The sequence below is a fragment of the Sciurus carolinensis genome, chromosome 11 (genome assembly GCF_902686445.1).
Source record: "Sciurus carolinensis chromosome 11, mSciCar1.2, whole genome shotgun sequence".
In the NCBI taxonomy this organism is placed as follows: Eukaryota; Metazoa; Chordata; class Mammalia; order Rodentia; family Sciuridae; genus Sciurus; species Sciurus carolinensis.
In genome coordinates, this window is record NC_062223.1 from 58,968,246 (window position 1) to 59,242,108 (window position 273,863).

At 39.4% G+C, this 273,863-nt stretch overlaps 9 protein-coding genes, 2 long non-coding RNA genes, 2 other non-coding genes and 4 pseudogenes across 15 annotated transcripts; 8 read left to right on the forward strand and 9 right to left on the reverse strand.

The window, feature by feature from the left end:
• Positions 1-1,209: 1,209 nt before the first annotated feature.
• Positions 1,210-3,236, reverse strand: LOC124959486 (beta-citrylglutamate synthase B-like; annotated as a pseudogene).
• A 3,641-nt stretch (positions 3,237-6,877) lies between these two features.
• Positions 6,878-40,903, reverse strand: LOC124960020 (L-lactate dehydrogenase C chain-like). Its single transcript, XM_047518542.1, is given in 9 exon segments — positions 6,878-9,017; positions 13,494-13,546; positions 13,549-13,616; positions 20,296-20,413; positions 24,641-24,814; positions 27,632-27,805; positions 35,038-35,155; positions 40,355-40,489; positions 40,762-40,903. Coding segments are annotated over 8 exon segments (996 nt in total). The 5' UTR covers positions 40,481-40,489; positions 40,762-40,903; the 3' UTR covers positions 6,878-8,852.
• On the reverse strand, positions 25,010-25,085 carry Trnaa-agc (transfer RNA alanine (anticodon AGC)). The gene has a single exon. It is a non-coding gene; the product is annotated as a tRNA-Ala (tRNA).
• Positions 32,248-33,827, reverse strand: LOC124960019 (glycosaminoglycan xylosylkinase-like; annotated as a pseudogene).
• A 3,212-nt stretch (positions 40,904-44,115) lies between the features above and the next one.
• Positions 44,116-55,993, reverse strand: Ldha (lactate dehydrogenase A). Its single transcript, XM_047517396.1, has 8 exons — positions 55,836-55,993; positions 53,561-53,710; positions 51,852-51,969; positions 50,010-50,183; positions 49,399-49,572; positions 48,472-48,589; positions 45,444-45,567; positions 44,116-44,826 (listed from the first exon to the last, which is right to left on the reverse strand). Exons 2-8 carry the CDS (start codon positions 53,684-53,686, stop codon positions 44,662-44,664), a joined length of 999 nt encoding a protein of 332 aa, XP_047373352.1. The 5' UTR covers positions 53,687-53,710; positions 55,836-55,993; the 3' UTR covers positions 44,116-44,661.
• LOC124960854 (small nucleolar RNA U13) lies at positions 50,414-50,514 on the reverse strand. The gene has a single exon (XR_007104174.1). It is a non-coding gene; the product is annotated as a small nucleolar RNA U13 (small nucleolar RNA).
• Positions 55,994-76,792: 20,799 nt separating the features above from the next.
• Gtf2h1 (general transcription factor IIH subunit 1) lies at positions 76,793-111,543 on the reverse strand. The gene is made up of 15 exons (XM_047516294.1): positions 111,376-111,543; positions 102,871-103,039; positions 99,086-99,278; positions 98,097-98,262; positions 96,836-96,929; positions 94,332-94,481; positions 93,963-94,042; positions 88,992-89,119; positions 88,797-88,884; positions 86,967-87,055; positions 86,246-86,363; positions 82,934-83,024; positions 82,536-82,651; positions 80,484-80,576; positions 76,793-78,041 (listed from the first exon to the last, which is right to left on the reverse strand). The coding sequence occupies exons 2-15, from the start codon at positions 103,022-103,024 to the stop codon at positions 77,955-77,957; spliced, it is 1,647 nt and encodes a 548-aa protein (XP_047372250.1). The 5' UTR covers positions 103,025-103,039; positions 111,376-111,543; the 3' UTR covers positions 76,793-77,954.
• Positions 77,288-83,640, forward strand: LOC124958318 (uncharacterized). Its single transcript, XR_007103874.1, has 3 exons — positions 77,288-77,388; positions 81,733-81,822; positions 82,548-83,640. It is a non-coding gene; the product is annotated as an uncharacterized LOC124958318 (long non-coding RNA).
• A 370-nt stretch (positions 111,544-111,913) lies between the features above and the next one.
• Hps5 (HPS5 biogenesis of lysosomal organelles complex 2 subunit 2) lies at positions 111,914-150,949 on the forward strand. Its single transcript, XM_047516296.1, has 24 exons — positions 111,914-112,281; positions 112,399-112,635; positions 114,701-114,862; positions 116,685-116,795; positions 116,936-117,000; positions 117,638-117,830; positions 119,047-119,180; positions 122,503-122,715; positions 123,016-123,087; positions 129,101-129,189; positions 130,610-130,788; positions 131,202-131,360; positions 132,441-132,627; positions 133,634-133,756; positions 134,968-135,139; positions 136,232-136,309; positions 136,553-137,130; positions 140,438-140,558; positions 140,744-140,899; positions 141,853-141,972; positions 143,426-143,539; positions 145,179-145,285; positions 147,361-147,631; positions 149,822-150,949. Exons 3-24 carry the CDS (start codon positions 114,755-114,757, stop codon positions 149,880-149,882), a joined length of 3,411 nt encoding a protein of 1,136 aa, XP_047372252.1. The 5' UTR covers positions 111,914-112,281; positions 112,399-112,635; positions 114,701-114,754; the 3' UTR covers positions 149,883-150,949.
• On the forward strand, positions 135,153-136,225 carry LOC124958315 (small EDRK-rich factor 1-like). Its single transcript, XM_047516295.1, has one exon. It carries the CDS (start codon positions 135,749-135,751, stop codon positions 136,019-136,021), a length of 273 nt encoding a protein of 90 aa, XP_047372251.1. The 5' UTR covers positions 135,153-135,748; the 3' UTR covers positions 136,022-136,225.
• A 16,645-nt stretch (positions 150,950-167,594) lies between the features above and the next one.
• On the reverse strand, positions 167,595-168,389 carry LOC124959487 (ferritin heavy chain-like; annotated as a pseudogene).
• A 10,576-nt stretch (positions 168,390-178,965) lies between these two features.
• Positions 178,966-181,502, forward strand: LOC124958388 (serum amyloid A-1 protein-like). The gene is made up of 4 exons (XM_047516353.1): positions 178,966-179,035; positions 179,438-179,529; positions 180,649-180,787; positions 181,231-181,502. Exons 2-4 carry the CDS (start codon positions 179,442-179,444, stop codon positions 181,367-181,369), a joined length of 366 nt encoding a protein of 121 aa, XP_047372309.1. The 5' UTR covers positions 178,966-179,035; positions 179,438-179,441; the 3' UTR covers positions 181,370-181,502.
• A 21,287-nt stretch (positions 181,503-202,789) lies between these two features.
• On the forward strand, positions 202,790-206,882 carry LOC124958392 (uncharacterized). The gene is made up of 3 exons (XR_007103884.1): positions 202,790-202,849; positions 203,386-203,492; positions 206,754-206,882. It is a non-coding gene; the product is annotated as an uncharacterized LOC124958392 (long non-coding RNA).
• A 113-nt stretch (positions 206,883-206,995) lies between these two features.
• On the forward strand, positions 206,996-209,509 carry LOC124958391 (serum amyloid A-1 protein-like). Of its 2 annotated transcripts, none has more exons than XM_047516359.1 (4): positions 206,996-207,055; positions 207,452-207,543; positions 208,664-208,802; positions 209,246-209,509. In XM_047516359.1, the coding sequence occupies exons 2-4, from the start codon at positions 207,456-207,458 to the stop codon at positions 209,382-209,384; spliced, it is 366 nt and encodes a 121-aa protein (XP_047372315.1). In that variant the 5' UTR covers positions 206,996-207,055; positions 207,452-207,455; the 3' UTR covers positions 209,385-209,509. The 2 variants fall into 2 exon arrangements, with proteins under 2 accessions (XP_047372315.1, XP_047372314.1); XM_047516358.1 differs by having other exon boundaries at positions 207,001-207,068.
• An 11,069-nt stretch (positions 209,510-220,578) lies between these two features.
• Positions 220,579-227,698, forward strand: LOC124958389 (serum amyloid A-4 protein-like). The gene is made up of 4 exons (XM_047516355.1): positions 220,579-220,727; positions 221,123-221,217; positions 225,856-225,994; positions 226,379-227,698. The coding sequence occupies exons 2-4, from the start codon at positions 221,127-221,129 to the stop codon at positions 226,539-226,541; spliced, it is 393 nt and encodes a 130-aa protein (XP_047372311.1). The 5' UTR covers positions 220,579-220,727; positions 221,123-221,126; the 3' UTR covers positions 226,542-227,698.
• Positions 227,699-263,065: 35,367 nt separating this feature from the next.
• Positions 263,066-266,655, forward strand: LOC124958390 (serum amyloid A-3 protein-like). 2 transcript variants are annotated; one of them, XM_047516356.1, is made up of 4 exons: positions 263,066-263,169; positions 264,005-264,099; positions 265,845-265,983; positions 266,388-266,655. In XM_047516356.1, exons 2-4 carry the CDS (start codon positions 264,009-264,011, stop codon positions 266,524-266,526), a joined length of 369 nt encoding a protein of 122 aa, XP_047372312.1. In that variant the 5' UTR covers positions 263,066-263,169; positions 264,005-264,008; the 3' UTR covers positions 266,527-266,655. The 2 variants fall into 2 exon arrangements, with proteins under 2 accessions (XP_047372312.1, XP_047372313.1); XM_047516357.1 differs by having other exon boundaries at positions 263,135-263,174.
• A 2,270-nt stretch (positions 266,656-268,925) lies between these two features.
• On the reverse strand, positions 268,926-269,945 carry LOC124960162 (mortality factor 4-like protein 1; annotated as a pseudogene).
• Positions 269,946-273,863: the final 3,918 nt, after the last annotated feature.

Sequence of the window (273,863 nt, forward strand, 5' to 3'; positions counted from 1 at the left end):
TGGTAAGCAGCTTAGGATCCACAAGGCTAAACCAAGAGGAGGAGGACAGTGAGTGCAGTTGGTGAGAGAAGGAAAAGGACTGCTCCATCACACATGAGCATATGGGACGCCCCTACCTTACCCCCACCACCCTTTTCCCTCGTCCCTTCCTTCCTTCCTTCCTCCCTCTCTCCTGCCACCCCTATCTCTCAGCTCTAGGACCAAGGCTCCAGCCTGCACAACCAGGTACGTGGTACTTCCCTCCACATTCCCAGAGGTGAATGGTCAGCTGCCCCAGACAGATGCATATATTGCCGGGGGGAAACTTCAGACCAAAAGAGAAAAAAACTCCTAGTCTCTGGCTGGTCTGCAGGACTCTCGCAGTCAAGCTCAAAGCAGTTTGGTCAATTAGTGGAGAGAATGCGAGGAAACAGCTGGCAAGTTCACAGAGAGGCAAGGAACCTAAACGAGTCGACCTTTTGAGGCCCGTCATCACTGTCACTGCAGCTGAGCAGGACTGCCTCAAGCTCTAGCAGACCTCACAGGACCACGTGGGTTATCCAGCACACCTGGCACACAGGCGCCAGCCTGAGAGGCGGCTCTGAAGCCCCACACCTGCGTCTGGGCTTCAGCTGCCTAGCCCCTGCAAAGGGCGTGCTGAGCTTCAGGAAGGTTTTGAAGGCTCAAGGTCCAAGGGCTCAAGGTGCGGCAAGCACAATGAACAGGAGGGTGTCAGCTACAGAAGCCTCCCTGCCCAGAACTCGTTCCCTGGAGCTCCCCAATTTAACTTTTAAACAAACTTTGTCCAGATGTATCCAGTACAGGTTTTAACTTTCCTTAGGGAATTTTTCACTAGCAGTATAAAAGGAACCTCGGGGGTATTTTTCACCACTTCAGGCTTAAAGAAGATACGAAATCCTTATCAATGCAATGCTGATAACTGTTTCTACATGTGGAAGGAAAAATGTAATTCATTATTTGTGAAGTAGTTAAATGGAGAATCCAAAATGTCATCCTAGTCCCTTAATCTGTAATAAACCAAGGTTTCTACTTTTTTTTTAATTTTTTATTTGTTCTAATTATTAGGTTTCTACCCATGTCTTACCTAATTAACTTTTTAAATTTGTGAATCACAATACATAATACACATCTAAAAACTTCTTTTTAAAATTTAAAGCAGTGTTTCTCAGGCTTTTTTCATTATTAGTTCTTTTTTTTTTTTTTTTTCAGTTCATGGTGTTTTTATTTTAGAAAACACATGGAATCAAATAGGTTAGAGCTACTGCTTTTCTTCTGTGTATTTCTACTCTTCACTTGAAAAAAGAGTGAAAATCTATCTTCATCCATTCTGCTAATGAAATAATCAAAGGATCACTGGTGACTTCAAGAGAACCATTTAGAGTCAAAATCCAGTAATCTTAAGTCTTGTTTCCTTTTTTGCCCCCCTTACTTCACTTGGTATGTCATACTCTATCTCTCCTCCTACGCAGATTTTGTCAGTAGTCATCACTCTGAAGAATTCCTTCCTCTGCTGCCACCTACCAGTTTATTTCTCTGCTGCAAGCAGGCTGGGGCTGTGCCTGAATCCAAACCGCTGCATTTAGCATTCATTATACAGCTGCATTATTGGGGGAAGGGGAGTTTAGAAGGGCACTGACCCCGAAAGTTCTCAATACTTCTCACTCATCATCAGGAAGGGGGAAGAAGGAAAGTTTTTTCTCTGGGTATTTTTTTGTTTGTTTGTATTTGTTTTTTTGGCTCCTGAAAAGGCTAGTGAACAGTTGCTTTGCATTCTCCCATCTGTTGAACAACGTAACATGGTGCCAACAACACGACCTCCTACAACAATGACTCGCACATCCCGTCCATGAGACTCTTTAACATACTTCTGGAACAGGTATGGAGCTTCATGACGAATAAGATGGCTTAGATCAGCCAAATGATGCTTATCTCGAGCTAAGAAAACAGCTTTACCTCTATGACCCCGTGTATTCTTCACTACCATTGGGAACTCCAGTACTTCTGCTTCATCAATCATTTTAGCAAAATTTTCATGGCCACCATAAGAGAAAGTATCTGGCAGAGGAACACCATGACCAGCTAATTCCTGAAATGTCCAGAACTTATTAACACAGTTCAGGATGGCTTGGGGTCGGTTCATCAATCGGCATCCCATCTTCTCTAGATGGCGCAAAACAGTGATGTCGCTATCACTTTGCACCCAAGGGGTTGGAACTCTCACCACCACCACCTGGGGGTAGGCAGAGATTAGTTCTCCATTGATCCGTAGACCTCATCCTGTTTGTCCCCTGAAGTGAATTTCTGGTCCTTAATGTATTCTGTGCTTAGCTGAGATGAAGTCTCATGAAAGAACTCCAAAGAACTCCAAAGGCTAGGTTTCCTTGCTCAATTGTCAGCACCACCTCATCCATCACCACAGCCCTGAAGTCCAATTCCTCTTCACCACATTTTGACTTCAAAGCACGTAATATCTCTTTCTGGGGATAGTCTTCCCTGATGCGACGATCTGGCTTGGGCGGATCCTCCTTCGCTCACGGCCGGCGGAGCCGGGCTGGGGCCTCTGAGGCAGCGCGGGCCGCGGGTCGGGCTGGAAGTCGTGCGAGGAGAGGAGGGGGAGGGGGAGGGATGCCGGGAGCCGCCTCCTTTCTCCTCCGCCGACCGCGGCTCCCGCAGCCAGGCCGGGCGTCCTCGCACACTCGCCCACTTTCTCACGGCCTCGCGGTCGGTCAGCCTCTCCCTCACCCCCTACTCCCACACACACACTCCCACACGCTCACACCCGGCCGCTCCTCGTTCCCTCACTCGCTTGTCGCTCGCGCGCGCGCGACCCCGGCTCACACACACAGCGCGCGCGACGCCGGCGGAGGCCGCCCCGCGCTCCCCCAGACCGAGGCGCCGCGCGCCCCCCGCCCGCGAACAGAGAACCGGCGCGCGCCCGGCCCCGCCCTCCCGGCGCCGCAGCTCGGCGGGCTGGGGGCGGCGGCCTGCAAGAGGGGCGGGCCTGCGGGCCAGCCGGGCCGAGCGGACCTGACACCTGCGTTGCCACCGGCCCTGTCAGCTCCGCGTCGGCGCCCGCAGCCATCGCTGTCCTGGGCAGCCAAGGAGCGAGGGAGTGCGCGTGCTGCGAAGAAGGGAGCACGAGAGCGCTCCGAGGACGCGCTTTCCCACCCGCCCCCAAACCGTTCTCGCTGAGAAGAGAAACGGGTGGGGGGCGAGGTTGGTTCCCAGCTCCTCATTATTAGTTCTTTAAAAACTTTTTTTGATATTTTCCCTCATTCTTCTGTCTCATGATGAAATTAAATATTGAGGAATAAGATTCTGTCTGAGACTTCTTTAACAAGACTCCTAAAGCACAAGAATTAAAATCAGTAATCAATAAATGGGATGGAATCAAACTAAAAAGTTTCTTCATAGCAAAGGAAACAATAACGTGAATAGAGAGTCTACAGAATGGGAGAAAATCTTTACCACATTTCCTCAGATAGAGCATTATTCTTCAGGATATATTTTAAGAACTCAAAAAAACTTGACCAATGTGTGGAGAGAATTCAAGATGGTGGAATAGAGGAAGTCCCATTCCTGGCTGCTTCATGGTGTGAAACCAAGAAAGCAGACAGGCAACTTCTCAACAAGAGAGGTACTGGAAACCTTCAGGGATACTATAAATCTACAGTGTAGACACTCTGCTGCCTCAGATTCATACTGTTAGATGGGTAGACACACAAACAACATGAAAAAAACAAGATACTCCAATAACAGAATCCATTGATACCACAGTGGAAGAAATGTCACAGAAGGAGTTTAGAATGTATACAGTTAAACGGCTCTTCAAAGTAAAGGATGATATAAGACAGCAAATGCAGGTAGCAATAAAGAGGCAGAGAGTAAACCAAATTAAAAATTCAAAAGAAAGCATCACCAACAGACTAGACCACTTGGAAGACAGAATCTCAGGCAATGAAGACAAAATATATAATCTTGAAAATATAGTCGACCACGGAGAGAAGATGTTAAGAAACAATGAACAGAACTTCCAAAAATTATGGAATGACATGAAAAAAAAAAAACAAATTTAAGATTTATTGGGATAGATGAAGGCATGGAGATACAAACCAAGGGAATGCACAATCTTTTCAATGAAATAATATCAGAAAGTTTTCCGAAGCTAAAGACTGTAATGGAAAATCAAATAAGAGATGCTTACAGGCCCAAAATGTGCAAAATTACAACAGACCCACATCAAGGCACATTTTGATGAAAATGTCTAGCATACAGAATAAGGATAAAATTTTAAAGGCTGCAAGAGAAAAACATATTACATATAGAGGGAAACTAATTTGGATCTCAGCTGATTTCTCAACCCAGACCCTCTAAGCTAAGAGGTCCTGGAATAACATATACCAAGCTCTGAAAGAAAATGAATGCCAACCAAAAATCCTATATTCAGCAATTAAGCTTCAGATTTGAACATGAAATAAAAACCTTCCATGATAAAAAGTAAAAGAATTCAAAACCAGAAAGCCTGCACTTAAGAATATTCTCAACAAAATATTCCATGAAGATGAAATGAAAAAAAAAAAGTGAAAACCAGTGAAGGGAGGAACTACGCTAAAGGAATAGTCAATCAAAGGAGAAACTAATTCAAATTAAAAACTAGAAATAAACCAAAATGAACAGGAACACAAATCATATCTCAATAATAACCTTCAAGGCCTAAATTCATCAATCAAAAGACATAGACTGTCAGAGTGGAATAAAAAACAATACTCAACAATGTGCTGTCTCCAAGAGACTCACCTCATAGGCAAAGACATCCATGGACTGAAGGTGAAATGATGGGAAAAAAACAAATCACTCACATGGATCACATAAACAATAAACTCACATAAACAAATCACTCACATGGATCACATAAACACATAAATCCTCTAAATATACCAAGTTATGTAAGCTATATATTGTAATCATACAATTGTAATAGTACCTTAATACATTTTTATCATCTGTAGGGTTGTTTTGATAGCTCCCTATCCATTAATTTTTTCTTGCTTTTTTCTTGATTAGATTTTTATAAACTTTAGCTTTATTATTTTTCTACTTCTCATATTTCTGCTCCTAATCATATTTTTTCCTTCCTATTAGTTATTTGAAAATAATTTGCTAATCTAACTTCTTTCTGATACAAATACTTTTAGTTATAAGCATTCATCTGATTATTATTTTGTACTACAGATGCTGATATTTTAAGCTTTTATTATCACTTAGTTCAAAGTACCTTTTATTTACTTTTCTTGTGATTTCTTCTTTGATCTGTGAGATATTTGTAAGTGTGCTATTTAATTTTGAAGTAGTTGAGATGTGGAGGTGGGGTTCTATATATCTTAAGGTGATTGATTTTTAATGTAATAAATCAGGAAACAGGCTGCATGATTTCACATTTTTAAAAATTCTCAAAGCTTATTTTATGACAGAATATTGTCTATCCTTGTCATTTTTGTGTATAGTTCTCTATAAATAACAAGTTGATCAAGGTGACTGGTAATGTCATTAAGCCTTCTATATCATTACTCCTTCCAGCAAAGTGAGGGGGCTTGAAATCTCCAAATATGATTGTGGATTTGTCTTTCTACTTTTATTAATTTTTACTTCATGTATTTTGAAATTTTGTTATTACGTACATACATATTTAGGATTGTTATACTTTCTTGAAGAAGTTACCCTGTTATTATGGTTATGAAATGTTCCCCTTTATCTCTGAAAATATTTTTTCTTGAAATTTATTTTATATTAATAACTCCACTTCTGATTTCTCATGCTCATTTTCCCCTTCTTTTGGTTTTAACCTATTGGTATATTGATATTTAAAGTGTGACATATGTATAAAAAAAAAAAAGAACTCAAAAAACTTAACACCAAAAAAAAAAAACAAACCCCAATCAATAAATGGGCAAAGGAACTGAAAAGAGACTTCACAGAAGAAATACACTCAATCAACAAATATGTGAAAAAATGTTCAACATCTCTGGCAATTAGAAAAATGCAAATCAAAATTACATTGAGATTCTATCTCACTTCAGTCAGAATGGCAATTATCAAGAATACAAGCAACAATAAATGTTGGCGAGGATGTGGAGGAAAAGGTATGCTCATACACTGCTGGTTGAACTGCAAATTGGTGCAATCACTATGGAAAGCAGTGTGGAGGAGATTCCTCAAAAAACTTGGAATGGAACGAACCACTATGTGACCCAGTTATCCCACTCCTAGGATTATATCCAAAAGAATTAAAATCAGCATACTACAGTGATGCAGCCACATCAATATTTATAGCAGCTCAGTTCATAATAGAACTCTGGAACCAAACTAGCTGCCCTTCAACAGATGAATGGATAAATAATTGTGGTGTGTGTATATATATATATATATATATATATATAATGGAATATTACTCAGCCTTGAAGAAGAATGAGATTTTTGCATTTGCCAGTAAATGGATGGAACTGAAAACTATCGTGCTAAGTGAAATAAGTCAATCATAAGGAATGTTTTCTCTGATATGTAGATGCTAATTCATAATAAGGGAGGGGGAGAATAGAGGTCCTTTGGATTAGACAGAGGGAAGTGAAGGAGGGGGAGGGTGTAGTAATGATAGTAGAATGAATCAGATATTACAACTCTATGTCCATATATGATTGCACAACCTGTGTAACTCTACATCATGTACAACCGGAAGAATGAGAAGTTATACTCCATTTATGTATGATATGTCAAAATGCGTAACTGTCATGTATAACTAATTAGAACAAACAGAAAACTGATAGTAATTTAAGAAAAGATTCTGTCAAAGATAGTCAAACCCTTGTATTATTGAAGATTTTATTCATCTTCCTCCCCACAAACCAAATATCATTCCCTTGGGTGAGAATACATGATGTAGAGAAGTTTTACTTCCTAGAATATTCCCTGTAGACTATAGGTTTTTTTTCAGCATTTCAATTTCTATAAAAATTTCCTAAAATTATGTTTTAATTGGCATACATCAGGAATTTTTTTAAAAAATATGTTTTAATTGTTTATGTGGTGCTGAGATCGAACCCGGTGCCTCCCACATGCTAGGCAAGCACTCTTCCACTGAGCTACCACCTCAGGCCATAACAGGAACTTTTTAAAAAGGCAAAATCCACAAAACAGTCCTCCTTACCCCCTATTGAAACTAAATTATAACCATACTTTATGCATTCAAAGAAAGAACTGAAAAAAGGAAAAAGGACAAAATAATGAGAACTTAATCATATCCAACAGTAGATGACTTAGAATAAAGATAGCAAGAATCACAGACTATGAGGAAGAACCATGAATCCCTGATCAAATGGGTATACTCTTCAGAATCACCTAAGTCCTCAGGGTCTATATATTTGCCTTCTAATTTTTTCTACTGCTCCTGTCCTAATCTCAAATTTTTCAGTTACCTTGGTGTTGTGGTTAGAATCTGATGCCCACAAAGTCTTATGTGTTGAAGTTTTGGTCCCAGATACAGCCATGTTCAGAGGTGGGGCTTTTGGGAAAGAGATTAATCCACTGATGGTTGAATATACTGCAGGGGAGGTGGTGGAAACTATAAGTAGATGGGTCATGGTTGGAGGAAGCAGGTCACTAAGGGGGTGTACTTGGAGATTCTATCTTGTTCCTGGCCCCACCCCTCTTTCTTTCTGCTTTCTGGTTGCCATAAGTGAGCAGCTCTTTTCTGTCATGCCCTTCCATCATGATGTTCTGCCTCACCTCAGGCTCAGAGCAATGGAACTAGCTGATTGTGGACAAAAATCTTTGAAACCATAATCCAAAATAAATCTTTCCTCCTGAACAACTTAAGTTGTTTGTATCAGGTATTTTGGTCATTGCAATGAAAAACTAACAAAACTGGTCTTGATTTCTTCATTCTTATTTCACTGTATATTTCCTACAGCTGCCTTAAATTCTTTTAGGAATCGAGGCAATGTTTCACATACATATTTGGGTATGTATGTGTGTATATGCATATATAAATCAGGAAAAGCACATGCACTCCTACCTTGGACATCAAAGAACCTACAGATTAACTATTACCTACCATTAGTCAATAATCAGTTAGTTGAGATACCCTAAGTACTGTGGCTACTTGAGGGCAGAGATCATAACCTCATACCCACAATACAGAAAACACAGTAGAAGTTTGCTGAACAAATGACCCAGAAGATAGTCTAAGCTACCCATGTGGTATTTCAATAGAGACACAAAATCAACTATTTGAATTTATATAAATTGGTATAATATTTTGCAGAGTTGAATGTATCATCTTGCTTAAATTTTTCACATCATAAAATTATAGTTCTATTTTCCTTCTGATATATATGGTCTTAAAAATACATAACAAAGATCATCATAAATAGATTCATGAGTTAATGAAGGACTATTAAGTGAATGTGCTGGTACCATAATAGAAGAAAGCACAGGATAAAATTTCAGTACTAGAAAAAATACTTCCTGTTTGTGAAAAGAATCTTAAGCTCTGTATTATAAAGAGTTGTTACACATCTTCTACTAAACTTGAAGGCAACTCCTACATATATGACATACTTCAGAAGCATAACTTATACCTGTAAAGACTGGGTCTCATTAGAATAGAGCCATAAGGGAGTCATAAAGAGGAAAAAAATCTCTTCACCATTTCTTCTTTCTAACCTTGAGACTTGAATTATGTGAAAGATCTCCAATATTTTTTTATTTCTTTACAGATCAGATAAAAACACTCTCCAAATGTAAAATATACAGTCTTCTATCTTCTGTTTTATGACACAATGGAACATTAAAAGTCTTTAAAATACCAGATCCTTTTGAATATCCCAAAGTGTATTTGCACTCTTCTTGAGAAGGACCTCCTCCTGAGAATTCAAGTTAACCTTCACAATATCCGAGATGCCATTCCGTCCCAAGATACAAGGGATACTGAGAAAGATTTCTTCCTTTATTCCATATAAGCCCTGAAAGACAAGGTTAGATTAATATTTAGTAACCTAATATGGGAAAACAACTGTATAAGAGATTATGACACTCAGCAAGAATTACTGAGAGCAGCAGGGACTGTCAACAAATCCAAGTTCATCCTGGAACTTCAATGACATGAAGGATGTGCCAGAAACCTTTAAAAGAAAGTTATAATTTTCTTTATCCCATACCAGGTCATCTTTATGTCCAAGGGGAAGGCTGCTGTGCTGTCCTTCATGAGGCCATTTTATTTAATGAATAACTAAAATTGAGCAGCCTGTGTTGGTACATAGGATATGGACTAACAGTCTGGCAGGACAGGGACCTTCCACAGATAGGCACAGACCAGAGTTGGGGGGAGATGAATGAAAAAACTGAAGCAGAAGGTGACTGGGAAGGCTCTGCTTTGTACCTTTTCAGGAAATGGCACCAGTAAGTTTGGACAACAGATGCTACAGGTGGCATCTCAAGCCTCCAGAGGCAAAGCCCCTGATGGAACCTGTAGGTAATCTTACAGGACCAGCAGAACCTGTCTCCCCTCAACAACTACAATGAAAATACTCCTGCTCTTCTACACCCTTAATCACCATTTTTTGTCCTGTGTCCACTTAGAACCTCCCATGACGGACAGGACCATGAAATAGATGCAGTGCCATACCACTGCTGGGTCCATGGCACCTCTGGTCAGTTGCTGCAATGTTCCTTCTACTCCTGCACCAAAGCCAAGGCTACAGAGGCAGCTGGGAATGCTATTACAACCTAGGCAACCCACATATGTACCTGGTATGCAAACTAGCTCGGTCACCTCCATACTACCTGCCCACCGCACTCCTGGAAGATAAGACCCAATAGACCCCCTCACATCTCTCTCCCCCACTACCATCACCTCTCCTGTCTTGGAGCTGGGGCTGTGTTTATGGAAGATGATGGGAAAGCCCTGGCCAGGAGGCCCTTTCACATTCCCCCTACTCTGGTCTATGCTAGCTGTGGAAGGCCACTGTCCTGCCAGACTGCCAGCCCACATTCCATTCAGCCAGGTTCCAGCCATGGTCACACTTGCCTTTCAATCCCTTGGTCATTCTGTTTACTCCTGTGACTTTTAAAGCTTTCACATGAGCTCCCAGAGTCTGGGTGCCATCAGGGTCAAAGCCCTCTGCTTTTCATAATGTATTCATGTGTGTACAGATCACATTCAAGGACCAAGGTCCGGAATTTGTCTGTGACCCTTCAGAAAAAAGGTCAAACACATATATAATATGTGTGTCAGTCAAAGTTGCACACATCTCTGCCTCCCCCTCTTCCTCTCCCGCTAGGTCTGTGTCTCTGTCTCTCCCATTCCTTTCACACTTCATAAGTAAAACTCAAACCTGGATGAATTTAGCTATCATTTCTTCATTTATGCTGGAAATAACTATACCAGTTGATCTTTAATTTACACTACAAATTTAATAGTACAAATTAATGCTTACCAACCTCAAACAAATATATGCCTTAGCCAGGTGCAGTGGTGCACACCAGTAACTGCAGCAGCTCAGGAGACTGAGACACAAGGATCATGAGTTCAAAGCCAACCTCAGCAATTTAGTGAGGCTCTAAGCAATTTAGTGAGACCCTGTCTCAAAATAAAATACATATATAAAAAAATCTACCCTGGTAATAATTCTATGATTTTTAAAAAACAGGTATTTATTTGTTTATTTTTGAGTTGGGATCTTGCTATATTACATAGGCTGGTCTCCAACCCATAAGCTCAAGTGAATCCACCCACCTCAGCCTCCCAAGTAGCTGGAACTATAATCATGTATTGCCCATGACTTTTTAAACATTGAATTGTATTTCCTATTATCCCCAAAGACTATTTCAGATATTCTCAAATCTCTGACTTCCTTGTATCTTTCCTAATCAGGAATTTTTGTCTCCTTTCTCCAAAGAGGTAGAAGTTACTGAATGCTTCCAATGACAAATTTACAGATGTACATGCATCAGACCCATCCTCTCCTTGCTACCTCCTATTACAACAGCTAGCTTCCCTCTTCCCTTCTAGGGCTAAAACCCCCACCAATGCTCTGGGTCCCCCCAGACTCCTCTGCTTACTACTTCTATCTTTGACCTCTCCCTTGGTCTTCACCTGATCTTTAGCATGAGCACCTTATCCTGAAAAACAAAACAACGCCATCTGAAATCCCAGTGATTCAGAAGGCTAAGGCAGGAAGATGGCAAGTTTAAGGTCACCCTCAGCAATCTTGTGAGACCCTCAGCAGCTAAGCAAAACCCTGTCTCAAAATTTAAAAATAGGCCAGGCACAGTGGTGGTGCACATCTGTTATCCCAGTGGCTCGGGAGGCTGAGGCAGGAAGATCACAAGTCAAAGGCAGTCTCAGCACTTAGTGAGACCCTAAGCGACTCAACAAGACTCTTTCTCTAAATAAAATATAAAAAAGGGCTGGGGATGTGGCTCAGTGGTTAAGAACCCCTGGATTCAATCCCTGGTACCAATAAATAAATAGATAGATGATAGATAGATAGATAGATAGATAGATAGATAGATAGATAGATAGAACAGACAGATGAACTGGGGATGTAGCACAGGGGTAGAGCACCACTGGGTTCAGTCCCCAGTGCCAAAACGAACAAACAAACTTCTCATTACTGCTCTCTCTCTCTTTATCTTTACTGCCAAACACCTCAAAATAGCTCCCATGGCTCTCAACCAGTAGTGATTTTTGCCTATCAAGGGACATTTAGCAATATCTAGAGTTGTTTATTTGTTTGTTTTTTGTTTTAGTGCTAGGGATGGAACTCAGGACATCACACATGCTAAGCTATCCCTGCATCCCTGGAGACACTTGTTTTCACAACTAGGGAAGGAGGTATGCTACTGGCATCAGAATGGGGGAGAAGTTTCCTGCCCTGATGGCTTGTGAAAAAGAAAGTAAAATGAAGGGGAACATAAATAAATGGGATGCTGCTAACATCTCACACTTCACAGAACAGATTCCCAAAATGAAAAAATTATCTAGCCCAAATGGCAATAATGCCAAGGCTGAATACACCCTGGTGTCCTTCAGTCAGGCCTTCATCTCAAAAAGTACTTCATGAAACAGCTCCTGCAAAGACTTTCAATGACCTCTGTTACTTTAGCTTGCCAGAATTTTTAATCTTCTTTTTATATAACTTCATAATATCAATCGACAACAGAAGTATCATCTTAAAGTATCTTATTTTCCCTTGGTTACCTTGATTCCATGTTCTCTTGGTTTAATTTTCTGTTTACCATTTCTTAGATACCGCTGTAGACTAACAGTACAAACTCAACTTTTAATACTTGAATTTCTCAAGACTCAATCTATTTCTTCTTACTTTATATATCATTAAAATGTACAGCATTAAGCAGGGTGTGATGGTGCACCCATCTCAGCTACTTAGGAGCCTAAGACAGGAGGATTACAAGTTCAAGACCAGTAGTGCAACATAGCAAGACCCCTGTCTCAAAGAAAAATAAAATTCATAGCTTCAGTCACCATGTGTAAGGGATATCTATCATCTTCATCTGTCTAACACCTCTTCCTCTTTTTTTTTTTGTTGACAGAAAGTCACTTTTCCTTTTGGGAACTGCCTTCCTCCTGATTGACAGGTACCACAGGAATGGGTGTATAATTCCAGAAAGTCCAATTATCTGGAAATGAATATAGGCAAAAAGAGCAGTCTAGATTATGGGCTTTAAAGCCACAGCTGCTGAGAGCTATTTTTGTTTTACCACAGAAAAAGTCACATGTTGTGCTGAGAATCAAACCCAGTGTACCACATATAAACAAATAAAGAAAATAAAGGTCCATCAACATCTAAAAAAATTATTTAAAAAAAAATCTATTCTCTCCATCACAGCAACACCAATATTTTTTAAACAAAATTTCAGGCCCTTGCACTACATTGCTCTTAAGGTGAAGACCCAAACCCTTTATGTGAGCTTTTGATGGCCTGACCCTGCTGACTTCTCCAGTTTCACCATGCACTTTTCCATTGCTCCCCACACTTCAGTAACTGAACTTCTTTTCAGACCCCAAGTTCCCCTCACTTACATCTACCTCAGATCTTCTGTATAAGTTTTCCTCCTGCTTGGAATAGTAGGTCTTGTCTTCCAAATTAATTCTAGCTCATTATTATGATCAGGTCACATTTTATTTCCTTAGGAAGTCTTTCCTAATACCAACCATGCCCCTTCACCAGAGTAGTTAAAACTCCTTTGTATATGCTTAGCATTTAGTAGCTTTCAATATGACACTTATCACAATTTGTTATTATATGTTTACTTTTTAAATTATTTATTAAGTACATTATATTTAATGAGGTCAGGGTCCTCTGTCTTTTTCATTCATCATTATATCCTCAACATCCTGTACAATGTCTGGAATATAATGGGATTCAATAAATATTTAAGGAATAATGATAAATGAATTTTTAACTTAAGCCTACCTTAACCATAGTGGAAACTGGATGCACTCTCCTAAGATTCTTCAAAATGATCCTGCCAGATCTGTCACAGACAATCCAATAGCCCAAGAGGTATACCCCTTTAGCTTAAGGACCTCATAGGCACTGCAGTCGTAGAAAGGAAGCAAATCAATTCAGCGAACACATAATATCCTTTCAGCATCTACTCTAAAGCAATACATGGCCACTCTATTAAAACTTTCTTAGAGGTTTCTAGAAATTATGAATTACTATTCTACTAGAATATTTACAAATATTCTCATAAATTCATTATCACTTTAGATTCACTTACCCTTCTTTATCATAAAGGCAGAATACTAGGACATATGTGCCACATGTTTTTAATATTTTCATATTGTTGCTTAAATATCCAAACAAAGAATCTGATCACCTTGAAAGTTTCTGACCAGTTAAAATTGGTACTGGTATGCCAATGAAGTTTATATAGTTGTAAGTCAATTATACATCTTTTTTCTTAAGACTATATATTAAGTCAAGACTAAACAGATCATGGGAAATGTTCATATTATATTTTCACAATAACAGTCTTTTTAAACATTATGTACTATCTTATCTCTAGCTTATGAAAAACAAATTTTTATCAGAACTTTAGAATGGCATCAATGCACCAAATTATTAATAATGATTATTTTCAAATAAAAGTTTACAGGTGAGCCTTCTGAATTTTTTACAATAAACATGTATTATATTTTTGCATTGCCACCAACAGTGGTCCCAGATTTGGACTGACAAAATACAGAACAAAGAGGTTTAAACTTAACACTGATTTTAGTTAGCTTTAAGAATGATATAGGAAACACAATGTATAGCATCATCATTTATCTCAGAAGGTCTTATAACCATTCAGGCAATTTTAAAGCTCCAGGACTGCACATAATACACTTGGTTGCATAAAGCTGGTGGTACGTACAGACCAACGCAGCACAAGGAAGTTGAAGCTGGATGTGCCATTGTGTTGCCTTGTAATTTTACTATCAATCCAAACCAGGGCCACTATTAGTGGCCACGCTGATTTTTGTCAAAAGTACTTTTAGACCCTCAATTCAACATGAATAATACTCTGTAAAGGAAAAGGAAAGAAGTTCTGCCTAGTAATTTGTTAGCTAAAGGCATGCTGTCTGTGACTTAAAATGGAAAAGTAATACACTAGATAACTAGGGACAACTCTTACCAGTGAGAGCTGGATGACAGCTATCTCTCAGGATAACTAAGATGGGTTGAAAAAGAGAAGAAAATTGATAAAGAAAATGGCTAAAAATGTAATTCTTTAGTTACTATTAATTATTCTGATGAAAATAAAACTGTTGATAAAAATACAGAAGATTGAAACATGACTCCTGTCTCTTTTTCCTGCATAAAACAACTCAAAAGGATCAAAAGACCTGAATTTAAAACCTGAAGCTATGAAACTACTAGAAGAAAACATAGAGGAAACACTTTAAGACATGGTGTAGGCAATGGCTTTTTAGATATGACCCCCAAAGAACAGGAAACAAATAAAAATAGACAAATGGGATTATATCAAAAAAGCTTATGTTTAGCAAAAGAAAAAAATCAACAAAGTGAGGAGACAAATACAGAATGGGAGAAAATACCCATCTAAGGAAGAAAGAATATTTAGAATATATGTGGTACTCAAAAAGTTAAACAACAACAACAAAAACAAGTAATCAATTAAAAATGGGAAAATGATCTGAATAGACATTTTATCAAAGGAAGAAATACGAGCCAGGTGTGGTGACATACATCTGTAATCCTAGAGACTTGGGAGGCTGAGGCAGGAGAATTACAAGTTCAAGGCCAGCCTCATCAACTTAGTGAGGCCCTATCTCAAAATTAAAAACATAAAGGACTGGGGATGTAGCTCAGTGGCAAAATGCCCCTGGGTTTGATCCCCAGTGCTGAGAGGAAAAAAAAAAAAAAAAAAAAAAGAAGAGGAGAAGTAGAAATATAAGGGGAAAAATGCTCAGTATTACTATCCATCACCGAACTGCAAATCAAAACAATTAGATATCATTTCACCCTAGTCAGAATGGGCTATTATCAATCAATAAATAACAAATGCTGGCAGGATATACAGAAAAAGGAATTCTCATACACTGTTGGTAGGAATGTAAATTATGGAGGACATCATTAAGGCAACTCAAAAAACTAAAAATAGATCTACCACATGATTTATATATCCCACTTCTGGGTATATATCCAAAGGAAACTGAATCAGCATACAAGAGAGATATCTGCACACCATGTTTATTGTGAAATTATTCACAATAGCTAAGATGGAATCTACCTAAGTGCCCATCAATGGATGATTGATAAAGAATATGAAGAAAATTATTCAGCCATAAGAAGATTGTAATGCTGTCATTTGCAGCAAATTGTGTAGAACGGAGACATGATGTTAAGTGAAACAAGGCAGACACAGAAAGACAAGCACCATGTTTTCTTTCACAGATGAAAGACAGAAAAAAAAAGTCAATCTGAATGTAGAATAGTGATTACTATAGGTTGGGAGAGGGAGGATAGGTAAAGGGAGGCTGAATTTGATCAGTGCATGTCATATGCATGTACTGAAATATCACACTGAACCTCATTAATATGTATTAATACAGTTTATACATTTTAATCAAAATAAAAGAAAAAAACATGAAAAACTTAAATTTGTATATTTTAAAAAGTACTGGTATAAGAGCAAGGATAAAGAAAATAGAAGAACAAGTGAAGAAGACATGTTTGGGTAACCCTAAGATGGCGACTGGCGATGAGCCAAGAGGTGGCACATAGTTAGTGTTAACACGGCGTGATGTACTTTTGCCTGATTAGTTGATGTCTCCCTTTGTGCTAGTGGTCAACAGATATTCCTCATTCTTTCTTGATTTGTACCATGGCGTATGCTCCAACCGTGCTACTTAATCCTAAACTGATTGGCTGCCTTAGGTATATAAGACACACCTATAAGAAGCACCACGGATAACCAGATAAGATCGTATAAGCAGCACCTCTGATAGATCGCAGAAGGCAAATGGCAGATGGCAGATCACAGATCGCAGTATGTGGGATGCACCATAGACACGCCTTTAGCACACACTTCTAGCACACACCTTTAGGACAAAGGATGTAGGATGCACCTTTAAGAAGAAGCAGCAGGACTCTAAGAAGATACAGATCTCTGAAAGTGTAGTGTCTCAAAGAATCTTTCTCTCTTAAGCAAAGCCTTTTTCTTCCTCTCTCTCTCTTTTCTACAACTTCCTCTATAAGCTAGGGAACAAACAAGCAAGAAAGCAGCCCACTAAAGTAAGATGGTAGAAGTAGTTAGTTTCCAGTCCACCTCCGATAAATACCCGTGCAATTGTTGCTGCAGGTGGTAACAATATCCGCGCGACTGTTGCCACGGGCAGCGACAAACAAGTAGTATCAAGTCTGGTATTTAAGACCAAGATCAATCCATATTGTAAACTGAATGCTCTATTAGGATTGAAAGAATAGTCTATTAAGTCATGATATCTCTCCCCTGCAGTTATGGGTTAGGACTGGCAAATCAGATGCTAATAATGTAATTTTTTTTAAAAGTTGAGTAGATTTTAGACAAATACTATACTGAGGATTTTTTTTTTTTTTTTTTTTTTTTTGTGCTGGGAATTGAACCTAGGGGCACATAACCTCTGAGCCACATCCTCAGCCCTTTTTTAGATTTTTTTTTAAGAGACAGGATCTTGCTAAGTTGCTTAGGGCCTCATTAAATTGCTGAGGCTATCTTTGAACTCGAGGTTCTCCTGCCTCAGCCTCCTGAGTCCTGGAATTACAGGAGAGAGCCACTGCACCTGATTCTGAAGGTTCATTGTAAGTATAGATTCCTTGCTAATTGGTCAAGCAAATAATTCAATTTTGGACATGGCAAAATTAAGAAGATTAATTAGAAAGAGTTACGATCTGTAAAGTGTTGCACTAGCTGATATTCACATCACATGGGACTTCAGTGAGAAATGTGAACTTAATCATTGTTACCTTATAGAAACAGTGTCACAGCCATGCATGATGGCCCATACCTGTAATCCCAGTGGCTCAGGAGGCTGGGGCAGGAGGATCCTCGAAAGTTCAAAGCCAGCCCTAAAGAACTTCAGCGAGGCCCTAAATAACTTAGTGAGACCCTGTCTCTAAATAAAATGCAAAAAAAGGCTGGGGGTGATTCTCAGTGGTTAAGTGCCCCTGGATTCACTCCCCAGTACCAAGAGAAAAAGAACTGAAATAGTGTTTCAACTAAAAAGGAACTAACATTTCTTGTACTATAATTATTAGGGATTGGGAAGATAAAAAGTCCAACACTATGACATCCCTATGGAAAGTAAATGGCTGTTTCATGACACTTAGCAACCAGTATTGGTTAAAACATGTTCCTTAGTGGTTGGAGTCAGGTTATGACTTCAGATCACATAGATTCCTGAATTTACTGGGAAATGGTCTCCAATGGCCCTTATGACTGAAAATATACAGTAAAGGGACCTTGTTGTTGAGAATGATAGGAAACAACAATTAATGTTCTGTTTGCTAGACATTAATCTCTCATTCAAAGCTATGTGGTTTACCAGAGTTTGTAGTTCCCTTAAGGAAATTTTAAAAAATTAAACATACTGGTAATGACTACCAAAGTGAAAAGATATTTGGGAAATTGATCAAAAAGTTCTGATTAAAGTGATCAACTAAGGAAAAATTTTGGCCAGAAGCCAGACATAGTAGTACATATAATCCTAGCTAGGGTGAGGCAGGAGAATCACAAGTCAAGTTCAGTCTGGGCAACTTAGTGAGACCCTGTCTCAAAATAAATAAAATAAATAAAATAAATAAAAAGGGTTGGGGAAGCAGTTCAGTAGTAAAGTGCCCCTGGGTTCAATCCCCAGTACCAAAAATAGTAAATAAATAATAATAAGGTTCAAGTGACACAAAGAGGCAGAACAAGTTCAACTGGTTAAGCATTATCAAACACTTGTGAGGGATTCTGGTTACCTATTGGATCTTATAGATCTGATGGCTGGTAGTGTACTAACTTGTCTTTTTTCTATGTATAAAAATTGCATAGGTTTGTCAAAGGAATTTGAGGAATATATACTAACCCAAGCTCATGACAGTAGCTGTGCATAAATGGTTAATAGCTGAGATGAACCAAAAAAGCCTTTCCAAGCTAGGAGTAACTGAGAAGATGATCTTGAGTTTACTTTCGTAACATAGTTTTCTGGGTATAAAAATTAGTTAAGATAAATGTGGAATATTAACCATAATAGAACTAGGCTATCTTCACTGAATACTATGAATCTCTTGCAATTAAGTGTGCCCATGCAGTCATAAAGCCTGGAAGCTACACCTAAGCATTTGTAATATCTTCTAAAGAAAATGTGATATGGGGTTGGGGATATGGCTCAGTTGGTAGAGTGCTTGCCTAGCATGCACAAGGCCCTGGGTTCAATTCCCAGCACCAAAAAAAAAAAAAAAAAAAAAAAAAAAGTTATACTCTCTACTGTTTTCTCTCTGGAATCCTTTCAATATACTACATAAATTTAATATAGGTAAATCCTATTATGTCCTATGAGTTTGAACTTCAGACCACTATGGTGACCATGTATTTTTTTTTAACTGTGGTTAAATTTACTGTTTTTTTTGTTTGTTTGTTTTTGTTTTTTTAAGTGATTGGAATTGAGCCCAGGACCTCCTGCATGGTAAACATGCACTCTACCACTGAGCTACATCCCAGCCCTAAATTCTCCATTTTAACCACTAAACATGCAGCTCAGTGGTTAAATATATTTACATTGTTGTGCAATCATTATCACCATCTTCTCTGCTTTCATCTTCTCAAATTGAAACTCTGTACATTTAGGTAGCAACATTAAGTTTTAAATCAGAAAATATAAAAATTGTAACTTTTATAGTAAAAGGCATTTAGAGCATAAAAACTCACTTATAATTGCTTTTTGTCATATTGACTTTTTAGTCTCTGCCTCAATTCTTACTCATTTTTGTAGGGTTGTTATCCTAAGTATACATAGAAGACTTGCGGGTTTTATAGACTTAATATTCCAAATTGTGAATATTCCAGAGTGAATTTTAAGTTCTATAACTTCTACTAATATGTAACTTGGCTAAAGCATAACAGAGAATCACATGTGCCATTAAGGCACAGAACCAGACACTTCATTCATGAGAACACTTGTCGATTTCTGATCATCTGTATTAATTTCATGTTTCTTTTTATTAAGTCATATGATGAACATATAATAAGTTCCCGACACTGTGCTAGCATCTTGCATATACCAATTTACTCTTCCTAGTAGCTCTCTAAGGTAGGTCCTATAATTATCCCCATTTTTAAAATGAGTAAACTGAACTTTTGACATTTTAAGTAATTTCCTAATATCACACCACTAACAAATGGTGAAGTGAGATTCAAACTTGAGTAATCTGACTCCAAAGTCTATATCCTTAATCACTATGACGTTTTATTACCCCTCAAATATAAACTCCCATGAAATGGTAAGTATTTTTAAAAAATTTTTATTTGTTCTAATTAGTTATACATGAGTGATAAGTACTTTTTAAGAAAAAAATGCCCCAAAGTAACAATATGTATAATGTGTCTGAATTTAGGAATTTTTCAGAAGCCTAGAGTTACTTACCTAATAAAAAACAAAAAGTCTATAGTGTATAGACTTTTTGTCTGTGAAATTTTTTAATGTTGATTATTAAGAGAAAAAAAATGAAGGAGTACTGTTACCTTTCAACAACTTGTTTATGAATTGTTTTCCACTGTTCCTTGTCTGAGTCAGTTCCTAAGTCAGGGTGCAGAGACTTCAGCGGAACACCAGCAACATTCACCCCACTCCACAAGGGCACTAAAAAAATGTATTTCAGAATAAACTCTTCTTGCCAAAATTGCATGAGTTGTTTTAGTTCAGTGTTTTTTAAGTTCAATTACTATCTTATACCATATATTAAAAAATACATTTCAAATGGACAAAAGAGGGAATTAAAAGAAATAACAGTATAAAGTATTAGGAAAAATGTAGAATTGATTTATAACTATGTGAGAGAGGAGGCATTTTTAAGAAATATACAAAATGCAGATTCCACAAAGAAAAGGACCAATAAGAAAGATACAATATTATAAGAAATTAAAAAAAAAGAATAACAAATTAACACCATGCTTTTCAACAGTAACAAAGAACAAAGGGGAAATAACCGTCAATCTAGCATCTCATATCTACTTACACCATCATTCTGGAATGAGGTAAAACTAAAACACCTTAATATAAACAAAATTGACAGGACAGGATATAGTTCAGGAATTAAAATGGAAACCAGAGTAGTTAAATGCAGGACATAAAGATAAGCAATAAAATCAGCAAATGTACATAAATTGAACCAAACATTGATTATTTAAATAAAATAATTACAACTAATTTAGAGGATACAAAAATAGGATGTAACCACATAAAAAATTAATAACTACATATATAAAGAAAAATGGTAATCAAACCTAAAGTTTTCTAAGGTTTTTGTATTGTTATAAATAAAAGTAAATACCCTAATTATACATTTTTAAAATTTATTTTAAATTTGAAAATCACTCCAAATAAATACTAAATATACTGAAATCAATGCCAGTCAAAAATGTTTTTATAAAAATATTGTTTTTCTAAAACTGAAATCATGGAATATTAAATTAAGGAACTGGACTAAGAAATATCTGTCCAAGTTGAATAAAAAGTATTTACTATAACTCTTGGAGTAGAAAGAAAAGAGAAGGGCACATTAATTTTTTTTTTTTTTTGAGATAGGGTCTCACTATATTGTCTAAGCTGGCATCAAACTTGTAGGCTCAAGTGATCTTTCTGCTCAGCCTCCCAGGTGGTTGGGACTAGGTACATTAAATGTTTTGACTAAATAAATGAATGAACAAATGATCCCTATTTTTAATGGATTTGCTGTCAATATGAAAAAAAGAGTTTTATACATATGACACAATTAGAGACTACTATAAGAAGTATAATGTTCTAACTATGTTGCAGAGATTAAAAGTTTAAATTCAGAAAAGAGGTTGGTGATGCCTTAAGTAATAAAGTCACATATTATTTCAATTATAATGAAAAATCCAGAACAAACAAATCTAGAGTCAGAAAACAGATTGGTGCTTTAGCCTGGGGCTGAAGTAAGAGTAAGAATAAGGGCTTCTTTTCCTAATAATGAAAATATTCTGCAATTATATTGTAGTGATGGTTATATAACTGTAAATATACTAATAATCAGTGAATTATACATTTTAAATGAGTAACTTTTATAATATGTGAATTATATCTTAATAAAGTTGTTGAAAACTCACAATAAATTAAAATCCTCCAGGGAAGACAAATATTCAGATTGATTTTAAAAATAGCTATATGTTTCATGGACTATTTTGTGAGCAGTAAAACAACAAAACAAAATATGAAAAGAAAAGGAACAGGAGAAAGATGGCTGACTAGAAGAATATAATGCTTGCCCCCACCCTGCCTGCACTCAAAGAACAAAACAATGAATAAACAACTATATTCTGAGGGTCTGTGGGGAGCACTGGAGTACAGCAAAGAGTAGTGGGGCACACAGACTCAGGATGGTGACATAAAAACGGGATCTCCCACTTCTAAAGTTCTGTCTCCCTAGTCATGGATAGCTCAGAACCAAGAGAAACTTCCTCTGGAGGGGAAAAGGCAAGCAAGAGGCACCCAAGGACACCTATAATCTCTGCTGCTGGAGAATCCTGCAATCTCACAATCCCTGAACCCAGTGGAAAGATCTGCCTATGGCAGACACAGTTACACTGTTCTTACAAAGAAGCACACACTGCCACCTCCAGCCCCTACCCTCACCTCTGGGACCAAGGCTACTGCTATATGGTGTCATTTTAAGACTAGAGCCATTGCTACAGGACATCTTGCACTGGGAGCCACAGTTCACCATATCACCCCATCCTCAAGGCTCCAATGCCACTGTACTATGCTCACACTGGTAGGTATAGCACCCTGATCCCAGTTGTAGAGAACCTAGGTCCAGCAGAACAGCCACGTTTCCTGTATTAGAGCCCAGACGGCCCCTCACACCCACAATCCTGGAGTGATCTCATTCCCAGTACAGACTAAGCCACAGGCCACCTGGTAGAGACCAGTCAGACTCCAACCCAGTCCCCAAAACAGAGGTCATTCTTGAACAGCCCTTGTGTACACACATGGTGTAGTGCCCCACCCCAATCCCTAGTGGGGAGGCCATACTCAACCTAGAAGAGTAGCTGCACAGCCTCCGGCAGCCGTGGACACCAAGACAATCACAGGCATCAGTGATATTGATTAGAGCTGAAGAAACTGTTCAGAAACTATACTGCTGTGCCTACCCAGAACCAAACACAACATACCCTAACCAACTGACGCATTAGGACAGGTAAAAATATTTCCCTAGAAAAGTCATTCCATAAAATCTAAAAAGATGACCACTCCACCAGGATGTACAGGTACCAATGCAGGGACACAGCAAGCACAAAAACAAACAAACAAAAAAAAAATACAAGGAAACATGACACTGCCAAAGAATCACAATAACTCTCAGTAACTAATCCCAAAAGAAACGTCAATAGAGAATGGGCTAAAAGAGGAAAATTGTAAGCCAAGAATACTATTATCTACCAAAGCTCTTCTTTGGAAATAAAGAAGACAGAAAGTCTTTCCCAGATAAGCAATAGCTGAGGGAACTCTAGACTAGCCTTACAAGAAATGCTGAAGGACTTGCTTCTACTAGAAGCAAAAGGATAATTACTATCATGAAAATATAAAACTCACTTGTAGAGGTGAATTCATGATCAAATTCAGAATATGTCATTACTGTAATGGTAATACATAAACTTTCAAATCTCTACTAGGAAGATTAAAAGTCAAAATGGACAATGATAACCATAGCTATAAAATGTTAAGGAAAATACATATATAAAGAAGGAAATTGAGGGGCTGGGGTTGTGGCTCAGTGGTGGAGTGCTTGCCTCACATGTGTGAGGCAGTGGTTGCGATCTTCAGCACCACATAAAAATAATTAATAAAGGTATTGTGTCCTATTTACAACTAATATATGTAATATATATAATACATATGTAATATATATATTATAAAGATATTGTGTCCATTTACAACTAAAAAATATTTTTAAAAAAGAATGAAATTGAGGTAATCAAATATAAATTAGTACATCTATGATGAAAAACTACCTGGAGGTGCCTCAAAAACTTAAAATTATAATTGGCATACAATCCAGCAATCCCACTATTGGGCCTATAGAAATGAATCACCAGCATGCTCAAGAAATATCTGCATACTTATGTTTACTGCAGTACTGTTCACAGTAGCCAAGATTTGGAAATATCCAACAAATGATGAATAGATATTTTAAAAAATGAGAGACACACATGGACACACACACTAGAATATTATTTACCCATAAAAAAGATGAAGTTCTGTCATTTACAAAAAACATGGATGGAACTAGAGGATATCACATTAAGCAAAATAAGCTAACACAGGAAGACAAAGGCAGTATGATCGCAATTAAATATGGAATATAAAAATGTTAACAGCATGGAAGTGAAGTATAGAACAGTTGTTACCAGAGACTGAAGAGGAGAGGAGGAAAAGAGGATTAATGGATATAAAGTTATGATAGAATTAAGTACTAGTGTTCTATTGCATAGTGGGGCAATTATAGTTAACAATAATGAACTGTCGATTCCAATAGCCAAAAAAGAGGTTTTGGAATGCTATCATCATAAAGAAATTATAAATTTATAGATGATATATAATGCTAATGATTTGATCATTACATAACGAATATATGTATCAATTCATCTCATTGCACCCTCTAAATATGTATAATTGTTTCAATTAAAATTTTTTAAAATAAAGGAATAGAAAAAGATACACCAGGGAAATAGCAATAAAATAAAATTTATGCAGCTGTATTAACATCAGAAAAAATAGGTTTTGAAGAAAATAAGCATTATTAGAGATAAGAAAGGTAGTTATAGAATAACAACAGGCTATACCCACCACTAGAATCACCATGTTCTCCAATAATCCAACCATGACAGCTTGTGGGATGGACACCCAATTTTTCTCCAATAAGGTAACGAAAACGGGCAGAGTCTAGATTGCAACCACTTCCAATTACACGACTTGCAGGTAAGCCACTTATCTTCCAGACCACATATGTCAAAATATCCACTAGGAAGAACAATTCACGTTAGAGAAAGAGTCATAGTAATTTCTTCGTACAATTTGCTTTTCTGAATAGACAGATGCATTATCTTGGAGTCAAATACAGTCATTAGAGTTCAAAGTGAAGAAAATCAACAAAGGAAGACAGATAATCACATAGTTTTTAAAATGATAAATTGTTTACTACTAGATTTTTTTTTTTGCTGGTACTGGGGATTGAACCCAGGACCTTGTGCATGCTAGGCAAGCACTCTACCAACTGAGTTATATTCCTAGCCCACTACTAGAATTTTAAAATGAAAAAAAATTATCTTTTGAGATACCAAATATGTCTATCTGGGGCTGGAGAGATAGCTCAGTTGGTAGAGTGCTTGTCTTGCAAGCACAAGGCCCTGGGTTTGATCCTAGCACCACAAAAACAAAACAAAAACAAAAACAAATATATATATATATATATATATAAATCAATAGATCTAGGCACAATGGCACACACCTATAACCCCAGAGACTTGAAAGACTTAGGTAGGAAGATCACAAATTTGAGGCTAGCCTCATCAATTTAGAGAGAACTTGTCTCAAAAAAAAAAAAAAAAAAGGGTGGGGGCTGGGGAAATATAGTGGTAGCATATACCTGGATTCATCCCCAGTATTACAAAAAAAATCTGTACATCTAATTCTTCCTCCTTAATTAAGCTCCTAGATTTCTCCATTACCACATCCCCATCTAAGTTATCGACCTGTTACCTACAATAATGCCACAGACATATCCAGGGCTATGTACAGGTGTGCAAGCTCAAGAAAAATATGAGAAGTTTCCAAGCTTTGCTCTGACATCTAGGTTCTGTGCAAGTAGGCACAGTTGTAAAATACCTAGCTGGATATTGAAGATATGACCCAGGCACACACATAGCCCTCCAGCAAATACTAGGAAATAAGTTTTGGTTCCACACATTTAAGGGAAATTGTCCAATCATTAAATGAACACTAAGCAAATGGAACGAAAGCTGTTGTGGCCATGCACAACAAAAAATATCATCTTTATAGAATTAGTTCATTAAAGTCATGAAACAAAAAAACCACTACAAGAAGTAGCAATGACAACAAACCTTGAAAAGGGGAGAATTTGATTTATGGAGTTTTCATATAATTTTCAAAATGTCCAGTTTTCAACAAAAAATTGTGAGGCACACAAAGAAACAGGGGAAAAGAGTAATCTATAGAAACTGTCCCAGAAGAAATCCAAACAAAGATTTACTAGGCAAATACTTTAAAATGTGCTTAAAGGATTAAAGGAAAGCATGTTTAAAGATTGAAAGGAAAAAATCTAAAGGAAATATGAGAACATTTTCTCGCCAAATAGAGAATATCAATAAATAGAAATTATGAAAATGAAAGGGAACAAATGAAAATTCACATGAACAGGTCAACAGCATATTGAGAAATCAGAAGAGAAATCAGTGACTCAAAGATGGGTAAATTGAAATGTTACAGTCTGAGGAACAGAAAGAAAAAAGAACAAAGAATCCAAGTTGCACAACACTGTGCACATACTATATGCCTTTGAATTGTATACACTTTAATTAATTGCATGTTTTGTGGATTTCACTTCAATTTTTAAAAAATGAAGAAAAATGAACAGCACTAAGAGATTTCTGGGATACTAGCAAGAGCACCAACATATACATTATCTGGCAGAACTTATCCTTCAAAATGAAGATGGTGAGACTAAAATTAAAAAGACAGACAATACCCAAAATTGGCAAGGATGTAAAGCAATTAGAACTCTCTTACTGTACTGGTTGGAATATAAAAAGGTACAACCATTTTGAAAGACTCTTTGATGGTTTCTTTTTTTTATATTTTACAGACTGTATTTTGATTCCTTGTACACAAATGGGGTACAACTTTTCATTTCTATGGATGAACACAATGTAGATTTACACCATTCATGTAATCATACATGTACATAGGGTAATAATGTCTGTCTCAGTCCACTATCTTTCCTTCCACCACCCCCTAACTCCCATTTCCCTATACATAATCCAAAGTTCCTCCATTCTTCCCTTGCCCCTGCCAAGTCACCCCCTCCTTGTTATATATCATCATCCACTTATCTTTGATGGCTTCTAATAGTTAAACTTAACACCAACCACATAATCCACCCATGATTGTCCCAGATATTTACCCAAAAGAAATGAAGGCATATGACCATGTACATACTTGCATACAAATGTTCATATTAGTTTTATTAATAGTAGCTCCAAACTGGAAATAGCCTAAATATCTATCAACAGCTAAAAAGAATATTTAAAATGTATAAACAAAAGAATATTTTTCAGCAATAAAGAGGAAACAAATCACTGATGTACGTGATAACACGAATGAGTCCCAAAATAGTTCTGCTGCGTGAAAGGAGAAAAGATTTAAGTCACTATGATTCATTTTATATAAAATTCCAGGAAATGAAGACAGACATGGAATGAGAGATGAAATGCAAAGGAGAACAACAGAATTTTCAGAGGTAACAGAAATGTTCTGAATCTTGATTACAGTGGTGCATAACTGATTATATTTGTCAAAATTCCCTGCACTGGCTGGGGATGTAACTCAGTGATAGAGTGCTTGCTTAGCATATGCCAAACCCTGGGTTCTATCCCCAGTACCTAAAAACAAAACAAAACAAAACCACCCTCATTGTGCTGTATACTTTCATTGCATGAGTGCAGTTTTTTATACATAAATGTTACCTCAATGAAGTTTAAAGAAAGAAAGAATGGTATGAACAATCATCGTTATCAGTAAAAGAAATGAGAAGATACTCACCTGGGTTTGAAACAATAAGCATTTTACAGTCAGGACTATAACGGACTATGCAAGGAATGATTGATTTCATGATAGCCACATTACGCTGGACCAGGTCAAGGCGACTTTCTCCCTCATTCTGCCTTGCACCTGCTGTGACAATAACTAATTTGGAGTTTTCAGATACCTTGTAATCTAAAACAGAAAGAACAGTAGTTGGACTAAGATTGCCATAATTATTGTGACTTAACTCTTCAAAAGTCTATTATATACTCTTGATATTAAAGTACCAATCTACCTTCATGTCTGTCATTTGCAAATTGATAATTTCTATGCAGTAATATCTTGTATAAACTGAAGGAAGTCTTGTCATTACTGCTTGCCAATTTTCACAGACACCTCCAAATATTTTATAATAAAAGAACCTACCATCCCCTTTAACCTACATTCTCAAATGATATTAAGGTCCAAGGCAATGTCAGCTTTCTGACTTCTTAAATAGACACCATAATGAGCCGGGCGTGGTGGCACATGCCTATAATCTCAGCAACTGGGGAGGCCGAGAGAGGATAGGATTGAGTTCAAAGTCAGTCTCAGCAATTTAGCAAGGCCCTAAGCAACTCAGCCAGACCATGTCACTAAAGAAAATATAAAAAAGGGTTGCGGATGTGGCTCAGTGCTTAAGTGTCCCTGGGTTCAATACTCAGTACTCCCCCCCAAAAAAAGCCCCAAAACAAAGAAACACCATGATGAATTAGAAGGTTAGAACTCTGAGAATTTTTGTGTATGCTTTAGAATTCTAAAGGCCAGAATATATTTACATCAAAATATTTGTATGGAACTTTATTTCAGACCATGAACAAGTACATAAAACAATCTTACAAATGTTTCACTTATAATGATATAATTGTGATATAATGATAATTATGATATAATGCTTATTTATTATAATAGTCAAGGACTTTTTCAATTACCAATTTCTCTGCTAAGCATCTCTTAATTATATCATTTACAATCTCTTTAAAGAATTTTTATAGCACTGCCTACAGTTTTCAAATAGGTATTATAACATGTTATCTTCCAACAGCTATGTCTTAAACCCCTAACTTGATCATAATCTCTATAATAGGTTCTGAGCTCATATTTTACCCTTCCTTCCACAAATATCTTGGCACCTTCTGTTTCCAGCACATGAACTCATTGTACATATAATTAAAAACAACTGAAATAATCAATGGTATTCCACTGCTCTCTTCCATTAGAGCTCACAAAATATGTTTCCAAAATGTTCTATTATAAACAAAATCATTCATATAGAAGAGTGTACAAGAAATGTTAATTTTTTTAAATATTAAAGCTAACTGTTAAAACCACAAGAATTGATAGAACATTGCCAATCCCTTGAAAGCCACTGTGTACCCCTAATAGATTTCATCTACATCCTTCACATTTGAAAGTTATCAACTCTTCTGACTGTTGGAAATCATAACCTTACCTTTTAAAAAGTAACTTTACTCACCTATGCATATCTAAATATTAGTTTTAGCAGTTTTTGAACCATACACATTCCTTTAGCTAAGTATTATGTATCTGATATTTATCCACGTTAATGTCACTGCATTTTAACAGTTATGTAATCTTACACAGCAAGATATAAATTGAACCATAATACATTCTTGTATATGTATCCTAATGTAAATGTGCACCTAGGAGTGTAATTTCTGGGTTGTAGGTTCAGCTTCACCAGGTAATGAGGAACTTTTTAAAAAAATGGTTATACTATGACACACTTCAACATGCCATGCTTGAAAGTACCTCTTGTTCTACCTTGTGTTATCATTTTTGTCAATCTAATGGGTATATAATCATATATTGATATGGTTTTTATCCTTCTTTCCTTGGTTACTAATTAGATTGCCATTTCCTAGATTTATAAGTCATTTGAGTTTCTTCTTTTCTAAAATAGTCAAGTAATTCCCTGCTTTTTCTATTGTGGTATGTGTATTTATCTTTTTTTCCTTTTTTTTGGTGCATTATAATTATACATAACATTGGGATTTGTCTTTACATACTTGTACATTCATGCAACATAACAGTATATGTGTGTTTATTTTATGATGCAAGTATTTTTTATTCCGAACACTATTCCTTTGTCAGTTATGCTGCAAATATCTTCTCTCAGTTTATAGCTTCACTCTTTCACAGTGTCTTTTTGTAAACACAAACTCTTTTCTTCATTGTTTATGCTTTTTGCATCTTTATGTTTAAGAAATTCTTTCCTACTCTGAGGTCATAAAGGTATTGCTATCTTCTAAGCAGAAGGTTTGCTTTTCATGTTTAACTGGATTTGATTTTTGTGGGAGGTATCAGATCAGGTATGGGGGTTCAATTTTATTTCTTTCCATAAAGATAAGTATTACCATAACTAAAAATATCACTAATAAATTTCTTATTTACTTACAATATTATCAGTATAATAGCCAATATTTTGTCTATGCATTTAATTAGTGTAGTTTTATAACGAGTACTAATATACAGTAAAGCAGTTTCTATGACCTTGTTTTTCAAGAGTGTTTTTTTGTTGAGTTTGTTTTCTCCAGAGTTAGGGCCTTGCTATGTTACCCAGGCTTGTCTCAAATTCCTAGCCTCAAGTGATCCTCCTGCCTCAGCTTCCCAAGTGAGTAGCTAGGACTACAGAAGTGCAGCACTGTGCTTAATTTCTCTGTCAATTTTTACAATCCTCTCTTTTCCTTTAGTATTGTCTAATTTCTCAAGAATGTGTCCACATAGGGATTTCTTCAAGTTTTTCCTTTGTTCCATTCACTTTTCTAATTAGACATATATTACATTTATCATTCTATCCTCCATGATTTGTGTGTTTGAGTTGCTGAGAATTGAATCAAGGGTTTCAAGCATGCTAGTTTATCACTCTACCAAATAAGCTACATCCCCAGTCCCTCTATCCTCCATGATTCTTAACCTGTCATATTTTCTAGTTCTTTCTGACTTTTGAGTAATTGCTTTAGATTCATGATTTCTCTCTTCAAGTGTGTCTATTATTAAATCCATTGAGTTTTAAATTTCATTATATTTCGCACTTAGAAGTTATATTAGGTTATTTTTTAAATCTGTTTTTATAGTTTCTTGTATCATGCTATCTTCAAGTTGGTCCTTCATTTCTTTAAATAAAATAATCATATTTTATACTTAATAATTTTGAAATCTATGGTAACCTATTCTTGTCACCTCTGATGGTTCTTGCTCATGCATTTTCTTATAGATTTTAATTATTCCTACTGTAAGATTTTCATTTTTCTTAGAATTTTATTTGTGGAGGACCTGAAATAAAGTGAGTTTCCCCAAGGCACCATCTGAATAAGATATTTTAGAACCCAGATAAAAGCTGGCTTGTTCCAAATTCTTAACAGTCATTTCCCCCTACCAAAGTGTCTGAGAAACTCAATTTCACTTCCATGATTCCCATAGATAGGGAGAGGGGAATTCTTTCTGGGTCATCCTTACATTAAGGATACATACAGAGCAGAAATTGGGAAATGATGATGGCTACCAGTCACTCATATCTGACCCATAACTTGTTTTGCATGTACATTTTCATTAGAACATAGCAATAGGGGCTGGGGTTGTAGCTCAGTTGTAGAACATTTGCCTGGCATGTGTGGAGGCACTGGGTTCAATCCTCAGTACCACATAAAAATCAATAAATAAAGGTATTGTGTCCATCTACAACTAAAAAAATTTTTTTCTTAAAAAGAACATAGCGATAGACACTTGCTTATGTATTATCTATGATTGTTTTTCCATTAGAACAGCAGAGCTGAATAGTTGAGACAGGGACCATATAGCTGGCAAAGCCTAAACTGTTTGTTGTCTGGTTCTTTACATAAAAAATTACTGACTGGATGTGGTGGTGCATACCTATAATTCCAGCTAATCAGGAGGCTGAGATAGGAGGATTGCACCTTTGAGGCCAATATCAGCAACTTAGACCCTGTCTCAAAATAAAAAACAAAAAGGAATGGGGGTGTAGCTCAGTGGCAAAGTTTCCCTGGGTTCAATCCCAGCATTAAAAAAAAAGAAGAAGAAGAAAGAAAAGAAAAAGAAAAAAGTTTGCAGATCCATGGTGTAGTCCACTGGGGTCCCAGACTTTTGGGGTGATCTCCTATGCAACTCCCTATATTGGGTTTTCCCTTTGACCTCCTCTATCCTGCATCAAAATTGATGTTTACTAGGTTTAGCTATTGCTATCAGGGTGAAAACCAGCTATCGTGCTCTGCTCAACTCTCTGGTTTCCATATTTCATTCAGTGCCTATTCTGAAAGCATGTCACTTTGTTAGCAGTGTATTATTTTTTTAAGGATTGATAACTTTTTCTCTCATATTTTATGCATACGTTTTGTCATTTTCAGCAAGATTAATCCAGGTACTTATCCTGCTATATTATTAGAAATTAAAGGTTAAATGATACTTTAAAAAAGTATTTTAATATGGTAGTATCTCTTTTTTTTCCAGTAGAATACAAAATTTTATTTGCCACTACTCTTTCAAATTGGACTAGTTTTGTTTAAAAAAAAAAAAAAGAGATCATAAAATGTTTCTACAAAATTCACAGGTGGAGAAGACTACAAGGTTCACCTCAAAATACACACTCTGGAACCAATCCCAGCATTCACTTATCAAAATGTCACACCTCTTTGTCCTTTGCTATGGGAATATAGACTGACCAACACTGATAACCATTGCTAGAAATGGGCAATTGCAGGGGAGACTGGAAGGTGTTTCCACTGGAACATCCCATGCTCTGACACTTGTGGTCTTTCCTTTAGCTTCCACTACAGAAAAAAACAAAGACACCCAAGGCCACCCTGTCCTCCACCACCAGAACTTGCTGCTGGCCACTTCTAAGCCATTTCATACTATTTGGAATTGATTGTGCTGTTTCTCTATCTTTGTAAAAATAAGTTTCACTTATTTTGTGTTGTGAGTTACAAGTGGGAGAGAGGCTTCCTGTCTTTTACCAGCACAGTGTCCATCCCAACCTGGTTGGTGCACTGCTTCAGAGTGACCAGAACACTCAGGAGCTGCTGGTCCACAGCATCCAGGTGAGGATCAGAGAGCACGATGGGAAGGTAGGATCATGAGCCACAGCAAATTTTAAGAAAGACTTTAGCATTCCATTCTTTAGTCTGTTCCAGATAGAAACCCTAATGATGAAGCATTGATGGAGAGGGGCAAGGATGCTTCTTTCATTCAGTGAGGGGTTCCCAAAACTTTTGACATTATCAAGTAAGATGAGCAAACTAGTGCCTTCATCATCCTAAAAGCTCTCATAGTGGTGGTGGTCAGCACTGCCAATCAGGTAATCAAAGACAGAGGTGTCAATGATGTCCAAGAGGCATGGGACTGAGTCACATGGGGACATTTTCTTCACAGCATCACAGTAGCTCTCATCATACTCCCACCTGACCAATTTGCCTTTTTGGTAAGTCCAGCCAAAGCCATGTCAGTGTTTCTGCAGAGGCCACACATCTGGAAGCCAAAGTGTGACAGATTCCTCCATTGTGTCTCCATCCGCACAAGCTGGTTATTTCTCAGCAGTAATAGCATTTCCCAAAGAAATAAGTATTGTTTCCTATAGCTAGGAAGGTGCTCAACAGCTGCTCCATATCAACAGGCTTGATATCTGTCTGTAGATTAACAAATCTGCCAGCCACCAAGGGGGCTCATCAGAAACTCAGAATCCTGTCCAAATGAAAGGCTGTTACTTTTGCATTGTGTCATAACCAGCATATGGCTCCCCTTCCATCACATAGTCTCAGCTATACGGCTTAGGTTGGAGACAACTTTCTGTCCTCCTTCAAGTATCAGTAAGGCTTTCCACTGCATCCTTTTATCACCACATCAGCTTTAATGATTTTCTTGATGGCCATGGTGTGCATGATTGCCCTCAGCTCCGGTGTTTCTTCAAGGTACATTTCTCAGGCCCCACCCACTGGACTGCACTCTCCCATAGAGACTGTAAGGTGTGGTTCAGCTTGGGTGCCAACTCCACCTGCAAGCCAGTCATCATTCAGTGAAAATCCCTCTGCTCCTCCTGGATGGCAGCTGATGTATCTAAGTTGTCAATCAGGAAAACTTTGATGAAGATAAAGATGACAAGGAGTACTGCTAACAGCATGACTCGCTGCTTAATCTTCATGGTGACCTCTTTTCCTCCTCCCCAACCCACTCTCTTGCTTATTAAGAAAATCAGCAAATGAACTTCTAAGTAAATTTACATATTTTCAGTCAACATAATAAAATGATTATGACAGTTCTTTCTAACATTTTTAAATTAAATTGCTAGTAGAGAGTAATTTGTTAAATCACATTACCAAGGAATGTACTACTCATTCTGGTGTAATTTTTTCCCCAGTACTCAAATTTTTTAGTAGGTCAACACGTGATGCTAATGGTAATAGAACCAAGTTCTCCACTGCTGTGTGCTATGTCCTGATGCTATACCTTCAAATTTGGTACAGTATAAACACAGAAAGAAAACCAGATGAGAATATGTAACAACAAATCCCATCATTATGTACTATAATGCAACAATAAAAAATGTGGAAAGATGGGGCTGGGGTTGTGGCTCAATGGTAGAGCGCTCACCTGGCAAGTGTGAGGCCCTGGGTTCAATCTTCAGCAACGCATATAAATAAATAAAATAAAAGTTCATTGACAACTAAAAAAATATTTTTAAAAAATATGGAAAGAAAAAAAAAAACCTCAGTTTATTCTGGGCTTCAGCCTACTTAAGAAAAAAAAGAAAAAAGAAAACCAGGTGAAAGAGTTTGGAGAAGTATATCAATAATATTACAAAATCTGCTCAAAACTGCATTATCTTACTGGGTGCACTGGCAAACACTTATCATTCCAGCAGCTCAGCAGGCTGAAACAGGAGGATCAAGAATTCAAAGTCAGTTTCAGCAAAAGCAAGGCACTAAGCAATTCAGTGAGCCCCTGTCTCCAAATCAAATACAAAATTGGACTGGGGATGTGGCTCAGTGGTTGAGTGCCCCTGAGTTCAATCCCCAGTTTCTACCCTCGCTAAAAAAGACTGCATTATCTTGACAAAATATATAGGGCAAAATTACAAGTGTAAAAAGTGTATAATAGTTGGTTAAGTAAAAAGCAATTGCATAGAAAAGAGAAATAAGTAACTAAACCACTAATGTAAGATTCAAATATTCTTTATACTTTAAATATTTTCCAAATTTCCTACAATTATAATTATTCTTTTCAAAAAACTTTTAAATTATATGTTCTAATAACATGGAGATATTTTAAAGTTTGTATTTATTGACATCAATTTGATAAAAATTCATTACTTTTTAAAACTCTGAAAATAACTTTATAAAACTAAAATTAACCTTTTCCAGAGACAATCTTTGAAGTACTAAAGAAAAGACTGCCATGCTGAAGATCCATCGTTTCTCCCTTCAATTTGTCCACTGCGACATCAACAAGGGCAAGTTCATCAGCCAAATCCTAAAATACATGAAAGTTCTGAATAATATGTTCCTACTTAAGTTCTATGAGAATAAAAAGAATTTTCATATGGCTACTTTATAATCAAAGGAGTCTGATATTTTTAATTGGAAAAAATGACAGTAAAATAGTTGCTGGATGTGTTCTTAGAGTAACCACAAGTCAAAGTAAATAACAGGATGTAGGAAAAATTGTTTTGCCTTCACATAATTATTAGAATTTTTTAGGAAGGTTATTTTTTTTAACCCCTTCGTGTATCAGTGTAAACCCAGTGAAAAGTTATAAAATTCTTTGAAAGGGTTTTATGACATTTAACTTTAAGCCTAATTCTTGAATTGGCTATACATGCTTTTAGTATGCATCCTTATGGTCAAACAGGAAACCACTTCTGGTGAACATCTATTATTTTTTTATACTTTACCCAGTATACCTTTTTCTTTTCTCTTTCCTTCTTTCTCTCTTTCCTTCCTTTTTTCCTTTTTTTGTCCTGAACCCAGAGAAACTCTACCACTGAGCTACATCCCCAACCCTTTTTATTTTTTATTTTGAGATAGAGTCTCACTTGGTTTCCAAGGCTGATATTGAGCTTGCAATCCTCCTGCCCCAGTCTTCTGAGTAGCTGAGATTATAGACATATGCCACCGTACCTCACCAGTATCCCTTTCTCTGGTAATAGAATTCCTCTTTTTGATGGGAACTCATTGCATGTGGTTATGTGCAGTATAAGTGACATTGGACCTCAAAATAAAACCAGGCCCAGATCACTGTTTCTTTCCTTTTGGCCATAGCAACCTGTTTATAAATGGCCTATGGCCCAGGTATAAATAATGAAAACAATGTCTATGTGATTTGAATATGGCAGATGGGAGACTGAGTCCCACTTTTCTTTGGAATCAGGCTCAAGGAATGACATTAAGACTCTAAGAACAAACTGTAGCCATCTTTACAACTAGACAGAATGACCTGGCCTAAGAATTAATAGAGAAAATCTAAATCAATGTATACAGAGACTGTCTTGGATATGTCTGAATTCCAGGATCCAGTGATACCTTAAGTTAAGGTTTGCTCTTAGATTTTCAATTATACAAATAATATATAAAGGGAATATATTCAGTGATAACCCAGAAATAGCAAATGAGTTAGAACCTACCATCCCTAAAGCCAAAGGAACAGAGAAAGAAAGCAAAGGAGGTGATTCATGAAGCCAAGCTCAGACCTCCCTGGGACAAAACCTTACTGCTGCTGATCCTGCTGAAGGAGAAAGATGAGGACAATGCTGGGACTTCCAAAGAACTGAAGCTAGAGCCAACCTCTAGTACTTGGGCAAAGGACAGTTTCTGGGATATCAGTGACCAGAACAATAAGCAAACAAGGAGGTCACTTCTCCCCTCCTCTCTTTCAATTTCCACACAGTGCCCCTTATTGGCAGACACAAACTGCAAAAGGAAGAAAATATACAGAGACTCAAAACCCACATCACAAAGCAGAATATAGAAAGTTTGGGAGCTAAGTTTGGGAGCTAATTTAATAATCAGGACTATTTTCTTTTAAATTATTTTAAAACTTGATTTCTGTCCCTTCTGATAAGAGACAATTCTCTTATCAACTCCATTTGTCTTTGCTGTTAAAGACAATGTTGAAATAATCCCTAAAAGTTTTGTGTGTTTGCTTGTTTGTTTTTTATTAGCTACAGGTTTGGGTGTATAGCTCAGTGGTAAAGTGCTTTCCTAGCATGTGTGAGACCTTGGGTTTGATCCTCAGCCCTGAAAAAAAAAGTGAACTACATGTTTGTGAGTCATTTTTCAAAAATAATTTCAAAGAAAGAACCTGGGCTTGCTTAGCCTGGCAGAATTTTATAAGAATAGTTATTTTGTGCAGTGGCACACACCAGTAGTCCCAGTTACTTGGAAGACTGAGGCTGGAAGATTTCAAGTTCAAGGCCAGCCTGGGTCAATTAGTAAGACCCTGTCTTAAAGTAAAGATTTTAAAAGGGGTGGGAAGGTAGCTCAGTGGTAGAGCACTTGCCTAGCAAGTATGAAACCCTGGGTTCAAGCCCATGTACCAGGGGGAAAAATAGTTATGACAGTCTCAGAATCTTTTCTCCAGGAAGTACCAGAGTAACCCATGGTAAGATAAAAAAACAAGAGGACCAGAGGATTAAAATCAGTCGAAGGAAAAATACTGTGATTACTTTAAACAGGATGCAGAAATAGAATGTACTGTTACTCACTCCTAAAAACTTTAACTGTTTTGTTTTGTTTTGTTTTTCCTGGCGGTACTGGGGATCAAACTCAGGGCCTCACACATGTCAGACAAGGGTTCTACCACTGAGCCACATCCCCAACTACTGCATGACCTTAAAAATACTTTATAGCCCACCTCTCAATGTCATGAAGATGTCATGATACTCATTACAGTCCATGTCCCTTCATATCAATATGAATATGTATATTTTAATACATTTAATACATACAAATATGTGTGTTTTAATATCCTTCATCATTTTCCATTTGTCCCAAGCACAATACATCAATATGACCAGAAGAAAAGGTCTTGAACTATTCTGCTCTATTTTATACTACCTGCTACAATACAGTGAATTCTAGTTAAGAAAAAAGGGGCGGAGCTCCAAAAATTGCTCTTCTCTCACAATTGGAGTTCTGAAATTTCATGATTATATGTATTGGAGTAGGCGTTTTTGAATCCATAATAATGGTAGCACTCAGTGAATTCTTTGTATCTATAAATCCATATCCTTCAGTTTTAGAATTTTTTATCTCTTTAATTATTTTCTTAACCTAAACATCAATTAATCACCTCCTGACTGATCCTCTAATTTCTTTTCTTTTCTATATTCATTTTCCTGACAGTCATCTTTCTAGTATCTTTTCTTGGGAGTAAAATCTTTTTACCTCACTCTTAAACATACAAACTTTCACTTAATCCTATGGTTTTCAATAATATACATGTCCTTTACTGTTCTTGATGTCTTCAGTGCACAGCATGATTCAATTTCTCCAAATAACCTTCTTTCCCTTGTCTGCTACAATGTGAGAAGTGGGTGCATGGTTGATTAAGCTTGGGAAGAGAATCTGGTGGCTTTCCTCCTCCTCATATAAACTATCAACCAATCCTCCTGTTTTTAGCCCCATCCCTTACCTCTACCTTATGAGGTATCTGGTACTTCCAATTCCTAAGCCTTTCTAGAATTCTGGAATTAAATAGGTTTTGCTGTTTCTTGTCATCCCCTTCTACAAGTTTCCAAAAATTGTCTAAAATAGTAAAGGACTTAAGAACATTAGGATCTGTGTTCAGATTGCCATGATTCAATCGCAGCCCTTCTACCTACTAGTTACTTCAATATTGCCAAGTTACTTAACATCTGAGCTTTAATATCCTTATTTATAAATAGAAAAAGAGTACCTACCTCTAAAAGTTATTATAAAGATTAAATAGTACTTTTAATATACTTAGGAGGTAAAAGATTGTACACTTAAAAATTATAGCCAGGCACAGTGGCACATGCCTATAATTCCAATGACTTAAGAGGCTGAGGCAAGAGGATCACAAGTTCAAAGCCAGCCTCAACTGGCCCTAAGTAACTTAGCAAGACCCTGGCTCAAAATATAACAAGGGCTGGGGATGTAGCTCAGTGGTTAATCACCCCTGGGTTCAATCCCTGGTAACAAAAAGAAAAAAGAAAAAAAAAAAAAAAACTATAAGATGTTGCTGAAAAAATTAAAGAAGGTAGAAATAAATAGAAAGACATCCCGTGTTCATGGATTGGAAGACAATATTATTAAGATGTCACTATTACCCTACAGATTCAATGCTATTCTATGAAAATTCCAATGATGTATCTTGCAGAAATCAAAAAACTCATCCCAAAATTCATTTGCAATCTGAAGGGACCCCAAAAGTCAAAGTAATCTTGAAAAAGAAACAAAATCAAAGGTGTCATACCTCCTGATTTCAAGCCTTATTACAAAGTTACAGCACTCAAAATAGTGTGCCATAGCATAAAGGCAGATATAATATAGACTAGAAGAATATAATGAGATCCAGAAATTTTCAACAAGGGTGTCAAGTCCAAGAAGAAAGAATAGTCTTTTCAACAAATGGTTTTGAAAGAATTGGATATTTACACATAAACAAAAAGATATGGACCTTAACCTTATATCATATACAAAGTTAATTCAAAATGGATCAAAAACCTAAATCTAACATCTAAAACTATAAAACTCTTCGAAGAAAACATGGAGGAAACGCTTCCTGATGTTTAATTTGGCAATGCTCTTTTTGGATATAACAAAAGCACAGGCAATGAAAGTAAAAATTTAGACATTACATTTTAAAACTTCTGTATATCAAAGGACACAGGCAACAGGGTGGGAGGGAAACTCATGGAATGAATGAAAGTATTTGCAAACCATCTATGATAAGTGGTTAATACCTGAATACATAAAGAACTCCAACAATTCAACAATATGAAGGAAAAAAAGCCCTGCCAGGAGTGGTGGCACAGGCCTGTAATCCCTCAGCAACGCTGAGGCAAGAGGATCATGAGTTTAAAGCCAGCCTCAGCAATTTAGCAAGGCCCTAAGCAACCCAGCTAGACCCTGTCTCAAAATAGAAAGGACCGGGTTCAGAGGGTAAACAATCCTGGGTTCAGTTCCCCATACAAAAAAAATAAAAATAAAAATAAAAATAAATTTTTAAAAAAGCAAGCCCCGAGTTTTCTCAATGGACAAAGGACTTGAGTAGATATTTATCCAAAGATTGTATACATATGGCCAATAAGCGCAAGATGCTCTGAACAGAAAAGACAAAAGAAAAAGACCTTCCATTGTCATTTTACCAAATTTGGTATTTTGTTTTACAATTAGCATGTAATATTTATAGAATTTTTAAACATGAAGTATAAGCCCTTTGAACGATTTTCATTGATTTATCTTCAAGGTACTGAGTCATTTCCACAGAAATTGTTTAATGACAGAATAATCCTATAAGTAAATTTAAATAGTCTAGCAAGGCCTGACACACATTTACCTCAAAGTAAATGATTCTTAAATTGTGTCAAAATCATATATGAGAGGATACATATTTGCTGTCAAGGGAATAGTCCTGAAACCCTGAACTCAACGTCTACAAATCCCAAAAGTGCTTGATTTTCAATAGCACGATGGGCTTATCACTTACCTTCAGTAAGATACAAATAGCACAAGCCATGCCTACAGCACCAGACCCAATAATGGTGATCTTCCTCTGGGAGACTGCATCTTCCGCAACTAGATTCTCAATAAGCTGCTCCTTGACAGTTGACATTTTGAGAACCTAACAGGAATAATGCAATTTCTGTGAAATCAAACTCCCTAAATCGATCACTTTCACAGTTACGATTAGGAACCACTGAGAATATCTAAGGAACTGCCCCTTGAGTTCGCAGAATGTAGGGCACTGGGGTGGAGGGAAACCCAAGAATTTCCCGGTCAGAGTGTGGGGTAATGCAAGGACCATTCAACCACGGTTAGGGAATGGGGCACCAACACGGTTTCTAATCTCTCCCCGCTCCCAGCCACTATTTTCACTCAGCACCAGACGCTCACAAACGCTCTTCTTGGCGCAGTTCTGTAAAGACGGCTCCAAAGCACAACGCGCCGCCTTTAAGAAAGTAAAAAGTGACACCATTAAAATACACCAACGACAGTTCAGGTGCAAAGCCCAGCGACCGTTACAGTTGGCCGCCACGCACGGCCCTTAACGTCAGCACGCAAGCCCCACCCACGGCCGGCCCGCGCGCAGGCGCGTTGGCAAAGCGCTGGGCGTCCTTGGTCTGGGAAATGCCTCCCAACCTTTAGCAGGTCACCAAGCTACTGCTGGTTGCGGCCAGACTTCTGAAGATGGACAGACAACTTGGAAACTGCCTGGGCCGCGGAGTTCACGGCCTGAACCAGTCTAAAATTTACTGTTTTTTGAGAGGACATGCAGAACGAATCTGGGCCCCTGGGATGAAAGGAATTTAAAGGTGGGCTTGGGAATTACCATCCCGAGGTTTGAGAAACATACTTTATGATGGTGCATTCATCACACCCTTATCTACGCACTTACCTGCAGTCATTTTATAAAATATTAACCTCTGTAACTTTAGGACCACATGCTGAAACAAAGTTTGGATTTCTCTTGAGAGAACAGAAGGCATTAATGACATAGGCCATTATCTAGTTTTCTAAGAGTGCTGTAATGTACCAACAATTTATAACTCAAAGAAGGAGACACAACCTCCTCCATCATCTTTTGTCCAGTATTTGCATTTGAACCCATTAGTATATAAATAATCTATTTTCCATGTAATAACCTGTGGGATGTGTGTGTAACGTAGTTCAGAACATGCAATACTCTGCTTAAAACACTTCCTTGGCTTTCCATTATACGTAGAATTACCAAAAAGACCTTCAAGATTTGACCTCCTTCTACCCCTCCAACTTTAAAACACTCACTCACCAAACTCTCTCCAACCAGACTTTGGACAGTTTTGTTTGTTTGTTTGTTTGTTTTGTTTTGTTTTTGGCTCAGACAACATTTTGCTGTTCTCTATATCTGGAAAGTTCTTTGCCAATCCTTTGAGGTTAATTCCTCCTTTTCAGCTTCGGCATGCTAAATTGCACTTCTAGCGTTCCTTGACAACTGTGTCAACTACAACTTCCAGTATCTCTTTTGTTTCTCTCTCACAAGACCAAAATTAGAAGCCCCCATAGCAGACACCTGCACATTGGTACCAACAATTGCTTGTGTGCTTCCACAGCAAAGTCACTTACAGAACAGGGCTGAGGAGCACTGCTGACATGGATGGCCTGCAATTTCAAACTGTGGTCAGGCCTGATGGCACAATACCTGCAATCCCAGTTACTTCGGAGGCCAAAACTGGATTGAAAGTTTCAGGCCAGCCTTGCAATTTAACTAGATCCACCCAAAAATAAAAATTTGCAAAACAGGCTAGGGATATAGCTTAGTGGTACAGCACTTGTCTAGCATGCACAAGTCTCTGTGTCCAATTTCCTAGTATCACACACAAAAAATTAAGCTGTAGCCAGGCATGGTGGTACATGTCTGTAATCCCAGAAACTCAGAAAGCTAAGGAAGGAGGACCACAAGTTCAAGGCCAGCCTCAGCAATTGAGACTGTCTCAAAAATAAAAAAGAACTAGGGATGTGATTCAATGGTTAATTCCCCTGGGTTCAATCACCAGTACCTACATGAATAAGCTATGTACTTGCCACAGGCCCCTGGTGGCCAAAGGAGATAACCTCTTGGTAATAGTGAAGGGGTATCATTACCCTATGTACATGTATGATTACACAAATGATAGGAATCTACGTTGTGCACAATCATAGAAACGAAAAGATGTACCCCATTTGTGTACAATGAATCAAAATGCAGTCTGTAAAAATAAAAAATAATTAAAAAATAAAGAGAAGCCAAAAAAAAATAGTGAAGGGAAATATCTCTTAATATCTCTCCAAGCACTCCAAGCTTGACATATTGATTGCAGTCATTTCAAAATAAGGAGTCCAGATTTTGTATTTACTCTTGCATATTGCAACATACACCATATTATATAGTAGGCACTCAGTAAAGAATCTTGAGAGAACATGGCTTTTATGTCCTAATGGTGTCATCTGGGAGGACTAAGTTCTGAACATCTCATTTTCTTCTCCACTGACAAAGTGTGTGAGACAGGGCTGAGACCGGCTTAATTCACTTCATAAAGATATGAAAACAAAAAAAGTTCTTGCAGAGTTGCCTATTCCTTGCTGGGGCAGGAAGGTACATGGTGAACCCAGAACACTTATTGTTGCAGAAAATAATAAAATTTTACAAAATGAAATCTGAATTCATGACTGAGTAAATCTATTTCACTTATTTTCAATCATGTTCATATTATCTATCAATAATATGAAATTAAAATAAGTACTTTTTAAAAATGAAATTGAAGTTACCTCAAAGTTTACAAAGCCCATGGGAATAGATTCTGGTTTCTTTGGGGGGATAATAAAATCCAAATAATTGTACACTGTAAGAGTAAATTCTATGGTACATAAAATTTACCTTAGCAAAGCTGTAATTTTTTTATGTGTACAGGATAGCAAATCAAATTATAATAGCATTATCAAGACTACCTTGACCAAGTTTTTCATTTTATATTTGAGAGGGAAAAAAGCCATAATTTTCTTTAACTAGACCTCAAGAAGAAAAATTCTGGAGGCAGGAATGATGACAATATTCAGTCCTGAATAAGGGTCAGTTACAAAAACATTTTAAGGGAAAATTCAAGAAGACATTTGAGTAGAGAACCACCAAGACTACTTAGTTTAGAATTGTTAAGTGTCATTAGGTTACTGGCTTCCAGAGAACAAAAGATCTACAAAAACCTATGTCCTCTATAGTGACATATTGCTTATGTTCAGTTGTCAAGTATTTCTCACATTCACATATAGAATAGTACCTATGAATTGTAGGGTACCAAGTAAGATTAGTGCTAATAGTAACAAATATATAATACCTTGGGCTTAATATACTAAAACTATGGATTATAATGGAAATGGTACCAAGATGACCCAATCTAGTTACACCCTTAACATACAAATTCATATTAAACTCATCTACTCATTAGTAAATACCCCATGAAAGAAAATTATTTCAGGGTTTTCCAAGAGCCTATTATTTCCAAGTAATAGAAAAAAAAAAAAAAAAGAAAGCACCTTTATATCTCAAATTGGTGAGAAGTGGTGGTATACGCCTGTAATCCCAATGAGGGCAGGCTCCCAAGTTGAAGACCAGCCTTAGCAATTTAGCAAAACCCTGTATTAAAATTAAAAATAAAAAGGGATGGGGATGCAGTTTAGTGGTAAAGCACCCTGGATTCAATCCCCAGTACCAAAACAAGAAATTAATAGAATGGCCACTGTTCAAGGTTTATTTGATATTTCAGTTGGTATGACACGTGGATAGCTGGTTGCATTGTTCATTTGTAGATATTTCTTTTTACATTATGTGGAAATGTACACTACGAATACATATAATACACAAAATAAAATCTTTTAGAACAGTTATACGCAAGACATGCAATATTGGATTTAACATTAGATTCCAGGATGTGACTGAATGAAAAAAATAAAAAGTTGGACTAGGATGGTTGATGAAGTTATATATCACACATCTGGTTTGAAGGGCAACTGGAGCCTGTGCAACATTGGCAGTGGAATCTCAGAGATGGTGGAACTATTTTACTATTTTACACTATTTTAAGACTACACAAGTTAAGTACCATCCAGTGTCAGGATATCTGTAGGGTTTTATAAGCCATTCCTATTTCTAACTTTAGGAAATTGATGTTTTTCCCAGGCTATCTGCTTTAATCACAGATCAGATAAAAGGACAACATGCACAATCTCCAACTAAAATCCTATTGTATCCTAGACAGTGAAGTGGTATGACATTAGAAGCCTTTAAAATTGTAGTTCTTTTTGGATCCCCCAAAGCGTATCTGCACTCTTCTTCAAACGAGCCTCTTCCTCAGGAGTCAAATTCACCTTCACAACATCTGAGATTCCATTTTGTCCCAAGATGCAAGGCACACTTAGAAAAACATCATCCTTTATTCCATAGAGACCCTGAAGACAAAAAGAAAACATTTTACATTTTGTCTATACATTCTGGGGTTTCCCAAGATTTACACTCTTTACAATTATGAAGCTTATTTACTTCAACTTGATAAGCAGAAATTTCCAGATGTTCACTTATATAATGACAAGTGTAAAAGAAAATCACTAAACCACCAACAAGATGTATATACGAAAAGACTATCACGGTTACACATAGTACTTTCTGATATTTATTATGTAAATTTATTATTACTGTGGTAACTTGATTTCTATTTTTCCCAATGGCAAAATCTGTCTTCTATAGATTTCCACCTACCTAAATATAACTCAGTGAGTTTTTCAGTCAAGTGATCAAATATATATGTGCTAAACAGTATAAATGGACATTTATACTACATGTCAACCATTTCTTTCAAAAAAAAAAAAAATTCTGAGTGCATTAAGTAATTTCATTTTCAGTAAACAGGACTTCCATTAATCTAACTGCTTTCTCAGAAGAAATCTGTTCTAAAAAACCAGGGGATATAGCTCAGTGGCAGGGCACTTTCCTCATCCTCACCACAACAGCAACAACAACAAAATGGAAATGAAGCACTCAAACACAATGTATCACTACATGGACCTACCTTAATCATGGTGGAAATTGGATGCACCCGCCTAAGATTCTTCATTATACTTTCTGCCAAATCTGCCACAGACAGTCCAATGGCCCAGGATGTATAGCCTTTTAGTTTGATCACCTCATAAGCGCTATAGAATAGGGAAGGGAAGGAAGGATAGGGAAGGGCAGAGAAAAGTAGAAGGGAGAAACAAAGAAACAAAGCTTTCACTGAACACATACTTCATAGTTAACAATGCCACAAAGTGCATTATAATCTAAGGGTAACCCTTTGCATATACACCAGGACATCAAGAATAGGAATGTTCATAGCAGTACTATTGGAATGGCCAACCAAAAAAAAAAAAAAAGCAAGAAGTACACTGCCACCCAACAGAATGAACAAATTTTGGTATAGACACAAAGGAACATTATATAACTGTCAAAAGTAATCAACTATAGCTACCAACAAAAAAGTTGGTAATTGTTAGAAGTATAATATTGAGCCAGGAAGAGTGGTGTACTTGTGTAATCTCAGCAACCTGGGAATCTTAGGATCACAAGTTAAAGGCCAGCCACAACCACCTTAGCAATATCCTACCTCAAAAAACAAAAAGGATTGGGGATGAAGTTCAGCAGTAGAGCATCCTTGGATTCAATCCCTAGTACCAAGTGGGTGGGGGGAAAAATGTAGTATTGAGAATGGTGGCAACAAAGCAAAGAAAAAATAAGTGTAATACTAGATTTTAAAAAGTAAATCCAGGGCCCAGGAATGGTGGCACATGCTTATAATTCCAATGACTCAGGAAGTTGAGGCAGGAGGATATCAAGTTGGAGGTCAATCTGGGAAATTTAGCAAGATCCTGTCTCAAAATAAAAAAAGGGCTAAAGATGTAACTCAGTTGTAAAGAATCCCTGGGTTCAATCCCTATTGCTGGAAAAAAGAAAAAAAAAAAAGGTAAATCCAGGGTCTGGGGATGTAGCTCAGTGGTAGTGTTTGCCTAGCATGCTCAAAGACCAGGATTCAATTACCAGCATTTCAAATGGAAAAGGTAAATCTAGAAAGATTAGAAGATTACACACAGCATATTGATTATAAGCTTATCTCAACTGGGAGTGTCAGGGAGACAGGTGGATGAGGAGTAGGGCAAAAATTCACTTAAACAATTTTCAAACACCAGCAGACTAGTAATTCTGACCCAAGATATAGTAAGTCAGTTGACAGCTAATGATAATGTCTCTTTGCTGGGTGGTAGGTTCACAGGTTTTATTTAATTACACAAAAACAAATGAGCCTTGCCTAGACCAATTATGAAAATATAAGGAGCTCCAGTGGTTCAAGCAGCACATAGTGCTTGTATAAACATATATTATGAACCAAGGACTATGATTTATTATTCAATTCTATAGGTCCACACATAACCATAGTTTAAAAGTAAATAATGCCAAGTGGAAAACTTTCCTATTTCAACAACTTGTTAGTAAATACTTCTTACTAGTACCATGTTGAATCTAGACCTGGCTTGTAACGATTATCATCTGAATAAAGAAGCCAGCTATTTCTGTGTGTGTATATATGTGTGTGTTTTCCTGGGAATGGAACCTAGGGCCGTGCACATACTAGGCAAGTGCTCTACCACTGAGCTACATCGCCAGTTCTTTTTTCTATTTTATTTTGAGACAAGGTCTTGCTAAGTTGCCTAGACCTTGCCATTCTTCTACCTCAGCCACCTGGATTATAGGTGTATACCAACACAACCAGCTGGTAGCTGTGTTTATATTTTCAAAGAGTATAATAAGAACTTGGATTTCAAAGGTTTTCCTGCCAGGCACAGCAGAACATGCCTGTAATCCTAGCTACTCAGGAGCTGAGGCAGAAGGATCACAAGTTCAAAGTCAGCCTTAGTGAGGCCCTAGGCAACTTAGTGACACCCTATCTCAAAATAAAAAAAGGGTTGGGGATGTGATTCAGTGACTAAGTACCCCTGGTTCAATCCCCAGTACCAAAAAAATTTTAAGAATAAAAAAGATATTCCTAAGTGAATAAATCATACATGTTGAAGACTCATATTCCAGTAGGGTGGACAAGCTAATTTATTTCATTTTAATAGTTTAAAATATAAGCAGGGGTTGGGGTGGTGGCTCAGTGGTAGAGGACTTGCCTGCAATGTGTGAGGCACTGGGTTCAATTCTCAGCACCACATATAAATAAATGAATAAAATAAAGGTCTATCGACATTTAAAAAAAATATTAAAAAAATAAAATATAAGCAAAGATTTATCAGGTTACAGAGAAATTATTGCATTTTAAAAGGGTATTTTAGCATTAATAAAATGCCTGTAATTTTTAATATTTTTACCTGTTTGTGTTTTATTTCTTTGGGATTCATTATATGAAGTTGCTGGGTTGTATAGAAAATCCATTTTTAATTTTAAAGGATCTGTCAGACTGTTTTCCAGAGTGGTGGTACCATTTACATTCCAACCAACAATGTATGAGGAATCCAATATCTGCATATCCTTGACAGCATTTGGTACTATCTCTTAATTTTTATTTTAGCTATTCTTTTTTGTTGTTGTTCCCTGTCTTTATTGTATGACCTTTAATAAAGCTTAAGGAAAGTATTGCCAGGCTCCATGGTGCATGCCTTTAATCTCAGCTACTTAGGAGGCCAAGGCAGGAGGATGGCAAGTTCAAGACCAGCCTGGACACTTTAGTGAGACCATTTCAAAATAAAAAGGTCTTAAAAAATTACTAGGATGTAACTCAGCAGTAGAACACTTGTTTAGCATGTGCAAGGCCCTGGCTATTCCCAGTACCATGAAAAAAAAAAAAAAAAAAAGAAAGAAAAAGGAAACAAGTTCTCTCTATAACAAAAGTATTTGGATGTAAGTGCTATTAAAATAACAGGGCGTGGTGGCATGCATCTTAGAGGCCGAGGGAAAATATTAAAGAGTACCCCTGGATTCAATCTCTAGTACCACAAAAAATTAATCTTTTATATAAAAACAATAAATTTTAAGCTCCCATATTGCCAGATTATGAAACTTATTACCTGTCAACCACCTGCTTATGAACCTCTTTCCAATGTTCTTTATCTGCATCAGTGCCTAAATCTGGGTGCAGATTCTTCAAGGCGACACCAGCAACATTCACTCCACTCCATACAGGTACTAAAAGAAATTGCATAGCACACAATTATTTTTATGCATCAAGATGCTATTTTCAATTCTACTATCTGCCGAGGGAAGTTACACATAAGTGGTCAAAACCAATGTCCTTACTCTTAGATTTTCATTTAGATTATATAAAACTAAGAATTATATATTTTAACCTGTTTCCCCCTCATTTGTTGGAATGTTTAGTTCATATATTTGAAATATGAAGATAGCACACTAACATAAGGAGAATTTTCTTAACATAAGGAATTTAGAACTCTGCACGGTACCAGAATGTTTCTTTTCTTTTTTTCCTAAAAAAAAATTTTTTTTTTTTTTGTAGTTGTAGATGGACAGAATGCCTTTATTTTATGTGGTGCTAAGGATTGAACCCACACGTCTCATATGTGCCACTGAGCTACAGGCCCAGCCTCCCAGAATGTTTTCTTGGACTGCATTTGGGGTAGCTGACCTTTTCAGGGCCAACTAAAGTTATCGTAAGAACTGTGGCTTTCACATATCTAAGGGTGAGGGGATATACAGGGGTAAAGTATGTGCTAAGTATACATGAAAACCTAGGTTCAATTCTGAAGAAATATGTCCATAGTTATTTACATCCATAGAAGCTAAATTTCACTCTGTTCTTGCCATAAAATGGCTAAAATATTAATTCTTAGCATACAATTATACAAATGGTAGATTCCAGGAAACTAGTCTACCCTAGTTAATGGATATCTGATTTAGGGTCTAATTTAATAATAAAATGCCTGGATTTTCTAATGCAATCTTTTTGTAAACAAAAGCAGAAAATAACTTATGCTTACCACTAGAGTCTCCATGTTCCCCAAGGACCCACCCATGACAGCTTAATGGGTGAACTCCCAGTCTTTCCCCCATGAGGTAACGGAACCGGGCTGAATCCAGATTGCAACCACTTCCAATAACACGGTTTTTAGGAAAGCCACTTATCTTCCAAGCCACATAGGTCAAGATATCCACTATGAAAACAACATTTGGGCAGATATTAGGTGATTCATTAGATAATGATTAGCCACTACAGATACATGGTTCTGTACAGATCTTGATACTGCTCCTGATGAATTGTTATTTTTGTTAATATTTTTAAGTCTCTGTACTACATATCAAGCCCACCAAATATTCAAATATTGTTTTATGAAAATAAACTGCATTAATTAAGAGAATACAATCAGTTAAACTTATTTCTTATCTAAGATCTTGGGCAAAGAACTAAGTTTAGTTTCCAACTATGTTCAGGTTTTCTATTCATTTAATCTTCCATAATTAACTATTTTACAAAAACACTCTCAGGAGGGACATGAAATGAGCAATAAATGAAATATATTCATGCATATAGAATATAACATACTCCATCAATCTTACTATAGATCATCAGTTTTACACAGTTAAGTCTTACCTGGATTGGAAACAACAAGCAACTTGCAGTGTGGGCTGTATTTTACAACATTAGGAATGATGAATTTAAAGATGTTCACATTACGCTGGACTAAATTGAGACGGCTTTCTCCCTCTTGCTGACGTGCCCCAGCTGTGATAATAACGAGCTTGGAGTTTGCAGTCACACTATAGTCTAGAGAAAAATGAAACCACCATATTAATGCCTTTAAGAGAACTGTTAACTACCCAGCAAAAATTTGTTCCCTTTTTTTAGTACTGAGGATTGGACCCAGGGCCTCACATATACCAGACAAGCACTCTACTGATAAACTGCACCCCTACTCCCTCTTTTTTTTTTTTTTTTTTCAGTTTTGAAGCAGAGTCTTCATTTCCTTTAGTTTTCAGAGTTTTTTTAATTTTTTATGTCAGATGGGCACTGATGTCATGACTAACAAGACTTAGAGGGAGACATTTCACACAAGAACATAAACACGCAATCATCACACTTACAAATTGAAAAGGACCGGTGTTTTTCAGTTTTATAATTGTGGCTTCTTAAATGGAAGTCAATACCTTCCTTGTAGTGTAGTTTTAATTACATTATAACTTGATATAACTATCACCGGGAGAACTGGAGGGAACCAAGTTTATGAGTCTTAAATCAATTTCTTAGACATCCCCAATTCTTTCCCTAATTTCAATGTTCATACTCTTCCTTAATCCTGAATTTATTTAACTACTTAATTACTACTAAGAGACAAGCAATCTCCTCCCTCTAAAGCAGAGATGCCTTTACATTTAACAAGCATGATTTGCTTCTACATGCCCTAAAGCACAGGATACTTGATACTGGGAGTTGCCAAGGACTTTCAAGTACCAAAAGACACTATTTGGGCCCATATCCCACATTCCAGGCTGGTGCTAGTTGAGTGTGAAAGGGTCAAGTCAAAAATATCTGCTGAACAGGCTCACTTACCCTATTCTCAAGTTTGTGTTACTGTGTGAAAGTTACTGGGGGAAAAAGAACACTTAAATATCTGAAGGCTGGGGGTGTAGCTCAGAGGTAGAGTACTTGCCAAGCATGTGCAAGGCCTGGGTTAAATGCTCCAACAACACAAAAGAAAAAAAAAGTACTTGAATCAATGTGGTTAAATATGGACCTAAAGTTTGAGGCTTCACTCATTACTTTCTAGTTCAGATGGTTTCCACATAATGCACTAATTGGATTTCCATTTTAAACCATCTAGTATAGATTGAACTTTGATATCCATAGGTACCAATGAAAAATTATTTTAAGACTTTTCTATCCTGTATGAAAAAAAAAAAAAAAATCTTCCAAGAGCTAGGACTTTGAGGTGGATAAAAAAATTTACATCTAGTTTTTTCTGACTTGCCCGAGGTTGGCTGCTCTTGAAGAGTGGCAAGCCAGTGGGACTGAAACGTGCAACTAAAACCTCACAGGCATTTCCAAGGTCCTTGTGATGGCTGCAGATGCTGAAGCCCTGGAGGTCTCCTGCACCTCCCACTGCTATTATTAAGACAAAATGTGCTCTCTGTGTTTGTGTACTCCAAGCAGGCCCTGAGGCAGGCCTGTGGTGTCTCCAGGACTGTCATTGCCTGTTCTGTCACCATCAAAGAAGGCTCTCACTGAAGCAGCAGATCCAACCCATTCAGCAGTCTGCTGAAAGGCTCCTAGTCTAAGCCTGTGGTCTCTGCCCTACTCTCCTCAACCTCTCCGCCCCCAGGTTTTGGGTCATATTGTCTGCCTTAGCATGTAGTCAATGGCTTTCTATTATAAAATACTGCACTAAAAAAAGTTTACATCTAATGTGGACTATAATATAAACTTGTTGAAATCAACCTTTGCCAGAGACAATTTTTGGTGTTCTAAGGAAAAGGCTGCCATGCTGGAGATCCATCATTTCTCCCTTCAATTTATCTTCCATGACATCAACAAGAGCAAGTTCATCTGCCAAGTCCTAAAAGACATAAAATTTTTAGTTAAATGGGACACTGCCATTGCAAGATTTTTAGAATGCAAAATTTTCCTATTTTTGGCATAGGGGAGTTCTGCTACTTTAGTATCGCAGCAGCTTGGGAGGCTGAGGCAGGAGGATCCCAAGTTCAAAGCCAGCCTCAGCAACAGTGAGGCACTAAGTAACTCAGTGAGACCCTGTCTCTAAATAAAATACAAAAAAGGGGTGGGGATGTGGTTCAGTGGTTGAGTGTCCCTGAGTTCAATCCCTGGTACCCACCCCCACCCACCAAAAAAAAGAAAAAAAAAAAAAAAAAAAAAAAAAAAAAAGAGTTGGTGTGTTATATGGCTTCTTCTAAGAACACAAAGTGAGCTGTGCTATTACAAGATCTCTGCATAGCTCATTTCTGCCTTCGGTCCCTCTTACTTCAGTACATTTATGTTCAGAATGCAGAAGTCATCATTCTACTTTCATAAAGAATTTTCAAATCTGAACTTCAAATCTTTTTTTAATACATTTTTAATTTTAGATGTTGACAGACCTTTATTTTATTCATTTAATTATATGTGGTGCTGAGAATTGAACCCAGTGCCTCACACATGCTAGGCAACTGCTCTGCCCCTCAGACCCAGACCCCTGAACTTCAATATTTTAATATTAAAAACTGCTTCAATTACTTTTTGATATAAATCAGTTTTAAACACTGTAAAACGTATTCTTTACTCACAAGCTCTCTTTTCTAATTGTTAGTCCTATAATTGATAATAACATTGTTATACAAAGGTGGCAATATGGGGTTTGGAGCAGAGGAGGATTTAAGATTTCCCACACGACTCTCCTTTGCTAGCAAAGCAATAAACCTTTTTTCTTTTCTTCAAAACTGTGTCCTTGTTATCAGACTGGTATCAGGGACAAGGATTGAGTTTTCAGCAACACACTGTCTCTCTTAAGAGTGTCCCCTTGGGCTGGGGCTGTTGCTCAGTGGCCGAGCACTTGCCTACCACGTGTGAGGCACTGGGTTCGATCCTCAGCACCACATAAAAATAAACAAATAAAATAAAGGCATGCTGTTTTTAAAAAGTGTCCCTTTTCCCTTTCCTATCCCTTCTAATAAACTCATGCCTGTATTTAAAAAAAAAAAAAATCCCACATGATGATTTTAATTTTACCATATGTACAGGTTATTCCTTTAAGAGAGTCTGACTCATTTAAAGGCATGAACTCTTCCTTCTCATTGGTAGGCAATACAGGGAATTACAAGGTTTCCATCTCTGTAAACTTTGATACTTTTTAATTGTAGGTGGACACATACCTTTATTTTTTTAATATGGTGCTAAGGATCGAACCCAGTACCTCACACCTGCTAGGTGAGTGCTCTAGAGCTGAGCCACAACCCCAGCCCACCTTTGAAACTTTATTTCAGATAACCCTGTTGGTATATCACCATGTTTCAAAGCGTTTCACATTAAGTTCTTTGAATGAGTGCATGAACCTTCCTATTTTTATGTACGATGTGACAATGCAACTATTGGGGAAGGTTGAAGAGAGGATGGAGCCAAGGCATCGGCTTTAGGAGTGATGGACTCTCACTTACCTTCATTAAGATACTGATGGCACAAGCCATGCCAACAGCACCAACCCCAACAACTGTAATCTTATTCTGGGGAACCTGTTCTTCCTTAAGAAGATTCACAATCAGCTGATCCTTGAGACTTGCCATCTTGGACTTGGAACCAAAAGGAATCTATAGGGGAGAAACACTGTCACTACATCCTCTTGAAATATTGTTTACTTACCAAGAGCTGTTCTTTTAAAACGCTTACTTTACTTTCTTTGGGAAATTGTCACTAAAAGTCACAAGAGATGACTAAAAGTGGACAGAGAAAAACCTAAAGGTGGCAAACAAGGTTTAAAAGCCTAATGCCAGGGTTTGGCCTGGCCAGGATGTGATGTGAAGGACCTCACCTTGGCATGAAAAAACAGTATCGATGTTTGGGTGTAAGTATAGCCTCCTGACGGCTCACTCATCTTGGCTTATTAGCCCCTAGAAGGGCAGGCCTCTCTTCAGACAAAAATCACTAAGCCGCCCACACACTGAGAAGCTCTCCTTTGGCCACTCAGTAACCTAAAGCAAGTACAGTGCAAAGCCCTAAGGGCCAAAAGTACAAGCAGAAAGCGCCACCAACGGCTACAAGGTACCACCCAAAAGCAAAGGAACGTGCTGTGAGGTTGGCGCCTGCGCACATTGCACACTTGCTTGCTTTCCTCCCCATCTGGCCCCAGGTTTTACGCCCCGCCCAGATCCGGAACATCCAGACCCAGGAAACTTGAGCAAGTGCGCGTGCGCAATACAGAGGTTGGAGGAGGGTAGAGAAGCAGCTTGGTGGCTGCATGCCACTAAGAGGCCTAATAGGCTGGACCATGCTGGGTGGGGTTAAGGGGTAAGCCCCGTTCGCCAGGAACCATCCACTTGTGTGGGTCAGGTGGAGCATGCTCAGAGTCAGACTTTAGACTTTACTAGTACTCTGAAGCACACGTGAGCAAAGTGAAGCCTGGTTGGCAGCCTCCCTGGCCTGGTAGAGAGCCATGCAGACTTCAAATCGCAATATCAAGGGTTGTTAACCAAGCAGGAGGGAGGGGTCACGTGTAGCTCCTGTGGTGGTCTTTGTTGCAAGGCGGGAGACCCAGTATTAGGAAATTTTGTCAGTACAGGAGGTGCGGAAATGGCTGAAGCCCTAAGGTTAAGAGGTACTTGGTGGAACCCTCGAATTCCAGAGCCTGAGGAGGGATCTTCCACTCCGCCCATCCAACCCTGCACCGCACTCACCAGAGGGAATCACATGTTGCATCCCCCAAACACCACGTCTAGTTTTGACAGAGTTCCAAGGGGCAAAAATATCAGAGAGGATCTCTAGGCAGGCAGCCCAGAGTAACCAAGCTGGAATCGGGTCTCTCCTTACAAATCACTGCTATTTCTAGATAGCCTTGCAAGGTTTCTGCAACTTGTCAGGGGAAAGGGAGGAATTCTCCTGCGATGAACCGGCTTCACTAAAACCTCCAGCCCTGTGCTCCACGGTTCCCTTCCATGGTAGGGGCGAGGGTGCGTCTTGTGGCAAGAGCCTTGCAGAACGAGCGTCTACCCTCCCCACCTCTGCCACTCACTGCGACCTTAGAGATTCCCTCTCTCCCAGCTTTAGGTTTTCCTCTTTGCCAAAAAGGGATGGTACACGCGGATACTATTCTCGATATACCGTCTGAGGTGCGGGAGGACTGCAACTCTGCCTGCTTCATCTTTGCACGCACCGCACTTAGTACAGCCTCTGAATACCCCAGCAGCTTAATAAATGCCACTTATACAAAGAGCACCCTATAATCTAAAGGCAACAGAAACCCCCATGGAGCCCACCTCTCCAGAGTCCCAGGGCAAAAATACAAATCGCGCAGACTCGGCGCCTCTCCGGCTTCCAGGAACCCGTCTCCAGACGTACTCAGGTTTTGGGGATAACATGAGCTCCCCAAACCGGACCAAAGTTTTGCGCTGTTCGCCAATTTTGAGCCCAGAGGCATGCCCCACCCTCAGATCTGTTATTCTTTTCCTTCCTCATCCACCCGCAATATCAACCCTGGGTTGGGTGGGGTCACTCGCCTCCCGCGAGGCCAGAGACGCGGCTTAGGGCAAAAGCTGAGAGAGCGGTGGGCGCCAAGCCCACGCTTGGTAGGCCACCTCCCAAGTCTCCGAAATCAGCTTCTGGGAAGCGGTGCCTCTCCCAGTGAGCAGGGACCCCTTCGCCGGCAGCGCGGGCCAGCGGAGGCATAAGCAGCTCGCTCTCCCTCCCCTCTGGGTGCAGTGCGCTCGGGGTTGACCGTACCGGGAGTGCACGTTGAGAAGGCGTCGGGGGCGCGCAGCAATGGAATCCGCACTCAGCAGCAGCGTCTCCAGCACTCAGGGCTGGGCGCGGGAGGGGCCTTAAATGGAACCTCGAAGCTGACGTCAGGAGGGGAGCCAGGCGGACGTGCGGGAACCCACGTGTGGGTTGGGCTGGGGGCGGGCGCCCAGCCGGGCGGGGCAACGGAGAGGCCCCGGCGGCGCGCGCAGCCGGACGGGCGACCCGCCGGCCAACCCACGTGTGCCGGGACATCTAAGGGAATGCCCAAAGCCCCACGCTGCCCCTCGGCCGCAGAAGCCCGGCGATATCCGTGAGCCAGAGTCAGGCAGACCCTCGACTTCCTCTTCCGTAAAATGTGCACGTTACTGTCAAGGAAACCCCGATCTGTTTCTTCATCGCTGTTTCCCAAGGCCTGGAACTGCCTCTGACGCTCTATTAATATTTGTTGAATGAAAGAAGGAAAATACCTAGCGTAGTGTCAGGTTGTCCGACTGACGCTCCTTTCCCCGCTGCTGCCAAACCTTTTAAGTCCCAAACTCACAAGGGAGACTTGGCCTCCCAGGTCTTAAGGGGTGATTACATTCGTGTCTGCACTTCCCACTGCCCCACCCCTCGGGCATGAGTTCCAGCCTGACCCAAGAACTGTTGGTGCTGCGTTTTATTTGAATATCTCTCCACCACCCCTCTCCATCCCCCTTAACCACTATTCTACCCTCTACTTCTATGAGTTCCGTTTTTTGCTTTTAAAACATTTTTTACCTCTGTGCCTTTATTCATGCTAGTTCCTCTATCTGCCTTGGCTTCCCCATTCATCTCTTCTTTACAGGGTACCCATCTTCTAGTGCTTCCCCACTACGGTATATTATGAAATATATTTGGTAAAGCCTTGGAATTTCCTTAGTGATAAGAAAGCCAAGTGAATAAAGGATTAGGACTTTTAGACCTACCCGCTAACCTCCAGGAAAGTGGGTGGTGGCTGGAGATTAAGCTCAATAAAAACTTAAAAATTCTTCCGGGGACCAAACCATGGCTTGCAGGCTTGCAGGCTTTCCGGCATGCTAGGCAAATGGTTTACCACTGAGCCACACCCCCACCTCCAAGGTTTCTAAAAATTTTTGAACACTGGAGGTGCTGGGAGGGTAGAGTGCACAGAGACTGCAGAGAAGCTGAGTACTCACATCACCATGACCTTGCCCTGTACTTCTCTTCCATCTAGTTTGTCATGTGCGTCCTTTGTAATATCTTTTATACTAAACCAGTAGTTTGAGGATATGGCCACTGGTAGAGTGCTTTTGCCTAGCATGCACAGAGCCCTGAGATCAATCCCCAAAACCACTAAAATAAAATAAAATAAAATTTAAAAACTTAAAAAGTAAATTAAAAAACCAGTAAAGGTGTTTCTCTAGGTTCTGGGAACTGTCCAAGCAAATTATCAACCTGAAGTAGGGATATAGAGGATTCCTATTTTATAGCCGGCTGGTCAGAAGTACAGGTCACAAACTACTACTTGCAAGTAGGTTCAGAAGTGGAGGGGACTCTTGTGGGATCAGATGCTATCTCTAGGTAATGTCAGAATGAATTGAATTATCAAACACGTAGTTGGTATAGAATTATAGAACACCAGAGAATTGCTCAGTGTGGAAAAAAAAAGTGCACATATCTGGTCACAGAAGTGTTCTGAGTTGAGTGTGAGTAGAGGAGAAAAAAGTCTTTCTTTATACCCACCCACCCGTGCACCCATGGAGTTGTTACCTCCCTTCCCTCAGCTCCCCCAACACTGGTTTTGCATCCTTCAAAAAGACTCACAATAGAGAGGAATGGGGCTCTGTCCTACCAGGCAGTGAGCCCCATGAATGGATCTGCTTCCTTCCTGTACTCTGTGGCACCAACAAGAAGCTCTATGCCAACTCTAAGAAAAAGCCATAGTTACAGGTTTCTTGGTTTTGAAAGTAAATTACCCCAGCTCCAGGAAAGCAGGGTATCTCTCTAGGATGTTCCGGCGGTTTTCCCATCACTCTAGGAGGCCCCAAGACCTGGGCTTCCTCGGTTGCTTGAGGACAAGAGAGATTGCAAGAGTATCTTTGGCTCCTCAGTCTTTGCAACAATGTCCTAATTCAGTCAGAGGCTGTGCCCTGCCTGCCTGTAAACTATGGCTACAGCTGCTGGGAGGAGACTGGAAGGAGGAAGAGTGTGGAATTAGACGGAAAGACCTGAGAAAACACACTAGGCTGAGACTTCATTCCCCTAAATTAAGATACCTGACAGCATCAATACAAGCACAGCTCCCCTCTTCTTATGCAAACAATTGCTATTTGAACTCCACAAACATGGATAAAACAAATACCATTTGCTGAGCACCTCTTTGTGTGTCAGGAAGCAAGCTAGGCAATCTCCATATTCCACTTTAATTCTTTGAAGTAGCCACAACTATTCTCATTTTCCAGATAAGGAAACCAAGGCTCAGAGAAAGTCCTGACTTTGCCAACACTGTGCCAAGAGTACTAAGTGACTTGGGCTGGAACTTTAAACCAGGGCTGACTGCCTTCAAAGCCTATCACTTAGGGGTGAGGATTTTTGTTTGTTTACATGTTAGTGTTTGTTGTTGTTGTTGTGTTTTGTTTTATGGTCAGTGGAAGTCCCTGAAGTTTTTGGAAATGGGAGAGATAGGATGAAAGCAGGGTGATTGAGAGGTCATGGAAAGTAGGACATCTTTTTTGTGATAATACCCAGCAGATATATACATGATGTACCGAATCTATACTGGTCCAGCTGCACCTGTACAGAACATGCACTGTTCTGACACAGTGCTCCCTGGTCCCATAGCCGCTCTGAACACTCACTGTCAGCCTGGACTTGTTCACCTTTTTTTTGACTGCAAAGTCGATGGTTTTTCTGAGTTGCAAGGTCCAAGATGCAGATCCTCATTCGTTTCTGTCCTTGACAGATCAGGGTGTGCTGTGTACATGCCAAAGTAGAGGTTCCTCTCTCTGGCAACAGAGTGCACCTGTTCCTGGAAAACAACTTCTTGTCACCTCTACCCCCTGCCCCATGCACCTCCAGCTCATCCATCCCTCAGATGATGGGTATGAGGCCAGAAAACTCCACCCAAACTACTTGAGATCTCCTGGTGACGTCTCCTGGTACCCTGCCATCTTCCTCCCCTCTGCTCCTCCAGGCAGGGCACATCCTCAGGTGCTCCATACTGCCTGCTTTCCTTTTGGTCTAGGACTTTCTGTTCTTCCTCTAGAGTTCATTCCTCACCTGATTTCCTAAGAGAATTCATCTCAGATTCTCTCGCAGAAGCTTCCTATCCCAGGAAAGAAATAATCACTTGCCCTTTTCTCTCCATCCTTCCCAGGGGGACTGGATCTCAAACGTTCCATCCCATTGACAGGTTTCCCAGGCAAAGACTATTACCAGAACATAGTGACTTCCAAACTGAGGGCCTATGAAATCAGTGCTGCAGAGGGAGTTCCTTTCAATCCTTAGTGTGGACACCCATAGCAAAGTGTCCCTTGTCTGATTACAGCGGGGGAGGACCATGGAAAACTGAACAGCCTTTTTTTTCTAACACTGGGTGGCAAGACACTGATGGACATGGTTTAACAAAGAAGAGTGACCAGCTTGGTGGGGAAGTGACACTGACCCAGGTGTCTGGAGACCTAGGATCTTGCCCCAGCTTTGTCATGGATCCCTGGGTAACGTTGTGGCAGTCACATTGCCCGTGTAGCCTCAGCATCCTCAGTTGTACACATAAAGGGGTCTCTTCTCTTCTAGTTCTAACACACAAAAAGGCTCCAAGCCCATAAGTCAAGCCTTCACACTCATCTTCATTTTTAAATTTGCTCAGGTCTTAAAGGAAAAATTGTTCCCGTTTTGGAAAATGATTAGGGGTGCTCCTGGGAGAGAAATAATCAAGTGACTGTCCCCATCCACAGCCACTCATCCTATCATCTTCTGGTCCCTGGCATTAGTTCTAAAACAAGGTCCTAAGACAAAATCCCAAAGACATTGTGGGGTGTTAAATTTGTAAATATAAATGATCTCACAGTGGCCTGGGGTTGTGGCTCAGTGGTAGGGCCCTTGCTTAGCACATGTGAGGCATTGGGTTTGATCCCCAGCATCACACCAAAAGAAAGAGAGAAGAAAAGAAGCATATGCCTGTAATCTCACTAACTCAGAAGGCTGAAGCAAGAGGATCACAAGTTCAAAGCCAGCCTCAGCAACTTATGGAGCAAGGCCCTAACCAACTTAGTGAGACACTGTCTCAAAATAAAAAATAAAAGGGGGTGGGGATGTGGCCCAGTGAGTCAATCCCTGGTACCCCCTCCCCCCCCAAAAAAAAAGAAAGAAAGAAAGAAAGTCTCACAGGGCTTTGAAAGCAATGTTCCCCAAGAAAGGATTACAATTTTTTGTACAGATTGAGTTGGTGTAGTGTATTCTTTTATAAAAAAATTTTCTACATATATATACGTGTATGTGTATATATATATGACAGTAGAGTGTATTTTCACATATTATACATACATGCTGTACCACTTATTCTAATTAGGATCCCATTCTTGTGGTTGAACATTGATGTGAAGTTACATTAGTTGTGTATTCATATACGAATACAGGAAAGTTTTGTCTGATTCATTCTCTTTCTTATTCCCCTTCCTCCTCCCCTCCCTTCATTCCCCTTTGTGTAATCCAATGACTTTCTATTCTTCCCTTCCCCCAACCCTTGTTATGTGTTAGCATCTACATAAGAGAAAAAAACATTTGACCTTTGATTTTTGGGGGGATGGCCTATTTCACTTAACATGATAGTCTCCAGTTCTATCCATTTACCAGTAAATGCCATAATTCCATTCTTCTTTATGGCTAAATAATATTCCATTGTGTAGATATACTACATTTTCTTTATCCATTCATTTATTGAAGGGCACTTAGGTTGGTTCCATAGCTCAGCTATTGTGAGTTGAGCTGCTATAAATATCCATGTGGCTGTGTCACTGTAGTATGCTGTTTTTAAGTCCTTTGGATATATGATGAGGAGTGGGATAATTGAGTAAAATGGTTCCATTCCAAGTTTTCTGAAGAATCTCCATACTGCTTTCCAGAGTGGTTGCACCAATTTGCAGTCCCACCAGTAATGTATGGTGTAGTGTATTCTTGATTATCAAAAATACTTCTGTAGCTTTGGGATTTTGAATTTGTGAATATTCATAAAGTGTTGAAATGCATGATATACACTACACTATGATCTTTATCACACAAAATGGGATGTTGTGTGCGTGTATGCGTGACGGGGGGGGGCACATCCAACTTATATGCTTGTGACTGGATGACTTTGTTTTTTGTTTTTCTTTTTCCTGTAACACACATATTAACTTTTAAAAATAAAAACTATTTTAAAAACCTGAAAAAAATGAAAAAGAAAGCAGATTTCCATTTCAATTGACGCAGAAAAAGTGTTCGACAAAATACAACACCCCTTCATGCTCAAAACACTAGAAAAAATAGGGATAGTAGGAACATACCTGAACATTGTAAAGGCTATTTATGCCAAGCCCATGGCCAACATCATTCTTAATGGAGAAAACTGAAACCATTCCCTTTAAAAATGGGAACAAGACAGGGATGTCCTCTTTCACCACTTCTATTCAACATTGTCCTCGAAACTCTAGTCAGAGCAATTAGGCAGACCAAAGAAATTAAAGGGATACAAATAGGAAAAGAGGAACTTAAGCTGTCACTATTTGCTGATGACATGGTTCTATATTTAGAGGATCCAAAAATCTCCTCCAGAAAACTTCTAGACCTCATCAATGAATTCAGCAAAATAGCAGGCTATAAAATCAACACGCGTAAGTCTAAAGCATTTTTATATGCAAGCAACGAAACAGCTGAAAGGGAAATGAGGAAAACAACTCCATTTGCAATAGCCTCAAAATAAATAAATAAATAAAATACTTGGGAAGCAATCTAACCAAAGAGGTAAAAGATTTCTACAATGAAAACTATAAAACATTGAAGAAAGAAATTGAGGAAGACCTTAGAAGATGGAAAGATCTCCCATGTTCTTGGATAGGCAGAATTAATATTGTCAAAATGGCCATACTATCAAAAGTGCTATACAGATTCAATGCAATTCCAATTAAAATCCCAATGATGTACCTTACAGAAATAGAGCAAGCAATCATGAAATTCATCTGGAAGAATAAGAAACCCAGAATAGCTAAAGTAATCCTTAGCAGGAAGAATGCTAAGATTCCCCCTGTATCACAATACCAGAACTTCAACTATACTACAAAGCCATAGTAACAAAAACGGCATGGTATTGGCACCAAAATAGACAGGTAGATCAATGGTACAGAATAGAGGACATGGACACAAACCCAAATAAATACAATTTTCTCATACTAGACAAAGGGGCCAAAAATATGCAATGGAGAAAAGAGAGCCTGTTCAACAAATGGTGCTGGGAAAACTGGAAATCCATATGCAACAGAATGAAACTAAACCCCTATCTCTCACCCTGCACAAAAATCAACTCAAAATGGATCAAGGACCTTGAAATCAGACCAGAGACCCTGCATCTTATAGAAGAAAAAGTAGGTTCAAATCTTCAACTTGTTGGTTTAGGATCAGACTTCCTTAACAGGACTCCCATAGCACAAGAAATAAAAGCAAGAATCAATAACTGGGACAGATTCAAACTAAATAGCTTTCTCTCAGCAAAGAAAACTATCAGCAATGCGAAGAGAGAGCCTACAGAGTGGGAGAAAATCTTTGCCACTCATACTTCAGATAGAGCACTAATTTCCAGAATATATAAAGAACTCAAAAACTCTACACGAAGAATACAAATAACCCAATCAACAAATGGGCTAAGGATATGTACAGATGCTTCACAGAAGAAGATCTATAAGCAATCAACAGATATATGAAAAAATGTTCAACGTCTCTAGTAATAAGAGAAATGCAAATCAAAACTACCCTAAGATTCCATCTCACCCCAATTAGAATGGCAATTATCAAGAACACAAGCAACAATAAGTGTTGGTGAGGATGTGGGGAAAAAGGTACACTCATACATTGCTGGTGGGGCTGCAAATTAGTGCAGCCACTCTGGAAAGCAGTATGGAGATTCCTCAGAAAGCTTGGAATGGACCCACCATTTGACCCAGCTATCCCATTCCTTGGCCTATACCCAAAGGACTTAAAATCAGCATACTACAGAGATACAGCCACATCAATGTTCATAGCTGCTTAATTCACAATAACCAGATTGTGGAACCAACCTGGATGTCCTTCAATTGATGAATGAATAAAGAAACTGTGGTATATATATACAATGGAATATTACTCAGCCATAAAGAATAATAAAATTATGGCATTTGCAGGCAAATGTATGAAATTGGATAATATCATGCTAAGTGAGATAAGCCAATCTCAAAAATCCAAAAGACAAATGATCTGACTGATAAGCGGATGATGGTACATAATGAGGGGTGGGAGGGGGGCAAAAATGGAGGAAGGAGAGACTGTATAGAGGGAAAAGAGGGGTGGGAGGGGTAGGGGGAAGGAAAAAATAACAGAATGAATCAAACATCATTACCCTATGTAAATGTATGATTACACAAATGGTATGCTGTTACTCCATGTACAAACAGAAACAACATGTATCCCATTTGTTTACAATAAAAATAAATTAAAAAAAAAATAAATAAAAGACAGGCTGAGGATGTGGAAAACAAAAAGACAATTTGTATTTCGTGTTGTCTTCTACTGGGTCTTTGCTTATTAACAAAGGGGAGTCTTCTTAGTATTTTAAATGAGCTAAGTTTTTGCTCACAATTATGTAAACTTTTGTACTTACCTTTAAAATCATTTGTTGTAAAAAAAGATGATGAAATAAATAAAAGTAAAAAAGAAAAAAAGAAAAAAAAAGAAAGCAGATTTCCAATAACAAAGCCCATCAGTCTTTGAATCCTATGTAGATTCCTTAAAACCTTTCCTACCAAATGGAGAATTATAGCCCAAGCCCTAGCTCAAAGAAAGGAGGGCAATTTCCTGAGAAATTCTGAGAAGATCAAAGCCAATTTAAGTATGAATACAGTCATAGAGGTCTGTTTGTCATTTCCTGGGGCTGCAAAGGGAAGGTCTGAGCTGTGTGTATGCTGGCTGCAGGTCTGTGGGCCCTGGATTTCCTTTAGACTGTTTACACAACACTCATCGCTAACACTCATCAGAAAGCAGGTCCTGCTGAACCCGGAGGCTCTCCCAGTTACTTGAGCCTCCTCAGAGCCCTGCCTTTTTCTCTTGGGACCAGAGGGGCTCTGGTTCCAGAAGCCTGAAATTCTGCTGAGAGGAGCAAAGGGAAGACCACCACCCCAGCGGGCACCTCAGGTTGTGGGGCTGGTGAAGACCTGGAGAAGACTCTTCCTGCAGCCACATAAAGCTCACTGAGTCCTTCTTTTGTGCATGGTTTATGGTGGCATCCATTCTTTCATGGCATTTTTACCTCAGCCAGGGTAGGAAAGCAGAGCAGGAATTTTTTCATTTTACTGGTAAAACTACCAATTTCATTTCCCTCGACCACACAGCTGGAAAGCAGCCAGGTGGATTTCAGGTTCCCAGGCTTGCTTTTCTTCCCATAAACCACTCTGCTAGTCTTTCCTGCTTCACAGACTGGGAGAACAGTAAGAAAGCTGTTCACCCTTTGCTCCCAGGATATCCGAGGGCAAAGGTGACCAAACCTCCCCAGCAGGTCACCCAGGGCAGCAAGATCCAGGCAGCTCACCTGGCCACAAGAGTGCTTCAGAGCCCTGTCTGGTCAGCCTCCCTGTCCCTGGCGTGGCCTTAGCCTGATATGACCTATGTGTGTGCAAGGCCGAACTCTGCCTTTTGGACAAACTCACTGGCAGCATCAGGTTGTCTCAACTTGGCCGGGTCTTGAGTTTTAGTCACAGAAGGGATGGAAGCCTTGAAGGTTCTCACAACCTATGCCCTTTACTCACCAAATCAGAGGGAGACTGCCAGCCTTATACCTGCCCCTGCTTCACTTACCCAAAGGCCCATAGGGAAGATACTACACATGGGTGGGACCCCAGAGCTCAGAGAGGGCAGTGTTCTTGAGTCCTTTAGTCTTCAGTAGTGTGACTAAGGGTTCAGACCCTCTCACCCAGCCTCACGCTTCCTCCTCTGCACCTTGTTCCATGCACCTTCTCAACATGTCTGGGCTCTTCCCTGGCCCTTAGGGTGTGGCTCTTCTGTCAGTTTCTGACTGCTGGGTTTTTCCACTGTACCAGGGCCTTTTCCAGCAGCTCTTGCTTGGGGTTGGTGGCTTGGCAGTGAGTCTTCGCTCTGACTGAGGCCACACCCCGGTCATTAAAGCTGCAGTATCAGCAAGAGCCAAAGGCCACCTCAGTGGAGAGCTGCCAGAATCAGCTTCCTTACTAGTCCTCAGGGTTGTAAGTTCATGATGTTCCAGACTGCCCCCCTCCTCAGGCTAAGCTGATTCTCAAGCACCCAAATTCCACCTCCCTCTTTCCCAAAGGAAGCTGCCTGTCAACCACAGATGGGTGCAGGCTGTGCCAGCATCTCTATGGTAACGGGGGCCACAGTTTCCTGACTTCCTGCTTTGATCCACAGCTTGCAGGGCTCCCTTGCAGACCCCAGGAAGGCTGCAAAAGACCCAAGGTACCCTATTGGCCTGCCACATGCTTAAGGAGCTAGCCCAGCTGGGTTGCCCTGCAAGCCAATGGGAGCTCTTGAGGGAGGTCTGAAATGGGGAAGGCCAGGAAGATCCTCCTTTGGCACTTGCCCTCTCCCCACAGTGTGGAATTGATCCCTGGGGATAGGCTGCGGGGCTCCAGTGTTAAAACCTTTTCAGGTAAAGGGGTGAAAGTTGAAAATTCCACTTTGTTAGTTGGCTTTAGACTTTGATCTCTCAGGCTGGTGGGAGAGGGGGTAGGGTGCAGAAAAAAGATTACAATCAATAGACATCAATCCCAGTTTTTTGCTACCTCCACCATATAATGGCTCCTGGGGTAGTGGAACTGGCAGGCTCTCAACTAGGGGGACTATTTATCAATGTCCACGTGGCATTGAAGAGCGGCAGGGTGATTAGCAAAAGCCAAAGAGAACACCCAAGTCAAACTGTATGCACCCTTGTCGGTTCTTCAAAGGGAGAAGGAGGAGTGGGACAGTGTTGGGGGGATAGAGAGATCTGTTCTTCTGAGATATTCTGTTTCCTGAAGAAAAACCAGTTCAGGTATAAATTGGCCCTGGTGGCAGCACCCGCTGCTCCTCTTAGTCCTCCATGCCATCTCCTTTGTTTCCAGTGACTGGACTGAGCCTAAAATTCAATTGTGTAAATCCCATAGCAGGGGAGCGTTCACGGCCTCCCTGTTCCCTGGGTGTTCCTCTTTTCCCATTCAACTTCCTTTCTCTGTCTCTTCAGAAGGGATTTGGTCTTTGTTCAACTTGTTTTTTGTTCTTCTGTGATGCTGAATCAAGAGTATAAAATTGGGGAAGACTATTTAAGACAGTAGTAGGGAGAAGGATTTTTGTCTACAGAATGGTAACTTTCATAATAAAAACAAAGAGAGAAAAAAGTCTCAAATGAATTTGGGGAGCTGTGAGAGTGGGAGATTGGAAACAATGCCTTAACTTCTGTGAACTATTGTCACAGTATAATACCAGCAACTCAGGAGGCTGAGGCAGGAGGATTCAAGTTTGAGGCCAACCTCAGCAATTTAGTAAGCCTGTAAGCAACTCAGAGAGATGACATTTCAAATTTAAAAATAAAAAGGGCTGGGGATGTAACTCGCTGATAGAGCAACAAACCAAACAAACAATAAACACCACACACACACACAAAGACGTGAAATTTAGGTGGCAGGTTGACCGGCTCCCTTTGTGGAGACTACTGCCTCTATTAATAGCAAGAACAATGCTTCTCAGTAGTTTCCCAAGAAAACTGCCAGGCCTTGCTGAAGAGGGCTCTCACAAATCTAACCAAGCAGAAAATCAATGAGGTTTACACGAAGTATCGCTGTTTGGAGGCTGCTCTCTCACTGAACTGAGCACCAGGAATGCGTCAGGGACCAAGTGACCATCTGGAACAGCTCCTGCAGGCTTGTTTCTCTGCAGCCTTGTCAAGTCTCAGTTGCAAGGTTGGGAGGACACAGAGCTTAGAGTGATTCCTTTGTGGAGGCCCTATCTTTCTGTCTTTTGTCCAGGCCTTTCAGAATATAGACATTCCCTCCTTCTTCTCACACCATTTGGAGGAATGTTCACCCCATCTCCAAGGGACAAGGAGGAACAGACAGCAAGACCTCCAGCTCTGCTGCCTTGTCCTCCAGGAACAGAGTTCCAGGCAATAACCAACACACAGTGGGAGCCTTAGATTTGGGAACCATACAGACTTTAACCATTTTCATTTAACCATTAAAAACCTTACATATCTGTGAAATAGGAAAAATAATAGTCTCCACCTAATAGGTTATATTTAATGCAAACAAGAATTTGGCATAAAGTAATTACTCAATGAACCATATTTGTACTGCAGGAAATGAGTTGGAGAAAAGAGGCATTTATGGTCACTGTCCTGTCAGTTTATTTAATCTATTTTGGACTATAATTGATGGCAGAATTCTTTGCCCTGTACCCAGGTGTAGCCCTGACTTGTTCCTCAGGGAGGTCTGCTTTAGAACCTACACACACAGACATACACACACACACATAATTTTTTTTTTTTTAATTTTTGCGGTGCTGGGGATTGAACCCAGGGCCTAGTGCTTGCCTTGCAAGCACTCTACCAATTGAGCTATATCCCCAGCCCATTTTTTTAAATACCTTCATTTTATTTATTTATTTTCACGTGGTGCTGAGGTTGAACCCAGTGCCTCACACATGATAGGCAAGTGCTCTACCACTGAGCCACAACCCCAGCCCCACACACAATTTTTTTAAAACACTTTTAAAAAGAGGAATGCCTTATTACTTAGTACTGTGGTCAGTTATATACATATACAGGGTTAGGCTGGTCAGGGAGTGGCTACCAGTTTCTGTTCCTTCTGGTGATTTCAGTCTACAATGTAAAATACATGGGTGCTGCCTGATGTGCTGGAGCATGCCTGTAATCCTAGCTACTCAGGAGGCTGAGAGAGCAGGATCTCAAGTTCAACACCAGTGTGGGCAATTTAGCTAGACCCTGTCTCAAAATAAAAACTATTAGGGCTGGGGATGTAGCTCAGTGGTAAAGTGCCTCTGGGTTCAATCCTCAGTATGGAGTTGGGGGAGAGGACCCAAAAAAGAAACAAAAAAATACATGGATGTTACATAATGACTGGTCTCTGTCCCTTGCATGGATTCAGAAAGGCTGATCCTGTCCAGGAGGCTTAGGAATAGGCCTGCTATTGTCTTTCTCTCACCACAGTTCATTTCTTTGGCCTCACATTGCCCTTAGTGTGATTCCTGGCTCTGCCACTCACTGGGAGAATTTGAACAAGTTGCTTGATCTTAAAGGGTCTCTGTAGAATGGGGATAGTTTATAGGTTGTTGTCAGATTTAAATGTGAAGGCCAGGGCTCCCAGTAGGTGCTCAGTAAATGTTCCCTCTTTTTAAAGAGCCAAGAGAGACCTTTGACTTCTCCTGCTTTCCAGCCTGCAGCTGCCTTGTCAGGGCAGTTCTGTGTCAGGAGAGGAACCAGCTGCTGTCCCTGAGGCTAAGAAGTGAACACTCCAGGCAACCGTTAATTACCAGCCCCACCCATATCCTCAACCTGCTTCTCAGGGCAGCTGAGCAAGGTACAAAGGAAGGGAGATCCCTGGAAGTGAGCATGCACCATTAAGAAAGGTGGTACTGGGCTGGGGTTGTAGCCAGTGGTAGAGCACTTGCCTAGCATGTGTGAGGCACTAGGTTCGATTCTCAGCACCACATATAAATAAAATAAAATAAAGGTCTATTGAGAACTAAAAAAAAAAAAAAAAAAAAAATTAAAAAAAAAGAAAAGTGGCTTTGCTTTCTCTCTAGTCCACACCATCTGCAAGTAACCTCTTGCCACCATCTAGCTCAAGCAAGAGCAGAAGCGTTTCTACATTCACTCCACAGAAACAGTGACTTCTGGTGGAGGGGGGACCACACTGTTCAATCCTTATAGGTTCCATTCTGGCTAAGGGACCAGGAGGCAGGAAGAGCACAAATCCCTTGGGTGTACGGAAAGAAATGTGCTTCTAAAGTCTCTTTTCTGGGTCATGTAGCTGCTTCTCAGCAGAATTAGTGTTTGCCAAAGTGTAGGCATTTTTACAATGTTTGCCATTCCTGAATAGTACCAATACTATTATTCATTTAACACCTAAAAAATTACTTAGATTCTCAGTCAATATGATCCTGATATTCATTATGTTTAAAGTATACATTGAAACATATATATATATATATATATATATATATATATATTTTTTTTTTTTTTTTTTTTTTTTTTTTTTTTTTGGTGCTGGGGATCAAACCTAGGGTCTTGCTCTTGCTAGGAATGCTTTCTACCCAGAACTGTACCCTGGCCAAGATATATAAATTTTACAATTAAAAAACGTATCTACATTTGACTTTTATACTTTCAACCCCATGAAGGTGTGCCAACAACCACACTTAGAGAAATACTGGACTAGTGAATAACTTAGTAGTGGAATCATAGTGCCATGCTTAGGTTAGGGGAAGAAGCAGGAGCTAGCTAAGGGTTTGGGTAACATCAGTTTAGACCAACCTTCCTATGGGGTTTTCAGTTGTGAAATGATGAGCATTCACCTAAATACTAAAATAAAACATCACCAAAGTTTAATGCTAATACATGTCTGGTGAATATGCTGAATTGAACTCATGTTTAAATTAGCTCCTTCCCCAAACTTCACTAAAGTGACTGGAAAAGAACATACAGTAATATAATCACATAAAGGTGAAGAAACAGGAAGAGGAGGAAACAGCAGATGAGTTCTGCCAACCACACTTTACAAAGTTGCAGTCAGTGGTGACTGATACCAGAGTGAAATTCAAGGACCTGCAGAAGGAGGCAGGGAGGAGATGCCCACTGATTTGCCCTGCAGAACACTGTGCAGCTCAGGAATTGGAGGGACCAGGTGCTATGGAAGGTAAGATGTAAGTATGGGTCTGAAACAAGGAATATTAGGAAATGCCAGGCTCACATATCCTATCCCCACTCGGAAACAAAATGACTACCTTCTGTCCCCGCCTCAGAGAAAATAGGTTTATTCTCTGGGGAAATGCAACCAGGGCACAGGTACAATGGTGACAGGTGCTGACCAAAGGCAGGGGCCATGAGAATGTCTACATACAGAGAGCCCCCTCCCCAGGCAACTACTAGAAAGCTAGCATCAGGCTTTCATTCCCAGATAGAAACTTAGGGGCTTCTTTTCTGAATGGTCTCAGAGAAAAGTCCCATAAATACTGACATATTAAAGTCTGGGCAAAACTGATTTTCCACCCAGTCATGCTCCAGTGAAGCCCTCTAACTGACAGACCCACCTGTGGACATTGAGCTCCTCATTAACCTTAAAGGATCCCATTCAAACCAGGGCCAGTTTAGGGGTTGACACTACACCCTGACTGGTTTTAGTACCTTGTAGGTCCCTTTCCTCTCCACACTGCTCTGGGCTATGGGGGCCCAACCTTAATGAACCACACAGCAATCATGTTAAATGCCCTCCACCTTCATAAGTGGAGACAGAGGGGTAGGGAGGCGAGTGCGATGGTGCCCTCCCTATGGGACCATGGCAGACTGAGTCCATTAACTTCCCAGGAGTCTTCTCTCTTGGTAACACTTTCTACCACTGCTTTATGGACCTAGGCTTGGGAACTTGGGTTATGCACTGTCCTTTATGGTTTCTTTATATACTGGCCACACCTTTGCAAATAGTTCCTTTAATAATCTCTTCAAATTAGGCAATTTGCAGGTGCCAGGACCCTGTCCAAAATGCTTAATGATATTCACATAATCAAAGTGTAAAACACTGACTGCTAATTAAAAACAAAAAAACAAAAAAAACCTGCAGGCTGGGTTGTGGCTCAGCAGTAGAGCTGCTCACCTGGCATGTGAGACCCTGGGTTTGATCCTTAGCACTACATAAAAGTAAATAAATAAAATAAAGGTATTGGGTTCACCTACAACTAAAAATAATAAAATGAAATAAAAAAAAAACTCTGAAATTACTGTATTGGGAGGCTGAAGAGAGGGAAGGGAGAGTGATGGGTCTTAGTAAATTGCCAAGGCTGACCTTGAACTTTGGTTCTCCTGCCTCAGCCTCCTGAGTTGCAGGAATTACAGGGGTGTACCACCATACCTGGTACCCTTTAATGCTTTCGTCTTTTTAAAATTATGAGCATGCATAACTTTGCTAAAAAAAATTAATGTTAAAAAAGTGAAATGCCAACAGAAAACAGACAGTAAAGGCCTCAATTCTTTCAAGGGTCTAGCACATAATGGATGCTTAGTGGTACCAACAGCAGAATTAGAACCCATGTGTGACCTCTCTAGCAGTTTTAGATCCAAGTATCCTTGTATTGCTCTTCAGAATGAAGCAGTCTCCCAGTCTCAGCTGTCTGTGCTTGTCGGTATGTGGCCTGATAGAAATAAAATAGCTCTCTAGTTCTCCATTATTTATAAGTAGGTAGAAGAAAAGGTTCTCGCCTGCATAAGAAGGGTAGTGAAGTAGTGAGGAGGGTAGGGAGAGGTCAATAGGTCAATAGTCTCTCCAGCTGCATGAATTTTGCTTTCAAGAGCTAAGTTTGAATCTTGGCTTTGTACTCCCAAATTGGAGTCAGGGCCATTAGGCAAATTGTTTCACCTTTCTAAGTCTCACTTTATTTTTCTGGGTCCTGGGTGACCGACTCCAGGGTTACATGCACACTATGCAAGCCCTGTACCAGAGAACTATCTCCCCAACCTTTTTTTTTTTTTTTTTTTTTTTAAAGACAAGGTTTTTTTTTTAAATGGCCTACACTGGCCTCAAACTTGCAACCCACCTACCTCAGCCTCCCAAGTAACTGGCATGTGCCACCATGCCTAGTTTGGTTTATTCTTAAGAACGCTTCATGAGGGCACAGACTGTCTATTCTACCTATCATCTCAGTGCTTTTTAATAACCTGAAGCTTTATAAGGTGAGGGCTATAAACTGGCACATAGTAGCTTAATAATTATTGAATATTTGCCAAACAGATCTAATAGATGTTAAATTTCTTTCCCTTACTGCCTCAGTTTTCTACCATTTTGATATTATATGCCAGCCTGAGTCAGTAAGCTTCGAGCCGAAGCCTGGTAATGGTAAATAATAATAAGTGTCAGAACATTCATTGAATTCTCATTTCAGGTCGGGCATTATTTGAAGCACATCAGCTCGTTTAATTTTTATAATCAAGCTCGTAAGTATTTATAAGTATCATGCCCATTTTATAAATTAAGAAACTGAAGCATGGATAGATTAAGTAATCACACAACAGGTGGTAGGGTTGGGATTTGAACCCAGGCAGCTCCACTGTAGACTTCGAGGACTTTAACGTGTTACTTACTATTCATGTGACACATAAAATGGATCACTATTTTGTTTTAAAAGAAATTCCTTTTTTTTTTTTTTTTTTTTTTTGCGGTGCTGGGGATTGAACTCAGGGCCTTAGTGCTTGTGAGGCGAGCACTCTACCAACTGAGCTATCTCCCCAGCCCAAGAAATTCCTTCTTGTCCATTTTAATTGTGATATTACAATTGTGCCTGTGTGTGCAAGCGCATGTACTGGGGATGGAACTTGGGCCTCACACATGCTAGGTGTTCACTCTACCCCTGGAACTACGTCCCCAGCATGGCAGGTATTCTGATGTCAAACCTCCATATTTAGGTCTAGGGAGATGCTAGCTGAGCAAAGTTAGTTACTTTGTTAGAAGATAAAACCTTTTGTGCTTATCGAATCAAGTTTCAAAGTTGCTTTCCTGCCAACTCAGCATATTCTTTTTTTTTTTTTTCCCTCTAAGAAATTGAATCCAGGGTCTTGTGCATGCTAGGCAAGCACTCTACCATTTTCTTCCATTAGGTTTCTCAGGTTAAACAATGAGCAATCAAGAAGATGCTGCAACCTTTCTCTGTGTGGTTCAGGGGAGCCCATGCCAGCATTAATTACAGCGAACATGCCTCTAGCCCTGTGCAGGACTCTGCTCCAGAGTGCCTATTGGCTCATCTGTTAGCCTCATAATAGTCCTCAGTTAAACACTACTACTACTAGGCCCATTTTGTAGATGAAGAAACACAGGCAGACAGATTGAGTAAATTGCTCAAGGTCACATGGCTAGTGAGCTACGCAAATAGGATCTGAACCCAAACAGCCTAAGTCCAGAGTCTGTGCTGTGTTGGATAGCTCTGCTGTACTGTCTCTGCTGCTGCCAAGGTGTCAACAAACCTTGGGAAGGTCAGTTGGAACACTCTACTTTCTCTCTGCTCCCTATTTTGTGAATCTAAACATTCTAGGGCAGTAAGGATCTGGTTGACAGGTAAAATTCCAAGGATTTGTATTTGGCCTAGGCATAACCTGCTTTCAGGATAATCAGGTGCCAGAAATTGGATACTAATGGATAGGACTAAAATGCACAAGGATTTGGCTTAGAGAAATAGGACCAATAATAGATCCTTCTCTTAGGAGACAAGCCCCTTCATCAAGGATTATTTTAAGGAGCATGGCCATGTTCTTAGGTACTTCTTTGTCAAAAAATTTCAGATTACTGGTTAGAAAAACTTTAAGTGCATGGAAAAATACCTGTTCCTCCCAAATACACTGTTACCCTAAGAGTGAGATGTGGGCAAAAGGTACAAAGATACCTTGTATTTCATATCTCAGTATTCCTCAAATGTTAAAAAAGTCATGTATTATGCTTTTTTTAATAGTTTTAATTTTTTTTTTTTTTTTTTTTTGCAGGAATGGGTACGAAACCCAGGGCCTCATGCATGCTAGGCAAGTACTCTAACACTGAGCTATATCCCTAGTCCTTTCAACTTTAAGACAGGGTCTAAGTTACCTGGAACTTGGGATCCTCCTGTCTCACTATCAAGTAGCTGGCATTACGGGAGTGTGCTGTTGTACCAGCTCTTTTGTTTTTTTAAATGGACATTATCTGGCAGTAATATTGTATTTGCTGCTGTTCCCTACTTAGCCAACAGGGTCAGGGGGAAAAAAACTTAAGACTAATTAAAGGTCTTTGAACTCTAGTGACACCTACAAACCTGAATTTGACACCTAATGGGAGGGTAAGTCCAGCGAGGTCAGTATAGATGTTTCTGTAACAAGCATATAGTTGGAGTCTTGTTTTCTGATCCAACTGTTCAGTCTGTTTATATTTAATGTACTTGACAATAGAGTAGGGTTTAAGTCTATCATTTTGCTATTTATTTCTGAGGACAAATCAGTAAAATTTAAGCCAGAAACTATCTTATATTTCAACTTTGCACACTCCTAGTTGTCAGCCTCCTAGGTGGTCAGACAGGGTATTGGTTTTTCATGTTGTATTCTTTTAGGGAGATGGGAAGAGCTGGATCTCAACAGGTACCAGCCCATGTGTGCTACATGTATTGGGGATCTGTAAAAGACAACAAAAACAAGGTTCTGTGGTTACAAAGTTTGAAAACCACCAGATGCCAAGATTTCAAAGTCTTTTCTGTTTGACTAACACACACCCAAACAAGGAGATGGACTACAAGCTAAGGCTGATCACTCCTTACCCAGGTTCTCGGCAATGGTCCAGCTTTGGACAACTCAAGAGCTGAAAATAACTAAGACTCCCCTGGCCTTGAGAACTGGGAGAACAGCTGAGTCTTGAACAAGCTAAACTGGGAAAGGGCAGAGGTAATCCTGGAGGAATCCCATACAAGTCTGCACACTGGAGACAGCAAATCTAAGTTTAAAATTGGCAGCTTTCCATCCCAGGGCACTGTCAGCTTGAGAATGATGGCATATATACCAATAGGAATTCACTTTCTGGATTAAACCCTCTGTCTGGATGAGAAGGTATCGACAAACATTATTTTGTTCCAGACTTAAGCAAATATCAAGGTACTTACTTATTCTGTAATTTAAGTTCAAGCAGACTTACACTACTGACTTTATACTTCTTTCTAAAAGAACTTTTTTTTGGTGGTGCTGGAAATTGAGCCTAAGGCCTCATGCATGCCAGGGAAGCACTCTACCACTGAGCCACCTCCCCAGCCCAAGAAACTCATTCCCCTAAGGCAAGACATACTTTCATTATGTTTTGTAGCTAATTAGGCCAATGAGATCTACTAGGCAGACTAACCTCATAATGTGATTTGCACTGAGTAGAATCAGGCAGGAATGGCCAAGTGGTCAAAGGAGACATAAGGCAATAAAGTCTGGGCTCCAGAATATAAGCTCCAACTTCACAGACTTCTCAACTATGAACGGAGAAGCCTTAGCAGTTTAGGGCAAATTCCTGCTCTGCAACTTGCTGGGTGTGAATCTGGGTAAATTATTTAACCTTCAAACCATTCCTAATCTATAAAATAATCTGTATATCTACCAGTCTCATTGGTTGTGAGATACAGGAGGAAGTGTCTGGCACGAGCTGAGTGTGGAGGCATGTACCTTTAATCCCAGCCATTTTAGAGGCTGAGGCAGGAGGATCACAAGTTCAAGATCAGCCTTGGCGATTTAGCAAGAGCTTGTCTCAAAATAAAAAATAAAAAGGTCTGGGGATGTAGGTCAGTGGTCAATCCCCAAACACACACACACACACACATACACACACAAAATAAAAATAAAAAAAAAGAAAGAAAAGAAATTAACAGCTATCTTCTGGTGAAACCATCATTGATTCCTTCATTCTCCATGAGACCTGGTCACATACACCTTAGGAGTAGTCTTTACTCATCCCTCTCAGTGTACCCTCTGTTTACTGGGACTCTACTTAAATTACTGGACTGGATCCTTCAGAAGCATTCTAGGTTCTGGTTTCACTAAATGCCAGAATCTTTTATTTAAACAAAAGCAGCAGCAAAACAAAAATTAAAAAGCAACTTATAAGCTGTAATTTGTATCCCAAGTCTCCCATGCCTAATTGGTCTGAATTTCTTCTCTTGGCATACAAAAATATTTACAACCTGAATTAAAGCCATTTTCCCAGTGTCTCACAATCAAACCTCTGATCTAAAATTTTGCTTCTCTAACACACTGGGATCTTTCAAACCTTCACAAAGCTCTTCCCTTATCTAGAACAAATTTACTTTCTTCTCTATCTTGCAAAATCCTATTTAACTTCCAAGGTTTAGCTACATTTGTCTTTTTAAATGAAGCCTACCCAATTTCTCAAAAAATTTTTTTCCCTTCGTTTTGGTACTGGGGATTACCACTGAGCAACAACCCCAGTGTTTAAATTTTTTTTTTATCTTGACACAAGGTCTCGGTAAGTTGCTGAGGCTGGACTCAAACTTTTGATACTTCTGTAATATTCAGTGCAATACTTATTGTTTCTTCTAAGCTGCTGGGATTATAGGCATGTGCCACTACATCCAGGACCAAATTTTTCTTCTTCCTCAGGCTCCATGTGTCATTTAATCTTTATATAGAGTACTTCATTTATGCCTGTCTTTCCCAAAAGATACACATTTAATTTAAATGTTTTTCTATTTGCTCCATTATTACTCAGAGTAACTGGTAATAACATACTTGAAAAGTGCTCTGTGAAATACTGTAAGGCAATGTGGCCTATCTTTTCCAGTTCAAGTTACGAGTAAGTTTTGACCTAGTCTAGCCATTATATTAATGATAAACAGCTTGTATTACAGCTTTAAAAAGAATGGGTAGTCCCTGAGCAGTCCACTCAAGTAAGTACCACACGTAACAAGCAATCACAAGATATGTTCCAGTTAAGAGAGTATCTGTAAAAACTTTAACTTTTTGTCTAACTTTTAATACAAGCATCTGAAGTCTTAAACAGTGAGTTAATCCTCTTAGGAACAAAATATGGCATGAATTCCAGAAGCAAGGAAAAAAATATATTTTTGCATTTAGGCTTTTCAGTCACTATGCAATGATTATCGATTCGCCAAGGACAGTAACATATATCGAAGAAAAGGAGATATGAGAAACATCTTTTATTTCTTCTAAATAGGTGAAAATAAGATTTCTTATATTTCTCACTCATAAGATTTTTAAACTCTTAAAAATGCAATTTCCTCTTTTCAATGCACATGCCATCTTTAAAAAAAAATCTTAGCAATATACATTTGCACTCAAAGAAAAACATGCAGCGCCATTGTCTTCTGACAAAATCTGCATTAAAACCCCACGGGACTTTCTGCAAATATGTTCCCCCTTTATTTAGGAACTCCAAACCACAAATATTCAGTGCAATATTTATTGTTTCTTATTTCCGTAGGAAACACAGGACCAATGATGTCTTCTGACTATAACTGTTTCCTGATGGTTGAGCAACAGTCTCCTTCTGCTTTAAAGTACTCCCTTTAACTGGCTGATGTAGGTACAACTAGAATTCAGTAAAACTTGAAAATCCAGGTGGAGGATGGAGGAGAAATACTTAAGGTCTACCCTGTGCCATAAACTTAGGGAAAAAATTTACACAGAACAAAACAAAACCAAAACAAACAAAAAAACAAAAACAAAAACCCCCTTAGATTTTATCAATGCACCCTTTAAAAAAGTGTTTGTTTTTTTTTTTTAATTTCTGAAAGCAGCTTAATGTGAATCAAAAGCAGTTCCTGAGTAACTGCAGTAAACAGTCTTTATAAATACATATATATGAACACATATATATGTACATACATATACATATATATTTGCAACTTAGCTCATTTTGGTTCTGCCTTAATTTACCTCCCTAGAGTCTAGCTGAATCACAGTCCCTTCCTTCCTTTCAGTTCCCAATGTGCAAATACAATGGAATCTGCTCTGGGAGTTGGCATGGTGCAGATGTTTCCTGTTACTCCTTGTGTTCATCTGCATGTCTGTTAGGCCAGGTTTCCAGAGACACTGCAGGTCACAGTTTTCTCAATCTCACAAAACCTGCGAATGCCATGGACACCTCACGTCTTCTTCATCAAGCGCCGTGACTGCCACGAGTGCAGCTTGTTGTAGGCTGTTTGAAGCATCTCTTCTATGTGACTTACCAACTGAAAGACACAGCAAGACACTTAACCACAAGGCAAGGGCAGGGGAAGTTAATGCTCCCAACCCAAATCTGGCACACACTTGTATTTTCCTAGTGTATCAGTACTTCCATAATGAATGAGGTAATGTGCAAGGAGTTAAGAGAGATTTTTGTTGTTTTTATGGTTTGGGGTTGAACTCAAGGCCTCCCACATGCTAGGCAAGTACTCCACCAGAGTTACATCCCCAGCTCATCTGACACATTCTGCATGGAAAAGTAGGGGAGAGAGAGTGGTACAGTGCAGAGGCCAGAATTGACCCTGTTTTGTCATGTCTGCCCTGTCATTAACCAAAGAAAGGATACTGTGAAAGTTTTAACTCTCCTAAGTTGGTGATTTCTAGTTTTAGACACTGGTCTGTTGACCAAAGTCATGATGGTGGTATCAACATTATCTTTACAGAACATTTGAAAAATGCCTTACTCTCTTCATGAGATTCTGACTTAACAGACTGGGAAGAAATCTCTCTTTCTTTTTTTTCTTTTGCAGTGCTTGGGATCAAACTGAGGGCCTCATGCACACTAAACAGGCATTTTATCACCACGTTATAGTCACGGCCCATAGGAATCTTTGATTTTAGAAGCTCCTGCAGTTAATTCTTCTGCACAATTTTGTGATGCACTTAAAAAAATGTTTTTAAGGGTCTTTTCTAGTTTCAACATTTCAGGACTGCAAAAGAATAGGTTACAGAAAACTTAAATGGTTTCAATGCTTCAAGTAATGTATAATGTCACATCTCAGGTTAGGACTGTAGATCTTTGAGTGGAGAATCTTGCTCTTATATGTGTAACTAGATGTTAACTAGATCACACTGACTTGAGGTAGAATGAATTGGAATTTTTATTAGAAGTGGACAGTGTTTATGTGGTTGGAAGTAAAATCTATAAGTCAATTCTGGGAGGATAGGGATGGGGACAGGGAGGTTCTAAAATTTTTTTTAGGGTGTCAATGATTTAGCTCTAAGAGCTATAAAAACCAAAAAACAAAAAGCCCAGGCTGGGGATATAGCTCAGTGATAGAATGCTTCATGCGTAGGCCCTGGTTTCAATCCCCAGCATACTCCCCACTAGTCCCCCTTATTTGAGGCACCTTTTATCATTACTGGGGGGTGGCAAGGTTATGGTATTTGGCTGTCTGGAAACTATAAAAATCACTTATTCCACTTGATAGGGAGCAGTACCAATTAGATGAACACCATATCCTCCTGTAAGGCTACAGGACCCTTTTCAGTACAGTTCCAGACAATTAAAATCAACTGAGAAGGCACAAGACTTCAAATTTATTTGCCATGCTTGACCTACTGTTGGGAGACATTCCAAGCTTCTTTTATGATTACAAATAGGCAGTTTTATATTTTGAGAAAATGCACTTAGAATGTTTAAGGAATAAACATTTGGAACAGGCTTAACTAATGATTTTTCAGTTTTTTAATTTTATTTTTTTCTTGTTTGTGGAACTGGGGACTGAACTGAGTTGTGCTCTACCACTGACCTATCTCCCCACCCTTTTTTATTTTTTAAGATGGGGTCTCCTTAAGTTGCTGAGGCTGGCCTTGAACCTGCAACCTTCCTACCTCAGCCTACTGAGTTGCTGGGATTACAGGGCATGTGCCACCATGCCCACCTCAGCTCAGTTTTCAACTGTAAAACACCCTTTCTGATTATTCTAGTTATTTAAATACTAGGTGTTACATTTGTATATACTATTCTTAGGTTGTCTCTGGAAGGAATTGTTAACACACATACTTTGTCTTGTGTGGTTGATCTGGCCTTGTTTTACAAACAATGCTAAGGGTTGGGGTATAGCCCTTCACATGCATAAGGCCCTGCATTCAATCTGTAGCACTGCAAAAACAAACAAAAGACAATGCTAAAAATTCTGGACACAAGTGACACTTTTCACTCACTCATTTTTCCCTGTTGTAAACAATCAGGGAAACAAGCTAAGAACTGTTCAGTTTATTGTCGGATGGTAGTAATTTTGCCTTTCCTTATATTGCTAGGTTTGTGCATGCTACTTATGTCCTTATAAATTAGTAATAGATTTTTAGGAACAAATACACGTGTATATATGTTTATACAAATTATATGTATAAAGTAAAACAGGGAGAGATGATTATTAAAAATGCATGGTGAATCATGACCTCTGGAAGGTAGGAGGCAGTGGTATGTAACTGGACAGGGCACTCACAATATCTGAGTGATGATAATATCCCACTACTTTTCCTGATTGGTGAGTTCGTGCACTTTTTTATACAGTCTTGTGAATGCATGACATTTTACAACTAAAAAAAAGTACACTGAGCAACAGAAAAGAATGAAGTATCTGCTTATTTACATGAAAGAAAGTTCAGCAGTGTACTACAAAGAAAAAGAAAATTAGGCCAAAATCAGATTGGTGCCTTACATTTGTGCTTAAATACTGTCTTCGAATTTTTTCTTGGAATGGGCAGAGCTTTGTAACTTGGAATCGTTCCAAATTACTTTTCATTTTCACTACCTAAAAAAGATGGAAAACAATAAATTACAAAGAAATCTTTTTTTTTTTTTTTTTTTTTTTTTTTTACAAAGAAATCTTAAAAGAAAATAAAAATATAACTATTATACTCTACCACTCAGGTTATCTTTTGACATTTTGGTTAATAATTCATATCCTTCTGGATATTTTGCTTATGTGTACAAATGAATACATGTATAAAAAACAGTACATGCTCTTATAAAATTTGACTTGGCTTAATGTGAACATCTTTGAGCCAGTAAATACATATATAAGTCAATATTTTAAATAAATATATAATGTTTCAATGTATGAACATTTCAGATGTTTCTTTTTTTTGGTACCAGGGATTGAACCCAGGGGCGCTTAACCACTGAGCCACATCCCCAGCCCATTTTATATTAATTGATTAATTTGGTATGGGATCGAACACAGGAGTGATTAAACTCTGAGTCACATCCCCAGCTCTTTTTATATTTTATTTGAGACAGGGTCTTGCTAAATGCTAAGGTTGGCTTTGAACTCCCAATCCTCCTGCCTCAGCCTCCCGAATCACTGGAATTACAGGTGTGTGCCACAGTGCCTGGTTATACTAGATGTTTCTTTAACCAATTCCCTCTGGCAGATACTTACGATATTTCCACTTTTTCTGTCTTACACAGTGATCAAGAAACATTTCTGAGGCTATATGTTTACATACATTATTATTTCCACAGGGCAAATTTCTAACTGTTGAATTCTAAGTCAAAGAACTCTGGAAATGGAAAAAAGGTCTATTCTCCTAGCAAGTAGGCCAACACTGATCATTTTATTCCTTTGCAAATTAATGGGTGAAAAAATCTTTCACTGTTGCTTTGAGTACTAGCAAGTCTGGAAATTTCCTAGGCTTACTGGCCACTTGCATTTTTTAGTGAGTTGCATCTGCTGAGTCTTCTGCCTTATTTTATTTATTTATTTTCTTTTAAAGATACTGGAGATTGAATGGGCACTTTACCACTGAGTTATCACCTCCAGCCTTCTTACTTTTTACTATGAGACAGTAAATTGCCCAGGCTAGCCTCAATTTGCAATTCTCCTGCCTCAGTCTTCTGAATACCTAGGGTTATAGGTGTGACTGCACCTGGATTGTCTATTGTTCTCCTTTCTTATTTTCCCCCAGTACTAGGGATCCAACCCAGGGTCCAAGCATGCTAAGCAAATGTGCTACCACTAAGCTTGCCTCCAGCCCTTGACTGCTGTTCTTACTGAGGTATTTACCTTTTTCTTTTGTTTTCTGTCCAGCCCCCGCCCCCCTTCTAGGTGCTGGGGATTGAACCAGGGTCTCCAGCATGCTAACTGCTCTACCACTGAACTACATTCCCAACTCCCTATTCTTAACAACTGTTTAAAGAGCAAACTTATGGACAGCTATTATTATTATTAATGCTATAAATATTTTCTTGCTTGTTAACTGTCCTTTACTTGGAGATATAGCTCAGTGGCAGAGCACTTGTCTAGCATCTGTGAAGCACTGGATTCAATTCCCAGTATGGAAGGAAAAAACGAACAAAAACAAAAACAAAAACAAACCAAAACAATAAAAATAAGGCAAGTGCTATGTTTGTTGTTAGTTCTCATTTTGGATTCTGCTATCAATGAAAAATGTATCAAATAAGTAATTTTACATATCTGATTTGTTCTGGGTCTCTGTTCTTCCATTATTTATTATGGCTTGGAGTTATGCTTAAGTTTGATATTATATGATCATAAGTTATAGAACTGATCTAGATCTGAGTTTCGTAATCTATGAAACAGGTAAAATCAATAGCATGAAGACATGGTGGGGAATAAATCAAGTAATATATGCAAAATAATTTTAACACTGTTTGGCAAATGGTAAACAATAAAATTTTCTAATTTCAAAATAACATCTTATGAACTCACTACCACAATTAACTGGCTAGGTTTAAAATTGGTTCCAACCTTTTCTTCTAGGAATGGTGTATTAACAGGAAAGCAGGACCAGAAATGCCGCAGAAGTTCTCCAACAGCCACATACAAATGTTTCAATTCAGACTGAATATCATTTGGCACCATCTCTGCAAGAGAAGGAAGAGGTTCATGGGATATAAAAGTTATTTTCACACATGTACAGTCTCTGACAAAATGACCACTCAAGGCACTAGGGGTGTAGCCCAGTGGCAGAGCACATGCTTAGCATGCATGAGGCACTAGGTTTACTTCCCAGCACCACACACACCACTCAGCAAAGATCCCAGAAGTACCCTGATGAAAAAACAATTCAACTGTAGCACTCCCCTGGGCTTGTTCTTTAGCACTTATTTAACCAAAGGGATAGCAGAAAGTGACCCAGCACATACGGTTTATGGCTTGCTGTGTTCCTCCCTGCATAAGTGCTCCTCCAGGTGACAGTGCTGTGATGGTACTACTAGCGGCACTACTTGAGAGAACCTGAAAGAAAGGAGACATAGAAACTGGTTTTCTTTCTTTTTGCTGTATCTTAACATTTCCATTTTAAGCCAGAAGGTCAAGTAAAGTGTTTATTTCTGTATAAATATAGCAGCTAGAGTGAACTATTTCCCCTAAGGCCAGAAATGGTCTCTGCAGAAAGAGAAAACCTGTCTTCCAGAAATAAGAGTTGTTTCCCTTATTAGTGGTTTTATTTTCTTTGGTTTTATTTACCTGCAGTCAACCAAGGCCTGAAAATGTTAAATGGGAAACTCCAGAAATAAACAATGTTTTAAGTTTTATCTTGTGCCCAGTTTTGAGCAGCATAATAAAATCTTGCTCTGTCCTGCCTAAAACATGAATCTTCCATTTGTACAGTGCATCTTTGCTATATATACTATCTGCCTGTTATCAATTAGTAGCCATCCAGGTTACCAGATCTACTTATGTGGAACTGCAGGGCTTGTGTAACCCTTATTTTATTGAATAGTTGCTCCACATGCAAAAGTAGTAATGTTTGTAATTTGGACATGTCAAAAGAGAAGTCAGGAAGTGCTTTCTTTAGATGAAAAGGTGAAAGTTCTGGATTTAAGGAAAGAAAAAATATGTTGTGCTTACTAAGCTCTATGATAAGAATAAATCTATGAATTATGAAGGAAAAAGAAATTCATACTAATTTTTCTGCTGTACCTCAAGCTGTAAAAGTTATGGCCATAGTGTTTGGTGAGTGCTTAGTTAAGGCAGAAATGGCATTAAATTAAAAGTATTGTGCACAACTTTGGGCATCCACTGGGGGCCTTGAAAGGTATCCCCTGTGGATAAGGAGGGACTACTGTAACTGGTAAGTTCATAGGAACTCGAAACTCACAAGCTTTTGCCTAGCTAAGCCCTTTCATGAACACTAATTCGACTCTTACCACTGAAGGTAAAATTGAGTTTAAGGAAAGTAAACACACCAAGTAAAACATGTCAATGGAGTCTGGGAATGCAGTTTGACGGCAGAGTGCACAACTGGCATGAATGGGCTGTCAACAGCACAAAACAAAAAACCCTCACACCCCCACCTAGTCCCAAATATGTTAACATGTATTCTTGATAAATGCTTGGGGGTGGGGGTGGATAGAACAGAAAAATTATCATTTGTTTTTCATTTTCTTTCTTTTTTATTTTGCTGGGGATTGAACTCAGGACTTCATGCATGCTTGGCAAATGCTCTAGCCCTGAGCTATATCCCTAAGCCCTTTTTATTTTCAAGGAAATGAATAAACAAAGCCAACAGGGAGAAAATATATCCCCCTCCCCAGTGTCAATATTAACATTTAGGGACATAATTAATCTATTTATTCAATGAGTGCCAGTGACTGTGGCTCTAGGAAGAACAAATCATCTGTGGGACAACTCAAATCAGGGCTACTGTGTCTAAGAGTTTTGCAATGCAGTTTTTACATGTAGAAATTCATGTGTATGGATTGGATTAAAAAACAGAAGATGTATTAATTACAAAAGGAAAAAAAATTGGTGAAGAAACCAGGCATATCCTACCTTAAACAAATGATCAAAGTTAACATTACAAGTTAGAACATGTGAGTTCTGATATGACATACTGAGGGGGATACAACATCATTTCTGTAGTATCAGTGCCAAAAATGTGTATCATGGGAAACATTAGAGAAATTAAGTTGAGGATATTCTACAAAACACTAGCCTGTACTCCTTAAATGTCAAGGTCATGAAAGACAAGGAAGATTGAAAAATTGTTCCAACTCAAAGGAGATTAAAGAGACAAGAGCCAAATATCATTCACAAACCAGGTTTGGTTGCTAGATCAAGAAAAGTTTTTATTATAAATGACAGTAGTATAAATGGTATGATTTTATTAAGAACTATTAGGTTAGATAATACTACTTTAACAATGTTTGTCTATTTACTTAGCAGTGCTGGGGACTGAACTCAGGACCTTGTGCATGCTAGGTAAGTGTTCTATCACTGAGTTATATCCCCAGCCAACAACATTAACTTATTAATTCTGTAGTTGTACTTTGCTATTTAAAATAATTTCTCAGTTTTTTGGAAATATACACTGAAACACATAGGAGTAAAGGGAGATTACACCATTAATTTACTTTCAAAAATAGGGGGGGATCTAAAAACATTTTTTGCAACTTTCTGTAAATCAGATTACTTCAAAATAAAGTTAAAAAAAAATCCCAATGTGGGATAAAAGTATAAGGAAAAGCATGGGAAGTATGAAGATGATGATGTGATCAAAAAACTCTAGATACCACAGCATGTTAGGGAGTAATACAGAACTCAGGTTGTGTGTAGAAGGAAGTGGTGGAGACTGAAGAAGGAACTGGAGAAGTGGGTTAGGGTCAGATTATACAAGGTCTTTAAAAAAATTATCAAAAAATTATCAACACATTAATTGTACAAATTAACGGAACTCACTCTGATATTTTATTCATCCACCCTTCTACCCTCACTCTTTTGTCACCCCCTTCCAAGTGCCTAGTAATTACTCTTCTAACTTTTTTTTTGGTACTAGGGATTGAACTCAGAGGCACTCAACAAATGAGCCCCACATCCCCTGCCCTTTTTTATATTTTATTTAGAGACAGGGTCTCCCTGAGTTGCTTAGTGCCTTGGTAAGCTGCTGAGGCTGGCTTTGAACTCATGATCCTTCTGTTATCAACCTCCTGAGCTGCTGGGATTACATGCATGTGCCACTGTGCCCAGATACTCTTCTAATTTTTAACAAAAATAATTTTCAGTAATGTCGAGGAAAACTGATCAAGTTTGCCTAAACCAAGTTGATAGAGTCAAGAAATACTGAAAGAAGAACTGACAGGACTTGCTGATTAATCAAAGTGATTAATCAAAGTGTGAAGGGTGAGAAAAATGAAGAGAATTTGAGGTCATGCAGACTATCCAGAGAGCAAAGGCCCAAAGTAGTTTGGCAATTTGGGCAATTTTCCCAATAAAACTGAGTATGTGGAAATAAGAAACTAGCAATCACAAAATTCACTGTTTTCATTATCTTCAGATACCTCCCAAATATGCCAAATACCTATTCTCCAACTCTCTCTCTCTCTCTTTTTTTTTTTTAGTTTATTTTTCAGGAATAGATCTCTAAACCCAATTAAAATATTAGTTGTATAGTTAAGCTGGCTGTGCTCATAAACTGAGGAAGGATCCATGGGAACTAAACAGTATTAGTCACCTACCTGAGTTAACTTGGGTGTATAAGCTTCCATTTCTTGCCTAATACTTTGAAAAGAATTAATAATGTCCTGACTCGTGGCATACTGTAGTGATTGAATTGGAGTTGGACCATGATAATACCTAAAAATTAGCACAGAAGAAGAAACCAATCACACAGAGTAAAAGTACTTAATTTCTGTCTTTCAAACATTTTAATGGTCAATGCAACATTCCCTCTCCAAGGCAAAAATGATGTTACAGTTAAAGGGATTTCAATAAAACAATTTAATTCCCATAAGGGTAACACTAGAAACAGCATGAAGAATCAAAATTTATTTTCTTGATTTTGATCATTTAGGATGTTTTTATAAGCTGCATGAAGTGAGAAAAAGTTTTGGGGAGGATACTGAGGATTGAGACCAGAGTCTTGAGTATGCTAGGCAAGTGCTCTACTACTGAGCTATATTATCCTCAGCAATTTTTATTTTCAGACAGGGTCTCAAAAGTTGCCAAGGCTGGTCTCAAACTTTGGCTCCTCCTGCCTGAGCCTCCTAAATAGCTGGGATTATAGGTATATTCCTCTCTATAAGGCAACAGAATAAATCTAAAGAATAAAAAGATACTGTACTTTAATGGTAATAAAGTGACTAAAAAAATGAATGCCATACTTGCACAATATATTTTGCAGTGAACTGTGCTACATAACTACTCTACTTCAAGTTATTAACCAGTGATAAAACTTACCTATCTGACTTCTTGAGGTTTAGTGCAATCGTTTTTATGGAATTATTTTTTCCCAAGTCTTCATATTCAATGGATTCTTGTAACTTCGCCTATAATTATTAACAGTCTTTTTTATTTTGTGAGTAACTTTCTCTTATACCAATAATGAATTTGACCGAAAAATTAAAACTGCACAGAGGGTAAAAAATTGAAATCTTCCCACTATGAACTTTACTTTCTAGTGATTACTATCTTATAAATGGTAGAACCAATTTTCTGAGAAAGCAATTACAAAAAGTACCTATTTTCCTACACTCTGATGACACTATTTACTGAACTTTTAATTTTTGCCAATTTGGTATATGAAAGTTTTATTTTTTACTATATTTTCCCCCAAATGAATTATCTATTTATGCTTTTAGATTTTTTTAGGTACTTAAAATAGGATTTCTATTTTAGCGTTGGAAAAAAATTAGTCTTTGTTGTTGTTTTGTGGTGCTGGTAATCAAATCCTGGGCATTGCACAAATTAGGCAAGTACTATACCACTGAGCTATATCCCCACTTCTCAAGAAAACCACTTAAAGAGTATTTATTTTGGAGCCTTTTTAAAGTCCATAAACTCCTTTTGTTATAAAAAAGATGTACCATATAGTCTTTCTATGAACTCTTTTGATGCAATACAGATGTTCCTTGATTTTAAATGGATATGTCCTGATAAACCCACTGCAAGCTGAAAATATCATTAAGTTGAAAATGCATTCAATACCCTGATAAACCCATTTTAAAACAAGTTGAGGACTATCTGTAGTTCATTATTATTCTTAAAAAAAAATTTTTTTTTTAAGTTCTGGAGATTGAACCCAGTACCTCATGCATGCTGCAAGCACTCTACTACGGACCCATTAATCCTTTTAAAGTCAATAATGATTGTATCCATCAATCTCCATTGTACTGGATGTATTACAAATATCAGGATATTGTTACTGTCTCTATTATAATATTACAATGAATATATCCAAATCTTATACATATCATTGTTTCCTTAAAATAAATGTCCAGAAATGGAACTGAGAGCATAGTTTTAAAATTTTTTTATATTGCCTGACTGCTCTTTTTTTTTTTGGTACCAGAGATTGAACCCAAGGGCACTTAACCACTAAGTCACATCCCTAGCCCTTTTTAAATTTTTATTTTCAAAAAATAAAAAGTTGCTTCAGGCCTTGCTAAGTTTCTGAGGCTGGTTTTAAACATGCAATCTTCCTGCCTCAGTCTCCTAAGTTTCTGGGATTATGGGTGTGTGTTACTGTGCCCAGCACCCAATTGCTAAGAAAGCTTTATCTTAATTTATTTTTATAATTGGGGTTTAAAAAACAGAGGGATAGAGTAGCTTAATCAAGTTGCAGAAATAAGTAGCCAACTCTATCCATAGTCCCCATATTCTCAAATGACTTCTGGAATATTTAATAAGAAGATACTTTCAGCTCCAAAATGCTAGGTTTAAAAGGAAGGTAAATTCACCTTTTAAAGTCCTATATGTGAACTTTTTAAAATTTCTATTGCCTTTGCTGAATACTCTTTCCACGAAAATAACACATACACATAAAATTGTGTATACGTATTTATGTGAAGGAAATAAAACCCCAATAAAAACAGTAATAGATATGACTCAAGGAAAAGTTGGCTGAAGAGTCAAAGCTGAGGAGCTTTAAAATGTCCTACACTTGAAGTCAAATACTTAATGTCTCAATCAGAGAAAGTCATTTGTAATAAGCAACATGAAGTGCTCCTCCCAGATACTTTATATCTGGAGAAACCCAAGGCCTAAGTGGCCCTAGTTTTTTGCCCATACCCTTTTGACTGCTGGCTGAAAGCTGTCTGCATCTCCGAAATTTCGATCCATGCTGCTGGGCTCACTATTCTGTTCATTTTGTGCTTCTCTTAAAACAAAGGGGAAAAAATTAATGTTATAAACTATAAGTAGAATACTACCACAACTGGATATCCTGAAAAGCTCAATAAGTGCACCTTTGCAGGTATACTTAACTGTTTCCTGAGACCTGCTGCCAGAACCATGGCACTGTGATGGTTAAACCTCTTGATGATGGCAGCATTACTATTCTCCTTGATGGATTTGGAATTGGAAGTAGACGGCACAGAGGAAATGCCATAGCCCTATGAAAACAATTTAGTACATTAAAAATCAAGGTAAGGTTCTGATCTTATCTAATAGGAAAGACAAGCTTAGTTGAAAAATGTGCTGGATTACAGAACAATGAATTCTCATGAATTTTAAATAGTTACATGTAAACATTTATAAGTGACACTACACACATAAAAATTATCATTAACTCCTTTTAGCTTTTTGCAAACCCCCCTTTTAATCTTCAACTCTGTACTGTTTTTTCTGAAGGTGTTGGGGATTGAACCCAGGCCCTGAAGCCTGTTAGGAGAGTGCTCTACCACTGAGCTACCCCAGAAGCCCTCTCTGCATTTCTTTTAAAAAGCAATTCTTGCTGGGCATGGTGTCATATGCCTGTAATCCTAGTAACTCTGGAAGCACAGGCAGGAGGATTGTAAGTTTGAGGCCAGTCTCAGCAACTTAATGAGATCCTAAGCAACTCAGTGAGGCCCTGTTTCAAAATAAAACATTAAAAGGGCAGGGGATGTGGCTCAGTGGTAAAGTACCCCTGGGGTTAAATCCCAGTACCTCCATCCAAAAACAAACAACAACAACAACGAAAAACAATTTTTGATGTAGTTACCAAAATAGCAAAAGTAGTAACAGAATAAAATGGAGGAAAAACATGGGACTGTGGAGTCAGACAGAAATTTTAATTCTGGTTTTATTACTTTTTCCAGCCATTATCCTACGCAGGGTAATCAACTTTTTCAAGCTCTATAAAACGTGATATTGGAGAATTAAATAATATTTTCAAATAAAGACTGAATTCATGTCAAATGCTAGGTCTTGAAGATAATTAGACTTCTGTTTTAAGGTCACTTGTTCAGTTAGACTTTCCCTAACCATCCTAAAGTAGCTCTCCACAAACCAGTCATTCCATCATGTCACCCTGTTTTCTCCCTTTCTCCCTTCCCTTCTTTCTTAACACTGGGGAATGAAACCAGGGGTGCTTTCCCACTAAGCTATATCCCTAGGTTTTTTCATTTTATATTTTGAGACAGGGTCCCACCAAATCGCTTAGGGCCTAAAACTCACGATCCTCCTGCCTTAGTCTCAAGTCACTGGGATTATAGGCATGTGCCACTATGCCCTGTTTCCTTCATAATACTTGTAGCATTAAAAAAAAAAAAAAAAAAAAAATCGTATTTTCCGTGATATGTGCCAGTCACTTTTGTCTTGGTAGAGTACATGTTCCATGAGGCTGACTTTATTCTTGTTTACCGGCCTATCCCCAGCACATGGCATATATTAAGAATTTAGTAATTACTTGATAAATGGTGAGACCATGAGCCACAGAAGCTTGAATACTAGGTTAGCAGGAAGTTGGGCTATAAGCCAGTATCTGTAGGTAAGAGTTACTTATGAGAGAGTAGTGGTTAATCCTACGGAAGAGAAGAGGTCTGAAAAAGCTTCAAGGAGCACCACGGGATAAACAGATGCTTATTAGACAGACATGGTTAACATTCTGCTGAAAGGAAACTGCCTAATGAAAGTATAAAAAGAAAAGTAGTATATATTGTGTCATGAGTTTATATGCAATTTAGTATACCTAGAATAAAGGGTAAGTCAGGGACTGGTGAGACATACTCTGAGACATAAGACCAAAGAAGCGCAAGAAATGCATGCCCACGAGGCCCTAAATTCAACCAATCCCCAACAATTTCAGGAAAAAAAGAAAAAAGTTCCAGAGAGATAACAGAAGACTTCCTATGCCATTTATGCATCGATTCAATAATTACTATGTTCTTCATATATGCCATTTGATGGGGATACATCAAGAACAAGAACGTCAGTCTTATGAAATATACTCTACTGAGAAAAGGACTAAAAGTTATCAAGCAAAAATAGATGTTTTTCGGAAGTAACAAATAATAGAAAACAGAGAAGGTAACATAGAATGAGTTGGGGAGAATTACTTTAGATGGGATGGTTTCTCTGAAAAAGTGATACTACAACAGACATCTAGAAATGGGTAAAAAAAATTAGGGGAAGAGTAGTTAGAAGACCAGCAAGTGCAAAGAGCTCCGTGGTAAACTTGGTGTGGAACTGAAAGGGTCATTATATCTGGGGCTTGTGGGAGTGAAAGAGGCCAAAACTGAGGTAAAAGTAGGTAAGGGTCAAATGAAGCAGAGTCTTAGGGGAGGGCTATTTTTTCGGGGGTGGGGAGTTAACTGGGAATTGAACCCAGAGGAACTCTACCACTGAGTTTCATCCCTAGCCCTTTTTATTTCTTATTCTGGGTCTCACTAAGTTACTGAGACTTGAGATCCTACTTCTTCAGCTTCTCAAGTTGCTGGGATTACAGGTGTGCCTCACCACGCCCAACTAGTAGTTAGAATTTTTATTCTAACTTCAATGAGAAGTCACTGAAGAGCTTCACACAGGGGAGCACTATGACCTGATTTATAACTCTTCCTGCTAGAGGAAGATGGACTATATGGGTCAAAAGTACAAACAGGAAGATCAATTAGAGAACTAATGCAAGCAATCAAACCGAAGACAGGGGCAACTTACAAGTCAAAGGGTGCAGAGATAGAGATGTAGGCAGATCAGAGATGTAGAAATCCGTTGATGAACTGAATAGATGGATGTGAACCAAGGGGAGGAATCAAGGAGACTCCAAGGTTTTATTTTGGGCTCGAGTAAATGTTAATAGTTTTTACTGAGATACAGATGAGTCAGAAGAAATAGTTTATCAGGCTGGGAATCAAGAGTTCCATTTTGGACATGATCAGCTGAGATGGATATAAAACATGTAAATGGAGGTATCAAGCAGGTAACTTCATATAAGATTTTTGTGCTTTCAAGTTAGATCAGGGACATTTGGGATTTGTCATCATGTAATTAGTATTTAAAACGGTGAAACAAAATTTGTTCATAAAGAGGCTTGACAATATCCTGTGACAGTTAAAACAATTGTAAGTTAATGAAAAAAAAAAGGCACTAAAGGAAAATGGAATTAACCACTGTTTCTGTTAGAGATGGGTTAGAGGCTGGGGATACAACTCAGTGGCAGAGTGCTTGGCCTGGCATGAGTTCCTGAGTTCAATGCCCAGTACTGTTAAAAAAAAAAAAAAAAAATTGCTTATACAAATGTTGAAATAGCCATACCATGCAGGCATTTAAAAATGTAGGTAATAGGGCTGAGGCTGTAGTTCAGTGGCAGAGTGCTTGCTTAGCATATGTGAGGCACGGGGCTTGATCCTTATTTATTTAAAAATAAACAAATAAAGGCATTCTGTCCATCTACAGATATTAAAAAAAATTTTTTTAAATGTAGGTAATAACAATAACAACATATTACTTATTGAGCACTTACCACATATCAGGTTCTATTAACTTTTACTGGGGTGCTAAATGCTAGAGATTGAACCCAGGGTCTCACATGTATTAAGCATGTTCTCTACCACTGAGCCGCACCATTAGCTCCCTCTTTAACTCTTAAAATGACCCTATAAGGCCAGTACAATTAGTTTCATTTTATTAAAAAAAGTAAAAAAACCAAAAACCAAAAACAATTGAATTTAGAAATTTTAAAAGAAGGTCAGCATTAAGTTAGGTAGTTTGGTTTTAAAGTCTATGTATTTCACAATTATGGTATTTACATTGATAATTAGCAAGGTGAAAAAAAAAGTGTATGTAAAATATGCAATTATTTTTATTAGGGGAAAAACATTCATTTTTAAAATCATACTAATTTGCATCTTTAAACTTACTAAGTATTTTATCAGGATGATTAAGAGAAGGCTATGTTTACAATGTGTTGAAATTCACCAAGGAAATAACTTATTTCAGAGAACTACCAAGAAAATGACTGAATATCATCAAGGAAATGACTCACGTGAGCACCAAAGATTATTTTCTGTTAGTGTGAAATTAGATTGTAGCACAAAATTTTAATACTGTTTTTTTCTCAACTGGTGAGTACATGTACTAAACTAAAGGGAAACATCAGAAAGGAGGAAAAAAAGGGCAGGGGCTGTCTATGTTTATGCGGTCAGCACAAAATAAGGCAAGGACAAGAAAATGAAAAACAGTGATGGGAATAATTGAGGAAGGCAAGTTCATGGAACAGAGATGGAGACAGGGTGGAATTAAGACTAGATCAGAAAGAAATATTTTCTTTCTCTGTGAATGCATAAATTTGTACACCTGGAGTCAGGATACTGATGTAGGTAGCTTACTCTCAATGGTCTAACTGTTGGAACAGATTAGGGCAGGTGTGGGGTAAAGGACATCAGAATACTGGAGGCTGGACAGATAGTATGCAATCATCAACAAATGTTTGTGATGTTATTTTCCTTGTCTACTAATATTTATCCACATTTCTTTGGATTAAATGTTAACTAGGGGCTGGGGATATAGCTCAGTGATAGTGTGCTTGTCTATAGAGGGCCTGAGTCTCTCTCTGGGTTCGATCCTCAGCATCACAAAAATAAGTAAACACAGGAAGAAGAAAAAAGTTAGCTACTAAGGTATAATGCTGAACTTATCATGTTAAGCCTTCATGATTACCTGGATAATTGTTTATGGAAAAGCTAAAAAATTTTTTCTAAAAAGTTTTAGCAACTCATACAAGGTTTTCAGTTCATCAAGGTAACTTTAATGGCAAACAACACTACTGAAAGACCACCCCCACTTTTTAAAAGGTGCTGAGGATCAAAAATCCAGGATCTCAGGCATGCTGAAAAATAATTTCAATAAATCATTTCTGATAACACTATTTTGCTTCTTTTACAATCTCTTAAGTGGAACATCCACACTTAGACAATTTAAAAACTATAAAAATATTAAGTTAGGAAAAGACTGCTAACTCCTTTTATTGTTTCTTACCTCATCTAATGGTTTATCTTCCAAAGCTGTCAAATCAAGTAGTGGGTTTTTCACTCCTAATGAAACCATTGTTTTTAAACCTAGAAAACAAATGAAATAGAAAATTCATCAAAGCTTATCGTTTTTAGATATCAAAAAAAAAAAAAAAAAAATCAGGGTGAGGGTTGAGGCTCAGTAGTAGAGTCTTTGTCTAGTGTGTGTGAGGCCCTGGGTTTGAACGTCAGCACCACATAAAGATAAACAAAATAAAGGTATTGTGTCCATCTACAACTACAAAAAAAATTTATTTTTTAAAAAAATTCATTCATAGCTCTAATAACTAGAGAGTGAAAAGCTGAATACTAGAGTGTATCAAGGATAAACAGTTACCTTTTTCATCTATTTTGGCACATTCTGCAAAGAGATCCTTTGATCCTGTATTCAGCCGGTCCCTATGGAAATAATGAGACTGGAAAAAACGTGTCCAGAATTCCTTTTCTGTCATGTTATGGGGAACATTTTCTGCATATTTCATTTTTACTGTGGGGGGGTAAAACACAAAAAATAGTTACTAAATTTTCATTTCTTAAAACCTCTCAGATTAGATAATAGAAATACAGACTAAAGACAAAAACTAATATAAAGATCTCATTGCTAGATATCATAATCTGATTATAAATATGAGATGATTTGAAAGTTTAGGTGAGGCACTATAAATCTTTTTCTAAAAATTTTAAATTTGTTATGATTAGTTGTACATGACAGTAGAATGCATTTATACATTTTGATAAATCATACACAAATGGAGTATAGTTTCTCCTTTTTCTGACTGTGCATATTGTAGGAACACATTGGTCATGCAGTCATATATGTAGATATCTGTTTCACTCTACTATCCTTCTTACCCCCATGACCTCCCCTCCACCCCCCTCTACCTAATATAAAGTAACTATTCTTCCCTAACCCACCCCCACATTGTGAATTAGCATCCACATGTCAGAGAAAACATTTGGTCTTTGGTTTTGGCTTATTTCACTTAGCATGATATTCTCCAACTTCATCCATTTACCAACAAATGCCATAACTTCATTCTTCTTTAAAGCTGAGTAATATTCCATCATACATACACACACACACACACACACATTTTATCTATTCATCTGTTGAAGGGCATCTAGCTTGGTTCCATAGTTTAGCTATTTTGAGTCAAGTTGCCATAAACATTGATGTGGTTGCGTCACTGCAGTATGCTGATTTTAAGTCCTTTGGATATAGGTCAAGGAGTGGGATAATTGGGTCAAATGGTGGTTCCTTTCCAAGTTTTCTGAGGAATCTCCATACTGCTTTCCATAATGGTTGAACCAGTTTGCAGTCCAACCAGCAATGTATGAGTGGACCTTTTCCCCCACATCTTCACCAGCATTTATTGTTGCTTGTATTCTTGAAAATTGCCATTTTGGTTGGAGTGAGAAGAAATCTTAGAGTAGTTTTGATTTGCATTTCTCTAATTGCTAGAAATGCTGAACGTTTTTTCATGTATTTGTTGATCAATTGTATATCTTCTGTGAAGTGTCTGTTCAGTTTTTTAACACATTTATTGATTGGGTTATTTGTGTTTTTTTTTTTTTTGGTGTTAAGTTTTTAGAGTTTTTTATATAGCCCAGAGATTAATGCTTTATCTGAGGTGCATATGGTAAAGATTTTCTCCCAATCTGTAGGTTCTCTCTTCACATTATTGTTTCTTTTGCTGACAAGCTTTTTAGTTTGAAGAGGCACTATAAATTTTAACAAATTATTAAAAAAAACTGCATTATGCACCAAGGAAATAAAGTTCTTAAGCTTTAACAGAATAACCAAGAGCCTTGGAGTCAGACCTAAGTCTGCTTGTTTGTTCACAATTATAAATGTGTGCTCTCAATCCCAGGTATTCTTTTAGGTGATAGGAAAATAAAGATTTCATTACCCATAGGACTATCAGCTCAGTTTTCTAGAAATTTATAGTCTGGAGAGTATAGAGTTCGAAAGTATTTTCTTCAGCCAGAATCTGAGTTCAAAATTCTAAGCCTGCCCCTTACTGTGTGACCTTGTGCATATTACTTATACTCTCTATGCCTTGTTTTTCTCATCTGTAAAATGAAGGTCACAATAGTACCCACTTCACATGATATTTGTCATCAAATGAATATAAAAGAGGTCTTAGTGTCTGGCAAATAGACTACGTAGTAAATGTGTTATCAGAAACATAAGGAAATAATTACATAATATGGTTAGAACTCTTTGAGGGCAGACAAGATACTAGGAGAGGAGAGGAGAATAGATTTGCCTAAACAAATCAGGATTTTATGCAGGTGGCAAGGAGGCAATCAATGCTTGAGCTGAGTCCTGAGGGAGAAGCGTTTCTTAAAGACTAAAGGGGCAGGGGTAGGGAAGTGAGAACAGTATATGGCTTAAAGAAGCACTAACTAGGAGAATGACTAAAGCTGTGGCTTTCGTTCTTGGGTGCATATCATAAAACATTAGGATGCTTTCTGCATAAGAAATGATTTGTGAATTAGAAAGATCACTCTGGATATAGTATGAGGGATGATCTGAAGTAGTGATGTGGAGTAATTAATTTATAGATGCCTCTGTGGTAAGTCATTTCACTTAGGTGTGTTCAGGGCTAAAGTTTAAGAACCACTGACGGAAAGAATGGCAATTATCATTACCAACGAATTAATAAGTGCACGTTAATTACTAAACCCTTAGAATCTACTGCATGTTAAGCAATGGGTAAAATATTTTATGTATTTTACTGCACTTGGTCAGGAATACAGGAGGTTTTCTGTTTTTTCATTGATATAGAATTCATCCAACTAAATATTTTAACCATCTGAAAAACTAATTCTTCTTACCTGCTGGATAGGTCCTAAATATGGACTCAATGATATCAGAAGTTAAATTATATCTTAAACCATTACAGCCATCTGTCTGGGGCCGGACATCAGCCTAAAACAAAGAGCACATACACACACACACACACACACACAGGAATTTAAATATATATTAGAACAAAAGGGAATATGTCTAAGTACTGAACAGACACTCCACAAAGGAGGGAAACAGGCTTTCTAAATGAACTATGGACAAAGTAAGTCCTATACTTTTACTTTTAGCAGGGAGGCAGGGCTCAAAAAATCAGACTTGTTTCTCATACTCCTAGTGACTTGTAAAATCTGCATCCCTGAAAGCCTGTTATGGGCAAACAGTCTTGTTTAAGAGTGACAAAAGGCAGAGAGCTAGTGGAGCTTTAACATAAAACTTGTACAGATGCCCAAATCACTATAAATCCAGGTTATGAATTAAACTAACATAAAGATAACAAACATACAATTGATATTCAAATTTTTGTTGAATGTAAATATGGTTCTAGTTCCTCTGGAGAGCACAATCTTATTCTCTAAGGCGGTAAGGTAAGGAACAGGTAAAGTATTCCCAATTTTTCTAGATTTACTTTATAAATCTTTTTCTATGATTGTCATTTTACATTTAACTTTGTATTGTAAGTTAAAATACAGCAATCATTTAAAAAAGTTACCAGAAAGCCCTAAAATTAAAGATATTAGAAATAAGTATTAGTCCCATTTTTTTCCCTCTTCTTTTTGGTGGTACAGGGCATTGAACCCAGGGCCTCACACATGCTAGAGAAGTGCTCTACTACTATGCTACATACCAGGTCCAGTATTAGTACAATTTCTAACAATCACTTTCAAAGTACCTTTGACTTTCACTAGCTTAGGTTCAAGTCCCAAAACCAAGGAAATATAACTGATAAGAAGAAATATGGGGGCTGTGGTTGTATCTTAGTGGTGGAGTATTTGATTAGCACGTGTGAGGTACTGGGTTCAATCCTCAGCACCACATAAAAATAAATAAATAAATAAATAAAATAAAGGTATGGGGGGGAAGCAAAACAGCTTTAAAAAAAACCAAGAAATATAAATGTAAAAAATACTACTTGTATTTAAAAAATATTTTAGAAGAATATCACGAATACTGAATTTTCTAATTTACTTCAAGGAAATGTTAAATTTTGAAAAAAAAAAAAAAAGGCATTATTAAGACACACACAGGGGTTTTCACTGTTTTTTTCAGAAATTTAGAAGAGTCACATACCAGAAATGCTGCAGAAATGCCAACATCCTGCTTATGATTGGATGTAGAAAAACTATCTGTTGCATTCACATTTAAACGATTGGCCCAGAATTCCTCAGCGCTGATCACTTGACTTACAACAAGGTCTTTATAAAGTTGAAACAAAACAGGATCTTCTTGCAGCATTCTGGTGACAGAATATATTAAACATAATTAATTCTAGAATAAAACAACATTTATATAACATTTTAAAAAGACTTTAGTGGCACAAAAGATTAAAACAGCTTTTATTTTATGATGACTGAGCAGCAGAGGTCATTGAGAGTTCATTTTTTAAGCAATCAGGAGCAAAAAAATTTTTTAGAGAAATAAATGAAGATAAATCTGAAGAAACAGACTAAAGTCTTGAAGGGCATGGATTTGGCCTTATTCACCTTTGTACCCTTGTTAATACAATCAACAATGTCTGTATTTGTTTACTGAATTCTCTTATATAGAAAGGTGAATGGGGAATAGAAGAGGTATGCTTGAGATTTTTCAGCAATTAATCTGCCATTGTGACAAGTACTGGGAGCTGTACAACTGATAACCTGACAGATACTGGTGATAAAATAATTAACCAGAAATTCTCATTATTTTACATTCTGTCCCATGTTTTCAAAGAATGGATCCTTTCAGGTTTCTTGTTCATAAACACATTTCTAACAGTTCAGTACATTCTCTGAAAGAACTGGGAAAAGAAATTAAGGAACCTTAGTACCTTCTAATCTCAGTTCTGCTCTTAATCAGATATTAGGCTTGAGGCAGTTAATTTACCTTCTGGGTTTGCATATTCTCATTTCCCCAAAGTTACAGAGCAAGTAAATGCTAAAGCTGAGAACCAAAAATAGAGGTAAAGATAACAAAGCCCATTTTTTCCTGCACAAGAGGAGAAAAGTAACAAAGTTATTACCATACTAGGAGAATAAAATCTAGTATCTCTGCAAAGGCTAAATTTTTTTGTCCTTTACCTGTTTTTCTCTTCCAGTTCTTTGTTTGCTTTCCTCTTGAATTTGGGCAGTAGCTGCTGAAGAAGGTCCTTTACTGCATCTCGCTCTTTCACTGCTGTGCTTTCATTGGAAAAATGGAAGTTAGTTGTGTCCCCTGCATGTAGGACCAGCTGAAGCTGAATTTTAGCTTTTCCTTCTGGACTGATTTTCTGGCCTAAAAAGAAGCATGAAGCTAGTTAGATGAGACTATTCATATGGGGGAAATTGCTTTATACTAAGTTACTTTTCCTGCCAAGAAGACTGAAGAATCCTTTAGGTTTTAATTGCCCTGTTCCAATATGAATGCTCTGCAGAAATGCACTACTCTTCTCAAATAATCTCGTGTAACCACAGTATGGATCAACATTTCACTGGTAATACTACTTCCCTCTTTGGTATTCTTTTGGTGTCAGACTTCTCATTCACTATACCTACACTTCCATATACCAATGGGTTTGTTTCCATTCAACTAGTGCAGACCTAAATCTTTAAAGCTTTCTAACCATGGTTGGGGTGATAGCTCAGCGGTGAGCACATGTGTGAGGCCCTGGGGAGAAGCAACAGCATCGAAAAGCAAAATGAAATAAAAAGCAAAAGCTTTCTAATCAGCTAACCAAGAGTCCTTAAACCACTGCCTCAAATCAGCACTAAGGGCTGGGGGCTGTAGCTTAGTGGCAGAGTGCTTGCCTAGCAAGTGTGAGATACTGGGTTTAATTCTTAGCACTGCATTAAAAAAAATAATAATAAAAATGACTTGTCATAATCAAAAAAGACTGCTAAACAAACACAAGGTTTGCTAACTAACTGCGAAGGAAAATATGCAATGCTTGCCTGGTGCATAGAAGACTCCCAGGTTTGATCCCCAGTACCAAGCAAAACAACAAACCACAGGAATAAATGATTCAGGATGTGTGACAGTCTACAAAACTATCTCTGAAAGAGGTAAAGACCACAACTACATGTACTTAGACTGGATCCTGTTTAAAAAAAACAAAAAACAAACAAACAAAAAAACCCAGCAATTAACATATTGGGACAACTAAGAAAATTTAACAATGATCTGGATATTAACAAATAATAAAGCAAATATGGCGAAATACAATTGCAGTATATATGTGGGATTTATTACATAGGTTTTCCATGTACTATTTGGATTTTTCTGTAATTTTCATAATAAAACAAAAAAATAAGGGCTGGGAGTACCAAAATATACCTGTATAATGGAGAACTGTGTTTTTAAAGAGCAGTCTTCATTGGCAATAGTAGTCCTTCTCTTTTTCATAGAGGAAAGAAACAGAGGGCTTTGTCCCATTACGTGGGTGACTCATGATAGTGTGACATATTGCCTACAAAGCTCATTTTGGGCTATACAGATCTCTAAACCTTAAATAAATAGAAACTTTAACTATGAAGATGATGCTTCCAGTCCAATAGTTTAGATGCAACACCTTACTGCTAAAAGCATCAATAATGAAGCATTTACATGGCCAGTTGGGATGTTCATTATGCCATTCCTCCAAAACAATTACTTCTTTCCAGGGATCTTTTTTTTTTGGGTACTTGGGATTGAACTCAGGGGCACTTGGCCACTGAATCACAACCCCAACCCTACTTTGTATTTTATTTAGAGACAGGGTCTCACTGAGTTGCTTGGAGTCTTGCTTTTGCAAGTATGCTGGGATTACAGGCATGTTCCACTGCACCCAGCTCTTTCTAAGGATCTCAGTCTCTGCTTTATCATTGTTTTATTTTAGCGCCTGTCTCTGAGAGTCCATGTTTTAAAGTTTTTAAACTAACTTCAGCTCTGGTAAGAATTACTGCTAATTTCCACTTGAGCAATTTGTTATTGATAATTTTCACTGACTACTTTCAGAAGTAGACATTCTTTTAAATATTCAACTGAAAATGAAAACTGTTCTGGTACAGATCTAGATTTGGGTAAGCGCTACCCTCCTCAATAGCTGATATTCTTTAGTGTACACTGTGGGTATTACAATGAGTGTGTGTTTGCAAAGCCACAGGGCTTGCTTCCCATTTACAAGAAATGCTAATACAGGCAGATCCTAGTTTACAAGTCTCTTTGTACACACGTTAGTTGGCAAGACTTTTCAGGAACTGTGGCAGTTTTCCAAAAGTTTTAAAAGAAGGTACTCTTATCAGGAGAATGGACAAAAAACCATATAGCTTGGGCAGTACTGTGTGATGAATTTTAAGAGTACTTCCTTTTGAAAATTAACAAAATTATTGCAATGGAGAAAGATAGGGATCTTGGTCATTTCCAGCAACAAAACAGAGGTAAATCCTGTTCCCTAACAGGGTTAGGGAACCTGTTACACACAAAGACATTTGTAAACTGAGCACATGCAAGTTGACAGTTGTCTGGTTTTGGAGGTATCATGTTGCCTGAAATCTACACAGAATTTTATCTAGAAGAATCTTATGTTCAGGGAAATAAACAAATCCATATTAATAGTTTGAGTGAAAGTACCACAATTTGTAGAGGGGTAGTCTGTCCAGCCTCTCCTTGGTTTCTCCTATTCAAGATCGTAGGTCAACTGTAGAAATCCTTTCCATACTAAAAGTTCTAAGGGGCTTTTAAACCCAATTTTTATTGAACCACAGAGTACCATGGCTTCTAGGTAATAAATTCCAAGTTAGTCTTGTTAATTTGGAAAGAAAAGTTATTTTGATGTTAGCCTTCAAAGTTGGAAATTATAAAGGAAAATAAAAGATGGGCATGGTGATGCATGCCTATAGTTCCAGCTACTCAGGAGGCTGAGGGAAAAGGACTGCAACTTAGCAGAACCCTATCTCAAAATTTTAAAAATGAGCCAGGTATATGACTTACTGGTAGAGTTGCCCTGGACAACTTAGCATAACCCCCAAAATATAAACAAACAAACAAACAAACAAACATACTCCCGGGCCGAGGTAGCACGTATCAGGCCCTAGTTTGATCCCCAGCACTCACCACCAAAAAAACTATCTCCCATTCATGTTCAGTATAAAGGTAAGTGTATTTTCCTAACAGATGATGGCCACATAACTAAAGATTAGTTAGACAATTTGCCTAAATGGTACAAGTTTATTACAGGACAACCTGTCATCAACCATTAATTTTTTTAATTTTTTAAATTTTTTTTTTTGTAGATGGACACAATACCTTTATTTTATTTATTTATCTTTATGTGGTGCTGAGGATTGAACCCAGGGCCTCACACATGCTAGGCAAGTGCTTTACCAATGAGCTACAACTACAGCCTCATCTATTAAATTTAAAATTCACAAACAATTTGAAACAGTTAATCCTTGGAAGGGATGTATTCTACCTACACGATTTGAAAAAGATATTAGTGCACAGTTCTACACTGTGAAAGTATTTGCAACAACAAAATTCTGGAAACTTCCATTCATAACTGTCCTCCAACGTTCAGTGGAATATTACATAATTCTTAAAAGTACATATAAATCTTTACCTGAGGCAGATTTACATTACATTAACAGTGAAAAGATCAGGTTGATCCCATTTTGTAATTTCCACATAAATTTTTTTTAAGAAATGCAAAAGATTTATTCAAAAAATGACAACAGAGGAAAAAGATGAGAGAAAGCAGGAGGTAGGAGAAAGAGCTTGGGAAAAGGAGAAGAGGAAGGCTTGGAAGATTTTCTGATATAAAAACCCCCAAAAGATTCATAAGCAACATTTTTATAAAATTATTAGCAAATGTATCATACATATATATTAGACCTTAGTATAGCTGACTTACATTTAATATCTGCATACATATGGCTGATTGTAAACCTATCTTTGCCTTCTGGTGCCCAAGCAATTCTTTCTGCCATGAGGTATAGCGCTCCATCCTGCTTCTTTTGACGTACTTTCTTTACAATCAGTAAAACTTCTTCAGATGAAGTTGCCATGATGGCTATAAGGTGCTAGGAGAGAAAAAAAGATGATGAAAAAATATTTCACACATCAATTAGGGATGGGTTTGCTGCTTTTTAGAGACCCTTCAAGATATAAAATGTAAATTGTAAGAAAATGAAGAGGGAAAAAAGGCTCATCTCATTCAAAGTTGAAGACAGAGTTGCCTGACATCATTCCTTCTACAAATTTCACCCTGCTCATGGTACAATCCGTGTGAATTTACACAACACTCAGTTTATAACACCTGGCAGTTTTCAAACCATTTACACATATTTCAATTTTCAATTTATTTTTTATTTTCCTCTGGAATAGTCTTAAACCACAAACATACAATTTGACTACAAATATGTGGTCTTATATATAATATATATTTAAAACTAGAATTTTAGAACTATGCAGGACCCTCTTGGATATTTAAGTCAAAGTTGTTTCAACTGAAATAGCTAGGTCACAGAATTTGTGTGACCTTCTCAGAAATACTCCCATATGAAACCCTACCCGAGTTTCCTGATTCTTTTTTTTTTTTTTTTTGGTGCTGGGGATCAAACCCAGGGCCTTGTACATGCAAGGCAAGCACTCTACCGACTGAGCTATCTCCCCAGTCCGAGTTTCCTGATTCTTGGTCTGATTCTTCTGTGTATAAAGCTAAGAAATAACATCACATACTTGTTTTCCATCTTTTATCAATAAAATGTCTTTAATTGCTTTTTCTTGATTCATTTGTGCATGGCTAATCAGCTACATAGAAAACTGCCTGAGCATCTTCCTTTTGAGAATATTAAATGCTTACTCCAAATCCTTGAAGCTTGGTGTGGCTATGTGGAATATATAGTGAGAATAACTTAAAGGTTGTCTGGGCTCAAGAGGAGAGATACCAAACTAATAGTTGTCTGCCATAGTTTGGGATAGGGAGAGTTGTGGCACAAATGCCACATGTATGCCATTTTTTGTAAAGTTATAACTTTAGTTTTCATTCACAAAGGAATGGTTTAAAAATATTTTTTTTGAAATTTATTCTTTCAGGCACAGTTTAAAGTATAATTTTGGAGAAGTCAGTTTATCTAGGTATTATAAAAATTTGGTTTGGAATGTGGCTCAGTGGTAAAGTACTTACTTAGCAAGTGTGAGGCCTTGCATTTGATCCTGACACCAAAAAAGTGAGATCTGATTTCTAATTTTTCTGAAGTTGACTATATGAATTATGAGTAGTCAGCTCTCCCTTTTTATAGTCTTTGTGTGTGTATGTGGTGGGAGGTTGCTGGGGAATGAACCCACAGCCTTGTGAATGCCGGGCAAGCACTCTACTAGTGGGCTACATTCCCAGCCTCAGGTTCCTTTTTATAAGAGAAGGGTTCTGCTGTGTTGTCCAGGCTGGTCTCAACCATCTGAACTCAAGTGTTCCTTCCATCTCAGACTTCAAAGTGCTTATGACAAGCATGAACCATCTTCTAGGTGGGAAAAGAGCGAAGAGTGAATATATTTATTTAGGAAATTTGTACTGAGCCAAAAAGTCTAGGAGTTACCCAAAGATGTCTGTCAAGAGCAAGGTTTGTTTTCAAAGAGCTTCAAGTCCAGTGAGTAAAATGTGTTTATGTGTGTTATTTGTTTGTACATACACATTAGAATGTGTGAAATTCCCAAAGGGACACAGAACATTTTGAGTTAGGACTCAGGCAATATTTTTTTACCTGGGAAGCCTCAGGAAAGGTCTGCCATACAATTTTTAAAAAATTAAGTCTAAAAATTGAGCTCTAATTAAACCAACAAAATATGTAGCTTTTTAAGTGTTCTGTTTGATGCGTTTTGCCCATTGCATACACCCACATATCATTACCAAAGACAAGAGACAGAACATCTCCATCACCCCTGAAAAGTTCCCTTATGTTTCTTTGTAGTTAATTCTCTTCTCCTTAATCTCTAGCAACTATTTTATTTCTATCACCTCATATTAGTTTTTGTTCTAGGAATCATATAGTAAGTACTCTTATGTCTCTGGATTTTCACTTAACGTGTTTTGAAATTCACCATACTGTTGCATGTGTCAGTAGTTTCTTTTTTATACATAGGATAGTTATGAACTGGATCCTTTTTGGGGCAGTATTGGGTGCTGAACTCAGGGGTGCTTTATTGCTGAGCTACATCCCTAAGACAGGTTCTTGCTAAGTTGCTGAGGTTGGCCTTGAACTTGCAATCCTCTGGCCTTAGCCTCCTGAGTCACTAGGATTACAGGCATGTGCCACCATGTCTAGCATGAGTGTTAGAGGGAGAATTTGGATGGAGAAAGTAAAGGGAAACAGGCATTGCAGGCAAAGGGAATGGTTTGAGCAAAGGCCTGAAACTCTCTAAGAATGGTAAGGAATCTGGATGCAGTATGAGGCTCATGTCAGGGACCAGTGGGATACGAAGTTAGATGGTTAAAATGGAAGCCAAATGGAGAATGCCACCCTAAGTGCTAAGCAAAACAAAACAACAAAATACAAAAAAACCCAAAACTTCTAAATACTTTTAGAAGTTATTTGTATAGCATGCAGTATAGTTTTACGTTCTCAGTCAGGGTGGGCTTTTTAAAATCTATTTTAATAGATTTTTAAAAAATTATTTTTAAAAAGGTTTCTAAAATCTATCTTTGAATAATGGAGTAATTTATATTTTTGCAAATTAATCTGTGGTAGCATGAGACAGACTAGAGAGAGATCAGAACAGGTCTCTGAACCAGGCTGGGGCAGTAAAAGTGGAGAGGAAGGGATCAAGGACAACCAAGGAAGCAGATTAATAGACATTATAAAGAGCTGAAAGAAGTGTCACAGTTATTTGCTAATGTCCCATTTCTAAGTCTTTCTGACTTAGGTGCCATTTACAGAAATAAACAAAAAGGAAGGGCAGGACTAAAAGTGAACACAAGGAATTCAGTTCTGGACATGGCGAATGTCAAGCAATGTTGAGTCACATGGGTGGAGATAGTCTGCATTGTGTGAGCATTATAATTTGTTAGGATAAAGTCTAAGTAGATAAATGCTTTTATTAAACTCAACAACAAAAAGGAACTTTAAATATTCCAAAATTCCCAAACCCTAACATCAATATTCTTCATTTAAAATTGCATTGATAGGTTGGGGTTGTAGCTGAGTGGTAGAGTGCTTGCCTAGCAGGTGTGAGGCACTGGATTCAATTCTCAGCAATGTTCATCGACAACTTAAAAAATATTAACAGTTCATAAAATTGCACTGATATCAACTGTATCTACTTTACAGATATTATAAAGTAAATCCAGGTTAATTATCTTGTGTTTCCATTTGCCACTGAAAATATTTCCCCATGTTGTTCTACAATCTCCAGTTTGGATATGCCAAATTTAACAAAGGGTTAAAATTCTTACTATATGATACCATCTTTTAACTGACTAGCCTTTTGATGTTCTCCTAAGATTTTGATTAAAGGTACAGTTGCTCAAAAAGTTTGAAATCCTCTATTTTAGGACTATTTAATGACGTGAAAAGATACACTGTTAAGTGATCAAAGTTAAGGGAGAGAAAGTGTGTAGTTTTATTATTATATTAAAAAACATTATTACATTTAAAAAAATCTAAAATTTATTTAAGACTAAGTTCTTTCAGGTACTATCTCAGTCTACAGTTAATAATCATATGAAGCAGATCCTAAAATTCCTCCATTTTGTAGATAAGGAAAAGAGGTCTGAGAAATCAATACACTTTCCAAAATTATCAAGACAGTAGAACTGGGTTCAGACCTGAATCAGGCTGACCTCAGAGTTGCATTATGCTATTATTCAAAAATACATGACTGGAAGGATAGACAACAATCTAATAAGAGTTATTTAAGAGCAACAGAAACATAAATGATTTCAATGTTGTTTTTCCTTCTGGATTATCCACAATAATTAAGTATTTTGTAATGAGAAAAGCAGATATTAAAAATGTCTTCCCAAGATTTATTCCCTATCAAATTTGGTATTTAAAAGGTAAAATGTGGGTAGGAATTAAAAGCACCCTCTATTTGCAGTTTCTACAATATGTGTAAATTTAAAAATTTAATTTACAAAAGAAAATTTTATAACATTTATGGAACTGTTAAATATTTTATATCAATTTTATAATACTCATAATAAACACATAACAATGGATTTGAAAAAGCCCACCCTCACTGAGAACGTAAAATCATACTGCGTGCTATACAAATAACATTTTAGGAAACATGAATTAAAATCTGAGAATGGTGGGAGAGAAGAGTTGGTGGGGGTCACCACATAATTATTAAATAATTTAAAGCAAGTCAATAGAAGAAAAGCAGTGAACAGGGACAGCTGACGGAGCAAGTCCCCAATTAACTGAGCTTACAGGCACAAATGCAAAGCTTTGAAAAAGAACAGAAAAATTTCCGGGTTGAGAAGATGATAAAGAAAGTATAGGTGAAGACGGAAACTGTGAAGAGAAGAATTCATGGGTCTGTATCAACTGACTCTTTTTTTTTTCAATTGTCCATGGACAATTAATTAATTAATTTATTTATACATGGTGCTGAGACTTGAACCTAGTGCCCCACACATTCCAGGCAGGAGCTCTACCACTGAGCCATGACCCCAGCCCATCAACTGACTTTTGAATCAGCTACTTCAGATCAACTGGGGAAAATATAACCCCTTATATAACATAACATGTGAAACCATTCATATTGAAATTCATTAGGGGGAGGGTTGGGAATGTAGCTACTTTGTAGACTGTTTGCCTGGCATGCATGAGGTCCTGGGTTCCAATGTCCAGCACCACAAAAAAAAAGGAGGGTAGGGGAACACCTTAAAAAATAAATCAGAGATAAATTATTGCACGCTGGGCAAAATGATCAACTGTCTCAGTTAATTTGCTTGGCAAGTTTTCCCAATCACCTGTAGCACCTCTGTTACTTGTTCAAGGACCAATGGACCAATTTTAGGAGGGTTAATAGAACCACTGAGACTATTCTACATGGCTTCTGTGATTTTATGATTATTCTTGAAGGGGATTCCTTGGGTGGCAAACTGGTCTTCCCAGTAGAACTCGGTAAGAGTCACAAAATATTGTTTATGAAAATACTGCTCTAGGCTATATTTAAACAAATCTGGTCAATGAAAATTAGCTTTACTTAATAGATTACTTTATGATAATACTGTCATAACTTTTTAATAGCAAGATCCTCTCAATCCTCTGTATTGATATGCAGTTAAAAATTTATTTCCCTGAAGAAAATAAATTTATTTGCCCATTAACAAGCTAACTTTTACTCATATTTTTCAGTATAGCACTCTAAACTTCAAAATTACTAACTTTTGCCTAGCATATGCTGGGTCCTGGATTAGACCCCCAGGACCACCAAAACCAAAACCAAAACCAACAACAAAACCCCCAAATTACTAGCTAACATCTAATATTATTTTCTTCATAGAACTTACTATATTTTTTCCCCCAGTGCTGTGGGTCAAACTCAGGGTCTAATGCATACTAGGTAAGCCATCTACCACTGAGGTACATCCTCAGTCCCTGTAATTCATTTAATGTATGTCTCCCTTGACAAACTATAAACTTCACAAAGGAAGGCAGAGGCTACTAGTGTTCACAACATAGTGTTTGGCTCCTAGGAAGAATCCAACAAGTATCTGTGATAATCTGTGTAAATCTTTGTCCTTAAAAGAATTCAGTCTCAGCAAGACACAAGAAATCTTTGCACACAAGTCCTAGGCTCAACTCCAGGAAGCACTACAGTTCTCAATTCACATGAGCACCATTTCTCAGGTAGATTACATCAACTGGATCCTGCCCTATAAGGAAACAGGGACAGGAAGAATTTGAAATGGTTGAACAGAAATCTTTTATTACTGCATCTCTGCATTTCCATTGCCTACATCCCCTTTTTAAAAGTGCAGAGATAAATGGTGGAGAAAAAAGGCAACACGTGAACTATAAACTCCTTATCATGCTTGTCCTTATCCTTTTAGATAGGAGAGCTGTGAGAGAAAGTTGCTTTATCTAACATAAAAAAACAGGAGATCTGGAATACTATTTGCCATCAAGAAATCAAAATATGTTTTAAGAATTCAACAATACAGGGACTAACAACTTATAAGTATGTGAAAAGTAACCAAAACGTACTGTTTTAAGGATATTTTCAAAAACAAGGAAGATATTAAGGAGAATAACTAATGTGGCAATTTTAGGATCAAAATTTTAGTACCTTTTCACTTTACAGCAGTGCAGGGATAGTCTAGAGGCATATGCAACATGGAGATGCACAATAGAGGGAAATGGGCTGATGTCCACTAGTAAATACTGCATGTTGACAAGAGTACCAAAACTGAAGGAAGAAAAATGCTGGTAATCAAAGTGGGGAAAAGAGGGGCTATTATATTAATGGCTGAAACAGCCAAATTAAAGGTAGGAAAAGAGAAAGGAGGAAGAGTACAAAAACATCTCTGACAGTAGTATCCATAAGGTAGAAATGGTGGTCAAAGTGTTAAGGAATCTCAAATATGCCATACAACACACACACACACACACACACACAGAAGAAAGCTTTAAAATGAAATGTTACACCAGAAGGGAGAAGATACAAGTCTTGTGAGCAGTACACACACAAAGCATTCACAACCTACTGAAGTCAGATTATTTGCTTCACTACTTTTAACTGATTCTTCCCTGTTGGATTGCACCAATTTTTCTACTAAAAAGAATTCTCTGCATTCACTTTTTTTTTTTTTTTTACATTTGCACTGCAATGTGTATTTAATATTACTTAGGAGAGACTCAAATCTATCATTGTGTCACACTGCTAAATGTCAACTGGGTTAAGGGTAGCAGACCATCTCCCCCTTTAAAGATTAAGGATTTAAGCTTGCTTATAGCTTCAAAGTTCTTCCTAGAGCCCAGTCCTTCTGAAAGTCTTAGGCCTGCTCCTAGAGGTTATTTTCCCTTCTGTTATGACCTCTCCACCTCAATGGCTCTGATTTTGGCTTTTAAAAATTTTAGAATTGGCAACTTTGTCTTAATAACCAAAGACCAGCCTCTAGGAAAAAGGGAGGCTGAGTTGGTGGAGCCCTCCATCAAGCATGCTGCTTTTACATACTGGGGTTCCAGGTAAAAGTTTATGGGGAGAAATTGTTTCACTCCTTTAAAAGTTTGAAAATCACAACTCTGAAAATGAGAATATTGGTTTGTATGGAGCCAGTACAGCAAGGTGTGTTTTAAACCACTCTTGGTGGTCTTTTTTTGTTTGTTTCTTAGGCTATTCTAGGGATTAAAACCACAGCCTCTGGCATAATAGGCAAGTGTCCTACCTCTGAGCTACATCCCCAGTGCATTTTCATGTTTTTTAAAAATTGGATCTTCTGATGAATAAAAGTTTTCCTACCTCCTTCCACCCCTATTTTACAGACATTAAAATAGGCATTTAAAAACCAATCAGCGGGCAGAGTATGATGGTACATCCCAGCAGTTTGGGAGGTTGAGGCAGTAGGATCAAAAACTGGAGGCTAGCCTTAACAATTTGGCAAAGCTCTAAGCAATTTAGTAAGACTCTTTCAAAGTTTAAAAAAAGAAAAGTCAATCAGCAGGGTGTGTTGGCACGGTCCTGTAATACCACCGACTTGGTGGCTGAGGGAGGAGGATTGCCAAATTCGAGACAATTGGCCAGACCCTGTCTCAAAAAATTAAAAGGCCTGGGGATGTAGCTGGGTGGTAGAGTGTCCATGGGTTCAATCCATAGCACCACAATAAATAAGTAAATAAGCCAATCAGATAAACCATCTTACTCAATTTAGCCTCTGTTAACATTGGAGAATTTATGAAATAATTATACATTTCCATTTTTTCATTACACGATAATCACATCGGGCATGACTGAAACTGGGAGTGTGTAGGTTGGCTCACGTGTAAATACAATTTTAAAAGCGGCCAGGACTGACAGGTGGAAGAAAAAGCCCTTTCAGCCACCAAGGTGAGAGCTTCCCTTACAGAAACGGAAAGACTCTCAACTGTACGTTTTCTAACGGGAAGGACCTCTTTGCCCGGGAAGTGCCTCCACTTCAATCTAATGAGGCAAGTCAGATCCCGGCGTTGGATGAACCTTCGAGTCCCTGCTCTCAGTGGAAGGGCAGGACTTCCTTAGGCAAGTAGATTAAGAGTCGGGTCACCTCTTTCCTACTTCGGGAAAATAAGGGCAAATGAGACGGCAATCTTAGACGGTGTAGAGACCGCAACAGAGACTCAGGAAAAAGGGGCAGAATCCGCGCCGTCCCGCGACCCCCGGGCCTGTCAGCTACTCACCGCCCACCTACCCCCATTCTTCGGTCTAAACTTACCAGGTGGAAGACACAGCCTCCGGCAAGAAGTAAGTAACTGAGTTGGATCGGGTCGATTTCCGCTGAGCTTACAGCTGCTGCTGGGAAGAGGCTGAAACCCAGTGGCCGCAGCCGTCGCCACCGCCTCTGTTACTGGGGGGTCTCGCCTCCATCGCTGGCTGCGAGGTCTCTGAGGGCACGTGACCGGAAGCACGAAGGCGGGCCTGAGAGGCACGTGACCCGGGAGCGCGGCCGCCATGACACCTTCCGTTAGTTCCCTCCCTCCCCCACCGGTTCCCGCCTGTTTCATTTCCTCTCTCCGGTTTCGAGCGGCGAAGAGCTCCGAAATCCTATCTGTCACACCCATTTGGCTTAGAGCTCCTCCGGTCCCGGTTAGCAGCGTGTCTTCAGCTTGCGGCGACCCGCCGACTGCAGGTGGTAGAGAGCGTAATTGCAACCGCGGCTTGAGGGGGTGGGACCACGCGCGGGGAGGGGCGTAACCGTCACGTGACGAGGAAGTGCCGTTAATAGCGTTGTCCCCGCGTCCCCGGCGCGCTTGGGTGACGTAAGTCAGGTCAGGGAGGAGCGAGAGGGGAGACAAGTTCAAGATCCGCTGTCAGTGCGCAGCGAGTGGGTGCCGAGTTCAGAGAGAGGTTCCGGACCACCAAAAATTGGGAGCTGCTGACCTGAATGTGGTGTGGCGGGGCTGGGACCTTCGGGCTGCTGTGAGCCTGGCTTTGAAAAGTTGGTTATTGGGACTTATCAAGAGAGCGTAATACATTATTAATGTTACCGCAGTTAAATGGTTGGAGACTGTATTTTGTTTATTCTAGTATATCCAGAGGTGCGTGAAGACCGAGAACATAGTAGATACTCAGAAGGTCGAATGAATGAATGCAGTGACAAATGTGTTGCAATTTCTCTGAGGTGAGAGTTCTCTGATTATTATTTCTTGAATACAAAGATCCCTTTATGGAAATAAATTTTACTTCCTTTTCGCATTATTTCTTTAGTTTTTTGTTTCCTCCTTTGTCTCTTTCGCAGCTGTTTCCTCCCATCCAACTAATGGGCTAAAAAAGAACGCTATGATTTGTATTTGATGTGTGAACAGGAAACATCGAGTACCATTCTTCACATTATCATTGAATAATCAGAGAAATGGAAAAATAATTAGATCTGGATTCATCAGATGTGTATTCTAGTCTCAACTCTACCTTCCGTTAACCCTGTGACCTTTGAACTAGCCAACCTTTTAAGAATTTGTTTTACTGATTGTTTTCGGTAAGCATTTTTCACCATCTCTTATGGGCTTAATTTATTGTTTGTTAGGACGGAGCTGTGACAGATTTCACAGAAGTAATATTTTAAACTCAGTTTTGCAGAAAGATAAGGTTTTGTTGGAAGGTGTAAGATTCAGTGAACTGCATATACTAAATCATAGAGGCACAACAAATTTATAGATTGAAGGAGGACCACAGGATAGTCCAGTATAGTTGGAGAATAAGAGAGAAGTAAGATGGGAGATGAAGCTGGAAATAAGTAGAGATGAGATCACATTATATAGGACCCAGCCTTATATTAAATTATTCCATTGCTTGTATTCTGTGTTTCAACCAAAGACTAAACTTGTATTCTCCAAATATGTTTTCATTTTTCCACCTTTATATCATTGCTTATTGTTGCCCTATATTCTACTCTTTTCTTTTGATAAAACCTACCTGGTGCTGGTGCTACTTCCCTTAGGAAGTTTTCTGTGGTTCCTTTTAATTCAGTGTGACCCCTCTAATCTCTTAAGTTCTAAAAAGCAAATTGCTTTTTTATGTTACATTTCTATATGGTATTTGTATGTTTCTCCCTATTTGATTGTGAACCGATTTCTGGAATTGTTTTACTTACCTTGTTCCCACAACTATGCCTGGTGTTGTACTACCTACACAGTGATAAAATGTGAGAGAAGAATCTTTTTAGATCAGGAGTTCTCAAGTATATTGAGTATAGGTGTATTAAATTTTTTGTTGGTTGTCTTTAGAACACCATTCTCCTTACACATGTTGACCTGAATAAGAGAAAATTAGTAGCAGAAAGTAAGACTATAAAATGTGTGTATAATAAAAAATATCACAAGGACTGGGGATGTACCTCAGTGGTAGAGCAAAACCACAAACAAAACTAGGTCTCAGTGGTAGACCTCTTGCCCTAGGTTTGATTCCTATTGCCACAAAACCCAAACAAAAACCAAACCCCATAAGCGTCCATAAGCTTCTGTGTTTTACAACTTGAAGGTATGCTTCATGAACGTTAGAACTTTGTTTTGTCTTCTGCCATTATCTCCAGGATCTAGAACAAAGCCTAGATGGTGCTCAGCATATATTTGTTCAATAAATGGATGAATAATAAATATGTTTCTAAAAAGAGTCAAAAACAAAGTGTAAGCAATTAAAAAGCAAATATAAAAGTTATTTCTGACCTGTCTGTGGTATTTGTTTACTTTTTAGTCTTAATTTGGTGGGCAGCAAAAGACTGAGAAAAGTTAAAATTTAACAGATACAGTTTTCTTAAAATTATTTTTTTTCCTGGAAATTGGTGCCATTTGACTAAAAAAAAAAAAAAAAAAAAAGCACCTGAGAATGGTTGACTTAGAGAGTAGTTGTTAAACAGATAGGAATTTCTGTTAGTTTACAAAGTTCTCATTGGGTATTTGACATTTGCTACCTAATATTCTTATCCCTATTCATTCCTATCTTGTTTCTTTTATTGAAGCTGTTATTCTTTGTGTTCCAATTGCCTGTACCTTCTCATTTAATAGATACATTTGTTCAATCAACATAAATATCAGGCCCCTGCTAGATTGAATGGAGAGATCTAAAGACTTGTTCTTAATTAAGCAGTGTTAAATTGTTGGTTGATAACTTTAGTGTTTGCTGATAAGGCTTTGTTATTTGAGGCCTTTACAAAAGGTTTGCATTTTAATGAGAGACTCTTGAAGACATAAGATTTACAACTCAAATACATCAGGGTTGCTGTTTTAGTTCAAGGAACTTGACCAATTTTTCTTTTAAGACCTACTGTGTCAATTTTATCTACTCACACTGTTTGATAATGCAGTGGGATAGGTTGATGGAGGGCCTTGAAAATCTGGACCTGATACTCGAGGAATTTGAGAGTCAGGGAATGAACACAGTGTGACCACACTATTACATGCAATGGTACCTATATGTTTTTTTGTTTTGTTGTTTACCAGCATGTCCAAAGTAGGACTGGTTGTTCCTTTCTTGTGTTTTTCCCTGTGTTCCCCACACATTTCTTGAATGTATGCTGAATGAATGGTGATCTTATATTTTTGCAGATTTTATTCAGGCAAGGAATACTGTGCCTGAACAAGTTTCACCTTTTTGACTAAATGACTTTTGTGCCAGTGATACCAGAGCCCTACAGCCATGTTCTTGCAGAGTTTGAGTCACTGGATCCATTACTTTCAGCCCTGCGTTTGGACTCCAGTCGTTTAAAGGTGAACTTCTTAATCCTTGTATTGGTTTCGTTTTCATATTCATGTTTTTATGTACTTTGTTATATTTGCCCCTGTCCTCTAGTTCTGTTTTGTGGAATTGTCGGGTATTCTTACCTGCCCTCATGATACCTCATGTAGGAGTAGCATAGTCATAGCCTTGCCTCTCTCCCTTCCTTTCTTCTTGGGATGGAACTCAGAGGTCCCTTATGATTGAGCCATACCCCAAGCCCTTTTTACTTTATTGTGACCCTATTTCACTTTATTGTGTCTTGCTAAACTGCCCAGTCTGGCCTGGAACTTGAGATCCTCCTGTTTCAGCCTTCCAAGATCCTGGAATTACAGGTGTGCACCACCATGTCTGACATCATAGCTCTTCTGTGATATATATATTTTAAACCATCATTTGAATTCTCTCCAAGCCCTGGAAACCATCATTCTGCTAATTTTTTCCCTTCTCAATAATCTTTCTTTCTTCTCTCAGAAAGTAATGTATGTTATTAAAATTAATGTTATAAATGAGTATGCCCCACATTACATTTTGAACAGCATAAACCACTGCAGTTATTCCAGAACAACGAGTTTGATATAACCAATTTTAGGGAGTAAAAATTAGCTCTGTGGGAAGTGTGTAGTTCCTCAATATGAATTCTTTTGATTAAAGGCAGGAATGATCTGGTAAATAACAGAGTATCATAATCAATTCCAAAAAACTTGATTCTTGCACTTTTGTTGCTCCAAAGCACTTTTCTAGCCTCTGAGGAAAGAGAAAATGGGAAGTAATAGGCAAAGCAATATGAGCAACAATGGTGAGGGGTGTTATCAGTTAAACATTTTTCAGCTGCAAGTTAGAGAATACTTTACCTCAATGACTTACACAATAAAGATGTTTATAATCTCATTGGAGGCTGGTGATGCTGGGTTTTGTATGGTGGCCCAACAATGTCACTGAGGACTTAGGCTCTCCATCGTTCTGTCATCATCTGTATGCTGGCTTTTATTCATAATTGCAATATTCATATCCTGGCTCCAGTCTTAATGCCCCTATTGTATCTCAAGCAAGAATGAGGAGGCCAAGAGCAGAGGGTTTGTTTTCTTGAGATTCTGCCTTTCATCTGGGAAGGTAAAGCAGGCTTTGCCTTATTAGCTAGAATTGAGCCATATGGCTACCCTGGCAACAAGGGAAAATGAGAAAGTGACTATTTACATTTTTCAGCTTCTGTGGTGAAAAGCAACAAATTTGAAGCGGGTCGGTAAGTCTCATAGTAAGCCAACTAATAACTTTGGCATAGCATGGCCACTGCTTGCTTTGGTGGATCAAGAGAGAAATCAGCAGACTGGTGGTTTAGGGAAACATGGTAGTATAGCAACTTGCATATATGCCCTCCACAGTCTCACTTGCTCTAAGGACTATGGTGTTTTGTGATGATTATGCAGATTAGAAATTATTTAAATGAACAAATGATTAAAGTGCTTGCTTTAACCCCTGGTACTTACTTTGTCTTCCCCCATTGTGGTCAGCATTAGAATGACCTTAGCCAAATTACACAAAATATGAATGGTCTAATAACTGGCTTTTGCCCAGAAAAGATTACTCATTTATACAATTGAGCCTATTCAGCCTTTTGATATAAGTGTTCTTTGTTTGATATTTTTTAGTATTCTAGAATCAGAGAGTGAGTGCCATTATGTTGTATCCATCTGGTCAGAGGGTGGACTGAGGGGAGAAACTTGAACACAAATCCTCATTATTCATTTCCAGTGGATAGTTTATTTGTTTAAGTGGCTATGAGTATCTCATGCATGTCTCCTCACATGATTTTAGTGCACAAGCATAGCTGTGTCTCGGAAATGGTTGGCTTTGGGAAGCTCAGGAGGAGGACTCAATCTCATTCAGAAAGAAGGCTGGAAACACAGGCTTTTTCTTTCACACCGGGTAAGATCAAGGGTAGCCTGTCACATACCATTAAGAGTATCTTTCATAAATGTGAATTTCTCCAATATGATTAATCATTTAGAATAAAAGAAGGATGTAAAACTTGGGATTTAAATAATATTTTTCCTTTTGTGCCCTAGGAGGGTGCAATTTCTCAGGTTGCTTGTTGTTTACATGATGATGATTATGTTGCTGTAGCTACCAGGTAAGAAACTGTTTTAAAACTATCTGATCTTTTCCAAGTGCATTTTAAACTGACAAGTGTGCTAGGGTGGCCAGCCATCTCAGTTTGCCTACTATTGTCCCAGTGTTGACACTGAAAGGCCTGTGTCCTGGAAACCTTTCAGTACCAGCCACCCAGGATGGACCATTAGTTATTCTATGATTTGTAAAAAAAAAAAAAAAAAAAAAAGCTAATTTGAGGCAACAACATTTTAAAGGCCATAAAAGAGGAAGGGAACAGATATAATTTAGAACATTTAGATTCTTCTGTTATGTTGGGTTTGGTGACTAAAACAAAGAAATGAATACATTGACTCTTTACTTCCTTTTTTCTTCTTATTTTTCCATATTTTTATTTATGCATTTTAGTCATACATATGATAGGATTTTTTGTTATGTATTTGTACATGCACACAATATAAAAATATAATTTGGCCAATATCATTCTCCAACATTTCTCCTTTCTCTCCCCTACTCCCTTCCTCTGGTCTTTAACTTCCTTTTTTTCTGAAGAACTTGAGTTTGCATGTGTGTTTAATATAATTGATGTTATAATGCAGTTAAATTTTTATCTTTCTCACCACTGCCAAAAATTTCCTTCTGTGACTCAATTCTTTCAGTCAGGGTCTTGTAGTTGTTTGGGAATTAAATCAAGAGCGTCGTGGGAAACCAGAACGAATTTACGTGTCTTCAGAACACAAAGGCCGAAAAATTACAGCTCTCTGTTGGGATACAGCTGTTCTTAGAGTTTTTGTAGGTGATCATGTGGGGAAAGTTTCAGCCATCAAACTCAACACATCTAAACAAGCAAAGGTAAGAACAACTCCAGTTCTTTGTGTATGAGATGAGAGATACAATGTGTGATCTTATAGAACTTTGAGTTAAAGGATGCAATTTTATCCAGTGTATATCTTGTGGGACTGATTGAAAACAAAGACTTAAGATGTTTTGAGAATTATTTGTAGTACATATGGCAGACTGGTTTAGATGGATGATACTGTTGTAGAATGGCTCCTGTGAACTGTTTCAATAATTTGCACTTTGTCTATTGCAGTACTTCCTAACTCACCTGTCTGGTTCATTTTAATAATAATATTATTATTATTTAATATTAGGCCATTGAGAAAGAAAAGATCCCTAATTACTAGTTAATAATGAAATGGCAAATACAGAAATGGCACCAATTGTTCAGGCTCCTGTTCTCCTGGCCCCCGTCTAGAACAAACTCATGGGTATAGGAATATTTTGTCTCAGGATAGATGTAACTTAATGTAAATGGAATCATAAAGGAACTTATGCTTAGATGTGCAAGTCCCCAAGCTTCCTGCCATAGTTATTGCTTGAAGGGATGGAACTCAAGTTATTTTAACAGAATTTTCCAGTCTGATTTTGAGACAGTGCATATCAGTTTCTTGGTCTTGCTTCTCCAAGGCCATTATATCACAGGTGGGGAAATTTTCCCTTATTGGCTTATTTCTGTGGATAATTCTGACAGAAAAAACGAGCTAAGTACTGTTGACTAAATTTTGTATTTTAGTGAACACATCAGAATATTCTGGCTTGGTCATCATGTCCCATCAAAGATTGGTACTGGGGATTGCACCCCAGGCCTTATGAGTGGTAGGCGAGTGCTCTACCACTGAGCTTCATCACCAGCCACTAAATTATTGTTTGATTCAAAATCCAGTTGAAACCCTTTACATAGTGTAGACTTAATTTGTCTCATTCCCAAAGGGAGAAATATATCTATAGATGAAAATTCTTTCACATATTTCAAAACTTGCTTCATCTTTTTTTATTCCAACCTGTAAGGTTAGCTAATCACATACTGCTCTTAATTTACGTATCAAATTATTTCATAAACTTTTAAGTGAGTTAAATTTTCATATCCCTATAGGCAAATTAAATTTTTGCCTATTTAAAAATTGTATTTTGTCATCCAAGTAATTTTTATTTACAAGGTTAAGAGGAAGAGATTATGTGTAAATGTTATAATGAAATGCTTTATTTTCTTCTCATGTCCCTTTAGGGAGCTGCTGCCTTTGTGATGTTTCCTGTTCAGACAATAACAACAGTTGACTCTTGTGTTGTCCAGTTAGATTATTTGGATGGAAGACTGCTTATATCTTCACTTACTCGATCCTTCTTGTGTGACACTGAGAGGTGAGTCATCAGATATATAGAATTTTAGAACTCAGAGAGTCTCAGAAGTCATCTAGCCCAAACCCCTTAATTAATTACATAGATATTAATAAGGAATGGTTGAATACAAGCTAATATTGGAAAGTAGGTAGGAGGTAGAGGAGATCGAGAAATGTGGGTGATCAAGACAAGTATTTAAAGAACCCTACTATGAAGCATAATCTAAGTACCATGAGAGAAGCCTAAAGTCTTATTTCAATAAGGAGAATCAGGAAGTCTTCCCTGATTGAGTTTTTTTGTTGCTATTTTTAAAATTTGTTGTGTATTATAATAGAATTTTACTCAAGAATAAAAATGACTGAAGGATTAATGGTGACATATATTTCACCAAAATCTTAAGGGTGGAAACACATGTATGATGAATGGCAAAGGAGTGTATTAGAGGTGGCCATGCAATATCAGAAAAGAATGGAGGACAACTGGAAATGAATATTATATATCATTGTGCCAAAGTTCCTCAGCTGTTTTCATTGCAGGGAAATTTTCACTGGCCAGTTTTTTTCCCTACTGGCCCTAACTGGTTTGCTTGCCACCATATTTATCATGATCATTCCTTCTTTTTAAAATTTATTATAGAGAATTTTGAGCACACACAAAAATGAGATTGTACAATGAACCCTCATACACCCATTTCAAAGAGTTGTAAGTTTGAGTTTCATTACAGCAATGTAGAACTTGCTGCAAAAGTAACAAGCCTTAGAAATGTGCACTTTCTGTTAGGTACAGTTCTGTTTTCAAGGATACGAATAGCACAATAATTTAAAAATTTATTTATGTTAATATTTTTTAGTTTCAACTATGTCCCCACTCAACAAACAGTATTTAAAAAGAAAACAATAACTAGGACTCTTAATGAGTAACCGAAGTGATAGTTATGAATTTGCTTCTCCTGTCAGACACTATTTTCTAACAGTTGCTAGAACAAGGTGAATATGAGAAGGGAATGAACAAACAGAAACAAAGAGTACTGATAGAGGAGAAAGAACATTGGATAATGGAACCTGACAACATGATTTCCAGGCTTAGTTCTGCCCCTATTTAAATCTTGCCAAATGTCAGTTTCCTCATCCAGAATATAGAGATAGTTTTAAGGATATGAAAGTATTAACCTCATGCTGTACTCTGGATCTTTAGCACTGTGTTAGACATACAATATATCAAGTAAAAAATATATCTTATTTCCCAAATGAGGAATTTAAGAAATAAAACTATAATTTCTTATATTACCTCAAGTCCATATCAAAGCACTTTCACATCCATGTTCTTATAGTAAAACATATTTTATGCATGGTGCAAATAAGTACAGGAATTTTTATTCAATTATTAGAGGTCATGTAGTAAATTTATGGTAGAGAGCATAAATAGATCATTCCCCAGTAAAAGATATTGAGTTTATGGAACTCTACAGTATACTGAGTGGTTTCTGTGGGTTAGACACGGTGCTGTATAATTGGTATTCAACTAAGGAGAGATAAGACACTCCTCATTATATACCCAAAGGACTTAAAATCAGCATACTGTAGTGACACAGCCATATCAATATTTACAGCAGCTCAGTTCACAATAGCTAAGCTATGCAATCAGCCTAGGTGCCCTTCAGTGGATGAATGGATAAAGAAATTGTGGTATATGTACACAATAGAATATTACTCAGCTACAAAAAAGGACTTTATGAATTCTGGTAAATGGGTAGACCTAGAGACTATCATGCTAAGTGAAATAAACCAATCCCAAAAAACCAAAGGCCGAATGTTCTCTCTGATATGTAAATGCTAACACATAACAAGGGGTAGAGGGTAGGGAAGAATAGAAATTCATTTGATTAGACAAAGGGGAATGAAGGGAAGGGAGGGGGCATGGGAATAGGAAAGACAGTAGAATGAATCAGACATAACTTTCCTATGTTCATAAGTGAATACACCACCTTGAAACTTCACATCAGGTACAACCACAAGAATGGGATCCTAATTAGAATAGGTTATACTCCATCTATGTGTAATATGTCAAAATAAACTCTACTGTCATGTGTATCTAAAAAGAATGAATTAAAAGTAAAAATAAAAGCATAGCAATACCAGTAAAGGAATTAAATTTCTTAATTAAAAAAAAAGGGATAAGAAATGACTTTTGTCCTGAAAAGTAATAATCTATTCAAATAGATATAATTGCCACATATAATGTGGTCAGTACTATGAAAGCATAGTATAGGAAGCATGTAATTTAGCATGTGAGAGTCAAGGAAGTTTCTCAGAGGAAGAATGATGGAACTAAGTCATGAAGAATACGTAACAGGAGGTTTTAGGAAAAGGCAAACTCATCATTTATCAACTTCCATGTTTCTAGGCAGTGCACTAAACTTTTTTTTTTTCCTTGCAGTGCTGGGGATTTATCTCAAGTTCTTTCGTATGCTAGTCTAGCATTCTACCACTTGGCTACCTCCCCAGCCCTTTTTAAAATTTTTATTTAGAGTCAGGGTTTCATTAAATTTCCCAGTCTTGATAAGTTGCCCAGTCTGGCCTTGAACTTTTTATTTTATTTTTTTGGTACTGGAGATTGAACCCCCAGGGTTATTTAGCCAGGAAGAAACATCCCCAGCCCTTTTTAAAATGTTTTATTTTGAGGCAGAATCTCATTAAGTCCTTAGGACCTTGCTAAGTTGCTTAGGTTGGTCTGGAACTTGGAATCCTCCTTTGTAAGCCTTCCAAGTCAGTGAGTACAGCTGTGTAGCACCACGCCCAGCTCAAATGCTTTTATATATCTAACTCACATAATCCTACATGGACAGGATGTTCCAAGATATGTTTCAGGAACTAACCTTTTGGGGAAAGAGGAGTTTATTGGATGTTTGTGGGGACGGAGTATCTTAGAGACAGAGATGGAAAGGAGATTCATAGTTTCCATTCAATGTCCAGAGTGCATTGTATTGTGTGAGGACTGAGAAGCAGTAAGTAGGGTTCAAGGATGTATGATGAAGTGCTTTGGTAGAACTCACCTTTTAGATTTGAAACAGGTTTTCCCACCAATTCTGAGCTCTCATTCTGTGGATAATAAACTGAGTACAAATGTTAAGAAGTTTGCTTCCTATCGCAGAAATAGTTAATGACAAATTAGAACTAGAACTCTATTTTAACCTTTCTACTACATTGTTCCTTCCAGCATAATACTAATATGAATAAGGAGAGAACACTGTGGGTAGGGTTATCAGAGCTATGCTGATTTATAGAGCCATTGTCTTCAACTTTTTTGTAAGTAAACATACTTTCTCTTCCTTTCTGGATACTAGAGAAAAGTTTTGGAAAATTGGAAACAAGGAAAGAGATGGAGAATATGGAGCTTGTTTCTTCCCTGGAAGGTGTTCTGGGGGCCAGCAACCTCTGATATATTGTGCTCGCCCTGGCTCCAGGATGTGGGAAGTGAACTTTGATGGGGAAGTTATAAGTACACATCAGTTCAAGAAACTCCTCTCATTGCCACCTCTCCCTGTGATTACTCCGAGGTGATGATTTGTGTCTGGTTGGGATTATTTGAGAAATTTACATGGAGGTTGGGTTAAAATCTCTGATATTCTCTAATATGTTGAAGATTTTGTTACACTTTTTAAGAACTAAGTAGAATTTTTATCAGAAGATTAAAAAAACCCTTTAATCAGCTCTCTTTCCTATGATTAGAATGAATTGAATAAAGGAAAATGCATTTAGGCTCTTGAAATTGTTTTGGAGGTGAAAATTGCAGAATATTAAGAAAACTATAATTTTATGTTGTGAGTAAATCATTAACATATGTGTTTGCTTCCTAGATCAGAGCCTCAGTATGATCATACAATTGGATGCTCCCAGTCTTTGTCTTTCCCCAAACTCTTGCATCTTAGGTAAGTTTGTCCCTTGACTTTTCCTCTTATTCAAAGGCAGTCTGTTTTTATTTATCTGTTTTTGGTGCTGGAATTAAACCCAGACTCTTGTGTCTACTAAGACTATGAAGTATACTGAACTATACCCTAGCCAGTTAACTTTTGCGGGACAGGGAGCGTTTTTGTTGTTTCCATCATTGTTTTGTTTTTCTGCAGTGCTGGCAATTGAAGTCAAGCCTCTTGCATGTTGTCAAGTGTTCTCCCACTGAGCTATACCCCTGGTTCTCCCCTGACCTTTTTCTTCGGGACAGGTTCTCACTGTGTTACCCAGGCTGCCCTTGAGCTTCTGGACTCAAGCACTCTTCCTGCATCAACCTCCCAAGTAGATGAGACTACATATTACCACACCTAGCCCTCCAAATTAGCTTTTATTTATTTATTTTGTGATGTTAGGACCAAACCCAAGGCCTCACCCAAAACAGTATAGCTGAGTTATAACCCCAGTCCCCAGGAGCTTTTTTAAATTGTTTTTACCCTAAATTATTTTTGGAAAGTTAGGAAATGATTATGTGAAGTGCCCTGTATATAAGAGGAATGGAGGAATGAGACTGGGGATATAGCTCAAGACAAGAGTGCTTGTAACTAGCATACCCAGGGCCTCGGTTTGATCTCCAGCACCACCAAAAAAAAAAAAAGGAAAATGAATGAGAAAATACATTTCTACATTATGTACAACTGTGAAGTACCAATTTATAAAAATGTGGGAAAACAAAAGAAAATCCCTTTCCAAACCAACTGGAGTGTTTATAATTGTCAGGGAATGTCTCATAATCAGAGCTAATAGCTATTGGTATTCATTCTCTTACAACATCTCCTACCTGTTGGGATGATATAATGAAAGCAAGTCCCTGACTAAAATCTGCCATACAGATGTATGTTTATTAACAAGCAGGCACAAATATAGTTATAGACCTTGTTCAATGTTTTAATTTCAACTCTCTGCTTTTTAGGTACTCTGACAAATACTTTGTATGAAAGATCTGTTCAAGGCAGACTCAGCCCTATTCTAACTACAGGTTCAACTAGCCTTTAGTTGCATTAGATGCAAAATCCATATTAAGTGGCAGCACAGAGTGCCACTGTAGAGGTTGTCAACTGTTTTGTTTGCCAATTTCTATACCTTATTCTTCAAGGGTATGGGTGTCAACGTATGATTTTCTGCTAATCTCTGTGCTTGAACTCTACTTATTTCATCAGTGAAAAATTGTATCTCATGTCCTTAGGCTAATTAATAATATCTCTAATGCTGATTTAGAAAATGTTATTTAGAGTTTATTTAGAGTTAGGATTGGGTTCTTTTAAAGGGTAACTAATTACTGTAGAATGAGACTTTTTTTTTTTTGGGTGTTACTGGGGTTTAAACCCAGGGTCACTTTACCATTTAATTACATCTCCAGCTCTTTCTATTTTTTTATTTTTATTTATTTATTTATTTTTGGGTACCAGAGTTTGAACTCGGGGGTACTCGACCACTGAGCCACATCCCCAGCCCTATTTTGCATTTTCATGTAGAGACAGGGTCTCACTGAGTTGCTTAATGCCTTACTTTTACTGAGGCTGGCTTTGAACTCACGATCTTCCTGTCTCAGCCTCCTGAACTGCTAGAATTACAGGTGTGCGCCACTGCACCCAGCCCTTTTTATTTTTTATATTAAGACAGAGTCTTGCTAAATTGCTGAGACTAACCTCGAACTTGGAATTCTCCTGCTTCAGCCTTCTCAGTGACTGAGATTATAGTTGTGTGCCACCACACAAACTCAGAATGTGATTTAATAAAAATAATAAAAAAAATAGTTTATTTGTGAGGCCCTAAGCAATTTAGTGAGACTGTCTCAAATTAAAAAATGAAAAGGACTAGTGGTGTACCCTCTCCTCTTCCCACAAAAAAGAAAAAAGAAAAATTGAGTAGGACATGGTGGCATTCTCCTGTAATCCCAAGGACTCAGGAAGCTGAGTTGGAAGGATCACAAACTTAAGGGCACATTCAGCAACATAAAGACTCTGACTCAAAATAAAACAAAAAAAAAGCTGTATGCAGTGGGGCTTGCCTATAATCCTAGCTACTTGGGATGCTGAGGCAGGAAGATCACAAGTTTGAGGTCAGCCTCAGCAACTTAACAAGAACCTGTCTCAAAATGGGGAAAAAAAAAAAAGGGAGGTGGGGCTGGGGATGTAGTTTAGTGGTAAAGCACCCTAGGTTCAATCCTGTGTACTACAAAAGTAAATAAATAAATAATAAATATAAAAGAAATAAAAGCACTGGGAACGTAGCTCAGTGGAAAAGTGCCCTTGGGTTCAATCCCCAGTACTGTAATTCAGTAAATCAATAAAATAAAAATAAAAAACAGTCAATGTTAACTAGTTGCCACCAAGGGCAAAATAAAAATTAACTCATGTATATCCATTCACTAAACCAAAGTATTTAAAAAAGAATTGTAGACCTTTTAACATTTAATAAACCCATAATTCATCCTGAAAGTTATTGGAGAAATACAGCTAATTATTTGCCCATACTTCATAAAGTATATTAAAACCTCTTTCTCCATTAGAAGTCTTCCTTTATGACACTTATCAGTTTATAATTACATATTAATAAAATATTTATAAGGCCATCTTACAGTAAGCTCTGTGAGGGCTTCATGGCTATTTTGTTCACTGTTGTATTCTCAGTGTTTGACTTAGTGCCTAACACATGATAAGACACTTAGTTGACTGTAATGTGATGTGGAGTGATAAGTTGGGTGATATATGGCATAGCTGTAGAAAACACTTCCTCAGGAGTATGCTTGGTTTCCTGGTAGTTGTTCCTTTGAGTTTGGTTGTTTTTTTTGTTGTTGTTGTTTCTCTGTACATGGAGTAAAGGCGTACCATTTGTGTAATCATAAATTTACATAGGGTAATGTTGTTTGATTCATTCTGTTATTTTTTCCCTTCCCCCGACCCCTCCCACCCTTCTCCCTCTGTACAGTTCTTCCTTCCTCCATTCTTGCCCCCCACCCTAACGCTAACTCTAACCCTAACACTAACCCCTCCCACCCCCCATTTTGTGTCATCATCCACTTATCAGCGAGAACATTTGTCGTTTGGTTTTTTGAGATTGGCTTATCTCACTTAGCATGATATTCTCCAATTTCATCCATTTGCCTGCAAATGCCATAATTTTATCATTCTTTTTGGCTGAGTAATATTCCATTGTATATATATACCACAGTTTCTTTATCCATTCATCAATTGAAGGACATCTAGGTTGGTTCCACAATCTGGCTATTGTGAATTGAGCAGCTGTGAACATTGATGTGGCTGTATCTCTGTAGTATGCTGATTGTAAGTCCTCTGGGTATAGGCCAAGGAGTGGGTCAAATGGTGGGTCCATTCCAAGTTTTCTAAGGAGTCTCCACACTGCTTTCCAGAGTGGCTGCACTAATTTGCAGCCCCACCAGCAATGTATGAGTGTACCTTTCTCCCCACATCCTCGCCAACACCTGTTGTTGCTTGTATTCTTGATAATCGCCATTCTAATTGGGGTGAGATGGAATCCTAGGGTGGTTTTGATTTGCATTTCTCTTATTACTAGAGATGTTGAACATTTTTCCATATGTTTGTTGATTGCTTGTAGATCTTCTTCTGTGAAGTGTCTGTTCATTTCCTTAGCCCATTTGTTGATTGGGTGATTTGCATTCTTGGTGTAGTTTTTTGAGTTCTTTATAGATTCTGGAGATTAGTTCTCTATCTGAAGTATGAGTGGCAAAGATTTTCTCCCACTCTGTAGGCTCTTTCTTCGCATTGCTGATAGTTTCCTTTGCTGAGAGAAAGTTTTTTAGTTTGAACCTATCCCAGTTATTGATTCTTGCTTTTATTTCTTGTGCTATGGGAGTCCTGTTGAGGAAGTCTGGTCCTAAGCTGACATATTGAAGCTCTGGACCTACTTTTTCTTCTATAAGATGCAGGGTCTCTGGTCTGATTCCGAGGTCCTTAATCCATTTTGAGTTGAGTTTCGTGCATGGTGAGAGATATGGGTTTAGTTTCATTCTGTTGCATATGGATTTCCAATTCTCCCAGCACCATTTGTTGAAGAGGCTATCTTTTCTCCATTGCATATTTTTGGCCCCTTTGTGTAGTATGAGAAAATTGTATTTATTTGGGTTTGTGTCTGTGTCCTCTATTCTGTACCATTGATCCATCTTTCTATTTTGGTACCAATACCATGCTGTTTTTGTTACTATTGCTTTGTAGTAGAGTGGAAGATCTGGTATTGCGATACCCCCTGCTTCACTCTTTCTGCTAAGGATTGCTTTAGCTATTCTGGGTTTCTTATTCTTCCAGATGAATTTCATAATTGCTTGCTCTATTTCTGTAAGGTACATCATTGGGATTTTAATTGGAATTGCATTGAATCTGTATAGCACTTTTAGTAGTATGGTCATTTTTGACAGTATTAATTCTTCCTATCCAAGAACATGGGAGATCTTTCCATCTTCTAAGGTTTTCTTTAATTTCTTTCTTTAGTGTTCTGTAGTTCTTATTGTAGAGGTCTTTCGCCTCTTTTGTGAGATTGATTCCCAAGTATTTTATTTTTTTCAAGGCTATTGTGAATGGGGTAGTTTTCCTAATTTCTCTTTCTGAAGATTCATCACTTATGTATAAAAATGCATTAGATTTATGTGCATTGATCTTATATCCCACTACTTTACTGAATTCACTTATGAGTTCTAAAAGTTTTCTGGTGGAATTTCCTGGTTCCTCTAAGTATATAATCATATCATCAGCAAATAGGGATAGTTTGAGTTCTTTCCTATTCGTATCCCTTTAATTTCTTTGGTCTGTCTAATTGCTCTGGCTAGAGTTTCAAGGATGATATTGAATAGAAGTGGTGAAAGAGGGCATCCCTGTCTTGTTCCAGTTTTTAAAGGGGTTAAGGAAAGGAAATTATCAATGGTATGTATAAATTAGTAGCAACCTTGAGAAAGTAAATGAGATTTATGAAATACACTCATATTTATATCAGTAAATAGTATGAAACAAAAAAAAAAAAAAAGAAAAGAAAAGGCAAAATGGAGAGAACCAGACTCCTGGAGAGGCAGGCAGAAAACCAAGAAAGAAATGTATCCAAGAGTCTGGGGAAGTGGAACTCAGGAAAGAAGGAACAGTCTTCTGTCTGGGATTATTGAAGGATTAGTAGGTTTGGCAGTTAGGAAATCTGTTACTTTTGGATAAGTCAATAAAATGAAATAATTACCACCCCAGAAAACAGGGTGGATTACTGAGGATAAATGAGGGACAAAATAGATTCTGTGAGGTACAGAGAAAAAAAAAGTCCAGGTTTGGGAGCTAGACCATCCTTAGTATCATTTCTGACTCTTCTCTTTTCATGCTGAATGGCCTTGGGCATATTATGTCATCTTTCTCAGACTTGGTTTTCTTTTTTGTAAATAAGTAGAACACTTATACCTTCATGGGCTATGAAATTAGATAATATAGGTAGAGCCCTTGATAAATCTTGTGGCATGTATTCGACCAGGTGTTCTCAGTCTTTTGTCACGTACACACAACTAACAAAATTAGAATATTATCATTCCTAAAAGTGGCTAACTAGAGCAGTGATTTATTGTCATAAGATGTTAATCTTTAAATGAGTCCCTGTAATATATAATACAGGAAGCTTAACTACTTTAATAAATTTCAGGTAAGTCTTCTTTAAGCTTTTCTTTTTCCACATACCAGCCTTTTCTTTTTCTAGATGGTCTTTTGTGTACATGTCTGGCATCATTTTATGCTTTTTTTTTTTTTTGATGTGCCATTATAGACAGAAAGGAGGGTGTTAAGATATGATTAGTTAGATCCCTATTGTATTTTCTTTGTACAGTCTGATTTTACTTCAGTAGATAATGTGAGGATCAGAATTCAGGGAACTATATCAAACTTCTATATCATAGCGAATTTTAATTCTTTTGCCTTCTTCCATTTTCTCTTGCAGTGAGCTTTGTGTACTGACCTGGACAGAGAAAGGAATTTATATTTTCATTCCTCAAAATGTTCAAGTTCTTCTTTGGAGTGAAGTCAAAGGTATTTATTTATTTTTTCCTTTTAATTTTGTACTGGGGATTGAACCTAGAGGTTTTTTTTACCATTGAGCTACACCTCTATGATTCCAGCCCTTTAAAGTTTTTCATTTTTTATTTTGAGACAGGATCTTGCAGAGTTTCTGAGGCTGGCCTGAAACTCATGGTCCTCCTGCCTTAGCCTTCTAAGTCTCTAAGGATGTAGGCATGCAACACCATGCCTGGCTTATATTTTTCTTTCTTATGTGATTTTTAGTCTCATAAATGCTTGTGAAATTTAGTATGAGGATTCTTTTGCAGTGTAAGAAGTTGAAAATAGAATGGGGTAACATTTCTATTTAAGATTAAGATCATAGATATTTCCCATTATAAGATACTTTCCAACCATACATCTTTGAATTTATATTCAGGTATTCATTTTTAAGGATAATTTTAAATACAGTTTTTATTTATTCTTAAATATTTGTAGCCATTACTAAAGAATAAATGGGTTAATTTTCCCCTCTATTTGCCCTTAGTTTTTAGCCCTTCTGGAAGTGCTACTTTCACTCCTATTTTGTATCTTAACAGTTTAGGACTCAAGAAGTCCTTGAGGGGGCTGGGATGTAGTTCAGTAGTAGAGTGCTTGCCTATATGTGTCAAGCCCTGGGTTCAATCCCAGCACTGAATAAAAAAAAGTTCCTGAGGGAACAGTAGACACTGTCCTGTCACTAAAACAAAGACAGTCTTTATATTCTTTTGGTTAAACCCAGAAATGGGTTAAATGTAACTGGTTTAGCACCGCTGCTTAGCAGAGAGTATGTTGACTTTTGGGTCTTTTTCTACCTTGTAAAAAAAGAGAGAGAGAGAAAGCATTACTTACTGGTCTGATCAACACTGATTTCTTGTAGATTAAGTTCTTTTAGTATGTCCTTTTGAAAACTAGTTCACTGAGTCTTTTTTTTTTTTTTTCTTTTTTTGTGGTGCTGGGGATTGAACTCAGGGCTTGTGCTTGAGAGGCAAGCACTCTTTACTGACTGAGCTATCTCCCCAGCCCGAGTCTTTTTAAGATGTTCTGCCAAGACAGTACTTGAATTCATTCATTGATCATCAGTTTGTAATTCTCAGGAAAACTATAGTTCTGACTCTAATATAGATTACCCTCTTTCACAATCCCATTCCTTTTCACAGAAAATAGCATTTTAACCATAGGATTTTAAATCAGAGATGTGGTTCTTTCTCCATACCTTTTATTCTGGATCTTTAGAGAATAGTGTCTAAAATATTGTTTCTTCATTGAAATACAAGTATAAAAATAGAGATGGAGTTTAGTCAAGCCTAACCTTATTTGGAAGTGAATTTATTAGTCTAATTTCAGCCATTGCAGAAACAGAAAAAGAGTGTTGGGTTAACATCCTATGCATTCACCCCTGTGATTTGTGTAGATATTCAGGATTTGGCTGTCTGCAAAAATGAGCTGTTCTGTTTGCACCTAAATGGGAAAGTCTCACATCTCTCCCTATTGTCTGTGGAGCGCTGTGTGGAACGCCTGCTAAGGAGAAGCCAATGGGACCTGGCTGCTCGCACGTGTTGTCTTTTCCAAAATTCTATCATTGCCAGTAAAGTGAGTCAGAGCTCATCTAGATAAGTTGATCATGGGTTGGTAAGACCATGCTAGCTTTCCGGATTGTCTTGTAAAGTTGCTTATTTTTATTAGCCTTTCTATATGACCTATAGATACAGCAGTAATTCCCCAAAGAAAGCATAGCAGATATATCTAGGGGTGGTAGAGGGTAAGAAGGAGGGTATGCTTTCCATTTAAAAAAATATCAAGTTTATTTGAATTTTAGAACTTATTTTTAAGGGAGTATGTGGTAATTCTTAAAATCTGGTTAAGTTTTTCATTAGCTTCCTAAGCCTTTATAAAACACCTGTGAAGTTCTTTACTAGACTTCTTTCAATATATTGTGCATATGAATATAGACTTAATTACAGATAGTAAGCAGTTCTATTGGGTTTTACTTTTCCTTTTATTAGGCAAGAAAAACTTTGACTATTGATAAATTGGAGCATTTGAAATCTCAACTGGAACTTGGAACCTGTAGTGATCTAATTTCTCAACTGGATGAATTGATCTTAAAATTTGAACCTTTGGATTCAGCTTGCAGCAGTAGAAGAAGCTCCATTTCATCACATGTAAGTATTCTCACTTTTTTTTTTTTTTTTTTTTGGTGCTGGGGATCGAACTCAGGGCCTTGTGCTTACAAGGCAAGCACTCTACCGACTGAGCTATCTCCCCAGCCCCAGTATTCTCACTTTTTAAAGGGTTTTGTTGTAAAGTAATATTGCTTTACACTGTCCTCATTTACCCCTGGGATTCCAACACTTGTGTTCCTTTCCATGTAGTTCCTTATTTTTCCTTGTTTCTTTCAATGATTTTTTTTGGAGATAGGGTGTGTTAGCTTTCATCACTGTGATAAAATACCTGAGATGAACAGCTTATAAGGAGGAAAGATTTGTTTTGACTCACAATTTCCAAGGTTTCAGTTCATGGTTGTTGATGGCTAGGCAGAACATCAAGTCAGGGAGCACCTGATGGAGCAAAGCTGCTTACCTCGTGGCAGCTAGGGAACAAAAAGAGAAACTGAAAGGGACCGTAGTCTCAATATCCCCTTCAAAGACACACTCTGAATGACCTAACTTCCTTCCACTATATCCCACCTCCTACAGGCTCTTCTGCCTCCCGGTAGTGCCATAGGCTGGGGACCAAGGCTTCAACACATGGACCTTTGGGGGACACTCAAGATACAAGCTGTAGAAAAAGGGCTTTCTTTCACCTGTTGGGCATCTGTATGAAACTTAGCTGATCTTGAAGCCATACTTTGTTTTTGTCATTGTTTATTATTTTCTTTTCCCAAATATACCTACTATAGCCTTCAGCACAAATTAGGTTGCTCCTAATTTGTGATTTCAGATGCTTCATGCTAATATGAGTCTCACTGCAGCTCAGGATTGTCTCATTTACTCCTCATTCTCACTGCCATGCTTTATGAAGACAAGCTAGAGAAATATGGCAGCATGATGTCACTAGCACATGTGAAATACTCAGTGGCCAGGCACCTAAATTTTTTCACCAATGTGTTCTAATAAATCATAGTTGTTATTGAGTTTTCATTTTAGTTTTGGCATTTCTGTGAAAAAGCTACTTTGTGTTACAAAGGAAGTTTTTACTTTGATTTCTTTCTTTCTTTTTTTCTTTTTTTACCTCATTTTTAGGAAAGTTTTAGCATCTTGGACTCTGGTATTTATCGTATCATAAGTAGTAGAAGAGGCAGTCAGTCAGATGAAGACTCTTGCTCTCTTCACAGCCAAACCTTATCAGAAGATGAGAGACTTAAAGAATTTACCTTACATCAGGAAGAAGACCAGCCAGATCAGGGTTGTGGCTCACAGGGAAATGAAGGTGATGAATATATTTCCTGTTGGTTGCTGATAACAAGCAATTACTTTCTGTAATTTTGTTCCCAAAATTGAGTAGTTTTTAGCATGTTGATAGACTTTCCATCCAACCTATAGACTGCTTACCATTAGGAAAATAGGTTTATTTTTAGTTGTTTTTTAAAATTTTGATACCCAAGATTGAACTCAGGGGCACCTAACCATTAAGCCATATCCCCAGCCCTTTTCATTTTTTATTTCGAGACAGGACCTCTCTTAGTTTCTAAGACTGGTCTTGAATTTGTGATCCTCTTGCCTCAGCCTCCCAAGTTGCTGGGACTATAGCTGTGCATCATCACATCTAGCTTATTTTTAGTTTTTTTTTTTTTTTTAACGTCATGTTTGAACTAACATTGGTAAAGTGCCTAATTAAAAAAAAAAAATTGTACTTGTAGATGGATAGCATGCGTTTATTTTATTTGTTTATTTTTATGTGGTGCTGAGGATTGAACCCAGTGCCTCACATGTGCTAGGTGAGCTCTCTGCCACTGAGCTACAGCCCAGTCCCAAAAGTGCCTAATTTTAATCATATATCAGAATGCTGCAGAAGGATGAGAAAGATTATTAACCAAAATAGTGGAAAGATTTTATCCTTACTAACAAAATTATTTTCCATCAGGAATGAGAAATTGCTACAATTTTGGGAGCCGTTACCTTCCCTTTTCAGTGTTCACATATTCCTGTGATTGAACTGTTGAGAAGATACTAATAGAGGCCCCAAACTTCCTTTTTGACTTATGGGGATTCAGGGTTAGTAGGCAAATGCAGGTACCTGCCTAAGTGTTTTATGTAGACCATCCCATGCATCTTGTAAACCTGTGGTTCCACACTCATTTGTATCTGGGTCAGTTGTGATTTGATATTGAATCCTTTATTTCATTGGTTTATTCATCTTAGAATTTCTTTAAAGTTTAAAGAAAAAATTCCATGTAATTCGATTTTATTTCTTTTCCCCCAATTCCATTCATTAGACAATGTTTCTCATGTTCCAGTGACGTTTGAGACAGATAAGAATGAAACTTTTCTCCCCTTCGGCATTCCATTATCATTTCGTTCTCCATCTCCTCTTATGTCTCTTCAGCTGTCAAAGAAAGGTAAAACAATTAGTTTGGTCATTTAATTCCATTTCTGACTTTACTTCACAAAAAATGACAGTACTACCAAGAATGAAAAATTCAATACTCAAGTTTTCTATGTTCCTGTTAGTCCTAGGAAGTTGGTTTGGACTTAATTAAAAAACCGACTCTTTTTAAAGTGAAATGATATGTGTCACGTAAGGTCCATGTAAACTTAAAATATGATTACTTAATTTAGGAAACTTCCCTGAGAAACAGTGATTCAGTGCTAAAGATGAAGGTCACATTAGGTATTTGGTGCTGAGATGGGAAAAGCATTTATTTTATTTTTTTTATTTAAAAAAAAATTTTTTTTTAATTGTCAATGGACCTTTACTTTATTTGTATATATATGGTGTTGAGGATGGAACCCAGTGCCTCACATATGCTAGGCAAGTGCTCTACCACTGAGCCACAACCCCAGTCCCGGAAAAGCATTTTAAATGAGAAAAAGAAGTCTCTAAATTATTTCTAATATAACCTATTATGTGAATAGTTATCTTTTCATTCCAGTCTTGGGAAATTTAACTTCCTTCTTTGTTAGAGAAGCTGAATATTCGATTTGTTATAGATCTGTCTCTCCTCTCCCAGACAGAGCAAAAATGTAAAAATTTGCTTTTTCCTCATCCCTGGTAGGAACACTTACCATGTATTAGTCATTTCTTGATCCTTTCTCAGTTTGGGTCAGAATTGGAGACTTCAGAATTCTTTCTGTCCATTTAATGGAACTAGTATTGGCATTTGAGTTTCAGAGGGGAGAATTTGTGTAGCTACTTAACTGTTAAACTGAGTCTTACTGAATACAAATTTGATTGTCTATACTGTGAATAGTTAGCAGCTGAGTTTCATGAAGAAATTCTTTGTTATTCTCTGACCAGGATGAGCTGATGATCACATGGCTTATGTTGCCTAAGTTGGCATCAACATTACAGACATAACTAAAGTTAAAGACCTTTAACATTGAATCATTGTTTTTCTGGGCAGTTTCCTAAATGAAGTGAATCATTATATTGTATGTTTTACATGAGGTTTTTGTGAAATGTATTGTTCATTAGAGCAGTTGCTATAAACAGTCTTTTTATTAAGTTCAAACTGACTTCCTAGGACTAATAGGAACATATAAAACTCAGATACTGAATTTTTAATTTTTGTCAGTAACAAAAGTAAAGTGACATTTCTTTTCATATTAGTTTTTTGTTATTTGACTTCTAGTGTTTCTAGCTTTGTGCGTAAAACTACTGAGAAGATTGGAACCCTTCATACAAGTCCTGAACTGAAAATGAGACCAGACTCCAGGGATGATGATCAGTCTTGTGAAGAGGAAGTGAGTTCGGTTACCTGCCCACAGGAGGAAGACACTGAGTAAGCCCTTACATATAAATCTGTGTAAATGCCAGGGGAACCAACTGTTAGTTTGAAGAAAGCCATAAACTCCTGTTGGAGAAAGCACAGTTTGACCCTGTTCATTGAAGATTATGTAGCTTATAAATATTGTGAATTCCATAAAGTGTTGAATAATTATATCAACCCATAGCAAATTTATTGAGATTTTTAATTTAGACCTCTTTCATCTTTCCCCTGCATGACCCACCTTTCTCCCCCATAATCATGCCAAATTTCTGGGATGTCAGAATCGCATTTGATTAAGAGTAAGAAGACTAAGGAAGAGTTAGGCCTTGTCCTAGCTCTGTTTCTGACTAGCACGTAACTTTGAGCAAGTTATTCATGCTTTCTGGCCTATAAGATCTAGGATGTGCTATTGCTTGAGGAGTCAAGGGAATATTAGGTGAAGATAATGAAAAAGAAAAAAAGTACTATTTAGGCAATGTAACATAACATGAACAATAGCTGCCACTTAGCACATAGAAATATTTCCTAAGGAACCTTCTTGGTCTGCGGGTGGCAATAGTAGCTGAGCGTGCGAGGGAGCCGTTTCTTCTCCTAGTAGCTCTCTTCCAGGCTCGGTCCGGCATGGTCGGCATGGACCGTGGAAATCAGCGAGAACTTGCCCACCAGAAAAATATGAAGAAAACCCAGGAAATTAGTAAGGGAAAAAGAAAAGAGGATAGCTTGACTACCTCTCAAAGAAAGCAGAGGGACTCTGAGATCATGCAGCAAATGCAGAAGGCAGCTAATGAGAAGAAGTCTATGCAGACAAGAGAGAAACAACGAATGGCCTTTTGGAAGACCTGTGTGCTACAGCCAATTGGGTGCATCATAAGCTCTAAGACCAAGATTTCTTAAGAGTGAACATTCGTTACATATATTATAACTTATCTTTATAAAACTATTTTAAACTTTACTTTTCAGCCTTAGTGTGATATTTTAGGACTGTTCTTCAAAGAATAAAGTACTAACCTTGCATGTGAAAAAAAATAAAGGAATATTTCCTAAGAAAGCTCTGATCCCCTTTAACTCTTGTGAATGTTATTTTTATTTTCCATACTTTACTAGGGGGGAAAAAGAGATAACTAGTGAACCACCAGAAGAAGACGGGTTTCAAGAGCTCACAGTAGCAACAGCAGAAGCAATGTGAGTGTGAATGAACATTTTATAGTTAATGGGGTGGCTTTTGGAGATCATCCTAGTGGACCTGCAACAGTCTGGGGCAGAGAGGTAACCTCATTTGCAATTGAAATTTAAGAATTAGTCTATATATACTATATAGTCAGTGTTCTCTTGGTAAGATAATTGTTACTTAGAGTTCATAAAAAACATTTATTCCAGATGAGTATGTTTTATCATACTCATTTCACACTTAAATGTTTTGTATAGGACCAAGCTGCTGGATCCTCTGGTTTTATTTGAACCCAAGTCTCTAAGAATGGTTTTACAGGAGTGGCTTTCACAATTAGAAAAAACATTTGCCATGAAGAATTTTGCAGGCATTTCAGATACTGGCAACTCACCCATGAAATTGAACCAGAATGTACTATTACTTAATGAGTCAAAAAAGGGAATATTGGATGAAGATAATGAAAAAAAAAAAAGGGACTCTTTAGATAATGAAGAAACTGTTGCTCAAACAACATGTGAATCTGTAAGTAGTCTGAGGAAACCCTTGGATGACCTTTTTCGAGTATGTTCTCCATGCACCATAGCAAACAGTCTTCGAAAGGACTTGGCTGAATTGACAACTTTGTGTTTGGAATTGAATGTACTGAATTCTGCTATCAAGAGCACCGGTGAACATGTGGACCACACTTTGCAACGATGCTCTCCTGAAATTCTGGCTTGTCAATTCCTAAAGAAGTACTTTTTTCTTTTGGACTTGAAAAGAGCAAAAGAGAGTATTAAACTTAGTTATTCTAACAGCCTTTGTGTTTGGGATACTTTTATTGAAGGATTGAAAGGTAATTATCAAATTACTTTATCAAAAATAAAGAACTTAATATGGAGGGCCTTAACATTCTAGAATTTTGGAGTTTAAATAATGATTTAAGTAGAAGAATCACCTCTGTTGTGGTTAGCCCTCCATTCTGTTTCCCACTCCTTTTATTTTTTTTCAGGTCTGGGGATTGAACCCAGGGCCTTCCACATGCTAGGCAAGTGCTCTACCACTAAGCTATATCCCCAGACCTCATTTTAATATTTAATTAACACTGGTTTAATTTACAACTCTGTTATGAGAAATTAGTTTTATTTTTCTTAAGTCACATACAGAAAATGATACCACAGAGCAGTTGGGACTAAAGTAAATATTTGTAAATATAAGTATAAAAAAACAAAATGTCATATAACACTAATATAGAAATAATATATACCATATATTGAGTATCCTATATGTAATATATGATAAACAGTGTTCAGGCATCATCTTGTTTGATCTTAACAGCAATCTTTAGAGTATATGGTGTTATTCCATTTTATAGATGAGGAAACTTAGGCACAGAGATAGTATTAGTTGGCTAAGTTAAACTGTTATAATAAATATCTCATAATAGAAGTTATATCACATAATAAGAAGTTTATTTCTTGCTTATATAATAGTCCAGGGCATGTGTTCCAGGTCATTGGGAAGCAATCTTGTGGTCATTCAGCATTTCAGATTCTTCCATTGTTTTAAGCTCTGTCCTCCCTTGGGGCTTGTTTGAGGTTGGCTTACTATATCCAGGGGAAAGCATGTGGAACATGCTCTCTGAAAGGCCTGACCTGGTAATGGCTAGCACCTGTCTTTTATTCACAATCTGTTGGTGAGAATTCTTTCAAATGGTCCTTCCTAATTGCAGAGGATACCAGGAAATGTAATTTCTATGTGAGTTCAGAAGGAAGAGAATAAATATGAGTAAAGAGCTTGCATGTCTGCCTCAAAGACTTTGGCCCATAGCCATCAATGCCTACCTCAGACTTGAGTTTTGGCAACCCGACATAGAAACCTGCTCTCATACCTTAGAGACGATGTGTTGATTGCCTTTTAAAAAAAAAAAAAAAAATTTTTAGTTGTAGATGTTCACAACACCTTTATTTTATTTGTTTTTCTGTGGTGCTGAGGATGGAACCCAGTGCCTCACACTTGCAAGGCAATCACTCCACCACTGAGCTACAACCACCAGCCCTCACTGCCTTTTTTTGAAGAGGAAATTTTTTTAAATGTATTTTCTTAGTTGTCAACGAATCTTTATTTTATTTATTCACATGTGGTGCTGAGAATCAAACCCAGTGCCGAGAATCAAACCCAGTGCTCCTACACGTGCTAGGCAAGTGCTCTACCACTGAGCCACAATCCTAGCCCCAGGAACATTTTCTTAATGAGAATTCTACTTGAATAACAGATGCCACATTTCCAGTAATTGATTTAGACTTAAGCAAACCTTTCCTTCATTTCAAAAGTGAATTGCACCAGGCATGGTAGGCAAGTGCTCTACTCTTGAGCTACATCCCCAGCCCAAGATACAGTTTTATATTATCTGACTTAAATAACTTGACTTTTTAGAAACATGCATCTATAGTAATAATTCTGTTTTAGTTCACATAGAGCAGTTACTAGCACAAGAAATGGTTTTGGATTCTTTTCCTGAGTTGTAGTAGATTGTCTTTTTTTTTTTTTTTTTTTTTCCTACCCAGGGATTGAACTCAGGGGTGCTTAACCACTGAGCCACATCCATAGCCCTTTGTTATTTTTTGAGACAAGGTATTGCCAAGTTGCTAAGGGCCTCACTAAGCTACTGAGTCTGGCTTGAACTTCTGATCCTTCTGCTGAGCTTTTGGGAATACAGGTGTGCGCCACTATGCCCAACCGGAGATTGTCTTCTTTGCAAAATAAGAAACAAATTATTTCTCTTCAACTAAGTTGAAATGTGTGAGGGTATTGCTGAAAATTTGTTGTTTCTGTCTTTATTATGTGATCATACCCAACCCTGGTCACAGGAGAATAGCAGAAAAGAGTCTGCATCAGCTGGAGTGGTGGTGGTTGCTTACCTCTGTGCCTGGTAGGCAGTTTGAGATGAGGCAGCTGCTTACTTGAATTGAGGTGAAATAAGTTTGGCTTAGCTTCCACCCAGTCCTAAAGCTTTCCCTCACTTCTCCAGCTCTTAATGATGGCCTCCTTTAAATTCTTCTTAAGAATTTATTGCCTGACATAGTCAAATGGGGAGCAATTTGTGAAACAAAGAAAAGACTTTAAAAAAATCATATATCAGAAACTGGAGGTTGGCTTTTTAGAAATTGTCTGCTGAACCTGACCCTATAGGGCAATTGATTGCACATTGGATTTCTAGAAATAGTCTGTTGAACAGGCCCCACATTTTTAAGGATGTTATAATTATAGAAGACAGCATTTGGAACTGTTCTTTGAGATTTGTCTTCAGAACTAATTGAAAACTTCTTGAAAAAAACTAATTTTACTTTAGATTCATACGTATATAATATGTACCTTTTTTTTTTTTTAATTCACAAATTGTTTTAACTAGATTTTCACTCACCTCATTCACCAGACTTGGCTTTAAATGACTTTTGCTATTCCAAAAAGTCAGATCTTACTTCAAAAGATGAATATTTGCTATACCGATATTTTAAAAAGCAGGCCAAATATTTTAAAATTATTTAATTGAATTTAATTCTGAGATAAATAGAGATACTAGTCCTAGAAAAAATTGTGTAGTTTGGTACTGATGGTAGATATTTATGTTTGGAATAGTAGACGTAAATAACCCCAGATACTCATTTTTTCTTCAAGAGTAATGGTCACGTATATATTCATTATCCATTCCTTTACAAACTGTTTGAAATTTCAATATTCTTTATCTCCCAATTCAGTTTTTAATGTTCTTAAAAGTAGAGATTACATCTTGTTCTATTTTTTGGTACTAGGGATTGAACCCAGGGTGCTTTACCACCAAGCCACATTCCCAGCCCTTTTTTATATTTTAATAGAGACAGGGCCTCACTGAGTTGCTTAGGGCCTTGCTAAGTTGCTGAGGCTGATTTTGAACTTGCAATCCTCCTGCCTCAGCCTCCTGAGTTCCTGGAATTAGAGGCATGCACCACTACTCCTGACTTGTTCTTTTGTTTGTTTTTTAATCTCCCCTAAAATGGTTAATAATCACTGGGCCTTATATGTAGTAGGTGCACACAGTAGGTGTGTGACCAGTGCTTGTTGAATGAATATGTTAATATTTGCAGCTGTAAGTTGAAGGAAAATGGATGTGCTTTGTTTTTCAGAAATGGCAAGTTCTACTTCTACATACATGGAGATGGAAGAAGGAGACTTACCAGCAAGATTAAAGTTACTAGATGACTCTGTTCCTTTTGATAGTCCTTTGCTGATTGCTTATGCTGCCAGGTGGGTTGTACGGTATAATGTTTATAGGAACTGAAGTACATGCATTTTTTTATTAAAGTTTTACTCATTTGCACATTGGGCAGATTCTTATTAGTATATTCATTCTCATCTCTAATAAGTATTTAATGTAATCAAGTTGTATTCTCTCTGAAGTTGGAGACTGATGGTTCTGTTTTTAAATGCAGGTTGTATGAGAAGTTTGGGGAATCTGCCCTTCGATCCTTAATCAGGTTTTATCCATACATTTTGCCTTCAGATGTCATGCAACTTTGTCATCAAAATCCTGCTCAGTTTTTGGCCTATTTAGATAGTCTGGTGAAATCAAGGCCTGAAGATCAACGGTGAGGGGTAGCACATTTGTAGACTCCCCTTTCTTTTGATAGAGCATTGTTTCTTTTTTATTGTGTGTGTAACATTTTTACTATTAACTACACAAAGTTGAGGAACCTACTGTGAAAGATGAGGATTTGGTCAGTTTTGTCTTCTGCTACACTTCATACTGCACACCACAAATGTATATGTATACATTCCTCTATCCTCCCTTCCTCTTGGGGATTCTCAGATCATCATTATAAAATTATATCCTTCATTCAGAGCCTAGGCTAAAACAGATGAGCTTATTGTTTTCTGTACCAGTGATTAGATCTACTGCTACCTTTTCTTTCTTTCTTTCTTTCTTTTTTTTTCTTTTTCAGTACTAAGAATTGAACCCAGAACCTTGCAAATGCTAGGCAAGTGCTCTACCACTGGACACGTTCCCACCCCTTTTTAAATTTTATTTTTAGACAGGTTCTTGAAAATTTCTCCAACTGGCCTCAAATTTGTGATCCTCTTGCCTTCCAAGTGGCTGGGATCACAGGTGTGTGCTACCATGTCTGGCCACTGCCACCTTTTCATTGACAATATCCCGACTTTTTGTGGATGGCTCTCTATTCCAGCTTTTTCTCTTTTCAGGCTGATTCATCATTTCCTGTCTTTCCATACCTATAAATTCTCATCTGGTTATTAAACTGGCAAACTACTTCTTTTTCCCTCTGATCAGTTCACATTTGTCACACTGGTTTTTATTATTTACTCATTGGCCCTTTGATTTTTTTCCCTTGTAATCTAGAGAAAGTTATTTATTTAGAAAGCTATTAAATTTTCACCAGTATTTCTAGACATTCTGTAGTAGAAGAATTTTTATGTTATTTCATCTACTATATTGATCTCTTGAGCCAAATTTTAAATAGCCCCATAGTTTGTTTTCTCTCATTATGAAGATTGGTGATTCTTCCACCCAACTTTCTCTCAGGTCATACTTCCTTGAGTCCCTTCTACAACCGGAATCTTTAAGATTGGATTGGCTGCTTTTGGCAGTATCCTATGATGCGCCACCAAGCACAAGCACTGTGGATGATGAAGGATACCCCAGGTATGGAAGTTCTCTTTCTAAGAACTAAGCTCTGATGTTCCTTTGGGATGGAACTGATTTATTCACAATATAGCATTCTGGGCTCACTTTAGGATTAGCTATAGAAGAGACTGACCCAAGTCATGGTAGTAATAACTGGGAGTGTACTTTGTAATGGTTCTGAACACTTTTAGGGACACAGACCCTATTCTTACAGGGTGCTGATTCCTTTCAGAATTTGATGATTCCTTTCAGAAAAATGCACATTAAAAGTTTTACACATGACTTCAGAGAATTAAATGATCTCCCTGAAACTCTTTTATGGACCCACATTAAGAGTCCTTGATGATTAAACCTGTTAGAGAAAACTGTGTGTGGGGGTTGTTTTTTGTTTCTTTCTTTCTAAAAATTTGTCAAGGAATTTCTAGACATAATCTGATTGAGGATATTTTTTCTTCTTTTTTTTCTTTTTCTTTTTTTTTTTTTTTTTTCAGTATTTGGAATTGGACCCAGGGGCACTTTACCACTGAGCCATATCCCCAGCCTTTTTTATTTTCTATTTTGAGACAGGGTCTTGGCAAGTTGTGGAGACTGACCTTGAACTTGCCATCCTCCTACCTCAGCCTGTCTCAATTTTGAGATCCTGTCTCAAAATTTAGAAAATTAAAAAAGGGACTAGAGATGCAGGTCAGCGGTTAAGTACCTTTGCGTTCAATCCTCAGTACCAAGGGTGAGAAAAAACAAAATGAAACAAAACAAAAAAACCCTAATGCCTATATTATTTGTCTTATGTCCAGCCAAAAGACTAGAAGAATATGCAGTGACTGTGAACAGTGAAATTATAGGCTTCCTTTTTTGCTTTTTTGTACTAGGGATTGAATCCAGGTGTACCTCACCGCTGAGTTACATCCCCGGTCCTTTTTTTTTTTTTTTTTTTTTGAGACAGGTTTTGCTAAGTCACTGGAATTACAGGTGTTTACCACCATGCCCAGTGATTTTTCTTTGTTTGGTTTTGATTACTTAAAATATCTAGTTGTTTTATTGTGGTACTGGGCTGAGGATTGAACCCAGGGCCTCCTGCATGCTAGGTAAGTACTCTTGTACTGGGCCACACACCTGACCCCTAAATTTCTAGTTTTTAAAAATGAACAGATTATAGGAAAAGTAGCTATTTAAAATTTTTCAAAAGCCAAATGGAAAAGTTTGAAAATAAAATAATACTGGCTTTTTTTTTTGGTAGGGTCACTCTACATTTAAATTACATCCCTAACCCTTTTAAAATTTATTTTGAGACAATGCCTTGCTAAGTTGCCTAGGCTAGCCTTCCTTGAACTTCAGATCTTCCTGCCTCAACCTCCTGAGTTACTGAAATTACAGGTGGCCCTGACATAAACTATTCTTTCCTACTAGACAACAGGACTTCTCAGAGTTTATTTCCTTTCTAATTACTGACTTTTTTTTTCCCATTTCACAGGCCTCATTCACACTTGTTTTCCTGGGGTTATAGTCAGCTGATCCTTCAGTTAATTAAACTTCCTGCAGATTTTACAACCAAAGAGAAAATGACTGACATCTGTAGGTCTTGTGGGTAAGTAAGGATTTTCATAGAAACTGAGGTTAATCACTTCAGTGAGTAACCTTGTAGTTTAGGGCCTAAATTGATATGCATTATCACTTGGGAACCTAGTTTTGCTTCCTAAAGGTAACTGTATGTTTTTAAGTGGCAGTAAACAATTTTCTACTTTTAAATTGTGTGTGTGTGTGTGTGTGTGTATGTATGTATGTGTAGGAGAGACTGGCTCTTGCTAATTCCTCTCAGTTCCCTCTGTTCAGTTGTTAGCCCCAGTTCTCAGTCATGTAGATAGTATTTAATTAAACATCCATTTGTGTGATACCAGTTACAATGGATAAAGGATTTCCAAGAAGAGAGATCAGAATAGGCTCAATAAAATTGTGGGTGAAGGACTCTAGGAAAAGGTGAGATTCTGGAGGGAAGTCCTGAAGCCTGGGTAAGATTTGTATTTGTAAAGGTGCCAGAAGACTGGCTGATCTGGTGAGTGAACGAGTAAGGACAAGGCATGAAAAACTGCCACTGCTTATTATCCACATCACTCATGAGTGGGTTATTTATTGCCTGGTGATGTTGTCTTATGGCTTCATCTGGGTAATATTCTTTTGGAGGAACCTGTAGCTTTCTTTTCCTCCATATTGTCTAATTCATACAGTGGTAAGTACTTGATACATATTTGTTCACTGATAATGAGGGATGAGACTGGTGGGTGATTGTAGCATGGAGCATGGGGTTGGATTCTTTGTCCCATGAATTTGTAGAATAAAATCCACAGACACAAGGTTGATGAGGGCAAAGTAACAGGATTTTTTAGGGTAATAGAAAGATAGCAGCTCCCAGAGAGGGAGGGGTCCTGAGAGAGATTAAAAAAAAAGTGGCTATTGTCTAGGGGTTTATACAGATCTATATGTAGGTTGAAGGAAGTTAGCCCCTTGCCCAATCCTGAGTAAGGCATTCAGTGTCCACGAGATATTTATGCAGTCTTTAGTCCAATCAAAATATCAAGAATTTTTCCTTTGGAAAGGCATGGAGGTCCTGATTTAAAAATAGTTGTTTGTAAATTTCTTAGCAAATATCTGCAATACATTGGGAGAAGAAATATGATGATTTTGAATTGAATCTTAAGGTTTATAAAGTTATATAAAGCTTAAATGCCTCATAATGGGTCTGACCTTATATGTCACCAGCTTTTTTTTTTTTCTTTTTACTTTTTTTTTTTTTTTTTTCCTTTTTCTATTTTGCAGTACTTGGGGTTGAACTACATCCTCAGCTATTTTTACCTTTTATTTTGAAACAATGTCTCACTGAGTAGACGAGACTGGCCTTGAGTTTGCATTCCTTCTGCCTCAGCCTGCTGGGTAACTTTTATTACAGACATGTGCCACTGGGCCTGGCTTTTGTTTTTTCTCTTAAAGCTATAGAATTTGCTGTCATAATAAAAATGTTCTATTTCACTGTCTCCATTATGGTAGCCACTAGTCACATGTGACCGTCAAATGTTTGAAAGATGGACAGGTCAACTGAAAAACTAACTTATAAATTTTGTTTACTTCTAATTAAATTTAAATAGCCACATGTGGCTGTTGTCTGCTATTAGCACAGTTTTGGATAAATTCACTGCTTCTTATTCCTTTCTTCAACTTCGATCTCTTTAAAGTTTCTGGCCTGGATATCTTACTCTCTGTTTGGAACTGGAGAGAAGAAAAGAGGCCTTCACCAACATTGTGTATCTGGATGATAAGAGCCTGATGGAAGGGGATAATGGTGTGTACTTGCAAACCTGTTACTTTATTTTAGATGTCTCTTCAGACTTTTAAATAAGGAAATTTGGTAAACATTTAATGGCCAGATAGGAAATTTAGCTAATTGTCAGATTTGTAGGGTTTTTAAATTTGTATACTTTGATATATTATACATATATTTTATCTGTATCTTTTTCTATTTGATGAGCACCTAGTATATGTCAGGCACTATGCTGTGTTCTCCATATGCTATTTTAAATGAGGTAACAAACTCTTGGGATAGTTACTATTTTTTCTATCTTCCAGATGTTATAACTGAAGCCAAGAAATGATAATTAAATGACCCAAAGTCACACAACTAGTAAAGTCTAGAACTGGTGTTCAGACCCAAGCCTCTCCAAAATTTGGGCTTGGGTTCTTTTTACTGCATCATGTTGTCTTACTAGACAGTTAAAAGTTTGAACTCATTAAGATGAACTTAACTAACATTCACAGGCATTTTAATAATTCGCATTTTAAAATTTTTTATCAGTTCACACTGGTAAGATGATAGAAGGCCAGGACTTTGAAACACTGATAGCTGAAGTCTGAGAGTCCATCCTGCCCCCAGAGAGGTGGTCTTGATCAGTTTTGTAGTGCTGCTGTATTCATCTCAGTGCACAGATGCTGACAGCATGGCTTCAGGTCCTTCAGTCCACATGGAAGGACCTGTGATCCTTTTCTATAACCTTTTTCAGCCCTGCTGGTGTGGGACAGGGAAAGTTAGAGCAGAGGCAAGAAGCTAGTTGACTGGCAAGGGTCAGCTCTGGACATCCAGCTATAATTACTGAAGTCATCTTTGTTTCAGAAATGAAATAGGAAGGCCAGCTATTTTTGTAGGACTGGAATTATAGATATACATATACTCCTGAAGTATAACCAGAAAAGATAAAAATGGTTTGTGTTTTTAAAGTTACAACATGTCTGTGATAGAAGAAAGTTAACAATTCAAGAAACATAAAGAAAATAATCACCTAGTCTTCCCCACTCAGATGAAAGTACTCCCCAAATTTTATTCATATAATTATACTAATGTTAAGAATTCTTACCCATGATGTATTAAATAGGGTCCTTTCTTGACACTTCTCTCTCTTTGTGATTTATATTGGTCACTATCCAAGGCAGTTGATTTTTTTGCCAAATATATATCTCATATCTATCCATTTCCATTTATTCTGTCACCATCATTCTTATCCTGGCTACGTGCCTAGACTATTGCAACAACTTCATAACTGGTTATTTGGGTTCCACATTTACTCACTTTTAACCCATTTTTCTTTCAGCAGTCAGAATGATTTTTTTAAATGAAAATTGAATTATGTGACTTTCCTCCCTGAAACTCCTTGTGCTGAACTCAGAATAAAATCCAGATTCTGGATTCTTAAGCTGGTCTTTAAGACCTGGCCTTATCATCTTATTCACACTACTACCTTTGTACAGTATAGGCTCGTTAAAAAGTTCCTTGAATCTACCTGTATCTTTCCTGTGTCATATGGTTTTCCATGTTTCCTGCATCAGAAATGCATTTGTGATACCCATTTCTCCAAGTTTGCACATTCTGTAGGCTACATAAGGATGCCCTCTGATCTTGTTTCAGCTTTCAGGTTTTGCTTGAATGTCACTTCCTCATAGAGTATTTCTCAAAAAAAATTAGCTATTGTCTCTAGTGATTCCTTGTTCTTCATAGTACTTAGCACAGTTTATGATATTTATTTTTGTTTAATTCTATCTCTTTTGTTACACTGTCAGATCTGCAAGAGTATATGGATTGCTTCTGTTTTGTTCATCATTGTATATCCCGTGCCTAGCCTAGTATATGACAGGGCATTTAGTAAGTGATTGAATGAATTCTGAAGCTAATTTTGGACTTCTCTATATCCTGAACTGTTTATTCAACAGATGATCAGAAAACTTTGTGTTACGGTGATGAAATTATGTTCCTGAATATTTTTCTGTTTTGATATTAAATGTTTTTGCAGTTTCCACCATCTCGTCTATGCAGGCAAGTGTGCTAGGAGTCGAGTGGTCAGAGCCAACATTGTTTCTCTGTGTGTGCAGGTTGGATTCCAGAGACTGTGGAGGAATGGAAGCTTCTCCTACATCTGGTACAGAAGAAGAGTTCAAGGCCAGTTCCCCAGAAGTCACTAAATGGGAACCTCAATGATGGGCCTTCCCCCATCAACACAGAGAATGTGGCACTCCTGTTAGCTAAGACCGTGGGCCCAGATCGGGCCTGGTCATTGCTACAGGAGTGTGGTCTGGCCCGTGAGTTGTCCGAGAAGTTTACCAGAACCTGTGATATCCTGAGGATTGCTGAGAAAAGGCAGAGGTAATGCCAGTTTGCTGTAGAAAGCCCCTGGACTTCCAGAGGTAGATGAGATTATAGAGATCATCTAGCCCTGACCCCTCATTAACAATCAGGAGACTGAGACTCATCTGGTGGCCAAGGTGATTAAGAGAAGAGGCTAAAGTAAAATTTCATTCATGATCATGACCAAGACATTATTTGGCTTAATATGAGTGCCCAAATATAATGTGTACTCAATTCTTTAAGAATATTGTTGGGAGCCCATTTGTAGAGCATTTGCCTGCTATGCTTGAGGCTATCAGTTTGATGCCCAGCACCCCAAAAAGATAAATAAATAAAAGTTAAAAAATAAGTTAAAAGAAGAATATTATTGGTACCAAGTAACTACTAATTGTCTCAGGCAAGGATTTTTTTTTTTTCTTTTTGTAATTCTGGTATAATACCTATAACAAAAAGAAAGATACACATAACACGAAAATTACCAACTAAACCATTTTTAAGTGTTCAGTTCAGTAGTGTTAAGTATATCCACATTGTCATGCAACCAATCTCTGGAACTTTCTTACCTTTTTTGTTTTGTTTTATCTTTGGCAGTGCTGGGGATCAAACCCAGGGCCTCATGTGTGCTAGGCAAGCACTCTGCCACTGAGTTACACCCCCAATCCTGAACTTTTTCATTGTGCAAACTGAAATGCCATACCAATTAAGTAAGAGCTCTTTATTCCCCCTTCCCTGGCCCAGTTCCTGGCAATCAAAATTCTACTTTTTTATTTGTACCAGAGATTAAATACAGGGGTGCTTAACTACTAAGCTACATCCTCAGCCTTTTTTTTTTTTTTTTTTTTTTTTTTTAAATTTAGAGACAGGGTCTTGCTGAGTTGCTGAGGATGACTCAATCCTGCCTCAGCCTCCCAAGCTGCTGGGATGATAGGCATGTGCCACTGAACTGGCCCCATAATTCTATTTTCTGTTTCTATGAATTTAACTATTCTAACTACCTCCTCTAAGTAGCATTATATAGTACAGATTGAATATATTGTATTCCAAATGCTTGGAATCAGAAGTATTCCAGGTTTCAGAACTTTTTGGATTTTGAAATATTTGCATAGACTATTAGTTGAGCATTTCTAATCCAAAAACCCAAAATCTGAAATGTTGCAAAATCCAAGGCTCTTGGGGTTTTTTTGTTGTTGTTGTTTGGTTGGTTGGTTTTAGTACTGGACATTGAACCCAGGGGCACTCTACCACTGAGCTACATCCCCACCCCTTTTTAAATTTTATTTTGAAACAGGGTCTTGCTAAGTTGCCCACTCTGGCTTTGAATTTGCAGTCCTCCTGCCATAGCCTACTAAATACTGGGATTATAAGCATGGTCTACTATGTACAGCAAAAGTTTGGGAATTTTGGATTAGAGATACTCAACCTGTATTTTTCTTTCTGTGACTGATTTATTTCACTTAATGTAGTGTCCTCAGGGTTCTTCTTAGTTGTAGTATGTTTCAGAATTTTTGCCTTTTTAAGACTGAATAATACTCCATTGTACATATATACCACATTTTGTTTATCCATTCATCTGTCATAGGACACTTGGGTTGCTTCCACTTTCTAGCTCTTTGTGTAGTGCTGCAGTGAACATGGGTGCACAAATACGCCTCCAGCACCTTGCTTTCATTTCTTGTAGATGAATATCCAGAAATGGAATTTCCACACTATTTTCCATAGTGGCTATACTATTTATATTTTTACTAACAGTATATTATGGTTCAAATTTCTTCTTGTCTTAGCTAGCTCTATTTTCTTGGTTTTTGTTTGTTTGTTTAAATAATAGCCTAGTGAACGTGAGGTTTGATTTGCATTTTCATATTGATTAGTGATGTTGAGCATCTTTTCACATGCTTACTGGACATTCGTATATCATCATTAGAGAAATAACTATTTAAGCCCTTTGCCTATTTTAAAATCAGGTTGCTTGTTATTTTTGTTGTTGTAGGTGTTCTCCCATATTCTGAATGTTAACCCTTATTGCATATGATTTGCAAATATTTTCTCTCATTCCATAGGTTGCCTTTCACTCTTGATTTCAGTCTCGATCTTTTGATTCACTGGGTCAATCAACTTTTTTAATTCTCAAAGTCTCTGTAGGTTTTAATGTTTCTGTAGAGAATAACCAGTTACAACTAAATGTGCTGTTTCTTTTCTTTGGGATTTCAGAGCCTTGATACAAAGCATGCTTGAAAAATGTGATCGGTTTCTGTGGTCTCAGCAGCCCTAATGGAAGAAGATTTGGCAGGATATCATCACATTTTTGGAAGAAAAATAATAAAAAACTAACAAACAAAAAACGACAATGAATCATGCTCCTAAACCTTTGGTATGCATTTGTTTCTTAAAGAAAGGCACTAACCAAGACCCTGTCAGCCTTGTCAGGGTTACTGTTGTTAGAGTCTATACTCTTGGCATTTGTGGCTCTGTGAACTCAGCAATTCTCAGCCATAGTTGGATTTTGAAAGGAATCTGTCCTTGCTTTCCTAGATTCAGAATGTGAATGTCCACATGTGTGTAGTATTTATTCTGAACTACAGTATGTTTGCTTGTCACTGGTGGATTGGGGGAAATTTTTTCTACTGTGGCTCCTGTGTTGGGAGCAGAAGTTTTTTGTCACATGGAGATAAATGATATTATTAACTGGAGTTTAAGTCTTTTTAAATTTTGTCTGGGACAGTCTAGAATTTTTTTTTTTTTTTTTTTTTTTTTTTGCGGTACTGGGGATCGAACCCAGGGCCTTGTGCTTGCAAGGCAAGCACTCTACCACCTGAGCCATCTCCCCAGCCCTCTGGGACAGTCTGGAAGCTACTGAAATAGAACATGGGATAATGAATTGACATATAAAACAAATGAAATACTGAAGATTCAAATTAGATATTTAAAAAATTGCCCATATCTAAAATTGAGTTAATATACAGTATTTTCCCAATATTTATTTGACATTTTCTAACATGAACATATATGTAGTTGACTAATTCATTACTGGAACTATGTTGTCTCTAATTTTTTCCTAAACAGAGTAGCCCAAGAAAAATCATGCACTTTTCAGAATTATTTTTAAAAAGCCATAAGAGAAAACTGAGTACTAATAAAGACTGCAGCAAGAGCTCTGTATTATGTAAGTTATGTAAGTAGATTGTCATGTGTTGGGCTTCTGAAAATTTACATAGCATGTTATATTACCAATAAATGTAAAAGCTGATGCAAGTTTTCATTTTAACAATATTGACATGAGGTTTATTTTTGAAGCCATTTGCAGGAAAATGTGGAGAATAAAGTGATTGATACACTGAATGTCCATTCCTTATATTTCCCCACTTATAACACAAAGAACACAGATACAAATTGCTGTTGTATATACACATGACACCTGGACATGATGTAGCCAGATGGATTGAAGAGTTTGTTGGGAAAGGAGGCTTCACAGAGTTGGGAAGTGTGAGGAACCTCCTTACTAGCATCACCTGGGTTCTGGCTACATTGACCTAAGTTGAATGTATGTCTGTACGGAGACCTAACGTTTAGGAAAGTGAAAGCCTTCCCTTTGCTGTCAGCTTTAGTCAATATCATTGCTTGGCTGAGAGAGAGTCCAGCAGCATAAACTGGCAACACTGCAGTCATTTCCTGACAGCCCTTGCCAGGGCATATTATAGCAATCCTTTACCAGAAGGGTACAGAGTGAATTTTCTAGCATACAAACACAACTCACATCTCCTAAATTTTATCTTCCAAGGCAAACAGGAAAAAAAATCCCCTTCAGTTAAACATTTAAATTTCAACAGTTTGTTTGGTTATGAGGTAATATTTTCAAATATGACTTACATCTATCTCTTGCTTAAAAATTCTAAACAGATTGCTTCCTCCCTCACATCCCTTACCAAAACAAACAAACAACAACAACAAAAAACTAGACAGACTGTGTAATCCTTGGTGCCTCACTTTCACTTTTGTTTCCAGATCTGACCACTGTTTAACAGCTACAAGGTAACATAGCCAGTAGATTGTCTGCCAAGGCAGACTGCTTGCCCAAACATCTGGTTTTCAACTCAGTGATCTTGGGGAAGTTACTTCATTTCTTAGAAGTTTTAGTTTCCTCATCTGTAAAATGGGAATGATAGCAGCACTCATTCAGGGTGGTTTGTGGGTTAAATGACATGATGGAATGTGAAGCATACAGCACAGTACCTGACATGGAATGATATTTGAGCTACCTGTTAGAATTAAAAGAGGGTAATGTGTGCAGATGGTGCCTGTGACATAATGAATAGGTAATAATGTCAGTTGTTTGAAAGGTTTAGATCATTATTTTCTCCTGTTAGTGGTCAGACCCATAGAAGCTGGATTTATATGAATTAGAGTGAGAATACCAGAATTGAAATTAATAATTTATTTGTTAAATTTGTCACTGTTCTGGTCAAGGCTCACAACCTTGTAGTTATCCTTGCTTCTCCCATCTCCTTTTCCCTCACTTCTAATTACTAGGCAAATCCTTTCAATTTTGTGTAGATGGTGTTTTCCATTAGTCATTTTCCCCATTCTCTATTGCCACCAACACACTCTCATTACTTTCTGCCTAGGCTCCAGTGACCTTCAAAGGTTATCCCCAAGGATTGCTGCCAATCAGTTATACATGTTAAAAGGTAGGTGACCTTGGTGGTGGTTTAGTCAACTGTTCTGCTGCTGTGACTAAAAGATCTGACCAGAACAACTGTAGAGGAGGAAAAGTTTTATTTGAGGGCTCATGACTTCAGAGGTCTTAGTCCATAGAAAGCCAGCTCCATTCCTCTGGGCTCTAGGTGTGGCTGAATATCATGGCAGGAGAGGGTGGCAGAGGGCAGCAGCTCACATCTTGGTGATCAGGAAGCAGAGAGAGAGACAAATATATACCCAAAGCCATGCCCCAGTTCCCACCTCCTCCAGCCACATCCTACCACTTCAGTTACCTCTCAATTAATCCCTATCAGGGAATTAAATCACTGACTGGGTTAAGACTCTTATAACCCAATCATTTCTCCTCTGAACCTTCTTGCACTGTCTCACACATGAGCTTTTGGGGGACATCTCACATCTAAATCACGACAGATGGTTACATGAGCTTGTTAAGACAAATGTCAGGATCCTGCCCAGACCTAGAATCTTTAGGTCTGCAGACTAGTCTAACCTCCCTCAACTTGCCACCATACCCCATATTCCTAGATTTAGAATCAGCATTGTTCTAGTTTGTAGTAAATCTAGGCCCCTGAGAAAGAGTGATTGTCTTGATCTCCTGGGAAGTTAATTGCAGATCCATTGTCAGAAACCTTTTCCTCTTGAGGCTCAGCCTTGGTCTTGCCACTTCCCAATTAGAAACTTGGCAATTCCCCTCTGCTTTCAGAGTAAAGCCCAAAACCTTGAGCTCCACAATCTATGACATTGTTCCCAAGCTGTTTTTCTCAGTTTTAGGACCCAATTTTGTTCCTCATCCTGGTCCTCTGATTCTTGGATGCTTTGTGCACATTGCCTCTCTGGCGGTGTTCCCGCTCAAGCCTGACAAGGCCTTGCACTGTTTGCCCACCAGCTGAAATTCCACCAGGGTTTTATCCCTTCAGACTTTATGTGGCATGAGGCAGAAGTTTCTTCTCATGTCAGGAAAAGTAGTTTTAGATTGAGGTCACAGCTCAAAACAACTTTCCTTCCCTTTTGGTTAGTAGAAATCAGATACTACTAAACTTTATGGATAACTGGGCAGAACAGCACAATACAGCACTGTTGTGCTGCTGAGGAGCCTGTGGTTTCCTGTCAATCCTGGTCCAGTGGAACAAATGGGAGGAACAGGAAGAAAGACCTGGAAAATGCCCATCTAATAGTTTTTTTTTTTCCAAATGGTTCAGCACTGCCAGGTCCTCAGTAGAGAGGACATTTTCCCAGATGGCCAGTTTTATCTCTTTCCCAGGCAATAATACATTATTCCACATGGGTGACTACTTACTATCAATCTAAATATTCAAGTTAATACATTTCTCTAGTGATCTAGGCATTATTTATATCTGGCATTAAGTGGCAAAACCTGAGTTTTGTGATATAGTATCAGTGTTTCCAATCCCCTGGCTATGTAATTATTCCCAGTAAACCCCAGCTTCGTGGGTGTGAGACCTGTGCCCTTGTGTAGAAGCTCTTGGTTTAATGTCTGCTTCCACTGTCTCAAAATTCTTAATTTCTGTTCAAAGATCCATACATTTTAATTTTATACTGGTCCTCACAAATTAGGTAAGTGATTGCCACAGCAGATCTGGTGGGGAGCCTGAGATTTTGCATTTCTGACAAGATCCCAGATGATACTGATGCCTCTTGCTGGTCCTTATGTAACAGTGATCCACTTTATGCTTTGAACATAGACCTTGCTGCTCTGCCACTACCTTATTTTCAAAAGGGACATGTTTCTTTCTCTTCCTGTCCCTCCCTCTCCTATTCTTTCTCCTTCCCTAATCCTGGGGGAAACAGGATGACCTTTTTTCCCCATTCTAGGCAGAGTTATCTGTCCTTGAGCACACACCCACCACAGGAACGAAGTAATTCAGACTTTGGGATAGCACCAGAAGATCCCAGAAATAACTATCTCCCAAATTAACAAGTGAATTACAACTCTGGACAGATGACGTGGAATGCAGCCTTTGAATCACCTCTTTTTAAAAAATCCCTGTTCTATTAAAAAAATCATGCATCATGATCAAGTGGGGTTCATGCCAGGGATGAACATACAGAAACCAATAAACACAACTCATCACATCAATAGACTTAGAGACAAGAATCACATGACTATCTCAATAGATGCAATAAGAGAATTTTACAAAATATAGCACCCATTTATGTTCAAAACACTAGAAAAACTAGGGATAGTAGGAACATACCTCAACATTGTAAAACCTATATATGTTTAATCCAAGGCCAACATCATTCTAAATGGAGAAAAATTGAAAGCATTCCCTCTAAAAACTTGAACAAGACCAGGACTACCTCTTTCACCACTTCTATTGAACATAGTCTTTGAAACTCTAGATAGAACAATTAAACAAATTAAAGGGACACACATAGGGAAAAAACCTCAAAACTATCCCTCTTTGCTAATGACATGATTCTGTAGAACCCCCCAGAAACAAACAAAAAAACAGAAAACTTCTAGAACTCCTAGATGAATTCAGCCAAGTAGCAGGATATAAAACACTCGTAAATCGTGTTTCTATACATCAATGATGAACCAACTGGAAGAGAAATTAGGAAAAGTCTACCATTCATAATAGCCTCACAGAATATTTGGGAATCAATCTAACAAAAGGAATCAAAGACCTACAATGAAAACTATAGAACACTAAAGATAGAAATTGAAGAAGGGGCTGGGGATATAGCTCAGTTGGTAGAGTGCTTACCTTGCAAGCACAAGGCCCTGGGTTCGATCACTAGCACCACCAAAAAAAAAAAAAAAAAAAAAAAAAAAATTGAAGGTATTAGGAAATGGAAAGATATCCCATGTTCTTCTGGCAGAATTAATATTGTCAAAATGGTCACACTAAAAGAAGCACTATACAGATTTAATGCAATTCCTATTAAAGTTCCAGTGATCTTCATAGAAATTCATTTGGAAAAATCAGACCCAGAATAGCCAAAGCAATCCTTAGCAAGAAAAGGAATGCAGGAGGCATCACAATACCAGATCTTAAATTATACTACAGAACTATGACAACAAAAATGGCATGGTATTGGCACCAAAATAGACATGAAGACCAATGGTTCAGAAGAGAAGACACAGAGACAAACCCACGTAGAGTTATCTTAAACTAGGAAAAGCTACCATAAACATTGGAGAAAAGATAGCCTCTTCAAAAAATAATGTGGGAAAACTGGAAATCCATATGTGGCAGAATGAAATTAAACCCCTATCTCTCGGCCTGCACAAAACACAACCCAAAGTGGGTAGAGGACCTAGGATTTAGACTAGAGACCCTGTGCCTACTAGAAGAAATGTAGACCCAAATCTTTATCATGTCAGTTTAGGAACCAAATTCCTCAACAAGACTCCTAAAGCACAAGAAGTAAAAATCAAGAATCAATAAATGGAATGGTATCAAACTGAAAAGCTTTTTTGCAGTAAAGAAAACAACGTAAATGGAAGAAAATCTTTGCCACCTGCACCTCAGATAGAGCATTAATCTCTAGGATATATAAAGAACTCAAGAAACACCACCAAAAACACCCAATCCTCCCCCCCCCAAAAAAAAAAAACCCGTTAATAACTGGGCAAAGGAACTGAATAGACACTTCATGGAGGAAGAAATACTAATTGTCAACAAATGTATGAAAAAATGTTCAACATCTCTAGCGATTAGAGAAATGCAAATTAAAACTACCCTGAGATTTTATCTCCAATTAGAATGGCTATTATCAAGAATACAAGCAACAATAGGTGTTGTCGAGGATGTGGGAAAAAAGGTACACTCATACATTACTGGTGGAACTGCAAATTGGTGAAATACAATGCAAATACAAAGGCTGAATGTTCCCTCTGATATGTGGATGCTGACACTAAACAAGGGCTTGTGAGGGAAGAAGAGAAGTTGATTGCATTAGACAAAGTGTTAGTGAAAGGAGAAGGAAAGACAGTACAATGAGTTGGACATAACTCTCCTATGCTCATATATGCATACATGAGCAGTGTAGCTCCACATCATGTACAACCACAAGAATGGGAAGTTATACTACATATATGTATGATATGTCAAAATACACCTGACTATCATGTAGGTATACATGAAAGAACAACGACAACAACAAAACCCTGTTCCCCCTGATGGGCAGAATCACAGTCTCTGGGACAGGAGTTCCGTGTGCTTCTCCCTGCTAGGAGAGCAATAAAACTTCTTTTTCATTTTTCTCAAAACCATTCCCTCATTGTTGGATTGGCATTGGGAACAATGACTGGACTTTCAGTACCACTTAGATGGCATTTTGAGTGGCATAACTCAGTACAGAGTGGTAGAACAACTTGGAAGAATCCCAATGACAGTACAAAGCTGAAGTCCTTGGTAATTGCAGCACTGGCCACAAACTGAAGCGTGAGGTAAATTTGTGTATTCCTTGAGCGTGTATATTTTAGAGTATCTTTGCTATAGCAGTTTATCCTTTTGGCAACTTGAAGAAGTGAAATAGAGCAAGTCTCAAAACTTGTTCTGTGTGTGTGTGCGTTTGTGTGCATGCTAGGGATTGACCCCAGAGGTACTTAACCACTGAGCCACATCCCAACCCTTTTTATTATTTTAAATTTTGAGACAGGGTGTCACTAAGGGGCTAAGTTGTTGAATCTGGTCTTGAACTTGTGATCCTACCACCTCAACCTCCCCAATTGCTGGGTGACAGGCATGCACCACCATGCATGGCTCAAAACTTGTTCTGTTTCTCCATTGAGTTTTCAATAATTCTGGGAAAGCTTCTGTGAGGTGTGCAGTGGGAATGTAGCTCTCACTGGGGCAAACATGAGCTCAGGGTCTGGTTCCCTCCTCTGGTGCTGGAGGAGACTGATTGGAATGGCATTTTTGACTTGAGGGTTTAGAGATTTGAGTTTAGATTTAGGAAGAAGACTCTCAGACTTGTAGCCAGACCATGCAATCAGCCTCGCTCACCAGTGTTATGCATGGAACTTTGGGGCCAAATCCCAGATAACAATACAGTTGCTGGTTATTGTCCTCAGAACTTATCTTCATTGGAGACCTGGCAGATTATGGTTGGGCATAAGGTCATATATTCTTTTGATCCCCTAATTATAATGGCCATTATATTAACTGAATCCTTTCTCAATTTCTAATAAAACATGTTTGCTATAAGAAAATAAATTATTTTAAGCAAAATATTATGTGTTGTGTAATGGATATAATTTTATTTCTAGGAATGCCACTATGTCCCTGAAACTATCAAGCCCATTGTGTCCCCAAATTCCTGCTGATTGATGGAGCACAGTGCCAGATCATGTTCTACCAGGGAGTGGCATGTGTCTATGTGGACCATAGGATTTACAGCCACTTCATTTCCCAAGTCAGTTGTGTTTGCATTTCTCTCCCTTTCCTATGCTACCACCTTGTCCTGCTCTGGCAACCCAGTGTATTTTTCTCTTCCTTCTTTTAATTGGAGTCTAAGATCCAAGCACTCCTTTCATCCTGAGTGTATTCGTCTGCCTGTGGCTTGGGGAAGTTCCCACTTTCCAGCTTCTTTTAGAAAAGCACGACATCGTGTTGTGTATCAGATGTGGCTAGTGCACTACTTGACCCCTCTGGACACCTTCCTTTCCTCCAGTTACAGACCAAGTTCCACATGGGCTTTGATATGTTTCTTAGAGATACAGCTCTGCTTTTGGTGTTCTCTGAGGACCTTCTACTTCATGTTCCAGGGATACTCAGGGACACTCACATGTGCACAACCAAGAAACAGAGGGAAGTTCATATTTGTGGAGCCACCCTTGAGAAATAGGAGATGCAATCTAGTGGATAAGTGCTTTTCTTTTTGAACTCCTGGTGGAGATTGCAGAAACATTTCTTACTACTTTCCTCAGAAGGGCCCAGTGGGATTGAGCACCAGGTCGGTGGCCTTTTTGTGTTCACCGCTACAACATGTCTTTGGGATTGGTCTTGCTTCCCTGCTTTACTACTCTGTCTTGTGCTGCCATCCCCTATGATAATTTCTAAATAAAATACCTGCATGCTCAACTTTGTTTTAGTTCTGCTTTCAGGGGGAATCTAGGCTCAGAAATGGGAGGCGGCAGGGTTGTGGAGGAGTGTGGTTGGGGTATTGTATTCTTTGAGGCTTTATCACCTAGACCTAGTCTTTTATCCAAGTTAAGAGTCGATTAGGTAAGAAATAGTATATACCCAGCCATTATGTCAGGCTGAATCATTTCTCCCCACACATAACACTTCCTGACCTAAATCTGTAACATGAAAAAATTCAAAGTTTTTATCCAAGAAAAAAATTTCTTGTTTTTCTCAGGAATTAAGGACTTTACACTCACCCACTGTAAAGAAGAAGGGGGGGGCAGCAAAACACCATGTGCCTGAATGCCTCCTTTCGGTTCCCAAAACACCTAGTCAAGTCAAGGGAATAATGAGAGCAAGTTCAATCTGTCAGAAGCTTCTTGTTGTTCCTTGTCATGCTGGTCATACAAGCAAACTAAGCAAGCTAATGATGATGATGTAGCTGCTTCTGCAGCTTAACATAAAACCCCTATATGCATGGGGATGGGGGTGGAACAGATGGCACTGTGCAAAGAATACATGTTACTGGTCCTGCTGGCTGCCCCTGGACAAGCACTGTGGAGGAGGCGCTTTTTGGCAAAGCACTGTGAGATACAGTGTTTTAGTCAGTTTTTTCACTGCCCTGACCAAAAGGCCTCACAAGAACAATTAGAGGAGCAAAATTTATTTGGGAGCTCAATTTCAGAGGTATCAGTCCATGGATGGCTAACTCCAATCCTCAGGATCTGAGTCGAGACAGAACATCAGGGTGGGAGTGTGTGACAGAGGAAAGCAGCCAGGGAAAGCACCAGGAAGCAGAGAGACTCCTCTCACCACAGACTAAATATGTACCTCGAAGGCACTTGCCAAACAGCCCACCTCCTCCAGCCACACCCTACCTGTCCACAGTCACCAACCAGTTAATCCCTAGCAGGGAATCAGTTCACTGGTTAAGATGCTCAGGACCCAACCAATTTACCTCCCAACTTTCTTGCTTTTTCTCACACATGAGCTTTTGGGGGACGCATAATATCCAAGTCTTAACAGACAGAGGTACTGTCAGCCTGTCACCACTGAACTCTACTTGGAAGAGTTTTTGATCTCTTTTAAGCTTTCTCCAATGATCCATATCTCTGAAGTTGTCTCTCGACATTTTTTTTGACCCACCTGCAACCAACCCCATTGCCATAGCAGAATGGGCTATGAACTAGACATTCACAATTCCTTTAACAAACACAGATCCTTTTTTGTTTTTTTTAAAGTGACCTGCTTTCCTGAATACAAATATCATGTTGCAGACTCTACCCTCCTTGGAAGAGCTCATGAAGAAAGGTGACTTTGTGCTTCCTGAAGGACACAAAGGTCAAAGGCTACAACCGGTCAGCTGACACTTAATCTGATGTTCTCACTAAGCCTCCCTTTTAGTCCTGCTTTGATTAGCAATTTTGCACAATTCAATATATATCCAGAGAGTGAAAGTACCCTGGAGGCATTTATTAGGATGAACAGAAATTGGAGAAGAACTGAATTTGTAGGGTCTTGCTGAGAAAGGAACAGAAGACCAAGGTGGCAGGAGCTGGGGCAGGATTCCAGGGCCAATCCTGGGCTGTGTGCCCTGTTCTCAGATACACAGAACACTGAGGATTAAGGTGCTGGGAGCATTAGTAAGGTGACAAACACAGTTAACAGGGAATGAGGAAGCCTAGACATGTAAAGGCCTGGAAACAGTAAGAACAGAGACAAGGGGCCTTGAAAGGGAGAGGACCTGATTCTGGAAGGGTGCAGGTGTCTGCCCTGTGACCACTGAAACTATCCCCCTACCCACCTAACAGACCCAGGCTCAGCCTTCACAAAAGTGTTCAGTTACCCTTTGTACTAACAAGGCAGTCCTTGCTACAAAGAGTAACATGCAGTTTCAACAAATCCAATGTCTTCTGCATTATTAAACAATTGCTATAACTAACCTATAATTTGCGCACACACTCTCATGTGCATATTCAGGTGCACAAACACACAAAGCATTTCCACATGTCCCCTCTGGGCACATACCTCACATGGAACAAACGCTAACCAGAATAATTGTTTTTAAGCAATTCAAAATGTTTTGGAAAAGAGAGAACAGAGTAAACTTGTTTTAGAAGGTTGCCCCTCTCCTCATGCCTGGTGGAGCAGAGGCGCTGGTCCACAGCTTCCAGGGAGAGGTGTCTGCTATTTATTCTGAACTTTCCCCAGGTATAGGGAGGTAGAGCCAGACCTGGTGCCTGGGAGCATCTTTGCACATCATTTTCTGTAGAAAACTACAAAAGAATATGTACTGGATTCTAATCCTTTCTCCAACTGGCAGGACACCATTCGGGTTTGTTATGTCTTAGGTAAGGCAAAGAGCTCTGTTGGTCAGTGTTGGGTGAGCTGAGGCTGTGGAGAGGCAGGAAGGGAGCACCCCAACATTGTTGCAGCATTGCTGGGAGGTGCGGAGCAAGGGGAGCTCCTGTAGCCAGGACCTTGCTTTCCCAGTCATTGTGTCAGGATGGGTCCTACTGGGCCAGAGTAAGTGTCAGCAGGTAAGCCCCTTTGATTTCATGAGGTATAAAAGAGAGAGGTCAGCCCCACTAAACCTCCTGTGTCCTGGATGTTGCCTTAAAGCATCCTGAGCATACTAGGCTCCCAGTTCCCAGCTCTAAGGCACAGAAAACCCCTGCTCTGCTTGCACAATTAGCAAATGTATTGACTAAGCTTGCTCCTGAGTGGGGCTAGTTAGTGCAGGGAACTTTCTACTTACCCAGCCCAATCCTGGAGGTCCACGAAGTGACAGTGAGAGTGTTGGTAATAAATTGGCAGTCTATCTGGGAGTGTGCCAAGCTCCAAGTCAGGGGAAAGTGGGAAGCGCTCTCTGCTCTCTCATCCCAAGGTAGGGGGCACAGTGTGTGTTTGTGCACCAGGTTCTAGTATGTACTATCTTGATGGGTGAAGGTGGTGGGATGGAGGGAGGCAGGGACCTCAGTGAGAGGGCTCCAGGACAGAGTACACACACCACTGTCCAGACTGGAGCTGCTGACGCACTCTTTCCAGGCCATCTAGTCGTGGCACTGGCAGTGGACTGGTCAAGGGTTCTGGAACACCTGGAACCTGCTGTAGAGGAGACCACTAGCCTCCTCAGAACTCTACAGAGGGCAGAATGGACCATAGATGTGGATGGAGGCTGAAGATGTTCTAAATAGGAGAGTTTCCTGCAGAACTCACAGCATAGTCTCTTGCCTACATTTTCCTTGCTCCCTTTCTCCTGACCCGCCCCTGTTTCCCAGGCTGGCCCATGTACCACAGTTCACTCCTGACTTTGGGGATCTGTGAGTATAACAAACTATTTTTTTTCAATGGTTCTGTGGACCTTGCTATATCTGAAAAATAACAAAACCCATATTGCAAAACAGAAATCTTATCATCACCATTATTTCAAGCAGAACAGAGAGCCCAAACTTTTGACAATTAGGGAGTAATGAAGCAAACCCCATCCCCAATGGTCCACATCAACAAGGAAGGAGAATCATGTGAAATCAGCAAGACAGGAACACTGGTTGAGGTGCTGGCCCATATGTACTTAAAGAAAATAATGATTGGGGGCTCCTAAGACTACCACTGGAAATGTGGTGGGTGAGGGAAACAAAACAGAGATACCTCTATCCCTGATGTCTCCCTGTTCATCTGAGGAATCCCATGTTAAGTTTTGAATCCATGGGTACTGCTGGTGGAAGTTGGGAATGGATTTGAGACACACTATGGGCAGCAGTGCCCCAGGAAACTTGAGATCTATTCTGAAACTTTCTCAAGGGTATCAAACCCAGTATGCCATGCCTTTCTTGAATGTGTTGGGTCCTGAGATAAACTCATCAATATGCCAGAAGTCAGGTGTGCTTAGCAGAGTCTCTAACATCATTTCAACAATCTTTCTAGAAATGACATCTGCCCTTTTCCCTTATAAGTGCGGGTGGGCTCAGGTCTTCTTGTCGAGTTCTCCATACCTGGAGGAAATGTGGTGAGCCTTAAACTCCTCTCTGGGGGGCCTCACAAAGGTGGAGAGCCCTGCTTCTGGGGGGTGTGCCTATCCAGCATCTCACCAGGGATTCAGAATGAGATGATACTGCAGAGAGATGTGAGTCTTCATAAAGGCCATCAACTGTCATAGAAGGAATGTTGGAGGGAAAATCACTAGGGCCCGAAAGTACTTTTGGTTTATTGAACCACTATCATGTAAATCGTGCCTCATTGAAGGTATGGGAACCAGGGAATCTGTTTAGGACAGAGTGGGCATAACAAGGACTTTTCATTTGTTAACTAATCATACTGACAAAGACTTTCTGGTAAATGCAAAAATTTGACTTTGCTCAATCCCATAAGGTAAATTTTCCGTGTTGGATTTTGCTGCTAGTACAAATTTTTTAAATTGATTTTAACCCAGGTGGATTGATTTCTGGTAATAGCACAGTTCAAGAGGGGAAGAACTAGGTCTTGGTTGCTTCACCAATCCCACAGCCTCTCTCTAAATGTGAATGAACTTCCAGTAAGACTTTGGGTCTTACCCAATTTATTTTTGAATTCTTTGATTGACACATCTCCAGAGGAGTCAGCCTCTAAACATCAGTTCAAATGCAACATGACAGTTGACCTTGAAGCACAGTTATCTTTTGAGAAAATGAATGCATGATTAACAGTTTATGTTGGATATTATTCCCACAGAAAGTGTTCCATACCATTTATCAATAGAAACCAAAATTACTGACTGCTGAGAAAATTGGTGGGCACAGAAAATATAGCCATCAATCTATCTTGTGCTATGTGTTAGGCTTGACTCAGTAAATATGGATGATAAGATAATGCATGATAGAACAATATTACCATTTCATTATACAGCAAAGAAAAAACAGATTTTTTCCTTTTTTTTTTTTGATTCTTGGGATAGTACACAGGGTCTTGCCAATGCTAGGCAAGTGCTCTACCACCGAGGTATATAGATTTTGCTTTAACAAAAACAATACTGAGAATGTCTTCTAGTTTTCTTGGTTTTGTTTTTTCTCTTTAAAACAATTCAACAATTCATTTAAGAAATATTGTTTCATACCATGTGCCAGTCACTTTGACACATTTTGCTGGAGACAAATATGGCTCCTTATTCATGAATCTTTTATTCCAGTGAAGGAAGAGAGAGAGAAAGAGAGAGAGAGACAGAGAGAGAGAGAGAGAGAGAGAGAGAGAGAGAATACACAAAAAACTACTTCAGATCATGTTAAACACATCAAAAACTGTAAGCGAGGTGAGATGGACGGTGACTGGTTTGCCATTTTATTGGGTGATTGAGCAAGGCCTCGCTGTTGTGGTGATATCAACAGAAATCTGAGACAAAAAAACCACAGACTCACCTGGAAGAAGAGGGTTCTGCAAGAGGGAACAGCAATTTCAGTCCTTGGACCCAGAAAGAACTTGGCATGTTCCAGGAGCAAAGAGAATGTTAATTGCTGCTATTGATTATCTTAGGGAGCCATTTGGGAGTGTAAAGATCTGCCAGCCCAGGTTTTTCCTACAGGAACCCTAGAAGAGGACAATATCAGGCAGATGTCCACTACAGCAGTAGAAGTGTGAGTTCTGTTCAGACCATGAAGGAAGAGGGATTGATTGTCTGGGCTGTGTTTCAGGGAAGACTTCACAAAAGAGAACATGAAGATCTTCATTTTGAAGTATCAATAGAATGGAGAAGGTGGGGGTTGGGGACACCATACAGTGTAAAGGGAAACTGAGACCGAAGTCCCACAGCTTGTCTTTCTTTTTCTTCTTCTTCTTTTTTTTGTTTTTTGGTACCGAGGATTGAACTCAGGGGCACTTGCCCACTGAGCCACATCCCCAGTCCTATTTCATAATTGATTTAGTCAGGGTCTCACTGAGTTGCTTCATGCCTACCTTTTGCAGAGGCTGGCTTTGAATTTGGATACTCCTGCCTCAGCCTCCCTGTTAGGATTACATGTGTCACTGTGCCCTGCCTGCAGCTTGTGTTTCTTCTTGGTGGACACCATGCTGGAAGAAAGTGAGAGTTCAGAGGCACAGAGATCAGGCCATGACCTTCCATTCTGTGAAGCATGGGAGCTAACAAAAGGCTCCAGGGATGGAAACATGGGCTTCAACTTGTGCTTTAGGTATCTGTCTTGTGTCAGTCCTAACAACCCTATGGACTGAGCATTATGTCCATTTTGCAGATAAGGAAAATCCCAGGCTGAGAGAGGGAATGTATCCTCCCCAAGGTTCTAGAACCATCCAGAATCTAGACTGAAGAGGGCCTGATGAGAAACGAGATGCCCATGCTTCAAAGTAGCTTTACATAATTTAGCCTAAAAGTGCAATGAGTGAAAGGTTGATATTGTAACAATGAAAAATAGAGAAACCCAAGAAAAGACAGTAACTCCTAACAACGTGATAATAGGGCTTCCAGAACATTTCTGCCAGCTTGTTATAGGAAAATCAGAGAAGGAGTCACATTTTTTTTTTTTTTATTGGTACTAGGGATTTAACCTAGGGGCAGTTTACCACTGAGCCACATCCCCAGTCCTTTATATTAAAAAATTTTTTAAACAGGGTCTCACTAAGTTGCTTAGGGCCTCATTAAATTGCTGAGGGTGACCTCAGACTTTTGAGCCTCCTGTCTCACGTGAGAAATCAAAATTTCAATAGTCCATTTTCTTTTTTTCAAAGCTTACGTTTTATTGTATTTCATAAACATCTATTTTAAACGAGTTAGTGCTGTAGCACACACAAATCATGATAATATGTTCAGAAATAATGTTGAAAGTAGAAGTAGGAGACCATTTATAAATGGGAGTGGGCCAAGTGGATTCCACCCCTTGCCATTATACATGTCCTCTTTCTTTCATAGGCCATATCACTGTCAAAATATTTCTCCTGCTTATCCTTTAACACGTAGAGAGTACCTGATCTGTACTGGGAGATTGGAAATAGAATCCCTCCCTCATGGAATTCCCAGTCTAGGGGCAATTGCACTTCGGACCTTCTTTTTAATATTATTATTATTATTGTTATTTTATTTTTACAGACTGCATTTTGATTCATTGCACGCAAATGGGGTGCAACTTTTCATTTCTATGGTTGTTCATGATGTAGATTCACACCATTCTTGTAATTATACATGTACATAGGGTAATGTCTGTCTCATTCCACCATCTTTTATACCCCTGCTCCCTCCTCCCTCTCATTTCCCAATACATAATCTAAAGTTCCTCCATTCTTCTCTCACCCCCCAGTACCCACCACCCACCCTCATTATGTATCATCATCCACTTATCAGGGAAAACATTCAGCCTTTGGTTTCTTGGGATTGGCTTATTTCACTTAGCATGATATTCTCCAATTCCATCCATTTATCTGCAAATACCTCAATATTCTTCATTATGACTGAATAATATTCCATTGTGTATATATACTGTGGTTTCTTTATCCATTCATCTGTTGAAGAGCATCTAGGTTGCTTCCACAATCTAGCTATTGTGAATTGAGCTGCTAAAAACATTGATGTGGCTGTGTTACTGTAGTATGCTAATTTTAAGTCCTTTGGGTATAAACTGAGGAGTGGGATAACTGGGTCAAAAGGTAGGTCCATTCCAAGTTTTCTGAGGAATATCCATACTGCTTTCCAGAGTGGCTGCACCAGTTTGGAACTCCATCAGCAATGTATGAGTGTGCCTTTTTTCCCCCACATCCACACCAACATCCATTATTGTTTGTGTTCTTGATAATAGTCATTCTAATTGGATTATGATAAAATCTTAGAGCTGTTTTAATTTGCATTTCTCAAATTACTAGAGACATTGAACACTTTTTCATATATTTGTTAACCACCTGTATATCTTCTTCTGTAAAGTGTCTTTCCAGTTTCTTGGCCCATTTATTGATTGGGTTTTTTGTGTTTTTGGTGTAAAGTTTTGTAAGCGCTTTATAAATTTTGGAGATTAGAGCTCTATCTGAAGTGTGTGTGGAAAAGATTTTCTCTCACTCTGTAGGTTCTCTTTCACATTATTGATTATATCCTTTGTTGAGAGAAAGCTTTTTAGTTTGAATCTATCCCATTTATTGATTCTTGCTTTGATTTCTTGTGCTTTGGGAGTCTTGTTAAGGAAGTCTGATCCTAAGCCAACATGATGAAGATTTGTACCTACTTTGTCTTCTATTTGGTGCAGGGTATCTGGTCTAATTCCTAAGTCCTTGATCCATTTTGAGTTGAGTTTTGTGCAGAGTAAGAGATAGATGTTTAATTTCATTTTACTGCATATGCATTTCCAGTTTTCCCTGCACCATTTGTTGAACAGGTTATCTTTTTTCCATTGTATGTTTTGCTACCTTTGTCTAGTATGAGATAACTATTTTTGTGGGTTTGTCTCTGTGTCTTCTGTACCATTGGTCTGCCTGTTTATTTTGGTGCCAATATCATGCCGTTTTTATTTTACTATTGCTCTGTAGTATAGTTTAAGTTAGGGTACTGTGATACTTCCTCTGCTCAAGCTTGCTTTGAATATTCAAGGTTTCTTTAATATCCCCACTTCATCCTTCCAGATGAAGTTCATGATTGCTTTATTTCTATGAGGAATGTCATTGGGATTTTAATTGGAATTGCATGAATCTGTATAGTGCCTTTGGTAGAATGGCCATTTTGACAATATTAATTCTGCCTATCCAAGAACATGGGAGAGCTTTCCATCTTTTAAGGTTTTCTTCAATTTCTTTCTTTAGTGTTCTGTAGTTTTCATTGTAGAAGTCTTTCACCTCTTCAGTTAGATTGATTCCCAAATATTTTAATTTTTTGAGGCTATTGTGAATGGAGTGATTTTCCTAATTTCTCTTTTAGAGGATTCATCACTTATGAATAGAAATGGATTAGATTTATGCATATTGATTTTATATCCTGCTACTTTCCTGAATTCATTTATTACTTCTAGAAGTTTTTTTTTTGTTTTTTTTTTTGAGGGGGGTACCAAATTTCTTTATTTGAAGGAATGGTAAAAATTAAAGAACATAAGTGGATGTTTTGGTACAATTTTTGGAAAAGGTGAGGGTAACCCCAACATGCATGCACTGCCTTGGTGACCAGGGAAGTCACTTCCGTAGCTATGGGGAAGTCAGCCTATGGTTTAGCTTCATTATTTACTGTCTCCCAGGGTGTGCTTGTCAGAGATACTCTGCCATTTCAGATTCTGGGGCTCTCATCTTGCAAGAGTTGGTTACATGGTCACCCAATTCTTTGATGGATTTCACCTGCTCATTCAGGTAGTGAGTCTCAATGAAGTCACACAAGTGGGGGGTCATTTTTGTCAGTAGCCAGTTTGTACAGTTCCAGAAGTGACTGATTGACACTTTTCTCCAAGTGCAAAGCACATTCCATTGCATTGAGCCCACACTCCCAATCATCACGGTCTGGTTTCTTGATATCCTGAAGGAAGATTCAGCTACCTCACTGGTTCTGCAGCTTCATCAGTTTCTCAGCAAGTTCCCTCTCCTCATGAGATTGGTGAAGAAAAGTATTTGGCAAAGTTCTTCAAAGCCACATCATCACGGTCAAAGTAGTAAGACATGGACAGGTAGACATAGGAGGCGTAGAGCTCCAGGTTGATCTGGTGGTTGATTGCGGCCTTGGAGGCATGGTGGTAGTTCTGGCGCACCTGCAAGGGGAACGCGGTCCTCATGGCGGGCGGTTAAGGAGAGACCTAGCGACTGTGCAGTGCTGGAGCAGCGGCGGCGGCCTAGGGGCGGTCGGAGGGTGCTACGAGGAGGTGGCCAAGGACTGCTGGCTCTGAGCGGCCAGCCAGGGTTGGGGTCCAGTGCCGGGTTCCATCCAAGCACTGTTGAAGCAGGTAACCACCGCGACTCTCAGCCAAGCATGTGTGGCCTAAAAGTTTTTTAGTGGAGTTTTTTGAATCCTCTAAATATAGAATCATGTCCTGGGCAAAATAGTGATAGCTTTTCTTCTTTTCTTATTCTGTATTCTTTTAATTTCTTTGGTCTGTTTAACTGCTCTGGCTAGTGTTTCTAGGACAATGTTGAATAGAAGTGGTGAAAGGGCATCCCTGCCTTGTTCCAGTTCTTAGAGGGAATACTTTCAGTTTTTCTTCATTTAGAGTGTTGTTGGTCATGGGCTTAGCATAGAGAGCCTTTACAGTGTTGAGGTATGTTCTTACTATTCCTATTTATTCTAGTGTTTTAAGCATGACGGGGTGCTGTATTTTATCAAATGCTTTTTCTGCGTCTATTGAAATAATCATGATTCTTAACTTTAAATTTCTTGATGTGATGAATTACGTTTATTGATTTCTGGATGTTGAACCAATTGTGCATCCCTGGGATAAACTCCACTTGATTATGGCGCACTATTTTTTTAATATGTTATTGTGTGCAATTTGCCAGAATTTTGTTAAGGATTTTTGCATCTATGTTTATTAGGATATTGGTCTAAAATTTTCTTTTCTTGATGTGTCTTTGTCTGGTTTGGGTATGAGGGTGATATTAGCTTCATAGAATGAGTTTGGAAGGTTTCCTTCCTTTTCTATTTCCTGGAATACTTTGAGAAGTATTAGTATTGGTTCTTCTCAGCTGAGAATCCATCTGGTGCCAAGCTTTACTTGGTTGGTAGACTTTTGATGACTTCTTCTATTTCAGTGCTTGAAATTGATCTGTTTAAATTGTATATGTCTTTCTTATTCAGTTTGGGAGGATCATATGTCTCTAAAAATTTGTCAATGTCTTCGATATTTTCTATTTTGTTGGAGTGTAGATTTTCAAAGTAGCTTCTAATTATGTTATGTATTTCAGTGGTGTCTGTTGTGATCTTTCCTTTTTCATCATGAATTCTAGTAATTTGAGTTTTCTCTCTCCTTCTCTTCATTAGTGTGGCTAAGTGTTTATCAATTTTGTTTACTTTTTCAAGGAACCAACTTTTTGTTTTGCTCATTTTTTGAATTGTTTCTCTTATTTCAATTTCATTGATTTTAGCTCTGATTTTAATTATTTCCTGTCTGCTACTACTTTTGATGTCGATCTGTTCTTCCTTTTCTAGGACTTTGAGTTGTAATGTTAGGTCATGTAGTTGTATACTTTTTATTTTTTTAATGTATGAGCTCAAGGAAATGAACTTTCCTCTTAGTTCTACTTTCAGAGTGTCCTAGAGATTTTGATATGTTGTGTCATTGTTCTCATTTACCTCTAAGAATTTTTAAATTTCTTCCCTGTTGTCTTTTGTTATCATTGCATCATTCAATAGCATATTATTTTGTATCCAGGTATAGGAATAGTTTTTGTTTTTTATTTTATCATTGATTTCTATTTGCATTCCATTGTGGTCTGATAGAATACAAGGTAGTATCTCTATATTTTTGTAATTACAAATGACTTCTTTGTGGCATAGCATATGGTGTATTTTGGAGAAGGATCCATGAGCTGTTGAGAAGAAAGTGTACTGACTTGATGATGGATGAAATACTCTATACATGTCTGTTAGGTCTATATCATTGACTATATTATATAATTCTATAGTTTCTTTGGTCAGTTTTTGTTTGGAAGATCTATCCAGTGATGAGAGTGGTGTGTTAAAAATCATTCACTATTACTGTGTTTTGAGCTATTTGATTCTTAAAATTGAGAAGGGTTTGTGTGATGTACATAGATGCTCCATTTAAAATCATTATGTCTTGTAGGTTTATGATTCCCTGAAGCAGTATGAAAAGTCCTTCTTTATCCCTTTTGACTTAAGTTTGAAATCCACTTTATCTGATATGAGGATGGAGACCCTTCTTTGTTACTGAGTCCATGTCCATGGTCTGTTTTTCCTCATCCTTTCACCTTTAGTTGTGGATGTCTTTTTCTATGTGATGAGTCTCTTGAAGACAGCATATTGTTGGGTCTTTCTTTTTAATCCAACCTGCCAGTCTATGTCTTTTGATTAATGAGTTCAGGCAATTAACATTCAGGTTTATTATTGTGGTATGCTTTGTATTCCTGGTCATTTTGGCTTATTTTTGTTTCTTAAGTTGACTTGGTTTCTCCTTTGATTGACATTTCCTTTAGGGTAGTTCCTCCCTTTGCTGACTTATATTGTTGTTTTTCACTTCCTCCTCATGAAATATTTTGCTGAGAATGTTCTGTAGTGCTGGCTTTCTATTTGTGAATTCTTTTAACTTTTGTTTATCATGGAAAGATTTTATTTCATCATCAAATCTGAAGGTTAGCTTTGCTGGATATAAGATTCTTGGTTGGCTACCACATTCTTTCAGAACTTGAAATATATTGTTCCAGGCCCTTCTAGCTTTTAGGATTTGGGCTGAGAAATCTGATATCCATATTGGTTTCCCCTTATATGTAATCTGATGTTTTTCTCTCACAGCTTTTAAAATCCTCTTTATTTTGTATGTGAGGTATTTTCATTATAATGTGCCTTGGTGTGGATCTGTTGTAATTTTGCATTTGGTGTTCTGTAAGCCTCTTGTATTTGATTTTCCATTTCATTCTTCAGGTTTGGGAAATTTTTTGATATTATTTCATTGAACAGGTTGTTTGTTCCTTTGGTTCTCTGTGCCTTCCTCAATCCTAGTAATTCTTAAATTTGGTCTTTTCATGATATCCCATAATTCTTGAAGTTTCTGTTCATAATTTCTTACCATCTTCTCAATTTGGTGAACTTTATTTTCAAGATTAAATATTTTGTCTTCATTGTCTGAGATTCCATCTTCCACAAGATCTATTCTTGTTGGTGATGCTTTTATTGAGTTTTTAATTTGGTTTATTGTTTCTTTCATTTCAAGTATTTCCATTTATTTGTTTTTTTCAGATTCTATCTCTTTATTGAAGTGCTCTTTTGCTTCCTTCGTTTGCTCTTTTAACTGTTTATTGGAGTGATCATGCATTGCCTGCATTTGTTCTCTTATCTTTTGTTTCATGAATTGTTTTAATTATGTAGATTCTAAACTTCTTTTCTGTCATTTCTGCTGCCATTGGATTCTACCAAAATAGCATCTTGGTTTGTTAGGAACACTTTCTTCCCCTGTTTTTTTATATTGTTTCTGTATATTCCCCTCTCACAGTGAAGGACTGAGCTTCCCCTATGCATGGGTTCGATCCCCAGTACCGCAAAAAAAAAAAAAAAAAAAAAAATGCAGCCCTACACCAGATAGCCCCTATGAAGATGTTAACAATATTGTAATGAACAGATAGGATGAGCTCTACAACTTCCAGGGGTGGAGGAAGAGGATGGGAAGGGGCGTAGGATGTAACTGTTAATGGGATAAAAGTGAGTAAATAGAGGTACCTCATGAAGGGAAGAGTGAGAGCAGGATCAAAAGAAGTTGGTCTTTAGCATGAGAAAAGGGAGAAAGAAACTCCAAGGAATTAGGTAAATAAAAGGAAAATAGAGTGAGAAAAATAAATAAATAAAAAATTTTAAAAATTTTTCAAAAGTCTTTGGTTCACAGTCATCCACCACTCAAACCTCCCAGTCCTTAGTATCTCGATGGGTGTGCAGTACCTGTCAAAGGGACTCCAGTCTCCTGCAGGTGTCTCAGGACAGGAGCTGGGTCCCCCACAGATGGTGGCCATGCCCTCAGGGATAATTCAAAATGTCTGCACTAGCCTCCAAACACATTGGGGAGCTGCAGTGTGGGCTCAGTGTCCGAGCGGGGCGCAAGCACCAGTGTCTGGAAGCAGCAGGGCACGGGTGGGGGCAGTATCCCCTGTCCAGAAGCAATAGGGGGGCGGGTGGGCGGTCTTCTGATGGTCCATTTTCAAAATACAGTATTTAGCCTTAATTGGGATGCAAGATCTAATGGTAACACTTTTAGCTATAGCCCTTTCCCTTGCCCTTCCCAGTTTTAAGATTAGGCAATTGTGAAGAATGTAACCCTGAGTTCCTCTTACCAGAGCAAAGGACAATACTGGGTTAGGGATGAAAACAGGTGACCTGTCCTCCTGAGTGTGCTTGGATTGGCTCAGGGTCTGCTGGACCCTGAAACTTGCAACATGGAAACTCATTGGGAGGAATGTGGTCTTTGTGAGAGGTGGAGGCTTGGAAAAAGGGATACAGTGCAACAGAATTATGATCCATGTCCTAATCAAGTCCCCTTTACATTCCTGACAATTATCTTGTTAGGAAGAGGAACAAGTGGGAAGTCTTCCTGTGCTACCAACTGCAGCATTCCTTGGTGCACCAAGCAGGTGGCAGCAAGTACTGGGACAGGACTCCTTAGAGAGATGAGACATTTTCATTTATTTTAAGGGGGATGGGAAGGGGATGAGCAATTGTTAGGTAGTGGCTAGCAATGAGCTAGCAGGCAAGGTCTCAGTGTTCTTTAATTACTTTAGGGTCCTTCTTTAAACTACTTCCAAAGTAGATGAGAAAGCAAAGGCTGGTATTTAATTTGTAGAAAATAAACAGAAGCAAGGGAGATAGTTGGAAATTGTGTCAAGAGAAAAGGACTAATGGCACTACCTCTTGACAGAGTCCATGGATGTCGATGTAAAGCTCGGAATTAGGGCTATATGTGTCTCCAATTGTCTGGGAAGAAAGATTGCTTTAGTAGTGCAGGTGCACTAAAGTAACTCTGACCAAGATTTAACCACAGTGCCAACATTAATATGGGAATGACTTGTAGATGAAAACCCCTAAATAGATGGCCACCATGACAGTTCTGGAGAGAACCAACTTAGGTAAAAAAAACTCCACTGCCGATGTGCAGGAGGAGTTGAACACTGAAAGGCAAAGAGTACAGAAGGCGGTCCCCAGTTCTCTTGGTGATCATCAATCAGTAATAAAATGAGGACAGCATCGTCTCCTTCATCATTCTCTGCTTGGAGATGGAACACTCTCCCTTGAGAGTGCTTTTCGCTAAAACTTCACTTCCTTTTACTTTATTTTCACTGATAATAAAGTTCTCCTGCGTGACTTTTGGTGTCTGACTTTAAATTTTATTTCACTGGAACAAAAGAGCTGAGGTTTGGAGTTTCAGTTCCCTGCTATCCTGTGACACAATGATGTGATTAGCTGATGACTATTGTTCTTGTGGGAGAAAAACAATCATAGAATCCTTCATGACACCTTGCTTTCTCTGTTCTTTAATCAAACTTTTTGTATACATAATCTTTTCTGTTTATTGATTGTAATTTTACCGTTTTTATGATGAAATAAGTGTGAGATTTCTCTTACATATTTATAATCATTACCCCTGAATTACAAGTCTCATTTTCATGAAGCCACAGCCTAGCTTTGATGCCCATTTTCTGCCCAACATGTAGTGGAGTGACTGTTCTATGGAAGGCACTCAATTACTGGTTCATGAATAAACAAATAGAGTCATGAGCTGTGTAATGATGTTGCAGTCAATGAAGCTCCTAAAATTATAATAGAACTGAAGAATTATTATCATGTAGCAATGCCATAGCCACTGTAACACTGTACTCCAATTATTAGTCATGTGTTTGTGGTAATGCTATTGTAAACAAACCTATAGCACTGCCAGTTACATACAAGTAACACCCCCAAAGTTCTGTATTAGATGATGATCATATATGACTATGTTATTTTTATGTATCTATTATATGATAAATTTTGGGGAGGATACTGAGGATTCAATTTGAACCTAGGGGCAGTTTATCACTGAGCAACATCTCCAGACATTTTATTTTTATAATTTTGAGACAGGGCGTCACTGAATTTCTTAGGACCTTGATCAGTTGATGAGGCTGGCCTCAAAATTATGATCCTTATGCTTCAGCCTCCTGAGTTGCTGGAATTGCAGGCATGTGCCACCAGGCTTGGCTCTACCATATATATATATATATATTTTTTTTTTAATATTTCATAGTGCGTGTTTTCTACTCAGTTAAAGAAAGACTTGCTGTAGAACAGTATGTCCTGTACTGCCAGCAGCAGTCTCATCTTGTATCCACTGTGTCTCCTGATGGCGTCAAAAGACCACATGGACTAACTGAACATTACCATCTGGGTTTGTGTAAGGACCCTCAAAGTTGTCCATACAATAGTGTGATCTTCTCATGCATCAGTCAGAACACATCCCTGCCTTAAAATGATGCATGATTGTAAGTGAACCTGTGAAATTCTGAAGACCCAGAGTAATACAAGCACTTCCCACTACCTAGAAAAACAGACACTTTGATGTTCAACTTCCTAGGTGACCTTTCACTAAAGAATCATGCCTTTGACCAAAGGCAGGGCCACATTCTGTGATGTCTGAATTTTTCCCATCTAATATTATGTGTACTTCTGCCACGGAATGCTCCCCCACAATGTCAGTACCTGGAAGAGTAGAAGTCACAACTGGTCTTTCTGAGCCCATTTTGGCTCTTAAATGCCAAGTTGCTTCCAAGTCCAGATGCCTGGATTTGAGGATCTTGCTGGGAACCCATTGTCACAGTCTCTACTGGAAAGGCACTGGGATGTTTTGCAATGGAACATTCTGTTACAAGCATGACAAGACAGCAAGGGGACAATGTCCAGGTTTTGGCTGCCAGAAGCTGAGATTGCTGTGACCTCTGGCATTCCTCCAAACCAAGCCACCCAAATTGGAATTATCACAATTCACCCCTCATCTTGTCAAGGGGCTTATAAATCTTGAGAAAGGAACATTAGGGAAATTGTGGTGGCAGGGAGCTAGAAGATAAAGAGCACTGGCCGATGGCTAAATGAGTACTGGGTGCTGATCCTGGCATGACTCACTTGTATTCTCTAAAGCCATCCATTAGGAGGGTTTAGAGGCAGATCCATTTTTTCTTTTATTTTTTGATTTTGTTAGTGTGAATTAAATTCAAGGGCATTCTGCGTCTGAGTTACACCCCTAGACCATTTTATTGTGACACAGAGTCTCATTGAGTTGCCTAGGTTGGCCTCTTACTTGTGATGCTCCTGCTCCAGCCTCCTGGGTCTCTGTGATTACAGGCCTGTGCACAGTGCTCGGCTGATTCACCTTTATCAGTAACAGAGTCATTCCTAGGAGATGTGCAAGTACGACAGATGGAACAAGAGGTTTGTGACTCAAGGAGTTCACAAATAAACAGAGAACCCCTCCTCAGGGGAGACTTGTCTCCTCTGTCTAGGTCTCAAAAAGCAGACCTGGCCTAGGAGACCTACTGCATCCATGTTTGCAGTCAGTGTGTCACCTCTAAAAGCAAAGTTTCTATTTATAGATGCTTCCTTTTCCACACAGGTCAGAAGCTTAGCTCTTATCTACCTTCCCACACCAGGTTTTACATACCCACTTCCTGGTGACTTCCATCTGTCCAGAACCTCTGGGAATCGTATTTTTAGCCCCTTTTGCAGAAGATCAGGAGGACATCCCCATGGTTTCATTGTGAGTCCACATGGGACTCTGGGGAGGTCCTTCTGCTGGCTCCTAAGTATCAGCCCTCCTTAGCACAGCACCCCACACTCAGCGCCAGAGGAAGAAAGAATTCCAATCTGCTGTTGCTGGCCTGTGTGCTAAGCCACTGTTCCCTTTATCTCTCCCAGCCTGACCTGCTTTCACTGCACAAAAGTAGTTTCTCTCTGGGTCAGTTTCCATCCTTCCTGCACTCTGCCCTCACTTCCCCTACTTTTGCTGGTGAACTGGGACCAAAGTCTTTGGGCTGCCTACTTCTTCCACCAGTGAAACAATCTAAAACTTCCCTATCTATGTGGATCCCACTTTGTGTTCATCTTCATCCATGGGGTGCTCCTCTTGCAGTTCCTTCTAAAGTAGGAAAGTAGGATCTATGTCCTTTTTGCTCCCCACTGCCATTTCCCTATTCTTTACCTCCCCACTTCCCACAGGGTCTCTTGCCTTGTGCTATTTTTAGTCCCTGCTGAATTCTTTATCACCCACTTTCCTGTGGTACCAATGTTCTCTGCACAGGCTATTCATAAGACAGGGAAAATTTCAAACACAGATACTATTGAAGACCATTCAAAGATGCTAACAGGCACCTCCAAGAGTCTGGCCCAGGAATTTGTTTTTTGAAAACACCTACCAAGGCTGGGGATGTGGCTCAGTGGTAGATTGCTTACCTAGCATGCATGAGGCCCTGTGTTTAATCCCCAGCACCACACACACACACACACACACACACACACACAAAACAAAACAAAACAAAACAAAAACAAAAAACACCAAAACTACCTACCAGATCCTTCTGGTGTGATTAATACATAAAGATTACAATCTATTCAAATATGTAAAAACTAACACAATCTTACATTGTCAGAACCTGGGTAATTGAAAGTAAATGCATCACAAACAGATGTTTATTTACTTGTGTGTTACAAAAGCATCAGCATCTTGCTCTTCAGAACATTATTCACTACCATTAGCAGAATTTTTTTTTTCATTCTTCCTTTTTTTTTTTTTTTTTTTGTACTGGGGTTTAACTCAGGGGCGCTTTACCTTTGAATCACATTCCTAGCTTTTTTGTTTATCATTTTGACTCAGGGTTTTGCTAAGATGCTTAGGCCCTCACTGGTTGCTGAGTCTGGCTTTGAGCTTGCCTTGCTCCTGACTTAGCCTCCAATGTCAATGGGATTACAGGCATGCACCACCCTGACCCAGGGGGAGAATCCAGGGTCAAGTAGGGATGACTGTCACTCAGGTCCTTGAATTTTGATACATATAAAGCATAAATTAAAAAGAAAATCTAAACATATATCTCTCTTCTCTCATTGCTAGATAGATTATTCAAATAAGAATGTGAGCATCTAGATGGGATTAAGAAAATGTGGTATATAAAGACAATGGAGTTTTACTCAACCATGAAGAAGAATGAAAATATGGCATTTGAATGGACCTGGAGATCATCATGTGTAGTGAAATAAGACAGACTCTGAAAATCAAGGTCAAGTGTTGTCTCTCATGTGCAGATGCTAGAGCAAAGTAAGGGAAAACAGCAGGGAGATCAGACCCCAGGAGGATAGAGGGAAGCTGGTGGAGTAAGAAGGAAGATAGAGGGGGAGGGAAGAGGAAAGGGAAAGGGGAAAAATGTGGAATTTGACAAAATTGTTATGTACATGTAAAAATGCCCACAGTGAATTCCACCTTTGTGTGTGTGTCTATAAAGCACCAATTAAAGAAAATAAATAGAAGAAACCCAATGGAGTGGGGGAAGAGGAATAAGGGGAGAGAAGAGGGGAGGAAAGAGGAGGCACAGGGGACAGACATGGAGTCAGTGAAATTCCATTCATGTATGATTATGTCAAAATGAATCCAACTATTACGTATAACTATAACACAGAGATGCATTTGAAAAAAAATCTGAGAGTCTTTGATCCTCTTTATCAGCAAAGAATGAGAGTGTAACAGTTGATTGAAGAAGCTTGAGGTTGAGTGAAAGAGTAGCACTTGCTGGACCAAATACCATCCAGCAGAGGAAGGGGGAACAATAAACTTCATTTGGCATCAGAGAGAGATTCAGCCTTTCCTTCAACCTGACTTCAGGTACTTTTGTAATGGTATCCCCTTCTGTACTACAGTGTCCAGAATTCTCTTTCTAGAACGTTTCAGTGAAGATAAATAATGAAGGGTTGGTGACTCTGTTCACATACATACAAGTCTTAGCCCTCCTGGGCTCTGGTGTAGCCCTGGAACTCATTTCCAGCACCTTTTCCTGCAGAGCTGAGCTTAACTGGCTGAAACTCACAGTGAAAGAGGCCAGACAGTGACAGACCCACCCCATCCTGCTCCAGGGTAATAGAGCTCAATAGCTCTCCCTAGTTTTCACCTGCCTAGGTGCTTAACTCTTCCACAATTGGCCTGCTTCTTCCTATAACAATTGTTACCCCCTATGCTTTGTTACAAGCTTCTTAAACTACACTGTACTTCCTTACACCCAAAAGCTTCATTCCATCTAAGTGAGTCCCCAGCATGAGATGGGGTGCTTAGAAAATTCCCTTACTACATTGGCTCACTCAGGGGTCATCTTAGCTAATACACTTTCTAATTGGCTATATCAACTGAGCACAAGTGTTCTATGCCTTAGAGGTGAAAGTTTAGATACACCAGAGGTGTGTAGTGCCACCCTGCCAGTTTCGTAGTTCAAAGACTTTATGTAGGAACTCAGCTGGGCTTACTGTTGAAGCATCGGCCGTCTGGTCCAGCAGGCCTCATCCTGAGGCACCGACTTGGGAAGCAAGATCCTGGCTGCTGGAGTCACTCTTGCTCCTCACCTCACAGCACACTGGGGCACCATCTTAGAGCTCTTTCCCTGGCCCTCCAAAGCCTCCTCTGCATTGCCTCCACTCCCCCAGAGCTGAGCAGCAGAGCTGCTCACCTGACTTAAGGAGCTGCCAAATGCAGAGCAAAGGTATGTTGTGTCTTCCAATTGCACAACTCGGGAAAATGACCTGTGGATGAAGAACACCTGGAATCCAGTAAAATTTCTATTGCAAATTTTTACAGGAAATGACCTGGAGGGACTATCCAGGAACCAAGCCTGGCTCTCTCCTCCTGCCCCTGAGCCCAGGGGGAAGGCTCAGGATAAATACCAGCCTTCTCTCCCTAATACCACTCAGGGACCAGCAGATCTGCTCCACCAGACATCAGGTGATTGACTACTACAAGTGGTGAGTTTTTAAAATCTTGTTCTGATTTCTCTTTCCCATCAAGAATGGAATTTCCTTTGAGAGTAATATTCCTGTTTTTGTATTTATCTCATGTGGTCTGTGTTGGGGACACATGGAGAATACATTAAAGCCTCCTGGACAGTGGCAATCTGGTCCCACCTCCCCACTCCTCCGTTGGTGCCACCTTGTTATCCTTCTTAGACAGAGCTGGATTCAGGTGTGATGGGGTCAGGATGAGGGCTAGGGGCTCTCAGTGAGGTCCTACTGCAAGGATTCCTAGAGAAAATGCAGGGAGTATAATGAGAACCAGTAGAAATGAACAACCAGGCTAAGGACTATAAATGTGAAAGGGACAGGTGCCAGTCTCATCCATGTCTCCTTATGCCTCTTCTTTCATTTCAGCACCATGAAGCTTCTCACAGGCCTGTTTTTTTGCTCTTTGGTCCTGGGAGTCAGTGGTGAATTCTTTTCATTCATTAAAGAAGCTGCTCAAGGTAAGGCTGGTGGAGACGTGGCCTCTAGGGTTCACTTGGAGCACTCTGAAGGACTGGAGCCACTGTCTCCAGATGTGCTACCCTGTGTGGCAGGGTGCATGAGATTTACTGAGGAGCATCTCTTTAAAGGAACTGAAAAAGCAGGTGGCAGAGCAGAGGTTTCCAATCAGCTGTATGTGAAGCCAGTCTTGCCAAGTTGATGTGTCTGCTCACCACTTCTTAAGTTCCATTGTTAACAATGACAGGTCCTCATGAAACCACCTGGGGTTTTAACCACTGCACATGCCTGGACCTTCTTCTTCCTCATGCAGCCTAAAGAATTGGGCAGGGTTGTGGCCCAGGCATCAGACTTTCAGTGTCTCCCAGGGGATCAGAGAAGGCAAACCTGGCTGAGAACCGTTGCTCTAGTTTTCCTCAAACCACCACAGCCTCAGTGGAGGTTATGGAGCCAGACCAGAGGCACTCACGTCACATGCAGTGCACTCAGTGTTCAGAAGACATTTTCCTGAGGAGTCAGGGCAGGAGGGCTCCATGTGTGCAACCCACTCAGCCTCTGCCTTCCTGGTCGCCTCCTCATTCACTGCAATTTTTAATCACATGTACCTTCCTTGTGGAATGCTGGTTCTGGACCTGGGGCAGTGTGCTGGTTCAGAGGACATTTCCAATGTGTGGAAAAGTGTTTGGCTGTCCCCCTGGGGGAATTTGCTGCCAACAGGTAGTGGCAGATCTGGGGTGCTGGTCAATATCCTCCACTGCTCAGGGCAGCCCTGAACGAGAGAGAACCACCTGGACCAAATGTTCAACAGTGCTGAAGCCAAGGAATCCAGTTCTAAACTGACATCTCCCTTCTGTCTTTTAAACATCACAGCTCCCAGTAAGGTGTACTTCACCCCAGCACAGTGGACTAGCAAAGACAAACTGGTGTGGCCCCTAAGGCCTCTCACTAGAGATACTGGCAGAAACCAGCTGGGATTAGAGACTCTTCCACTCAACCTATGGGATCTAAGGGGGCAAAAAGAATGAAATCTTGAATATTTTTATTCCTTGATGCCTCCTGAAGGTGATGTCACAATCTTTGTGTTTATTTGATTCCATTTTGTCTTTTCTTTCCCAATTCAGGAACTTGGGACATGTGGACAGCCTACACTGATATGAAAGAAGCCAATTACATAGGTGCCGACAAATACTTCCATGCTCGGGGAAACTATGATGCTGCCCAGAGGGGACCTGGGGGTGCCTGGGCTGCTGAAGTGATCAGGTAGGGCAGGTTCCTGGGGATGCCAGGCCTGGGTGAGCAGAGCTTGGCTGCCTTGGGGGTCAGGAGGGAATGAGCCCTGCAACAGCTTTCTGTCAGGCTTGAGTCTTCCTCCTGCCCATTCTGCCCACCTGTCTATCCATGCCCAGTGCAGGGCCTGGGTCACTGACAGAGCAAGAGATGGCTGATGTGGACCAACTCCTAAACAGACAAAAGGAGGGCCACAGAGTGGTCCCTAAGCCTCCCTCCCTGGTGCTATTCATCCAGTTCCAGGGTAAACGGCCAGGCTGAGTGGGGCTGTGCCAGTCAAGGGTGGTATCTCAGGCCCTCTTCCTAGATCTTCCTGGGCTCCTCTCAGAGCATCCCCTGATGGGAGAGAACTGGCAGGGTAGACTGAGGCTCATCAGCCTGCTGACTCACCTCCTTGCTGCCTTCCTTGATTTCAGTGATGCCAGAGAGGGTCTTCAGCAACTCTTTGGCCATGGACATGAGGACTCTGAGGCTGACCAGGAAGCCAATAGATCAGGCAGGAGGGGAGAAGACCCCAATCAATACCGACCTGAGGGGCTGCCTGACAAGTACTGAGCTTCCTCTGCATTCTGTCTCAGGACACTGGCTGTGAGCCCCTAAAGGAGATACGGAGTCACTGAGTTCTGTGTGCACAGAAACTGGTCAAGGGCCCACAGTGGGTGTTCAATAAATACATAAGAGATGGAAATTGTAGCATCTGGTGTTATTTTTCACACTGAGGTTGACATATTTGGTACAAAGGGGTGAACAATAAACACCAAGGAGATCTAGCCTGGACCTCGGGGTATAGAGGATGTGATCTCAGTGGTCACCCAGGACACACCCTGGCACTGACTCTTCCCAGAATCAGACTTGTCCAGGTCCCTGTGGTTACACTGTTGCTATTTCCAGGCCTTTTCATGTCCAGACCCCTCACTCCTAACAACTATGTCCTGTCACCTTCTCTGTCCCCAGGTTCTTAGTCCTCAGTGGGTCTGCCTTTTGAGACAGGAGACATGGTCATGGGTTGACTGGCTCTGGAATTCTGCTCCAGAAATAGCCACCATGGTTTTCTATTCATTTTCAGCAGAACCTACAAAACCAATTATTCACCAATTTTTGTTCATTGTAGCCAAGATATTCCTTCAAACAGTGTTTCACACTCTTTTTATTGCTTGATTTGAAGCCTAAATGAAGATGTAAGTCCACACCATTTGTGCCTATTTCCTGACACTTTGTGATTTTTACCTAGATCAAAATTGCAGATGTGATATTTGTGAAGTACAGGCATGGCAGAGAAAACCCCTTCATCAGTCAAGTTCAGTAGGAGACAGAAACCAGGCAGAGATTTGGAAATGGAAATTTTAATACAAGAAATTGTTAATTATTAACAGGAGTTACCACTATGGATAATGAACACAGAAAGGACCAAACTTTGCATGATCCTCTTTCTAGGCAGACATTTGGGTCTCCTTTGCAAGTCTATAGCCCATTACATGGAGAGAAGTTTTGTTTGGTGCCACAGTAACAACTGACAAATAGGAGATGGCAAGGAATTTGACTGGATGCTGACCAAGAGTCCACTGTGCTCACTGGGAGTATGGGGTGGGGGCAATGGATCTGTAAACCTGCTTGCAAACTGTTCACATGGGAGTAGCAGCTAGCATGCTGCTGAACTCTCTGGGCAGCCAGCTGTAAAAGGGATGGATTTCTGAAGAGAATTGTATGCCCCCCACTTCATGTGGAGAAGACATTTTCCCAGAGTGGCTGTATCTGGTGTGAGAGAAGAGGTTATAAGGAGGTCATAGGATAGAACCTGACCTGACAACTCTTATGTGTGTGGATACCAGGAAGCTTCCTTTCCCGCTCTGCACCCCACAATGACACAGTGAGAAGGCACGTGTCTGCAAGCCAGGACGAGCTTAGTCACCAGGAGCTCACTTAGTGTGTACCTTGATCTAGAGCTTCGTGGTCTCCAGAGTTTTAAGAAATAAATATCTGTGTTTAAGTCACCTATGGCATCTTGTGATGGCAGCTCAGGCTAACAGAAGTGGGGTGCTGCTGACACACTGAAAATCTGATGGAGGTGCCACAGAAATTGTTGAAACAGCCAGTCCTTTGGATTCCACTAAAACTCCTGGGCTGAGTGCAACTGGGTGTGGCAGGTGAGGATGATCACGGGAACCTGGGAAGCCAAGCATGGCACCCGGAAAACAGGTCTTCATTTCCCTCTATGCCTCCACTGCTCTTTACTGACAAAGATTAGCATCCTGCACAACTTGCCAGGGCAAGCTGTTTAGAGGGTCCAGTTCCAGTACCACGGACAGTCAAGGAAATGCGGATGTGGGGCTCAAAGTAAACACATTGATTACTGGTGCCCATTTCTGCTTTGAAAGTGGAATGAAGGAGGACTCCTAAGGGGAGGAGATGAATGATAAAGTGATCTTTATAGGGAAAGTCATTAAATTAGTTGTTAATTTAATTAGTAGGGAGATTTGCTGCTGTAGTAAGTTCCAAGAGGACTTTCTCATACACTTCTTATGGGAAGGCACTGTAGCACATGGAGGTAAAGGAGATTTGGGATATTTGAGGCTGAGTTTATTTCAGAATAAGGTGTGGGCAAGATAAATATGGTGATATGGCCATTGGTATCAGGCTGGCTGGTGAGAGCAGACTCAAGGCACTTTAATTTAGGGTTCAGGGTGGTAAAGTTTGAAGGTGTGAAAACTTGTCAAAAGACTGTAATGCTGATATTTGCATGTGTGTGAATAGATATTTGTTGCAGTACTGAACTTTTAGATTTGGGATTGGTAGGGCAATAATATGGGAAGTTATGACTTTTACATACAAGTAGGGCAGCTTTTCAAGCTTTTGTAGATATTTAAAACTTCCTAATTAGCATATTATTACTAAAATTAATACACTGGAATGAAACTTGAGTGCAGAAATTCATTTAATAATGTGTAAAGAATTAAATTGTCATGGGAGAAGAGAAGTTTTCAGAGAAGGATTCAAGTAGTTCCTGGACCAAGGAGGGATTTCAACTCAGGACCAGCAGTGTTCTTGGCACACAAGAGGGAATAAATAGCATGTCAGCATGAGCCAGAGACACAGGCATAGACAGAGGTTTATTTTGGAAATAGGTGAACATTCATGGAAGAATGTGGGTTTTCAGGAGTAAGAAGCCCCTTCTTGTGTTGGGGTGTCCAATATTTACAGGAGAGCTATAGTTGGGGGCCAGACTGGAGGTGGAGCCAGGGTTGAGCTGCATCATTTGCACCAGTTTTTCCTGCACTTGTGTATTTCCTTCATTTTATAAAGGAACCGGTCAAGGGCAGGTTGCTCAAGATTTACAACTCTGCTTTCTGCACCTCAATGGTTCATGGGGATTTCCTTTAAGATTTGGTTTTTCTCTCTATCCTAATTCCCTATCTCAAAATCTTTTCACTTCTTAGAATCTATAATCTGAAAATATGTACATCAAAGTTTAATCCAAAGAAGAAAGTCCTTAGTTACTCAAGAATTTATGATTAATATTTTCACATCTAATCCCGATGTTTGAACACACCAAAACTTTTTTTTTTTGTTTTCACAATTTGTAAGAGCTATCATGTGAAAAATGCCAAGTGGATCTTATTTTATTATGTACTAATCAATTATTTACTTCCAAAACACTTTTTATTAGTGACCTTGTTTGTTTGCTTGTTTCCTTTTTTGTGGTGCTGAGGCTCAATTCAGGGTTTTGTGCATGCTAGGCAAGCACTCTATCCCTTAACCACACTGGCAGCCCCTATGAATGACTTTGGTATGCTCAAGGAAAAATAAAGTTGTCAGTAGGATCTGGTGGCAAATGCCTGTAATCCCAGTGATTTAGGAGGCTGAGGTAGGAAGATATCAAGTTTGAGGTCATCCTTAGTAATTCATCAAGACCAACAGTAACTTAGTGAAACTCTCTTAAAAAAAAAAAAAAAAAAGACTGAGGAGGTAGCTCCATGGTAAAGTGCTCCTGGGTTCAGTTGCCAGAATCAGCCAACCAAAGAAACAAACATGTTGTCAGTTCTCTTTTAGAAAAGGTCAGACACTGACTTGCTCTCTGTAACAGGTTATATGTATAGTTGCATGTGCCAAAGAATGACCAAATTGAATAGCATTTCAGATGTTTCTGGATGATATTATTTGAATGGGTGAACTCAGTAAAGTAGATTGCTCTCCCCATTGATTGTGTTGCACCTAATCTGTTGTGGTCCTGAACAGAAGCAAAGGTGGAAAAAGTTCTCCCCACTCTTTTCCCTAAGTCCTGAACTAAGACATCTCATCTTGTGGTCTCAGGTTGGGATTTTACATCATCAGTTTCCTTAAATCTCAAGCCTTCAGATTCAGTGTACATGACCCTACGAGCTTTCCTAGCTCTCTAAACTGAAGATGGCAGGTCCATGAGACTGTCTAGGTGCATAATGGAGTGAGGAAGCTCATCATAATTCCTTGTAATGAGAAAGAGACAGGGAGGGAGAGAGGGAGGGACAGAGAGAAGGAGAGAGAGAGAGGGAGAGAGAAAGAGAGAAAACTCTAGAGAGGTTTCTGGAGAACCCTGGCCAACAAACTATCCAATTTTTTCCATCTTATCTTGTGGTTTTCATTCCTGTGCCTCATGATGTGACCAAATTGTACTCCTTGTCATTGAATTAGGAAATATTAAAAAGTTTCAGAAATTTTATTCTGAGTGTTCAATCAGCAATTGTTTAATAAGAACCTACTGTGGGCTGGTGCTGGAGCTCAGTGGCAGAAGGCTTAACTAGCATGTGTAAGGCACTGAGTTAAATCTTTAGCACCTCATAAAAATAAACAAATAAAATAAAGGAATTCTGTCTACAACAACTACAATAAATAAATAAATAAGAAGAACCTACTGTGATCTCAGTATTGTTTCTGGTGATGGGAATTCAATGTAAACAACCACCACCAAAAACACCACAGCCTTTTGGAGCTTGTGCTCAGTGTCCACCATTGGAGTCTCCATTTGTGAGAGGTCCTGAGAGAACTTGGATTCTAAAAATAGACTAAAAAAGAATAACTGTTGGGGAAGGAGGACAGGAGAATGTGGAGTTCCAGAATCAGTGTCAGGAGCTCCTGAAAGGTTGAGAAAATTGACCCTTGACTAAACAAGGGAGTCATTGCTGATCTTGTTAACGTGGTTGCAGAGGAAGAGTGGCCTGAGGACCAAGGGGAACAGGTGTAGAGAGAATGGCAGGGGATGCCATGGGACTCCTGGACACCCCAGACATCAACTGAAACACTGATTCAGACAAAGAGATAGTTGAGACAGGTGGGTGGGCAACAAATATGTAAAAATAACCGACAAGGATTTCAAGGTGAAACTAACAGTTAAAGGAAATAACAGAAAATGAACCTCAAGTAGTCTAAAAAAGATGAGTAATGAAGGCAATGAAAACATTGAATATACTATGAATAAGTACAACAGTGTAATGATGACCCCATGTATAGAAAAACACCAGTCAACAGCACAAATATCTCCACGTTATTGCCATGAATATCTCCATGAATGATAATTTAGTACATAACAAAGATTGCATGTGAAAGTAGTAAATAAATGATGGGTTATTCAATGAATGGGATTGGGATGATGAGTTGATCATCTTAATATAAAGTTGAAAACATACTAAATACGTATGTTAGGACAAATTCTAAATGTACTTAATATTTACAAAAAATAATGAAAATATTATTATTACCAATAATACTATGTGAATCAACCATGGAATTTGAAGTGGGTAATGCAAACTATACCACAAAATTTAGAAGGCACTAAAGAAAATATCAATGAAGAACATGAAGAATTACTTTGGCATACTGTGAGTAACCACAAACAAAGTATAAATAGCAAGCTGGAAAAAATATTAGTAATTCATATCAAAGAAAAAGTGCTGAACTGGAGTAGTAGCTCAGTGGTAGAGTACTTACCTAGCATGTATGAGACACTGGGTTTGATTCTATGTACCCCATACAAATAAATAAATAAAATAAATGTCCATAAACAACTAGAAAAAATAAGTAAAAACACTAAAAAGTGCTATTTTTCTGTATATAAAAATTATTATGAACACAAGTAAAAATAAATGTCAACGAAGATGTTGGGAAAAGGGTTCACTCATACATTGCTAATGGAACTGCAAACTGGTGCAACCACTCTGGAAAGTAGTATGGAGATTCCTCAGAAAACTTGGAATGGGACTATTTGACCCAGTTATCCCAATCCTTGGCTTATACCCAAAGGACTTAAAATCCACATATTACAGTAATACAGCCACATCAATGGTTATAGCAGCTCCATTCACAATAAACTATGGAAGCAACCTAGGTGCCCTTCAACAGATGAATGGAAAAAGAAAATGTTGTATGTAAAGACAATGGAATATTAATCAGTCATAAAAAATGACTATGACTCTTGCTGGTAAATGAATGGAATTGGAGACTCTCATGCTAAGTATAATAAGCCAACCCCCCAAACCCAAAGCTCAATGTTTTCTCTGATATGCTTATACTAACACTGAACAAGGGGAGGGGGAGGCAAGAATTAAAGTTCATTACACTAGAGAAAGGAGAGTGAAGGGAAGGGAGGGGAGTTGGGAATATGCGAGACAGTAGAATGAGTTGGACATAATTTTCCTGTGTTCATATATGAACGCAAAAGTCGTGAAACTCCACATAATGTACAACCACAAGAATGGGAAGCTATACTCCATGTATGTATAATATGTCAAAATACACCCAGCTGTCATGTATATGTAAAAACAACAACAACAACAAGAAAAACTTGCTCCCCTTGATGGGTAGAATCCCAGTCTCTGGACATGAGTCCCCTGTGCTTCTCCTTGCTAGGAAAGCAAAAATCTTCTTTTTCTTTTTTCTCAAAGCCAATTCCTTAATATTGGATTGGCATCAGGAACAAGAAATGGGCTTTCAGTACCACTTAGATGGCCTTTTGAGTGGCATAACTCAGTACAGAGCAGCAGAACAACAACTTGGAAGGACCAGAAGGACAGTACAGAGTGAAGCCCTTGGCAACTGCAGCACTGGCCACAAACCGAAGTGTGAGGTAAATTCGTGTATTCCTCGAACATGTGTATTTCAGAGTATCTTTGCTCTAGCAGTTGTTCTTTTTGCCAACCTGAAGAAGTAAAATAGAGCAAGTCTCAAAGCTTGTTCTGTGTGTGTGTGTGCACGCAAGCCTGTGTGCGTGCCAGGGATTGAACCCACAGGTGCTTAAATACTGAGCCACATCTGTAGAGAAAAATGGAGTCTTGTTTAAGAGTGCTTTCAAAAAGTGAAATCAGGGCAAGGAGTAAACAACTTGCCTGAGAAACTTAGTGGTCTGGCAGTGCCCCGTTCAAGGACAGATAAGCTCTCTGTCCGAGAACATTAAAAAAAAAAACTTAAAGACATCTGGTTTCTGCTCTCAAGGCCTGGCTCCTGGCCAGATCCAGGTCTGGAGACCAAACAAACTGATGGCACTGAGCCCAGTGGCTCCAGATAATAACTTTATATGCTTACTCCAGTGTATTTAAGAGAGATGAGAAGAACTCAAAGGTGACAAGACTGCTTTCTTTGGTTATGTATGCTGAGAAATGCCTGTGATGTCTCTCTGGTGCTGAGTTGATATGCTACATGGGATGGTTTTGCTTTTGTATATACTTTATATGTCTTAATAAATACTATCTTTTCCTGTACAGCTTGTGGTGGTACATTCAGCGGATCAACCCATATAAATTATAAGTCTGTGCAAAGCAACAGGCAATATGTTCCCAGACAACATCACAGCCCTTTTTATTTTTTTTTATTTTGAGACAGGGTGTCACTAAGGAGCTCTCTAAGTTGTTGAATCTGACCTTGAACTTGTGATCCTACTACCTCGACCTCCCCAATTGATGGTATTGCAGGCATACATCACCATACACGGCTCAAAGCTTGTTCTGTTCTTGATTTAGCTTTAAATAATTCTGGGAAAGCTTCTGTGAGGTGTGCAGTGGGAATGTGGCTCTGACTGGGTCAAACACAAGCTCAGGGTCTAATTCCCTCCTCTAGTGCCGGAGGAGACTGATTGGAATGGCATTTCTGCCTTGAGGGTTTAGAGATTTGAGTTTGGATTTGGGAAGAAGACTCTTACACTTGTAGACAGACCATCCAATGCATCCTGGTTCACCAGTGTTCTGCTTGGAACTTAGAGGTCAAACCCCAGCTAACAATACAGTTGCTGATCATTGTCCTCAGAACTTATCTTCGTTGGAGACCTGGCAGATTATGGTTGGGCATAAGGGTCATATATTTCTTTTATCCCCTACATACAATGGCCATTATATTAAAAAAAAAATCTTACCTCAATTTCTAACAAAACATGTTTGCTATAAGAAAACAAATCATGTTATTTTAAGCAAAATATTATAAGATGTGTAATGGATATAATTTTGTTTCTAGGAATGACACTATGTCTCTGAACCTATCAAGCCCATTGTGTCCCCAAGTTCTTGCCATGACTTACGGAGCACAGTGCCAGGTCATGTTTTACCAGGGAGTGGCACGTATCTATGTAGGGCCACAGGATTTACAGCCACTTCATTTCCCAAGTCAGTTGTATTTGCATTTCTCTCCCTTTCCTAATTGCTATCTCCTTGTCCTGCTCTGGCAACCCAGTGTATTTTTCTCTTCTTTCTTTTATTCTCAGTCTAAGCTCCAAGCACTCCTTTCATCCTGAGTGTATTCGTCTGCCTGTGACTTGGGGAAGTTCCCACTTTCCGGCTTCTTTTAGAAAAGCACAACATCGTGTTGTGTTTCAGATGTGGCTAGTGCACTACTTGACCCCTCTGGACGCCTTCCTTTCCTCCAGCTACAGACCAAGCTCCACATGGGCTTTGATATGTTTCTTAGAGGTACAGCTCTGCTTTTGGTGTTCTCTGAGGACCTTCTACTTCATGTTCCAGGGATACTCAGGGACACTCACATGTGCACAACCAGCCTGAAGCAGTCCTTACTGCAAAGAATAATATACACTTTCAACAAATCCAATCTTTTCTGCATTTATTACACAATTACTATAACTAGTCTATAATACGCACACACACACACACACACACACACACACACACACACACACACTCACAAGCCCACATGCAAAAACAAACACAAAGCATTTCTACGTGGACTCTCTGGGGTAAGACCTTACATGGAACTTCAAACACTAAGCAGGATAATTGTTTTTAAGAGAATATATATTCTTCTTGGAAAAGAGAGAACATAGTAAAATTGTTTTAGAAAGTTGCCCCTCTCCTCATGCCTGGTGGAGCAGAGATGTTGGTTGGTGCTTCCAGGGAGTGGTGTCTTGTATTATTCCTGAATTTTCCCCACCAGCATCATGGCCAGGGAGGTAGAGCCAGGCCTTGTGCCTGGGAGCATCCTTGCACATCGTTTCCTGTAGAAAACTACAAAAGAATATGTACTGGATTCTAATCCTTTCTCCAACTGGCAGGACACCATTCGGGTTTGTTATGTCTTAGGTAAGGCAAAGAGCTCTGCTGGTCAATATTGGGTGAGGTGAGGCTGTGGAAAGGCAGGAAGGGAGCACCCCAATATTGCTGCAGCATTGCTGGGAGGTGCGGAGCAAGGGGAACTCCTGTAGCCAGGACCTTGCTTTCCCAGTCATTGTGTCAGGATGGGTCCTACTGGGCCAGAGTAAGTGTCAGCAGGTAAGCCCCTTTGATTTCATGAGGTATAGAAGAGAGAGGTCAGCCCCACTAAACCTCCTGTGTCCTGGATGTTGCCTTACAGCACCCTGAGCATACTAGGCTCCCAGCTCCCAGCTCTAAGGCACAGAAAACCCCTGCTCTGCTTGCACAATTAGCAAATGTATTGACTAAGCTTGCTCCTGAGTGGGGCTAGTTAGTGCAGGGAACTTTCTGCTTACCCAGCCCAATCCTGGAGGTCCATGAGGTGACAGTGAGAGTGTTGGTAATAAATTGTTAGTCCATCTGGGAGTGTGCCAAGCTCCAAGTCAGGGGAAAGTGGGAAGCGCTCTCTGCTCTCTCATCCCAAGGTAGGGGGCACAGTGTGTGTTTGTGCACCAGGTTCTAGTATGTACTATCTTGATGGGTGAAGGTGGTGGGATGGAGGGAGGCAGGGACCTCAGTGAGAGGGCTCCAGGACAGAGTACACACACCACTGTCCAGACTGGAGCTGCTCATGAGTCACTTCCAGGTCATTTAAACCTGGCACTCACCCTGGACTGGCCAAGGGTTCTGGAACACCTGGAACCTGCTGTGGAGGAGACCACTAGCCTCCTCAGAACTCTACAGAGGGAAGAATGGACATAGATGTGGATGGAGGCTGAAGATGTTCTAAATAGGAGAGTTTCCTGCAGAACTCACAGCATAGTCTCTTGCCCATACTTCCCTTTGCTCCCTTTCTCCTGACCCACCGCTGTTTCTCAGGATGGCCCATGTACCACAGTTCACTCCTGACCTTGGGGATCTGAGTATACAAAACTATTTTTTCAGTGGTTCTGTGAGCCTTGCCATATCTGAATAATAATAAAATCCATATTGTAAAACAGAAATCTTATCATCACCATTATTTCAGGTGGAAGAGAGAGCCCAGACTTCTGACAATTAGGGAGAATTGAAGAAACAATCACAACACTCCCTCAACCTGCGGCCACATTAACAGGGGAAGAGAAGCATGTGGAATCAGCAAGACAGGAACACTGGCTGAGGTGCTGGCCCATATGCACTTAAAGAAAGTAAGGATTGGGGGCTCCTAAGACTGCCATTGGAAATGTAGTGGGTGAGGGAAACAAAACGGAGGTATCTCTATCGCTGATGGATCCCTGTCTGACTGAGGAATCCCACGTTAAGTGTTGAGTCAGTGGGCAGTGCAGGTGGAAGTTGGGAATACACTAGGGACACACTGTTACCAGCTGGGCCCCAGGAAACCATGAGACCCATTTTCCTTGATTCTGAAACATTTTCATGGGTCTCAAGGCCCCGTAGGCCATGCCTTTCTTGAATGTGCTGGGTCCTGAGATGAGCACATCTATTTGCCAGGAGGCAGGTGTGCCCAGCAGGGGCTTAATCATCATTTCCCCAATCTTTTTAGGAATGGCATCTGCCTGTCACCCTTATAAGTGCTGGTGGACTCAAGTCTCCTTACCTGAGTTCCCCACATCTGGGAGGAAATGTGGTGAGCCTTAAACTCCTCTCTGGTGGGCCTCACAGAAGTGGAGGGCCCTGCTTCTGGGGGGTGTGCCCATCCAGCATCTCACCAGGGATTCAGAATGAGATGATACTGCAGAGAGATGTGAGTCTTCATCAAGGTCATCAACTGTCATGGAAGGAATGTTGGAAGGAAAATCAAGTGGACCTGAAAGCACTCTTTGTTTACTGAACCACTGTGGTGTAAAACATGCCCTTTGAAGATACAGGAACCGGGGAATTACAGAATGTTTAGGACACAGAGGGTGTGACAAGGACTTTTAATTTGTTAACTTTTATTGACACAGACTTTCTGGTAAATGCAAAAATTTGACTTTGCTTAATCCAGAATGATAAATTTTCCATGTTGGATTTTGCTGCTAGTACAAATTTTTATAAACTATTTTAATCTGGGTGAACTAATTTCTGGTAATTGCACAGTTCAAGAAGAGAAGATCAAAGTCTCAGTTGACTCACCAATCCCACAGCCTCTCTCTACGTGTGAATGAACTTCCAGGAAGACTTTGGGTCTTACTCAATTTATGTTTGAATTCTTTGATTGACACAGCTCCAGAGGAGTCATCCTCTAAACACCAGCTGAAATGGAACATGCTAGATGACCTCGAAGTACTGTTGCCTTTTTAGAAAATGAAGGCAAAATTGACAGTTTATGTTGAATCTTACTTGCTCCCACAGAAAGTGTTCCACACCCCTTTGTCAATAGAAACCAAAATTATTGACTGCTGAGAAAATCAGTGGGAACAGGAAATAGAGCCATCAATCTACCTTGTGCCGTGTTTAGGCTTGCTTAATAAATATGAACGATAGAATAACACAGGATAGAAGAATATCACCATCTCACTAGGCAGCAAAGAAAAACCAGAGTTTTAAAAATCTTTTTGATCCTCAGGATAGTACCCAGAGTCTTGTCAATGTTAGGTAAGGGTTCTACCACTGAGTTATATAGATTTTGTTTTAATAAAAACAACACTGAGAATGTCTTCTAGTTTTCTTGGTTTTGTTTCTTTTCTTTAAAATGTTACAACAAATTCATTTAAGAAATATCTGTTGTTTTCATACTATGTGCCAATTGCTTTCACACATTTTGCTAGAGACAAATGTGACTCCTTATCAAGATCTTTTTTGAGTGAAGAATGAGAATTTACAAAAAAGTACTTCAGATCATGTTAAACATGTTGAAAACTGTAAGCGATGTAAGATGGACAGTGAAAGGTTTGCCATTTCATTGAGTGGTCAAGCAAAGCCTCACTGTTGTGGTGATATGAACAGAAATCTGAGACAAAAAACCAGGGGCTCACCTGGAAGAAGAGGGTTCTGCAAGAGGGAACAGCAATTTCAAAGTCCCTGGGCCCAGAAAGAACTTGGCATGTTCCAGGAGCAAAGAGAATGTTAATTGCTGCTATTGATTATCTTACGGAGCCATTTGGGAGGATAGAGACCTAGCAGCCCAGGTTTCTCCTAGAGGAACCCTAGAAGAGGACAATACCAAGCAGAAGTCCTCTACAGTGATAAAGTGTGAGCTTGGTGCAGACCAAGAAGGAAGAGGGATTGATTGTCCAGGTGTTTCAGGGAAGACTTCACAAAAGAGGACAAGAAAAGCTGCATTTAGAAGTATGAATAGAATTGAGAAGGTGGGGACAGTGGACAGTGGACAGGGAAACTGAGAGCAAAGTCCCACAGCCTATGTTTCTTATTGGTGGACAGACACCATGGAGAAAAAAGCAAGAGTCCAGAGGCACAGAGGCCAAGCCATGACCTTCCATTCTGTGAACCACCAAAGCTACCAAAATGCTCCAGGAATGGAAACATAGACTTAAATTTGTGCTTTAGGTGACCGCCTATGACAGTCCTAACAACCCTATGTACTGGGCATTATGTCCATTTTTCAGATAAGGAAAACCGAAGACTGAGAGAGGGAATGTACACTGCCGGAGGTTCTAGACTGAAGAGGTCCTGACAGAAAACCAGATGTCCATGATTCAAAATAGCTTTTCATCATTTAGCTCAAAGGGGTAATAAATGAAATAGATTATGTAACACTGAAAATTACAGAAATCCAAGAAAAGACAGTTACTCTCAGCAAGGTATATAAAGACCTTCTAGAACATTCCTGCCATCCAGTCATAGGAAAACCAGAGGAGTCACTTTTTTTTTTTTTTTTGGTACTGAGGATTTAACTAAGTGGCAATTTACCACTGAGCCACATCTCCAGCTCTTTATATATATATTTTTTAAATTTTTAAACAGGGTCTCTCTAAGTTGTTTATTTATGGTCTCACTAAGTTTCTGAGGCTGACCTTGAACTTATGATCCTCCTGTCTTATGTGAGAAATCAAAAATTTGAAGGGCCATTTTCAAAATACAGTATTTAGTCTTAATTGGACTGTAAGATCTAATAATAGCCTTTTTAACTATAGCCCTTTCATTTGCTCTCCCCAGTTTTAAGATTAGCCAATTGTGTGGAGATTAACCCTGAGCTCCTCTTATCAGAGCAAGGGACAATACTGCGTTAGGGATAAAAACAGGTGGCCTGACTGCCCAAGTGTGCTTGAATGCTGGATTTTCTCTGATAGCATGCCCTTCTATAGAAGTAGTATGTCTTGCTGAGCTACTACTGCCAAGTATGTGTTTGATTCCTTGTGGCACCCCTGCAATTCTATCACTCAGCATACAGACCTGCTGGAATTACAGTCCTGTGCTTGGCAGGAGTCACTTTTCTTGACTCAACATTTTGTCCATGCTGAAACCCTTTTTTATGTTTTCAAAAGAGTAAAATATTCTTAAAGATTTATATGTGAATAACCTACTGATGCAGAGGGTTTAATGATGGTGCATAAGATGTGCTGGTTATTAGTCAGTAGAATTTACACAAAACTTTGGAACAATTACAGTGAATTAAAAAAATTTCTCATCCCCAAATGAGTTCTTAGTTTCATCGGTTCTATACAATTCCATAGGAAGTTTTGGGTTTTGAGGTGTCTATAATTTACTCTTCTTTATTACAAATGTTTGATGAGAAACTCAACAAAATATGTGTAAACACAATGCAGAACTCATTTGTACTGTGATGGCAGTGTTTCCAGACTCCTGTGTGGCCTTTGCTGTTGCCCTTGGTGGACTGGGACTGAAACCCACTTGATGTTGTGTGACTGATTTCCCCAATGTCCTCTGCCCTGATTCTTTTGGTCAGGGAAAGTCCAGCAGGCTGCAGAGGCATGAAGCCTCTGGCAGAGGAGATGCAGGACAAAGTACTGGTCTGACTCAGTGTTGGATATGAAAAATGACAAACCCCAAAACAGTTAGGCCTGGGTAGAGGAAGTGAAGAGGAAAGCAGCACATTGATGGCATTGATCCTTTCCCAGTGACAGAACAATCCATAGAAAGGAAGCCAAAGTATTGATCCCTCCCCAAATAAATCCCTTCCCAGTGACAGTACAATGGGACCCAGAAGGGAAAGAGATAAGCACTGAATGCTGACCCCAGACCTTTATTCTTTTCCATGTAAAAAATATTGTCTAGTAAAAACAAAATTTCAAATTCTCACAAAACTGTTTCCAGAGTGCCTAAACTGACCAGTGACCCTAGCGCCCCCGCCCCCATCTAGCCCAATGAAACAGACCTCCTCTTACTAAGTGCTTCACACTGACAAGCTAAATAAGTCACTTCTCAGTGTAATCTATATAAGCATAACTCCTCCCCTTGGGCTGATGGCTTATTTTCCACCATGAAAGTGGGTCCATCCCAGGTATGATTTCGTTCCTGAATAAAGGCTTTGACTGATCCATGAATTTTGCCTCTGACCTGGTCATTTTGTGCTAACATTTTGTTCCCTGGCTGGGAATGGGAGTAAGGTGAAATTGACCCTTCCCTGTCTCCAAATCCTTCCCCTTCCACTGCAGTTAAGTTAAATGTCTGATGATACCTGGGAAGTGGCCATTGAGCATCTGGCACTCCCAAGGATCTGTGAGGGTAGGGGAACCCCCAGCCATGATTCAGGGGGCCACGGCTGAATCCCCAGACTGATTACTTCCCTCACCTCCCTCCCCACCTTACAGAAAGAGACTCTTACACGGCAGGGATGCCCTCTTTCACCACTTCTTTTCAATATCGTCCTTGAAACTCTAGCCAGAGCAATTAGACAGACCAAAGAAATTAAAGGGATACGAATAGGAAAAGAAGAACTCAAACTATCCCTATTTGCTAATGATATGATTATATACTTAGAGGAACCAGGAAATTCCACCAGAAAGCTTTTAGATCTCATAAGTGAATTCAGTAAAGTAGCGGGATATAAGATCAATGCACATAAAATCTAAGGCATTTTTATACATAAGTGATGAATCTTCAGAAAGAGAAATTAGGAAAACTACCCCATTCACAATAGCATCAAAAAAAATAAAATACTTGGGAATCAATCTCACAAAAGAGGCGAAAGACCTCTACAATGAGAACTACAGAACACTAAAGAAAGAAATTAAAGAAAACCTTAGAAGATGGAAAGATCTCCCATGTTCTTGGATAGGAAGAATTAATACTGTCAAAATGGCTATACTACCAAAAGTGCTATACAGATTCAATGCAATTCCAATTAAAATCCCAATGATGTACCTTACAGAAATAGAGCAAGCAATTATGAAATTCATCTGGAAGAATAAAAAACCCAGAATAGCTAAAGCAATCCTTAGCAGAAAGAGTGAAGCAGGGGGTATCGCAATACCAGATCTTCAACTCTACTACAAAGCAATAGTAACAAAAACAGCATGGTATTGGTACCAAAACAGAAAGGTAGATCAATGGTACAGAATAGAGGACACAGACACAAACCCAAATAAATACAATTTTCTCATACTAGACAAAGGGGCCAAAAATATGCAATGGAGAAAAGATAGCCTCTTCAACAAATGGTGCTGGGAGAATTGGAAATCCATATGCAACAGAATGAAACTAAACCCATATCTCTCACCATGCACGAAACTCAACTCAAAATGGATTAAGGATCTCGGAATCAGACCAGAGACCCTGCATCTTATAGAAGAAAAAGTAGGTCCAGAGCTTCAACATGTCGGCTTAGGACCAGACTTCCTCAACAGGACTCCCATAGCACAAGAAATAAAAGCAAGAATCAATAACTGGGATAGATTCAAACTAAAAAACTTTCTCTCAGCAAAGGAAACTATCAGCAATGCGAAGAGAGAGCCTACAGAGTGGGAGAAAATCTTTGCCAATCATACTTCAGATAGAGCACTAATCTCCAGAATCTATAAAGAACTCAAAAAACTCTACACCAAGAACGCAAATAATTCAATCGACAAATGGGCTAAGGAAATGAATAGACACTTCACAGAAGAAGATCTACAAGCAATCAACAAACATATGGAAAAATGTTCAACGTCTCTAGTAATAAGAGAAATGCAAATCAAAACCACCCTAAGATTCCATCTCACCCCAATTAGAATGGCAAATATCAAGAATACAAACAACAACAGGTGTTGGCGAGGATGTGGGGAGGAAGGTACACTCATACATTGCTGGTGGGACTGCGAATTAATGCAGCCACTCTGGAAAGCAGTGTGGAGACTCCTTAGAAAACTTGGAATGGACCCACCATTTGACCCAGCTATCCCATTCCTTGGCCTATACCCAAAGGACTTAAAATCAGCATATTACAGAGATACAGCCACATCAATGTTCATAGCTGCTCTGTTCACAATAGCCAGATTGTGGAACCAACCTAGATGTCCTTCAATTGATGAATGGATAAAGAAACAGTGGTATATATATATACAATGGAATATTATTCAGCCATAAAGAATGATAAAATTATGGCATTTGCAGGCAAATGGATGCAATTGGAGAATATCATGCTAAGTGAGATAAGCCAATCTCAAAAAACCAAAGGATGAATGATATTGCTGATAAGTGGATAATGACACATAATGGGGGGTGGGAAGGGTTAGTGTTAGGGTTAGAGTTAGGGTTAGGGTGGGGGACAAGAATGGAGGAAGGAATGACTGTACAGAGGGAAAAGAGGGGTGGGAGGGGTGGGAGGGAAGGGAAAAAATAACAGAATGAATCAAACAACATTACCCTATGTAAATTTATGATTACACAAATGGTATGCCTTTACGCCATGTACAAACAGAGAAACAACATGTATCCCATTTGTTTACAATAAAAAAACAAAAACAAACAAACAAACAAAAAAGGCCAATAGCTAGCTACCTGGCTTCCTGTAAAATTGAAAGAACCATGACAAGAAACACCTTCAGTAGCATTCATGAAAGAGTTGTTAAGACAGTTAAGGCACTGGGCTAAATGATTTATTGGGTGGTTAAGAGCTGGTGCTATTATTTGGCTGGCATCATTGCCTCTGCCTCCACGGCAGCAGTAGCCTTGCACCAAGAAGTCCAAACAACACATTACCTTCAGCAATTCCATAAGAATTATACTGATAAATGGCAAACTCAAGTACATATTGATCAGGAAATTCTGAGTGAGGTATGGCAACTAAAAGATTCTATGACTAGAACAAGTACAAGATTTACAGTGGGCTCAGAGACTCCAGTGCCATTATAATATTACCCACTTTTGTGTTACTAGAGTTCCACACAATGACACTGAGATTCAATGGAAAAGTGTATGAAATCATCTAATGGGACATGATTCTTTTCATAATGGTTCTTTGGAACCTACTTTTGATAATGAAGAGATTTGGGTCAGTTTAGCTGAAGGAATTTCTTCCCTTAACCATTTTAAGTACTTTGCTACATATAACTAGGTTACTAGCTATAACTATACTGTTAATTGTATCCCTGTTCTTGATTTCCATAATTCGTGGAGCAGGATGGAAACAATTAAACCATCAGGAAAATATGGTTCCATGGTTAATCATACTTGCTATGCTCCAAAGGAACCAGACCCCTGAAATCATGGGAAGAACACCCAAAATCTGATTGGGCCTTAAATAAGAATAATAGAGTCCTCAGCTATCTTACATGCCAAAATAATATTCCTAACATTAACAAGTTAGGTAATCTTCACCTTTCATGCTGAAATTATTCTCCTAACACTAGTAAGCTCATTAGCTTTCATTTTATATGCTACAATTGTTTCCCTAACCTAGCACACCAGTTAATCTTCATATACTATTATAAAATCTTTTCTTCTCCTTATTTTTAGTTCTACAGTTTCTGAATAAAGTGATCAACTCAGCCACAACTGTCAGGAAACATCTCAGATCACACCCCCTCTAGCTACTCACTGCCTGATCTTCTGGAGCAACATAAAGAGAATTGACATTGCTCCAAATGCTTCAGAACTTCTCCTACACATCCCCCTCTGCATGATTCCCATGTTCACTTCCAGGCACTGAAAGCAGACCACCCCCCATGTCACCCCTTCCCAGGAGAAAGTAGCAAAAGACCTTACCGTCCAATTCATATACCCCATTCAGAGTCTGGATGTTGGATATGGAAAAGGACAATCCCCAAAATAGTGTGGCCTGGGAAGAGGGAGTGAAGGGGAAAGCAGCACATTGATGACATTGATCCTTTCCCAGTGCATTCTTTCCCAGCAACAGAACAATCCCTAGAAAAGAAGCCAAAGCATTGATCCTTCCCCAAATAAATCCTTTCCCAGTGACAGTACAATGGAACCCAGAAGGGAAAGAGATAAGCACTGTATACTGACCCCAGACCCTCCATTCTTCTGCAAGCAAAAATATTGCCCAGAAAATCAAATTTTCAAATTCTCACAAACCTGTTTCCTGAGTGCCTAAACTGATCATTGACCCTAGACACCCACCATCTCACCCAATGAAACAGACCCCAAATTCCTAACTTCTCCAAACTGACAAGCTCATCAATTAAGTCACCTCTTTGTATAGCCTATATAAGCATAGACGCCCCCTTAGAATGACGACTCATTTTCCACCAGGAAAGTGAGTCCATTGGAGGAATGAGTTGGTTTCTGAATACAAGGTTTGACTGATCCATGAATTTTGCCTCTGGTCCAGTACTTTTGTGCTAACATTCAGGGTCTGCTGGAGCCTGGCCTTCACAACATGGAAACTCACCAAGAGGAATGTGCTCCCCATGAGGGGTGGGAGCTTCAGAAGAAGGGATACAGTACGACAAAATTAGGATCCATGTCCTTAATCAAGTCCCCTTATATTCCTGACAATTATCTTGTTAGGAAGAGGAACAAGAAGGAGGTCTTCCTGTGCGGCCAACTGCAGCATTCCTCAGGGCACCAACAGGGTGGCAGCGAGTCCTGGGGCAGGACTCTGTAGAGAGTTGAACCATTTTCATTTATTTTAAGGGGGACAGGAAGGGGACAAGCATGTTAGGTAGTAGCTAACAATGAGCAGTGAAATGCAGGCAAGGTCTCAGTGTTCTTTAGTTACTTTAGGGTCCTTCTTTAAACTACTTCCAAAGTAGATGAGAAAGTAAAAGTTGGTAGTTAATTTGTAGAAAATAAACAAAAACAAGGGAGCTAGTTGGAAATCGTGTCAAGAGAATAGGACTAATGGCACTACCTCTTGACTGAGTCCATTGATGTTGATGTAATGCTAGGAATTATTGCTATCTGTGTCTCCAATTATCTTGGAAGAATGACTGCTTTAGTAGTGCAGGTGTACTGAAGTAACTTCTGACCAGAATTTAACCCCAGTGCCCATATTAACATGGAATTGACTTGCAGATGAAGCCCCCTGAATAGAATGGCCACCATGACAGTTCCTGAGAGGACCAACTAAGGTAAAAAACTCCTCTCCCCACATACAGGAGGAGTCAAACACTGATAGGCAAAAAGTACAGACGGTGGTCCCCAGTTCTCTTGGTGAACATCAGTCAGTAATAAAATGGGGGACAGCATTGTCTCCTTCATCATTCTCTGCTTGGAGATGGAACTCTGTCCCTTGAAAGTGCTTTATGCTGAAGCCTTACTTTTCTTTTACTTTATTTTCAACTCACTTTCACCTATAGTAATGTTCTTCTGCATGACATTTGGTGTCTGACTTTAAATTTTATTTCACTGGAACAAAAGAGCAAAGTTTAGAGTTAAAGTTCCCTGCTATCCTGTGACAGAATGATGTGAGCAGCTGATGACTGTTGTTCTTGTGTGAGAAAAACAAACATAGGATCTGTTGTGACACCTTGCTTTCTCTGTTCTTTAAACAACTTTTTGTACACATAATCTTTCCTGTTTATTGATTGCAATCTTATAGATTTTATCATCAAATAAGTGTGAGACTTCTCTTATGATCATTATCTCAGAATTAGAAGTCTAATTTTCATGAAGCCACAGCCTGAATTTGATGCCAAATGTATGCCCAACATGTAGGGAATGGATGTTCCATACAAGGTACTCAATAACTGGTTCACAAAAAAACAGATATAGTCATGATCAGAGTAAATGATATTACAATGATGCTTTTAAAATTGTAATAGAACTGCAAAACTCTTATCACCTAGCAATGCCATAGCCACTGTAACACTGTACTCCAGGTTACTAGTCACATGTTTGTGGTAATGCTGATGCAAGCACACCTACGGCACTGCCAGTTACATACAAGTATGTCCCTAAAGTTCTGTATGGATACAGTACTAGACGATGATAATAAATGACTATGTTACTGATTTATGTATTTACTATATGATATTTTCTGGGGATAATACTGAGGATAGAACTTGAACCCGGAGGCAATTTACCACTGAGCTACATCACCGGATGTTTTATTTTTTAAATTTTGAGACATGGTCTCATGGAGTTTCTTAGGACCTTGCTCAGTTGCTAATGCTGGCCTCAAACTTGTGATCCTTCTGCCTCAGCCTCTTGAGTTCCTGAGATTACAGGCATGTGCCACCAAGCCTGGCTGTACTGTCAGTTTTGTTGGTATTTCATAGTGCAGGATTTCTACTTAGTAAAAGAAAGCCTTGCTATAGAGCAGTATGCCCTGTGCTGCTAGCAGCAGTCTCATGCATCTTATATCCACTGTGTCTCCTGATGGAATCAAGAAGCCACCATGGACTAACTGAACATTAACATCTGGGTTTGTGTAAGGACCCTCAAAGATGTCCGTACAACAGGGTGATTGCCTTATGCATCAGTCAGAACATATCCCTGCCTTAAAATGATGCATGACTGTAAGTGAACCTGTGAAATTCTGAAGACCTAGAGTAACATAAGCACTTCCCACTACCTAGAAACATAGACACCATTTGATGACCAACTTCCTAGGTGACCTTTCACTAAAGAATCATGCCTTTGATCAAAAAATGGGACCACATTCTGTGATGTCTGACCTTTTCGTGTCAGACATTATCTGCACTTCTTCATGCCATGGAATGCTCCCCCACAATGTCAGTACCTGGCAGAGTAGAAGTCACAACTGGTCTATCTGAGCCCATTTTGGTTCTTAAATGTCAAACTGCTTCCAAGCCCAGACGCCTGGACTTGAAGATCTTGCTGGGAACCCATTGTCACAGCCTCTACTGGAAAGGCATTGCGATGTTTTGCAATGGAACATTCTGTTACAAGCATGACAAGACAGCAAGGGGACAATGTCCAGGTTTTGGCTGCCAGAAGCTGAGATTGCTGTGACCTCTGGCATTCCTCCAAACCAAGCCACCCAAATTGGAATTATCACAATTCACCCCTCATGGTGCCATGGAGTTTATAAATCTTGAGAAAGGAACTTAGGGAAGTTCTGGAGGCAGGGAGCTAATGTAGGAAGAGCTCTGGTCGATGGGCTAAATGAGTCCTGGGTGCTGGTCCTGCAGTGAGTCACTTGTATTCCCTGAGGTCTCCCTTCAGAAAGCGTTTGGATGTATATTCCCCTTTATTTTTATTGTTTGATTTTATTAGTGGGGATCGAATCCAAGGGCATTCTGATTCTGAATTACACCACTAGACCATTTTATTTTGAGATAGGGTCTCATTGAGTTGCCTAGGTTGGCCTCTTACTTGTGATGCTCCTGCTCCAGCCTCCTGGGTCTAGTGATTACAAGCATGTGCCACCATGCCTGGCTGCTTCATCTTTACCAGTAACAGAGAGTCATTCCTGGGAATGTTCATATATGACAGATGGAACAAGATGTTTGTGACTCAAGGAGATCACAGATAAACAGAGAACCCCTTTTTCAGGGGAGACTTGCCTCCTCTTTCTAGGCCTCAAAAAGCAGACCTGGCCTAGGAGATCTACTGCATCCATGTATGCAGGCAGTGTGTCACCTCTAAAAGCAAACTTCCTATTTATAGATGCTTCCTGTTCCACACAGGTCAGAAGCTTAGCTCTTATCTACCTTCCCTCACCAGGTTTTACATATCCACTTCCCTGTGCATTTCCTCTGTCCAGAACCTTTGGGGATCGTAGATTCAGCCCCATTTGGAGAAGATTGAGAAGACATCCCTATGACTTCACTGTGAGTCCACATGGGCTTCTGGGGAGGTCCTTCTGCTGGCTCCTAAGTATCAGCTCTCTATAGCACAGCACACCACACTCAGCACTTATGCATCAGAAATGACTCTGATCTGCTGTTGGGGGCCTGTGTGCTAAGCCACTGTTCCCTTGCTCTCTCCCAGCCTAACCTGCTTTCACTGCACAAAATTAGTTTCTCTTTGGGTCAATCTGCTTCCTTCCTGCACTCTGCCCTCACTTCCCCTATTGCTGTTGGTGAGGTATAGCCAGAAAGTTTTGGACTGCCTACTTCATCCACCAGTGCAACAACCTAACACCTCCCTATCTATGTGGATCCCAAATGTGCTCATCTTCATCCATGGGGTGCCCCTCCTGTAAAATGTGGGAAGGAAGGATCTATGGATCTATGTCCCTTTTGCTCTCACTGCCATTTTCCCATTCTTTACCTCCCCCACTCCTACAGAGCCTCTTGACTTGTGCTCTTTTGAGTCCCTGCCAAATTCTCTATCACCCTCTTTCCCCTGGTACCAATCTTTTCTGTACAGGCTATTCATAAAATGGAAAATTTCAAACACAGATAGTATTGAAGGCCATTCAAAGTTACTGACTAGCACCTCCAAGATTCTGGCCCAGGAATTTGTTTTTTGAAAACACCTATCAGGTCTTGGGATGTAGCTCAGTGGTAGATTGTTTACCTAGCATGCATGAGGTCCTGTGTTTCATCCCTAGCACCACAATCACACACACACACATACACACACACACACACACACACACACACACACACACAACTACCTACCGGATGCTTCTGGTGTGATTAATACATAAAGATTACAATTCACTCAAATATGTAATCGCTAACACAATCTTGCATTGTCAGAACCTGGTTAATTGAAAGTAAAGTCATCACAAACAGATGTCCATTTTATATGTGTTTTCCAAAAACAGCATCATCTAGCTCTTTGGACCATTGTTCACAACTTTGAGCAGAATTTTCTTTCTTTCTTTCTTTTTTCTTTTGGTACTGGGGATTGCAATCAGGGATGCTTTACCTCTGAACCACATTCTTATCCTTTTTTATTTATTATTTTGAGACAAGATCTTCCTAAATTGCTTAGGCACTCACTGTTGCTGAGGTTGACTTGGAACTTGCAATCCTCCTGACTCGGCCTCCCATGTCAATGGGATTACAGGCATGCACTAACCTGGCCCAGGGTAGAATTTCCAGGGTCAAATAGGTATGACTGTCAATTAGGTCCTTAAATTTTGATACATATAAGGTGTTGGGAAAAAGAAAATCTTGACGTATCTTTCTTTTCTCATGTACTAGATATATTATTCAATTAAGAAGTGAGTATTTGACAGGATTAAGAACATGTGGTACATAAACACAATGGAGTTTTACTCAACCATAAAGGAGAATGAGAATATGGCATTTGAATGGACCTGGAGGCCATCATGTGTAGTGAAATAAGACAGACTCAGAAAATCAAAGATGCTAGAGCAAGTTAAGGCAAACAAACTGGGACATCAGAGCTCAGGATGGTAGAGGCAAGGTCAGAGGGGTGAGGAGGGAGATTGAGGAGGAGGGAAGAGGAACATGAAAGGGGAGGAAATGTGGAATGAATTTGACAAAATTACGTTATGTACATGTAAATATACCCACAGTGACTTCCACCTTTATGGGTATCTATAAAGCACCAATTTAAAATAAATAAATAGAAGAAAAATCAATGGAGTAGAGGAAGGGGAGAAGGTGAGAGAAAAGGGAAGGAAAAAGGAGGCACAGGGACTGAAATGGAGCAAATAAAATTCCATTCATGTATGATTATGTCAAAATGAATCCAAATATTATGTGTAACTACAACACACAAATGAATTTGAAAAAAAAAAAAAGAGTCTGAGAGTCTATGATCCTTGTTACAAGCAGAACAAGAGTGTAACAGATGACTGAAGAAGCAGGAGGTTTGAGTGAATGAGTAGCCCTTGCTGGTCCAAATAGCATCCAGCAAAGGAAGGTGGAAAAATAAACTTCATTTGCTTCCAGGGGGAGATTCAACCTTTCCTTCAACTTGCCTGTAGATACTTTTGCAATGATATCCCCTTCTGTAGGCTGAACTACAATGTTTAGAATTCTTTCTAGAATGTTTTCAGTGAAGATAAATAATGAGGGGTTGATGACTCTGTTCACATACATACAAGCCTTAGCCCTGCTGGGCTCTGGTGTGAGCCCTGGACCTCATTTCCAGCACCTGTTCCTACAGAGCTGGGCTTCCCTGGTAGAGATTCACCGTGAAAGAGGCCAGACAGTGACAGCCCACCCCATCCTGCCCACAGGGGAAGAGAGCTTAGGAGCTCTTTGCAGCTTTCACCTGCCTGGGTGCTTAACCCTTCCAAAATTGGGCTGTTTCTTCCTATAACAAATGGTACCCCTTGGGCTTTCTTACAAGCTTCTTAAACTACACTGTACTTCCTTACACCCAAAAGCTTTCCACCCAGTCTGTGGGTCTCTAGGATGAGATGGGGCCTTTACAAAATCCCCTTACTAATTGGCTCACTCAAGGACCATCTTAGCAAATACACTTTTAATTGGCTAAAATAGCTGAGTAGGAGTTTCTTATGCATTAAAGGTAAGGTCTTAGATACCCCAGAGATGTGTGGGGCCAGCCTGCCTGTTTCGAGGCTCAAAGGCTTTAGAAAGGAACTCAGCAAGACTTAACTGTTGATGCAATTGCCCTTCAGTCCAGCAGGCCTCATCCTGAGGCACTGACTTGGAAAGCAAGATCATGGCTGCTGCTCTTTCCCTGCCCCTCCATGGCCTCCTTTGCATTGCCTCCACTCTCCTAGAACTCAGAGATGAACTCTTCATGTGACTCAAGGAGCATGTTATGGTTTGGATGTGAGGTGTCCCCCAAAAGCTCCCATGTGAGACAATGCAGGAAGGTTCAGAGGAGAAATGATTGGGTTCTAAGAGTCTTAACCCAACCAGTGAATTATCCCAGATGGGATTAATTGAAGTGGTAGGGTGTGGCTGGAGGAGGTGGGAACTGGGTATGGCTATTGGGTATATATTTTGTCTCTGGAGAGTGGAGTCTCTTTCTGCTTCCTGATCACCATGTGTGAGTTGTTTCCCTCTGTCACACTCTTCTGCCATGATGTTCTGCCGTGTCTTGAGCCCAATGAATGGAGCCGACCTACTACAGACTAAGTCTTCTGAAACATTGAGCCCTCAAATACTTTTCTCCTTTGTAATTGTGCTGGTCAGATCCTTTTCCGGGCAGCAGCGAAATAGCTGACTGAGACAGAGCTGCCAAATGCAGAGCAAAGGTGTATTGTGTCTTCCAATTGCACAACTGGGGAAAATGACCTGTGGATGAAGAACTCCTGGATTCCAGTAAGATTCCTATTGAAGATTTTTTCAGGAAATGACCTGGAGGAACTTTCCAGGAACCAAGTCTGGCTCTTTTTCTCTGTCCGTGACCCCAGTGGGAAAGGCTCAGGATAAATACCAGCCTTCTCCCCCTGGTCCCACTCACGGACCAGCAGTTCTGCTCAACCAGACATCAGGTGATTGACTACTGTAAGCAGTGGTTTTTAAAATCTGTTTTCTCTTTCCCATCAAGAATGGGATTTCCTTTAAAAGAAATGATCCTGTATATATTTTTCTCATGTTGTCTGTGCTGGTTTTAGGGGACATATGGAGAATGCATTATAACCTCCTGGAGAGTGGCAATCTGGTCCCATCTCCAAATCCTACATTGGTGACACCTTGCTTCAGGGGTGATGGAGTCACATTGAGGGCTTGTGGCTCTCAGTGAGTTCCTACTACTAGGTTTCCTAGGGGAACTCCTGGGAGTATAATGAGAACCAGTAGAAATGAACAACCAGGCTAAGGACTATAAATGTGAAAGGGACAGGTGCCAGTCTCATCCATGTCTCCTTATGCCTCTTCTTTCATTTCAGCACCATGAAGCTTCTCACAGGCCTGTTTTTTTGCTCTTTGGTCCTGGGAGTCAGTGGTGAATTCTTTTCATTCATTAAAGAAGCTGTTCAAGGTAAGGCTGGTGGAGACGTGGCCTCTAGGGTTCACTTGGAGCACTCTGAAGGACTGGAGCCACTGTCTCCAGATGTGCTACCCTGTGTGGCAGGGTGCATGAGATTTACTGAGGAGCATCTCTTTAAAGGAACTGAAAAAGCAGGTGGCAGTGCAGAGGTTTCCAATCAGCTGTACGTGAAGCCAGTCTTGCCAAGTTGATGTGTCTGCTCACCACTTCTTCAGGTCCATTGTTAACAATGACAGGTCCTCATGAAACCACCTGGGGTTTTAACCACTGCACATGCCTGGACCTTCTTCTTCCTCATGCAGCCTAAAGAATTGGGCAGGGTTGTGGCCCAGGCATCAGACTTTCAGTGTCTCCCAGGGGATCAGAGAAGGCAAACCTGGCTGAGAACCGTTGCTCTAGTTTTCCTCAAACCACCACAGCCTCAGTGGAGGTTATGGAGCCAGACCAGAGGCACTCACGTCACCATGCAGTGCACTCAGTGTTCAGAAGACATTTTCCTGAGGAGTCAGGGCAGGAGGGCTCCATGTGTGCAACCCACTCAGCCTCTGCCTTCCTGGTCGCCTCCTCACTCACTGCAATTTCTAATCACATGTACCTTCCTTGTGGAATGCTGGTTCTGGACCTGGGGCAGTGTGCTGGTTCAGAGGACATTTCCAATGTGTGGAAAAGTATTTGGTTGTCCCCCTGGGGGAATTTGCTGCCAACAGGTAGTGGCAGATCTGGGGTGCTGGTCAATATCCTCCATTGCTCAGGGCAGCCCTGAACGAGAGAGAACCACCTGGCCCAAATGTTCAACAGTGCTGAAGCCAAGGAATCCAGTTCTAAACTGACATCTCCCTTCTGTCTTTTAAACATCACAGCTCCCGGTAAGGCGTACTTCACCCCAGCACAGTGGACTAGCAAAGACAAACAGGTGTGGCCCCTAAGGCCTCTCACTAGAGATACTGGCAGAAACCAGCTGGGATTAGAGACTCTTCCACTCAACCTATGGGATCTAAGGGGGCAAAAAGAATGAAATCTTGAATATTTTTATTCCTTGATGCCTCCTGAAGGTGATGTCACAATCTTTGTGTTTATTTGATTCCATTTTGTCTTTTCTTTCCCAATTCAGGAACTTGGGACATGTGGACAGCCTACACTGATATGAAAGAAGCCAATTACATAGGTGCCGACAAATACTTCCATGCTCGGGGAAACTATGATGCTGCCCAGAGGGGACCTGGGGGTGCCTGGGCTGCTGAAGTGATCAGGTAGGGCAGGTTCCTGGGGATGCCAGGCCTGGGTGAGCAGAGCTTGGCTGCCTTGGGGGTCAGGAGGGAATGAGCCCTGCAACAGCTTTCTGTCAGGCTTGAGTCTTCCTCCTGCCCATTCTGCCCACCTGTCTATCCATGCCCAGTGCAGGGCCTGGGTCACTGACAGAGCAAGAGATGGCTGATGTGGACCAACTCCTAAACAGACAAAAGGAGGGCCACAGAGTGGTCCCTAAGCCTCCCTCCCTGGTGCTATTCATCCAGTTCCAGGGTAAACGGCCAGGCTGAGTGGGGCTGTGCCAGTCAAGGGTGGTATCTCAGGCCCTCTTCCTAGATCTTCCTGGGCTCCTCTCAGAGCATCCCCTGATGGGAGAGAACTGGCAGGGTAGACTGAGGCTCATCAGCCTGCTGACTCACCTCCTTGCTGCCTTCCTTGATTTCAGTGATGCCAGAGAGGGTCTTCAGCAACTCTTAGGCCATGGACACGAGGACTCTGAGGCTGACCAGGAAGCCAATAGATCAGGCAGGAGGGGAGAAGACCCCAATCAATACCGACCTGAGGGGCTGCCTGACAAGTACTGAGCTTCCTCTGCATTCTGTCTCAGGACACTGGCTGTGAGCTCCTAAACAAGATACGGAGTCACTGAGTTCTGTGTGCACAGAAACTGGTCAAGGGCCCACAGTGGGTGTTCAATAAATACATAAGAGATGGAAATTGTAGCAGCTGGTGTTATTTTTCACACTGAGGTTGACATATTTGGTACAAAGGGGTGAACAATAAACACCAAGTGTATTCAGCTTGAACCTCAGGGTATAAGGGATGTGATCTCAGCAGTCACACAGGACAGACCCTGGCACTGATTCTTCCCAGAACCAAACTCTCTCACTTGTCCAGGTCCCTGTGGTTACACTGTTGCTATTTCCAGGCCTTTTCATGTCCAGACCCCTCACTCCTGACAACTATGTCCTGTCACCTTCTCTGTCCCCATGGTCTTAGTCCTCAGTGGGTCTGACTTATGAGACAGGGGACATGACCATGGGTTGACTGGTTCTGGAATCCTGCCCGAGAAACTGCCACCTTGGTTTTGTGTTCATTTTTCAGCAACATCTACAAAGCCAATTACTGAATCTACTGAAGTTGTAGATTTGAGAGGGCTGGGGCAGGAATATGGGAAGGAATCTAAATAGGGTAAGCTTTTCAAGCTTTTGTAGATATATAAAACTTCCTAATTAGCAAATAATTATTAAAATTAATACACTGGAATGAAACTTGAGTGCAGAAATTCATTTAGCAATCTAAGAATGAAATTGTCATGGCAGAAGAGATGTTTTCAGAGAAGGGTCTGAGGAGTTCCTGGACCAAGAGGAATTCAACTCAGGATCAGCAGGGTTCTTGGCATACATGAGGGAATAACATTTCAGCATGAGCCAGAGACACAGGCATAGACAGAGGTTTATTTAGGAAGCAGGTGCACATTCACAGGAGAATGTGGGTTTTCAGGAGTGAGAAGCCCTTTCTTGGTTTGGGGGGTCCAATATTTATAGAGCAGCTGTAGTAGGGGGCCAGACTGGAGGTGGGGCCAGGGTGGAGCTGCATCATTTGCACCAGTTTTCCCTGCACTTGTGTATTTCCTTCATTTTATAAAGGAACCGGTCAAGGGCAGGTTGCTCAAGATTTACAACTCTGCTTTCTGCACCTCAATGGCTCATGGGTGTTTCCATTAAGATTTGGTCTATCTCTATCCTAAATTTCTATCTCAAAATCTTTCACTTCTTAGAATCTGTAATCTGAAAACATGTACATCAGAGTTTAATCCAAAGAAGAAAGTCCTTGGTTACTCAAGAAATTATGAGTTATATTGTCACATCTAATCCTTATGTTTGAATATATCAAAGCACTTGTTTTTGTTTTCAGAAATTTCTAAGAGCTATGATGTGAAAAATGCCAAGTTGATCTTATTTCATTATGTACTAATTCATTTTTTTTTTTATTCCTGCACACTTTTTATTAGTGACTTTGTTTGGTTGTTTCCTTCTTTGTGGTGCTGAGGCTCAAACTCAGGGCTTGTGCATGCTAGGCAAGTACTCTATCCCTGAATCACATCCCCAGCCCCTATGAATGACTTAATTTTACTTAAGTAAAAATAAAGTTGTCAGTAGGATCTGGTGGCAAATGCCTGTAATCCCAGTGACTCAGGAGGTTGAGGCAGGAAGATACCAAGTTTGAGGTTAGCCTCATAATTTAGCAAGACTCACAATAACTTAGTGAAACCCTATCTCAAAATAAAAAATAAAAAAGACTGAAGATGCAGCTCAGTGATAAAATGCCCCTGGGTTCAATCCCCAGAACCAACCAAACAAACAAACAAACATGCTTTCAGTTCTCTTTTTGAAAAGTTCAGACACTTACTTGCTCTCTGAAAAAGTTTATACTTGTGTGGGCCACAGGATGAACAAATTGAATATCATTTCAGATGTGTCCATTAGTGTTTCTGAATGAGATTAATTGAATGGGTGGACTCAGTAAAGTAGATCTCTCTCTCCCCATTGGTTGGATCGCAATTAATCTTCCTAAACAGAAGTAAAGACATAGAAAGGTAGAACTTGCTCTCCCCAGTTTTTTGCTCTAAATACTTGAGCTAAGACATCCCATCTTCTGCCCTCAGGTGGGGTTTTACTTCATTGGTTCCTTTGAATCTCAAACCTTTAGATTCAGTGTACATGACCCACGAGCTTTCCCAGCTCTCTAAACTACAGGTGGCAGGTCTGTGAGAATGTCTAGATGCATAATGGAGTTAGCCTGCTTATCATAATTCCTTGTAATGAAAGAGGGAGAAAGGAAGAAAGGGAGAAAGAGAGAGAAAGAGAATACTGTGGAGGAGTTTCTGGAGAACCCTGACCAATAAAATATTCAATCTTTTCCATCTTACCTCTTGAGCCTCATGATACAGCCAAATTAAACTGTCATTTTTAAGCTTTTCATTGAATTAGGAAATAATTAAAACTTTTAGAAAAGTTCATCTATGTGTCCAGTCAGCAATTATTTAATAAGGACCTACTGTGAACTCAATATTGTTTCACATGTTGGGGATTCAATGTAAACAACCACCACCAAGACCACGGCCTTTTGGAGCTTGTGCTCAGTGTCCACCTTTGGAGTGTCCGTTTGTGAGAGGTCCTGAGAGAAGTCAGATTCAGTGAAATTGACTGAAAAGCAACAGCTGTTGGGGAAGGAGGACTGAAGAATGTGGAGTTCCAGAATCAGTGTCCAGGATCACCTGAGAGGTTGAGAAGGTGACCTTTGACTAAGCAAGGTGGAGTCATTACTGATCTTGTTAACATGGTTGCAAAGAAGAGTGGCCTGAGGACCAAGGGGAACAGGTGTAGAGAGAATGGCAGGGGATGCCATGGGACTCCTGGACACCCCAGACAACAACTGAAACACTGATTCAGACAAGGAGATAGTTGAGACAGGTGGGTGGCAACAAATATGTAAAAACAATCAACAAGGATTTCAAGGTGAAACTAACAGTTAAAGGAAATAACAGAAAATGAACCCCAACTACTTCTAAAAAAGATGAGTAACGAAGGCAATGAAAACATTGCATAAAGTTCTGAATAAGTACGACAGTGTAGTACTGACACGACACCATGTATAGAGAAAACTCCAAGTTAGACATGAATGATAATTTAGTACATAACAAAGATTGCATGTCAACATAGTAAATAAACAATGGGTTATTCAATGAATGGAACTGGGACAATGAGGTGATCATCTTAATATTATAAAGTAGAAAGCATACTAAATAGGTTATGTTAGGACAAGTTCCAAATGTACTCAATATTTACAAAAAAAAGAAAATATTATTAGCAATAATATTATGTGAAGCAACCATGGAACTTGAAGTGGGGAAAGGCAAACTATACCACAAAATTTAGAAGGCACTAAAGAAAATATAAATAAAGAACATAAAGAATTACTTTGGCATTCTGTGAGTCACCACAGACAAAATACAAATAACAAGCTGGAAAGAATATTTGTAACTCATATCAAAGAAAAAATGTTAATTTTTCTCTGTATGTGAAAAATTCTTGCGAAATGAGAAATAAAAACCCCCCAAAATAAATAAGAAAATGACTATTTTTAAAAGATGTCAATTTAAAATTCCTAGAAAATACAAATGCCTTTTGTTTATTTATTTATCTTTTATTGTAAACAAATGGGATACATGTTGTTTCTCTGTTTGTACATGGAATCAAAGCATACCATTTGTGTAATCATAAATTTACATAGGGTAATGTTGTTTGATTTATTCTGTTATTTTTTCCCTTCCCCCCCACCCCTCCCACCCCTCTTTTCCCTCTGTACAGTCCTTCCTTCCTCCATTCTTGCCCCCCTCCCTAACCCTAACTCTAACCCTAACACTAACCCCTCCCACCCCCCATTATGTGTCATTATCCACTTATCAGCGATATCATTCATCCTTTGGTTTTTTGAGATTGACTTATCTCACTTAGCATGATATTCTCCAATTTCATCCATTTGCCTGCAAATGCCATAATTTTATCATTCTTTATGGCTTAGTAATATTCCATTGTATATATATACCACTGTTTCTTTATCCATTCATCTACTGAAGGACATCTAGGTTGGTTCCACAATCTGGCTATTGTGAATTGAGCAGCTATGAACATTGATGTGGCTGTATCTTTGTAGTATGCTGATTTTAAGTCCTTTGGGTATAGGCCAAGGAGTGGGATAGCTGGGTCAAATGGTGGGTCCATTCCAAGTTTTCTAAGGAGTCTCCACACTGCTTTCCAGAGTGGCTGCATTAATTCGCAGCCCCACCAGCAATGTATGAGTGTACCTTTCTCCCCACATCCTCGCCAACACCTATTGTTGCTAGTATTCTTGATAATCGCCATTCTAATTGGGGTGAAATGGAATCTTAGGGTGATTTTGATTTGCATTTCTCTTATTACTAGAGATGTTGAACATTTTTCCATGTTTGTTGATTGCTTGTAGATCTTCTTCTGTGACGTGTCTATTCATTTCCATAGCCCATTTGTTGATTGGATTATTTGCATTCTTGGTGTTGAGTTTTTTGAGTTCTTTATAGATTCTGGAGATTAGTGCTCTATCTGAAGTATGATTGGCAAAGATTTTCTCCCACTCTGTAGGCTCTCCCTTCACATTGCTGATAGTTTCCTTTGCTGAGAGAAAGTTTTTTAGTTTGAATCTATCCCAGTTATTGATTCTTGCTTTTATTTCTTGTGCTATGGGAGTCCTGTTGAGGAAGTCTGGTCCTAAGCCGACATGTTGAAGATTTGGACCTATATTTTCTTCTATAAGATGCAGGGTCTCTGGTCTGATTCCGAGGTCCTTAATCCATTTTGAGTTTAGTTACGTGCATGGTGAGAGATATGGGTTTAGTTTCATTCTGTTGCATATGGATTTCCAATTTTCCCAGCACCATTTGTTGAAGAGGCTATCTTTTCTCCATTGCATATTTTTGGCCCCTTTGTCTAGTACGAGAAAATTGTATTTATTTGGGTTTGTGTCCATGTCCTCTATTCTGTACCATTGATCTACCTTTCTATTTTGGTAGCAATACCATGCCGTTTTTGTTACTATTGCTTTGTAGTAGAGTTGAAGATCTGGTATTGCGATACCCCCTGCTTCACTCTTTCTGCTAAAGATTGCTTTAGCTATTCTGGGTTTCTTATTCTTCCAGATGAATTTCATAATTGCTTGCTCTATTTCTGTAAGGTGCGTAATTGGGATTTTAATTGGAATTGCATTGAATCTGTATAGCACTTTTGGTAGTATGGCCATTTTGACAATATGAATTCTTCCTATCCAAGAACATGGGAGATCTTTCCATCTTCTAAGGTGTTCTTTAATTTCTTTCTTTAGTGTTCTGTAGTTCTCATTGTAGAGGTCTTTCACCTCTTCTGTGAGATTGATTCCCAAGTATTTTATTTTTTTTGATGCTATTGTGAATGGGGTAGTTTTCCTAATTTCTCTTTCTGAAGATTCATCACTTATGTATAAAAATGCATTAGATTTATGTGCATTGATCTTATATCCCGCGACTTTACTGAATTCACTTATGAGTTCAAGAAGTTTTCTGGTGCAATTTCCTGGTTTCTCTAAGTATATAATCATAACATCAGCAAATAGGGATAGTTTGAGTTCTTCTTTTCCTATTCGTATCCCTTTAATTTCTTTGGTCTGTCTAATTGCTCTGACTAGAGTTTCAAGGATGATATTGAATAGAAGTGGTGAAAGAGGGCATCCCTGCCTTGTTCCAGTTTTTAGGGGAAACGCTTTCAGTTTTTCACCATTTAGAATGATATTAGCCATAGGCTTAGCATAGATGGCCTTTACAATGTTAAGGAATGTTCCCACTACCCCAATTTTTTCTAGTGTTTTGAGCATGAAGGGATGCTGTATTTTATCAAATGCTTTTTCTGCATCTATTGAGATAATCATGTGATTCTTGACTTTAAGTCTATTGATATGGTGAATTACATTTATTGATTTCCTGATGTTGAACCAACCTTGCTTCCCTGGGATGAAACCCACTTGATCATGATGACTATCTTTTTAATATGTTTTTGTATGTGATTTGCTAAAATTTTGTTGAGAATTTTTGCGTCGATGTTCATTAAGGATATTGGTCTGAAATTTTCTTTCCTCGATGTGTCTCTGTCTGGTTTAGGTATAGGGTAATATTGGCTTCATAGAATGAGTTTGGGAGGGTTCCCTCCTCTTCTATTTTATGGAATACTTTGAGAAGTATTGGAATGAGCTCTTCTTTAAAGGTTTTGTAGAACTTGGCTGAGAACCCATCTGGTCCCGGACTTTTCTTTGTTGGTAGGCTTTTGATGACTTCTATTTCATTACTTGAAATTGGTCTATTAAAATTGTGTATGTCCTCCTCATTCAGTTTAGGCAATTCATATGTCTCTAGAAACCTGTTGATGTCTTCGAAATTTTCTATTTTGTTGGAGTATAGATTTTCAAAATAGCTTCTAATTATGTTTTGTATTTCAATCGTGTCTGTTTTGATATTTCCTTGTTCATTCCGAATTTTAGCGATTTGAGTTTTCTCTTGTCTTCTCTTTGTTAGTGTGGCTAAAGGTTTATCAATTTTGTTTATTTTTTCAAAGAACCAACTATTTATTTTGTCAATTTTTTGTATCGTTTCTTTTGTTTCAATTTCGTTGATTTCAGCTCTGAGTTTAACTATTTCCTGTCTTCTACTACTTTTGGTGTTGGTCTGTTCTTCTTTTTCCAGGGCTTTGAGCTGTAGTGTTAGGTCGTTTATTTGTTGAATTTTACTTCTTTTATTAAATGTGCTCCATGAAATAAATTTTCCTCTAAGTACTGCTTTCATAGTGTCCCAGAGATTTTGATATGATGTTTCTTTGTTCTCATTTACCTCTAAGAATTTTTTAATTTCCTTCCTAATATCTTCTGTTATCCATTCATCATATAATAGCATATTGTTTAATCTCCAGGTGTTGGAGTAGTTTCTGTTTTTTACTCTTTCATTTATTTCTAGTTTCAATCCATTATGATCTGATAAAATACAAGGAAGTGTCTCTATCTTCTTGTATTTGCTAACATTAGCTTTGTGGCATAATATATGGTCTATTTTAGAGAAGGATCCATGTGCTGCTGAGAAGAAAGTGTATTCACTCTTGGTTGGATGGTATATTCTATAAATGTCTGTTAAGTCTAAATTATTGATTGTGTTATTGAGACCTATGGTTTCTTTGTTCAATTTTTGTTTGGAAGATCTGTCCAGTGGTGAGTGAGGCGTGTTAAAATCACCTCGTATTATTGTGTTATGGTCTATTTGATTTCTAAAATTGAGAAGGATTTGTTTAACATACATGGATGAGCCACTGTTTGGGGCATAGATGTTTATGATTGTTATGTCTTGCTGATTTATGCTTCCCTTAAGCAGTATGAAATGTCCTTCTTTATCCCTTCTGACTAACTTTGGCTTGAAGTCCACATTATCTGAAATGAGGATGGATACCCCAGCTTTTTTGCTGAGTCCATGTGCATGGTATGTTTTTCCCCATCCTTTCACCTTTAGTCTATGGGTATCTCTTTCTGTGAGGTGAGTCTCTTGCAGGCAACATATTGTTGCATCTTTCTTTTTAATCCAATCTGCCAGTCTATGTCTTTTGATTGATGAGTTCAGGCCATTAACATTCAGAGTTATTATTGAGATATGATTTGTATTCCCGGTCATTTGGTTCATTTATTTTATTTTATTTATTTATTTATTTTTTTGACACTACTTGGTTCCTCCTTTATTTGACAATTCCTTTAGGATAATTCCTCCCTTTGCTGATTTGCTTCTTTGTTTTTCATCTCTTCCTCATGGAATATTTTGCTGAGAATGTTCTGTAATGCTGGCTTTCTTTTTGTAAATTCTTTTAGCTTTTGTTTATCATGGAAGGATTTTATTTCATCGTCAAATTTGAAGGTAAGTTTTGCTGGGTATAAGATTCTTGGTTGGCATCCATTTTCTCTCAGGGCTTGAAAAATGTTGTTCCAGGCCCTTCTAGCTTTTAGGGTCTGGTTTGAAAAATCTGCTGTTATCCGTATTGGTTTCCCCCTGAATGTAATTTGGTTCTTTTCTCTCACAGCCTTTAAAATTCTGTCTTTATTTTGTATGTTAGGTATTTTCATTATAATGTGCCTTGGTGTGGGTCTGTTGTAATTTTGTGTATTTGGATCCTATAAGCCTCTTGGACTTGATTTTCCATTTCATTCTTCAGATTTGGGAAATTTTCTGATATTAGTTCATTGAATAGATTGTCCATTCCTTTGGTTTGTTTCTCTAACCCTTCCTCAATCCCAATAATTCTTAAATTTGGCCTTTTCATGATATCCCATAGTTCTTGGAGATTCTGTTCATGATTTCTTACCATCTTCTCTGTTTGTTCAACTTTGTTTTCAAGGTTAAATATTTTTTCTTCAATATCTGAGGTTCTGTCGTCCAGGTGTTCTATCCTATTGGTTATGCTTTCTATGGAGTTCTTAATTTGGTTTATTGTTTCCTTCATTTCAAGGATTTCTGTTTGGTTTTTTTTCAATATCTCTAACTCTTTATTGAAATGGTCTTTTGCTTCCTGTATTTGCTCTTTTAACTGTCGATTGGTGTGATCATTCAATGCCTGCATTTGCTCTTTCATCTCATCGTTTGCTTCCCTGATCATTTTAATTATGTACATTCTGAACTCCCTTTCTGTCTTTTCTTCTGCCATGCTGTCATTGGATTTTATTGATGTAACATCTAGATTTGTTTGGGGCATTTTCTTCCCTTGTTTTCTCATATTGTTCAGGTATCAGTGGACCGCTAAGATATTGCAGATTTCCTCTATTGACTTATAATGTCCCTGAAGATTGCTAGTATATCCCCTCTTAGCCTTCAGTAGCCTGAAGTCTTGGAGGAAGTTGATAATGCGGTGTTCCACAAGGAAACTACCTCTCTAGGGGTGGTGACCTTCAGGTGGGGTATATTCCCTGCTAGTGGGCAGAGGTGCCTTCACTTGTTGACCAATGGTCATCCAAAGGGGAACTAGGCTGCAGGCTGAGGCAAGGCCTGTTTGAGCCTGTGTCTCTGGTTTTACCGTCCTTGTGGGAAAACCTCACCTGGCAGGGAAGACTCACCCGGTGGGGAGGTCTCGCTGGTCAGTTCCCCTCCTAGAGGTTCCTCTCAATGTACAACTACTGCCTGGGCTGGGCTGCCTTCTTCTGCAACGTTCCCAGAGGCCCGGGCCTACCTCCTGGGCCTGGGAGCCTCACCCTTTGCAGACGAGTCTCCTTAGGCTGCCTCTCCTCAGAGAATCTGCCCGCAGTCCTGGAAACTTCGCTCCGCCCTAAGCATGTCTCTGTGCGGCTCTTCCACCAAGAAGCCGCCTAGGTCCTGGGACCCTGCTCTGCACCTAATGGCCTGGCTGTGCGGCCCCTCCTCTGAGCAGCCACCTAGAGCCCCGTACAGTTGCTCTGAGTCCCACTGACCCTCCACATGCCTCTTCCTCCGAACAGTCGCCCAGTGTTCCGGCATGGTCACTAGGAGTCCAAGCAACTCACTTCGCGTCTCCTCCTCCCACCAACCACCCATAGCTGTGGGCAGTCACTCCGAGTCCAAGTGACCTGCCCCGTTCCTCCTCCTCCTCTGGGCAGCCCCCCGGTGTTCAGGAGCGGTCGCTCTGAGTCCAAACAGCTTGCCGCGCAGCTCCTCCTCTGGCAACCGCCTGTAGCTCTGGTGCAGTCACTCCGAGACCAAGCGACCCGCTGTGCTCCTCCTCCTCCTCCTCTGGGCAAGCCCCGGTGTTCAGGAGCAGTTGCTCCGAGTCCAAACAGCTCGCCACACAGCTCCTCCTCTGGGCCGCTGCCCGGAGCCCCAGTGGTTGTTCCAAGTCCAATAGCTGAGTTGAGCAGCCTCCTCTACGATGCTCCCAGTTGTCTGAGTTCACTGCTCCAGCAGGGGGAGGGGTGTCTCGTTGGGCAGCTCTACTTCACAAAGTTCCCTGCGTTCCGGGACTACTGCCCCATCCGGGATGCCTCCCCAACGGGAGAGACGCACCCGGCGGCTTTGAGTTGGTCCCAAGTCTCTCACTATCTCCTCTTTTGAATCCTGAGTCCTGGAGCAACATGAAATGCAGCCACCCTCTAGTCCACCATCTTGAAACCCCCCACAAATGCCTTTTAAACATATGGAAAAATGTGAAACCAAACTCATAATAAGAGAAATGCACACTTAAATGACACTGAGTTCTATTCACCAAAATTTCAAACACCAAAAGGTTTGATAGTGCACTGTGTGAGAGAGAGTGTGGGATTAGACACACTTACTCATTTCTGGTGAGAGTGCAGATTGATAGAGACCTCTTGGAAGGTAATTTGTGACATACATAAAAATTTATAAAGGCTCATCTTTTCACCAGGTCATTTGTTTAGGAATTCATACTAAAGATATATTCTTACATATGTCAGAGATGTACAAACAATAAATGAAGCATAAACCTGATTGTTTTCAATAACAAAATATTGGTAACAGTCACATATTATGTTATTTAAGTTGTGGTCTATCCAAACAATGGAATCATGTGCTGCTGTTACACACACACACACACACACACACACACAACACACGCAAAAAAAAAAAAAAAAAAAGCGAAAAACTGATATGGAAGGACTTCCAAGATATATTGAATTTTAAAAATAAAAGTGACATATGTTAGTGTGATAACAAAGTATCTATCTACCTATCATCTATCTGGAGTCTAATACCTAGAAGCCCCTCACCCTTGATCTTCCTATTGTATTCCCTGCCTTCCTCTGTTCTTCTAGAATCATTACTTCATCCCATGGCTTGTAGAGACAAATTTTGCTTCTCCTTTGTCCTTACTTGCCTTAGAAAAAAGCCACAAGAGATAAGTAAATATCTCTTTTGCAAACAATATTGATCACTTCCTAAAGCGTAATATCTATGTGCAGTTGTGGGGGGTGAGAATGGAGAGCCACAAAGGAGAAAAATAGAGAGAGACCCCGGTCCTCCCACACTTGATTCTGCAAATACAACTATTTTCTGTGATAACAGAAAACTATAAAAAGAGAGAGAAATGTTAACTAGGAAACACTGCCAGAAAACTAAAACCTTGCATAACCCAATTTGGAAAACTACTATGGATAAACTGGTTACCTAATATGCTGATTTTTTATTTACCGAGAAGAATTGAGCAAGAGGGTTTTTGCCAAGGCAGGTTGTTGGATTTAAGACCTTTCTTCCCATTAATGCTGAAGTCAGGAGAGACCAGCAGCTGCTTCATGACAAGAAAGAACTAGCAGCCCTGCTTCCTCTGGAATTTTAACTGGAGAAAACGTCACAGGTGATGCTCTCTTCCAGGGAGGAATTTGTCTTGTTTTACTTTTGAGATCCATTTCTCATGTAGTTAGTACATTCTAATTGGGAAGAAGTTGTGTGTTCTGTTTCTTCATGGGGTCAATGCTGAGCAGAGTAGGCATTCAAGAAATGCTTGTTGACTGATTTTAGCCTGTTTTATTGGGTGCAAAAGGGCTGCAAACAATAACACTTTGGATCCCTCTTTTTTCCCCCTAGTGATCTGACTGAGAATGAAGGTTTGTGCTTCTTCCCCAGACCCATTTCAATTTTTTATACAGTAATGATTCTAAGACAAACAAATGGAAATGCAGAACTAGGCTGTATTTGAAATTGAAAACCTCAAAAACTAGATGGAATTCCATTGCTCTTCTTTCCCTTCAGTACAATGAGGCTGTGCACAGGGGTTGTTTTCTGCTCCTTGGTCCTGGGAGTCAGCAGTGAAAGCTGGTATTCATTCTTCAAGGAGGCCATCCAAGGTAAGAACCCGGAGGATGTGGAGTACATCCAGGGGTCCCCAGGACTCATCTGAGCAGAGGTCACATAACTGCAAGATGTGGGTGTTCCTGAGAGAAACTCCAGATGGGTCAGAGCAGGAGTGCAGTTTTCTACAACTGTTTCTGCTCCCACACTGGTCTCACCCATAACCCTCCCATGGTGTCAAAAGTAATTTGGGCCCAGCCTGTGCTGCTGGTGTTTTGTGCAGAGGAATCCAGACTTCCAGGGGTGAGCTTCCACTGTGGTAATTCACAGATGGCAAATTTCCAAGTCCTAGAATATAGTTGTGAATTCATATGCCCCCAGGGGTGGATGCGCTGAATAAACATTATGCCATACTCCGAGTGTGCCTGGGAGACAGGAGAACAGCAGCACTTGCACAGAGAAATCCACCCTGTCCCAGGTATATGGCCATGACACAGCTTATGCAAATTAAGTTCTAACTTCTACCTGTGCAATAAAAAGAGAAAACTCTCTGATTAGCCACTCTGAGCTGAGATAGGGCAAGGAAACTGACACCTGTCTTCCCTGATGGGAAAGGTTTGTTGGCCAGTTGTTAAAATGGAAAAAAAAAAATGTGTTGTTAGATTTTGCAATATTTTGAACATCAAGTGTTAAAATTAATTTTGCAACTAAATTTTTATAGATTCTCAAGTGAATATTTACAAATTTCAATTTTTCTGAATTTTGAACTTCATGTGCTTTTGTTGTTGATTATGGTGCTGGGGATTGAACCCAGGTCCCCAATATATACTAGGCAAGTGCCCTACACTTTACTACCTCCCAAGGCCTCATGGGCTATTTTTAAATGATAGTCTTTAAATAACAGCTTTTAAAAAGAATTTTGTTTGTAATTGATAAGTTTTTCTACATATAATGAAGAATATCTTCTTCCTTAGGTCAATATATTTCAGAATTTGTTGTGTGATCCTCCAGCATTTATATCTGCTAGGTGTGTTTGTTTTAAATGTAGTTCCTCTGGGGAAGGAGGAAGGAAGAGAAAGGGGAAGTGCTGGGGACTGAATTAGAACAAATTATATTCCATGCTTTCATAATTATGCCAAAATGAATTCTAATGTTATATGTAACTAAAAAGAACCAAATAAAAAATAAATAAATGGGTAAACCAGGGAGAGTGCTGACAAGTCAGAGCTAAAGATATAAGTTTCTCCCCTTAGGCCTATTTGAGATAGTACATCTCAGGCACTTAGTGCAGCAATGCTAAGTTGGTAAACACATATATACATATAAACATATTTCAAATATAAATGAAAAACTTTAGACCATAGTCTAGTCATTTGCATTAATATGGAAGTTACTAGTTCCTAGAAAATAAATACTATGTAAACATATCATATAAATATAATTTGTAACCAGTAACATCAATACCAGACTTATTAATCATCATTTATTTAAAATACATTGCTGGGACTACTGAGAAGATTTAAGACAAACTATGATTTTCCAAGTTTTTCTCCCCCTCCCAACCTGCCTTTCCACCTGCCATCTTCCAACTGCCTTTCCAAGTTTTTTTTTTTTTTTTTTCCCTTGGCGGGGAGTGGGCATTGTGCATGCTAAGCATACCCTACTACTGGGCACTGTTATGATTTTTTTTTTCATCATAATTAGTTTTGCCTTTTTTGGAATTTCAAATAAATGGAATTATACAGTTAAAAAAAAGTACATTCCTGAGCCCCTTCTTATAGCTAGTCAGAATCTTAGAGGTGAAATGGACTAGGAATCATATTTTAAATTAATTCCTCAGGTTAATACAAATGAGAAAGACAGCCTAAGGTTTGCTGTCATGTCAGATGCTTGAAGAAGATACTTACTAAGCAATCTGAACAACATGAGTGAATACTAAGTAGACGTCTGAGGAAGAAGTCACTATACCATGTCAGGGATAAACTAATTGACTGAATTATAGGCACAAAATAACTAATACATGCAAATAGTGAGAAAGTACATAAAGAAAAATTAAAACTACCCTTCTGCACTTTTCTTTTGTCCAAGTGAGTTGGTTTAAAGAAGATGACTTACTTTAGGCATAGCCATAGCAGGAATTAAAAAACATTTATTGACTGAATGACTCAGGGACAGATAGACACTTCTTGAAATTCTTTCAGCCATAAACCTGTTTAGAGCAGCTACTCTTCCCACTATTCTTTTTTCAAAAAAAAAACTCTGAAAATGAGATACAACTTACATAGAATAAACTGTACAGTTTGACAAACTTTTATATATATAAACACCCATGTTGCTGCCATTAGATCAAGATATGGAACATGCTAAGCACCCTACGAGGGTCTCTTATGTCCTCTTCCACTTAATAAACCTTCCCAAAAGTAGTTCCTATTCTTATTTCTATTATTAAAGATTAGTCTTGCCTGCTTTTGATATTTGAATATAAGAAATCATGCAAAATGTATCTTTTGTATCTGACTTTTTTAAAATTTGTTTTTTTATTTTTACAGACTGCATTTTGATTCATTGTACACAAATGGGGTACAACCTTTTGTTTCTACGATTATGCACGATGTAGATTCATACCATTCATGTAATCATACATGTACATAGGGTAATGCTGTCTGTCTCGTTCCACTATCTTTCATACCCTGCCCCCTCCTCCCCCTCATTTCCCAATAGGTAAACTAAAGTTCCTCCATTCTTCTCTTACCCCCCACCACCACACCCCCATTATGTATCATCATCCATTTATCAGGGAAAACATTTGGCCTTTGGTTTTTTGGGATTGGCTTATTTAAATGAGCATGATATTCTCCAATTCCATCCATTTATCTGCAAATGCCATAATATTATTCTTCTTTATGGCTGAATAATATTCCATTATGTATATACACCACAGTTTCTGTATCCATTCATCAATTGAAGAGCATCTAGGTTGCTTCCACAATCTAGCTATTGTGAATTGAGCTGCTATAAACATTGATGTGGCTGTGTTACTGTAGTGTGCTGATTTTAAGTCCTTTGGGTATAAACTGAGGTTGTGGGATAACTGGGTCAAAAGGTGGGTACATTCCAAGTTTTCTGAGGAATCTCCACACTGCTTTCCAGAGTGGTTGAATCAATTTGCAACTCCACCAGCAATGTACAAGTGTGCCTTTTTCCCCACATCCACGCCAACATCTATTATTGTTTGTGTTCTTGATAATAGCCATTCTAATTGGAATAAGATGAAATCTTAGCATTGTTTAAATTTGCATTTCTCTAATTACTAGAAATGTTGAACACTTTTTCATATATTTGTTAATCACCTGTATATCTTCTTCTGTAAAGTGTCTTTCCAGTTTCTTGGCCCATTTATTGATTGGGTTCTTTGTGTTTTTGGTGTAAAGTTTTGTAAGTGTTTTATAAATTTTGGAGATTAGTGCTCTATCTGAAGTGCATGTGGAAAAGATTTTCTCCCACTCTGTAGGCTCTCTTTTCGCATTATTGATTGTATCCTTTGCTGAGAAAAAGCTTTTTAGTTTGAATCCATCCTTTTCACAATACCAGACCTCAAACTATACTACACAGCAATCATAAAAAAAAAAAAAAATATCATGGTATGACACTAAAATAGACAGGTAGAACAATGGTACAGAATAGAAGACACAGAGACAAACCCACGTAAATACTGTTACCTCATACCAGACAAAGGAGCCAAAAAATACAATGGAGAAAATATAGCCTCTTCAACAAATGGAAAACTGGAAATCCATATGTAGTAAAATGAAATTAAACCCCTATCTCTCACCCTGCACAAAACTCAGCTCAAAATGGATCAAGGACCTAGGAATTAGACCAGAGACCCTGCTCTAAATAGAAGAAAAAGTAGACCCAAATCTTCATCATGTTGACTTCGGATCAGACTTCTTAACAAGACTCCCAGTACACGAAATCAAAGCAAGAATCAATAAAAGGGATGTATCTGACTTTCTTGCACTCAACATTCTGACAATAAAATTCAATCAAGTTGTCTTTTAATCTCCCAGGGAGGTAGGTATGATTCTCCCAGTTGAAAAGTGAGTTAAGGTGGGGTGTAGTTGGCTGGGCAGAGAGTTGAACATTTACATTTATGTTCTTCAGGAAAGTCTCATTTCCCACACTGTCTGGAGCTCTCTCAAGCAATTCCACCTCCTCACTTACTTAATGCCCATTTCAACTGCTTTTCTGTGCAATTTATGCCCATATCAGCCAAATTTATTCAAATCATAGTTGCCTTCGTGCAGCTTTTTTCTTCAGGCTATGGTGGATAAGCAACCCCCTTCTTACTGCATCCCCAATACAGTCCCTGGATCCTACAGATGTAGTATAACTCTCCATTTATTTATTTATTTATTTATGTCCCTTACAAGACAGTCCTACCTCTTCTTTGTATTCAGCATACACAGATCCACGTAAGACATAGCCCAGGACACCAGAGCTGCCAATCAATCCAATCCAATTTAATTCACTGAGAAGTACCATCCTTAGGGTTGCATATATTCATTTTGATGTATGATTTCAAAGGATGACTTTGTCAAGAATCAAAATCTGGAAATCAGTAGAAATTTTTCATTCCTCCACTTCTCCAATACATCACCAGGTTCATTTTTATCATTTTCTTTCCTTTCCAGGGGCTGGGGACTTGTGGAGAGCCTATTGGGACATGCAAGAAGCCAATTACCAAAATTCAGACAGATATTTCCATGCTCGGGGAAACTATGATGCTGCTCAGAGGGGACCTGGGGGCATCTGGGCTGCTAAAGTGATCAGGTAAAGTGGAGATGACACTGAGCGGCAGGCGGAGCTGATCTGCCTCTAACTCCTTCTACAGAGGCCCCTCCTCCCTCAGACTAGGCTCCCAGGGCCTGGTGGCCTGCAGAGCCAGAGCAGGGCTGTACATGTGTGTCTCCTCTCACCCCTATAGGAAGAGTGAAAACTGAGGAAGGTGTCTCAAAAGTGCTCTGTGGCAGGGTACAGAAAGAACCAGCTGACTTGGCCTTTGCCCAAGAGGGTTGAGGTTTTAGTTTTTCTGTGCTTGAGGACTGACTTCCGTAGGTTCCGCATTCCTTGAGCAGCAGGGAAGGAGGGAGTTAGGAGGCAGAGCTGTCTCAGGTGTTGGATTAATTTTCTCTTTTCCCCTTCTTCGGATTTCAGCACTGCTGGGAAGTATTTTCAGGCGCTCCTAAATCAGTATTATTTTGGAGGCGGCACCGATGGATTGGAAAACATTCAGGCCAATAAGAAGGCTGAAGAATGGGGCCGAAGTGGCAAAGATCCCAATCGCTTCAGACCTCCCGGCCTGCCCGAGAAGTTCTGAGCTCACTGCTCCTGCTGTTGTCAGGAAACTAGGCTGGGAGCCACACGCCTCTCCCTGATGCAAAGTAACTGGACTTCATGTCCCAGAAACTGGCACAGGGCATCCAAAGTTGGCCAATAAATGTTTGTCAAAGTGAATTTGTTGATGGAAACTGGAAATTCTGAGATTGACTTTCTGAGAAGAATGACCATCTTGTGCCATAAAGGATGTGTGACTGTGGGCTTGCAAGGACCCCCAACTGGCCTGTGACAATGCAGGCCCCTCACATGACCCCACCAAAACCGCACTCATTCTTAGTGACCCCAGCTTCTCATACCGAGTAAGTCTGAGCTGGCAAAGCACTGACCATCATGCTGGGTCCTCATGACTCCACAGCTGGCACAAGCTACAGACAGCCTCCCATCACTCTCTGTAACACAGGTTAGACCTCTCTCCCTCTTCCTATTTGTGGTTACACCCAGGCCTCTATGGCTGTTCCCAGGCCTCTATTGCTGTTCCCAGGCCTCTCTAAATACAGACTCTACCTTGCCCAATCAGCTGCATCCCGTCCACTGTCTGGCTCCAGATCTTGTCCCTCATGACCTCCTTCCATATTGAGGAGGTACATTGCTTTGGGAAGCGTAATCCCTGGAACCCTATCCTAGAAATCATCATCTTGGACTCCATCTTATTTCTTAACAATATCAGTGCCTACCCCAACTAAATTTTTAACTAGTCTCTGCTCGTTTTACCTAATGAATATCTCTCACATTAGTTTTTCTTATCTTTAGTCTCACCGTCTTTTGTTTTGGATAAAATACTACTTCCTGTTATAGAGGGGAAAGGAGATATATAGATAGACACAAAATAACTAAATATGAAAGGCCGTTGTAAAGTTTGCACATCTTTGTTAAGGCAGAAAATTCCAGTTAATTTACTAATAAAGCCAAGGTTTTCTTTTCAAAGTAGGTCAGTCTAGTTTCAAGGAACAGTAAAGCATTAATATAGAGGAAGATTCTAAAGATAAGAAGGGACGGAATAACTGCTGCACCAAAGTCAAATGGAAGCCTAAGGAGGTAGATCAAGCCCATAGGTGATGGGTTAATCCCCAAATGAGTAGTGTAATAGTTAATTTGAATTGTTGATTTGATTGGATTAATAGATGCTGATGATCAAGAGGCTTCTTGGTGTGTCAGTGAGGCTGTGTCTAGGAATGATTGGAATGTGGGATAGTGAACTGAAGTGGAGACCCTTCGATCATCTGAGCATATTGGATTCTTGTTTTTTCACTCTTCCAAAGCAAACTCTGCCAGTGATTTTGCAGGAAGTTTCCAGAAGCCTTAGTCTCGGACTAGGATAGCACTGTTGATCCCTCTTGTTCTGGGGCTTCCACCTCTTGGACTGCACAGCTACTGGTTCTTCCAGCTCTCCAGCTGAGGATGGCCATTGTGGACTATCCAGCTTCTAGTCCTGTAAGCCAATCTAATAAATCCCCTTTTGATAATCATACTTCCTGTTGATTCTGTTCCTCTAAAGAATCCTGACTAATACAAGTAGAAACATCTCTTGCTCTGAGCAAAGAAGGAAGGTGAAGACAGAACATTTAAGATGACAGCATACCTGAGGGAATCCAGTTGTACCTGCTATTGTTGCTCATTGCAACTCCTAGGGCTCAGCACCTTTCACTATATTTGCCCACTTACTCATCATCTGTAGGGCAAGTATGTAAGAAAACAAAGGGCAAAAATCTTGGCTATTTCATCACATGTTATCTTTGTATCCACAGTACCTATTCTAGCTCCTGGCATAGAGTAGGTGCTCAATAAATATGTGATTAAATGAGTGAATTAAAAAGTATTCTTTAGAAGTTAACAGATATAGGAGGAGGTTTTAGGAATTGTAGAAAGTATGGATGTTTTATAGCAGCGTTTGGCCTGTGGAGTGTGGTAATGAGTCACTTCAATATGATTATGCAAATCTATACCCAAATCTATACTAAAATACCAGCCAAAATGATATAATTGTACTCTATCACAGACAATATTTTATTTTATCTGGCAATGTTTTGCACACAGTTTCATAGAAACAAGAATTATGAATCCTATGTATAAATAAGCCACCTGTCATAATGGTATCTGATGGGAAAGGAATAAATATTTTGAACTTCCAAAGTTCTGTACTGACTATCACAGGGCACATTAGCACCCAACATATTGTGAGACACACTGCATTTCTCTAAGATACCATAGACTTAAGGATGCATGATTATTTATGACACTGCCAAGAAAAACATGCCGCCATTTACACTGAGACATAATGCTTTCTTACCACCCAGAGATTTATTTTATACTTAATGAAAATGTTTTAGACTTACTTAGACATAGACTTTTGTCTTATATCACTTTGTGTATATACAGAAAGAAAAGCATAAAGAAAATAAAGTAAGTATTCCTAAAGCAATGAAGTGCTTATGAATGCTGACTTGTTACAGGAGATTTTAGAGATATCTGAATTTGAAAAATTTGTAATCAATAAATGTGTGTCTTAGAAGTAACTAAGAACCACATTAATAGCTGCTCAATTCACAATAGCTAGATGCCCTTCAATTGATGAATGGATATAGAAACTGTGGTATATATACACAAGGGAATATTACTCAGTCATAAAGAAGAACAAAATTATGGCATTTGCTGGTAAATAGATGGAGTTGGAGAATATCATGCTAAGGGAAATAAGCCAATCCCAAAAAAAACCAAAGGCCAAATGTTTTCTCTGATAAGTGAATGATGATACATAATGGGGCTTGTGGGGAAAGAAGAATGGAGGAACTTCAGATTGTGTAGAGGGAAATGGGGTGTGAGGTGGTGGGGGAAGGAAAGATAGTAGACTGAGACAGACAGTATTATCCTATGTATATGTATGATTACATGAATGGTGTGAATCTACATTGTGTACAACCATAGAAATGAAAAGTTGTACCCCATTTATGTACAATGAATCAAAATGTAGTCTGTAAAAATTAAAATAAAAAAAAAGAAGTGACTAAGTATGATATTTAAATTTAAACCTATAAAGGTTCTCTCTCATTGTACTTACTGAGAAGGAATAATAAACTTTAAGTCATTAATCACAAAGTTTTAAAAGAATCTCCTAGGAACATGACTTTTAGCCTCAAAGAGTGCATGCTTGAAAATAATCTGTTATGGTTTGGATGTGAGGTGTCCCCCAAAAGCTCACATGTGAGACAATGCAGGAAGGTTCAGAGGAGAAATAATTGGGTTTTAAGAGTCTTAATCCAATCAGTGAATTATCCCTGATGGGATTAATTGAAGTGGTAGGATGTGACTGGAGGAATTAGAATTGGGGCATGAATTTGGGGTCTATATTTTGTATCTGGAGAGTGAAGACTTTCTCTCTGCTTCCTGATGATACAAGCTGCTTCCCTCTGCCATACTCTTCCCCCTTGAGGTTCTGCCTCTCCTTGAGCCCCGAGGATTGGAGTCGGCCTTCTATGGACTAAGACCTTTGAAACCATGAACCGTCAAATAAACCTTTCCTCCTCTACAATGGTGCTCATCAGATCATTTAGTCACAGAAGCGAAATAGCTGACTAAAATAGCATCATAGTGTTTACTTAATCCATAGGAAAAATTTCTTGTAGGCTGTGGCTGTTCGCACAAAATGACCAAACTGGTTGCAAACTTCACGGATCAGCACAGCCTTTATTCAGCAGTAGAGTCATGCCTCTGGTGAACCCACTTGCCTGGTGGAAAATGAGCCTGGCCAAAGGGGGAGTCTGTGCTTACATAGGTTACACTGAGAGGTGACTTTATTGACAGAGCGTGTCAGTTTGGCACTCAGGAAACAGGTTTGTGAGAATTTGAAATTTGTTTTTGCTGGGCAATATTTTTACCTGGAGACGAATGAGGGTTTGGGGTCAGCATTCAGGGCTTACCTCTTTCCCTTCAGGGTCCCATTGTAATGTCCCTGGGAAAGGATTTATTTGGAGAAGGATCGATGCTTTGGCTTCCTCCCAGAGACTGCCATTCTAGGTTTGCTGCATGTGATAGGCTGACTGATCTGGTACCATGAGAATGTTATAGGCCAGACAGACTCCATTTTGTTCTGAGACTCCATGTTATGTAGGAAATATGCTTCTCTTATGGGAACACCCCGCCCTGTACCCATCATCAGTTACTTAGCGTGACATGTTTAGCAATACAAAATGACAATTCTTTGGAGAAGAAAAATTGTTCTCTTTTGATTCCTATTGCTCCTAAACAATGTACCATGTGAACGGTGCTTGTGTGGATGTCAGTAACCATTCTTTAGTTTGTACCTAGGTAAGGGTTGTTTTGACCCACTTCTCCCTCTGTTGATGATCTCATGATGTTAGTTTGTAGGCTGGGGTGTCCAAGGGCAGGGTGCCAGCCCCTGGTGAGGGTCTTCTCATTGCATCAAAACATGGCTGAGAACACCATGGTAAGACAGGGCAAGTGTACTAGCTCAGGTTGCTCCTCCTCTCCTTATAATGCCATCATGCGAATCCCATCCTCATGACCTCTTCTAATTGTAAATATCTCCTAAAGACCCTGTCTCCAATTACAGTTAACATATAAATTTGGGAATTAAGTTTCTACCATAAGAATTTTTAGGGGACATATTGAAACCATGACAGCTGCTGTATCAATCAGGACCCTGGCAGGAAAGAGAGGACACATTCAAACAGGGGATCATGAGGAGAATTTTACAAGGGACCACAAGGTACTGGCAGAGTACAGAGCAACCACAAGAAATAGGTCATGCCTTGGTCTAGAAATTACCTATGCATCTGAGGAAGTGGGGGCATTTTCTCCCCTAGACCTAAGGCCTAGGGGAGGTAATTATTACTGAAATCAGTGATGGAGAAGGAGAAATGGGGAGTCAGGAGGAAAAAGAATGACAGAGGCAGACAGGGGTGCCCGGCGGGAGTTTGTGACCTATAGGTGAGGGGCACGGTTTGTGGTGACTATATCCTGAAGGAGTTGTGGAAATAAATCATAAAATCTCCCTCTGCTCAGCTCCTGCTATGGCTCCCTATTGGCTAACCTAAGCCAGAAGTCAGAGGCAAAGGTCTGTATAATTCAACCACCTAGGACAGAAGGCAAAGTGAAGAAGGGCAGAGGGTGGCTCTTGAGGAGCAACAGACAGTACTCCTACAGCTGTGGAGGACTGATTTTGTAACCGGGGGCTTAGGCCAATAACATCTGTTTCTTGTGGAACACTACCTGTGTGAAGGTTGTTCTCTCTGAACTCAAAGTCCATTACTGAGGAAACTTCTAGATGCTTCAGGGGAAGTGGAAGGGCAAGGCAGAAGGCACAAAAAAGGTTACAGGTAAAGCCAGATAGAGAATGCAAACTAAGGCTACCTATTATTATAAACAGATGACATAAATAGAGTTATCTCATACTAGACAAAGATGCCATAAACATATATTGAAGAAAAGATAGCCTCTTCAACAAATGGTGCTCAGAAAACTAGAAATCCATATACAGCAAAATGAAATTAAAACCCTGTCTCTCACCCTGCACAAAACTCAACTCAAAGTTGATCAAGGACCTGGGCCTTAGCCAGAGATCCTGCGCCTAAAAGAAGAAAAAGTAGGCCTAACCCTCCATCATGTTAACTTAGGAACTGACTTCCTCAACAAGACTCCTAAAGTGCAGGAAGTAATATCAAAAATCAATTAATGGAATGGTATCATACTAAAAAGCTTTTTCACAGCAAAGGAAACAATCAAGAACAATCAAGAGAGCATACAGAATGGGAGAAAAACTTTGCCACCTGCACCTCAGATAGAGCATTAATCTCCAGGATATATAAAGAACTCACAAAACTTAACTCCTCCTCCCCCCGAAAAAAACCCCAATCAATAAATAGGCAAAGGAACTGAACAGACACTTCACAGAAGAAAAAATACAAATCGTCAACAAATTCATGAAAAAATGCTCAACATCTCTAGCAATTAAAGAAAGGCAAATTAAAACTACCCTGAGATTTGAGATTTCATCTCACTCCAGTCAGAATGGCAATTATCAAGAATACAAGTAACAATAAATGTTGAAGATCATGTGGGGAAAAAGGTACACTCGTACATTGCTGGTGGGACTGCAAACTGGTGCAGCCACTCTGGAAAGCAGTATGGAGGTCCCTCAGAAAACTTGGAATGAAACCACCATTTGATCCAGCTATCCCACTCCTTGACTTATACCCAAAGGACTTAAAATCAGCATACCACAGTGATACAGCCACATCGATGTATATAGTAGCTCAATTCACAATAGCTAAGCTTTGGAACCAAGCTAGGTGCCCTTCAACAGATGAATGGATAAAGAAAATGTGGTATATATACACAATGGAATATTAATCAGCCATAAAAAGGAATGACTATGACTTTTGCTGGTAAATGGCTAGAACTGGAGACTATCATGCTAATTGAAAAAGGCCAATCCCGAAATAACCGAAGGTCAAATGTTCTCTCTGATATGCAGATGCTAACAAGCAACAAGGGGAGGGGGAGGTAAGAATAGAAGTTCACTGGATTAGACAAAGGGGGATGAAAGGAAGGGAGGAGGATGGGAGTAAGAAAGACAGTAGAATGAATTGGACATCACTTTCCTGTTCATATATGAATACACAAGCAGTGAAACTGCACATCATGTACAACCATAAGAATGGGATCCTAATTAGAATAAGTATACTCCATGCATGTATAATATGTCAAAATATAGTCGGTCATGTATCTAGAAGAAACAAAAGAAATAAACAAATGAAAACAAGTTCTACAAATGAAATACATGACCCAAATGTAAACCATCTGGAGAAGAGTCTCCGTTCAAAGAGCTTTTAACTTCAAGTGGTCTTGTTTTCCTCCACTTTGTTTCAACTGTGATGTTATACTCTCCTTTCTATCTTTAACAATTGGGTCATTTTTTATTATTAAAAGTCACTGTACTGCAGTTCTTTTTCAAGCTCCAAAACCATGTGTGCTTAAAGCAGTCCCCATTGTTGGACACATTGCATTTGGGACCCTTGAAGGGTGAGGTCTCAGCGAGTTTAGTCACTATTGCTCCTGTTCCAGCACCTTGGAGAAGGGTGGCGATAGTCCATTCTGAGGTACTTTTTACCAGGCCTCCTGGCCTCAGAGTTGGGAGAGGGGAGAGCTGTAGGGAGGGGGTGACCACCCTGGTCTCATCCTGATTGATGTGCCCCTTACTATCACTGATAGTCCCTGCTGACTTGAGTGCGTCCCCAGACATGGTGGGCAAGATTGCTCCTGAGGTGAAGTTTACCTTCACATCATCCCTTTCAGAAATGGAGGACCTCCCTAGAGAGGCGGAACTGCAGTGGACAGCAGTATCTGTGACTGGTCCTGGCGATGGCCTGCTCCTCTCTGGGTGAGGTGTTGCTCCGTCACTGCTTTTATTCTAACCTCAGTGGTTCTTCTAATAGACCCACCTGAATGACTGAGGGTCTTTTCCCACTGAGGTAGCAGAGATGAATCAGAAGTCACCCATCTTCTCTCCTGGCACTCTCCTGTACCTTTCCTTCAAACTCCATTGGCATGGACTACTCTATCCTTCCCAGATTCCTAAATGAGAAGAAAGCACCAGACCATTCACGTATGATGCACCCACACATCAGTTCTCCCAAGAAGGTTCTCCCCACTCTCTGCTGCTTGGACAGCAGGTGCCAGAACAAGCTGACAGTTTTGGCAGCTTAGTATGCATTCAGCTGGGGACTAAGAAGGCATTTTTCTTTTCCCCTGGCACCCCAAATCTAGATGAAGAGGTCACCTATCTCCACAAATACCATACTCCCTGTAACTGAGCAATCCTGCTCTCTCCTGTCCCTGTCTTTGGTCCTCTCCTATGAACAAGCTGGCACACTCTGAGGATGAGGCGGGCACGGTTGCTAAAGGCCTGCACTGCTTCCTCTCCATGCCCTGGGAGTTTACGAGGTCTGGCCCCACTTGGATGCTCTCTCTAGGATGTGGGGTACGTGAAAAAAGGATCATTTAGCAGCCTGCTTTTCAAACACAGGGGCAAAGGAAGCTTTCTCGCATCCCTCCAATTTTCCAGGTTTATTTTTTGAAATCTCTATTTACAGGAAGGAAAATCCTTGTCCACACAGTACTTTGTGTTTACGTACTATTTCATCATATTTGGAATCCAGTCAATGACTCAATTTTGTCTTTTCTGGAAGTGCTGGAGAATTTACAGGAACCCCAGGCTGGGCCTGGTGTGCTTCGTGTCTGGGTAATTTGACCCAGGAAGGTGCCGCAATGCATTCTGCTCTCAGATCAATCTTGGTTTACTCCAGTGTAGGGCTGGACTTAGTACTGTCTAAACAGTGCCATGCTTCTCTCTAACACATAATCCTTTAAAAAAAAACTCAACCCATTTACCTTTCCAGTAAAGACACTTGCAAAACTTAATTGTCTTTCTACTCACTTATTCAACATCTATTTAATGAACTCCTAGTATGTGACAGGAACTGTTCTAGGGCTTGAGAATACAGCAGAGAGTGAGACAGACAAAATCAGTGCTCTCATGGTGCTGACATTTTGCGGAGGGTTATTATTAAGCTAGAAAGAATTTAAGACCACTGAATCACCAAGTTCAGGTGGCAACTGTATAGTACATGGCTAAGAATCCACACACTCAGTCCTAACATACTAGACTTGAGTTTCGGTTTTGTCACTGACTTAGTGGTAGCAAAGGTAATAACATGGAAATCTGTTAATGCTAAGTTATTACATGAAAAAGTGGAATATAGGGGCCATAGCTTAGTGATAGAGCACTGAGGCTCCTGGTTCAATCCATAGCACCAAAAGAAGAAGACAACAAAAGCAGAACATAAAATGGTAGGTATTTTATCACCTTACATTGGTGTACATGTTAATATACGTATAAAAACCTAGAAAATAGGTTAGAGACCAAATATGAAGTTTTCTGCAGTGGCTCTCTCCACCCCTCTCCGAATCTTGACTGACAAAATTAGTATTGCTTTTTCATCTTTGTAATTATTTTTTATTTCTCATGTTTCCATCAGTGAACATATTCATTTAACCAAGATTCATATGTTTACCTATGTTTCAGGTACTTTTCTAGGCACTGAATATGGATGGTGAAAAACCCAACAACACAGTTCCTGTCCTCACTGGCATTCCAGTGTTCAGAGAAGGAAAAACAACCATGTAAAGAAATAATGAATGTTTAAGGTGATGGATATACTAATTACCCTGATTTGATCATAACACAATGTATGTATGTATTGGAACATCACATTGTAGCCAAAAAATATGTACAATTATTATGTGTTAATAAAACTTTTGAAAAAGAGGTAAAAATGTTTTATTCATAATATAGTTTACGTGTATATGACTTACTGTCTATATACACACACAGGCAACAGTAAGTGTGCAAACACATAAATACTCACAAATAATGAATCACAACTAATAAAGACTACAGTAGGATATGCTACATATTTCTTCTGTGAATAATTCTGCCTCTGACCTTTTCAGTTCCATGATTCCATTTTTTTTCAGGCCCCCAGTCCCTTTTTTTGTTCTTTATTTAGAAACAGAGTCTTGCTGAGTTGCTTTGGGACTCGCTAAGTTGCAGAGGCTGGTTTTGAACTCAAGGTCCTCCTGTCTCAGCCTCCCAAGACAGATTACAGGTGCACATCACCACACCCAGCATCAGGCCTGCTTTACTTTCAAGGTCAGTCAGTAGAATTTCAGTACTTGGCTTTGAAAACTAGAGACCCTACTCATTTCAGGTAGAAGAAATTTCTTCAATATAGGAAAGAAAAAATGGGCTCTTTTCTTCTTCAGCTGTAAGACTAGCAAATAGAATAATAAAAGCTGTTCTTACAAAAGTTATCTTAACAAAGGAATTCTATAAAACAAAAGTAACAACCACAAAAAGACTTCAAAGATTATTACTATGTTCTGTAAAACCAGCCCTGTAATATTATATTTGATATTTCAATATTAATCATCTTCTTTAAAACAAAATTATTTTGATGGAATCTATTAGATTGAAAAAAATTCATAGCTGGATCATGCCATGCTTTGGCCAGGATGTGGCACTGTAGAAATCCTCATGTGAGAGTGTAGATGAATTGTCATCCTGGAGAGCAGTTGTATGCTTGAAGTAAAAATTGGAATGTGTAGTCAGGCTCAGTGGTGCATGCCTGTAATCCCAGTGGCTCAGGAGGCTTGCAAGTTCAAAGCCAGTCTCAGCAAAAAGTGAGGTGCTAAGCAACTCAATGAGGCCCTGTCTCTAAATAAAATACAAAAATAGGGCTGGGGATGTGGCTCAGTGGTTGAGTGCCCTGAGTTCAATTCCTTGTACCCCTTTCCCCCAAAAAATTGGACTATGTAGCAATAATCCTCATTATGTATATTTGCATCATGCGGTTATTGTTTTTTCCCAGTCTAATACATATAACATGACTACTTGTTTTACTCTCATTTTTCTGATTACTAATGATTTGTGCATCTCTTTGTGTGCTTTTTAACTATCAAGTGTTGTGTGAAAACTAAGTTTTTCACACTCTTTAGCCATTTTTCTACTGAGGTTACTGTCCTTTCTTATTGACTCAGAGACATTCTTGTATGTTAGAGATATTACTCTCTCACCAGATTTTAGATATTGTCTTTTCTATTTTGTATCTGAAAAAAAAATTTTGATTTTGATTTGATAGTCACCATTTTCTGTCTGATAGTTTTTGTTTTCAAAATTTTGTGTAAGAACTTCCAAATTTTTATTTTACAATAAATAATTTTATTTTACAATAAAGATTTACTAATTTATTTTAAATGAATAAACTCAACCACTGTGGAAATCAGTATGGAGGTTTCTCAAAAGACTAGGAATGGAACCACCATTTGACCCAGCTATACCATGCCTCAGTATTTATCCCAAAGAATTAAAGTTAGCATGTATAGTGATACATGCATACACAAGTTTATAGCAGCACAATCCACAATAGCAAAACTATGGAACCAGCCTAGGTGTCTGGTGGATGAATGGACAAGAAAAGGTAGTTTATATACACACAATGGAGTGTTTTTTAAAATCAATTTTTCATTTATTTATTCATCAGTAAAATGGACTATTTAAAAATGTCCCCAGAGAATGAGGCTCCAATATATATGAAGATGCCATTAAGTCATTGATGTAGCTCCTAATACATCAGAATTTTTATGTTTACATTGATGTTTCCACTTGTACAAAGTCCCATGGGTATTAATTATCATACCAACACTGAAGTGTTAACCATTCCTAGAAGAAGGAACCATCTTTAAATTAGTATTTTTTGGTTATAGTGCTTAGTTTTGGTATTATTAATCACAATGAACGCTAGCAGGAGTTCCAACTCCAGCAGAAACAATGAAAAGAGTGGGGTTATTTATCCATGGTAATGACTGGACAGTGATACACTTGATTCTTTAAAGACTTTGGATGCTCCATTCATAAATGATAGTAGACAAAATAATAGCTCAGTGTTGCCCAAAATAAATAAAAGAAACAGTAAATATTAGTTATAATCAGAAGAATAAAAGTTTTTCAGAATATGTCATCTTTTGGCCATGTGGCAGTGATACCGCCGTTTACTGGTGACAAGTTCTGCTCCCTCTAATGTTGAAGTTTGAACACTAGAGAAGCATGCCAAAGCAAGCATATTAAGCAGGTTTTATTTAAAGGTAATAATACAGACTTTTCCTGAGAGGGAGAAGGGGGCCATGGCTGATATTCTAAAGTCCCAAGAAGTGAGCACACCCTACATCTTTTATAGATTAGGATCTCCTTTGTTCTCCAGTTCTTTCCCCCCTTATCTCTCCTTCCTGCCTACATGACTAGGCCTGGTTTTGCAGGTGAGATGTAAAAAGTGAGAAGCCGGATGGGGCAGGGTGAGAGTCAAAGTGATTCAGTCAGGCAAGGGCCCAGGGGGCATCAATTAGCATCTCCTTGTCTGTAGTTCCTGACAAGGGCTGGTAAATTTGGTTATCAATGGGCTCTGCAGATTTTTGATATTCCATTCTCCCAGGGGCAGTCTCCAACTTCCAGAGGCAGATGGCTTTCACGGCCTTCGTTTCCTCCATTTGACCCAATTCCCTATTTCTACACTAACTGCTTGTCCCCAATTCTGGCTTCACCGGATATGTGTGTGTGTGTGTGTACAAAAAAATAATAATGTACAGCATTGAGAACAAAGTACATCTTAAGGCCAGCAATCAAAACTGTGCACTAAGACACAATGGGAAATTGAGTCAGTTGGAGTTGTTTTCACCAAACCCCAGTTTGAGTGTTGAACCTAGAGATAGTTTCTTCCGAAATATCCAGCAAGCCGTCTCCGCTGGGAGGAGCTGATCCAAGCTCTCATGCCAGGCAGAAGCACAAAGGAGTTTTATCTAGTCATAAAGAAGGACAAAATTATTGGGTTGGTGTTGCAACTCAGTGGTAGAGCACTTGCCTAGCACAGGCGAGGCCCTGTGTTCCAGCCTTAGCACCACATGCAAATAAATAAATTAAATAATAAAGATACTGTGTCCATCTACAACTAAAAAAATAATTTTTAAAAAGAAGAACAAAATTATGTCATATGAAGTAAAATGGATGGAACTTAAGAACATTATGTTAAGTGAAATATGTCAGACTCAGGAACTCAAGGGTAATATTATTTTCTCTTGTATATGGCAACTGTAAGAACCCAGAAACCACTCTGGACATGGGAACTCACATAAAGAGAGTTTATTAAGCAAACAGAGTGTCTCCCTGCAGGGTAAGAGAGAAAATGAGAGGAAAAGAGAGAGAGCATATGTGCAAGAGAGAAAGTGAAATGGAGGAGAGAGCATGAAAGTGAGTAGGAGAGAGAGAGCATGAAAAAAAATGGCAGGAGAGCTATCCTTAAGCAGTCAAATTCCACGGGTTAACAGGGGGCCAATAACGGAGAAGGATACTTGCAAGCTGACTGATGAACCAATAGCTAGCTAGGATGTTCACAGACTGAAAAGAAGTTGGGAGGCGGGGAAATGACTGAGCATAAAGGGCAGGGGAGCAGCTTTATATTATAGAAACCACAGAGGAAAAAGGAAAAGAAAGATGGAGGTGGGGCATCTCATGAAAACTGAAAGGAGAGCAGTAGTGTAGAGGGAAGGGAGGCAGGGAGAGAAAGGGGAAATACTGGGGCATGATACTGTAAGGAAAAATGCAGCTCAGCTTGGGACCTGCAGTGGCTCCGGCCCTTCTGATGGATCTGGCACTCCTTACGCCCTGTCTGAGTTGCACCTCAACAATAGCTTCCAGAAATCCACGACGGACACAGGACCTCACGCAAGAGACTTTATTATGCGGACAACTAGTACGTCTGCTCCAGGGTTGGAAAAGAAGGGAAAGAGAGAGATGGCGTGGACGCTTCTCCCAGATATTGGAATTTCCCGGACTGGAAGGAACCAATAGCGGAGGAGAATACTTGCAAGCTGACTGATGAACCAGTAGCTAGCTAGCATGTTCAGACTGAAAACTAGGATGTAACGTGGGAAGCAGGAAATAGCTATAGTGTAGGTTGGAAATTCCTGCAAGTAAGGGGCGGGCGGAGCAACTTTCAGTCTGGCAAGTTAGGTTGTGGTGCAATGGAAGGGGTGGGAGATCGGCTTTGTATTACAGATACTAGCCAAATTATATTGTTAGGTCATGTGTGCTTATGAATAGCTAACAATGAATGCCACCAATATGTGTAATTACAATGTATTGGTTTAAAAATGGGAAAAGTAGGGCTGGGGAGATAGCTCAGTCGGTAGAGTGCTTGCCTTGCAAGCACAAGGCCCTGGGTTCGATCCCAGCACCACAAAAAAAAAAAAAAAAAAAAAAAAAAAAAGGGAAAAGTAACTTCGACATCTTTAGATCACAAATATATTCTTTGGTGTTCTTTTCTATTTGTTGTCACAGAAAGACCAGGCAGGACGCAAACCTCACAAGTCATCTCAGTTGTTTATTCAGGGGAGTGCAGGAATGAAATGGCACCTGTGAACCCACTTTCCTGGTGGAAAAAGAGCCACTGAACAAAGAAAGGGACTGGGTTTATACAGGTTATCTTGAGGAGTGGTCTAGTGAACATATGTCAGTTTACTTGGATACTCAGGAATGTGAACCTTTGGTTAAGGTCTGTGGACCGTGTGCGAAGAGGATTTACTTTGGAGGAGATAAACAACTCTCAGAGACTGTTTTTTTTAAGGGTGATAAAATACCTCCTCCCTGTCTGCAGCTGACTGGCACTTGGAAAACATTTTTCTTGGGACATGAAGGCTGTCAGTACGTGGTCTCGATATTTTCACTATATTTTCACTGCTTTTCCTCAGGCTTCATCTTAAGGATTTCTCATTCTCCATATCCATTACTATCTGCTTTATGGTTGAAGGGTATGGAGAATAAGTCCAAGGACATTTCCCCAATCTGCAGCTGTTCCCCCACCCTCCTTGTCTGGGGTAAAATTGAAGTTTTTGGCATTAAAAGACTCGGGGCTCAGCCAGAGTGAAGGAACACAAAAGTAAAGCCAGAATTAAGGACAGGTAGTTAGTGTAGAAATAGGAAATCGGGTCAATTCGAGGAAATGAAGCCATGAAGTCATCTGCCTCTGGAAGTTGGAGATTGTTCCTGCAAGAATGGAATGTCAAGGAGCTCCAGAGCCCATTGATTACCAAATTTACCTGCCTTTATCAAGGACTGCAAGCATGGAGCTGCTAATTAATGCCCCCTGGGCCCTTGCCTGCCTGAATCACCTTGGCCCTCCCCCTTCCCCTGGCTTCTCACTTAATGCAAAACTAGGCCTAGTCACTAGGCAGGAAGGAGAGATAAGGGGGGAGAAAACTGGAGAACAAAAGAGACTTTAACCTATAAAAGATGTAGGGTGCTCTCACTTCTTGGGACTTTAGAACATCAGCCATGGCCCCCTTCTTCCTGCCGGGAGAAGTCTGTATTATTACCTTTAAATAAAACCTGCTTAATATGCTTGCCTTGGCATGCTTCTCTAGTGTTCAATCTTCAACATTAGATGGAGCAGAACTCGTCACCGGTAAACAGCGGTATCAAAAGGAGCACCTGACTGGCACCTGAGTCCCCACGCTAATGAAAATGAGCCATGCCAGGGCTTTGACTGATTGACTCTGCTGTTGAATCTGAATAAAGAAGAGCTTGCTGATCCAAGGTCTGCCCCCTGATTCCCACCTTTGTCACTTGCACATCATTTGTGCTTACAATAATTTTATCTTCCATATTTAGGTATTTAATACCTCCAGAGTGGATATTTGTTTGTGTATAAGGAAAGGATCCTGTTTTATTTTTCTCTGTATAATGATCATTTTCTCCCAAACTATTAAAACAATGCATCCTTTCCCCATTAATTTGCATTGTGCACTTTATTATATGTTAAGATATTATCTACATGGCTCTTGTTCTGCAGTTTGCTGTTCTCTTCTATTGGTCAATTGATCCTTTCCGGGACCAATTCCATTGTTTTTATTACTGTGCTTTGTTGTATGTTGTAACACCTGAAGGATATGGACAATAGGCCCCAGGGAACTTATCTTACCTACAGCTATTCCTCTACTCAACCTCCTGCCCCGCCCTAAATGAGCCCATCACCAAAACTCCTCCCATAACTGGCCCTGCTAAACCCTGTAAAACCTGGACCCTTGTTGCAGCCCACTGCCATTTTCCCTCTCAAAAATGTACCCCTCCATTGCTGAGTAAAACACCACTGATCCTTTGAGGTCTGTCTCCATTTCTTTTTCTTTTCATATTCCTTTTCATTTGCTTTCAATACCTGATAAAACAAGTGCCCTTTCTTAATATACTTCTGAAACAGGGATTCACTTGAGGCTTTGATTGTATCCCTTGTTGCTTTGAAACTTACATTTTTTTTTTTTCTTTTTCCCAACCTCTTTTCCCTGACCTTCTCCTTGATCTTCTTTCCCCTAACCTTCGCCTCCCTGATCTTCTCCTTCCTGATCTCTCCTCCGTGATCTCATTTTCTCTGAATCACCTCTTTAAAAAAAACCCTGTTCCCCATGATGGGCAGAATCAGAGGCTCTGGACAGGAGTCCACTGTCTTTCTCCTTTGCTAGCAAAGCAATAAAAACTTTCCTTTTTCTCAAGACCTTGTCTTCATTATTGGATTGGCATCAAGGATGAGACCTGAGCTTTTGGTTACACTTCTTTTTGAAGATTGACTTTTCCATGCATGGCTCTTTTTAATTTTAGAGTAAGTTTATTTAATTCCTCAAGCACTCAAGTGGACTATTGTTAGGAATGCCCTAAATTTGTAGATTAATTTCAGGGAAAACTGACATCTTTACAATATAAAGTTCTCCCATCTTAGGCATGAATTTGCTGCTCAGTGGTAGAGCACTTGCCTAACATGCATGAGGCCCTGGATTCCATCCCGGCGACTGAAAAAAAAAATCCCATCTAAGAACTTGAAACTTATCTCTATTCAAATTATCTTATTTATCTTCTCCACAGTTATATTATGTACTTCTAGATGAATTAATCCTTAGACATTTTATAATTTTGTGGTTACCATACATCTTATTTTAAATCATATTTTCCATTTGATTATTTGTTATGAAGAAATGTTGGTTTTGGGATTGTCAGACAACCTTATTGAATTTCCTTATTAATTCTAATATTTGGTTTGATTTGTGTAAGCTTGAGGGTGAGGGCCAGTGACCAAACAAAAGCAGACAGAAACTGCGAAGCAAGTTTTATTGGAATTTGGCTCTTGGGTGAAATTCCCAGCGCTCCAGGGTACAGTTCAGGGTGGAAAGCCATGGAAAATCACATGTGGCCCCGCGGCTGCCCAGGGTCTTTATAGGCCAGAATAGGCAGGGATCCTGCTGAGTGATAGGTGGATGTAAAGGTCAGTGGGATTTATCTGTCCTTGTTTGATTGGTCGCTCTTTGGCACACTGCCCGCTGCCTTAGTTGTTCTGCTTTCTTCCACGTAGCTGCTTAAGTCCCAACCTAACAATTTGGATTTTGTAGCTTTTCCAGATTGATGATTATACTATGTGGAAGTTGAAAGCAAAAATAACCGAAACAGGGACAGACCTCGATGAATCAGTGATGCTTTTTATTAAACATATTTTCAGGAGAGAAAATGGTGGTGGACCATCACAGGATCTGGGTTTTATGGGGGTTAGTAGGGCTAGGTCATGGTGATACTGCTGTTTACCAGTGACGAGTTCTGCTTCCTCTAATGTTGAAGTCTGAACATTAGAGAAGCACGCCAAGGCAAGCATATTAAGCAGGTTTTATTTAAAAGCAGTAATAATACAGACTTCTCCCGGGAGGGGAAAGGGGGCCATTGCTGATGTTCTAGAGTCCCAAGAAGTGAGCATACCCTACATCTTTTATAGGTTAAGGTCTCCTTTGTTCTTCGGTTCTCTCCCCCCTTATCTCTTCTTCCTGCCTACAGCCCGGTTTGGTTTTGCAGGTGAGATGCAAAAAGTGAGAAGCGGATAGGCAGGGGGCGGGCCAAAGTGATTCAGCCAGGTAAGGGCCCAGGGGGCATTAATTAGCAGTTCCCTGCCTGTAGTGCTTGACAAGGACAGGTAAATTTGGTAATCAATGGACTCGGGAGATCTGTGACATTCCATTCTCCCAAGGGCAGTCTCCAACTTCCAGATGCAGATGGCTTTTATGGCCTCCATCTCCTCCATTTGACCCAATCCCCTATTTCTACACTAACTGCATCTACCTCTGTGACACTTGCATTTCAGTTGAGCAGTCTTTCCTATAGCCTTGGACAAGGAACAGTGTGGGGAGCTACTGAGAGCAGAAACCAGCCAGGGCCTTAGCAGATTGTCTTGACTAAGTATTAGGGAAGTGCTGCCCTCTACAGGATCCAGGTAGGCAAAGGTCTTGTTTTCAGGAAGAAAATTTCATGTAAATGGTTTTCTTTGAAATATTCAATATATTGTTCTTAACTAGGACCACCATATTGTGCCCTAGATCTCTAAAACTTACTCCTCTCGTCTAACTGAAAGTTTGCATCCTTTGATCAACATCTCTGCATTCCTGTCCTCACCCCCACTCCACCCTCCGGTAACCACCTTTCCACTCTCAACCTCTAAAAGTTTGACATTTTTTAGAGTTCATGCATAAATGAGATTGAAGCCAGAATTGGGGACAAGCAGTTAGTGTAGGAATAGGGGATTGGGTCAAATGGAGGAAATGGAGGCCATAAAAGCCACTGCCTCTGGAAGTTGGAGACTGCCCCTGGGAGAACAGAATGTCAAGGATCTCTTGAGTCCATTGACTCGATGGACGTAGGGTGTGCTCACTTCTTGGGACTCTAGAACATCAGCAATGGCCCCCTTCTCCCTCCTGGGAGAAGTCTGTTTTATTACTGCTTTTAAATAAAACCTGCTTAATGTGCTTGCCTTGGCGTGCTTCTCTACTGTTCAGACTTCAACATTAGAGGAAGCAGAACTCGTCACCGGTAAATGGCGGTGAAGCCAGAATTGGGGACAGGCAGTTAGTGTAGAAATAGGAAATCGGATCAGATCAAGAAAATGGAGGCCATAAAACCATCTGCCTCTGGCAGTTGGAGACTGCCGTGAGAAAATGGAATGTCAAGGACCTGCAGAACCCATTGATAACCAAATTTACCTGCCCTTGTCAGAGACTACAGGCAGGAAGATACTGATTAATGCCCCCTGGACCCTTGCCTGTCTGAATCACTTTGACCCTCCCCCTGCCCCATCCGCTTTTCACTTTTTACATCTCACCTGCAAAACCAGGCCTAATCCCGTAGGCAGGAAGGGAAGAAATAAGGGAGAAAGAATGGGAGAATAAAACCCATAAAAAGGACGAGATTTGCTCATCCCATGGATTCCGCCTTTGGGTCCCCTTCTTCCACCTGGGAGAAGTCTGCTTTTACTTTTCTTTAATAAAGTTGCATTTCCACTCTACATTTGCCTCGGCGTGCTTCTCCGGCATTACACTTCAACACCCGAGGAAGCAGGACTCGTCACCAGTAAAGAGCGGTATCAGCAGTATCAAGATCATACAGTATTTGGGTCTCTGTGTCTAGCTTATTTCACTTAGCACAATGTACCCAGGTTCATCCATAGTGTCACAAATGATAATTTTCCTTCTTTTTAAAAAGCTGTATTATTTATTTCAAAATTTCTGAAAGAATAGGTTTTAAGTGTTCTCATTACAAAAAAAAAAAAAAAGAAGATAGGTATGTAAGTTGATTTGGAATGTCAGCTAGCTTGATACAATAATTCTACAATGTATACACGTTGCCAAAAGTTCAGTCCTTGTCCCTAATGCCAATTCAATAATGAGGACACAGTTTTGAGAAAAAGAAAAAATAAGTTTTATTGCTTTGCTAGCAAAGGAGAAGCACAGGGAACTCCTGTCCCCAAAGGCTGTGATTCTCCCCATCAGGAGGAACTGGGGAATTTTAAAGTGTGATGGACTGACAGATCTGGCTCCATGAGAATGTTATAGGCCAGACTATAAGGGAAATGACTAAACAGACTCCATTTTGCTCTGAAACTCCATGTTATGTAGGAAATAAGCTTCTCCCATGGGAACACCTCACCTCTGTACCCATCAACAATTGCTTAGCTTCTCCCATGGGAATGCCCTGCCTCTGTCCACATCATCAGTTACTTAGTGTGACATGTTTAGCAATACAAAATGACAATTCTTATGTAATGAAAAATTGCTCTCTTTTGATTCCTATTGCTCCTAAACAATGTACCATGTGAAGCGTGATTGTGTGGATGTTAGTGACATTCTTTAGTTTGTACCCAGGTAAGGGTCATTTTGACCCACTTCCCCCTCTGTTAATGATCTCATGATGTTAGTTTGTAATTTTGAATCATAGCAACAGACACTTAAGATCGATGTGATTTTTGGTATAAGAACCCCTACAGCCCTATGGTGGGGGCTATTCTCTCAATAGTCATATTTTGGGGCATTGTGTGAGACAGTCAGTCAGCCAGCTTAATAAAGACTGTCAAATTTGGACTGCTCAGTAGTGATGGGTCTGTTCTTAACTTGCGCCCCATAACAAAAGGAGCTCTTCAAAGTCTACATTTCAGAGGTGTGCCCAGAAAGGGGGTCCCCCAGATGACCTGAAAGTGTGTTAACATTGTTAATTTGGGAGATAGTCATCTTCCAGAACCTCAGTAGGCATCTCCTTCATGTAGAGTACAGATAGCTCAGGGTAATTTTGTTCCCTGCCCCTAGTTAGGGAGGAGGAGAGGGATAAAAAAAAAAAAAAAAAAAAAAGAGGAAAACTTGTCCCTGTAAAAAAATAAGCCTCAGCGTTATACCCAAAAGGACAAGTGGACCACTGTTACATACATATATCAAAACATCACATCATACCTGAAGGATTATGGAAAATAATATTCCTATAAAACAGCTCCCCAAGAAAAATGGAGGGACAGTGTGGTTCAGGAGGTGGGAGAGAAAATTAGCCAAACATTAAACCTCTCCCAGTACATCCTTTCCCAATAACAATGGGCCCTGAGTGGAAAAAGCAAACTTTCATCCCTTCCCAGGTTCATACCGAGCATCTGCACCAAAAGTAAACATTTACCCTGTCCAAGTCCCAGTGCATCATGAAGAAAGGAGTTAAATACTGAAATGCTGGGCCCTGGACTTCCTTATTGCAAATTAGCCCTAAATGGAGGCACAGCAGATATTGAAACTCTGGGAAACAATGGATCCCAGAGAAAGAAAAGCAATGGGCAAGATTTGAGAACTCATTCCTCGGGATCTGGACTCCTATCTTCCCAGATAATATGTTTCAACTTTTTACAACTACCTTCCTAAGTTAAAGTTCTAACCTGTACAACTAACCCCTGACTGTCAAAACTGCATGTCTGCCGTCTCCAATGAAACTATAAAAACCCAGACTCCTTCTGTAACCTGAAGGCCAGCTCCTCCCATGCCTGATTCATGGACTTCACTGCAGAATAGAGGAAAGCTTGCTAATTCGAGGTTTGCTTCCTTTCTCCTGCCTCCATCATTTGTGGGCCATGAGCTTACAATACCCCATAAATATAAATAAATATTGTTTGTAAATCATGATAAAATTTTAAATCAAAATTAATGTTTTGTTTTTTGATATATACTTTTTTCTTATATGTGTTTTATTGGCATCGGATCTGCCATTTTAGGTCAAAAACCATTTTACCTATGGGGCTCCTAAATTTCGATCTGAGGTAATGCTGTTTAGCTTCCCATAAAACATAGAGGTCAACCCCATCCCAGTCCATGATGCAACCCCTAGGAAGAATACCTTTTGCAGGTTATAAAACTGCTCTTTAAGAACCAACATGCTGCTGCTCTTCCTGGGAGGATGGCCTTGTTGGTTGACCCATGTGCTACTAAAAATAAATCTCATGTGGGATTCTGGTGTGTGGCATGGTGCTTGGACTCTGTTCGAACTTTGCACATGTCCTTTCATGCTTTATGGGAGAAAGCACCCAGAAAACCATGCCAGACACAGGAACTCCTGCAAGAGATTTTATTAAGCAGATGAGCAGAGTGTCTGCCCTTAAAGGTGAGAGAAAGAGAAAGAGAAAAAATGGTGGAGGAGCTATTCCTAAGTAGTGGATGTTTGTGGGCTAAAAACAATTGGACTAATGCCTGATGAGGAAATTCACAGGCTAACAATCTAGGTTTTAAAATGGTGTGGAGGGGCAGGATAATGGTGGCAGCAAAATGGCAGGGGAGAAATTACTGCAGTCTTGTTAACCTATTGTCCCTTCATTCCCCCATATTTGTTTTTATAAGAAGATCTCTTTGGGACATGCGGGTGAAGATCCATCTTCAGTAACTGCTTCCTGCTTGGGCATGGGTGTAGAGCTGACTCAGGGGAGGGAGACATCATTGCAGTAGGTGGGGGTTGTGGACTGGATAGTTCCCCTGGGAGTGCCCTTGTAGCCAGTCTTCAATTCTTCCTTTATGAGGTCCTGATAGTCCCATAATACAAGCTGATTAATAGTCTGATTAGAGATTTTTTGAATCTGATTTTGTGCAAATTTCAATGCACAGGGGGCAAAGGCCAATATGATGGCAATTATAAGGAGTGGGGGACATAAATGGGAGAATAAGTTGCCATAATTGGCCTGAAATGGGCCACGAGTATCCTCCGGTAAGTTCATTCCTTCTCTTCTCCAAGTCCTCCTGCAACTGTTTGATCTTGTCCTTAACAATACCTAATTGGTTGACATAGAAACAGCACTCTTCCTGCGAGTGCTTCCCTTTTTCTAATGAACCCACAGGGTGGCTTCCATTGGAAGATATGCACCTGGAAGCAAATTGGAAGAGAGGCACTCCCAATGATTTTGGGGTGATATCTGCCTGCTCTGAGGGGGTGCTGTTGAAAGTCAAAGAGCTGTTAAAGTCTACAGTGCTAGCCAGGAGATGAGAGAACCCCACTTTCACGCACATCCAACATCCCTGTGCCATGAGAGGGTTAGTTAAATTGAGTATGTGGTGTGTGGTGGTGACTATCTTTGTTAAAAGTGGATCCTCTGAGCATTGGCTGTGAACATATGTAAAGTGGCTGAAATATCCCTGGGGACAGTAGGAGTTGGTCTTCCAGCAGTCCTGTGGGCAATCGGGGAGGGAGGAAATGGCTGGCACCTGGACAGATCTATTGGAGAAAAATCCAATAGTTAGGAAAATGGCAGACAGAGAAAATGGCAGGGGAGGCAAGAATGTAGTTGGTAGTCCAGTCCTCATGGCTGGGTGTGGTTGTCTGGTGCCTCGGTGTTCTGTTCTGGTCCTTGGTCTCCGGAATGGGAAGAAGGGTGGAGGGCTTGATTGTCTTCAGCCTGAGGCAGAGAGGTCCCACCAGGGTGGCTGAGTATTAGAAGAAGCCTGAAGGTTAGAAATTGGAAAGGAGTTTGTGGATTGAGGGTAGAGCTTAACCTGAGAAATGTGTAGCCATCACTGTAAAACTCACATCTTGACAGCCTTTGACATAGCCAGGAACACCATATGCGGTCCCTGCCATTTGGGAGATAGAGGGGCTGTAGCCTCCTGAGGAGGAGAGGTAAGAACTTGGTATCCTATTTGAAGAGGTTGAGGCAGCAGGCCAGACAAGAGTCTAGGCAGGGAGGAGTCAGCATAACCCCATAGGATAACTTGAATGTGGTTTAGGAAAGGAATAAATGTATAAGAAGGAATAGAGACAGGAAAGGGCATTATCCCAGGGGGAAGGATGGGATGACTGTACATCTGCTCAAAAGGGGAGATATTGGCAGATTTCTTTGGGAGTGAGCAAAGTCAAAGAAGAGCAAGAGGCAGGAGTTTGACCCAGTCAAGGCAAAGTTCTAAAGAAAGTTTGGTTAAGACATTTTTAAGAGTTCAGTTTGTTCGTTCTACTTTACCCGATGACTTTGGATGAAAACGAATGTGGAAATGCCAAGGGACTCCAAGAGCCTTGAGAAGTTGTTGGGAAACTCAAGAGATGAATTCAGGCCCATTATCTGACTAGAAGGAGGCAGGCACTCCAAAGTGAGGAATGATTTCATGAAGGATGAAGGTAGAGACAGTGCCCTTTTGTTGGAGGTGGGGATGGCTTCAATGCATCCTGAGAAGGTGTCTACCTTGACCAAAAGGTATTTAGATTTTCTTACTATGGGAATGTGAGTGAAGTCAAGTTGCCAGTCTACCCCTGGAATGGCACCAAGGGCCTAGTGAGTTGGAAAAATGGGGGGTTTGATGACTGTAGGATTGGTTTGTAGGCAAACTTCACATGTGGAGGAGAGTTCCTTCAGAAATGAGATATCAGAAAAGGATAGTTGCAAATGAGTGTTAGGGAATTGTGAGAGCAAAGAAAGGTTAAGGTTGAATAGATGGCGGAGGTAGGAAAGTACCACCCTGTTGGGGAGTGGTGGAGGTAAGGGATCTGAAGAGTTATGATAGGGGCTGATATTGATGATATGGCCACTCTTCTAGCCTCCTCATTTGCCTTGTTGTTACCCAAAGAGATGAATGATTGGTCTGTCTGATGGCTTGGCAATGTACAAGGCCTATGGTTGTTGGGAGGCAAAGAACCTCAAGGAGATTTAGGATGTAGCTAGAGTTGGTGATGGGGTTTCATTTTTGGTAAGAAGGCCCCTCTCTTTCCAAATAGCAGCATGGGAAAGGATAATGTGAAAAGCATATCTAGAGTCAATGTAGATTGTGAGGGATTCTCCCTTTTCGAGGGTGAATGTGCAGGTGAGGGTGATTTGTTCCCCCTGTTTGTTAGTGGTGTTGTTAAGTAGTGGTCCTGATTCTACAACCTTTTCCAGGGAGACAATGGCATATCCAGCCCATCAGATCCCTTCATGGAGAAAAGAGCTCCCATCAGTGAACCATATGAAAGTAGGGTTGTGTAAGGTTCTCTCCTGAACATTGGAGGGGCAGGGGAGTAACTCTTACAGAGTCTCAAGGCAGCTATGGGTTGCTGAAGCATGTATGTTGGAAGTCGGGGATAAGAGGGTGGCTTGATTTAAAGGAGGGCATGTCTTAAAGGAAAAGGAAGAGTTCTCAATAAGAGCAGTTTGCAAAACTAACACCCAACAGGATTGTAGAGTTTGCAGACCTTTATAAGTAAGAAGGTTGGACAGATGATGAGGTGAGAGGACTTTAGTGAGAGACCCAAAGGAAAGTTTTTTTGATTCCTGGATTAAGACAAATGCTTCAGCCAATACCCTAAGACATGGTGCCCAGCCTATTATGGTAGGGCACCTTTATGATAGTTATGCCACTGGACCGAAGGTGGGACAAAACATGTGTCCTAAGACCCCCAGAGCAAACCCACTCTTCTCAGAGACAAACACGTAGAATGGTCTGGTGATGTCAGGGATGTGTAGGACTGGGGCTTGAAGAAGGACTTTCCTTAGTGTCTGGAAAGGGGCTTCCACAGGGTTGAGGAGAGTTTCATTGGGAGCACTCTTTGAAGTCTCAGACAAGGGGGCCACCAGGATGGAAAAATTTGGGATCCAGGATTGTAAATATCCTGCTAACCCTAGAAGGAAAAGATTTCTTCCTTGGTAGATGAAGTGGGCATGTCCTGCAACAATGCTTTTCTCTCTACATTGATGGCCTTAAATCCAGGTGAGAGGCTGACTCCTAAGTAAATAACCTGAAGTTGGGAAAGTTGTACCTTTGCTGGAGAGATCCTATACCCTCTGTCAGTCAGAAAATTTAGAAGCTTAATAGTGTCTCCTTGGGAGTCCTCAAGAAAGGGTCTACATAGAAGATCATCAACATACTATACAAGGAAGGAGGAAACAAAAGTAAGAGAGGCGAGATCATGAGACAGTGCTTTGCCAAAGAGGTGAGGGCTGTCCTGAAATCCCTGTGGGAGAACTGTCCATCCAGGTCAGTTGAGAAGAAATTTGAGTGAGAGGGTCAATCTAGGTGAAAGCAAAGAGATCCTGTAAGTCAGGATGCAGAGGGACAGTGAAAAAGGCAGCCTTCAAATCCAACACAGAAAAGTATGTGGTGGAGGAGGGGATAGAGGAAAGCAAAGTGTATGGGATGGGCACAATGGGGAGGATGGGGACAACTGCTGAGTTGATGATGCAGAGATCTTTCACAAATGGTAAGAGCCATTAGGCTTTTTAACAGCCAGGATGGGAGTGTTATAAGGTGAGTTGGTAGGGTGCAGGAAGCCTTTCTGCATTAAATCCTGGAAGACTAATTGAAGCTCTGAGGTTCCTTTGGGTAAGGGGATATTGAGCCTGGGCTTGGTAAGATGTTGGGTCCTTCAGGAGAATGAGTACAGGTAAGCATGTGGCTACAGAGGGTGTGTGGGTGTCCCAGACTTTGGGATCAACAAGGGAGGGAGGAGGGGATATGAAGGCTCAGGCTGAGTTGTATATTCCTGCAAAGTCATGAGGAGAGGTATAGCAGAGGAGTCTTGGTGGAGGCACATGGTGGGTGAGAAGGAAATAACCCAATTTGGTTAGGATTTCTCTTCCTAGGAGGGAAATGGGACACACAGGAATTATCAAAAAGATTGCGTGAAGCAGATTTGTTCAATATGGCAACTTATTGGAGGGGTTTGTAGGGGGTGGTATGGTTTTCCCTCTACCCTGACAATAGAGGGTTTGGCAGGGGAAGTGGGTCCCCAAAATTCCCACTGCACTGAAAAGGAGGCTCCAGTATCTAAAAGGAAAGGGAGCTGCCTGCCTGCCACCATAAGGGTCACCTGGGGCTCCTGAGCAGTGATGGACATCAGGTGTAGAAGTCGTGGGCCCCTTCAGTCACTCATTGCCAATCCCAGTAAGTCACTGGGGGAAGGGGGAAAGGGTGACCTGGCACTTCTCTGAGCACCAGGGCAATCCATTGCCCAATGTCCTGGTTGGTGGCATTTTGGACAAGGACCTGGGGGCTGCCAGGTGTTAGGGCAGGCTCATGCTCAGTGGCCCTCTTTTCCACACTTGAATCATGGGCCTGGAGGTCTTCTGGGATCTAGGGTTCCCCGGTAGTGGCTGGCTGGGCAGGTCTAGTTGGCTGAAAGACTTTGACTAGCCTTTGGCATTTTAGGTTTTGTTTTTTTCTTCCCTTCCATTATACACCCTGAATGCCACTGCTAGAACCTCTGGCTGTGGGGTAAGAAGTCCCCTATTCAATCACCTCAATTTAGCCTTTATGTCTGGGTAGCTTTGGGAAAAATAATAAGTCATGAGTAGCTGTGATCCCTCCAGAGTTTCAGGGTCCTGATTAGTACATTTGAGCATGGCCTCTGTGAAATGACTCAGAAAGGCAGATGGGTTTTCAGTTTTGTCCTGTATTACTTCCTGAAGTTTATCATAATTAATGGGTTTAATGGTGGCCTTTTGGAGACTCGCAAGGATGGAGGTTTGGAACCTGTCTCACTGCAGATGCCCAGTCCCCTTGTTATAGTCCCACTGGGACTCCCTATCTGGTACTGCTTCAGCCCCAATGGGGTGGGCCAGGGTGGACTGGTGAACCTCATCTGCATAATTGTACGCCTGTTCCCAGACTCTCCTGTGCTCCTCACTCCTCAGGGATCAAGGTGTTGGACATGATCATATAAATATCATGCCAGGTAAGGTCATAAGACTGGATAAGATACTGAAATTTCTAAATGAAGTTTATGGAATTGGAGGTGAAGGAGCCTAGCTACTTCTCTATCTGGGAAAGATTGGAGAGTGAGAAAGGAACATGGACTCTGATCACTCCCTCCATACAGGCCACCTCTAGTAGGGAGGCTAGAAAATTTGCGTGGGACCACGTGATGGGAAGACTGGGTGGGCTGGGTGGAGGAATGGAAGCAGAAACAGAATTGGGCAAGGAAGATGGAAGAGCAGGGGCCAGAGGGGACTGCCAGAGGGAAACTCAGCCACAGGGGACCAGTATGGAGGTGGTTCATTAGCCAGGTCAAAGATGGAGGAGGGGGGGAATAGGAGGGAAAAGAAGCAGGGGGAAGTGAAGGTTTCACTGTCAAAGGGAGGTGTTCAGATTTGCAGGAAAAACAAAGATCAGGTTTAGTGCATAAGAAAGAGAAAGCTTGAAGGTAAGGAATCTCTTTCCATTTGCCTGCTCACTCACAGAAGTTGTAAAGTCCTGTAGAACACTGGGATCCAGGTGCCATTAAGTGGCCATTTGGATTGATTATCTAAAGGATATTGTGGCCAAATATCATTATACAAGCAAATAAGTTTTGGTGACTTTAAGCCCGGGGTCAGGTGAAAGGGTTTAAGATTGTCTAATAGAAAATCCAGGGGTGAATCTGCCAGAATGGAGGACCCAGATCTCATGGTGGAGACTGATAAACAGCCAAGTCAATGTCCAAGGCATCCCAAGGTCACAGACTAGTTGGCTGGAGATGAGGAGGCAGCACGATGATGAGAGTTGTCACCCCTACTAGTGTGTGCTGCCAGGCAAAAGCCAAGGGGGTTGAGGACCTGGCACCAGGAATTTGGAGAGGAAAACTGAAGAGGAGTCTCAACCCAGGGAGAAAATCTCCACCATAAACACTGGGGACCCACCCATCAGATAAGGTCCACTAAGGGGGCCAGCCGTAGCTGTAAAAGTCGTGGCTGGGGGAATCCCCATTCCTCAACTGCCTTGAGGGTGCCAGATGATCAAGGGTCATGTCTCAGGTCAGCAGAGGAGTGTTTAAAGTCGACCTAGGGGAAAACTCACCAATCTGAAGGCTGGTGGTGGATGTAGAACTGGGCTTCTGGGCAAATAGAAGGTGAGACCAGCATCTGGGAGTCTGAGGTGTCAGATGGGAGTCCACTCACCTAAGCGGTGGTAGAAGAGCCCATCTGAGTCACAGCACCAATGAAAGCACCCAGAAAACCACTCCAGATGCAGGAACTTATGCAAGAGATTTTATTAAGCAGATGAGCAGAGTGTCTGCCCTTAAGGGTGAGAGAGAGAGAGAAAGAGAGAGAGAAATGGCAGGGAGCTATTCCTAAGTAGTGGAAGTTCCTGGGCTGATAACGATCAGACCAATGACTGATGAGGAAGTTTGCAGGCTAACAATCTAGGTTGTAAAATGGTGTGGGGGGGGTGCAGAATAATGGCTGCAGCCTTGTTAACCCATTGTCCCTTCAGTGGGGAAGAAAATGCAGACATACAACCAACAGCTTACACAAGCATTTCTTCATTTCTTCTGTTGTTTGAATGAGATATTTTCTTTTAATCTCCCTCAGTGAATTGAGTGATGCAGAGTGGGGACACCAGCCTTTCTGGTGCTGAGGTTTTGTTTTTGCAGTAGCTGCTCATTCAATTTTCAAATACAATTTAGAGGAGACCATTAAGGCCCTAACAGACAGACCCAATCTGAGTGGTGTTACTTATACTAGGTGCCACATAATCAAATCAAAATTTAAAACAGGTCAGTTTTCCACAACAAATAGACAAGAAAACCCAGGAGATTACACAACCAGTCAAAAGGCACCCAGTCAACCTTTTGGATATGAGGATCCCTCAACTTTAATCCATATAAGGAGAGTGATGACAACAAATTCACTTTTTATAGTATGCTCTTTCCTTTTGTCTGTTAAAGCTAACTGACATACCAAATCACCTCACCTACCTCTTTTTTTTTTGTAATGAGAACACTTAAAATCTATTATTTTAAAAATTTTGAAATATATAATACAGCCTTTTTATTATTTTATTTTATTTTTTGTTCTTTTTAGATATATATGACATAGAGCATGTTTTGACACATTATACATTTTATGGAGTATAACTTATATTAATTAGGATCCTATTCTTGTGATTGATTGTACATGATGTGAAGTTTTACTGGTTGTGTATTCATATATGAACATAGGAAAGTTATGTCCAATTCATTCTACTGTCTTTCCTATTCCCTTCTCTCTCCATTCCCTTCATTCCCCTACCCTCATTATGTGTTAGCATCTGCATATTAGAGAGAACATTCGACTTTGGTGTTTTTTGGATTTGCTTATTTCACTTAGCAAGAAAGTCTTCAGTTCCATCCATTTACCTGCAAATGCCATAATTTCATTTTTATTTATGGTTGAGTAATATTCCATTGCATATATATACCACATTTTCTTTATTCATCCATCTGATGAAGGGCACATAGGTTGGTTCCATAGCTTATTTATTGTGAATTGAGCTGCTGTAAACATCGATGTGGCTGTGTCACTGTAGTATGCTGATTTTAAGTCCTTTGGGTATATACCAAAGAGTGGGATAACTTGATCAAATGGTGGTTTCATTCCAAGTTTTTTGAGGAATCTCCACACTGCTTTCCAAAGTGGTTTCACCAGTTTGCAGTTCCACCAGCAATGTATGAGTGTACCCTTTTCCTCACATCCTCACTAACATTTATTGTATTCTTTTTTTTTTGGAGGGGGCATACCAAGGATTGAACTCAGGGCACTCAAACACTGAGCCACATCCCCAGTCCTATTTTTTAATTTTATTTAGAGACAGTGTCTCACTGAGCTGCTTAGTGCCTTACTTTTTGCTGAGGCTGGCTTTGATCTCGCAATCCTCCTGCCTCAGCCTCTGGAGCCCCTGGGATTACAGGCATGTGCCACTGTGCCTGGCATGTCCTTGTATTCTTAATAATTGCCTTTCTGACTGAGGTGGCATAGAATCTCAGTGTAGTTTTAATTTTCATTTCTCTAAGTGCTAGAGATGTTGAGCATTTTTTCATGTATTTGTTGACCATTCATATTTCTTCTTCTATAAAGTGCCTGTTCAGTTTCTTTGCCCATTTATTGATTGGGGTTTTTTGTTTGTTTGTTTGTTTGTTTGTTTGTTTCGGTGGTGAGCTTTTTGAGTTCTTTGAATATTCTGGAGATTAGAGCTCTATCTGAGGTGCAGGTGGCAAAGATTTTCTCCCATTCTATAGGTTCTCTCTTCGTGTTCTTGATTGTTTACTTTGCTGTGAAAAAGCTTTTTAGTTTGATACAATTCCATTTATTGATTGTTGATTATACTTCTTGTGCTTTAGGAGTCTTGTTGAGGAAGTCAGTTCCTGAGTCAACATGATGGAGATTTGGGCCTACATTTTCTTCTAGTAGGCACAGAGTCTCAATACAGCCTTTTAAAAAGTAGAAATGTACAAATATGTAACAAGAAATTCCATTATAATATACAAATATAAGGCACCAATAAAAATGTGAAATAAAAAAGTAATAAAATAAAACTATTATTCTAATTGGTAATAATGTGTTGCCTTCATAATTTTACTTTCATTAATTTTTTTATTAAAATCTTTTTTTTACAGACTGCATTTTGATTCACTGTACACAAATGGGGTACAACTTTTCATTTCTATGATTGTACACAATGTAGATTTACACCATCCATGTAATCATACATATATATAGGGTAATACTGTCTGTTTAATTCTACTATCTTTCTGTGCCTCACCCCCTTCCACCCCAATTTCCTCTACACCATCCAAAGTTTCTTCATTCTTCTCTTTCCCCTGCCACCCCACCTCCATACTGCTTTCCAGAGTGGCTGCACCAATTTGCAACTCCACCAGCAATGTATGAGTGTGCCCTTTTCCCCACATCCACACCAACACTTATTATTGCTTGTGCTCTTGATAATAGCCATTTTAATTGGAATTAGATGAAATCTTAGGATGGTTTTAATTTGCATTTCTCTAATTACTAGGGATGATGAGCACTTTTTCATATATTTGTTGATCACCTGTATATCTTCTTCTGTGAAGTGTCTGCCCATTTCCTTAGCCCATTTATTGATTGGGTTCTTTGTATTTTGGATGTAAAGTATTTTAAGTTCTTTATAAAGTTTGGAGATTAGTGCTCTGTCTGAAGTGTGGAAAAGATTTACTCCCACTCTATAGGCCCTTTTTCCACATTATTGATTGTTTCCTGTGCTGAGAAAAAACTTTTTAGTTTGAATCTATCCCATTTATTGATTCTTGCTTTTATTTCTTGCACTATGGGTGTCTTGTTAAGGATTCTGGTCCTAAGCCAACATGATGGAGATTTGGGCCTACTTTTTCTTCTATTTGGCGAAGGGTCTCAGGCCTTATTCCTAGATCCTTGATCTATTTTGAGTTGAGTTTTGTACAGGGTGAAAGATAGAGGTTTAATTTCATTTTACTGCATATGGATTTCCAGTTTTCTCAACACCATTTTTTGAAGAGGCTATCTTTTCTCCATTGTAAGTTTTTGGCACCTTTGTCTAGCATGAGATGACTGTACTTATGTGGGTTTATCTCCATGTGTTCTATTCTGTTCCATTGATTTACCTGTCTACTTTGGTGCCAATACCATGCCATTTTTGTTATTATTGCTCTATAGTAGTGTTTAAGGTCTGGTATTGTGATACCTCCTGTATCATTCTTCCTGCCCAGGATTTCTTTGCCTACTCTGGGTCTTTTGTTCTTCCAGATGAATTTCATGATTGCTTTTTCTGTTTCTATGAGAAATGTCATAAGGATTTTAATTGGAATTTTATTAAATCTATATAGCACCTTAGGAAGTATGACCATTTAGATAATATTAATTCTGCCTATCCAAGAACACAAGAGATCTTTCCATCTTCTAAAGTCTTCTTCAATTTCTTTCTTTAATGTTCTGTAGTTTTCATTGTAGTGATCTTTCACCTCTTTTGTTACATCGATTCCCTAGTATTTTATTTTTTTGAGGCTATTGTGAACAGAGTTGTTTTCCTCATTTCCCTTTCAGATGTTTCATTGCTTACGTATAAAAATGCTTTAGATTTATATGTGTTGGTTTTATATCCTGCTATTTTGCTGAATTCATTTATGAGGTCTAGAAGTTGTCTGGTGGAGTTTTTTGGATCCTCTAAATAGAGAATCATGTCATCAGCAAATAGTGACAGCTTGAGTTCCTCTTTTCCTTTTCATATCCCTTTAATTTCTTTAGCCTATCTAATTGCTCTGGCTAGTATTTCAAGGACAATGTTGAATAGAAGTGGTGAAAGAGGGCATTCCTGTCTTATTCCAGTTTTTAAAGGGAATTCTTACAGTTTTTTTCCATTAAGAATGATGTTGGCTGTGGGCTTAGCATAAATAGCCTTTACAATGTTGAGGTATGTTCCTAGTATCCCCCTTTTTTCTAGTGTTTTGAGAATGAAGGGGTGTTGTATTTTATCAAATGCTTTTTCTGCATCAATTGAAATAACCATATGATTCTTAACCTTAAGTTTATTGATGTGGTGAATTACATTTATTGATTTCCAGGTGTTGAATCAAACTTGCATTCCTGGGATGAACCCCACTTGATTGTGGTGCACTATCTTCTTAATATGGTTTTGGATTCGGTTTGCCAGGATTTTGTTAAGGATTTTTGTGTCTGTATTCATCAGAGATATTGGTCTAAAATTTTCTTTCCTTGATGTGTCTGTCTGGTTTGGGTATGAGGGTGATATTAGCTTCATAGTTTGGTAGGGTTCCCTCCTTTTTATTTCCTGGAATAACTTTGAGAAGTATTGGAATGAGTTCTTCTTTGAAGGTCTTGTAGAACTTGGCTGAGAATCTGTCTAGTCCTGGGCTTTTCTTGGTTTGAAGTCTTTTGATGGCTTCTTCTATTTTGGTGCTTGAAATTGATCTGTTTAAATTGTGTATGTCCTCCTGGTTCAGTTTGGGAGGATAATATGTCTCTAGAAATTTGTTGATGTGTTCAGTATTTTATATTTTGTTGGAGTTTAAATTTTCAAAGTAGCTTCTCATTATATTATGTATTTCAGTGGTGTCTGTTGTGATATTTCCTTTTTCATCACAAATTTTAATAATTTGAATTTTTTCTCTCCTCTTTGTTAGTGTGGCTAAGGGTTTGTCTATTTTGTTTACTTTTACAAAGAACAAACTTTTTGTTTTGTCAATTTTTTGAATTGTTTCTTTTGTTTCAATTTCATTGATTTCAGCTCTGATTTTAATTATTTCCTATCTTCTACTACTTTTGGTGTTGTTCTATTCTTCTTTTTCTAGGACTTTGAACTGTAATGTTTGGTCATTTAGTTGTTGACTTTTTATTCTTTTCTTGAATGTGCTGCATGCAATGAACTTTCCTTTTAGTACTGCTTTCATAGTGTGTCCTAGAGATTTTGATATGCTATATCATTGCTCTCATTTACCTCAAAGAACTTTTTTATCTCCTCCCTGATTTTTCTGTTATCCATACTTCATTCAATAGCATATTATTTACTCTCCAGGTGTTGGAGTAATCTCTGTTTTTTATTTTGTCATTGATTTCTAATTTTATTCCATTATGATCTAAAAGAACACAAGGTAGTATCTCTATTTTTTTGCATTTACTAAGGGCTACTTTGTGGCATAACATGTGGTCTATTTTCCTGAAGCTTCCATCTGCTGCTGAGAAGATACTTTCATTAATCTTTATGCCTTCTGAAAAATATAAATTATTATGTATTTTCTTGATTAAACTGGAAGAACTAAAATTCATTAAGTGTTTTATATGCATCCAGAACTAATTCAAAACCCTTCTAGCATTAATTATTTAATCTCACAACTTCACATGGTAGGATCTTTATTTTCCTTACTTATATTTAGAGAGTTTTCCATCTTTCTTCCTGCTGGCCCTCAAAGACTGGGGCTTGTGTCTGAGAGGCCATCTCTAGCCATGTGGACTTCTTTATTTTTTCTGATTTTTCTTTTTCTAATTTTTAATAGAATTAAGCCTTGGTGTTCTCTTCTTATACTTCAATTAATGGGAAGAGGAAAAAATGTGTGACTTAGGCCTCTCAAGTAGCCTAGTCACACATGGCTCCCAGTGAAGAATTACTACTAATTCATTATTCACACTCAGATTTTTTTAAGAGTAAGAGGAGGTGCTACTGTTATTATTTAAGCTGGAATAATAGGCATCAACAGAGACTACTCTATGCAAACCAGGACACTTGGCTTCTCGGAGGAAAGTCTTGGGAAATTCCCTGCAGACCTGGAGACTCTAAAACCTCTCTCTCTTTCAGGAAAAACAAGAGAAAATAGCTGAATGCCTTTGTTGTAAATTATTCTAAGCATGGCCCTGCAAAGAACTGTGTCCCTTTCTGCGAAGTAGAACACATTAAGTAATAAAGGAAGAGAACACTCAATGCTTGTGAAAGCTTCCATGAAGAGTTCCTCCTGGCATCTAGAAATTGTACTGGCTTGCTTTCTACTATTTTTATCAAAGAAGAGAACTACCCAAATGAATGAAAAAGTGGACAGCAGTTTTCCCACATGAAAGGGTCTTAAGGGAGTAAAATAATTGTGACCAGATATCGTCGCTGGCCACAATTTCTATCTCCAGGAAAGTAGGAAAAAAGGAATCTGGATATAATATGTCCTTCCCTGTGAAGCTGTTCCCTGAAGCATGCCCATGACTTGACTGTGCATAGTTGACAACACTCCTCCTCTCCATCCCTACCCCTGTCTATACCTCGGACCAAGTGAGCAAGACAGCCCGGAGCTTACTTGAACTACAGGGAACCCCAACTTCCCAAGGAATGGGATTTGTGTAGGGACTATCCAAATATTGTTTATCATTGCCTTGGATAAGAACCAAAGGGACAGAAAAATTTCTTTGACAGTTATCTGCCTTATAACTTTCATTTCACTGTGCCTAAAAATTTTTCAATGAGGCCCAGACCTAGGAAGCGGCATCATTCCTAATTTCAGCAGTCTCTAACATAAGACAATGATTCTCAAACAAGGTGTCAATCCTGGCCTGATTTCCTTCATTCCAAGCTGATTTGCTTCATCCTGCATCCTCTTTCTGATATCCAACTTATAACTTCTCTATTCTTGTAACAAAATTGAAAGCTTTTCATCTTTATTCTTCTCTGGGTTACTAGTTGAGTGTAAGTCCCATCTCCTGCCTAGTCATTATATGTCATTTTCTAGTATCTGTTCTTATCAAGTCTCCGTGATTTGCTTGCATCGGACTTAAAGATTACTATTATCTCCAATGCAATGTCCACTTTCTCTTCTCCATTCTAGGCAAAAATCTTGAGCTATCACACCCTAGACTGGGCCTTACTTGCCCTACTGCTTTCCTCAGGCTTCCAGTCCAGGGTTTACTGTGAGAAGGACAAGTTCTCATGTCCTCTGGGTTTCCTCATCATCTCTGCCACATTACACACACATTGTTCTTTCTTCTCCAGGTAAATCTAGTGTTCTTTAAAGTTTTCCTTTTGGATGAAGAGGTAGGAATGGGATAAATGAGCAGACCATGGACTCTAGCCCCTTGATATCATATGCATGAAATTTCTTCCCAAAATAATCTTACTAAACTCATATAATAAAGCCCAGTCTTGCTTTCCTGACTACGACAGCACCCTCCCAGCATTCTTGAGCTGCATCCCAGCTCTCTGCTGTCTTCCTGAATCTACCATTCTGATAATTAGTAGCCAGTGGGTTATTTCCTGCTCATCTCTTTCATGTGCCATATCTACTTGACTTTGTAGCAAATTTCTATACTACTGTTAAACATTCCTGGATTATAGTATCCTCCAGATATAACCTGCCATGTGATCTTTAATAGCAACTGAGCACAAATACACTGGCATTTGGAGAATTCCTTTTCCCAGTGCCAAGTACATCTTCGTGGATGCTAACAGTTTAATTTTCCTGGGTTGTCTATTTTCTTCTTTTTCTACACCTGTATCCTAAGTCCCAATTCATAGCCTTTGCAGTGGGGTTAACCCAGCTGTTCTATTTGTTCTGTATTCTTACATCCTTCACAAGATCAAAGCTATTTTTCCAATATTGACTACCCTTTACAGCAAATTGTCAGTACATTATTGTGTGGAGGGAGAAAAACTTTGCCCATCAGAAGTAAAACTGGAAATAGGCAGAAAACCCCAACTTGCTGCACTACTGAAAATTGCCAGATTGCATCATCCAGGAAAATCAAGTTTGTGTGAAGAAAAATCCTGATGATCTGGATGCTGGGTTCTGACCAAAAGGGATTGTGCAAGAGGGAAAAGAGGTTTGCTCCGTTAGAAAGTGCCAGTATATAAACGCCAGCCACATCTTCCCAGCAGCTGGCACAGGCAGCAGCAGCTTCACTCAGCGGGAACCACAGCCCAGGGTGAGGTGCTATAACTTTTCGACAGTTTTACTCTTTGACGATTCTTTCTCCACCAGCATTCTTGTGCTGTATCTCAGCTTTCTCTCTCTGCATCCTTCCTAAAACTAATATTCTGATAATTAAAATTCACCAGATGTGAATACTTTTAGGGTAGAGTTTTTTGGGGTTTTTTTTGGTTTTGGTTTGTTTTTTTGGTACCGGGGATTGAACCCAGGAGCACTCAACAACTGAGCCACATTCCCAGTCCTATTTTTTGTATTTTATTTAGAGACACTGAGTTGCTTAGTGCCTCACCATGGCTGAGGTTGGCTTTGAACTTGCTATCCCTTTGTCTCAGCCTCTTGAGCTGCTGGGATTACAGGCTTGTGCCACCATGCCCGGCTCAGGGTAGAGTTTTGTTGTGTGTGTCTGTTTGAATTCAGTGATGGTTAGAACAGGCATTCTACAAATATTCATTGCTTATTTAACTCATCTCATATTACAGAGAGGTGTATTAGTAACAAATCCCCAAATGCCTGTTTGGAAATTTCCTGTACAGTGGAGGTTTAGGGCTGATAAGTAATGATTGAAATGAAAAGTGGTTTATTCTAACAGTACATTACAATCTCTAAGACACTGGGATTCTAATGAGAGAGATGAAAATGAGGAATCATACCCTTCGAAAACCTATTTACCTCTCATCTATCTCCACACACTCACACATGCATTTACTTGTGTTTGTGAATAAATTGATTGGGCTTTATTATTGGAATGCAATTATGGATCAATATTATAAAATACAAAAACCTCAAACAAAACATGGATCATTCTTGGTTTTGTTTCCTTGACTCTGCAGCAGGATGAAGCTTTTAATTGGCATCATTTTTTGCTTCCTGGTCCTGGGAGTTGAAAGCCAAAGTTGGGTCGATTTCCTCAAGCAAGCTGGTCAAGGTAAGGACTAAAGGTTGGGCATAGAAGGCTACATCTGGTTGTCTCAAGGATTCACCCGGGCAGAGATCCCCACCGGCAAAGCCACAACTGGATAGAAAAGGAACATTTTTTTTTTTTTTTATTGTAGTAGTTCCTGGAGCTATTCTGGCCACCTTTGTCACTCTTTTATAGGGCTCACCAGACCAGAGGCCACTTAAGGTTTGAGAGGCAACTTTTCAGAGCAATGTAGGAAAGCTCTGGAATTCAGTGGTGTTTGTTCTCTTAATACAAGTGTGGTTCTACTGCCCCCTAGTGATAATTCATTTTTAAGTCTTGCCCATCCATTCATGTTTGTGGGAAGGGTGAGCAGAGGCAATGCAGCCTCAACCACATAGTAATAACAACCAAGATTAACAGAGCTCTTAATACGTGATAGACACTGTTTAAGGAACTTTGTATTAACAAGTGAAATAGTTTTTCTTTTTTTATCCCTGTGATGTAGTCACTATTATTACCCCTTAGTAGAGAAACCAAGGCACACAAGAGCCTAAGGTACCTGATAAACCCCACAGAAGAGTAGGATTTAACTCAGGTAGACTTCCTAGAATTTGATCTACTGTTTCCAGAACGATAGTGAGAGATTTGTGAATACAAACACCATTCTTTATCTGAGAAGGGGCAATTGGTTGGGAAGGAGTACCTTTGGAAGGCAACTCTAGTTCCTCTGTTCACAACAGACGATGAAATGAATTGCCTCTCTGATAGTTCTATTAGGAATGAGACATGGTCAGGAAACCACCCTCAGGGGAAAAAACTGCATTAGCCTTAGCAGCAAGATTTTGTTTTCAAAATGTAGTATTTAAAATTTCAGGTGTTAGGGTTGGGGATCAAGTACAATCCTTTCCCAGCATGCCTGAGGCCTTGAGTCCAATGCCCAGTACTGAAAAAAAAAAACAAAAAAAACAAAAAAAAAAAAAAACAGTCAGGTATTATTAGTTTTCTGAATAATTATTTTAAGGATTTGCGATTGATGCATCTAGATTCTCACACACCCAGCTAAAAGTCTCTCTCTCTCTTTGCTATGCTGAGGGTCAAACTCAGGCCTCACACACGCTACTACAAGTGTTGTTTTGCTGAGCTACATCCCCACCTCTCAACAATGTCTTTCACTCCTTGTGTCAGTGTTCTTTCGTTTCATTAGAGAGAACATAGAAGTTTTGAACCTGATTCAGTTTATTTAAATCTCTCTTAGAGAACCCACCTTTGTCACCTCCGTTTGGATTCTGACAGTCATCCAGGCTCAAATATACCCTGGACATTCAGATGTACTTAAGATAGAACTGTCCTCACTCTGCCCATAGGGATGACTTTATCCCATTGACTAGGTTAGGAGAGGTCGTATGTATGTCACAGCCTCCCTCAGAATCTCGTGTTCTCCCACTTAGATGGATCTTTCCAGAGAGAAGAACATTATACAATGAATATTCCTTAAAGACCATCCCACGTCTTCTTTACATGTACCACACAGTCAAAAACAAAACAGCAACAGAACTAAGAATGGAATCAAACAGAATAACACTCGTACTGAGTGTGAATCTCATTATGTTAACCCAGAGAAGTAAAAAGTAGAGAAATAATCATTTTTTAGGCCAATATACTTTTCAAGGGTTTTGTTAAAGGCTGAAATCTTTGGAAATGGTTGAAAACTTTTTATTTCTCTAATTTGCCAGGTCATGATCATCTATATCGTTTTCTTTTCTTTCCAGGGACTAGAGACATGTGGCGAGCCTACTCCGACATGCGGGAAGCCAATTACAGAAATTCAGACAAGTACTTCCATGCCCGAGGGAACTATGATGCTGCCAGGAGGGGACCTGGGGGTGCCTGGGCTGCTAAAGTGATCAGGTAAGGCAGGTTCCTGGGGATGCCAGGCCAGCAGAGCTTGGCTGCCTTGGGCAGTCAGGAGGGGGCTCTCTTCTATGCAGCCAAGTTTCCTGTGGAGGCTGTGGCCCCTCCTCCTCTTGCCCATTCTCTGGAGCTTGTCTCTGAGATAGTGCTTGGTGTGGGCCCTGAGTGACTGATGTGGCTGAATGATTCCCAGCCCTCCTTCTTGGGTGCTGTTCTTCCAGTGTCAAGATGACCAACATGGGCTGAGTAGGGTTGTGCCAGGGAAGGGCCATGTCTTACCTGCCTTTCCTTGACCTTCCTGGACTCCTCTCAGAGCTGTTCTTTGAAAGGGGAGTGGAGAGGGTTGGGACTGTTGCTTTTCAGCCTGATGATTAATCTCTTTCCAACTGCCTTGATTACAGTAATGCCAGAGAGAATATTCAGAGATTGACAGGCCATGGAGCAGAGGACTCGAAGGCTGACCAATTTGCCAATGAGTGGGGCCGGAGTGGCAAAGACCCCAATCACTTCAGACCTGCTGGCCTGCCTAAGAAGTACTGAGCATCTTCTCCTCTCTGCTCTCAGGAAATCTAGCTGTGAAGTGACAGCAGAGAAATTTGTTGAACTAGTTACTGAATTCTTTATCCCTAGTACTTGATATAGAACACATAAAAGTGCTTAATAAATGCTTGTGAAATCAAATTTGTCACTGTAATATGAGCACATGATGGTCTTACTGGGAACATTGGCCATGGGTGATCAGTTAACATCACTGTCTTGATTTTTTTAAAAAAGAGATAAGGCACTAGTTTAAAAAAAAAATGTAATTGGGAATAAAGTATGTGTTCATACATGGGCCACAACATGGATCAACATAAGCCCATATTATATATTGTATAAAATGGAAAATATAGTTAGAGAATCCTATGGGCAGCTTCAGCAATAAAGTTTAAAACTAGATAAAAATCAACACATTCTTAGAAAACTATAACTTACAAAGACAGAAGAAAATGAAAATCTGGATCCAATTATCTTGAAAGATGGAATCTTCCCATAAAGAAAATAATATGTCCAGATGGTTCTGTAGACAAATTTATCCCTTCAGAAAGGTAAATAATTCTGATTTTGTACAAACAATTCTAGAGAGTAGAATAGGATATTCCCCAAACTTTTCTACTAGGGTAAGAAAATTGACAAAACACAGACACACAGACACACACACACACACACACACACACACACACACACAAAGAAGAAAAGAAAAACCAAAAGTACCCTGAGTTACTAGGATTGGCCGTTGCAGTAACCACCTCCAGGGTCAAAGTATAGCCTGAGGTGATACATAATCTCCCAAAACCTGGCATCTTGGAGAGGAGTGGTTTTAGAAACTTCACATAGATCTTTCCCAGATCAGAACCTCTCCCCTAGGACTTGCTAGTCCAGGTGTCTTTTTATAGTAGACCATTTCTACTTTTTATAGTAGACCATATCCAGGCTTCCTCTCTGTCTAGTCAGCTATGTTCTTTGCCCTTCTCTGCCTCATGAATTCTGAGTTCTTCATTGGTCTCCTTCCTTGCCATGGAGGCCCAGTTCCAGAAATCTTTCCTCTCTCCTATCCTTTCCTACCTAAAACCAGTGTTGACCACTCCTGGTATGTGGTATTAAGAAATGTCATTCAAAGATATTTCCCTTTTCTCTGTCCGCACTTTTATTTTATTTTATTTTTTGAACTGAAGATTGAACCCAGGGGTCTTTTACCACTGAGTTACATCCCCAGTAAGTTTTATTTTTATTTTGAGGTAGGGTCTTGATAATTTGATTATCACCTTGCTAAGTTGCTAAAGCTAGCCTCAAACTTGCAATGTTTCTTCCTCAGCCTCCAGAGTTGCCGGGTTTGTAGGCGTGCGCCACCACACTGGGTTATCCCCACTTCTTCACTCAGGCCATGATAGAATATCACATTCTCGGTGCATTCGATCTGTAATAGTTAATGCCTCCACAACACTCTCTTCATGTCTTCTTGAGAATCTGTGTCCACCCTTGTCAAAATCGGTGGTAAATATGTCAGTTCTCCTGATGGTTGGTCTTCAAGCTCCTCTGACAGTAGTTAATAGAATGACAGTGATAATGACTTGGCTTCAATTCATGCCAAGGTGACTATGAGTCAGGCACTACTCTAAGTGTTTTCTTGTGTTATCCCATTAGATCTTCATATTTTGATTATCCCTCTAGGGGAACTTGAGACACAAATAGTTTAAATAACATATCCAAATCACATTGCTAATTTTTTTTTTGAAATTTAAAGAAAAAATTTATTGAAGATTTGAAAAACAATTCCTTAAAGATTGACTTTTCCAGAAAACTGTAGCTACACAATGCATTGCGTCTATCATGTTAAAACATTCATAATACACAAATACAAAAACCATGAAACAAGCCACCATTCTTCAACAATTTGAGCAAAGATATAATGCCTAAGGAACAACGTGGATGACTTGCGAAGGATGGGCTCTTTACTTTAAGCACCATTAAAAAAAAAAAAGGAGCACAAATGGATGAGTGTGTTCAGTTATATACACTGAATTGAAACTTTGGCACTAGGAATCAGAGCATTTTGTCATATAGCATTAACACATATTATAAAAGTACATAGTGTCAAAGGAATAGAACCACCAGCATTCAAAAGCATCTTTGTCAACTAGACAAACACTCTACAGCATGTCTCTCTGTTGTCCATCATTGAATACACTGTTAGCAACTTTGAAATAAAATTTTTAAAAAAAGAAAAGGAAAAGGGAGCAGTGACCCCTTTTATTTTCTCTGTTTAAATTCAAACAGAAAACAAACATCAATTCTGTTATACACTAACATCTTCAAAGTACATCATTTGTACAAGAAAAGGACTAAGAACAAAAATGTGTTTACAGAGATCCAAACACAAGTGAGCGAACAGCACCTCCTCATACTGCTTTCTGATGGTATTCAGGAGGGGCCACTTCATAATCGCTGGCACTAAACAAAGTTGCATAGTTCTTTGCCAGGTATTTGAGGAAATCGTGAAGATAATTCAGTAATAAAGCAAGGCTCTTCTCATCCAGAGGAGTTTAGGCCAACATTGCTCCAATTTGCACAAATAATCTCAGTAGATGTGGTGCTCCATACACCTGGGACATGGGTGCATCAGGATGATCTGCAAGGATTTCAGCATACTGTGGTCTCTCAAATTTGTAGAGCAGTTGAGTGCCCAACATTACGTTGAAGTACTCTTTTATTCCTGCCACAACTTCATTAAGGGCATACTCCTTATTATCTGTTTCCTCGAGATTTCTTGTAATTTGCATAATCCTCTAGAATAGAATCCACATTCTTCTTGGCAGGAAGATAAAACAGCTGTTTTTGTCTGGTAATTAAGTCCCAGTTGTCAACAAGCCATGGTTTTAGTTCTTCAGGAATCTTTACTTTAACTTCAACTCTGTTCATAAATGTTTCTTCATTTTCAACAGTAAGATCTACCCTGGCCCTTTTCTTCCGGGGAGGCTGAGGTGTCTCACTGGTACTGCCACCATGTCCATTTCCAGGTGTTTTCTGTTTGTTCTTTTTGTTTTCACTTCAACATTTTTCTGTTGCAGACCAGACGTCTTCTTTCCTGGAGCAGCCCCTCTCATCTTTCCCTCTGCATACTGCTCCTGATTGGCTTTTTGGAGTTCTCGCTGTTTCTGCAGATTGGTGTCCAAGTACTTGAGTACTCTGCTCTCTGGAACCCATTCATACCAATTTTTATTCCAACCACTGTAATGTATAAAGTATTTCACTTGTTTGTCCTTTATGGCAACTTTAACACACTTTGCTTCATAAAGGAGAGGCCCATGAAAGCACAGTACTCGCTCACCCTCCTGGAATTTCGCCTTCGGGTTCTGCTTGGGTGCCATTTATAAGTGATTCGCTGCCTCCTCCTTCTCCCACCACCCCCGACTACCGCCCCCTACTCTCTACCCCACCCAACTTCGCGTCAGACGCGCTGTCAGGCACAGCCAGCTCTACATCCTGGGCCCGATTTCACACATTGCTAATTTAATGCTAGAGTTAACCTTCTTAACCCACTACTGTAACTTGCAACTGTATTGAAATTTAGTTTATAAAACATCTTTGTGGGCTGGAAGTGTAACTCAGTTGGTAGAGTTAGCATGCTTAGCATGCTCAAGGCTCTGGGTTCAAACCTTAGCACTGCAAACACCAAGAACAAAAACAAAAAGCCCACCATATTTACAAGTATTAGTTCATTCAATCATTCCTTCAATGAATGTTTCCATGTACCACTCCAGGTATCTATGAATTCTATTCTATATCTATATGGTGAAGGGGAGATAGCACTAAGGGACTGAGGATGGAGAAGGCATGTTGGGGGAGGTTGGGTCACTATGTCAGTGGAGCCATAACATGATGGAGGGGGTTGCATACGAAGAAAACAGAACACAGACAGAATTAACTTTAAATACCTGCTGGGGGCAGAGAACATGGAACTTCTGTTTTTATTTAGGATCAAAGCAAAAGGAGGACATTGCAGGGTGGGGAAGGAGACAAAAATCCAGCAGCTTTCTGATGACAAAAGTAGTTCTGTTTGATTAGCATGATGATGACACATGGCAGAGTATCATAACCAAGGATTATGATAAATCCAATTCTGTGTACCTGAGATCCCAAGAGAAAAGAAAAGAAAATGCACAAAACAAATACGCGAATATCTGACTTGAATAAAATTTGGGAAGACACAAGAAGGTTATCATAGCAATATCAATAACTTCAAAATGAGTTTTAGCTTGTATTTCCTTTTTAAAAATCATTTTTATTTCATTGAGAATTTTAGCTAGGGCTGGGGATATAGCTTAGTTGGTAGAGTGCCTGCCTTGTATGCACAAGACCCTGGGTTCAATCCCCAGCACCACAAAAAAAAAAAAAAAAAAAAAAAAAGAATTTTAGCTGGGCACGGTGGCGCACACCTATAATCCCAGTGGTTTGAAGAGTTCAAAGCCAGCCTCAGCAACTTAGCGAGGCCCTAAGCAACTCAGTGAGACCCCGTCTCTAAATAAAATACAAAAAATGGCCTGGAAATGTGGCTCAATGGTTAAGTGTGCCTGAGTTCAATCCCTAGTACCTTACCCTCACCCCCACAAAAAACAATTTTTTTAAACCAAAAGTAGGTGTTGAATTTGAATCAGTCATATAAATTAAACCAGAAACTATTGAATTACTATTATACATCAACATCATGGTTGGTAAATATAATCTATATGTATGTATATAACAAAAGTTTTGTGAAAGAATATATTTGTGTTTGTGTGTAATTAAAATAAAAGTGTTGTGATACAATGAAACCTTTGGTATACACATGGCCTCTGACATTTTTTTTTTCTGGTCTGTTCTAGCCTGTATCTTTAAAAAACTTTTGGTAATGACCCTCAAAATTGACTTCAAAGCTCAAAAATGGCCAGGTGCAGTGGCAGACACCTGTAATTCCAGATACTTGGGAGGCTGAGACAGGGGGATTGCAAGTTTAAGGCCAGACTGGGCAATGTAGTGAGACCTTGTGTCAAAATAAAAATCAAAATGGCTAGGGATATAGTTCATTGGTAGAGCATTTGCCTAGCATGCATGAGTCCCTGGGATCAATCCCTATAAAACACACACACACACACACACACACACACACACACAGAGCTCAAAAATGGATTGCCACTCTTAATAAATTACTAGTTTTATCAAACTCTTCTGCAAAATAATTGTGCTTAAATGAAGCAAACCCTTTAGTTTATGAAAGTTTCCATTTCTCTCCAATCTCATCTATACTTGGAATTGGCCTTTTAAAAGATTTTTCCAACCTTATAGATGTAAAATAATAATTTATAGTTCTATGATTTTAAATAAATCAGAGTTGAGTATCTCTTTATATATTTCCTTCAATTTTATTTCCTACTTTGTGGATTGCTTGTTTCCATGTTTGATACATTTTTCTAATAGGTTGTCTCTTTTTATTCATTTATAGAAATTTTATTATTTTATTTATTTTATTATTTCAATTACACATTACAAATATCTCCTTCCAATTGGAATCTTTAAAAAACCTATTTATTTCATCTTACGTTGACTAATAGTGCAAATTGTAGCAATCTTTTGCGTTAAGACTCTTGCTTTGCATAATTTCAGCAAATCCCTTCTATCTCAGATAATAAAAATGAATCCCCTACAATTTCTTCTAAAATCTTTAAGGTGTGACTTTTTAGTTTACTTTAGAACATTTAGTTCTCAATCCACTCAAATTTGGCTTTTGTCAAATACTCAATTTTATTTTATTTTTTTCCATTTGAGTGTCTGGTTTCCTAGTACTAATCCTTGAATAATCCATCCAATTGCTATTTTCTGCAATCCCACTTCTATCACATATCAAGTCCCCCCATATACAGGGTGGGTATTGGGACCCATTCCACTCACTGCATTCTGGTATTGATAGATAACAACATTCCCACCTTCTCTGTTTATTTTTCTCCCTAGCATGTATTACTTTCTTACATGTTGTGTTTAGCCATCCATTGCTATAGTAATACGCCATCTCCAAACTTAGTGCCTGCACGAGGATTTGTTACTTTTCACAGTTCTATGGGTTGGGCAGGAGATTCTTTTGCTGATCTTGCTAAAACTCCCATACTCAACTGGAAGGTTGGCAGGCACTGGGGCTGGGCCCATCTGGAACAACTAAGATTGCTGGGTCTCTAGCTCCACTGATCTTTTATCACTAAGGAGACAAAACTGGGCACTCACATGGTGTTAGTGCCCCAGGAAGGCGAGCCCCAGGAGGCATAAGCACCTACCAAACATCTGCTTGTATCACATTTGCTGCTATCCTATTGGACAAAAAAAGTCACATGACAAAAACCAAAGTGAGGGAGGTAGGAAACCACCCAAGGATCTGGAAATCAAGAGGGATGATCCACTGGGGGCTTTCAGTGTACTAATCTGCCATTTGTACCATGTACTTTACTTATTTGTTTCGTTGACTTCTCCTATCAGAATGCAAAGGCCACAATAGCTGTAATTTTTCTCTTTTCTTCACTGCTATAACCCCAGTACCAAGAACAGCGCTTGGCACATAATTCTCAATATTTGTTCTATTCCCAACTATTTAACTTTTTGTTTGTTTGTTTGTTTTTGGTCCTCTGTACATGAGGCATAATCAATCAGGGTACATCTTGATCCTTCCTCCAAGGCTTACCACAAAGGATAATGCTCAGTTTTGATTTCAGAAGTTTTAAGGGAATGGGCATACCTTCACAGAGCTAGGAGTGCTCAACAAACAAACATTGTTCAGTACTGAACTATACAACCCAAGATTTCAGAAGAATTCTGGACTATTTGTGCATGTCCAGGGATCCGATGTCTTCTGGGCAGTCTGGTCATAATTTCTAGCTCAATTAACTACTCTTGAAAGTGAACTATAGTCATGTTGATGCTTTAAATACATCAGTGGTAACCTGAGGAGTAGAAATGAGCTATACCAACTTTTCTAGCTGTGTTGTCTGCATACAGATGTTGCATAGGATCTGGGATCCAAGATGCTTATTAGGGATCAATACCTGCACAAGGAAAGTCAAGAGAGGAACTGTAGAAGTACTGCGTAGAATTGACAAGGCCATGGCAACCTGGCAGGGAGCCTGGATGGGAGTGGTGCCCTCACAATAGGTTGACCAACTAGGTCTTGGTACCACATCCCCCATCTCCCTCAACTGCCTTTCTCAGTCACCACATGAGGGCTGTTCTGGGAAGGATGGGGCCTAGCTGCAGCTGAATCACCCTCTACATTTGGGCAGCAAGTCCTTCCTTGAAGGAGATCTGGGCGACGATTCCAT

Coding starts and splice junctions, on each gene's coding strand:
- Ldha (XM_047517396.1), bottom strand. CDS start 53,686: ATGGCAAGTCTCAAGGATCAGCTGATTGTGAATCTTCTTAAGGAAGAA. Junction 50,184..51,851: donor AAAAATTGTCTCTGGCAAAG/GTTGATTTCAAC, acceptor ATTTTTCTCTAG/ACTATAGTGTGACTGCAAAC. Junction 49,573..50,009: donor GCTTGTTGTTTCCAATCCAG/GTAAGACTTAAC, acceptor TTGTTTTCATAG/TGGATATCTTGACCTATGTG.
- Gtf2h1 (XM_047516294.1), bottom strand. CDS start 103,024: ATGGCAACTTCATCTGAAGAAGTTTTACTGATTGTAAAGAAAGTACGT. Junction 87,056..88,796: donor TTCAGCCAGCAGTCAAAAGG/GTATGGGCAAAA, acceptor TAATAATTATAG/GCGAAGTTACAAGAATCCAT. Junction 82,652..82,933: donor AACACAGCAAGCCATAAACC/GTATGTGCTGGG, acceptor CTTCTCTTGCAG/AGATGGTGCCAAATGATATT.
- Hps5 (XM_047516296.1), top strand. CDS start 114,755: ATGACTTTTGTGCCAGTGATACCAGAGCCCTACAGCCATGTTCTTGCA. Junction 116,796..116,935: donor GGCTTTTTCTTTCACACCGG/GTAAGATCAAGG, acceptor TTTGTGCCCTAG/GAGGGTGCAATTTCTCAGGT. Junction 117,831..119,046: donor ACACATCTAAACAAGCAAAG/GTAAGAACAACT, acceptor ATGTCCCTTTAG/GGAGCTGCTGCCTTTGTGAT.
- LOC124958315 (XM_047516295.1), top strand. CDS start 135,749: ATGGTCGGCATGGACCGTGGAAATCAGCGAGAACTTGCCCACCAGAAA.
- LOC124958388 (XM_047516353.1), top strand. CDS start 179,442: ATGAAGCTTCTCACAGGCCTGTTTTTTTGCTCTTTGGTCCTGGGAGTC. Junction 179,530..180,648: donor CATTAAAGAAGCTGCTCAAG/GTAAGGCTGGTG, acceptor TTCCCAATTCAG/GAACTTGGGACATGTGGACA. Junction 180,788..181,230: donor TGGGCTGCTGAAGTGATCAG/GTAGGGCAGGTT, acceptor CCTTGATTTCAG/TGATGCCAGAGAGGGTCTTC.
- LOC124958391 (XM_047516359.1), top strand. CDS start 207,456: ATGAAGCTTCTCACAGGCCTGTTTTTTTGCTCTTTGGTCCTGGGAGTC. Junction 207,544..208,663: donor CATTAAAGAAGCTGTTCAAG/GTAAGGCTGGTG, acceptor TTCCCAATTCAG/GAACTTGGGACATGTGGACA. Junction 208,803..209,245: donor TGGGCTGCTGAAGTGATCAG/GTAGGGCAGGTT, acceptor CCTTGATTTCAG/TGATGCCAGAGAGGGTCTTC.
- LOC124958389 (XM_047516355.1), top strand. CDS start 221,127: ATGAGGCTGTGCACAGGGGTTGTTTTCTGCTCCTTGGTCCTGGGAGTC. Junction 221,218..225,855: donor CTTCAAGGAGGCCATCCAAG/GTAAGAACCCGG, acceptor TTTCCTTTCCAG/GGGCTGGGGACTTGTGGAGA. Junction 225,995..226,378: donor TGGGCTGCTAAAGTGATCAG/GTAAAGTGGAGA, acceptor TTCGGATTTCAG/CACTGCTGGGAAGTATTTTC.
- LOC124958390 (XM_047516356.1), top strand. CDS start 264,009: ATGAAGCTTTTAATTGGCATCATTTTTTGCTTCCTGGTCCTGGGAGTT. Junction 264,100..265,844: donor CCTCAAGCAAGCTGGTCAAG/GTAAGGACTAAA, acceptor TTTTCTTTCCAG/GGACTAGAGACATGTGGCGA. Junction 265,984..266,387: donor TGGGCTGCTAAAGTGATCAG/GTAAGGCAGGTT, acceptor CCTTGATTACAG/TAATGCCAGAGAGAATATTC.